Consider the following 285212-nt stretch of genomic DNA (forward strand, 5'->3'; position numbering starts at 1 on the left):
CACGTGACCATTTACTGTCGCTGCTTTCGACGAATTATCGAACCTTGTTTTCTAGAAACAAACATACAAAGATAGACCGGATGATGAGAAATTCGGGGATCCGATTGACCAATCGGAATCATTTGATGGTCGCGAATACTTTTCATTTCGATGGATTCAATTGACTTGAAAATTCAACCGAAAATATTAGAAGACATAGAATTTCGTGTCCAAGGTCATGGGTAATGTTGATTACGAAATGTGGCTTCTCCATTGATTACGTTTAATGAACGGTCCAAAATATTAGTTGACATACCACAAGTCTCTAAGTATTTATTTTGTGTCGACTCCACTTGATCATTTTTTTCACTTAGCACGCTGTCAGTGTTATTCTCATCGCATTAGCCAATTTTAAGCTACTTCGTAACAAGAAAGCGATGAATGAAACTTAAGATAGATAAAATCTATAAAGTATATTGACATTTATCACCGCTTGGTAAAAAAGTAAAGTTTCGTCCAGCAATCTCAGCTCTAAGATCGTGATTCCGGTGCGATCACTTCTAAAGGGGCGAGAATTTCCTGTTTTTTTATAATACATTATAAGAATTAAGCCAGAGACTAGTTACGGGAAGAGACGATCACGAAAGACGACGGGCAAGTGTACTTAATGGAGCTAGCCAAGCTGTACGATACTGTTCAAACAACCTCGACAAAGTGGCAATGCCCGAAGTTATGATCGAGCTACAGTGATATCGCGTCGATTCTGGAAAGTTGATGGAGCCCATTCTATCGCAGACTATTCAGTGAAAATACGGAAGCAAATTATTTGTCATAAATTGTCAGAAATGGCCGACGCTTATACTTGACAAAGTACAGCGAATCTTTAAAATTGACAAGACGATTTTTCGTGGGAGCTTGGATATAAAATTTGTTGAAATCATTATTATTTTAGCTTCGCCACGATTTATACCTTAGATAGGTGTTATTAAATTGTTTTTCCAAAGATGCATAGTGAAGGGTGCTACTCGCTTGCGTCGTATATCAGGAAGATTGCACGGCAAAGAGGGTACATGGTAAAGCTACTGAAAGCTTGCAAATGCCCAAGAAATTCTCGAGACAGTTATTTCGCACGTAGCTCGTGTCCTTCGCGGCCGAGTATCTCTCAGTAAATATACATATACGTAGAGAGAATATATATGCAGTTGATTGTAGATCCAGTAGTTGAGAATGCACAGCGACGTAGATTCCTTCCCTCGCCCCATACCTTGATGCATCCTTCTCTATTTCAGGCCGGAGTTTCTCTTCCGCAGGCTTTGCTCTCTCGCTCCTGGCTTTGCTTTTCTACTGAGCGTCTATATGTAGCGCCTCTAAACCGCATATAAACCATGATTAAAGCGTTGTTAAGCCACGAGCAAGCTACCCAGAGGGGCTTTCTTTTTTTACTTCTATATACTAGCGTGTCGCTTGTAGACGTTGTTTGCGTAACGGCGCAGGTATGGCATCATCGTAGCAAGATAATGCGGTCAGTAAAGGACGCTCATCGAGTAAAAAGCTCTCAGTGTGTTCGGAGAATAGAGCTGAGAGAAGTGGAAACTCGAAAAATTTAAAAGCACTTGTTCTCTCCGCGCTCTCGCTTCTTCTCGCCGCATCTCCGCATCGAATTTCTTTTATTTATTAGCGTCCATTTCAAATAAGGTTGGAACAGAGGAGGCAGAGAGCGGGCTCGATAAGGCCAGTCATGTTTAGCTGCAAACCCCAAAACTGGAAGCCCCTCTTCTCTCTCCTTCTCTCTTCCTCTATAGCTCTGCTTGCCTTTAATATATGTGATATGTGAATGTCTTCAGGGACCAAACAGGAGAGATGCCCACCCCGAAGTGCTTCGACGGCATTCCCCAAATTTTCAGACGGCCCACACGTCTAACGTTCTACCGGACGTGACGACGGTCCATATACACTGTGCTCCCATGCACGTATGGTATACGTTTGGCGGTATAGCTATTCGTCTGATGTGCTTTAGAACGGGAGGCGAAACGAGAAAGCTACAGTAGGCGATATCTCGTAGAACGTGCCTCGAGAAACTATATATAAACTGTGGATCCTATGTCCTCTGTGTTTTCCTTCGACGAAAGGACTAAGGAAGGGTGGGAATTCGTGCGAGAAGTACGAGAGGAAATTCCCATATAGATAGTAGATCGTACAGGAGTTCCGGCTCCGTGAACGGGGGAGGGCTGGTTACGTTACTCTCTCGTCCGCTCGCTCTCAAGCCGGGGCAACCAGGTATTTCATTTCGGGGTGCAACCGTCCGAATTTCACGACCGACTTGGCCGCAACCCTCTTCGGCCTCTTCCCACCGCCATTTCCGCGTGTAGTGTACCTCCTCCTATGGGACCTATGACCTTCCGCTCTCTCTCTCTCTCTCTCGCCACCCCCTCCCCTCTCCAGCCGCCCCCGCCCCCACTCCCTCTATTTCCGTTACCGCACTTTACCGTCTCGTATCCTAGTGATTCTACACGTTCACTCCCATGGATGCACACCTATACGCACAATACACTACGCGCCAAGGAACGGTCTCTGGATAATGGTTGCGGTGGTTGTTAGCCTCGAGAAACGACAGTGCCAGCAAAGAGCAATAGAGGAAGACGGAGAGAGAACAAGATAGGACATAAATGTCCGTGCAAGAACTCTCTACCAGTCTCAACCAACAACCAAGATCGCTACGAAGCGTAACTAGTTGGCGAATGATAAAACAAGACAAGGCCATAAAACCCTTTGTGCACAAATATCCCGACGTCCCCATCTGATATTAGTATCCACGCCCATATAATCTCAATCGTTAAATGTTGTATGGTTACGGTTCTTGCTTCCACCACATATACAGAATATACAGGAGCAAGCAATATTTTATGGATTTCCAATAGCGAGACAGAGTAATCCACTTATCATGAAGATGTCGATTAATTACGACCTTTCGGTGTAAGCATGCACGATTTGTTACGTTTCTTATACTTTCTCTTATACAATGTGCACCAAGCTATTTTTTATTTAAAAAAAAAGGGATAAAAAATCATGATTTTTGTCCGTCGTTGATGCTTCCTTAAATGACTCAATTTACTGAACTTTCGTTGGCTCCGTCTCTTTTTTCCGTCATTTTGTTACATCTTCGTCTGAGTTATTTTTATTGTAATGTTCTTCTGTTGAATTCTTACTGCTCTTGTTCGGTTTCAACTGTTAAGTATTTCCGCTTTCCACCCTCTCTTTTTTCCGTTGCTTCTCCAACTTCCCGTTGCCTGATGGCTTTCTTCGTCGAACTTGGAACTTGACCCTTACTTCGCTCTCGGCTTTGCTCTGCTGCTGGACTACATCTACGATCTCGAATCGAACTGTGGATTTCATATTTATTGTATTATCTCTGATTAGAATCGCGCGAATTGAACGTTTGGGCATTTCGGGCACTTGTGTCCAACGAAAAACCTACGCAACTAGAAACGAACAGGGGGAAACGGGATAGAGTAACACGGAACGGTAAACACATTAGCAAACTTGAAGATACTGAAATTGTAAATTTCTATGGTATTGAACCAGCAACAGTGTAAACACGTGAATTGCGAATTTATGTGGCTGAGATTCCGCAAGCGCATGGGGTTCGATTTTATTTTCGTGATTCCGAAAACTCATCAAGACATATTTTGATATGGCTGGAAGAAAAAACTGGAGTGAAGAATCTTGTTTATCTGAAATCAAAGCCCAACAACGCCATAGATCAATACTGCCGCAGATAAAAATTCCTCTAACGAGCTTTGAACTAACTTATTCCAACAGCATAGTCCACATCTCCAATATTAATTGGCAGAGATTTTCCCTGACGTATTGAGAATCAAATTGCTTATAGAAAGCATCATAGCAACGATATTTCGTTGCTGGCGATTCACGATAAATCTTGATCAAGAGTCTGTGTTGGCAAAAAAAAGGATAGATGCAGGATTGGAGAGGCAAACTGACAGATAGAAAGAAGACACAGAAAAGAAAAAAAAATATATTTGGCTCGTCGAAGAGTAAGTATCTCAAAGGGAAATCGAACTATTTTTTATTCTTTTCTTTATCTCGAATCTCGCTGGAGGCTGTCTATTTCTCCTCTCTTTTTCTCATCCTCGTTCCACGATAGAGCTTTTATTCCCTCGGGTAGGCAGAAAATATAGAGTGAAATAAAAGTTGCGAAGCTAAAAGGGTACATCACGAAAAAACTGTGTAGGTATAAATATATGCTGATATCAGGATTTCAGGTGCCACATAAATTACCGACAAAAATAAAGGAAGGATATCTTCGACTCGCCAGTGGGAAATCCAGAGATCGCTCTCAATTCCACTGTTTGTTAATCTTCTCGAAATTCTATCGATCAGAAGCAGCAGCAGCAGCATTCATTCTTACTGAATCGACCCTGGTTTGCGGAGCAGAGTATGTGTCAATGAAGCTCTATTTCATTCCCGCTTTTTATTTTTCAAAAAACGTAAATTACACGACACAACGAGACGGGCATTCGGGCAATGCGAATTTTCGCGGTTTTCACGTGTACCGTAATCGCGTCACCGTTGGGAATGCATCCAGCTATACAGTGTACTTATGAGGCGTTGATGGGACGCTGGCAAATCCGTCGACAAGAGCGACGAAACTCAACGTGACGTCACATTTCCAAGGGTGAGAGAAAATTTAGCCTGAAAAGAGAAGAAGAGGCAGAGACAACGTTCATCCTCCGTATTCACTCTCCGCAGATGGTCAGTCCCATTGGTGTATTTGCTCGATCATTGTTTGCACTATGTCCTCCAATATGCAAGTTTCAACACTACAGCGACAGAAGAGCAGAGAGAGAAAGCTCGGAGCTCTTCGACGCTCACGAGATAGATGAATAGCAAAACGACTGAAATCGCACATGTGGTTAGAGAGCGATGATTGCAAGTCAGGCCAACCAACCGAGATCTATCGGGTTTCGTATATCGGATGATTTCTGAGTTGCAACGCGTGAGAGATTTTATCACCGACATGTTTAATTTGGTAGGTAGAAAACCGAGAAAATTTTTTATATTGCCACTGTGGTGCTTTTCGTTTTTTAAAAATAAGTGTTTATGGAAGGTTCGATGCAATGGATTCGTTCACTTCAAGAGCACAAACAAACGAACAAAAAATACAAAAATTCTCGTCCATTATATTTCATTTGAATTTCGGTAAAGATAGAAAAATAATGTTGAGATTAGACCTTGAGAATTTTTGAGTTATCATCGTTTCAAGAAGAAGTGTGAGAAAAAGTTTCATGACACGACCACCGTCCTGACGGGTTAAATACAAAGAAGAAAATAGCTAGAATAATTTAGTAAAAGCGAGCAGTATTTATGCACCCTTTTCGGGCACGCGAGTCATGTGCTCCCGTCTCTGTTCTTACCTGTATTACTATCATTCGAATAAATTATCGCGACTAGAATGAAGCCGAGAGGTCTATGTGTGAAAAGTCCACATTTTCGCTGTTGGCATAAGTAGTTAACAGGCGATTCCTCCACGCCTGACACTTAATAATCTCCCCAACAATTCCCGCTCGCATGCGACGCGCGTCTATATATACACATAGTCCAAGTCCGTTGGGTGGTTATTTTCATTTTCAATATTAATTATTCCGTTTTATGAAAAGCATACCAAATTCTATACGCTTATGCTGGCTTAACGAGGCTAGTGGGATAATAAAAGCTCATAAATGTATTAGCTCTATTCGACCAGGCCGGCCCCGCTTTATTGGAACATGAATTCGATCCCAACTGACAAAGTTTACCGTGAATTTTTCATACCTTTCATCATCTTCCTGTTGATTTTTATTTCATTCCGTCGTTTCGGCATCGAAATAATAAATACACAGAGAGATTATACTCTTCCCTCCCCATTCGTCAGTAATCGACGAGTTGACGATAAGCACAATAGCACCAGGCTGTTTGTTCATCGTATGCAAGTTGATTGAACCCGGAAACACGTAGAAATGGGTTTCCAAATTGTTAACGACAATCACCCACCGCGCGTGGGACTGCATCAGCTGGGAAACTTCCCACGAATTTTAGTGTACCATTAATTAATAGTTTATGTACACCGAGAATCTCGTCTTTTTTTTATCCAACCAGACTAAATTTTAAGCGATAAACCCTGTCACTCTCGGACACGCTTTGTCGACAGATGCGTTTGTGAGAAGGAAAAACAATACCCAATCAATTACAATGCTCGCCAATTTTCAGTATTTTGTCGGATAATCCGGTTTTCAACTACAACACGTGTCATCATTTTAAAATTTGCTATTCCATTAGGGTGACTTGATTCAGTGCACTGTTAAGGAAGGAGATCCATGTAGAAAACCTAAAAATTCACGAATTCCCGACATTTTTTTGGAGTAAAGAAGCATGTTAAAGCTTCGGCTTTATACGAGTTATACTTTGACCTAAAAAGAGAGTACAGTTCCAACACGATGGACTATATTTAAAAATAAAAGAAATACTTTTGTTAAAAAGTATAGTTACAAATCATAACAAAATTTTTTTCTTCTACCTTTAACGATGATACAATTTTAATTTGTATTGAACTCACCGCGGTACTAAAAAACGGATTCACATAGAAAATATTTTGTTGCAATCCCTAAATTGGCAAATATTCGTTTCAAGATTTTAATTACTTCGTTAACCAAGGGACGTATCTTTTGAGCACCCTGGGCAACGTTATTCACAACGGAAATTAAACAACTCGGGTATCAAAAAATATATAATGATCCTTCTCGTTATTTTACCATGTCGAATGTCCGTTCGTGTTCGAGTGAAAACGCAAGAAAACGCACACAGGTGTTTTGTTGAGACGAGTAGCGCACATTGCTTTAACGAGAAGAGAAACGATACGGGAGATCGATACGTTATTTTACTGTGAAAACGTTCAGGCGCACGTTATGCAAAAGAGAGTTAGTTAAAAGGGCGATCTGATGAAACGAAGAGAAGCAGACCATCCCTCGGGCGAACTGAAATTTTCGTGGTGTCCAACTTTTCAGCCGTCTGAATGTGCTCCCGGTGTATGCACAAAGTTTGACGTTTGCGCTTGATCTCTCTCCCCCCATCCTGTAGCTGTATACATCGACTCCGTGGCAGTTTTGCGTGCACTTGAATAGAAATTTGGGCAACGCGAAAAGAGTCGAATAAGCTAGTATCTTCATTGGTACTCTAATTACTTGGTAATTGTGTATCGATCTGCTTAAACTAAAACTAATTACTAGTAAACTATAGTTAGATGTTCATCATCTTTATCAATCTCTCTTCCATTATTTTCCGTCATTTTCATAACGAATTTTCTTGCCGCTGGATATTTCAGAGTAGTTTGATATTTCAGGCATTTTTATTGAGAAAATTCACCGAGTTCCAATACGATTACGTGTACACATGAAACTACGATGGAGCTACGACAGAAAAAAACGTAAGTCTCAGTGTTTCTGCAAAAATAGGAAAATTGTAGACTTTTAACTTTTTTTTCAATATTTCAAAGCAAATTTCTGGATCCAAAGTTTCACTGCATGGTTTGTCCTCCATACCAATTCCCATTATTACTGGAAAATTGTAGAACTCTGCGAGCTAAACGATTCAATTTCACATATCGGATACCTGCAACCAAGACAAGCTCCTCATTAGGGCCCTCCTTTGTTTCATGACTTTCAAGAGTCTCCAGCCACTCAATCCCTTTATTTGTTCAAGTGGAACATGTAGGCAGCTCATCATACACTCCACTAAATTATTCCTAATATTTTCACTCGGCGGCGCCGCCTAACTAAGTCCATAAGAACCTCATAGACCTCCGAGGGCACAGCTTCATCCTCCCTTCAAACAGACGATCTCCCATTTTTTGATGAAATATTGATAAAAAATGAGTTCCTATCAATTTACGAAGAGCGATGAAACATATCGATGACTCTGTAATATTCAGAATAACACGACCGTGTAATATCAACGGTTTTACATGGAAATATTTTCCATCAAAAAGCTATCGAAGAGGTGCGTACACTTTAACAGGTTTTTAAAATATGGTGAGTGGAAGCCCACAAAGATATATGATACCGTTTCCATCATGTTTTTAAACACGTTTGCTAGGATATTGTGGGCAGCCATTATCGACGTAACGCGATATTAATTTTACATAAAGAATATATAAATTCATTGACCAAGTAAGAGGGGTGAATGAATTCTATGGATGAACAATAAAATATTTTGTGATAAAATGTTCAAGTCAGCATTTTAAGTCAGCGCATTTTTCGTCAAGATTTTTATTTTTGTGTGTAATTCGTTAATTTCTGCATGTAATCACGTACACGAGGGATATATATTAAGAGCGGATCCATTCAAGCAAACTCTCCGGACCAAAATAGACGAATTCAAAATAAACGGTCATGAGATGTACGAAGGGTGCTCGTTTTCTCTCCCTCTCTCTCTCTCGCTTTTCCCCCCTTTTGCACCGGCCCACTCCGTGTTTCCTGAATTATGCAAATCCCCGTGCGACCTTCCCTTTATATACCCACTGGGTGATTAAGCGTCGGGCTCGAGTTGCACCATGCCGCTCTCTCATAGAACATCACACCCACACGCGTACATGCATCGAGTGTACATCAGGCCCTGTACCGACACGCTCAAGAATACACCGATATCTTTCCATATCCGCCCGCGCTTATACCGGCGTAAATAATCACAAGCACTTGATGTACTTTCATGAAAATTGTAAATCGAGGCACGATTTTACCGGAAGAACTTTGACCTTTATTTTTCGAACTTATGCTTCAATATGGCGGTGCATCGATCGTAGAGATAAGAAAAAATTCAGCAAAATGGTGAATCGTTAAAGATTTTTGTTTGAAGAATTTCGACGAATTTGACTGTAGAATATGCTTGAAAAATAATCGAAAATCCAATTAATATTTATATTTATTGTATAAATACAAACACTTATTTACACACGTTACGAAATTATGTACAAATTAGTCTCGTTAATCCGCAACGCTCCGTAGAACAATATGACGCGGAGAGCACGGAGGCCTGAGTTATTGGTGTATTTCGATACGGAACCACAATGATCGCACCACTGACAAAAATACACGATGAAAAATATACATTGCAGGGGAAGGAAGCACAAGTAAAATCGAGTCAAAAATTTGGTTTGACAAGCTTGGCGCATTGACCGATCGACCCGAATTTCGCACCCTCTCGTCACGACGGATGTTCGGTGTTGCTCTTTTTCTTCATGCTCATAGCCATGTTTACACCAAATTATACGTAAATGCAAGGAGGTTGAACCAAAAATAGAGGTTAACACGTTAGATATAGGCAGACAGACATCGATGAGGCATGAACAGAGACACGGTCGCAGGGACCGGACAATAACACAGTAGGCGATGGGGCATCGAGGTTCCTACTTGCGTTGTCGAAACTCTCCGTAGTTAGTCAACGTGGTGTCGTTAACGCGAGCACAAGCGTTCATGCGCAACACCCGCAACTTCACGTTTGCAGGTCACGATTGCACGGATACACAATGTTGAAGGAAAGAGAGAAATCAGGGAAGAAAGAGACAGCGATGTGTGTGTGTGTGTGTGTGTCACTGTGAAGGGGGAGGCGACGGTTCGGTTGAATTGCGGGGTTGAGAGCGCGAATAAGCCACCACAGTGCGAATTCGAGTCGATCCCCGCTCCTACATTGCCAGTCGTAGAACAACCCTTAATTAAGTTAACCCCTTTCTCTCCTCTTCTAGCGATGTTGTATCCAGATATGTGTATAGATCGTTGGACGCCTACTTGCCGGCGCGATTCACGCGACCAGCGACGATTTCGTCGGTGCTCCAAGCTACCCCATTTTCTCCTATCGCCCCCCCCCCTACCCTCTCTTTCCTTCCAAAAGCCTGTCGGGCCAGGGTATCGAGAAACTATCGCTGATTGCCTAGTTAACCCTCTGGGTCAGCCATGCGAGATATCGATCTGTAGCGACGTTACCAACCTTACCATGCAGCCTGATGCTGCTTCCAGTCTTTACAGAGCTACACTACGTGCAGCAGTGCTTCTCTCGATAAGAGCTGGTGAGCCAGTGGGATGCGCGAGCGAACCGGTACACAGCGTTCCTGCTATTGCACTAACGGATTTATGGCCGCGCTGAAACCGCCCGTCCAAATTCAACGACTCTCGGCTCTCTCGCTTGCACGCCTCCGCATTTATGGATTTGTAAGCAAATATGCAGGGGAGGGCCGTGAAAAGCTGATTTTACGTACGGAACTGACGTACAATTCGGCGAAGAACAAGTTACGCTGCCACTAACCTCTGCTGCAGCTTCGGGATTTAAATTTGACTCGACTGTCGAACGCCTGAAGGCCCCGTACGAGGCCCTCGTATATTCACGGGAGAGGCAACGGGAAATCGAACGTTCATTGGAAACGTGGATGCTTAGCATGAATTTTGTATCCATACAATTTCACGTGATGGAACAAACGGCTTCTGTGAAGGAGAGTAAGGACAACTTTGAGTTCTTTCGCTTACTCTTTTAGCCTCAATTTTTTTCAGCCTGACAATAGCATGATTGCTTGAAACGAATATTTCATCATGGCACCAGCTTGTTCGACCACGTAAAATTAAATCCATTCGGAGTTACACGCCACTGGAGACAAACAAAGGGCGGTTGAGAGATGGGACACCAGAGTTACAAATGAACTGAATGGAATGGACTCTGCTGATGGAAATCAAATGAATAAACCAGTGATACGTGCTGTTTTGCTTATCCCGTGCTCCAGACTCTGGTGACTGTTTGTAACAGGATTTTCTCGCTGCTATACTAACTCGATACGTTGCCAAATTATTCGCCGGCTTGTGGCGTATTTTGTTAACTACATTCAGACGACGTAAGCACGCTGGTGTGCATTCACAAGTTTTATTCTCGATTAATGAAACATTTGATGAAGCATATTTTTTCCAAATTCCGGGAAAATCGCATATAAATAATGCAACATTTTCAATCATCCATTTTTATTGAACACTCCGCAGTGAAATGTCGGGGGAAGCTGATGATGATGATGACGATGATGCATGATGCGGAGAATGAGTCCATCCGGCGGGAATACCGCTCCGGAAAGGAGATTTACCTCGTTGAATATTTTCTTGAGCCACTTTTATCGACCTGGAAAGTGCTCGTATGAAATATATATACTTTAGTGTCCCACCACGTCAATTGATAGCGAGAGCGAGTAAGAAGGAAAGCTTTATATCAGGGCAGAGGCTGGGGTCCTCTCTTGTTGCTCAGGGACGTGGCTTGTGAAAAAATACGGGCAGGAGCGAAAAAAAATTCGATAAGCCGCCTGTCGACGTCATTCACATTCAGATATAGCGAGAAATTTCACTCTTTGGAGGTAATAAATCTTTGGTGGAAATGAGGAAGATCCGTGGGGAAGAGAAAGACAGTAAAAGGTCCAAACCCCTTCCCAAGGCCCTTAAGCAAATGCGATGCAGTAGCACATTAGAAAAGATCCGTTGTTTCGTACACCCTCAGAGATAGCCTCGCAAGAACCTCGCAAGAAAAGCACGGATAAGCTGATAACGGCACTCCGTAACAGCTAATAAGGACGTGACGAAGGATATACGAAAAAAAAAATCAATATCCTATTTGTACAATGTTTTAATCGATTGTAAAGATTATTTCCATTTGAAAAACAATTGTAATAGTGGTAGAATGAGTTCTCGTGAGTTTGTACCAAAAAATGTATGAGATACTATGGCATAATAAAAGAAATAGAGATTTTGATATTCTTGTCAGTTCACTCAATTAGCGTACTTAAATTTTCACGTTTTACTTAAGAGACGGTTTCATTCGGAACAGTGGAACATCTCGAAGAGTCAACAAAAACTAAGGACGTGTTCAGGGTCGCTAGAAATTCAAGTTTTTGTCGCTCTTAGCATTTGCAGCCAAAGTTGTATAATGCACAATGTTAAAAATGTAATAGCTTGTGTATCTGGTAAGGAAGCGTAGAAACATTGAGTTGGAAAATATGCGAGATGTATATAGCAACGACGTGCGAATGTATAGTGAAGGAGACATCATTTATTTATCGAGACTGACCCACGGGACCTGTCCAACCGACATATACGTTACCTCCAACGAGGGTGAGCCACCTTCTTTCGAAGAAGAAGAAGAAGAAGAAGAAGCAGCAGCCCAATGTGTACTCTCTGCAGATCTCGTTTTTTCCTTTTTCTTCGGCTAGCGCATACTTCTCTCTGCCAGCATGTCCAAAGGGATTCTAACGGAAACCAGAAAGAAAACTCGGCTATGCGAAATGGCTGGTTTTCCCGTGTGTACGATCAACAGGCACCATACCGAATCACTCGCTTTCTTCATCTTACTTTCGTCCTTTGCTCACTGGCATTATGCTCTTTCTTTTAAATTCGAAAGTCTGTTCAGGAGGTGCGCCACGATGATCTTCACCCAACTCTGTATGCTTGCCGACTTTTTTCGATGATTTTTTATTATAATAATATCATCAAATATAGACTCAGTAGCCAAGATATTTAGATTAGAATTTCTTCTGCATTCAAGGTCACCATTATAATTTATATTTTTATTCGCTGCAGCAAAAACACTTTGGACAAGCCTCAGAAGAGACTCTCTCGCCATTCAATATCAAACTGTGACAGTGTTAGAGAGCAGCGGTCGTCAATTTGGTTTATCGGGTAGTGTCCGAAGACGCGGAACACGTAAACCGCAACGACTTCCAATCAGTGAGATGAAAGAGATGACTGAAGAGAAGAGACAGACGAGCAAGGGGAAGGAGGAATAGAGAGAGAAAACGAGATAACAAGCAGGCGTCAATTATCTTTCTCCGGGAGTCGAAGAAATCGTTATCCCGTCAACCAGAGTGTGGGACACCCTGTCAACGGTGCTCCATCTTCATCGTACGTAATCGTGAAAATCGTCGATACTCGCTTCGAGTAATAGTCGGACACGATGGAGAACGAAATTGGATCGATTCCCTGCAGATAGGGTGTAAGCAACCCATGGGCTACGTCGCCCCCATCGTTAAAACAAGATCACCTCGAACACGTTGAATCAATAATACTGAAGAACGGATCGGAAACGATACATATGACATTGCACATGGAAATATCGGGAGTGATGAAAATTTGTTAAATTACAAATTAAAAATACACATGAAGATATATTATTTCAACGATAAATTGTCAGCAACTAGGAACGTAACTAGGAAAGTATCGACTAACGAGTAGTAAATTGTGATGATTCGTAACATTGCATTAACGATAATAGATAAAATACAATTGGAGCATTGAGTCACTAAAGTCTTGGGAAGAAAGTGTCTAGTCCAGTCGAATACCTCACATCCTCGTCGCTAAGTTTTTCGTCGTTTTTGTTTTTTTATCTACGAATGGCGCCCATTTGCCAAGACGAAAGAGAAACTGGCCGAAAGGTTTGCAGACGGTAGGAAAGAGAGAATAGACGTAGACAGCGGAACGAGACACTCGCAAACAACTTCTATTACTCGAAAGAAAGCATCCGCGGCATAGTCGAGTAGCCTCTTGGAATAAGAGATAAGGCAGGGGTTAGCACATGTATATGTTTGACGCGTAAGCGAGGCAGAAAATACCAACCCCTTTTCTAACATCACGATTTCGGAGCCCTACACTCTTCCGGGTACTACATACGAGCGGCGCTCTTTCTCCCTTTTTCTTTCAGCTTGACCTCGAGCGTCCTTTCTTCATCTCCACCCTTATGCTCTCTTGCCACACATACACACACGTTTTTACAATCCCCTGTCTTTTATAGGATGTTTTGTTCGCCTTGAACAGGCCGTAAGGGAAGCAGACAGTCCACAAGTCTATACGGGACCGAGACGAGCGTCCCGTGACGTCGCGGCGCTTCGTAGTTTCGCATGGCAGGGCGTACTCGTAAAAAACGTTGGCGCCGACGCGAAATGAGTTGCAAGGGGATGAGTTATTTAAGGTTATAAAGTTTGGTGTAATCTTACTAGCTCATTTTTCTTTTCTTACGCTTTTACTTCCGCCCTATGACTCTCTCCCTCTCTCTTTCTCTCTACTTCAGCCTTTTATAAATTTTCATTTAACCTTCACACCTAAAACATAAAATGGGATTCACCTTGGAAACATAAAATTCAATGGATTGATTTCGTTTTGATTTTGTTAATCATTCTGAATGAATTGAATCGTGGACTTGATTTTGTTTTTTATTAATTACTTTTTCGGTGTGGGAGAGACTCAGAATGTGTGCGACTCTCAATCGCCATCTTGGCAATATCAATCTCCCTTTATAGAGGTCGCTTACTACTATCTCCTGACATCCCGCGCCCGCCTTAAAGGAGCAATAAGTCTCTTAACTTAAATATTGAATTAATTAATTAATCAATGCCAGGAGAATTGCCATGGTTATTATAAATAAGAATATAATAAAAGAGACCAATGAATAATAAAAGATCGATAATGAGCGACCAAAATCGAGACATCAAATGAAAAGATTGGAGCGCGAATAATTTTTTTTTTTTTTTTACATCGATTTATGATTCAAGAGCTAAGGGATACAACTTCTTAACGAGTCTTTTAAAGATGGCTGATGAAGTTCTTACAGTAGCGACTCTCACTACTCGATCCTCGCCAGTATGAACCTCAATGACTTTCCCCAAGGATTCTAGGGCCCGTACATGCGTTCGAACGGTGTCAATAAAACGTCGCAATATTGAGTGATTGGTTACTTTACTGATACGGTTACGGCCAATAGAAACGAGAAGCATATCGCGGATGAGCATTTTTCATTAATAAGAAAAATTTTTCATATTTTTTTTAGCACGATTTTTTTTATAAAAATCAGAATACATCCAGTACTTATACAATACTTTTACACGTATCGATTTTTAATACAAGTCATAATCCAATTTTCTAAGGTCTGAGTTTCACGAATGAGGTGAAAATCACGGAAACCTTGCTTGGATACCGTTCGTATTCTCACCAAAACTCACATACATCTTCTTACCACGAGAGTGATTAATGATTTGTAATTCTCTGCCCGAATTTTGGTGGTGAAAGCAGTTCCTCCGAGAATATCCAGTTTCTAATATTTATTTCATAGCGGAATATGTATTCTCGTACCCTCTAAGCATAAACTTCACGAATGCTCTTGACAAAACCGCGATTAACGTACGTTTCAGAAACACTAACAGTGGTCCAATAAACTGCGGCAAGATTAACCGTTGAGATTATTATTTCTCATTATCATGGATTCATTCTTCAATGCGTGAGGAATCACCTGTAAGGTAGATAAATCTTGGAGTGCAGAGCCACTGCAGTAGTGATGAAAGGGTTATTGATCCTAAAATATAAGACGCTTTTTAACTTATGTATAGTCATTAATTCGCTCTTGAGAAATGTGTCAATTTTATCCTGTTAAGTTATTTCGTTGTAGCTGAAAAATGCGAATACTTTTTCCAATATTGACGACGTTTGAACAGCCTCGTTCGAGCTGCTCGATAAGTCAATTGTGAAACTCGTTTTACAGTCAATTAGATGAGCACAAATCTTAGTAACTTATTGAACGAAAAGCTCATCAAATATTTGCCGAACCGAAGCACATTTTGAGTTCGAGACTGAAATAAAAGTTGCTTGTAGTCCCGAATCGAATCAAGTTCTTATCCAACTGTGATATTACCCTATCACGTTCCATTTTGATACATTTTTGAAATGAAAAAAGCTCACATATTACGTATTGATTCGTGCATATAATGAATAAAACCGAGGAGAATTGATTTTGATAAGTGGTCGTATGTAGGCTTTCTTCCAAGTGGAAGGAGATTTTAAGAGGCGAAAACAGTTGTTAGTAGAGGCAAGATTTTTGAGCAGCAGCAGCAGCAGCAGGTCTCAGCAGCATGCAGCCATGAGATTGAGACCTCCGGCTCGCGTCAGGACTCGCGCGTCGGGTCCTGGGGCAATTTCTCGCTGCTTGATCTTCGGGGCTCCGCGTGTGAGGCCCTCGCTCCCTTCTCTCTTATCCCCTTTTACAGATGAGCCCGCGCTGGACTCGGCGGGGGTCGGGCTCTCCCGTGCCCACACACATCGTCGCGCACACTCTGGGACCACACTCTCCGATACACTTTTTTCGCTTTCCCTCTCCCTTGCTCATATTCGCGGCGGACGGTTTCACAATTTATTCTTTTTTCGTCTGCCTCCTTCCGTTCCTGGCTATATCACCGGGTACACGTATGCACACCGACACTTTTGTTTCTCCCTATACTAGTCACGCGTAGTGCTTATTTGACCAGCGCTCAACGACGACTTGCTCAAGCACGCAATCGCTTGGCAAATTGTACGGATGGCTCGGCGATGAGTCATACGTGTCAAAAAAAAGCCATGAATGATATTTCAGCACTTCCGAAGTTGATAACCACCGTCATCGAAAGTTGGGAAAATGAGGTTTGCGGTGCAACGAAAAAGAAAAAGGCATCCGAAATATAAGAGTAAATTGTGAAATTCTTACGAATTTCACAATAATTACTTGCTTTTTACATTCCGAAGGTTTCTCATGGTTCGTTTTTAAGTGCTCATATTATACGGAGCCTCGTACGCTCCTCTTTTGCATGCAACTTTTCGAATCGAAACTCGATGTCAAGAGTGGTTATGCGATCCATCGTGGGATTAGGCAGAGTGTACCAATGTTCCAAAGTTGTCAACCTCCATCGTCTTCGCAGGATGATCGGCGTTCTTGCTCACCACCTAAGTAACCACATCCACATCGCGATGAGAGATGGAGCACGATGTAGATCATGGTTTACCATCTCTCAGGAAGATTCTCCATCGTCTAAAGCAGCTCTATAAGGAAGGAAAGAGAAAGAGGGAGGGAGAAAGAGAATGGGATTTGAGCCCGGTGAGCATCACGACCCGGAGGCGACACATCGCCTGCCGAGTTGTCCGAGCTCTCGACACAAGTTTGCTAAAGCTCCAGTGAGTCTGCAGTGTACGGGCGATGCGCGCACGCTTAGGTGCAAATTGAAGGCCGGAAGGCAGACCGGGCGTGCCGTAATAGACGAACCCCGCCAGCATAATGACGTACAACCTAACGATATATACTATATTCACGATCCTCTGACGAGGTTAGAGCCTTAGTGTACTCGGTGCCCCAAGGCCCTCTTCCAAAGTCCTACATTTATCTCCTCTACACCCTACCTTACTCTATCTCGTTGCCCTCCCGCGTATCACGATCGAACTGATATGCCCTCGTCTTATAATGAGAGACGTGGAGCGAACGAGCTATTTTCTATATTGAACGCTAACTTGCCTCTTCCTCCTTAACAACCTCAATTTACCGTTTCCTCAGCTTCAGTAAACATTCGTGACTCTTTGAGCAAGTAGATGAGTAACTCAGATCTTTTGTTCACACAAATATAGATATGACAATGATGATTAGTAATGAGGAATATTTTTATTTTTATTTAATTATTCTTTTAAGGTTTAAACTTTAGATTGCAACTTTACGGAGTTTCATCTTTGTCTGCCGATCCTTATTAGCTTATTTTTATAGATTTTCAATAAACGGAAAACAACACGATTAATTAAAAATTCGATGAGGCATAGCTAGAGGGGAACACGCGTAGGCAGGCTTCACTCGAGTTCGGGCTTGTTCGGGTTTGCTTAAGTTTGTCGAGGGTCTTTTTCGTTTGTTCATGTTTGTTGGCGTTTGTTTGGGCAAGTTATAATTATTGGAGGCGTTAGGTGAAGAAAATTCTCAACGATTTGGCACTGCCATATGAGAAAGACGATCAAATCGAGCCTTGTTAACGGGTGGTAACTTTGACTGAATTTACGAGAGTCCTGTGAGTCGAGGACGTATCACTACACGTGGACCGAAGACCGATGTTTACCTTTGGACCTTGCTGACTACTACCCACTTAATTTGGTCTCTCTCCGGGCGCTCTGCGGGTACTGGTATATAGACACAAGGGCTCTGACAGCACCGATTACGGTCTCATATATCCTGCTCTCTTTCCCTTTCTCTTTCTCTGCTTTCCCACTTTCTTACTCTATTGATTTTGCTCATTTGTGATTCTCCCATCGCTTGAGAACAAAATTAAAGTTGATGAAATAACGATTTGTACTTCATGCAGGTATGCTGCAACCTTAATGCCACAAATTTTCATCCGCATCCGTTCCACAGTCCTTTCTATTTTCACTCCCTATTTGTTCTTAAGGAGGTACATCAGCTTGAGAAAAATGGTGACAGCTTAATGAAAATTTTAGAATACATTTGTGGATACATTTTCTACAGCCTCTCCAATTTTTAACTCATTTCATTGAACCATTTTTTAGTAAATCGTTTCCAAACATCGAATATTAAACGCACCTACACATAGGAAATAACTCCCGAGGCCCCATCTTTCCACGATCAAAAACAAATAGAAAATCGCGACAGGTTAGAAAAAAAGTACTATACCACAGTTTGAACTCTGAAGAACTCGTGTGCAAAATTGGAGGTCGATTCATTCTGCCATTTTTTTATATTTCACATAAATTCCACTCAGAAATGAAGTACTTTTGGGGGTTAATGGGCTAGATAACTTTGATGAAAACAATCAAATTCGTATTTACATAACCTCACTTTACGTGACGCTGATGTTTCTCCTTAAATTTTGCATTACAATTTATATTTTTACGCCCGTTCGATTGAGATCGTGCAGCATCTTCGTTCCACTTCCTCCCCAACTGCCCTTCCTATGTGGATGCAGGTGATTTATCTCCCTACCTTGACTAATCTTGTCGAGCGGTAGTGTGAGCGGGCTCATTCACGCCAACCAAAGGTGGTTAGGGGGCGCTTCTTCACCAGTGATCCGATCAACAAACCAGTATGAGCCTGTAGTGACGGATACCATTCGCACAACTGGAGTAAAACATTGGAGAAGATTTTTAAATTTCCTATTGGTCTTTTGACCGAGTTTCGGACCTGGTGCTCACAGTGCGCGAGTTTTTTTTAGACCATCTGCTTTTCCTTGATCTTTAAATGCGACTACTTAGTTCAAAGAGTCCCATTTGATAATGGCAAATGTGTTCCCAGATCTTCCCAGCTGCTCCGGATAAAGAAACGATTCAATTTTATTGATCGCGGCATGAAAGTTTTCAAGTCTTACATTATAATTTTTTATTTTTCTCAAACTTAATGGTATGAATATCCATTGGATCGTAATCGTCGTGATTTCATCATAAAATCTGCCACCAGATTCCTCTATCCCATGAACATCATGTAAAGGGTAAAAACAGAATCCACGAGAAATATTGAAGATTATATACGATAATGAAAGGTTCATGGAGACTCATTTTCGTAGCCAGTGCAAAACCGCGATTACATGGTGTTCCCAATGTAGTTTCACGGTATTACAGTAGCCCCGACGATATCAGTGTTGACACTTCGTTTCAGTATCTATTTTACTTTATTTTAAAAAAAATCTATCGTAAATAGAAACTCGTCTTAATAAGACGAGAGTACACTCGTTACATTCTTAATTATTTTTACTTACCCCCGGAACGTTGACTTTCACAGTCTAACACAGAGGAGGAAAATAAAATTAAAAAAAAAGGTAATGGAATTCTGCGGGTGGCGAGAGCACAGGGAGGAGAACGGCGGTGCATCAGAGAGTATAGTCTCCTCTGAAGTTACTAAATACACATATACACATATACATACATACCCATAGGTATACAGTTATTTAACGCGTGCGAGGAATAGAGCTGATGCTCGTCCGTATATACACACTTGGATGCGCTTATCTCCAGCATCCAGCTTCTGTACAGAATGTACTCTTTTCTGTGTGGTTTGTGAATGGTCTCTAAAGGGGGTTGCAGTACGTGCACACCGTACAGTCCGACTTTTGTACTTTTCGTTTCACATGTATCCCATTACGGTGAGCTACCGCGTGTTCTCTTTATAATACTTTCTGTTCTTCCGCGCGGTCGCCTCCAGCTCGCATCACCCTTAGTATTCATTATTCCCACGGAAAAAAAGCTTTTTTTATCCTTCATTTTTTCTTTAATTATCGTACCGTACGCGCGTATGGTTCCAGTGTTAGCTCAATTTTCCATTTCCAATTGTGTCGAGGCCCGAAAAGCACTAAAATATGATATTTTTTGCTTCAATATTGAGAAAATAGTCAACATCTCGAAAATTTCAATCATTTTGATGGATGGATACACGTTTCGAGTAATTTTTTTACAATATAATTATATATAGACTGGGCTATAATGATTTTTTTGAAGATTTAGGGGTTTGTGGATAGACGAATTGGCCCCTCCTAGCAGAAACTGGAATGTGTAGTTTTTTGTATCTCTTTCAAAATCTTAATGACTTCATACAACCGAAAGAAACGATGAATTTGCACACGTCGTGTTCCGAGTTGACTTTTACATCTCAATTAAGTTTTAAGTTTGAATTGACGTTTGAAATAAAACTAATTATGCCAGATATGAAGTGAGAGAGCGATAAAAAATGACATTCCAAAATGACATTGAATAAACTGAGTATTTTTATTAAACCCAAGAAAAATCTTCTTGTCTCGTATTTTATTCATGTTTTATTACTGTTTCCGTAAGATATTTTGCATTCCACGACTTCATATTTTTCTAAAAGGATTGCACCAAATGAAAACAATAGATCGAACTTTGGGCGATTGAAAGAATCATCGCTAACCCTATTTTGGTAATGACATGGTTGGGCAATGTGCAAACGTGTTAGGCCACATCGAAGAAAAAGGTTTCTCGGAATTGTCGCGAAAAAGTAATCAACTCGGTAGGGTGTCGACTCCTCATCGGGCAATTCTCCAACTGTAGCATTCTACACTGATGTACAGGCACGGTGCCTTTACGCAATGTAGAATTGCTTCAATTGGAGAATTGCCCGATGTAGAACTGCCACCCTGGCGAACGTGTCGGTGTATCGTATAGAAACACTTATACATATTACTTATTTTATACATAGCGAGGATAAATATACGAAATACTCACCGGGCAAAGGGTTGAGTGTGAACAAAGTATGCTGCAAAAGAGAGGCCTTATAGGGCCCATAAGCGCGTGCCAAAAACGGTTTGATCTGGCGGATCCTCAAAGTGTGTGGGTACACATGCGTGGATGAGAAGTCACTACCTGGACGAGTGCTCTTTTCGATTCTTGCCAGACGTCGGGACGACGATGACGTCGACAAGGATGACAAGGACAAGAAACGTTTGGAAGATATTGTGCGGATGTATGAGCAAACGGGACAGGAGGCTTTGCTACCTGCGTGTGTTTCTTCATCCTGATGGTCGTTGCCACCGTATTATCGACTCAGAAGCTGCAACCACCAGCAGGAGAACATCGAGACGGTTTTTCAAGCGATGTGCCTAAACGGGCGAAGCCAAGGTTGCCTCTAAATGGCGCTGTGTAGCTCTTCTCGATCTCTGCCTTGACTCTCGATCCACATTACGAGTTATCGGAGAGCGCACACTACGGCATAACGAATAAATCAGCCGCAACAGACATTTTTTTCCTTTATCTTTTCTTTCGAAGCCGTATCTCCCCGTGAAACGTGTTCAACATGATCGAGTCTTTTTACATATCATATGCAACCACTGTTCGACAAGTCTATGGCTATTTGCAGCGTGCAGAATTTTTCTCTGTCGAAAGTAAGAAGAACGTGGTAGTTGATTTTTTTCAAAGAATTTATTATTATTTTAGTACTCAAATCACATTACAAAATGTGATACGAACAAAATCAAATCACTTACCCGGAGCTTGTAGAATCAACTTTTCTCAAAAGTTCTCAAAAGTTCTTCTCTCAAAAGTGTAAATGGGAAAAAAAGATAATTTACTTCTCTGGAAAATTGACTGTAGAAGGTCGGATTGAAAGTGGAACGACTGGTAAACGAATTTCTCTGTCGGCCAAGAGCATTCTGGTATGTGTCTCTTCCTGATACTCGTTCCGCAACAATGTTCATGCCGCGCGAGATTACGTTCGTATACGCCGCAAAAGGGCCACTACTTCGCATTTGCATACTCGAACTCCTCCCATTGCTGCTTTCTCACTATACTACCTGCGCATTCGCGACAGCGATATATATTTTCTCTCACTGTATATATGGTAAACGTATACGGACTTGATATTACTGTATACCGAAGCTAGGCGCACCGCGCCTACCTTCTTTTACTACTATTTTATCTCTCTTCTTCATGACTCCAAACTCCGGAATATATCCCTCTATGTTGCTTCTGTCGCGCACCATCTAGCACGCTTGAGAAGTGAGTGAAATCGTTGCTAATCCCGTTGCTCTCGAATCCCATGGGAATAACAACGGGATGAGGATCGCGGGTTGGCTCACATTTGTCCCTCTCTCTCTTTCATTTCCTTCACGATGTCCTACGATTTCTTTTTCTCAATCGTTGTCTTTCTTAATTTTCAACTTTTTTCATCATTGCCAGAGGCAAACAAGATGTACGTTGAGCGTCACACTTGTTCAGGAATAGTATGATTCTGCGTTAAATATGAAGATAGATTCGAATATTCGTTTATCTTCATTGATGAAGATAATGTTTATGGTTCTTTCATCTAAAAAGATTTAAATTCAAGTTAATTTTATATCAAGATTGAAACCAGAAGCCTCAATAAATAGTTGTTTATTTCTAATAAATTATGAGTTGATGACGATGAGTAAACATTAGAATTACGCACCCAACAAGGTCTCACAAAATCGACATATGAACTCCAACTGAAATTTTGTGAGACAACTAACAGGAGCAAACGTATTAAACGTGATTGATCTTTTTGCATGGGCATATCGCTAATTTATAGAATAATTAATTAAATCAGACACGATTATTTTGAATGTGAACAAAATTACGTGAAATATCCAATTACATTTAAACCAATGAGAAAACAAATTGATCTGAAGTTCAACGGTTGAATCGGTTGATGTCGTGGCCATTTGAACATATTCGAACATCCCGATATTCGGTGTCTATTTGGTATTTAGATGCGAAAACTGAATAACGCTTAATCCAAAAACAAAATTTATACAAACAAGTTTTTCTTCTAGTAGAAACATCGAGATTTTCATTAAAAATTTCATGATCTGTGAGGGTGTTCAATCACCTAGAATAAAACGTTTTGTTCCAATTTCGAACCAGCCAAGCAGTTGAAGTTAATTTAAGGGAAAACTCCTCAATCAGAAAGTCTTATAGAACACGAGAACCCTTTCCGTCGGTGCCGTTTGTGTGACTCGTCATATTCCTCTTCCGCAACGACATACCAGCGAAACAATAAACTACGATAAATTGCAGTGTAAAAACCAAAGTTAGCCGAGATTGCAATGGAACTCGTCAACATCTAGGATACATCTGTTCGCTTCCAAATTGGTAGGATTTAATTCCAAACCGAAATTCTGAAATGAAACGCGATACTCGTACAGAGCGAGGTCCGTGTTCTTGGAAAGGTTTCAATTATTTTATTAAAGTGGCAGACGAGTCAGAACTTCACGGCTTTTTCTGAGGGTGGTATCTCTCTTTTCCTCTCTATTTTATATTCTCCTTCGTTCTTTCCTTCTATCTTTCATTGTTTGTTCGTATATCAAAGCACGAGAAGAGGTAGTCGGTGATTTCATTATCCACCAGGGCTCGTGTTGCGACGTATACCGTTGAAGAATATATTTCTGTATATATTCACCAGATATGTACAAAGCTCTGGTAAACGGTAAATTGTCCATGTTTTCGCCGATCAACGGCATATGGACCAGACAATTCGATTGAGGCGTGGAGAAGAATTCACGAGGATATTCCTTTGATCGTGCCTACCGGAGCAAAACCTTCCATATCGGAACAATATATCTCGCACGGATATCAAATGGTTGGCCGATTCGCGTTGATAGGCAATTTGCCAATTTTCATCGAAACTCGAATGATTACATCCCCCATCGCTCTTTCCTTTTTCTTTCACATACCTCACATCCGTTTCCCGCATATCCCATGAACTTTCTTTTCTCTTTATATCCTGCTTGATATATACTTGACCCGGGGTAGTCGGCTATAGAATAAACCAATTGAATCAATTCTCCGTTATCTTCAAGCTGCAATGTTGTTTTTATCTCGGTAAGATTGAACATTTTCAGAGGTCATATGACTTGGTAACTCTCAGTCGAGTTGATGAATAGGCTTCAGAAGTCTACTTGCATCATTGGTCCGATCAATTCGATTCAAAGTTGAGTATTATCTGCTAAGGATGGTTCTCTCGAAATAAGAATAGCGATGAATTAAGAATAGTGGATAATCAGAGGCTAAAGTATCCCTTGAAATTTCATAAATTATGCCAAACCGAAATAAATTAGGCATGCGGAAATGTTATGAATTTTAGAAGCATTCATTCGTGCCGGATGCTCGTGACATATTTTTTCGAGTATGTCGTATTGGATTCGTGATCGATGCTTTATCTGCGTGTACATAATTGAGATGAAATGAACGTCTACAGTCAACGCTAGATGGCTGTCGAATGCGAGATCTCATTATCCTGGGCCGGTATAATCGTAATCGTCCGCTTAGTCGATCGCTGGTACCTACCGTGGAAAAAAGGCAATCCTATGTTACCGATCGAAGGTCGTGGCCGTTGTAGTGTGTGAAGCAACAGTTGATAAAGCAGACTAATATGCAGCAGGAAAGAAAAATCTCGGTATTATCGACGCCCAGCTAACGATAATGGTGAAATCAACTGAGCGATTTGTATTTCCTGCGAAAATCCAAGTTTATTTCCTGTTTACGAATTCAGTCAGAAGATCAAAGTGACATTCATGGACTTACCTAAGCTCGGTCAGGTAAAAGGACCGATTTGACATTTTTTTATGTCTCGAATTCTCTGAATTCTATGCAAAGCATCAAATATATACTCCGGTCAGCGTGCTGATTGTCGAAGCGGAAACACTACTGTTATATTTCTTGTAGGGGATTCTTCTTTGATATCTGACAGCAGATGCCTTACTAGAGTGACACAACGATAGAACAAAGGGCCATTCGTCGTCCTCGTGTGAAACAGTCTTTCAAGTCTACTCAGCACATTAGACGTAGCTTGATAATTTAATTTTGAATGAACTTGATAATTTCGAAGGTCTGTTGGTTGATTAACGAATTTAATTTTCGATATAATTCTTTCCTACATGCGAATTACCTTAAAGAGTTGAAACGTACACACAGAAACGTACCCACGGTTAAGAGTCAAACGAAAATATCTCGAATAGACTGAACACTAAACTCGATCGAACCTACATTTGGTGCGATGTATGTATGAAGGATTTGGCTTTGGCGGATATTCATGTATCCCGACTGTCGAGAATCTCCTGGTGAATAGACCGCATCTGACATTCAAATGTAAACGTATACATGAAAGGTGTTCGAGAAGGCGAGTGGTGGCGCCATCCATTTGGATGTTCCTCAAAGGGATCATTTATCAACATATTTGATATGCTCTCTCGCACGGTCGGTGTTGTATTACACGGAAGAAGCTCTCGGCGATCGTTCCAATCGTTTTTTCGTTTCAGCCCTTCTCCTCAACCTCAAATTTTTACCAAATGCTCTTTTTCTCTCTGTCTCTCCCACACCACGCCTACATCCCCAGAGGATATTCACAAACGCGTCGTCCTCATCTGCGTTTTATTCGTCGACGCCACAGTGCTCCGTTCTCATATCCGCTGCGAGTTCTTTCATAGAAATAATATGCTAATCCAACGAAGGAGGAGTTTAAAAAGTGCCCCGATAAATTCACCAGACTTTTGACGTAATTTCAAGAAACTCTATGAGGAATGCTCCTGTTCCTTTTCCCTTTCTATTTTATAAGTCGTCGCGAAAGGAAAAGGCAGAAGACCAAATCGGTGTTCGGTATTGCGGTGACTCAAACTTTCCGAAGATTGTCTTCTTGGTCCACTGGTCTTTCGTCTACACACGAAATATATCTTGCGAGCTTCTTACTCGAACACGTATTCAGATCTACTGGCACATCATATTAACAGTTATTTATCAGCCGAGACACACATTAGTTTCCTTCACGATTCCAGGAAACTACCAATGTGTGAGTGAATCTCCACCAAGAAAGTTGGACCATCCTTAATTTGTCAACACAAACGCTTCCGAACAACAACTTAACATGAATTGATGAATCCAAAAATTATCGACTCTGCATTCACATATTTTTCTATCCCAATGTATTCCTTAGGGTAAACTGGTTTTTTTTATAAATCATTGACGTTAATGTCATTCACAACAACACGTATGAATCCATTAAATACCGAGATATATTGAAACCGAAGCACCAAAATCATTTACAGCCTTCGGAAATCTTGGTTTGTCAGTACTTATGATATATGTATGACCATCGTTTACGCATCAACACTTATGCCCGTTCGGAGATGACGCATACCCACATTTCTATGCACCCTCCTGTCCAAGGCGCGCATCGATATCAGTTTCTTGTCCACGAATCGATGTCATTAAGAATATTGAGAGTGTTCCACTCTTGCCACTAAAATAATATGGAAAGGGGGATTAGAGGTATTCGTGCGTGGCTCTAAAAATCGTGGAAAGAGAATCGCATCGAATAAATCCCATTCTTCAGTTCCAGAGTGACCGACCCAGCGTTTGGTTTTCTCAAAATTTGTCTGCCTTATGAATCAGTATGTAGCATAATATTTTCTTAAAATTCGTTGGCAAACTTTCTCGCGACAATTCACTTTACACATGTTCAAAATCGTTAACAACCGCGAATTGTCTGTCGTCAGATATTTTCATCTCCATTCAAGCTCGGCGGAGAAGACGTTCAACTAATCCGACGGTGTCCAATCTCGAAATGCAACGTCAGCGAGACACTTTCCGGCATATTGAAAGGAGAAGATTCGCAGCATGGACAGTGAATACATGGGCTGTTCTGTAGAAATTTAACTGTTTTTATGGTTGTTTACATGGTTGCACAGTTTTCAAATGGTACGCCTTGATTTATTGAAATGGGTGTAAGAATCTGATTGTTTTGATTCATTTTGTAAAAATCATTTACGAATGTAGGATGCGTTGAAGGTTTTTATTTTCGAAGTAGATTGCCTCGCATAAAATATGCCGCGATGTTTCTCCTTAATTCCTCAATCACTTTTTCGTCTAGATTTAGTTGACACCCACCCTCCGGTCACGACTCGGTACGAATGCTTTATTTCTTGTCTCTTGAGACCACTCGATAATACGTTTTCAATCAGAGAAATTCGCTACATCATGCGATCGCCCACGGATTTGATATTTCTTTCAATAATTCTGCTGAATTCTGCTTAAATCTGAGATTCAATATTGAAAATGAGACACGTGGGTTAATGATAAGTTTCAAAGGGTAGGGTTCAGTATGTCAAATAACCAAATTGTAGAACGGTCGATATTTCGAAATCTTAAAAGCTACAATATCAGACTGGACAAAAATAAGTAATTCGAAATTCTTATTTCCGATCGACTATTTAACAGCTTATTTGTTTAATCGAATATTCCTTCTTTGAATTCGTATTTACTCGAAAATATATATTTCGATAGTTTTCATTTCGAATGCAATTTTAACGGACCATACGAATGTCAAAAGTTCATATTTTCAAGTTCAAAATGGAGAGTAGTTGTTTTATAGATAGACCAGAATATAGAGTAGCAAAAAGTCGAAAGTGAATTTTTCGAGCCTATAAAACTTAGATATGCAAAATAGCGATGGTTCGAAAAGGCGAAAGACAAAATGACGATGTTTAAAATCGGAGATCATCGGTCTGAGTAAGTGAGTGAGTGAGACGCGTGTATTTTGAGCTTTGCTGCATTTCTTTATTTTGGTCGATCGACATTTTGGTCTTTGAGTATTTCGACCTGTTCACCGCTCTACGAAACGTATTCATTAGTCACCATCTTCATCGCTTTCCGCCAGGCTTCAAAGTTCAAAGGAATGAGAAAGTTTAGCTGCCATTTTGAGCTTAGTCGCTCGGGGATCGTTTCTTGACAAAAAATCTCGCCTTCCGAGTTTACAAGAGCGCGAATACACGTAGAGTCATAGACACGAAGCGTAACGATGTCTATAGAAGGTCAGGGCATACGCCCCGCGATTTAAGTCGTCAACTTTTATGGGGGTAGTTTTGGTGGGTGCGTTATGCTACAAGGCAACTGCTGCGTACTTCTCCCTCTTGTATGTGCGATTCGCATAAAGTGGCGACTGGATACGATAGCGATAGAAGTGAGAGAGCTGGAGAAGATGCCGAAATAGTATAAGAAGAAAATCGAGGACGAGAGAAAGAGAGAGATGGAAGAAGCAGACAATAAGAAACGGTAGTAGCGAAAGCCTTTTCTCGAAGAGGTAATATGGCGGCTTGCACGAGGAATATGGACGGCAACTGTGTACAAGAGATAGCGACAATATTGAAGCTATAGGAGCGGAGTGGAATGAGAGAAAGGCAGAAAAATCTAGCAGCAGGAAGTGCAGACTGTATTTTGGGGAGCGATTCCCCGACAAGACTCTCCGTAATAGTCGCCGCACATGGGTATTCAAGAATGTTCGTGCTCCTTCGGATTTGCCAAACTCTTACACACGTATATTCCTTATTGTATCTGCGTAAATATGTGTCTACATGTATAAAATATTTATATATGTATTTGGCAGAGTACGCGATATTCCTTTCGTCGTGTGTATCACCGAGCGAAATTTTGCACGGATAAAAGATGACGAGAATAAAAAATATTGTGCCCCGTATAGAAACTCGAGCGTAAGTTTTTTTCAGTGATGCAGCACGACGAAGAGAGACGTGAGGAAGGCGATCTGGCAAAGATTCGCTCACCCGGAAGGGAATTTTCGTTAGTTTATCTGCTTCCTTTTTTTTCGTTCGGTCGTTCGGTAACTTGGTGTTCCGAAGAAATCCGAAAAACAGAGAAGTTCGGAAGTTCGTAGGATATATTCTCGGGGGTGAAATCCACAGTCTGTGGATTACGCAAGGTAATCTCGGTGTTATTTCAGCAGATATTCTTTTTCTGTAGCGTTTGATGGTGGTTGAGAAATCCTGCTTTCCGATTATTCCTTCGTGAAGAGACAAAAAGGGGTAACGAATGTAGGGATTAGGCGTAATACTGCACTATTTTTGCTTCACGCATAGAAATAAGACGGAAATAAAACGTAGAGAAGAAAAAGAGGCAGCGGAATAAGTTTACTCTGTTTCTTTCCATCGCTTCATATATTTTTCCCCGGTCTCGCTCCTTCCGCTGATTGTATCTGGCATTTGTGTCACGCCCTTGAGTGCCCAGTCGATATGCCCGAACGAATTGGCAATTGATATTCTAGCCGGAGCGCGAGAACGCCGGCCAGACGGATTTGCGAAGGACTTCGACGATGGGACAAGCGTCTCATGATGCGTCCGTCTCTTGCTCTCTCTCTCTCTCTCTCTCGCTCTTGCTCTCTCGTTTCTCTTGACAAGTGAATTCTCGAGTCACCCGGTAGATACCTATAGATATTAAGTATGTAAGTGAGGGTGTGCGTGAACCTTTTTTCCTCCCATTTGCCTGCCTTTTCGAGGATAAGAACGATGTGATTGTGTAAGAGCGTCCAACTTGGTCAAATCGTTTTTCTATGATCACTCCTTGATGGAATACTAAAAAGGAACAGAAGCGAATGTATCCGCGTTTGTGTGCGAGTCTCATAGCTCACATATTCTGGACGAAATCTTGCCTGGAAATGAAAGGCGTCGAAGTGCGGAGAGCTTTCATGCAAGTTTACAAGAGATCCAAAATCAACGAGAGACCGCCGGTCATTCAAATCTTGGAATATGATAAATATTATCATAAAATAAAATGCAAATCGCGCGTTTCCCAAGGATTGACCGAGATCAAGATACAAAAGTAATCGATAGGATATTTTCTCGAATTCTTACCCTTCGAGACCGCCACAAAGTCCGAGAGAGTTTTATTTTGGTGTCAGTTTGTGGTGATAGTGAGAAAAAGGTCACTCGGATTTGCATTCCAAAGTGAATGTTTCTCACACGTGCGCCCCTCGCACCGCGACCGCTACACTGATCCATAGCTGTACCTTTTTGTTATCAGCTTTCCGCAGCGAGTGATTTTTTCATTGCGTATTTATACACACGTGAATAATCTCGCTAAAAGTACCGTTCATCCGATCAAACATTTCGCTACAAAACTTCCCCTTAATCGACTTTTTTCTCATCTTTGTGTGTATTTTCATCTTGAACGTTGCAACCGAACTCCTCGCGGATACGCGCAAGCATAAAAACTTACGAGCCGTATTCCGATATGACCCATCAATGCTTGTCGCTCTTCTAACGGCCGTTCTCGTTTCAGTCTTTTTTTATCATCATATTTTCGTCTCTTCGGTATGTTTTTGTATATTCATTATCTACTAGAATGTATCCATGTTATGTGATTTCAAGACATAATCTACGATAACGTAAATATTTATTATTAAACGAATTTTTAAATTGTTCAATATAAGTTTCGAGGCCGAATAATTATTGTGTTTCACGATCTCGAACGGTAATGTTTGGGTCTAATTGTCGATAAAGAAGAGCGAGAGAGCGAGGAGAAAGGGGAACTTCTCAGCCGGTTCGATGGTATGCGTTTACCTTGATTTACTCACTCTCCGTTTCCCGCGGAGAAATCGAATAATCTCGCCACACCGTGGATTTAAGGAGGAGGGTGGTTGGTATGCCAGCGTAGCAGCGCAATCAAATTACGATTCGAGAGAAAGAGCCAGAGAGGAGCAGTAAGTGAGGTTGAGTATTGGCGACGAAACCTCGAATTAAGAAGTACTGAGATCTGCGAAAAAATATCGAGACGATATGAATGGCGACTTTCCGGAAAGCTTCTTTTTCGGATTCCTATTGCTGCTCATTCGCCACTCTGGCACAATGAAGGAATGATTATCTTCGTTCTATTGTTCAGTTTCGAGCAAATTCACAACTCGTGAAGAGAAATTAAGATGACTGCACCGCAGAGGTCACTCATCACAGTCGAAATCTCGCTGTCTCCACACGAGTTTAAGTCGACTTAGGTTGATTACAAATTCAGTGTTTCTCAAATCGTGCTCTTCCGTTTGGCAGTTTTTCTATAGAGTGCCATAGCCCATAATTCCGAATATTTTCGACCAGAAGTATGTGCTTGTACATGTTTACACGAGGATCGAATCGAGGTGGATATATGCAAAAATATAAGTAGCTGTATAATACACTGACAGCGAAGAATATTCCAGTATTCCTGATAGAATCGGAAAATTCGAGAAAAATTTTATGTTCCGGAAACGATGAATGTCTGAGGGTAGTTAAAAAAAGAAAGAAAGAGAAAAAACTATGTTTGAATAATCCATAAAGCCGAAGGGTGGTGCTGGATTTGCTATAGCTCCATTCTGTTTCGTCGAGGCACTTAGATTTTTATATGCAGAAAATTTATGACGACAGTATTGCCGAGGCGGATGTACTCGAAGAAGATACTCGTGCCAGATTTTCCACTGGCATTACTCGCGTGTGCGGGTCATCGCATTATTATCGAATTTGCATGAGCTACTGTCTCCAATATAATAAATGGCTATTAATTTCTCTGGTCCATATGACGCCGACAAAACGAATTTATGATACCATTGTTATTTTTTGTTGCGGCTATATTTTCAACGCCGTATCAGAATCGAATATAACTTTTTCTTATCATTACTTTGTAAGGCATTAGTGAGATTCATTGCTAAAGTTTTACGGAATATTAAAAGCATTGTTTGGAACACTGAAAGATGGAGGACGTTGGGTAAAGTTTTACTAACTTGAATTTTTATTGCTCGACTGAACGAGTTCGTAAATTTGGTTGTATCTCATTTGTTTCATTGATTCGTAAAGATCAATCGTAGAAATATGAGGATTTGTAGTGAGTGATGAGCCACGAGATGTTGTCCAGTAGGTAGTCTCCTCAATTATATGAGTAAATCTTTCCACCAGCAGGAAAGGGTCGAAAAAAGTACTAAATGAATCCATTTCCTACAGACTTTCTTCGGAAGCGTGGAGCTTTGGTAAAACACGAAGATCCGACTGAGTCGGAAGACTCGAGGATGTGCCAAGTTAGGTGAAAGTCCGGGTGAGTGTTTCACGATCTGGAGAGAAAGAGAGGAAGAGAGTAGAAAAAGAAAGGGTAACAGTCTCTCGCACTCCCACTCTCCTCGAGCGAATTCTGTGGTTAATGGCGCTGAATCACAGATTGCGGCACAGACCCGGAGTAACCCTCTGAATTTGAATTTATCGCCAACCCTTTCGCGTGCTATAGCTACGTGTTTGGTGAAAAGTACGACGCGTATAACGCGGAGAGAACTCTCATTTTGAATTCGCACACGCCCATTCACGGGCGCGATCATTGCACATTGGATCCTCGATGGCCAACGCCGGAAGTTCGATGAAGCAGCAGCCTCCAAATCGAACCGTTTCTTCCTCTATTGACGATTCTGTAACATTTACGTTTATATTTCTCCATCGTAGAGCCGCAGTCGAATCAGCTGCTGCATTGCCGAATCCACGTGAATTCGAAGTGAAAAATCCAAGCGAAAATACACGAGCCGACACAACGGTCCGCAATTTCCACAATTAACTAATTTCATACGACGTGCTCCACTGCTGTTTCGATACTTCTCCGAATCGTGTTGACGATCATTTCATCGGAGCATCCATTGTCCAAATTATTATGCATTTCTCGTTGTCGTATTCCGGAATTCCGAAGCCGGCACGATATGATCCGCGGAAGCGATCGTCGCACAAAATGTCTCGTATTCCTCCTCCCTGTACAAAATCCCGTATACACGCACTCTACCGAATATATCCCCTGCCGTTTTCATCTGATAAATCCGATGGCTTGTGTATTTACTATACGTATACGTACGTCGGCTATAAATCAATTATAATATTCCACGCTTCGGTTCGGCGGTCTCGCAAAGCTCTCCACCATTCAGAATTTGTGCGGGTTATTAGTAAAACCTCCGTGTCGACATTCCTATGCCGGAAGGCGACGATATATTTCCGGTCTCCTTTCTACTCTCTCTCTCTCTCTCTCTCTCTCTGCCCTTCTTGCTGAGTGTTTCTCTCGATTACAAATTTTTTCATTTTCCGTTTATTCTCAGCAGAGTGTCAAACGTAGAACACTTTTTCGCAAGTTTTCTGCGCCCTCAATTTTTCCAAGGCCTGTCTGTGCAGTTGGATATTCAGCTTCGATTATGCACGACTGTATTGAAAAAAATCGTGAATTTGAACACTGACGATATTTCGACACGCATTTCTCTTAAAATCTTCACTACCTGACAACAATTTTCTGATACAATTTTTCGGATCGATCTCGTATAATAAATCGACAGTTTGAATCGATTCTGAATTTATAAAAATCGACAAAAAGTGTATGTAAATGCCCATTCATTCATTTTTTGGATTTGAAACAAACGTAGAATAAACGAGTTACTCGATTCAGTTGAAACGGAAATCAAAGGAATAATGCGCATTCAATATTTATACCAATTATTGCTGTTCATTATCCACAACAATTTTCCGTCAGATCTTTCAGAGGTGCAACAAATCGCGACATTTTACACGTTGCGCCATTTGTGTTTTTCATATTTATCCGAAGTCTTCCGTTCTCGACCTTTTTCTCGGGATTGGATGGAGGCTTTCGCATTATTCACTTTGTATTCGATTTACCGATTTCAGCACGACGATCCGATTGTGACAAAAGGCCGCTGCAGACGAACGATCGAGGGATGCGCGAACGATAACGACCAATCTTAGGAGCGAGAAAAAGTGGGGGATGAGAAAGCACTGCAACTGTTCTCGCATTGTATACGAAACGCGTGAACATAAATTTCCGATTTATGTATCTCTATATGGAGAGATTGAAACCGCATGCGAATCCGAGCCGTTCTGCATCAACGGATTGCACACGGAGGATACGCGAAGCCATCGGCAACGACCTAGAAATAAGATACGTAAAAAAGACTTAAAATGCAAAACGCCGGCTTCAGTTTCGACAATTTGACCATTTAAAAGTAACGAGATTCCAGAAAGTCTTTTTACAGCATAATTAATAAAAATAAGAGAATTCAAGGACTCCAAAAATTATTTTTTTTTATTCATATGATGCATTTTTCATTTTCACGCAAACATAATTTATGATTAGTAATGTTTTGAAAGAGTATTTGCAGTGCCGACTCCTTGCTTGACTTGCGAGTTTTCTACACGCGAATCATCAATTTGCATACTCTAACCACGCTTCGAATGTTTTATAGATGTACCCTCGCCGTCTAAGCCATTTCGCCAACTCCATACAAAGCGAGCATGACGTTAGCGCTCTTTTCACCGGAGTTTACCGTCTTCAATGCAAATTACAATATTCCCAGGCCACTTGAATTCGAATATGAAGATATATGCGAGTCTGATAAAAACACGAGGTTCCCTTGTATTCAATCGAACGAATAAGGAAACATTCATACATATAACTCTCGTCGATTTTCTTTTCGTCTTATTTCTTTCTTCAACCTCATTCTCACTTTTGCCTACTTTCCATATTTCTTTTTCTCATTCCATCTTCGATAACGAAAAGAAAGTAAATTGGATCGAACCTCTGGCGGACGAAAACGTTTCCTTAAATCGAGCTTTCGAGGGCTGACGAGCGTTATAATTTCAAAATTTTCAATCACGAATCGTTTATCTCTAGAATCGTTGTTGCGATTATGGGAAAGGATATTGAATCGTAAAAAAGTTTCAGTTTTTATTTGATCAAATTCGATTTGATATTGCAAAAAGTTTCGTTAAAGGTTGTGTGTTGTCATCGCGGGATCGTCGATAGTTGAAAACTCTTATTCCCATTTCATCAAGATTCGTTAAGCGTTATACCCCGTTACTTACTCACATTCTTTTTCTCCCTCAGCCAGTCTAGACCGAATATTTGGTGGAAGAAAAAAGAAGGAAAAGCGGTGTATGCACTTGCGGTGTTGAAAAGTAAAAAACTTGGTATCAATTTCACGGAACAACGCGGTGTTCTAACAGCAGAAAAAGCGCAGCGTCCGGTAATCCGGTCGACGTCGAGATCGTCTTTTTGCCGAGGTATATACGCATACACGTAGCGAGTGGTGCCCGCGGGCAGGAACTTGCAGCATATTATATATCTATACACACCCCTCTGCCAGAATTCGCTCTGCCGCTTTCCGCTTAATATTGCGCCATAATCCTGCCGGCTGCATCACAACCAGGGCCGAAAATAAATATCTATATATCCATAAAACACGGTGGTATCCAAAAGTGGAGGGTTGGTATTCTCGAGATTGCGAGTATAGATAGTCAGGAGGTGTCGATGCGGAGCTCTCGGTCCGAGGCTGGAAATGGGTTGGGTCGAGCAACGCGAGCGATCATCATACTTAACGTTAAGTACTTAGCAAATAATATAGAGACAAAAAGAAAAGGTGCTATGCTTGGCAGAGGCTCGCGTGAATGCAGCCGTGTTCGGGGCTTGCGGTAGGGACTAAAGAATAATTCAGACGACCATAACGCGAATTTCAAGACCTTGTTTAAAACTAGCCTCGTTGTCTAACTGTATTGTTATAATAAAAATGTGTATATTTAGAGATCGCTGTTGCGAATTCCGCTCATTTCTCGCGACCCCTGTTCCTCTTCTGATGCCAAGTGTTTCGTTTCGCTGAGACAAGAGAGAGAGAGAGAGAGAGTGAGAGAGAGAAAACGTGGTCTCTAGCGTGGTCAACACCATCATCGCCAGAGGATCCACGGGACAATGTTATTTTACGGCGCTGTGCACTTGAGCCTCTTTCATCCGGGGGATCCGCTGCGAGAATCGTCGCGGTTGTTGTTCGCCCGTTAACTGTTCGTCGTTCTCGGGATCGCAAACGCCATAGCATCGCGAATCGCTCGCGTCTCCGTCCGGCGGCATTTAATCTGATCAGTCCTGGATTATATCGGTATATGATATGATATTCTATGTACGTACGACAAGCACAAACACACTTGCACACGCGCACAGGCACGAACTATAAATACAGAGATAGAATCCACGATATAATGTCGTATCCGAACGAGTTTTGTGCGCGGTAAACAACCCTTACCGTTCAAGTGCACATCGAGATCGTCAAGTGTGCTGAGAACGAACTTGGCATCATTCGATGGGAATCAGTTGTTTGGGATCAGAAAACAATGATCGCTCGTTTCGATCGTCTGAATATTCGCGAATTAACTTCATTTCCAAATGAATATTCTCTTGGGAAAATGGAAACAAGATCGTTGATGAGTATCACTCTGGATAATGTGAATGAGCGTTAGATCGAGACGGGATTATGGCTTTGTATATGATTTTCAGATGAATACGACTTCTGTCGCAGTGTATCAATGTAACGTATATGCCAGAGAATAAAAAGACATTGAGGGTGCGCTACGGATATCGTCGTCAATGAAACAGACGAGACTAGACAGGAGCCTTGCCCTTTTTATTGCATCAAACGGTCTGTGACCAAGCTGCACGATCGACTTGACTCGGTCACTCGGCCCCTGTCATCTTGAATCACCATCTTTTTGCTTTTTTTTCTTCTCTCTCTGTCTGCTCGTTTCTCTTTCTCTGCGCTCACTATTGCCAGCGGCACAGCCTTTGGGCATTTTTTACAACACGTTTAGGTAAATGCCGCGAAAGCTGTTGTCTTGTACAATCCAGCTTTCTTCGTCTTCGCATCGTATGTATCTGACCGCGATGCCATTTCATTTAAAGTCATGAAATTAATAATCGTTAGCGGAATCCCATTTATGTGCGTTAAATGAGAATATACAAATTAGAATGATATTATTACAAAAAATGATAAACAATCATTAAGATAAACATACACATTTTTTGACAATCTTTTTCAATAAGACCGTTAAATCCGATGAAAACGGTCAAATTTGCGATAAATTGAACTTCGACCTCTAATAAATTTTGAACTATTGGGTTTGACGAAAAATCATAAGAGACCTTTTTTTGTAGAGCGTGTGATTTTCTCCGGGAATAAGCGAGCACATTTTTTTGATGTCTCACGATATGGGCTAGTAATAAAATCAAAGTATACAAAAAAGAATTTTCCAATGTTATTCTTATGGAAAATAGAAAAGTATGTGATGCGTACTATCTAAATATTAATATTAAGGGCTCAAATTTTAAATGGTGTCTCTTTACACCAAAAAGAAACTTTTAAGCGTCTTTGCAAGCAAAAACAAAAAAAATTTTTTTTTAAATCAAACGTTACACTTGCTTTCATATTGTTCGATTATTTCGATTTTTATTGAATCAGTCCCTGTAAAAAAAATCATCTTCTCTCAAACGTACTTGAGACGAAATTAAGGGAATTTATTTCAAAGAAATTTTGATGGAAAATTTGCACCCCTGAAATTTTAATATGTGAATGAGGTTCAATTGATCTTTCGAGCTTTCATAAATAATAAGCCTGGCAGCGTGAAGTGGGCACACGATTTTTTTTCTCGGATTCATATTCTTCCTCATAAAAAGTATGTACCTACATCGATAAAGTCTCTACATATGAATGCAGTCTATATATAAGATTAGTAACGAAGTCTCGAAAGTGTCTCTTCGCAAGAAGAGCGTTTACCAGGCTCCGGTGACGACGTCTTTTCCGTCACCCTAACTCGATTTCGCGTTCCATCTGAGTCGCGCCTGAAGTTGGCCCCCGGCTCTTTCGAACGAATCGACCTGCCGGCCAGCCACTTCAGCCATCAATAAGGCAATTTCACCGAGCCGAATTGACCCATTGCCGACGAAGAATGACTTTCGGAGGGATTTCAAGCGATATTTCTATCGAGGGCAACTCTTAGTTTCACGTAACAATGCAGTTTCACTGCCAAACATCAAGAAAATGGAGATGAAAATACGCCGGTAGAGATAACCAAATAAAAAATAGTTTGAGTCCGTTTGATAGTGCAGATGAAAAATCTCTGATACGAAGAAAACCATCAGTTCAAAATGCTTCAGGTAAAATAATAAAAATTAGAGCTAATCCCTGAAAAGGGGCCATCTTTTTGTAGTTTATCCATTCGAATCCCGCTATGGGAAAAGTAAATGAAAAAATTGTGTGAAATTGTCTAGTATTGTAGTAAACACATGTTTTGGGTGTGTTGGTGCATAAGATGAGAAAAGTGAAACGTACTTACAGAGAACTGAGAGAAAAAAAGGTCGAGTGCGGTAAGGTTTTGTTGAGTTATGAAGTAACAGTGTTTGTGGTCATTGCTCAATTATTGATTATTTCTTGATCCAAGAAAGACCGAAGGGGGAGGGAGTGAAGAAAAAAGAGAGCTCCGGCTTGAACTGTGTGGTCGGTTTTCACAGGATCGGGATCCTTATCTTGCCATAAAACTAATCCTGTGAGCTTTCAACGCGTGCAAGAGAGCGTACGTAGGAAGGGTCTAAAAAATATATTTTATGAGCTGCTTATACGTTTGAGCGGTCACCCTAGGAAATCGAATCCAATTTTCACGATAAAATCTTTAGTGCTCCTACTGAGTAGGAAGGGTCAGGTGTTGAATAGCGGCTTGTCCGGCGTGTCAATTCGTTTAACCGATTTTTATTCTTCTTCCTTTTTATCCGAGATGACTTCCGAAAATCGGGTGACTTGAGCTGCTCCAATGCGTGGAAAATTTGTCCTACACTTGATAGTTTTCGAATTTATCATCGGGCGTTGCTGGAACATGGGTGTTTGTATACATAAAGTTTGACCTCGTCTAAGCACTTAATTTATACAGGGGTGAAGGAGGGAAAAATTGAAATGACGTTAAGGAGGTTGAGCAATGAAATAAATTCATGAACCAATCAATTTAATCTCTTTTCTGAATGCTTAGATCGATCTGAAGTGCTTGAATACTTCGCATATTGTGAACTTTACAGTATACAAATACACATTTTTGTTCAGTTAGGTTCGTGGCACTTTCGCAAAAACTATTTAACCGTGCTGCAATGAAGAATACGAGGTAAACGCCATATTTAATATTTGCCACTTCACCCCTTTTGGTATAATAGCTGAAAGGAGAACGATGAACAAGAGCGATCCGCTTATACAATGTGAAGAGAGTAGAGAAAGGGAGGGAAAAGAGCGAAAACGGCCAAGTCAGAACCGCGGAACAGATAAAATGCTTTACGGCGTCGAGGAATTAACCCTTGATTTCCGCGCATTACTCTCTTGCTTCGCGAGCTTCCCCCACGATAAAGGGGTTGTGCCCGATGGTAGCGGTGGCGTAGCTGAGCGCTTACCGGGACCTCTAGATCTGTCGCTTTCACTCACGGCTCTTCCTTCATATCTCTCATCGTTCAGAAGACGTAATGGCTGGCCAAGAAGAAGGGCCGACGTGTTTCATCGCTTTTACGCGCATATTATATAACGTGAGCCCTCCTACCGGCGTACAACATACAATCATGGCAAGCCACAATTTATTTCACTTCTTTTATATTTCACGGAATCATGATAATAATATACCACTCCCGAGTACACATTTTGTAATAGGTTCAAGTCTACAGCTTTATTGCAGCCTCTTCTGTTTCCAACCATTTTTCTTTTCGGCTCAAGTATCAAGTAGCCTTTTACCCTTTATTATTTCTCATTCTTATCGCACGGATAGAGCTATATACGTATATAGATATCATTTCAAACAAAACACATACATCGTAATTTATGAGAAACATTATTAATGTTATACTCACGTCTCTTACAATGCCAGAATCAACTGTATTTTATCTAAAGAATTAATATTTTTCATTTATTCATTTGTATTATTGATTCACTGACTATTTATATGATTTTTATTTACAATAATTCACATTAAAAATTCCAACCTGAAACGGTGTTAATCTCTTTTGAAATGCTGTAACTTTCTTAAAAGACACGAGGCTGTAACGAAAATTATTTTAGACCTTGGAAACGGACGATCTCGAAACTAGAGTAGACAACATTGTTTCCTGTTTTTTTTCACTAGCTTTCTCAAAACAAACAACGAAAAATTCCATTTTATCGTCGACCATTAGCTAGAAGCAAAATGAAAAACCTATTTTTTTGCAGTATTAAAAAATTCATTGGGGATTTGTGCTTTAACAGTCGAAAATGTCTCTGAACATCCTGGCTAAACTGAATCGAAGCCAAGCTTCGTTCTTACAGCACATTACTTGATCCCTCTCGAAATTCCATTCCAACTGAATAACGTGAAATAATCATTAAAATCAATTGAAGGCTTCATCGAAATAAACTTAAGATTTTTTGCTTGCTGTGTCGAATGGATGTCAACCGGATGGATGCCCGTTTAAGATTCGAGAGAAACGACACCTTGCATTTCTCACCGAAGCACACGAGAGCTATCCTCTGAGCAAATCATAACTCTCGTACAGCAAAGCAGGCCAACGTAGTGTAGTGAGATGAGCAGAGCAAAGCATAGACCGGTCGCTGTTCCGCGGTATCAATATTCATCAGGCTCCTATGTTCGAGGCATGGCAAATTCGTGGATTAGCCTGAAACTTCACGCCAACGAAAGCCTACGTATCTATGACGATATATACGTGTACTACATACGAATAAAGTGAGGCCCTCGACAGCAACATTGAACGCGTTGGGCCCCCGAGCTCATGTTCCAACGCTGACCCCGATCACGTTCTACGAAAGCAGCGCATACGACGATGGGAGGTGAATCAAGGGGTAGGTTCTCTCCCTGCCGGATTCTAATCCGGGACGGTGTGACGTCATATTGCATAACAATTAATCAAGGGGCGATAACAGCTAGCGCGAAACCACGAGTTACGGAGCAGTCCTTCTCTCTTACTCTCAGTATCTCTTCTCTCCTCGCTGTACCGTAACCTATAGCTTTACTTTCTACATATACAGACATTCGTATGTATACACGCAGCATTGTATAGAAGCATAGCAAAACCGACGTTGGTTACCGTGAGCGCACATGCCGCTACCACGGAGTGGGTAGTCCTGATAATCATTTCACCGGGCAGCTTAAAGTGCCAGTAGTTAACGCTAAGCCGATTTAAAAGCGATTTCATATCCGGAATATTATACCTAAACGAAAGCGAGATCTCTCCTGCAGCCCCGCCACCATGAGTTCGTTTCCAACAATGTTTCGACACTTTTTCCTGCCCAAGAACACGGTGTATGATGACACGGATATCTTTCCTGTCTAGAAGGATAATGAACCATCTCTTTTTTTCATTAGATCAAGATTCCAAAGTGCATCGCTATGAATATGAATGTTTAAATAGCAAAACAAATACCAAATTCGGCTTACTCTTATAATTAGTATTTACAAAGCTTAGACGAGGATAGCACATCTACGTTTACCATTCCACTAGAAAGATTATTCTCGACGAAAATGCGGTCGTCCATGATGTTAGTTTTATATGCTGTATACGGATTTCTCTTCGCAGCGTGTTTGCAAAATCTAGCCTCTTTATCTTCTCATGTTCTGTGTGCAAACTCGAGATTCAAGGAATTCTGATGATTAAAGGATGTCGAATGGACTTGCAACGAGAACGAAAAGAACTATACGAGCGTGTGAAGAGTGACAATGAGCAAAAACGGAAAAATACAATCCAAGTGTAGAGGGCGAAATGTAACAGCTCTTCGCGTTAAGTACCGGCTGCACCCTCAAACTGTGCCACTAATAAGCGGTGGCACCAGCCACATGCTAATGCATAATGCTGATCAAACAACTGTTTAAGCAGACCCGAGTTAAGTGTGCCCATTCTTTAAGCTACCCCTCTGCTTATAATGTCCTACCCTTGTTTCTCTTGTGTCTGACCCTGCCTCTGACTCGCTCTCTTCCTCGTCTTTCTATGTGGACCCAGACGGCTACGCGGTGGCGATGCTTTTGTCCGTCGTTGCAACTCTGGCCCTAAGGGCGGGTGTCGCTCGAAACAACTCACGAGGAAAAACCTGTGCGATTGTGTGTTTTATTCAAGCTTTTTAAATATCGGGTATAAAGTTAGCCGCGTAACAATAAATCTTAAACAGGACAAATTACGAGGTCGTTTATTTTGCAGATTTGTCTAAAAACTTTTCCAGGAGACATTCATAGAAAATTGATCGTTTCCCACTTCCTACTTCGATCACGTAAAATCTGCGGTAAACATTTTTCTGAGTTTTGTAACAAATTTGTTTATTTTAATCAACAGAACTCGCGCAAACAATGAAATTTATATTCTAACGATGGATCTATTTTCGATGTATGGGATTTTGATTAGCTCTTGCGAATAGCATTCGTCGCAATCTGTTTTTTTTTTTTGCGATGAGACTAGAAGCGAATGTCCTTCTCGCTCTTCCTATCATCCCTCCGAGTTACATTGAGTGCGTCAGGGGTTCAAGAGCCAGGTCAATAGTTCTCCGTCGATATGGTAAGCGTATATCCCATTTTCGTGGCTCGCTGATTGATGACAGATGCACGAGAAAATGGGGAGTGCAGTAGAGCACAGTATGCGGACATGAGGGTACCACCGGGTCTCACAATGACTCGTCGTCCCAAAATCATTTGGCTATGACAAAGAGTTATGTTCGCACTGCCACAAATACCCCGTAAATATACAGATAGTAAGACTACCTTGCACCAACTTACCGAAGAAACAGGAGGTCCTCATTGAACTGAAACGAATGAACGACCAAAATGTGAAATATGCTAGGGTAGATTTCAATCGAAAATGTATGCGAACAGGTGAATTAAGGTAGTTCATGCACGAAACGATTTTCTTAAGAAAGTCTTGAAATTTACACAGACTTTAAGTGGGTAGTCGACTGACACGCATATCAAATTTTAAAGGGTTCGTCTTATTGGTTATTGAGATGAACGTGTTTAAATATAAAGAAAAATACACAGGGTTATAGGGACTGAGCATAAAAAATCGTTTATCTTTTCATATCACGAATGAACGATTCTTACGAAGTTTATGAAAAACACACAATAACAATGAAGTATATAATGAAGGTTTGGGAAAAAATTCGAGACGATTGTCTTGATAGTAATAAAGATATATTATGTTAAAGATTCAACGAAATTGGTATTGAGCACTCGTATAACCTCACATTTGCTTATTTCGGCATTTTGTTTCTTCTTGGCGTGGCCCATTCCTGTCATAGCCTTCTGTCTTTTTATTGATACTTTTTTCTTCATCGATTTCCCTTTGTGTTTTCCCTTCGCGCGACTTTTTACATAAAAAGCTATAATATTTTAGCCAGGGACGAATGAAATTTTGGGTTCAGTCAGTGATGGATCCGCGATTAATTAATGGCTTGTAATTTCATTCGTCAAAATATAAGTTGAAAAAATGGATTTACAATTTCGAATGAATAACTCTAACATTAATTTAGAGTGGTTATATCTTTTATTAGCGAGCAAAAATGGATCCAATTTAGACACCCATAAAATACAATGCCCCGGGCATGATCTACCTCAATAAGCCACAAGAGTCGTAATTTTCTTTTCGTTTGGTGCGTTCCCAATAATTTTTCACAGGCTTTCTTGATATTTCAAGAATACTTCTGGAACTAGCCTAGCATGAAATTGCTGCCGATCCAAAGACGTTGTTAGTTCCCTGTCTATTTGCTCCTGAAAAATATCAACCGATACCGAATGGGAGTTGCATGCAGACGTGTTCGCAGTCGATTCTCTCGTGGTGTGTGTGTGTCTGTGTGTGTGTGTGTATGTGTGAATGCGTGTGTATTGCAGCTAACACTTGGTGTTTGGTTCAAATGTTCGTTTTCACGAAAATCTGTTTCTCTCGGACGAGCGCGCGAAATCCTAATTAAACGGCAGCTCGTATGTTGTGTGCTACGATGAATCCCTTCCGTACGTACAAGCTTAATCCCGATGAAACGCCGATAATATCGATCGGATTGGCGCCCCATGCTATAGGCTGTCGAGTTAATTAAATTAAAATACTGGTATAATGGCTCGCCAGATGGCTCAACCAGAAATACAACCTGGTGGTGAGAAGGGGTTCGAGCACCAGAAAGGGGCACGGGGGATTCAATCTCTGATGTAGCTGAACGCAGCGGGCGCCGGCTATGAGCATGTTATACGTAACTCGTTTAGCGTCGCAGGTTTGAAAAAAAATCGACGTGAATGTGTGGAAATCTTGCTGTTCGTTTTCTTTCTCATTTTATTTTTTGGCAAATGTATTTAAGGACCCTCCGGTAAAAATTGAATCCATCTACTGAAGCTTTTACGTGTATGAATGTCGTTGAAATATATGAGGATATATCATGCTGGTGTCGACCGAATATATTTAGTATGAAAAGAAAGTGGAGAGCAATTTAAATCCATTGGCTAGTGCTATAATAACAAAAATCTATTCCGATCAGAAATTTTTCTATGATTTGGTTTCGATCACATCGTGCGTAAGAAGGACGCTAATATTCGGAGCCATTTGTTTACGATCATAAACATCTTCCGTGGTGATCGCACTGCATCATTTTTTCGATGTACTTTAATTTATTTGCTCTCATGCATGATCGATAGAGTCGCGGAATTCATAATATTGAGGTGTTGCAGTTTCGATTTGTAATTACCTATCTGCGCGTTAGAATGATCATTGCGCTATGGTTATTTACTTTCATTGGATGGATCGGAGGGGAAGAAAAGCTCTGAAACCGCAGTTTAACATCCCGTAAGCCTAAGGCTGGTCGTTAGCGACGTTGTTGCAGCATATGCGCTGGGCAGCCTCCATATGGGGCATCATGGACCGAAATCCACAGCCCCTGGCCTACAGGCCGGAGGAGGGAGGGGCACGAAAACTGGAACTGGGTACCACAGTGGAACGAGTGATCCATGCTATTTGTGAGGGGAACTCTAAAATTCATGTCATTGCTCAACGTAGCCGAGATTTTTATCTCAAAAATGTCCGGTTAACTTTTCGTTAAAGCTCTATCAACATTTTTTTTGTCTATACGAAACTATAGATCTCTCATTAAAACCAATATTTCGATGAGAATCAGCAGAGAATGGTAAATAAAGTCATTCCTTTTTTGGCCATGAAACGAATTCCAAAGTTTTCCAAAGTCCGAATAATCTGTATCACATAAAAATACTAGGTTCTTTACATTGACGCGTCTCAAAAGGAGTTAAAGCACCAAGTAATATAAGCAATTCTGCCTTAAGCAGCGTATGAGAACGAGAGACTTTGAACCCCGCATTAAATGGAGTATAACTACTTTCGAATAGCATTCATGCAACTGAGCTTTGCGGTCAATGGCGTCTTTAAATGCGACCATATGATACGGAGGGTCGAAAAAAAATGTGATTGATGTTACATACTCATATGCGTATTGTCACTGCGTACACAGAGTTGCGGGTATGGCCCGTGCGCGTGTCTGTGTACGTACATATGCACGGATGAACGATCAACTACGGGGACCGTCACCAGAATCTGTATCACGAATCGCTCTATCAGCAAGTGCACGTATATAGGGTGCACCATACGCACTATGCTGAATGGGAAGAGAGAACGAGAGAGAGAGAGAGAGAGAGAAAAATGGAAAGAGAAAGACATGGATAGACGTCATGGAGAGTGCATGGGCAGTGAGCAGGTTGACTAGCTTTGTCCATGCTCGATGATGACGATGGGGTCGGGCCTTGGCACAGATGGGCCGCTAATCTCATTGAAAACTTATGAGGACTCTCGGGGGGTCGTGCTAGTTCAGCTATAGGCTGTAGTAAGCAATAGAGAAAGAGCCCCGAGAGCTCCGCTGCTAAGATTTTGGCAGCGTGAGCGCGCAGTGTACATGTCTTTCCATAGGGGCTAAGTACCGTGCCAACCACCATATGTCCTACGTATATGCATACATGCGAGGCCTGCATGTTATATCGAACTGAAAACGAGGCTATAAATTCATCAGCGTTTTCCCCATCCATTCTTTCTCCTTTCGTATTTTTCGCTTACGTTTCTGCTAAGCTTGTGACGGGTGCGTGGGTACTGACTATTTTTGACATCAGGGTGATGGATTGGAAGACTCTGAAACAATCTCTTCCCTATAATCACACAACCCATGAATTTGAACTTTGAATATTATCTTCTGAGCATACTGTAAACAAAAGGATTAAAAAGACTTGAACCATAGTAAGTTGGGTCACGCTGTATGTACATGGCACGCGCCGTCCGCCACGTCCATTTGTGTTTCCCGGAATCTCTATAATTACGGTTATAATAACAGGAGTCTCTAGCTGTATATTCATATTTAAGTCCGTTATGTGGCAGCGAAGCTCTCGTGCCACCATTAAGATCACCGTAGCATAACTTCGTCGCGGGGTGTACCAACGAGAACGAGAGAACACGCGGCGAGCTTTCCCATGCATATTCCCTCCCGTTTAACGAATACGGGGGCCACCGCGCCAAGTGCCGAGAAGATGCAGGGACTTGGCAGTCGGTGAGATAGAGAAGGACAAGTTTAAGCAGCGCAAGAGAAAAGGATTCGGAGAAGGAGACGGAGTCGAAGGGAGGAGCCACACAGAAGCATACAACGCGGGGGCACATGTGTACGACCGGGCATACGGGGTTGCTTTACGAGCGGACAACTAAGGTATGTTCTTGGTATACGTTCGCCTCTGTTTCACCTCTCTCCATAGCGCACTTACCTACGAGATAAAGAGGAATGAAGAAAACACCGGAATAGTATTATACAAACATTGCTCGAAATTCTGCGCTCGCTTCTGCATCTCGTCCCACGCCGACCCAGAGGGTCTCGATCTTCTTCTTCTTGTTCGTAATTTGCCTCTCTCGTGGGCAGAGTTCTTCGTTACGCGAGCGTTTCTCTGCAACGGCCGACGGATTTTACGTCCGAGGATCTCTCAGCTGCATCCACCGTGACCGAGGCGCTCACTGGGCTCTTCGTTCCGACTCTCTACCCTCCTCTTGCCTCTCCGAAATTCCACTTCAGCTATCACTATATACTCGAGGAACGAGGCAAGACCCCTTCTGCTCTCTCGACGGTAATTCTTTCGAAAATGATGCTCCACCGCAAAGCAACTCGTAAGGTTCATCGGTGTATGGCGAATAAATTGTAAGCATGAAAATAATCGATTGTCATAAGTTTTAACAATGCAAGACGGGAACGACCGCCCAGAATACTCTGGTCGGTCAAAAGATTTTGCAGCTTCGTTCCAGTGGCTCTTTCCTACGCGTGCGTGTGCGAGGTGCTACGAATGGGTAGGAGGCATTCTGTACAGCATCCGCCAATCATCAGAGGCGCAGTGAAACCCGATAACACGTGCCATATGTTTGTGCACGAACTCAAATATGTTCCGTGGCCGTGATGCGATCGATGATGACTCCTTGCATCAAACAACGGACTTGGAGGTTTTCGAGCATCTATGTACTGCTTAATCTATACATAGACCCACCGCTCCTGAGAACATTGGACACGAGGTTATTAACATATGTGAACTCTGACATTGAACGCTTGAAATATTGAGCAGGATCTGTGACTCTGTAATCTCACGAACTTGAATTTCGATGCACGATTTGGGTTGCCGCATATACAAACTTATTGTTAGCGTACTTATAAACGTAGGTGGAATTGTACTTGCACTGAAATTTACCATAACCAGATGGACTGCACACAGAACATGTCCCAGAGCTTTGGGTCGCTGAGGAAATCACAGGTGTTGGAAAGCTTCGAATAAAGTTGAATCTGTCGAAAGCTCAACACCGGAAAGCAGACAAATTACTAAGAGAGAAGGAACGAGACAGCCTGCAGGGAGACGGACTTGATCCAGCCACATCGATGTCTCTAAGGAATATTGGAAGAGAGAATCAAAGTCACATCTGCGAGAAACGCCGGGAGGACGTCTCGATGCTCCAGGCTCGAGATTCGCGTTAAGATTGATGACGCGACACTCTTACTCTTGGTTTTCGATCTTTTCTCATCCTTACCCGCATACGAAACAGATGAACGAAGGAAGATCCGTTTTATTCTGAAACGGCTCTAGAGAAATGGCACAAGTGTTTACAAACAGAAGGAGAAGGAAGATCTGATAGTCTACGTATCAGGGCTGGACAGAGTAAGAACCGGGATATCCCCAGTTGTAGTTTCATACAAAAGCAAGTACATGGTGTTTTCCCATGACAAGTATTTCGTGATAATTCTACTCACCAGCGTCTCTGCTTTCTGATAAATTTTAACCTCACTTTGGGTATTACGGATCAGTCGTTTATCCAACAATAAGCAAGTTCGATAAGAACGATCATTTGTACTAATATTGTAGAAGAAAACGAACGAATCCTTTCCAACTTTTTTGCTGTTTTTTCTTCGCATAATCGACAGGATGTCGAGGCTACTGTCGAGAATATGCGGAACAATCGGGTTCGCGGATACTGCAGAATTGCAAGCGAATATACAAAAAGAATAAGATTACAAAGATGCTGATATAACAGAAGAAGGACGCGGAGATCGAACGAGCGGAGCAAGATCCTGTGGCATCGTTCATCATTTTACGGAGAACGTTTCCCGGTCCAGAATCTCCTCTCACGGGTAGAAAAGCTCCCTTTCTGTTACTCCGGAGGGTATCGCACAAGAAAGACGATATGCGATAGTGAATAGAAGAGAAAGAAAAAGAGCCGAGTAGTGCTTGCGCGCGGGGTAACACGGTAGACTTTCCTCCCGAGAAACAGAGAACGATCTGCATAGCAAGAGACGGCATCTCGCGACGAGCGAGCTAAGTGCGGGATTATGCAAAGCAGCGGCCATACAGTATAAAAATACGGAGCGACTCCGCGCCATCTTTTCCGGACCATTCTAATAACTTGCCACAAGCCGGCGAATTCCTCGCTCGTGGCTACGACGCCATATCCTCATGCTGCTTCACTTCCCCTCCTCCCTTTCCCGTTTCCTGAATTCTGTGTATATATTCGTCGAACGAGTCAGGAGCCCTCTTCGCTATATTCTACCGCACGATACGTACACACGAGGCATCCCACGCTCGTACGAAAAAATCGAAAAAAAAAAACTTCCAAAACCGCATCAATTTTTTTCCTATCGCGCTTTATCACATTAATACAGTCCATCATATATAATATTTGAAAGATCCACCATCTGCTATAGCTAATGTATCTACACTAAACTATATTTACTAGATTTTCATTTTTCCAAAGTGTTAAAAGTCACGTACCGCAATATTTTGTTTTTGGAAAAACCTTTCTATGGAAAAAAGCGAATCTGTCTTCCAGGTTTTGTGGTCTAAACAATTTTTTTTTTCATCGTCAAGGTCAACCGCTACGAAAATAATTGGGGAAATAAAATTATGAATGCCTTTCCGAGGTGTACAACGCTCTGAGAAATTGTAGAAAGAACCGAAGGGTCAGACACCGATCGAATCGACCCGGAATGCCCCATATGCATTTATGTGTGTATAGCCATCAGAACTCTTGATTCAAGTTAAATCTCCTTGGAACGAACACGTGGCGTCTGTGACAAATAAAAAAGATATTTTCTTTGTTCAGGAAAAATAACCGTGAAAGTTTGATGACGAAGGCACCGCTGTTACTCGTGATCCTTGTTCTAAAGAAAAAGTATCTATCTGCTTGTACGAGCAAAATATCATCCAAGTTTAACTGTTTCACACGACAAGTATATTTTTGAAAAAGCAATTTGTCGGTTAGTTGACAAAAAGTCACGCACTTAACCCTCTCAGACCGAGACCTATTTCGCGTTGACGGAAAATGATTCCCTTCATAATTTTAACTCAAAATACTTTCTAGTTTCCGAATCCATTGTGACATTTCAGTTTTTTTGTTGGGAAATATGAATTTTTGAATGTTCGCTGCGCGCAGCACCAGGTCGTTGGGGAACAAAATCAGAAAAATTTACGAATGAATCTAGTACCGAATACCTTCAATACATCATATTACCTTCCCTTTGAAAGGAAATAATGTTTGGAGTACGAAAAAAAAATGTGTACTCACTTTTCCTTTGCGATAACTAAAGCACCTTTTCACACAACGCCAACTCAACATGAAACGCCGACTTCATATTGATATTTCGATGTGTTAAAGCAGTTTATCTCTTGGTTTAGGAGTATCTATGGTGCAATCTAACCTTGCTTGATGGAAATAGGCAGTTAGAACCCCGACCTTACTGACCGATGCAGTTTTATTGGGCCTGGAAGCGCGCGTTGCGTAGAAGCAACATACGCTCCGAGAGGGTTAATGATGTTAAAGCATATTAAAATTCTGCTCAATTGAAAAACCAGAGAAAATCAAGCATCCTTCGGGTTGAAAACATAGACTTAACGAATCTGTTGTTTTTGCTGTTTCTTACTTTTATTACGGAATAATAGTGGACGTGTATACGTAAAACGGCTGACGTAATGTTCGCGAAGGTCTGCAACAAACGAGAGAAGAGCAGAGTAATTCATTGGATAAAATCAAATCGGCGTTAACGAGAAGCTCTCACCGAACATCTCTAGCCTCGCAGAAAGCTTGAGAGCTACGTGGTGAAATTTCCGTGGCAATATCAGTCTCACTATGATTTGAGGCTCTCTCTTTCCAGTCACACTCCCGTGATGAATGCCGTATGAATATTCGGACGCGCCTCGTTGACTCTGAGGCGAGATTGATTCGCGTGAGGCAAAGTGATAGTCGTCTCGCTGCATGATGTCCGAGGAAATCACCAATCCGATCTAATGTGTTACAACTCAATATAGATTTATCGGGAATACCACTAAAAAAAAAAATTTTACGTATGGAAAAATTGCGATCGTGATTATGAAACGTCCATGAATGAGAAAGACCGTACTACGGCGGACAAGAATGATAGAACGAATTTACTTTAAAATAACTCTAGCTCCAGGCTCAGTTCATAAGGTTTGAAAAAAAAAATTGTATGCTGCACTCAAACTTTTAATAAAGGGCTGTGTAAAATTTCAGACTCGGTTATCGACCTGATTTCAGAGAAATTAATTATTAAAATTGGGTGGTTTTCGTGAAGGAACTTCAAAATGGCATACAAAAACCTAACTTCCGGTTTCTATAAAAGGCTATTTTTGCATAGAAATCCATGAAATCCTGAAAAAAACTGCAATTCATATACTTAACACTTTTGTAGTAATTTTATACTCCTAAAAAAGTTGCACTTATCGGCCTATTCTTTATGGAATATTAAGTTTAATTTGTACTTCCGGCATTGGATTTCCTACGACTCGCTATGATAAAGAGACATGACAGTAAGGCAGCAGCTGAATGTGGTCCTAACCTCAATTCGACAGACCAATGGAAGCCTAGGGATACTACGCGAATCATTAGACTGACTTTTTTCATTTTTACAATTCAGTGTGAACATTCATTCAAAGGATTACATATGGAAAATTTTACTTATTAGAAATAATTTTTTTTCATATGTCAATAATATTGATTACTACAAATCTCAACTATTATGACTAAACTGAAGCGATAGAATTACTTTAAGCAAAGTCCCCTGAAGGGAGAAAAATTGGAAAATAAAGTCGTTACCGATTTGCGGATTTTTCACTCAAATTGTCCGTCGCCGTCAGGGCAAATTGAAAATGACATGACATCACTGGACTAGGATGAATTTTTTTGACCAACTTAGATGAAATTTGTAATGACCGTACAAGCAAAGAGGCAGGGCGCAAATATTATGCATACCTCTTCATGTATGTAGAGCATGCAGATAATTAATTCAATAACTTCTTGTCTACGTGCCTCACGTTTTCGGCATGGTTCACGATTTCGGTACTGCGCTTTGGGGAACCTGGTGTGAGAAACATGAAACTCGCGATAGCGCAGGATGATATCTTCAAGTCGCATTAATTCCGTACGGTGGTGTCTACGTTTCCTCTTCCACCTTTAATAACTACGCAGTAACGGCACGCAATAACAACCCAACTCTTTTGCTCTTCTCATGCCTCCCTCTCTTTCTCTCTCTCTCTCTCTTACTGGTTCGCTGCTATCCTATCATTGTGCTTTGGTAAAGTATTCACGTAATGCATAAGCAAAGCCACGCGCAGCCACCGTGTGCACAGAGATAAGGTGCTCCAGGACATGCGGATAGGCTCTCAGCAATCTCTCCCTTTTGCCTTATTCCTGCTCCTAATAATCTTACTTCTAACGCTACTCGGCGCAGTGGATGCAAGTTCTACTCAAGTCTCGATAACAATAATGTTTTCTTGCAATTGAAATCGAAATGCTAAACAATTGGAATTCATCAGCATTCCAAAGTCTTAAAAACTATAATCCTGTAAGTAGTGACAGCTATTCTTGCTGTATATTTTTTGACGGCACGAATATTTTTCCGTGCATCAAGTGATTTAACGCAAAATTAAATTCAACATGATAGCTTTGCTTGATTCAAATGGCGGTAGCGCAGAAAAAGAAGGCAAGCCAGTACAAGTCGGGAAAGGTAGAGAAAACGGATTTCTTACTTTATATGCATGGACTCCGTGATAAGTTAAGGAATTGCCCAAGTGCCTGTGAAATCCCGAATCTCTCGCACTCATCTATTGCCTGAGAAATTTCACCCTGCGAGTTGAGCCTCTATGCCTGCTAGTGCACGCTAAAAAAAAGTCTAAAGCTTTATGAGCTATACCTATATCTGCATATTCATCGTTTCAGGAATGTCACCACGCCCCTTCATTTCAAAAATCCTCTGAACTCATCACACATTCAATTTGTCAGCAGCCCTCTTATCCCGGTGTGCTCTCGTTCATTTCTGCAAATGTCTGCAAGAAATATTATACCTATGCTGAATATGATTAAATATCCATATAGAAGAATGAAATAATGTGCAAATGTGTACCTTATTATTTTTAGCTTCTAAATGAACGAAAGCTCTAGCAATGATGCATTTTCATTGGGAGATTGCCAGTTTTTAAAAGTAACGAAACAAAGCGACAATTGCCCTTCGAACAATACGAAAGATTATTTTCAATAATTTTTCATCGTGACTTCGGCTCTAATCGGAGTCAAACTCTTTAGCATCCTTTATCGTTGATCTCTGAAATGAAAAGATCTCCGATTCACACATCACTTAAACGTGGTGCTGGGGGTGTTAACTGCGTACGCGTGCCAACCACGTGCCTATAAGAAGATTCTTATGTGACCCTACGCTTTGGCAGCATGTACCCAGTTGATTCAAACTCGCCAAACTGGCCTGACAATCTCCCGTGGCACTTGCTCATATCTTGATATGCAACAAAAACTAATAGCCCTTCAAACACGTAGAACCGTAAAAATGAAGAAATTATCTGTTTCCCGCAATAGAACTTTGTGGTCTGACATATGTGAAAAATTGATGGAACATCTTTTTTTTTTCAAACTTTCTAATTATTGGAAAACCACAGGTTTTCATATGAAATTAAGCACAATACTAATATGATCGACATTAAATGTTGCAATTGAGATGTTGCACAATTACGAGGTGATCACGCGAATGTGTAATATTCTATATGGGAAATTGGATGACGAGAGTGATTTCAAACACAAGTTGAAAATCAGTTCCAGTCACTCTTAAGGTATAGTGGTAGGAGCGGAATGGTTGAAGATGGAAAGACAAAGCTATAATAAAGAGCGAAACGAGATTTGGTGTGCCGATGAAAAAGTAATTACAACTTTTTTCCGCCCACAATGGAGAAGTTAATGTCCTTCAACCTTCGGGCATTCCCTGTTGGTTTTCCCGAAGCCTCGAGCAACTCGTAAGAACTGGACGGTTCTCGGATGCCTGGTAAAATGGATTGCTTGGCCATGATTGATCACCCATTGGTTTGCTTTCCTATACGTTTTCAGTTGTTACTCTTCCCCTACGAGCATCGTTGCTGCGAAATAAAAGGTTGAGTATAAGGCTCTCTTGTGAATGAATATTTTGTTAAAGAAGCTCACGTCGGAGGGAAATCTGTATTGGAACGAATTGGTAGAGGTCGTCTACAAGATTGCTACTTGGCGGATCAATGATAGGACTACCAGCTAAAAGGCATATAATATTTTAACCGGCTAAAACCACGAAAAATGCGATGACACGTCCGGATAATCCGAAGAGCAATGATCATCTATAAGAATCCCGTCGGCACCTTCTGTCCCGTACGCTCGATTTAACACTCCTCTCCCTTAAATCTTGTCCACATTCCCCAACGAAATAGTATTTCATACGAAAGCTTTGAATTTAAAATATTTTTCGACGAATATCGAAAGTCTCGTATATAAATGGTATAGATTGCTAAACGCACGTTGAGTAGCCGGAAAAGCAATATTTTTTTTTGTTCACTCAGCTAACGAACGGAAAAACGAGAGGTTATAGCAAAAAAAAAACGAAAAACAGCGAATAGTTTTGGTGTCGAAAATATTCCCGATCGTTCGTCAAGCTGAATTATGGGGGGTGGAATTTTTGGTAGCAGCGTTGAGCGAGTGTGAGAGGGTGGCAATGCTAAATTCCGGTTATATGAACCGCGTTTGCGAGCGTGAATGGAGTAGATTTCTTGGGCGATGCGCAGAACCCGACACAAACGAGGAACGGGGTGAACCTGTGAGCTTTTGCGAGCTCCACGGTCGCGCGCGCCTCAGCACATGTGTCGAACCTGAAATATGTAGGCGTGGCCTGCCCGAGCTAGCAGACGCGTTCCGACTACCGAATATGTTCACCCCTGTGCGCGACGCTCCACCCCATACACCAGAATTGGAGAGACGATTGGCTCACGCCATCCTTGGCCGCCTCCACCTGCACCCTCACCAACGACCCTGCCACGTTAACCCCTACATACGGCGATGCGCGAGAACAACACGCTCATTCGAACGTGGACCATCGTTGGTCCCAGTCGTAATCCTGAATGTTGTCACATCGACATCCCGTTATACCGAGTTCTCGAGTTTTTCAGTGTTCTATCGTAGACGATAATCAAACATTGAACATTTTCTTGTGGTTAATGACAGTTATTGTGTTAATTATTCATCGTCGCATGTAGTGTTTTGATTATTTAACAACGAATTTAACACAAGTTTCATAGTGCTATTTTTTGGAGGGTCAATCTTCGAGAAGGTGAATCAGTACGAGCAGTGGAGAAGGAAGAATACGGAATTGACTGCAGATATTTCTGACCGTGTATAAAGGTAAGCTTTCACAATTTTTATGTCTAACGTATCAATGAGAAAAAAGCAGCCGAACGAGGCGTGAAAGAAGACCTTGTGGCAATCCTATTGATGATGAATCTCGTCAAAAATAGAATTTTCAAATTGAGTCTGAACGGGGACGTTGGCAATGGATGTTTCCTTTAAAAAAACTATAGAGCCATTTGGCTCCAGGCCTCAAAATATAACCCTCTGTGTAATTGTGTGTTCAGGTAAAGAGTTTCGATCGCATTGTCACGATGACAATGGAAGATCGTTCGGGAGGCATTGAACGTGCCGCCCCTGCTAGTTCAACTGTCCCAACAACAACGTCTCTAGTGGCATCGATGCGAACTGATCTACCTGTCGATGCTTCCTATCCGCTGCAACGTGCCAGTAAGCGTTCTTTTGACGTAGCGTTTTTAGTTGCACCGGACGAGAAACTTGCGCGTCGCCAGCACGAAAAATTGCGACTCGTGTCGACCGATCGTTTGACCGACGGCGTCCATCCTGATCGAGGACAAGATGAGCCGACGGATCTCCAAGTTCAGGATCGCGACTTTTTCGACAGGCAAATGCCACAGAACTTGACCACCAAACACTTCGATAATGAAAGACGAAAGCTCATGCAATGCACCGACAATTCTATGAGTCCACCATATTCATCACTGCGTACGTTGACGCCAACGTTACCAGGATTGTCACCGGACGCTGAAGTCAGAAGGTACACTAGTCAATTGCGCGCTGGGAAAACGCCGAGTCCTCCGACATTACAACATCACGCCGGTTCACATTCCAACGCTATCGGCAGACTCGCAGATTCTGTGGACGGACCCTCCCTTCCCTGTGGCAAAATGTACGACGCGATGATGTGCTCCAGGAGACAGACCGAGTCGCGGAGCGCCTTCACCAAAGTCACCATATCCGGATCCACGAGAAACGGTACTTTCGACGACGGGCAATCATCACCACGTTCCTCGATTTCACCCGATCGAGTAAGTTACCAGAGCAGTGTAAGTCCACCGGCAACTGGTCCGCTTCCACCAGCTACCGGTTACAAGTACGCGGCTTTTCCAACTGCCAAAATGCCATATCCATTCCTCGTCAGTCCCGAAGCGCAGCAAACGAATCTCTTGGAAAATCTGAAAATTCCTCAGATCGTTCAACCTCCCAAAATCCCAAGCCCGAACAAGGTAACAGGTTTCCGCCCAGAAGTTCCGTCGGTCTATCCGAATTTTCCCTACAACCCCATGGCCGTGTTCCCGCCTATGGCCGAGGCCCTCACTCGTCCTCGATTCCTTGCTACAGCTGCCAGTGTCGCGGGTCTTCTTCCTCCATCGTTCGCCCTCAATTTACCAGCCCAGAATGTTTGCGCAAAGTGTAATCTCTCCTTCCGGATGACATCCGATCTCGTTTACCATATGAGGTCGCATCATAAAAATGAAAACAATGGGGAAGCTGCCAGGCGACGGAGAGAAGAAAAATTGCGATGCCCTGTTTGTGACGAGAGCTTCCGAGAGAGACACCATCTCACGAGACACATGACAGCCCATCAAGACAAAGAGAGTGACGCTATCGTCGATCAGGTTGAAATTAAGAGGCGGGCAGCAACTGTCCATGGCAAGTGACGGCGCAAGGTTCATCGGAATGATCATCAAGTTTCCTCAGGATTCTCGCTCGAGAATTAAATGAGGATGAAAATAAAAATAAACGTTCCAAAGCACAATTAAAAGGATGCGATACCAGGTGTATTTTAGTTCGAAGCAATAGAATTATCATGCGTTTATGATGAAATTGAATCCCAGAATGATTACATACATTTTTGGAAGAGATGTACAAAGGTATCATATTTAAAAGGTAAAATTAACAATCATCTACAATGTTATTGTAACGGATCTAAATCATAGAAACACCCGTACTAATAAATTAACGTTAGAACCTGTTAAGGCAGATTCCCTGTCTAGTCAATATTAGATAGGCAAAAAAAATCGTGAGTAATTTTTCTTCGTAAATTGGAAAATGCATTGTAATGATTCCGACCGAATTTGCGAATGTATACCATGCCTGATTACGTATGGTGAAGGTATGATTGCGAGAATGATTTTCGACACTGAAATCATCAGTTTCGAGGCATGATTGAATGAGGATGCACAGCCAGCCGGAGTTGCGACGGAGCACGCGTTGTGTGTGCAAGGGCGGGGGTGCCAGTGTAAATTTGGGCCCAGGCAATAAATAGATCGTAAACTATATACCGCGGCACGTCACACATAAACCGTCGGAGCGCGCATAATGGTAGGAAACAATGAATGTCGTAATCGGAAACAGTGCCGGTTTGTTATCTGCCATTCACACTCCATTTAACTTCAAACGACGAATCGGTGCTCGCTCGACGACGCCCGCACGTTCACCCGCCGTTTTAAATACATGGCGACCTGAGCCACCCACCCTTTTCGTTCCTCGGACATAGGGTTAATCGACACCTCCACGAGTTGTTCAAAGTCCGCCATAATTTATCGAATTTTCGTTGTCCCGTCCAACTTCCAGCTTCAAAATATTCATCTTCGATTGTATGGAACAAGTTTAATCTCCGAATTCGAGGGTATATGAAATATGAAGATTTTATTTATCCTCACACTGTCAAATATCGTGTTAAAATTAATATAATACCGCGTGATATTATTGCTTGTTCATCGCAAGTATGTACAGTTACGAATAATGTCTCTAATTTACAGATGTAAATAATATTGATTGATAAAAAAGAGAGAAAAAAACGAGGGAGTCGTTGAATCTGTTTTACGAGTTAAGTAGCTGTGACTACGTTAGAAAATGAAATTTTTAAATCACAAGAGTTGCCATTCCGAAGTTGGCGAGGAGAGGTTGCACGAAGTACGCCAACCAAATGTCAGTATTATGATTTTAGGTACTCATGGGATAACAGTATTAAAGATTATTAACAATATGATAGTTTTGTTTCAATTTTTAAATAACTATTTTATTTGCCACACGAGGCATATTATTGATGGTACTAAAATAGTATCACTTGGATGTAAATATCACTGTGTATATAGGCACCTGTATGTATCGAAACCATTGTTGTTAACGAATAAAAGAATATCCATAAAACTAAGAAAAATACAACATTAATTTCGACTACCCTACCATATTTTTTATTTCATTTCGAAAATCGATTTCGTGATTTTTTCGATAGACAGAAATTCATCAAGAACGATAAATCTTTTCGAAATGTATCAAAAAATTTCGTATACACACGATCAACTTTTCGTCGTTACCTCAATGACCAAATATGTACACCCTTCATCGATAAATACCTATCGTTGGTCTAACTTTTGTACTGTCTTGTACGGTATTAACAAAGCCAAGTATTTATAAAACGTCGAAGTACACAGAGAGAGACAGAGAGGGAGAGAGCACCGGAAAGCCTCTTAGTTCAAGCCGACAGATCTTCTTAGGCAGAAAAATACCTGGATAGCAGTGATGACTGTGGAAACAATTGAGAATTTTCACGTGAGTATTTCTCTAAACGGATATTACCTAATCCTTAAAGAACCAATACGACGAACAATCTCTTATCACCCTTGAGGGGCTTACGGTCGCTTTCTCAACCCCCTTTTATCAGTTTGCTCTCCCTTCACCTAAGGAAACGTGTACTTACCCTCTGGCCGAGGTCCATAAAGATAAATAACATCGAGTATCGCACCCCAGGCTAGTCGCTTTTCCAGTCTCGTATTCTATTGCTTCTCTTCGTCTTGCGCTTTGAGAACCCCCCCCCCCCCCTCCCTCCGCCCCCTCTCCACTGCCTTTTCGCCCTCTTCAGGTTTTTCAGTAGTTTCAAGATTCACAATACATAGGACATCTCTCCTCCTCCGCCCGATACCCGATACACTTCCTCGTACAATCTCATCCCCGTTTTCCGTCTCGTTTCCACCCTTCATTTTACGAACCTTGTTTCTTCCCACCATTGTTAGCAGTATAACGTCCGTGCCCGTGCCGTGGTGAATCGCGCGCATGCTTCTTCTGCCACTGAAATAATGACAATGTCATAGGCCCCACCGGATTCGCCACGGTTTCCTCACTGCCACGTGGGCTACGATTGGACGCGGACATGCTAATATGGCGTTCGTTCCGAGACATTAAGCCACTATGATGTTTCTCTTACACACACATACATGTAGGCACTCGAATATAAGAAGGGAAATAAGTCGAAGCAGACATGACATCTACGGAGGACAGCATACAAGATGTTTTACTCATCGGTATACATGAGAGAAGCTCTGCATCAACTTTTCACTATATTTGAATAGAAACATTGATTATTTGATATTATTTATAACGATATTTCTAATTTTAAAAATGTTACCTGACTATTTTAAACGTAAAATGAATAATTTTATGAGAAATTACATTTCTTCAAATAACTCATGTCGATGAAGAACTTTAGTTAGGAAATGAATTTTAGTATCATTACTGTGTAGTGTGCAAGTAATAGAAAAATCTTTCTGCACTATAATATTTGAGGATTGTTAAAGAAACTGCGATTTTTAATCGTTTTTATGGAATTTTCTTCTCAGTAGTTTTGAAATGAAAGTTTCTAAACTGCCGTGTATTGACACGGTGTAAAACATATTAACTGACGACTGCAGAGTATCGTAGCGACATCACCCGATCACCCTGATTCCACGATTCGCCATGGGCTTTCAAACCGATTATGTAACTCGACTGTGAACACACAGCACCCACTGGTCCCACGATAATCCCTGAGCCAGATTTTCACACCATAAACTAATTGTTCCGGTAACAGCTTGCCGGTACATGCTACACCTTTGAAGGATTAAGCAATACGTTTATATGCAACTTGTGTAGTACAATTTCTCTGGATTAAATGAAGGTATGAAGATTCTTTCTCGTTTCTTCGGTTTTGAGAAGATTACTGGTTTCCCATTCGTAAACTCCGATTCTTCACGTTCCGGATGAAAGTCTAGGACGTGAAAAAACATCAAATGGTTACGAAAATTCTTGACCTCTGGATGAAGAATAAGTGGAATTTTTTAATTCAAAGTGTAACGACTTTGACACTTGCTTTTTTTAAGCATTTATGAATATTTGATTAATCTCAATAAAGCTTCTCGTATAATCTTCGCGTGTTCATTGTTTTTCCTATATACAGGCTGCGAAAAAATGTCGTGCTGCACAAACACGCTGTATGTGTTTCGCGCATTCTGGGCACGACAGGTCAGTGATTAAAAACGGAAGTGTGCGGACGCTGCATCGCTCGAGTGGCCGGGAAGCCGATTCTCTTTCTCTTTTCACTCTGTGTGTTCTCTCCTCTCACTTTTCTCTCTCATTCACTGCCGCTGACCACCTTGATTTACTGGGTGATATTTCGTCGCGTCGCAACACTCGACAATGGGTGCTTCGCGGTTGACATTTCGTTCGCGAAATTATTGCGAGGCAGACCGCGTTCTCTCCCAGTCATGGGCGTACATGGTTTGAGGTAGTTCATGGCAATTTTTGCGGGAACAAGTCCGGGAGTTCCGCTCCGCGCCTCCCGGCCCCCGTTCTCTCTCGCTACACATGTATCCACACGTTACAAACTCGCACCGGTGTCATTCCAGCAGTTTCAACGCACTACCAATTCTTTCTCTTGTACTTTTTCGCCATTTTTTCATTTATCACGCACCCTTTTTCTCCTCGCTGAAAAATTCACTATCGCTGTTGCCGAGATGCGCCTCCCCCCCACTTCTTTTGTCTTTTATGCTTGCTATGTTTTTGTTTGTCGTGTTAGACTCCGACGAGCGAAGTATATCCGTTCGGTTCTATCGGTGGCGACCCAGCTAAACATTTATTCATGTAAGATTCAGGAAAATTCAAAGTCTCGAAGCTGCCTTTGGAGAATCTTTGCAGATGATCTGAAAATCACTTTGATCATCGGTTGAATGAAATCTCATTTCAAAACGTTCGTTTTGTTATTTAAAAATACATTTATTTGTCATAATTTTCTGTACCCATTTGAAGTATATTGTGGTAACTGACTCAGCCGTGGTTCAAGCTTCTCGAATATGTTTCATCACAAAGCAATAAATATCTTTATCTTGCCCGTGCCACTGGGCCTTTTTCGCAGAGGGAGAGCACGCACCTCATGGTAGGTGCTCCATAATTTTAAGTCGTATCAGTACCTTCCGAAAGATAAGTCCACAATAAATAAATTAGTATTGGGTGGGGGACTGTCTGAGTAGACAGTGCGCGTGGGAAGCGTTGATTGGAGGTTCGAGGGGGGTTTGCAGGGAGATCCAACGATATTGTATCAATTCCCATTGCGATTAGTAACGCCCTGGAACGGTTGGGTTTCTTCACTCCACCTCTAACTTTTCTATTTCTCATAATTCACCCTCCATTTAACTCGGGTTTGGCATTAACCTGTGTAGGAAAGTAGTTATCTGTAATTCGAGTAGAGACAAAAGTTTTGGCCCTGCATACTTAAAGAGGACATGGAAACAAAGAACTTTCGAGAACGAATCATATGGAAAAATAACTGAATATGGTGAGCTCTCGATTTAATTTGCACAAAGTACGTGAATATTGCGGAACAAATGAATTCATGAAACGAGCAGGGACGCAGAAGCAAATCTTTTTACTGTTGAAAGTGTTCTGCTCCCGCGTATGTGAGCATATATTTCAACCTCGAGAATTTCCACCACGAGCAATATACACAGAGATTTGTATACGTACGTAGACACAGCCGGCTGCGTGGGACATAATATAATGGGGCATAACAACGGCGTTAACACGCAGCGGCCGACCCCGGACGCGACCCAGGACCCTCCCTGAGTGAGTTACACCTCTGATAATTACTAGAAATTAATGCGCCACAGCCTATTTCCACAGCCGTACTCACTGTTGTAACCATGTAAGCGCACGTTAAATATACGTGACTCCAAATTTCTCCAGGCCAGCCCATTCGATGTCCGTTCTCGCATAGTCTCCTCGTATCACGCCGACCCGTGACTTATTGCTGAGTCGAAACAATTATAGTTGTGAATCTGATGACAAATTCATTACGAATTAACGAATTTGAGTGAAGACTCGTCGATCTTAACGAGTTTTGCATCGAAATAATTACATCCCAGAAATGTCCGTATCGTTGTTTGTATTCGGAATGGAATACGATTAACGAATCACGCAGTGAAAGAAACATTGATATCGAGCCGAATGTTTAAGATTGTTATTGATATTATAAAATTGATAGAAATTAATTTGATTTTGAAGGTCTTGCTTGCCGATAACTGCAAGAGAGATTAGACACGAAAAGGCCTGATTGTCTTTTAAAATAATTTTTTTGGAGACTGGTGAAGTGTCGTTGGATAAGTAATTTCACAACGGAGAACGAGTGAATCGGATATTCGTTCGTCCCGGTGGGATTTCGTATCTAAAGCTTGTCAGTCAGGAAAAAATGGAATCGCCAACGAATTCTTTCGCGCGTTACGGTTACCCTGGTACAGCCGACCCACAGGATGATGTTAAGAATCGCGTCGGATTCTCCTCCGCTGTTGCTGGCTTCGGTCAGATAGTTTAATGTGAATTTATTGTGATCGAGATTGGTGGTGGTGGTTGTGCTGGGTGTGTGGCGTCGTGAAAGCAACGGAGTCGCGTGCTGTGACCACGAGCATGCCGCCAAACCGATAGCAATGTCGGGCCGAAGTTCGGGGCTCTAAATACGGGATCCCCACAGCGGGAGTCCTCGTAACCCATACTCCGTATCTATATAGAAGCTCTATCTGCTTTCGCTCATAAAATCGTCCTCATCGTGGGCGACTCGCGAGAAATGAGACAGGAGAGAAAATAGAAATGCCGCTCGCACTTTCGGTCGTTCATCAGTGTTTTAAACCGCCGGAGATGTACATCTCTCCCTCAAATGAATATCAGGCAAGTGTGGCGTGTTGCTGAGATTGGTAAGAACGATATAACCTTATGCGGTGATTCGATCACCCGTACCTCTCGCCTCCTTTGCGTCGCCCCCTGGCAACCCTCGGCTCTATCAATTCAAGATTTATATCTTAAATACTACGGTGAATAAGGCTGGCTTGAAAACGCCAACGTAGAACGCGACAAATTTTCCACTTCACCATCGATTTTTCAAACTCTATTTCCGTATCGTTTCCAATGTTGCCGACAGTAAATTATGCAGTTTAAGGAATCAGTTGGACGAGAGAAGAGTTTGGGGAAACGAGGGTCGCTTTTATTTCAATGAGACAAAAATATCGTTGCGTATTACTCCACTTACAAACAAATTCCCATTCCGGAACACTCACCTACAAGCTGCTTTTCCTCTTCTTTATCGTAGGAATGCGGCGAATCTATAACACATTCGGTACATTCATAAAACTATTCTGCACCAATGTATGTAGAAGAGCGTTTCTCTCCTTTCCTCTAGCATGTAGGTATTATTCAAACATATCCAGTGCCATAAAGGCAGTCTTCTCACTCATACTTGTAGCTTCTCCTCTCTATCTCTATTTAACCCTCTTAGTCGACCCGAAAGCCTGAGACTTCCGACGGGACGAGCAGCGACGCAGCCGGCTCGCGAATAGTTCGCCGCGAAGGGAACATTTTCTCGCGTTTCTCGTAATTCACATTACTTTAATTCATATGGTAATCGGGTACCTCGGAGGCTTGGGTTACGGGAAAACTTCTGGCGAACAATGCAAGGGACAATGGTTTCGGGTACGGAGGGGGACAAGGGCAGGATGACACACGGGGAGGGAAAGAGTATGTGTAAAAGAGAGAGAGAGAGAGAGAGAGAGCGAGCGAGTGAGTGAGAGGAGAGGGAGCGGCGAGGAGGGGGGGGGGGGGGGCGGGAAGTTCAGATGTACTGGCAATATCGGATTGGCCTCTCTTTCTCTCTCACCGTGTTGGACGACGTGCCCGTCCGTTATCGACAATGTCCGACCGTTTGACCGGAAACCATTTCACAACGAGAGAATATCAACGTATATCCTTCTCGGTGTCCTCGCCCACAGTACTCGCCGTGACGAAATTTCTAGAAAACTTGGGACTCGCGTCGTTAAGTTATACGACATTATTTTCGGGTCTAAGAAGGATGCGCGGTGACAAAATTTAAATCTTTCGAATCGGCTGAGAATCGATGAAGAATGAAAGAACTGGACGAAACTGTATTTTGTCCAGTTTCAAATGTCCAGTTCCAATTCAAAATTTATCAATGATTGTTTCTGCAATGTTTCCTCAAACTGATTTCACGAAATTTCTAACGACATTCCTTTACACGCTCGCATGCTCTCGCCAGAAAAATGGAAGATGGAGTGCCTGAAAAATACCGACGGGGAAATGGAGAGGTTTGATGATGATACAGTGAAAAGAGAAGGAACGACTGAGAAAATAAACGTAAAAGCCACGAAGAACGACGAGCAACTTTTTCAGTGAGGAAATTGACCGGTCGGCCATATGCGTCGACTCGTGGCGAGACGAGGGAGTCCCACAACCGCAACTTCAAGATGGGGGGGCAAGGAGGGACCCTCGAAACGTAGCATACGATTCGGTAGGAGCAACAAAGAGGAGATATTCGCGCATTACAAATTTAATCTTACAAATGGATCCCGAAAACTTAGAAACAATAGAATATATGAAATGCGGCTGTGTATATCAAGTCTGTGCTCTCCGTAGACACCCAAAAGCCTGCGTGACGGAGGAGAGAGTTTGGGGATTGGCTCCCGCAGCGGGCAATATTGTCAGGGCCGATCTATATTCGCAATGAAAGAGCGAAGAAATCGGGAAGCTCGAAAAAACGAAGAGGACGTGTAGAAACGAGGTGTTGACAGTGAAACAACAAAAGACGGAACTGCCGTTTCGTCTCGCTTCCTCTTTCCAACTAAATTCGACTCGATACAGTATTTCAGGCCATATTCATTGGAAACATTTTTCAAAATACTACTTTCCACAGTCGTAAAATAATGATTCGACCCTGCTCGGTATAGTTTCTCCCCAAAAAAATAACAGCAAAACCGTACGAAACTACTAAATTTTGAATCCCATTCTTTTGTAGCAAACAAAAATAAATACTTGAGAAATATGTTGAAGCTAAGAGAGTTATTATGCCCTTCCAGCAGAAGCCACGAGTGGTACAATCGCGTCGACCTCAACGAAATTTTTCCACGCTGCAATCGAGTATAATGTGCGTGAGCCCGGCAAATTTTCATTGAAATTGTGTAACAAATATAAATATACGTAATTCAAGCACTTGGTACACAGAAGGGCGTAAATATAACTTTCTGATATGGGTAGAGATACAGTTATGTCTTTTTGTTTGGTAAATGGCCTTCGTGATTGTGTATGCATGGTGGAAAAGGCAGCAGTGGTTTGGGGGATGGTCGTGCTCGAGAAAACTCCTTCTCAAATGGTGTTTGGAAGAAGGAATGAAAGAGATAGAGTGGCAAGTGGAAGGAACAGGGAGAAGAGAGAAGATTGAGAAGGAAGGATGAGAGAGGGATGGGGACTGTAGATTAGCATAAATATGGCGTCTTAGAGCGGGTCGTTTGTCATCGTTAGCAAAGCACACGCTTCCTGGGACTCGCGTATAGTAACACTTCTCTGAAACACCGTGCTGTTTCTATTCCGCGGTCGAGTACAAATCTGTGTATACATATTTCCACACATATCAGCAACTATTATACCAAAAAGGGTCAGGAACAGAGTTGGCTGTTCTGCTCTGCATGATCAATCTTTCGGGTTTCGTATTTTTTCCTAACGCTCGAAATACTAAATTAAAAAAGCAGTTGGTCGGACGCATTGAAAAAAAAAAAAAGAAACTCAAAGTCCTAAAGAAAAGAAACGACCTATGCGTATCGAAGAGTATCGACGTATCTAAATTTTTAGAATGGATTTTTGACTGCGTTGTGCGCAACGGAGATTTCAGGGGCGTCGAAGAACAGCGTTATGTGAGTGATGCCTGTGTGACAACGAATAAAAAGATTCACGTTCCGACTCCCACGACTGTTCAAACTTGCTTCTTATTCCACTAATATAAAACAAAACTATATACATAAAAGGGGAATTCAAGAGCAGAAAATACTGAGCGGACGGCAGTATTAATAATGATTACAAAACCAACACTGAATAAAATGATAACAAAAGCCACTTTACGAGGTAACTACACCGAAAATTATTGGTCAAAGGAGGCTTAGAATGAGCAGAAAATGCTGTTAAAAAAGCTGGGATTATTACATTTTATCTCTTATTCTATAGTCACTGTGTGCGCACTTGAACTACTTGACATATTGAACGACTGTCTATACTTAATGATTTTATTTTTTGCAGGTCGCAGGGCAGTCTATTCTCAAAATCCTTAAGAACGAAAAACTTTACACATGCCCATGTTGGGAAAAGTACAAAACATGGAAGAAAAATTAAGAAAATTTTCATCTTCCAATCAATACGAATGCTTTTTGTACAGGAATAAATTTCCGCACACAAATTAATTGTTTCGTCGAAAAATGATAGATTCCTTCGATACAGTATGAGCGATCCAATCGCTGTTATTGCGATCGCTCCTTAGAAGAGAGTCGACACTCACCCCTCGCGACTGCTCGCTATCCCGTACCAATCTGCTGAAACACATCGCCATACTTCATAAGCACCCTCATCGTGGTCGCTCCTGCGTGTAATATAATAAGTACGTCGTTGGAAGTATCGACGAAAGCTCGGTCGAAGCGTTTCGCCTCTTCTGTATCGATGCTGGAGCAGGGAACATCACTTTTCTATTAACGCGATTGAAATTTTTTTTTTCCTCGTAAGTGACACTATCAAACGTTAATAACTGATCGTTTTTACAGTCTACAAAAAACTTTCCACAAAATCTTCATAGTTTCAAACATTTATACGCGCCGGAAAATAATTAAAGTATTTTTATAATAGAGCTTCCAAGAAAGTTTTCGCATTTTCGAATAACTAGATACTCCATACAATAATAATAATAATAATAATAATAGATTTTTTTCCCAAGATTTTCGGTGGATGGCGAATCACTGTGTTGTAAAATGTACCGAAATTTATAACGCTCCCTATTCTTATTTGGTGTCTGAAATATGAAAGGGTCGACGGAATCGACTTCACCGTAACACAAGTCATTTTCGTGTGATAAATCATGGTAAAGAAAAATCGAAATTGCTAAAAAAATATTCATCCCCGAATAATATGACTTCCAAAACCCATCGACTGATTTTTGAGGTCTTCGAAGACGCTCAATCCCAGTCAAATGGAAGATGCCTGGTTTTTTTTTTATTATCACGCAATATCGTTTGAGACCAATGACAATAAGGTTCTGGGTCGCGGAACCAACGTTTTTTTCCACAATCTTCGAAACATACCGATTTTTCTTCTGATTGAAGTTGTCCATATACGTTACCACAGATAAGACGGCTACCCCGTTTTCAATGTATGCTCCAACCGCCTACCCTTCCGAAGCACACCACGCATTCGTTCCTCCCGAGGGAGCGTTTACCGCGGATAATTTATATTTATGACCGACGGCTCTACCAACCCCACTTCTCTCGTATACATTTAATTGAGACGTCCTCGTTGGAACCAATAGGGCGAGGGAATCATTATCTTGGGAAGGGAGAAGCAGAGAATACACGCAAAAATAGGCGACGCCGCTGTTCGCTAGAGGAGGCAATGACAAAAATCCGTGAAGTGGATACTTGGATAATCTTGAAAGCTTATTCGTCCTGCATATTTCGTTTTCAATGGTTATTTCTACAGTCGTATGAATGTATTAGATCACTCATATGTTAACATGCCACCATGAGAAATTCGTTCGATTGATTTCGAGATGTCGTGTCTACCGATTTGAGAAAACTACCGTTTGACGAAAAATGCGTTTAAAGATTTAAATGCGATTATTACCAATACGATTTGCAGTAACCTTCTATGTCTGGCGTTCAGTTTCCTCGAACAGTTAATCGACAGAGTTAATCTTTTTTTTAACTAGCTACACTGGATTAAGTTGTTTTCTTTTCAATTTTACTAAACTATTTTATTGTTGAGATACTGAAATTTACTAGGCTTTCAAGATAAAAATAAAAAAAGTGGGACTCTGACTTCACTCAGATCATTATCCATAGAAATTTCAAACACAACTGCAAGAGCACACGAATGTGTCTTTTAAGGAGGTTTTGAGGGTAACAACTATATGGTCCAACCCCTCACTGGATACGCCCTTTCAGCATCAACTCATTCTCATGTGTATGATTTCGGGGAAGTCTTGTCATTTGACCGATTCGATCCACGCGGATGTCTCCCTCGCTTATGTCCGGACACATCATTCGTAGTGATCACGCGTGAAGAATTTCTTCGGTTTATTAGAGGACGAATAATGTTTTCAAGGACGACACAATGAGGCTTTTTTCCTATGCAGTGAAACTTCTATAACACATCGTTCTTGTCATCGTGATTTGTTCCATGACCCAGTGGATCGAGAAAGGCTCGATACGATTGAAATATTTGTAGAGAAATATTTCAAACAGTTTAAAATGTCCGAATTTTTCAAATTTTAGCAATGGAAGTCAAGGTTATGGAAAAAATTCTTGCAGCAAGTTGCAGTAGAGTTAAAAACTGTGTGGTAAGTTCGTTCTTGCTTGTAGCGGATAAAAAATAACAGCACCAACGGCTCGGGAGGGCGAGATCCACTTAGTTTTTAGAGCGAGCCCTTTCACACGAGTCGTCCCTCCATAAACTATTAAACACTAATTCCATTAAAGCGAGGAAGGGTTGTGCACGCTCGTTTCTATCTCTGACCCATATTTCATAGCAAAAGCTTTTCAATCTGAGAAAATACTTACAGACCAAACGCTCTACGGAACACACTACACACCCTTTCTCCGCGCGTGAACGTGTTCGGTGCTGTACGCTGGTCGCTCTGATGCCTCCTCGCACTTACTTACTCTCTGTCCTTTTTTTTCTCACCCTCGATATCTTTCTCTCCATGTATCTCATCACTCTTCTTCTCTATTCCGTAAAACTATATATTTCCATCCTGGAGTCTGAAAATATGGAAGCCACTCCCGACAGACAAGCGAAATTCGATGGCGAAATTACGAACGAAAAAGTTTCTGTTTGTTTATTGCTTCTTGTCCGAAGAAAGGATGAAGATAGAGGGAGTGTGAATCGGAAAGGGAGAGAGAGAAAAGAGGAGACAAAAAAGAATTTTACGTACGGTGATAGTTGAGGATTGCGATAAACTCCTTTTCTATTTTATTACTAGAAGACATTTCTTATAATTCTAGGATCAACTACATTGAAAGTTTTCTCATAGACGTTTCGATCCGATCGACTTACGAAAGTGGAATCTGAACAGTCCGAGGTGCAGCACCAGCACGTGAAAAAATTTCCAAATTTTTCGTCGATTTTCTAGCTCACATTTAGCCTCGTATCTGTGGCATGCGAGTCCGAGTCCGTAAATCCACTGGGCCAATCAGACACCTGATGAAAAATAAGTTTTTCTTCTCCGTATCCTTTTCGATCATCGTTTATGAGCTTACGCAAAAAGGTGCGTCGTTCGCACAATTTATCGACCGGTTTATTCCTCTCGATAGTCTCATTCATGATTTAGGGAATCGTATAAAATGTGATTCCCATGGCGGGCCTACCGAAGTCAATGAATCCGCAACGAAAAACCGTTGAGAGTGAAAAAAAAACTGGAGAAATATAGTTATGCAGATTCGTCACGAAGTTTTTGCCGACTATCCGAAAATGAAGAATCTCAGCAATTATGCAATCGCCCAGAAGCCCCACGATAACGGAGTTTCAATTAATACCAATGAACTTTCGAAGGGTCGCACGGCGCTGAGAAGTTAATAGAATGTTTCCGGCTGATGATTGAGAAAGAAACGTGGTAAACTCGGCAAGTATCTCAATCTATGAATCATCCGAAAATTTTCTCAAAAATACACTCTGTATGCAGCCAATGATAACAAATCTATGTGCCAGTTACATGAAAGTCTGAGAGCAATTTTTTTTAGTCTTTTTATTTTTCAATTACTTCGAAGATTCGACGAGAGCGATCTATCCTGCCATCAGGGCGTCAGAATGAAAGATCTTGCCAATGGTTTAGCTGAAAATGGATGAATCCAATTGTCCTAAACGGTTCCTTAACACTGAGAAACTTGTAAGATCCATTTTTCATTACTAGTTTTTCTCCTCTCAGTAGAAAAAAAAACCACGTATTGCAAGTATTTTTCCACTTCTCTGAATCTCTGAATATAATACAAAAAAATTCTAAAATGAATAATCTTGCATACGTACACTATGAGAGTAGTTTCGAGGATATGCAAAGTTCGATATTCCCGCGTTGTTTATCCTCTCTGGTGAGGTTCTTCGGATCACCACTACAGAAATTTCTCATCGAATGAGTACCATAGAAGAATGTGCTCAAACGAATATAATCTCTTGGAAGTTTTCAAACCGATTAAGCCGGTGATCGGAGAGTGCAAGAGATGATATCGATGTATGATGAGAATCGCGAGGCGAAAGTGCGAGAACATTTTCCGAGAGGCACCAAAGTGACGGATGGTCCCATGCTCTCTTCGTCTCTTCCATTCTCGATGGTATCGGAGCGCGTACAGCCCCAGCACAAGCTCTCCCGGTTACCAACTTTTTCGCACACGCCTACGATCGAATATTGCAGAAAACTTGAATTGGCTATCGTTTCACCAGACTTGTTTACGAATTGCTGAGAATTTTTTTGACTCAGCGTATAAAAATCAGCTTAACGATGAATTCATTTTCTAGAATTCTTTCTCGACAGAGTTATCGATTCGAATAATCGATGCGTAACTGAAAGCTGTTGTCAAAATTTTCATAAAGTTTTGGTCTATGTTAGTTTTTTTTTCCCCACAATATCTTTGAGGTAGACAAATGATTGAATCTCAGTAAAGCACTCGGGTGTATACGTGCTGTGCATATATGGACAGACGACGATTAATTTCGTCGTCACCGAACAGGGTGGTTGAGAGATTGCGCCATAGATGACTTCCATATTGGCTGGTGGCTTTGGGATAAATCGACGAGCGTGCGAACAACTGCGGTAGTGATTAACCCTGCCCGGTACACTTCTGCTAGCGACTATCACAAAATTCGCGTTGCTTCGTGTGTCACAGTACGCGTTCGTAATAACTGTATAGTATCGCCGGCAGCGTCACCTATTCCTTCGCTCCTCAAAAAGTGTCATAAACTCATTCGAAGCTTTACTGCGAATCGCTTTACAACTTGCGCGCGGTTACGATGCCGTCCGGCGTTATTCGAACACCATTACCTACCGGGATTCCACCGCGCGACATCGCAACGCTACTGAAAAGCCATACTACTTCACTCCATCTCTCTCTCTCTCTCTCTCTCTTCCTCCCGCGCGCAGCCACACCATCACATGTATAATATCTCGGGAACTAGTTACCGAAACTGCGCTAGTTTAAATTACGAGCTACGGCGCCTTCTCGACTTTTTTTCTCGTAGTTTGTCCCTCTATACGGAAGGTTATATTCACCCGGAGAAAAGCCACGTCGCAATGTCGATGTATACGATTCGCGAGATCTTTCGCCTGCCCTCGCTGCTAGTCCTTGATCCTTCTCTTGGTGCAAAGCACACACGACGGACGTAAAACGAACGGGCGATATTTCCCCGGTTATTTTCATGATCTCTCTACCCATTCTCGAGTTTCATCTATCTTTCGCATACTTCAACCTCTCGTCATTCTCCTTATTATACAGTACTCTCGCGGGTTGTATACAAGACTCGAGTCTAGATTTTGCATGTTTTCTTATAGCCTGAAACTCTCGAACCGAGATTTCTACCATAAAGCAAAACGAGCCCCGTTCGAATCTATCATTTGTATGTTTTGTATTATTTGCAGTGCTTCTCATCTGTTTTCCAAAGTTACATACGAGTGTACTCGTCGGTATTCAATACATTCATTCCGATTCGTTAGAACCCAAGAACTTGTTATTGAGCCGATGTCCATTGAATGTTTTATTTTTTCACGGCCGTGCTAGAAGCTGTTTCTCTATCCAACAGCTTCGCAATAAGTTCCAATCTGGCTCACGACGAGATGAATTTGGCGACGAGTTGTTAGATCATTATTGAGGAAAAACCACGTCGAAGTAATTTAGCGATGCAGTATTTCTAGCTTGATTCGGGATTGTTAAACAAATTCTCTTTTGCCCATTAAACACGAATCTGGTTGAAAATTCGACAATGATAAACACACAGTTCTCACATGGCTTCGATGTTTTCAACCATGGAATGAATTCCAAATGGAATGAAAGGAGAATAGAAATAAAAAGGAAGAATAACGAAGCATGAAATATGATTCCAAAGCAAAAGAGTTTGAATACAATTCAAGAGGTGAATTATTAAAAAAAAAAATAGTAAATATTAATCCAAAGAGTCGTAGATGGAAAAGAAAATCTGGGACGAAGAATCAAAATTATTTTTCAAAAGGGTCAAAATATTCGAACCTTTTAGCAGAGTTGTTTTGGTCAGAGTATTTTCCATGAAGATATTCGTGTTCATACATACGGACGTTGAACGAAAATGGCGTTTGCCCTGAGGCCGGAATTGAAACCACTTCATTATCACAAAGGTGCAGGGGGTTGATAGAGAGGCGGGAGGTGCGAAGGGGTACACGGTGCGACGGCAGCTCGACAATAGAATCCGTTTTGCGAATATCGAGGATAATGTCACGAGCGTTTTCATACAACATGGAAAAGCACAGGCCACAGAATATACGAAACAAGTACACGACGCAGCCGCTTGTCTATCCGCCTGCGGCTACCGTATTTCACCCTCCCATCTCTATTACAGCGAGCTCGAACCATGATGAAAAATGGAAATCTCGATTCGTCGCGGTAAAGGCGAAAAGTGGAGAGGAGAGCAATCTCGACTATGCGCTTTTTGTACGGGACGATGCATTAAACGAAATACCATCAACAACAAAAAAGTTTTTAGATTCTATAAAAAATAAACGATCCCCTTCCATCGTTATTATTTCACTCATTTCGTATTCATCTATTTTCGCAGATTATGTCAGTTTACAAACAATTATATGGACCAATCGAAGAAGCTGTCACCCCATTTTAATAAAGATGGAATCGTAGGAGGAATAAATTAATGACGAATTTAATATTCCCTTTGAGAAAGCACGATGAGGCTTATAAAATGCCGTTAAGGAATGAAGGTGTAGGATAAATTAAATATGAGATCGGCCAGGAGGAGGAAGAAGAAGAAGAAGAAGACGGCGTGAGGGTTATAGAAATGCCTGGCATATATAAGAGGTCCAAAACGCCTCTGAAGCAGATGACACGTTCGCGTACGCCCGATAAGGAAAATGGTGGCTGTAACACACTTGGCGAAGATGCCCTTATTACGAAAGACACGAAGTCTCGTTGGACGGCTCACCAAGGCAATCGGGCCCTTTACGACACGACTTTCGTGATACTCCGCTCCTGTAGAACCTCGAACAAGCACACCGTGGAGAACACATCCGTTCTCTCCTCTCTTCCTTTCTTCTCTCTCTTTCCCTATCCTTGCCTCTCCCACCTCCTCGCAGTCTCTCTTTTGTATGCTCCTCGCATAACAAAACCAACCCCTTCGAGTGAATCTCCTCGTCGAGCGTTACAGCTTCAATTAAACGTAACACCGATTACGAGGTATAATGACACTGGGCGAGATAGACGCGGTGACTCGGCAGCGTTATCCACCGTTCACTGCTGACATTGGATTTGGTAGTCTACCCGGTTCTTCCCTTGTTGCCAAATTCTCCATAAAACGCAGATTTTTCTTGGATAAACTGTGCTTGTCCTTGACTATTTTTAGCTAACGGTGACATTGTTTAGTCCGAAAGGGAAAATATATAATTAGTTAAAAACGCTGAGCAATCAAACATTTCCTAGAAATTATGTGAAATTAATTATTATTTTTGTGATTAAAGCAACCCTTCCGCCGCTATCAGATTGCCATGAATTATTGTCAATAAAACGGAACTGCTATACCGCGTACAACTATCTTAGACACCTCAGCTAAGTTATCACCGAATTACTATCGCTCTCGATAGCAGAATTTCAAGCTCAGAAGATTCTTCGTTCTGAATATGTTTAAGAAATATATTACTTCTCTCCGTCGCATGAATATTCACCGCGTGCAATCAGTTATGTTATCTCCTTCTATTTCAAGAACTCAGCAATAAGTTGCAAGACAAATTCAAAGTTTTCTGTACACCGTCGCAGTTGGCTGTGGCTGAAAGAATAGGCTGTCCTGGTACCAAGATTGCACATGGTATTATATGTCGCGGCATATTGGTTATCTCTCGGAAGACCGTTCAACATTTCCGACCAAGTTACCATGCACTGTATCTTTGTATGTATGTATATAACCGTCTGTAAGAAGACGGTATCGCGGTCAAGATGGCATTACATATACAGTGTGCTCCACCTTCTATTTGCATATAAACTCCTAGCCAGCGGCAAGGGATCCACCCAACGTTTTGATTTATGCAACAAATATGCCTCGCCCTCCTTCTCGATGTAACCGCTGCTGCTACCATCATATACTCAAAGTACTTCATATTATTTTGCTACTACTCTTAAATCTCAATACCAACTATTCTTCTATTCTGTGAATCAGCACGATATTCGAGTAAACATTGATTGAACATATTATTTGACGTAGTTCAAAAGATTAAATCCTTCTGGATGAAGATTTCTGTCCCGTATTTATTGAAACTGTGTTAAAGATCTGCACTCCAGCCTTGCTTTACAGATGCAAGTTTCTGAGAAATTTCCAATTTCAAAATCATACGATCTCTCGGTTAGAACAATTTTCATTTAACATTCAATCTGTTTCGTTTTTTAAAGGAAATTAAAATTTGAAGTTTTTAGTCTTCCGACACGTATCTCTGGTTCTCCTTAAAGTTATTTTACAATTCCATTCAAACGAATTGAATGTTCTCAAGCGACTGAATTTTAAGGTTAATCATTAGGAAACATTAGAGAGTTTTAGTAATACAAAAATTGAGATCGTCATTAACGTTACCGTAAATTTCGTTACGGTCGTCACCAGTATACTTGCGCATCGCTGCACGCTTTCCAGGTTGCGTGTTCTCAGAGCACAGCGAAGAAGCCTCGGACCCAAGCCGGTGACGGAGCAGCCAGCAGGAAAAGAAGGCTTGTCTCTCAAATTCCATGCTTTTTGAGGTTACGGTTGGCTCATACAATGATCTTTTTCAGCGCCGTCGATGACAAGCAGAGTTAGTTTTCCGTTCATTTGGATCGGTGAAAACGTACGAGTTGCACTCGAGTTCTTGGAATCGAAGTTTGCGTGGGGCAGCGAGTAAAAATCCGTGGAGCTCGTTCTCTTTAAGCCTCTCCGAAATGATGCGTTCCCAGAAACGCCGATCACCTCCGTAAGTTTCAAAAGTGCCTTGTAACTAACGAATCAGAGTTTGCATATGTTTGAAGAAGTTCATCTGGTCTGTGGTGAATGTGCATTACAATGACGATTCACGTAACTATTCTCGGTCTGCAACTCATGTTAACCCCTCTCTTCTTCGCCGGGAAAGCACATGGTCCAATCCGGTTGCGAGTCAGGTGCACGGGAGGAGAAAAACAAAGCGCGCTCCCCCTTAATTTCGAGAGTGGGGCGCGATCTCAATCCTCCCACTGTTCGCTGCAACAAGCAGCTCGTCGCGTAAATCGTGTTTGCATTTTTTTGCGTCAACGAAATTGCATGCTTTTTGAAATGATAGTTGGCTCGGTTTACTCACAATTTTCTACATAACTTGGAGGTGCGCAAAATATTTTGGCGTCTTAACTCGGCAGACATACGATCTTTGTTCGTACTTAGTTTGTTCGTGCTAGTCGTCCACTTTTGCACGTCTTCGAGATGTTGCATCCTCAAAGACCTACATGTTTTTGGTGTTGAAATGAATAGTGTACTCGTACTCTTCCAGGTCTGCACAGACTCGCGTGCTTGCTGTCAGAAGCAGCGATTAGTTCGTACGACGTTCGTGAGGTCGACAGTTTTTCAAACGCGCTACTCATTTAGTTGGATATTGTCACCGCATTTACTTCATCGTTTCATCAGACATTTCACTCGTTGGAGGAGGGATATTCCGTAAATAAATTCCCATTTTTCGCTTTGGTGGCTGAGTACGGTCTTTGCAATTACGGTATGTAACCCCCAATGGACTATTCAAATTTTTGCGTCGTATTCAAAATGTTATGATTATATTTATATGGATTACGAAAGTATGAAAAAGTTTTAAAAAGTGTCGTAATCGCTAAAAATCCCGGTACATACATTTTTCCGAATAAGCATAAATGAATAACTGCCTGCAAGCTGAACGCCGCTATCGTTCACGTTTTGTCTCGTTAATCATTCATATTTTTATTCCATTAGTTATTCACCGATACAACGCGATAGAAACTTCGTTACGCGGGAAACGAACGGTGGCAAATATCATGTATTATTCCGTAAAGATAACACGATTCTTATTTTCATTCGTTTTTTGCCTTAAGGGAGAGGCAATTGAAACAGCGACATTAAACTCGATTGCACAAGTGCTTATAGATAGCAGGCAATTTTCTTATGGTTTGTCATGGTGTTGAAATATAATGGGGCTTCGAGTTAAACCGGCGTCAAAGTTGTCGTAGTGAAAGAGGGGATTGGTGTGTGAGAGAGAGAGAGAGAGAGAGAGAGCACGTTGAAGGAGCATAGTGGGGAACCTGTTACCGAGTCATTTGCATTGCATCAACGAGATTTCGTTAAATGCGCCACCCGCCAACGAAAGCTTCTCTAGCGAGTAAAACGTCTCTGTGGCAAGATGCGCGATTATGGTACCATTTACAGAATACCTTTCATTGTACATCAGGGATTATTGTATTGGGTGACTTTGACCCGGACCAGAATCCTTCGTTTCAACTTGCTTGAGATTCGAAGCTCTATTTGTTTAGCGACAGTAGAGCAAATAGTTTTTCGATATTCAGCTGGATATCATTAATTGAAAAAAAATTGTACAATATTTGAATTGATAGACGCCGAAAAATTCAAATCACCCCGAGTATCATTCCATACCTGAGATGACTTCACTTACAAACATGTATTGTAGCAACTTCGGTGACTTTAAATCATAAAAAATTAGTTTGCTCTCCTCTCTTCAAAAAAATACTCGCTCAATGTTAAATAATCTTGCAAAGATTTTTAAAGTGTATTTTTGCAATGATGAATTGACACACAATTCAACTCTATATGAGAAACGATGTTGGATTTTATTTTATTGATTATCGAGCTCCATGTTTGGATAACTATACCGACATATCCTTTAACCGAGAATCGATAACTCAAAATTCTTTTATTGCTTGAATACAAAAGAAGATCTTTCGAATAGCATTCTGTAGTGAAGTGCAATCCTCTGCACAACGTCGGTCACACAGAATCGCTCCCCTGATATTATTGGCTGCCGAGCACTGACCCTCAATCGATAAAGTTTCAAGTTAAACTACATTCTCAAAAGATGTAAAGAAAAAATCGAGTTTTTTAGATTTATCAATGTTTTTAATATCAATAATTAGGATTTTTATAAGAATTTGAGGATACATCACCGAAGAACTTAAAAACCGAAAAACAATTGAAATCGCTGTCGGGTCTTACAACAAGTCTCGCGTCTTTACCGACTGGACTAAGAGTTGTTATTGAAACTTTTTTATCATGGTTGGGTAAAATTTCAAGTTTCGTGTTTGCATCAGACTTATAAATGCGCTGAGAACGATTACAGTATCAAATCATACAAAAAGTCATTTGTAAAAAAAAGTTGACGCTCTCGAAATCGGAGAGTCTGAACAGAGTCCGAGGTGACTCTGTTCAGATAAAAAACAAATCATTTCATGTGATTTAATACAATATAATTTCACCATTGGAGTTACGAACAGTTGCTTGAATGGTTTTCTATTACAAATCGATGATACGTTTATCACGTAAGCAGAGTTATCGATAGATGGTAAAGTAGCATCTGGCGACCCTGAATCTTTCCTGCGCCTCTTACCGCTTGAGCATATCTCAAAATTCATCGAGCTTCAAATTACCTTATATGGAATGGAACGTAACAGTTTCCATTATAATCAGAACGAGGGCTTTACGATAGAAGTTTATTCCCAAAAAAATACGGTAGGCCACGAATTTCTTGGGTATTTGATTTCAACTGTGCAGCATCGACATCGTATGTGGCAATAAGTAGAAGTACCTACTTAAAATAGTGATAAATTCGTTGATCATATAGCAACGAAATATGTCCAAGTTAGTTAGGGTACTAGAGAGAAGAGAGAGAGAGAAAGAGAAAGAGAGGGAGGGAGTGGACGAGTGTACTTGCAAGCGCAATTATCGAGGTACTCGGCGCGACTACGTGCCTCATCTCCAGAGGATTAATTGACTCGTTCTGGCTGCTGGACACTACCTCATTACGCGCAGCAATGAGATACGATGCACCCACGCGGAGTTTGCTCGGGGTACGGAGTTATATTGCAACAGTACATCCAAGCTCTTGGCTCTCGGCTATGGCATAGCTTCACACTAAAAATCTAACCTGCGCATACGTATCTATATGTGTCAGGCACGAAGTTTACCTCGTTTTCTAAATTTTCTACGGGGATGCATCGTCGTGGCTGTTTCAGGTTCGGAATGAAAGGTGCATGCATTAAAACATACGCTTCATGCAATGTCACGTTTGCTCTGCTGCAGATTGTGCATGGGTGTACATTATTCTATTGTTCATTGTAAGTTGCCGTTCGAGGAAGACCATTTTGTTTAGTCCGTCGGAGATACACTAGAAAAAAAGATGCGTTGATGCGACTATATTTTTGTTGGACCAATAAATTATGGGCATTTTAATAAATTCGTTGAGTGAATTTAATAAATTCAATCACACTTTATTCGTCATTAAACATCATTGAACCCACAATATTTCGTTTCGTTCACGACGATTAATTGACCAAAAAAAATTTAGAAAATCATTTCGAGACTTTTTGTAAATATTTATCTTTTAATTAATCTTCAATACAACGGACTTTGAACAAGCTGAATGAACATTTTATTGCTTAATAGAAAATACGGATTACTACGTGTATCGACTACGTTCGCACTCTCGATAGTATTTCGAAAAATAGATTATTTTCAAGATGCAAAGATGTTCAGCCGTGAATAGCGTAGTCGATGACATAAAGCATCGTTGCTCAATCGTCCTCGTCGTCACTGAACGAAATTGTTATTCGTTTGTCATCCGTGTCGGAAGTGGACGCAGCTTTATGCTTCTCTGCGTCGATTGAAACGTCGGACACGATTGGAGCACTCTTGTCGGTAAATTCTTCTCGCGTATTGCCTGCTTCGTCAGGCCCGTTAGTCGTTTTATTAACATCTGAGGGTTCAATGATCGATATGATATCATCCTCGTCATCCTCTTTCTGTTGCTGCTCCAAATCCATTTGACGATCGACCGTCTTTAGCTCATGGGTCTTCACCTCGCCATCATCAGCAAGTTTATGTATTATTTCCGATTCATTTATTGTTTGTTTAGACTCAGATGGGAAAATTAACGTGTCACTCGAAGTCTTCGGCATTGAACGGATCTTAGTTTTTTCAATTGTAGCGTAATGTCGTTGGTGTTCTACGTTATCGAGATTGAGCCAATCGTTTGCAGCATCTTGCCGTGGCGACTGTGACAGTGGTGATGTATACTCAAGATATTTCTCATCCGCGTCGTTAATGTCGTCCAACAGGATTGTTGAGTCGTTGAATTTCGAAATACTGGAACGACGGCCCAACAGCGATCTTCTCTCGATCTCTGTCTCTTCGATATCATCGACTTCATCCTCATTATCAACGGATTCAGCGCTGTCGCTCAAATTGTCGATAGGCCGCAATCTACTGGTCAAACGATCACGGTGCATACGTCGAATTGCCTGTAATTCGTTGCGTCGTATTATACGTCCGTTCACCACCTGGTCAGAATGTTTATGGATATTAGTATCACGCTCGGAACTACCGGCCTTGGATGATTGCACAGCACGCTGTAGCGGTGATGTGAGCATCGGCGAGAACGAAACATCATCAAATTTATTGGTATAAGTCTTCGGCACTACTTGTTGAGGAATCGGTTGTGCGACTGACTTAACCTTTATTTTCGGGTATTCCGTTACTCTTGAATTAGAGTTTAGTTGCTCACGTAACGATGCAATCGACGAACCTAACACACTGACCGCAATATTTTTCATAACGATCGTGTAAATGTTCATTTGAGCGCGACCTTCATGGGTTTGTAGATACAGCAACTCGTCATCTTCGATTTGTACAACAATATTCTCCGGATTCATGTATCCACGCATCTTCGGAAATCTTTCGACTACGAATGAAAGACCAAATTTGACCACGTATTTTGAGATAAGTATGGGGAGTTCTCGCACCGATACGGCGTTGTGTTGATTAACGAGCGCTCGCAGAGTTTGTATGTCAACATTCTCAATATCGATGTTGTTTAGGATCTTGGATCTTTTACAGCTCTGATATAGAGCTGCACGAGTAAAAGCCTCATTCGAATCCATGATGCGACACTCACTCCCTATTTTGTAACGCAAAATCTCTCGTGCTCGAGGCAGTATCGTTGAATCACCGTTACTTTTCAGAACACGATTCTAGTATTTACACAAATCATCATCGTAGCGTTATTTCTTAAAGTAGATTTGCTATTATTCAGTTTGAAAAATACGTATCAGTCAAATGATCGTTGTGAATTTTACGGGGTAATCCTTACGCTAATTAGCGATAATGTAATTCATTCAACCCTACTTCGTTGCACTATTCAATTCTAAAAAGCACACTCCAAGCACTATATTATACACGCCGCCAATATTATTCATCCACAAGTCAAAGATTCATCCAAACTACATATACCATAAGCAAATGTCTTTTTGTTCGTCATGCGGCAAAACGAAGTTCCAGTTTCGTACGACCATACCGAGAAACATTGATGAATTAGCATTTAGCAGTCGAGTCGTTATCTTGTTTTGATATTCACGACAAAGTGAAACTCCAAACGTGCCCGAGCGATTGATTCGACGGACAGACTGAAACAGATTTAGTTAGCTTTTTTCCCGTTATAACTAGATATGTTTTGTATTAGCGATTGTATGTAATCGTGACAAATTCAACGTTGATTGGTGCTCACGGTGACTCCCTGTTGAACTTTACTTCTGAGAAGTAGTTCGTTTCCAAGCGATCTTTATACATCTGATCTTTGGACAAGTCTTTAGTAGAAAATAAATACACTGATTCAAAAGAACTTGCCAAGATGAACCAAGTAATGGTCGCTTTTAGGACTAATCCGTTTTGCGCGCGAAGCAACGAGCGAGCCATTTATGATCATTACTTTCCCGAATTATGATATGATGAGGTACCAAAAATCTCAGAACTTTTTGTACACGAGCTCATTGAATTCATACAAATTGCTTAAGGCTTTGGCAACACATATTCCATGTGCGCGGATAGTACTGGTGCTCGGTATAATGATGAGCTTATCCCCGCTACGACAGTGACAGTCTTCTAGTTGAGGGAACTTTTTAGTATAATCAATTTTAATAGTGCCATTCAGGCACATAATGTTGTTTCTACCATCATCGGGTTGGATTCCCATATCAATGCTCAAACACGTTGATTTCGCGGTTCCAAATTGAGGATCGCCGAGCAAATAGGCAAGCACCCCCTTCTTCGGATCGCATACGTTCAACGGGTGTTCGATATCTATCGCTAGTGAATTGACGCAAGCACCATTTTTCACACGAAACAGGTTCGGACCTTTACATATTTTGTCGCATTGCATGTCGTCAACGCTGTAAACCATTTCCTCATCGCAATCTCGTTTGACAATTTCCTGTTGAGAGCCAGGAAACTCCACATTGTTTTTCTTAGTATTTATACTACTCAAACTTTGTAAGAAAAGCAGGACTCCGAATGCTAAACACAAAATCGTAATGATAAAAATTTGAGCAGCTGTATGCATCCTACCGGTGTTCAAATCACTATATTAACAGACATTTTCTCGAGTGCTATGAATAGAGCTTTACACCGGTTGAAAATATTCCAGGTACTGATTTGTGCGGACAATACAATAGCTATCGTTAATATTCGTGCTACTGTGCATACTTCTCTGAGCTGCTCGGAACTCTTAGTCCAAAACATGAATAATGGTAGAGCAGAAAAAAAATATTTGCAACAACAACAATCTTAAAAATGGTTCTCTTCTCGTATGATTAAAAATAAAAATAATAATAATAATAAATGAAATCATTCTGATGAGTCATTTCAAACCAATGTAAAAGAGCTAAATTACCAGAATATTCACCTTTTTAGCTAATTTGTAAAGTTGCTGTTGAACTTCTGCCTCTGCTAGTAATGAAGAATGCATGCGCGGCAAATGGATTTGGCAACCTTCTTCAGCTTTATAAATTTGTTGCGCGAAACGTATACAGTCGATAATACCCTGAGTGTAGAGACGTGTAGCCGTGTCACCAGGATGTCGATCGACGAAGACCAAACCGTCAGGAAGAAAAATGCACGTGCCCAGCTCCAGCGGAATTTCCGTGTCCGTATACGGCTCTTCTGCATCCATCACGAGACCATCTGTATTTGCAAATTTGACAAACATTGCGATTCCTTCCTATTTTACATTCACACTTTGTTTACAGTCCAATTTCTTGTGAACCGAACCAGAAGAGAAATTCGTTCGACCTTGGCGGTAATTATAGTAAGAAGATCGGGATTTGTGTCAAATCACTGCGAAATTAAAGTTTGAGTTGCGATCGACTAGGCTTACAGTGGATTGTTCGTACAGCGTATCGGTGAGGCGAGTAAAGTAGAGCGTATATCGCTGGTCAAGCTTATTCGTTCGTCCGCGTTAGTAGCAGCGTTTGTCCCGAAGAAGTTAGAAACATTATGAACGACGGTAACGCAGCTTCGTCACAACTGCCAATCAAGTTCGATGGTGAGAAACAGCAGCATCGTCTCGAGATGCAATCAAATAAGACGCCACAACAGCAAAACTTCAAGTCTGGAATGAAAAATAATGGTGAAAAATGTGAGAACGAGGAGGTCGAAGAAAATGAGCTCGAGGGTGACTATAGCGAGTCTTCGGAAGACCATGAAGACGGACAATGTGACGAAAATATCGTTAGTGGTTGTGGTGGTGTTGGTGCTAGTGGAGAAAACGATTGTTCCGAGATGGAAGTGGGTCGTGGTGTTGGCACGAGTAACAACAGCAGTATACAGGTTGACATGACCAGTAGTAAAGCACCAAAACGTAAAAACGTTTCAAATGTTTGCAACGTCATCATGAATCTTCTAGAGTTCATGCAATTGGTGTTTTACATAACGCTGAAAATGACATTTGATCGAAAAGTCGTTTCAGCCGCAGCGGTCACTGAATTTATCGATGCAATGAACGTGAGCGAATTCGAGCCCAACGCTGCGGTGTCTGTGTTAAGTACGACGCAACCACAACTGCGTGGTAAAGGAGTAAAACAAGTGAAATTGAATGACTCGTCGGCTTCATCGCCATTGAATCGAATCTGTGTACCGACGGTTCTCGAAGAGACACAGTTTTTCGAAACGGTCAATCAACAGGATAGACGCACAGTTTTTCTCACAGTCATATCGTGTTTGTTGCCGGCACTCGAAGACGCTGGTATCGGGCTGGGTTTTCAGCGTGAATATTTAAAATATTTTCTGGCTACACATCGCCGTTTCGTTACACCAAATGACTTCAGTAACACGAACGCACTGAAGAAACCCAACAGAAAGCAGAAACAAACTCACTTGCCGAACGGGGCAATTTTACTCGAGTATGTCAAACAGCCTGATCTATTTGCTAGTAATCTGAGCCGATGCGATCAATCGGATGTCGAGGCATTGAAATTTATCGTTGAAAAACGTATCGAAATATCCAGAGCCATTTTTCATTCGTGGTTTAGAAAACGTTTTGCAGATGCCAAATATGTGAACGATGAAACTGATGAAAAGCGTGAGGGTTATATATGCATACCTGTAACGAATCTTAAGCGAACTGCGGTGCTTATCACCAACACGGTTATGCTGATGCACGACGGCACACAATTTTCGTTGCCGCATGCAAGTTTTGAACGTGACATCACAGCACGAATGATTGCGACTGCAGGTCTCTTACGTGGCGAATACATGATTTTGGACGTACTCATTTCGAACAAAATCAAAGTCATAGATTTGATGGAATCGACTAAAAGTGACTGCGTTATACCTCAAGAATATGTGGCGCGAATGAAGCTCGTCCAGGATATGCTCAAGAATATTAAGACCGTTGTGCCAACGATGGAGCGCTACGAAGGAAGTTACATACAGAAAGCTCAATGCGGCATTAACGTAACAAACTATGTATATTATCGACCTTATTTGACTGTGGCAATTGTTGGCCTGTACGACAAGACGGTCTGGTTGGCTTTCAAAAATGATGCGGGAGACTTGGAGGTCAAGCTATCGACGAATATTGCTGGTCCGGTAGCTGTGATCATCGGGACGGAGCGGCTGTGCCATAGCCCACCGAGTACAGAGGAAAACACGAAGATTTTATTAAATGGGAAATTAGTACGTGTACTCGAACTACCTACTTCTATAAATGTACGTTTGTTTCGTCGTGTCATCAAAGTCGAGTTGAAGGATGGCTTGAAGGACGGAAGCAAGCTGGGCTCGATCAGTTACAACGAAGTTTCGAGTACACACGAATTCAAGGCACCAGTCGCGTCTAAAGAGACCGTGTCGGAAGATATGCTTAAACAATTCGTTAACAATCCAAACAACCTTAACTCAGTGCTCGAAGTGATCATAAAATCACCCCAATACAATAGCATATTGCGTAAATTACAAGCAAATATTGTACACCTCGAAATTCCACTGTCATATTCATAATATCGATTTTGTACACTCGTTAAATAACCGAAATAAATATTGTCAAAAGATTTACCATAGCGGAATCGTTGTCATCTGCAATAACACTGGGATATTGACTTTTTTTCCACAGTACATCGGTAAGCGGTGTTTGGAAGCACACAATCATATTATTGTTGAAATGTATTTTTTCCACGAATCACATGATATTGACGTGGCAGTAAAAGTCAGTCGCTAGAATCCAAAGCGTATAGGAATATTGAAAAAGCACCTTCTATCATATATTTGTCATTGTGATATCAATATATTTGTCATTGATTCGTGTGAATATTTTTATCAATAGTAATGTATTCGTAGCTGGACGACTCTGAATAGTCCGTGCCGAATGACGGATGTGGATTCAATAAAGAAATATTTTTTTCTCGTTTGATGAGGGTATCTGAAACTATTATGTTTTCCTGATACCCTGAAAAAAATTTTTATGGAAAAGCAACACGCGAAATTCAGAGATCGGTAAGTCCACAATATCAGCAGTATTTTCATAGATTTTTAAAACATTCAATGGAGCAAACAGTTATTGGTGGAGCGTGCTCTGCTAAATTTTTGAGCTATTCTTTGGTTATGAACGAAAAAACAAAAATAATATATGCACGTTTAAAATCAGTCATCTTGAGTGAATGCATACACTTGATTCAATGCTGCGAATCCCTGTAACGCGACTACTGACGTTATGAATTTTGAATCGAGAACAAAGTATTCGTTGCCATTGATAGTTTGGGTGGTTTGGCTTAGCGCTCTTTGATACTCATCGTACGAGAGCCGCGTTGCTATATGTTTAGTTTTTGGGTTATTAGAGAGTAGCTCGATAATACAGTTGGCACGGTCGCGCGCAGTTTCCAATCGACAAATCATCACTAGTGGATTGGAATTGTTGTAATTAACGCCAATATCGTTAAGCAGCGTATTGCCGCAGCGTGATTTTCTCCAAGCGCCAATAACACGACTGCGAATTATCATGTCAATAGTGAATCCCAATAGATTGTTTTTCAAGTCATTTGAGCATAAGTTAAGCACCGCCTTTGAACGTTCAATGAGACACATGTACAGGAGGCATAGATTTGTGATTTTAATGGTTTTGTCGTAAACCCGTTGCGGTTCGAAGAGCATTGTTTGCTCGAAGCATTGTAGCGTATAGTAGATACGGTTGAGATCCGTGTCGTTGAGATGTTGGCGTGCCTGCAGTGTTTCTTCGGGATTTAGCTGCGAGTAGAATGACGCCCCGTGCCACTCGCTAGCTTTGCACGAGCTCAGCAGTCCATGAGTTTTATTATTTTTGTAACGGCGAATGACATCGAATGAAATTCCGGTGGTCGAGGAATCGATAAACTCTGTGTCGAGTACAGCAACTTTGTCTCGCACTATTGCACTAATCAACTCAATGATATTGACCATTTGTTGTGTCGTGGCATCGGGTTTCTGATGACTCGTTATTCCTGATACGAATTGTTTGCTTAACATTATTTGATCATCGTGGGTAGTAGCAGTCTCGATGGACAACGCGTGCGAAACGAGAGATTCCAATTCTTGATAGTCGATGACTCGAAGATTAGCGGTCGCTCGGTCAGGCACCGTTTCTGAGCAACTAACGTAAACCGCAGGTATAGATATAACAACGCCATGTTTCGCAATGTCTTTTATCTCGACTTGCGTTTGGCTATCCTCAAAGGTGAATTGCGGCAGCGGCTCTCCGTCTACTTCCATACTTGTTTTTACTCACAAATTCAAATTTGCTATACTACCTACCACTAGAGTAATATACTCGTCGAACGAAACTACTTGATTCAAAGAAGGCGTGTGAATGCGATGCATACCCATGCGACTGAAAAAGATTTTCACTATATCCATGAGCTGAGTATTCTCAGTTGAAATTACTGACACGTGATCGAGATCTTCGTCCTCGAGCTTCGCCGAAAGTAAGTGTTTGCTATAAACTCGGACGATCAAGTCACCTTCGAACTTGAAGTATCCTGTTTTACGACCGGTACGTACAAAATTTTCTGGCATAATGAGAACAAGCAACGATGAGTCTTCGGGCAGAACTAGGCGAAACATTTCACCGCTGTCCGGATCGTAGTACATATTGGTCGGACGTCGACGTTGTTGTACATAACGATACTCGACAAACGTGGCAGATGCCTCCCCATCGATTCCCTCTCCTCCGTTATCGCTATCGTTCACGGTATAGAAGTTGTGTACCGGTACTGTGTCGACATTGCCGCATGATTTGGTCGGTTCTAACATCGGATAGTGTTTTTTGGCATAGAATGAGTCAAGCGTCTGCAGGGAACCTTCATCCAGCTCTTGATTTGAGAAAATAAATAAACGATTTGGCGTGCCCGTCTCGATCATGGCCACGTTAGCGATCGGCGAGACTCCATCGGGCACGCCGGTAATGAAGACGTCGAAATATTTGAGCCCGTCTGTCGTCATTTGTTTAGTTTCATTTTCTACATCAGTCGTGAAAGGGCGAGCGTACACGTACCGTACGAGATGTGAATGGTTAGTGAATAGGGTCTTCGTTGTGGCAGGTTTTTTCGACGTGGCTATCGACATAATCAACGAGAAAAACAAACGTGAATTATTATCCAAACTAACTAATTAAATTCAAACTAATATTTATTGTCCGCTCCGAAGGACGACTATTTCGCCAACACGATACTACGGCTACAAGCAGAAAGCCTGAAAAACAAGATGGATGTACTATCTACTACGGGGCGACAGTGGTATCAGCAACTTGGCACGTCCCAATACAAAACGCAAGAAATTACAATAAAAAATTGAGTGACAACAAGTATATAATAATACACGTTAAAACTGAAATGTTTTGCTTCGGTCTTTCGCATTTTACTGATATACAATTGGAAAACCTGTTCAGCGTTTGCTTTGACGAGCTAGTTCAAATGATAAAGCTTCGAACGTTCGAAAAAAAATATTTTAATAAATCGAGGCTAAAAGTGCGGGCGCTTTCAATTCGAGCATTAATCCCAATTCTTTTGGTTGTGATACGAGAAATGCGATCATGATCAGCACAATAAAGACGAGGCACGTAACAAACAGAAACGAGAGATTGACCATCAAAGTTAGACCATTTTCGCCCAATTGCTCCCGCACTATGTCTTTGAAGCGAGAATCTCTGCTCTCATCGCTCTTAACAATTTCTGCCATCGTTCATTCGTGTACACAAATTTAATGCGACACGACTGAGTATTCGAGACTCTAGTTCTTACTGATACTTTTGCAATTGATATTTGACGTAACTATTTTTCGCAACGCGAAAGATCAAAAATCAGTTCCGCGATAACAATTATTCAGGTAAATAATTTTATGGACTATATTCCATAAATTCGAAAAGGATGGTCATTCAAAGGATATCACGGCACGCAAATACTCTTACACGAATATCCAAGGTAAATTTGTACAGGTATTTACTATATTTTGTAGCAGCGTTGGACTCTGTATGAGAATTATGTCATTTGGCTGATTTGGCCAGAACACACAGTGTTCTTCAAACGTTCAAACCAAAACGTGCGGTATACTACGTTTACTCAAAGTTGAGCAATTTTCCCTCACTTTTCAACGGTAACAATGACTCGTCTCGTCGTCGCTTTAGACTACGCTTATCTAATCTAACTCCTACAAGTGGAGTTGAATCCCTTCAATAGCTTTTATTCAAGCGACTCGTTTCGTCTGTAAACAGGTTGTTAAGTTTTTTCGATAGTTATGTTTAATAAAGCCTTGAATGTACGAAAATATTCTCAATTGTTGAAAATTAAATGTGAACTCCCAAGCGTTTCAACGGCTATCGACATACCGATGATGTACGTGTTCTCACAGTTTAAAAATACCATGGCTCACTCAGGTGAATAGCTAACTTCGTCATACTTGAATCACGAGTAAGAGCGAAGTTTTCCTTAGCTCGTTTTCCACGTCATTCTACATGACATGTGCATTATTGTGGCTTTGTAGATATCGATAAATACAGTAATAAGAAGGATTTGTGCGATGGCGGTTGTGGCACGGTTTGTGTTGTGATTTAGAAAAATTTTGAAAAAATAACCTTGCTGTCGTGAATATTTCGGCCAAAAGTAGAATTAAATATAGTTTGTAGTTTCCTCAACGTTCACAGTTTTTTGAGATATGCGAGAAGTGAAACGGAACGCTACTATCATGTACCCATTCAGCAGCATGACGTGAGCCACAGAAGCACCAGCGAATTTGATCAGCGAACTGTGCAACATGGACAATAATGGAAATCCCGCAAGTGATTTTAAGGCTAGTGACGGCAACATCGGGGAGGTGGCGAAACCACTTTTTCTCACTCATAAAATACGCATCGATCGTCTCTCAAAGCGTTACAACGTCCACGATTTTCAATTGCGAGATCATCTTCTAACAGCTCAGGATATATACACGTCCCGTTGCAAATGCGTTCACACACACAACAAGAAACGTTGCCCCTTCGTGACGGTAGCATTTTGTGAAAAATGTCAAGTGGCCAATCGTCGCTTCATCAACTATCGTTCGTTACTTTTCCATCGGGACATTCAACACTGCCATTTGTACGAATGCTGTGTTCATATACACGAGCCGCCATGCAATCGCTGCCTTGGCTGTAAGACGAGACATACGTGTTTGGTTCAACAGCCATTCGAATGTACCTTCACGACGCGTAAATAATCGCTTCTTTTTCCCATCCTTTTCGTTGTATCTTCTTCCATCCATATGTGACGTTTCGTTCTTGTTTTTCAGATGCTGTTTGTACCAAACATGATCCGGCACGATTCACCAAACCTACCGCCAGTTCAGAATTTCTTTACGAGCACATGTATAACACTCGCATGCCCATTTTTTACTTCTGTCAGTGTCATAAACACGAGCATATCTCGATTTCTCCAACAACGATGCTCGAACTTGGAGCGCCGTGTTACATACAGACGTATAAGTGCTGCGACAAGGCACTGCTTGTTACGGAATTCGACTCGAGTTTTATCCTCACAACAACAAAACTTATAAGTTTGAATAGTGGCACGATGGCTCAGCGACTCGTTAATGCGGAATACGTTATTTTCGATCCGTCTATTTGGCGCGAGCAGTCGGTCAATCATTTCATCTCGCTGTTACGTGCTTTCGTGAGCATGCCTGAACTCGTATTAGAGCGCTACAAACGTTTCGAGTCTTCAAATTTTGTTGTATCTAATGTCAAGGCGTACAGGAGTGGAAAGTTATCGATCATTCGTACATCCATCACAGGATTCGAAACTAAAGGAATCTATCAAACGTCAACAATCTCATGCACACTCCACTATTCTGAGGTGCTCATTCCACGAAAGATTTACGAGTTGATGCGTTTCGATTATGATTTGAACTTGGTTGCGGTGAAGCGCGACCCATCGATCAAGCAGACATGCACTTTTGTTTGTAGAGCTATCGAGAATCCGGATCCAGAAGTGGACACCATCGTTATACCGGATGCTATCGCAAAGCCGCTAAATCAAGACCAAGACGGAGATAAAAATGGTGTGTACGTGTTACCGATTGTCACGGCCAATGGCTACCATCGTGCCGAATCATTCTTACACAAATTGGCTAAGCTCGAACTAGCGATGGCGTTTCGACGCAAGCTCACACTCATCGCAACCCCACGTTACTCCTTCTCTGAAAATAATCTCATGCTCATGCGCCGCAAAGCGAGTGAACTCTCGCAATGTAGCGAGTTTTTTCGTACTACGGCCCAATACGGAACGAAGTAAGTTTCGAGAATGCATGAGATTTTCCGTGTCCTCTACTCTTAGGAAACTGTAACCGTCTATTTTTCATTATTTCAGATTCATGCTCGAAGTTGGCTGTGCCTATATGGAACGTGAATACGATGAGTTCTGTCGTCTACTGTTAAAAATGAATGATTCCGATGAGCGAGAAGTAGTTACCGTAGACGATATTGCTCTGCTCACAGACAAACTGCCGGCGGTCGTTCAGTCAGGTGCCAAAGGAGACAAAGAAACGCTCGTTACGCTTTTCGATAATATATGTAATGATTTTACACTCTTTGATAAAAAACGAGCAATGATTGACCAAATGAATCGCTACATTTCCTCAAGCAAAGATCTCAGCCAAATTGGGCGGAAGCAGTTTATTTCGTTGTACGCCACACACGATCTCGTCGCTCTACTTGGTACACTCTTTCTAAATAAAGTTTTCATCGCTGATTACAAGCCGTTCGCCAGCGCCGGCACGTTCATGTTCAACCAAGCGTCTCTCGACATGTTTATCGCCGATTTAGAACGGTTATAATCCATCGAAATCGATTTGACATTCATCAATATATGTTAATTATTTGATAAGTACAGCAATCAATATGAGTGTTTCGTCTCTAAGTAATTGTCGATAAAAAATAATTTGGAATGATGTTGATTGCGTCCCATACAAACTTATCTCATCGCCATTTCAATCGTTGCATGAAAATTGAAAAAAAATTTTTCAATCTTTCCTCAATATTATTGTAGGACTTTTTTCTATGATCGCGCGTATTCGTCAATTCTACATAATGCCGTAGTCGCGCTGCAAAGCTTCGCGAAATTTCTTGAGCGATCGGAGCGCCAAGTCGTTAGGGGGACGCGTGGTGGAGGGAAGAAGGAGTTCTGTTAAAAAACATTAACGTAGGAAGGATTAGTGTGTGGATAACGAGCGAAAGAAAAAGTAATTTGTATCTTGTCATTGGGTTAATAAACACTCATTAATCTTTTTATCTGTATCTCTCTCTATGCGCCCAAGGAATTATCATAACATCAATAATATTCCACTATAATATCGATGGAAGTTTTGTTGACTGACAGAGAAACGGAATGAGCAATTCGTTTAACAGCTTTGGAAAAATTCGTTCTATTGTCCTATCTCGTTCGGTGCTCTAAACGTCTTCTTATAAGGGGTTGTAAACACGTTAGAAGTTTGATTTTTTTTACACATTCATCTTGTAACATTAACAGTAGCAAATGTGACAAAATAAAATAAGAAAAAATCGGAATTACTTTCTTCGGAAATATATAATTGTGCGAAGTACACGTCATGCGTAGTCAGTCGGGAAATGTGTCTATTCCTAAAACGCTAGGCTCGTTTCCATACATTTCGTTAGGAAGCAGATACGTGAATCCAAATTCCCGTACGAAGTCATAGAAGCATTATTCAGAGATTCTACTAATCCTTCCTTGGTGATGTTTTCCACACTGGTATATCATCAAATTGCGAGCGTCTTATTGTGCATGTGAAGTAATTTCAACGTAAAGTTTTTTACGTTTAGGCATAAGTTTTTTTCTTTTAGCATTTAGGCATAACATGAACGTTTTGGTATAAACTGAAGAAGCTATCTACAATCACAGTAGCAAAGATACCAATTCTTTGGTACTATACCGAATTTTCACCTTACCCAGTTCTTCTGTCAACCTGTGCCACTCCCTTTATTTTGTTGTTCACCTGACCCCTTATTCTGTATGTTGTCGGATTCACAACTGAGTTTGCCTTATCTCTTACTCCGTTTGTTGTCTGACCCACTATTCTCCCCACACGTCTATTTACTCACGCTGAAAGAACCGCGCATTCTTTTGTCCCTTATCGCTGCACAAGGGTTCCCTACTGCCAATTTGAGGGAATTCCATATTACCGTTGCTTCATCCACTTTATCCCATTTAGCTCCATCACCGGGAATACAATGAAAGCTTATATTCTCAGGATATTGTTTTGGATCAGAATATTCAGTGCTCTTCGGATCAGCACTTGAATTACACATGCGACACATTGGTATCTCGGAATTTTCAATATGACGGTGCTTCGAACCACAAACATCTACTGTTGGTAGTTGATTTTTGTCTTTGAGACGTTTTACAAAAGCTTTGAGCGTATCAAACTGATCATTGATCATTTCCTTCATGAAGTTGTCGAGTAGCCGTACATTATGTCCAGTTTCATCAGCCAAATCCTGTTTTCGCTTGTCGTCATCGGGGAGCTCAACAATAGCCATGATCACTAGCGTTACGTTATAGAGGTTACTGTAGGCACCATCGCACTGACGTCCTTCTGGATTATGGCACGAATATTGTCGTATTCTACAGTAGAATTTTTTTGAATTTCTAGTGGTTATCATCCAACACGCGCTTCCTGTAGTGTACCGCTTGCTGCGGGAACCAGAAGTGGTTGTACTGTCCACAAAACTTTTGAGTATGCCCTTTGATTTACTGGGTATTTTTTCTAATGGTACAGCTCTTGTGGTCAGGCCGAGATGTTTGCTCCTTGCTGCCGCTACGGCTTCACTTATTTCACGGGTCAACTTTTCCGGATTTCTAGCCATCAGTTTGTCGAACATCAACTGTTCGCTCGCTCGAATCGGAATTTTCAACATTGAGAGTTTGATGATTCCACCGAGATCGGCGGCGCGGAACATCGTATATAACGCACCACTTGGTCTGCCGCTGAATGTCAAATATCCATGCGTTTTTTCAACACGAAGGCTCCTGAGCGCTTTGTCCAACGGAGGAATGCCAATATGCACATGCTTTAACCACTTTTGAATGCTCGCGACGCTCGTACTTTTTGTCGGGCGGCCCAATATCTTCAATTTTGATAGAAAATCTGTGACTCTTTTCTGAGCCTTCTCCAATTGTATGTCCAATGGTACAGACATTGCTTGCGAGCTCAGCACTAGACCGGTGACTATCAATGTTCTTGTGTTTGTCACGGAACTTCAATACACTTGTTCCTTCAAAACAATCACTATATTTCCCAGAAAATTGAAAACTGTAGTATGTACTAATGTTTTATCTTACAAACCGATGCAACGTTTGTTCTTGAATACGTTTCTTGAAGCTTTTCGTCTATGACCCAATATAGGATATCATTCCCCCAATGCGTTCCGTAATGTACTACTTGACACGTATGATCGCAAGCAGTCAATAAATATCCCGTTGTTTCTATCGACAAACGGTTGGAACATGAAGTAAAATACGTACACGAGCCAGAGTGAAAGCATATACATGTTAAAAAAAATCACCTTGTCCACCGGTAACTTGCACACCGGTAACAGTGATATGAAACCTCTATCGCGATATATAGAAGAATTCATGTAGTATTCACTTCAAGACTATTAAGTTTTCACTATCGACAGTTCGATTCAACCGCGTCAACCAATACTTCAAGTTTCAGTTTGCATTTCGAACCTCTTTGTAATGACATCGTTGGTATTGCGATTCAAGACGTGCCTCTAACTCTGCGACTCACGGGTAGATGTATCCATTGAAGAATAATGATTAGATCATTAAAAAAGAGATGTTGAATTCGCTTAGTCAAAATGAACAACATTATAAGAAATCAGGATGCGGCCGGACTTAACACAAAACCCTCATCCAGCGCCTCGTGGGTGTGCTCCGTATTGCTATCACTCGTCGTCTCTATTATCTGTGTATTAGTACTCGTCTTGCTTGTGTGGATATATTATAGCAATTATATGAAAATGTACAGACCGTACATCGATGTGTCGCTAGATGTTAAATCGTTGGATCTTGCTGAGAGTTTTAGAATGTTGAGTTATCTGAAGCAAAAGTCCTGATGGCACGCATCATTTCTGCATGAGAAGGACGTATTTTTAGTACTGCCACAGCAGTAAAATCCGATCAGCTTTTCATTCTCATTTAGTAATTTTAATTTGATATCGTGTTCGTTTGAAAACACTCCTTATTTTTCACATATAACTGCACCCTTATTCTCGAGTGACTCGAATGGATTGAATGTTTTTGGTGTTTTGGTAAGCAACACAAATATGCCACATAGACATATACTTCTGAGAAAAAAGCCATTTACTATCAGATACATGCTCAATACGGAATAATTGAATATTCTTATTCTTTTGTCTCAATAGCTAACAAATGAGATGATCATTCTAGTTTGTCGCTAAGTGTGTTCCAATGCTAATGGGCATGCTTCAGCAAAGGCCACGGTTGATATGTTTGTTTGATCTTATCGTTTCGAATGCAAAATAATATTCTTTTGGGAGGCGTTCATTTTTTCTTCCGCTACACGTGTTTTTTTTTTAATTCGTTTCAATGTTCACCCTGAAATTGAATAATCGATTTGATCACGATACTATGAAGAGGCGCCGTAAGCCCGACCCAAAGTACTGAAAGAAAAAGCCAGCGAAAGCTCTGCTTTTATCATCCTCCGATTTCATGATAGCATAGCGTTTGTATGTATGGTTTTGTAATTATCTCATAACTCGTTATTTATTTCCTTTTCTTGAATTTTTTGTTTTTCCACAGCACGTGTTATTTTTCTTAGCTATAAAATAAGGGAAAAAATTACCACATCCCTTTGAAATATCATAGTATTTATTTTGTTAAAATAATGAATAGTAAAGTACATTATTTATTCATTTTTTCTTTTGAAAATTGATTTTTCACAACAAAAATAGCAATTTATGAAAGACGTAATACTTTTGAAAGTCTAGTTGAGAACGTGGATGACCAGAAATGGTGAAGCGTGCGATTACCGTTATTACGACTTGGTCAAAAACGGTACAGACACTATTCTGTTATACCATTCAAGGCCACACATTGTTCCAGACACAATTTGAAGAAAAATTTTATATAATTTTCATCTCGTTCTCGATGCTTTTCAACGATATATCCAGTGATTTCACACTTTTTATTATAAGAAGCGTGCGATGTTTAACCAAATGAATCGCCACATTTCATCGAGCGAAGATCTCAGCCAAATTTAATGGGAGCAGTTTATTTCATTGTACGCCACACACGATTTCGTCGCTCTACATGGTACACTGTTTCTAAATAAAGTTTTCATCGCTAATTACAATCGGCTCGCCAGGGCTGGCACGTTCATGTTGAATCAAGTGTCTTCGACATGTTTATCGCCGATTTGGAACGGTTGTGATCCATCAAAATCGGTTTGACATTCATCAATATGTTGTTAATTAGTTGACAAGCATAGGGATCAAATGTGAGGATTTGGAAAATGAAAAAAAAACAAAAATATTTCAATCTTTTCTCAATATCGATGGGAGTTTTGTTGACTGATAGAGATACCGAATGAGCAATTCGTTCGATAGTTTTTCACGTTTAGGCTTCGTACGTTTTTCAGGTTTTTTTCTTTTAGGACCTTTTCTTTAGGACATTTTCTTGGTTTTTTTGTTGATACCCATTAGCATTTCGACAAGGCATGAACGTTTTGGTATAAATCGAAAAAGCATAATAACCGCGAGAACCAAATTACTGTGGCAAGGATACCAATTCTTTGATGCTATACCTAATTTCTATCTCACTTAATTCTTTCGTCAACTCTTATCGCTCTCCTTACTCCGTTATTTGCCTTACTCACAACTGGGTTTTCTTCACCTCTTGCTCTGATTGATGCCTGACTCAGTATTCTCCCCACCCGTTTATCTACTCAACCCGAAACAACCGTGCTCTCTCCTCGTTCTTATTTCCGCAAATGGGTTCCCTACTGCATTTTTGAGGGAATCCCATATTGTCGGTGTTAAGTTAAGAATTTCAGATTTAGGATCTGGAGTACATTGAAAGCGTATGTTCTTAGGATATTGTTCTCGATCAGAATATTCAGTGCTTTTCGGATCGACACTTGAATTGCACATGCGACACATTGGTATCTCGGAATTTTCAATTTGGCGGTGCTGCAAACCGCAAACATTTACTGTTGGTAGTTGATTTTTATCTTTGAGACGTTTTACAAAAGCTTTGACCGTATGAAACTGATCATTAATCATTTTCTTCATGAAGTTGTCGAGTTTCCGTACATTATGGCCAGTTTCATCCGCTAAGTCTCGTTTTCGTTTGTCGTCATCGGGAAGCTCAACAATAGCCATGATCACTAGAGTTACGTTATATTGATCACTGTGTGCACCGTCATCGCACGAAAGTCCTCCTGGATTATGACACGAATATTGTCGTACTTTACAATATGTTTCTTTTAAATTTCTAATGGTTATCATCCAACACGCGCTTCCTGTAGTGTACCTGTGTACACTGTGGGAACCGGAAGTGGTTGCACTGAGCATAAAACTTTTGAGTGCGCTCTTCGATTCTCTGGGTATTTTTTCTAATGCTACAGCCCTTGTGTTCAGGCCAGGATGTTTGCTCCTTGCCGCCGTTACGGCTTCATTTATTTCACGGGCCAACTTTTCCGGATTCCCAGCCATCAGTTTGTCGAACATCAATTGTTCGCTCGCTCGAATCGGAATTTTTAACATTGAGAGTTTGATGATCCCACCGAGATCGGCTGCGCGGAACATCGTATATAACGCACCACTGGGTGTGCCGTTGAATGTCAAATATCCCTGCGTTTTTTCAACACGAAGGCTCCTCAGTGCCTTGTCCAACGAAGGAATGCCAATATAAACATGCTTTAACCACTTTTCAATGCTCGCGACGCTCGTACTTTTTGTCGGGCCGCCCAATATTTTCAATTTTGATAGAAAATCTGTGACTCTTTTCTGAGCCTTCTTCAATTCTATGTCCAATGGTATAGACATTGCTTGCGAGCTCAGCTCTAGACCGGTGACTATCAATGTTCTTGTGCTTGTCGCGGAACTTCTTTCTACTTGCTAATTTCAAATCAACAAGTACGATGCCGACTGTATGAATGTAAGCACCGATGCACTTGTTCCTTCAAAACAATCACTATATTTCACAGAAAATTGAAAACTGTAGTATATTTAAACTGTACTAATGTTTTATCTGCCAAAACGGTGTAACGGTTGTTCTTAAAGTACGTTAGAGCTTCGCATTTATGACGCAATGTAGGATATCGTTCCCTCAATCCGTCCCATAATGTACTATTCGACACTACACCTATGATTGCAAGCAGTCAGTAAACTCAATAAATATCCCATTGTTTCTACCGACAAACGGGTGGAACAAGAAGGAAAATTCATATATGACCCAGAGCGAGGTGAGAATATGGATATGGTAAAAAAAAATCGACTTGTCCATACAAAACTTGCACACCGGTATCAGTGATGATAAACCTGTATCGCAATACAGAGAAGAATAGATGTAGTATTCATTTCGAGACTACTAAATTTTCACTACTGACAGTTTGATTTTACCGTGGACCAACAATTCAAATATCAGTTTGCATTGGAGACCTTTTTGTAATGACATCGTCCGTACATCGATGCATCTCTAGATGTTAAATCGTTGAATCTCGCTGAGAGTTTTAGAATGTTGCGCTACCTGAATTCAACGCTCTGACAGCATGCATCATCTCTGCATGAGACAAATGTATCTGTAGTACTTCGTCAGCAGTAAAATCCGATCGTTCGAACAGTCTCATTGAATATATACATTTCGCGAACGCTGTGAAATAATCCTTTAATTGTTATACTGATCGTGCGCTGCACCTTTACTCCCAAGTGACTAAACTGGATTGAATTTTTGTTATGTTTTGGTAAGCAATACAACCTTACTGAAGTAAGCTTCCAAGACAAAAAGCTATCTACTGTCAATATATACGTTCAAACCAGAACAATTAAAAATTCTGGTTCTCTTGTCTCAATAGCTAACAAATGAGTCGATCATTCTAGATTTTCGCTAGCCGTGCTCCAATGCTATTGGGCATGCTTCAACGAAAGCCGCGGTTGATACGTTTGTTTGACCTTATCGTTTCGATTGCAAAATATTATTCTTTTGAAAGGCCTTCTTTTTTTTTCTTCCACGAAAAGTGTTTTTTTTTTTAATCTTTTTCTCAGTTTTCTCCTGAAATTGAATAGTCGATAAAATGAAAATCATCACATCAATTTGAAGTACTCTTGTATTTATTTTGTTGAAAATAATAAACAATAACGTACATTATTTATCAATATTCTATTTTTAAAGTTGATTGTTTACAACAAAAACCACAATTGATAAAAAACGTAATATTCTTTTAAGCCGGATGGACAAAAATGGTGGAAAGTACGATTACGGTCGTTACGACGTGATGAAAAATAATACCGGGACTATTCTAATGTCTCGTTTAAGGTCACACATCACTGCAATCATAATTTGGAGGAAATCTCATATAATTTGCATCTCATTAGGAAGACTGTTATGGGTTAAGTGTAAAGTTCGATTCACTGGCCCATTCTTTTATGGGATTATTTAAATAATCTATCTACTTACCCGTAGTGTCTTAGTTATATTCGTAATGTTTTATTTGATTTAAAACACCACTACTTTTGCAATCTCCGTTATTTACAACAGACCTACTTAATGGTTGTGAATTGAAGGGAAATCGTGTGAAGATATTCCTCGCTTATACATATATGTATGCAGTATTCCGTCATAAAATCACGCGCACGAAAAGTAACCTATCAAATGAGAACGAACCAAGCATAATATTTGCGCATGAGCAGAACACGTATTCGATAAAATTCAACAATATCGCAGGCTCAGAGGATGTTCATGCTCGTTTGAATTGTACAAAAGTATTGAGTAGTTTTAATAATTGCTAGATATAATAGATAAAGTGCCTGAGATTTTATCATATTTATTGAATTATTCACTGTATAAAGGCATAAGTCAATATGAAATGATCGTAGTTGTGCTGACCAGTTTGATTCCATAATTCCAACACTGTGCCGCTACTATCGCTGAAGTGTTTATCGAAAGTTCCAGTTTTCGTAATCAACCATTGCTCGTTATAAGTGTCCGCTTATTCGGAAAAAACAAAGTGAAAATTGGAGCTGCCTCGTGAACGAGATAAATAGTGTATCTAAAAATGGATTTGTTCTTCACTATTTTCATCGTGTTATTAATAATATTACTTTTAATTGCCTACATGTTAAACCGTGTCCCACGAACGCACGATTTGATACAACTATTGGACTTGGTGCGAGAAGAAAAACCGATGGCCACCGCGTTTTCGTTGGGCAGTGTGCGTTACACGTCTAAGAAAAATCGCTATCTCAATATTTACTGGGACGGGGACAAAATCACGCAGAAACTTCAAACACGGCCGGTGAATTCAGATGGTAGTTATGTCTTCAGAACCAATCATGGTCGCATCATTGAGTATTCCGATGGATTTACCATCACCGGTATGGAAAAGGTTTTCTTTAAATGTCCGGCGGGTTATAAAAACTTCAATTGTCAGCTGGAGTCACCCTGCACTATGGAAGAGCATAAAAACGAGGCTTCGAAAGGCCTGACTTACACGATGTTCAACGCACTCGATGTCTATCAACACAGTTTAATGGATGTTCCGGTGAACAGTGACAAGGACGTCTCATCTCTAGAAAAGCATCCTCGTATACGCATTCAATGCTTGAAAGATGGAAACTATGAGCTCGTAACGTGTCCCAATAATAAAGTGCTGGACCCAGTTTCGTTGAAATGCCAACCCTATGATATTTGTGAGGATCGCATTAATGGGTATAAGCACAATTATTCTAAGGATGGCAAAGAATTGGAGCCGGGGCATTACCTGATCTGTGAGGAAAATGTGGGGAAGGATATGGAATGTGCAAAAAATACCTCATTCAGTATGTCACAGCAGGGCTGTATAACGCAATCCAAATGTTACGGTCGTGGCTCCGATCAAATCTGGGAGAAATCTGATACATTCATTCAGTGTAAGAATGATAGAGAATTTAGGAAGTATTGCGAACATGGCATAGATATGGATGATAATGGAATTATGAACTGTCACAAAATAAATTGTTTCCCAAATGAAATAGAAGAGGAATCGAAGTTACTCGAGTACTACACAAAAGGCAAAAAATGCACTAATGATGATCGCCCTATCCGCGTGATCTGTACGAAGAAAAAAGTGAATAAAATTTACCAGCACGAATGGATCGAAAAATTCAAAATCGTCGTGGAAGGTTGGCCAGATCGCATTATGAATAAAACAACCTACGAATGTATGACACCGGATGATTCAATTTACAAGAAGGATGCAACCGAACTGGTGAGGTACACAGATATCATGAGTCAAAGCTATCCATACGATTTAAAACGCGAAACCTTCAAGTGCAAGACCCGTTACGTGTGGGATTATAAGATTGGCAAAATTTTCGAGACGTTGACAAGGAAAGACGCCGGCGACATCATATTGGACAGTGCATCACCATGTCAATATAAAATATATGAGAAACCAGATCGAATACCAATTTGGGGATTTGGTGAACGGTTCCCAATAAAAACGTCAGGAAAAGCTCCTGCAGTGTATCGAGTATCGTTCATTCAGGAAAAAACTTTTGATATACCGTATCGCATGTGGCCTACGTATAATTGGAAAACTAAGGTGTATTATGCTACGACAGTGTGCTATGATTTTACAAATCGTAAATTTGTATGCGACACGTTCACCGACATAGTACCTCCGGTTGGATTCGCCCTGGCTGATTCGGCTACAAAAAAAGACCAGCAACTGTACTTAAGAGGCTATCCGGACTTCCCAAAAAAGAACGAGCATAACGATTACATGTGGTACTTTATTGCATCGGGTGAAACCGAACCGGTAAGATTTCGACCATCTGCCAAGAGGGAAACAACACGATATGCTTGTCCTCAATCGATTGACACCACCTCAATGAAGAATGGCACAACGGCATTCGTTTTTATTATGTGGGACAATATCCTCGGGTCCAATTTCGTTGAGCTAACGCCCGGATTTATTATAAAACGCCGTGAAATAATAGTATCGGGTAAATCTGCTTCAATAAGCTTCCAACCAGTGATGATTGAAAAACTCAAAACTAAAACCACTCTGAAATATATGAATTTGTCGATCACGTTGCCTAGGGATGGCGTCTTAAAGTTTCCGTAGGTCCACCAATCGATGACCTCGATCTCGGACATTTATACACGAGAGATACGCAGCGATTGACGAGTTAATCTACTTTTTTTCGTCTGAAAATGTTACTATTATTAAGTCGAAAAAAAACTAAAGATGAGAGAGATTCTTCTCGAAAATTAACCGTTTAGCTCTTTTTCCAACAGATTTCTTTTACATAAGGAAAACAAACACGAGTATAGGAGCGAGTAAAAAACATTTTGTATGTACCAGCCTTAGTGTTCTATTGTGTATGTGTGTGTGTGTGCGCGCACGCGTGTTTTCAAGTCTATTCTCCATTCCTTTTATTCGAGCTCCGAGCTAGACGAAATCATTTTTTCGTCCATTTGCTCGCTATTTTTTTTGTTGACTTACGTGAACTAATTGACACCCATAAAATCGTACTCTTCCTAGAATTATGCGACTTGGATTTTCTCCGATCCTCTTCGATTATTCGCATCACCGAAGCCATAAAACATTTTTGCTGTAATGATTGATTCACCATCAAGCCTGGTGTTTTTCATTACTTATGACTTTTGCTATTTCCCCCTTCCCAACGGTTCGTAGCATATTCGTAACAATAATATGAGTTACTATTTCCTATTTGTATGAAAAAACATAAGTTTTCTAAGACGATATTTTCACTGTATTATTTATTAATGATTCAATAAAGAATTATTGCCAAGACATATTGGTATACTGGGTGTACTTTATTTTTACTTCCAATTTTGTCATTAGTACGCGAAACAAGAAAAAAAATTGTTGCAGATCAGTGATGAAAAAAAGTTCATGAATTGTACATAGAAATACATTCAACTTCTCATTGAACCGAATAATTACGAGTAATTATTAATTTCATTGGATGAGAAAAAGTCCGTCAGCACAACCGCTGACTCGCTGATGAATTAAAAAATGAACTGTAACTAAATGCTTAACGAATTTGAAGTTGGTTGTGATGGTGCGTCAAGTCAGACATTGATAAAAACTTTGAGCGTTAAAATGTGAGAAAAAACGGCATCAAAGCGATATGCCTCAAGTATTGCAAACGATAAAATCAGTCAAAAATATTAAAAAACATTATTTGCAATGAATAGGTTTTAATGAAATTCAAAGACGAGTTCGCCGCGATGGCTTCAACCGGATTCGTGTGGTTCTCTGCAAGCTGCGTTGATGGTGTTTCTGCTGCCAGCGATACTGCCGTCGGCCTTTTATGGCACGTTTCGTAAAGGGAAGAGCAGGCAGAGAGAACTCAGACATCAGTTTAGTTGCTCCGGATGCGTGATTGACGAAAAAACTTTTTATCGTTTTCAGCGTTTTGCAGAATGAGCAGTAAGTGTTGTAGCGTTCACAAAAAGGACTTGGATTGAATGCCATGCGCGTCGTGTTGACAATAAGCGGCACCATGCGCTCGTGCACTGCCTCATAAAATGGTTGATATGGATAATTCATAAATGTATCGAGGGCATCACCCGGCACGGCGTTGTAGTAAATTCGCGTTGGTTTATATTTTTCAACGAGCGCATTGATATTGCCGCGGAAGCCGTGTATCGCTGAGTCAACAACACGACCGTCACGTACAATAACCAAGCTGAAATCGTCAAAGAGGTAGATTCCGGCATTGCTGGTCGATTCGCAAACATTACGGGATGCATTATTTGTAAAGCGAGCACATTTGAAACTCGCCATATCCATTAGCGGTTTGGTGTAATGAACTCCGAAGAAAGCCACAGTTTCACGTCGCTCCACATACGTCGGTAGAATTTTGTTGAATTCTTCGGCGTAAGGAAATGCATAAGTTCCACGTGCAGTCTCAGTAGGCCAAATGTGTGAAGCAAGGCGTGAAGAAATGACGGTGTGAATCGGCACTAGAACGAGCGTATTACGCACAAATATCGTGATTATTTTGTTAGTGTGCAGATTTATTGATGCTATGATGAGACGGTCAATTTCAGCGTTCAACTCGAGGTCCTGCTGATTCAAATTGTAGACGCTTTGCAACGACGGTGACATATATGGCAGCATTTTTTCCCCCTCGCCACAAAGTATAGCATTTAAACGGATTGATTCTACCTCTTGATCACTTTTGTGAGTAGAATTATTTGTTTCACTCGAGTCAATCTTTACAGTTATGTTGTCATCGTCCTCGTTTGTGTCTCGTGGTTGATTCGTCGTAGCCTTGTTCGATTGCGATTCTGTTTCACCAGTATCATCATCCGTGTCTTCAGTGGCACTAGAAGCTCCATAGTCGTACTCACAATCAATGCTCAAAGTGTCAGAAGGCATCATCGATTCTTTATACAAATGTGTTTTGTAAACACTTCACTCTGTACTCGCCGCTCACATGCACTACTTACTCCTCGCTGTACAAACTATTGGTATGAACGACAGTTAAAATGAGTAGAGGAGATATCTCCATATATGAAAAAAAACAAGAGCTCTGGGTGATTCAAATGTATGGCGCATGGCATATCACTAAACTCTTTTCGAAAGCAATAATCTGTTGCATTGAAAATGAGATCGCGAAGCGCAAGCGAATCATTTTTACGAATTTAACGATTTAGCCATGACTGGCTCGTCACCCAACATCTGATTTCTTCGTCGTTACATTCGGTCATTACGGTCATCACAAGCGACTTCGACGCAGCGATGACGAACGGCGAAGAGTGTTTTTTCGTATCTTTCATTTTTATTCGTAAGGCTACGCATTACGAAGTTGTTTTTCACTTGACAATATTTTGAAATGGATTAATTGTGAGATCGATTTCTCGATCCGTAAAATACGTTGGAACTTTGGGAAACCATGGTTGCAGAACGAACGAGCACATCGTCGATTTTCTACGTTGCTCTTTACGATTGTTTCAATTTTTTCACACCGATGCTCGATCTCGTGGAAAAGCAATAGCCGTTTCGTTCTCTGGTCCGTGAGCGAAGTAATCCTAAACGAAGTTCAATTTAGTAAACTCGTGCAACTTGTTAGTGGAACCACAAAGCATGTGTCGAATAGGCTGCACTTCGAATCGCGACTTGTAATAAAGCTGCATAACAGCTTCATCAATTCTGATGATCTCTGCGATCAACGTATCCGTCTCTTCAATCGCATTGAATGTTTCTTGGATAATTTGTTGTAACTGCAGCGCACGAACGTGGGTTATATACAAAGCTCGCGTTACTTTGCTCTCACGTTCACGATTATATATTTTTTTAGCTTCACATGCACATCAGAAAAGAGACGCTTGATCGTGGCATCGTTCCTGATTTTGTAGGGTGATTTCAGTCGCAGCCCGTGACGATGGTGAAGACTATCGAGTAATATATTCGCGAGTCAACGGAACACCATTTTGCTTCAGTAAATTTGTATGTGACACGAAACTCTGGAAACTCTATCGTGAGAGTTTGCGTGGATCGTACGATTATATTGCACCGATCTCAGCGAAAACTGGTCAAATTTACAGTGAATTATCTATCCTGGAGAGTAGAGAGAGTGAATAAGGGAACGAGGGAGGAAGAGCGAGAGAAGGGGAAAGAGAGAGAGGGAGAGAGAGAGAGAGGCAGACCGACAGGCAGACATGATTTTCACGATGAACTTAAACATAGTCGTCGTACCTTGGCTCATCGTGTTGTTATGAACAATCGTATAGCAGCATGGAAACTTGCGCATGCGTCAAACGTTTCTGGACTACGTCCACCATCAAGCGAGTCTCTGAGTGACAGGTGCGCTACCACCGACAATCCACTATTGTTAAGTATTTACTCGTATAATTTTGTTGGTTGGCCATTGACCATATCACTAGTATGGAACGTGTCATATCGCGACTGCGCATATATTCATAAAAATGTTCGTTGTTACAAAATAAAACGGCCGCGTTGCTGAACAGAGATCCCACTTACGACTATAATGTGAGCCCACAGTATGTACGAATCTGATATTTCCAACAATAGGATAAAATAATATCGTGGAGAAAAACTTCAGTGATAGAAGTGTCCACAATTTGCCAAAAATGTTGCCTCTCATGTGTACGATTTACAACTGTTTGATATTCACTACCCTATGGGATTTTACAAAAGTATAGACACATTCGTCCGCTCGAAATATCCTACAACAAACGTTTCCGATTTCTACAGAGGTATTGTGATTGTTTTTTTTTTTTTTTTCAATTTAGCCGCAATGCTCAGTTTGATGTTAAATCCCGTTGAAAGTTGAAGAAATAATCTCGTTGTAAGTAGCAATAATATTTTCACAACATACGAGAATAAGTGACGCACTTGGCGTACCGGCGGTACTGCAACATGAATATCACTGGTATGTTCGTAAATTTAATTTAAGTATCATGTAAGATATTAAATGGAGCTCTTCTTCTACGAGGCATTGGGTGTTTACAGAATCATCGACCCTGAATATTTTTTTCTCACCGGATGGCCGACGCATTCTCCTGTCGACGGCTTTAGTAGATTTGCCAGCGCCAATACTTCTACCACGTTCTAAATTTCCCGTTCAACGCACTGTCTACAAGTATCGAGTGCAAACGTGCGAACACGAGTATGAATTTTGTGAACTGACACAGTTACGTCGCGGTGATGAAACGCCCGCTTCTTTGTACACCTGTAAAAAATGTTGTGGAATAAAAATATCATAAACGTTCGTGTCGTGAGGTTTTACTCAACAGAAAATTTGTTGGTACTCTCGAAAATTCATAGTTGGATCTAGAGCCTTAGCTTTGCGATAGGAAATCGGGGTTTCTCCGTTCGAGGAATTGCTTTGCGAATTCTTCTTTTTTTGCTTTCGCTTTATGGACGTCAAAAGCTCGTACAAACCGCACGTGTGTCTAACAACTCGTGTATTCCATGATTTATCCAGCGGACTTAATAGCACTGCGTCGTTCAGGTATAAAATTCGGGGTCGACATGCTGCGAGCTTCTCCCGAAACTGCTCAGGATTGATGAGCTTACTGCGTATCGGGAATACACCGGCAACGTCCCGCCACGCTTTTGTAGGCTCGTTGCGATCGTTCAGTTCGATCATTATGTGACCGCACATGTGTTTGTGAAAACACACATTTACCGTTGCTCCCGAACTCAAAGGTATAGCTGTTTGAGCGATGTCAATTGAGTGTTTGTTCCGTTTGATTGGTACATTAACCGATTTGAGTATGGTTTTCGTAGGTAGCGACGCAGGAGCCATGATGAGTTAGCGCGGCAGATGTCGTTCCAAAAGTTCGACCAAATCACGTCGTGATCGTTTGTGGCTTGTGGTTATTTTTATCAATTCTTCAGGAGGAATTCGTTTGCCTGCGGGACAAGCGAGAATGTCTGATGCTCTAGGATCGCACAGAGCGTGCTCGTCGTATACGTCCTCTGTATGTACGAATCTCACTTTCGTTCTTTTTACATGAATTTCGAATGTGATCCAGTCTTTTACGAGAATATTGAGCGCTGACAAAATGGTAAAAGTATTATCGTCTATTTCGTACGGTACGTGTTTCACTGGTAAGCGTTTGTACTCATGAATGATCGAGTCGTAACTGATTTTAAGGCATGTCTCGATAAAGCGATCGGCGTATACTCTCACAGCGGGAGTTCTCCCAATGGCGCACACAATCCCACCTTCTGGGTTTAAGATATACAATTCTTCGTAATACGCCCACACGACCCAGCCGAAGGGTGATATTTCGATAAGTCGATTGCACTTATTTTCCGTTGAGTTGTCGTAGATTTTGAATACTCCAGGATTGAAAGTGGCCTTAGACACAGCGAGATTTATTATATTATCTACATTAGTATCTCTATTCCTATAAAACATGTGAATGAGGAGAACAAGCGCAGCAATTACAAGCAGCGCGGCAATGATTCCGTTGAATACATCCATAAAAATTTTCACCCAAGCAGCCACTATATTCATGCTGCGTTGGAATACTGACTTGTCTGTCACCTTCGCAGTCAGTTTGATTCATAACCAGCAAATAGCTCGGAAATTTGTAAGCGTTGAACAAAGACTCTGACTAGTCCCGAGACGGTCTGCTGGCGAACGATTACTTGTGTATTTTCAATGATTCTGAGCGTCACGTCAGTTTCCCCGCTTACTCGATTGGTCAAAGTGCGGTGACGGTGGCTTCTGTACTCATATTGCTATCCCTCGTCATTACGACATCGGAGTAATACACTTTTGACGAAATCGTTTCGACTTTTTGAACCATGATTCAACTTGTCTGATCTTTGACAGGGAAAATGTTAGTTGAACAACGAAGTGTACTGAAACTATTTAGAAATATCCTCAAAAAAAGCGTGAGCAGTTATGAATAAGTCCAAACGTTAATATAATAATACGTATTAACGAATTTCTGTATATTTTAATTATTTACTTGGAACGGTTTTTTTGTAGTGCTTGCCTTGGAACAGTTGTCGTGGCTTTTAGATCTCAACTTTCCAGTAGATTTAGTCAGTGATTTTTTTAAAGATGTCCCATACTAGTGATTTGATGAAAGATTCGTTTTTTATTATCAAGTCGAATTCTTCGTCACTCATATGTGGTCGCATTTTCGGTAGCAACGTGTCGTAAGCATTCAGAAAATCATAGAAAGTGTATATCGGTATTTGAGACTCTGGTAACGTCTGTATAAGTTCTTTGTATCGAGTCATGTTGATACCACTGATGTTCATCGGCGTCATATCTATTGCGAGCTGTACCAATTCGCCTAACTTTAAACTGCCCATGATAAACTCTTGTTGACGCAGATTTTGTTGAACGTACCACCTGTAGTTCGAGTATTTTTAATCGTGTAGCTCAACTCAAATGTTGTGATGCTTTATGATCGAAATAAATAAATTACCTTTTGGAGGTTTTTCGAGCTTATACTATTTATATATATATATCAGGGTCAAAAATTTAGAGACCCTGATGAGAACAGCCTGATTAATTTTAGGCTGCATGTGATGAGAGGTGCAACTGTGTTTATAATTAAATCGCAGGGAATTAAGACGAATAGTGTGTTGGATGCAGTCGGTATGCTGATAAAAGGCAACGGTCCGTGGACGTTTTTGCTATTTGCATCTTCACTATCAACGTCACTCGGCGCTTCATTGCTGACTCTGAACAAAACTGTATTCATTCAGCCTCCGACGTCTTACGAGGACTTGCAACATTTCATTTCTAGCGATGGTGGCATCTCTCGTCATTCAGTGATGCAGCTAGTCAACACTGAAGATGGTGAATGCGAATCATTAATACTCTGCTGTTATGGAAGTTAACAACTGAGGCGACCAGTGCAGAATCAGTGACTGCTAAACAGCAATATTCCGACTAGTGCAGACGACAGAATGCTTCTGTTAAATTTGCATAAAATCGTGCCGCGTGGTGAGTAAGTTCATAAGCAACAGGCTCCGTTACTCATTGCCAACGAGATTCGATGCTCGATTGCGACCCACAACGATATTCTCATTAAATGTACTGTTCCATAGCGGTAGCACTTCAATCAGCTCAACGACCACAAAAGCGACGTGAAGCTGTGAGCAACACAAGTTAAAACGTGAGATATTCGCGTTAGTGAGCATTCGTTACAAAGCTTCAGCATGGGAATTTGCAACATTCACGAACGATCATGATGTCAGAAACTTGCATTATGATTACGGAGAGCTCTATGTAACCCAATTCATTCAGCGAGAGTAAAGTACAATTTCCGAAAACTCACTATTCACGATATGTGCCTGGGTACTTTGATTTAGTTATTTTACTTGCACGATAAGATCCAGAACACTCTGCACATAGGCTACGAAATAATCAGCAGTATGAATACGAGAGATTAAGCAAATGAAAGCCCGGGATCTTACTTATACCATGAATATCTCCAGTTGTACTTTCGATAAATGTGCTTTAAGAGTATGAATCAGTCGACTAGCCTCAATTGCAATTTCTTAATAAATCATCCTTAAATCATCCTCTTAATAAAAATAGGATATTATACTTACGAAGGTGAGCAGCATAGCCCACTACAGTGTTGAATGTCGAATTGGTAAACAGCAATATGCCATTTCGTGTTGAACGTCTGCCCATTATGGATCATCGTACATTAGGGATACCCGAAGCACAAACTCGAGCGGTTGTCGTCTATTGTCACTTTGATAGTATAGTTGAAAATAGTATATTTAATATCATTGCTCCTAGGATTCCAAAAGTTCGGGATAACAGTGACAAATGAGTGTAAGACCGAAATCAAATTCTTTGGCTGCACGCAGTCGTGTTAACAGCACAATTACTCCCGAGTGCAGCCATCTCGGAAAAAGCATCAAAATATCTTCAACCTTTGTAATAGTTATGATCGCGATTGGAATGATCTTGATGATCGCTGCTCTAATAATAAATAGCGAAGATGACGGAGGTCGCCCTGAAGACAAAGAAAGGAAACTCAATGGTGTGACTATAACTAGCGCAGTGGTAGTTGGACTGGCTTCCTTAGCTGCTATATGGCAGTTTTCAGTGGCAGCTAGGACTGTTCGGACGTGTCTGCTCAAAGATGAAACGATGTAATTTCCATTCTTACAAACGACCTTGGATTGAGCTGAGATACGATATGAAAAAGATCACGGGACAGAAACAAGATTTGCCTTATTAATCAGATATACAATTGGTTATAGATAATGTATGAAGCATTCCACGTCCGTCGAATCGGCCACTTTTTGAGCCACCCCCATCGATTTCCTTAAATCTTTTTCTTGTATTTTTAGATTATGTGGAAAACTTTCATAAATTGTTTCAATTTTTATTTTTTCCGTCTGTTTTAGCGTTATTTGTTTTATCGCAAACTCGCTATACCGATATCTAATGTGAGTTCTAATGTAGTTTTTCGGATCAAGTCGTCACCGAAAAAGTGCCTTGCTTCTGTTTCTTTATTGTCAATTACTGACATCAATAATTTCCAATAGTTTATCGGTGGTATAAATTCTCGATTTTGACTATTCTGGTAACGGTATTGCAAATAATTCCGATTAATTTTTCCTTCAAAATGCGAAAAATGCCTATGGAACATGTTCGTTTTTTGTTCTCAAGTGGTCCAATTTGTCAATGGATCACGGCTATAGAACAGTGAAAGATAAAGTGCTTTATTCTGAGTTCGTTACAGTGATGGCCGTCTACGTGGTTAAATAAAAATTTAACCATTCATATTAGTTCCATTTTTCAAAGGTTCTTTCAGGATTCGTACTCAAACGATTTCAAAAAGCAGAACAATAATTTACTCTCGTCTTGACACTCTTTTCGTCTGCTGTATGTGCAACGAAATGAAACTAGCGTATTGCGAAGGTGTAAGCTCTGTGTCTCCAGTAGTGACTAATTCGTTAAGTTTTGGATCTATAAATTCGTAGAGTTCCATGCATTTGTAAGGTGGACATGTGACACTAGTTCCCACGTCTGTTGGCGTTATGAGAGGTTCGGTGTACGAGTTGAGACGATCAGCTAGTGTCGTTTGTACGTAGGCACGTGTCGACGATTGGTATCTTTCAAGTGACCTAGGACTAGAGCCAAACACGGGTTTGAGACTGTCTCGCTGTAATTTGTACATATTCGTTGGATATACTTGCATGAGAAGTGTCAGGAATACGTAAAGTTCGGCATCGTTTCGCAAATTACCATAGACAGCGTGAAAGTCCGACTCAAGTATGTTATAAGAGGAGCATATAAATGCCGCACCTAGCTTAGAGACACAGGAACTGGCAATATCACGTATCAAAGCGTTGCTCACAGCCACAGTTGGTGTGTTGGAATGTTCGGGTAGTAGAATTTTCCTCGACGTGCACGAAAACGAGGTCCAAGCGAGAATTTCATCGATAGTTGGCAACGAGATTTTAAACTCGCCAAGCGTGAGTACAGGTCCGATCATTTGACGGATGATCAACAATGCGAGACCCTGCTCCTTCAGAGAGACCGAATGAATCGCATATGCAAGTACATCGTCATAATTGAATGTGCGCGCTGCATCGTCAATCGTATGTTCTACGTTCGACGCGTCGCATAATTCCGTCACATTAAATTGGATGCTGTTTTTCTTCGGTTCCATTATACCAACGTGTGTTACGGTGCCATCCGGCTGGACGTAATATCCATCTTTGAAAGGATACACAAGAAATATACCGATATGACTGAGCGGTACGGATTTGACGTTACGCGGATCCATCTTCTCTCGATAATTGAGCGTCTCGGGATCGTTCGTGGTTCGCGGTAGACGGGCTATCGGCTTGAGTTTTCGCACTTCGTATTTAGGCACGAACGACGTATCGTACACGACACCATTGTGTTCTACGGTATCCTCGTAAAACGACTTAATCGTAACAATATCCGAGAATCCTGTGTGATGTATGAGAGTGGCAAGACGCGCTTGCCACTTATCGCTTCCCAGAAGAGACTCTAACGTGGTGGCACTCAACGAGAATAGTATGTTCTGAAAGACATATGAGGAAAACGGTGTATTCGTGTAATACTGAAGTTGTACACGATTTTCAAAACACAGCGTTTCAAAATCATGCAGTGACACGGTCACATTAGGAGCAGTTTCGAGTTCGATGTTCTCGTGAGAAACGGTTTGAGGTGCGCGGGTAAGAATCAGTGGTTTGACCGACAAATGCATTACGTCGCCTATCTCGATTTCCACAGTTTTTAAGTAGTTCCAGATTTTTCGTTGAACTATTACGTCGTTCAAATCATCTTCGTTTTTTATGAACGTTTTGATCGTTTCGAGAGATTTGAGAACTTTACATTGCATTATTGAGTCAATCCGTGCATGATGGCATATCGCTGCGGCTTTCTTCTCTAGCATCGTCGTTAAAGTTATATTTGAAGCCCCGCGGAGAACACTCCAGACAATCTCTTGTCGATTAATCTCTTCGGTGCTCGGAGGTAAACTCGTCCGTAACTGAAACGGCATGACGTATTCGAATGAGCTAATCGTTGCGGCGTCAGTGCGGCTGGGATCCTCACTTTTTTCGATTATACGAGATGCTCTATATTATAGCAATATTAAACGTGCTTCAACTTTGCCGAAGACTGCGCCTGATTTCATGACCGATATGCAACAAAATTACGATTCCCGTCATAGCAAAATTTGATGGCTGATGTTATTAGGAGATTTCGAAATCAACGAAATATCATGATTTAAAATGAATGAAAAAAAAATCACATTCACATCGTTCGATTTTTCCGATATTGTTGACATACCCGACATTTCGATGTCCTTTTATGAATTGCTACCTTTTCAATGATGCCGCACAAGAACTTCTCACACGAAAAAACAAGTCATGTTTTCAGAGTTCTTTTAGATTTATTATTTCAGCAAGTTGTTTTTCTCATGTCCATCGAGCAATTGATTTTGTTTTTTTATTTTATTGTATCAACATTGGCTCCCATGTAACGCAACTGACTGTCTGTTCATGAAAACTAATGTTGATTGCATGTCCGGTCCAGCCATAAAATCGACTACGAATTCATGCGAGGAGCAAAAGATTTTGAGGTTAATATGTGTTTATCGTGAGTAGAACGTTTAGTGCATCGTTCATACAGCTTTGTGACTTTAAAGCATAAATATTTTACTATTTTATTGATTTAGCACTGGTTTCCTTGGTATTATGGTGACCGCGTATTTCGAGAAGAGCATCGACGAGGAGATTACTCTGTAGTGAGAGGCGTCCAATGGATAGTAAAATCAAAGCGACGAAGAAGAAAAATACTGCAAGAATAGGTAAATAGAGCAGAGTAAAGACACCAGCCCCGATAATGGCGCCCAGCGAGGCACGATTCATGTACCGATTAACATCAACACGAATCATGAATACGCGATTGTATTCTTCATATACTTTTTCGTTGAATTTCACGCGTGAGGCCAAAACTTTGGTCATCGATCGGATCGTAGTACTCTGCTTATGACTACCGAAATAAATCAGTGAACCTTTATCAATGGCCACACCGTCAGAATTTACCTCGAGTGCATCAAGATAGTAAAATATATCCTGCGCTACTTGAAATTCCAGATCCAAGATTTCTTCGTACGTGAGAACCGCACGGACGAGATTCTCGAATTCAAAGTTAATAACAGCCAAGCCTAGCTTACGACGCAAGCTTGCCTCACCTTTTTCCATCATTTCCTGGGGAAGTTTAGGTGTCCATTCATTTTTGTAGCCGAATGGGTCCGCGTACATGAAGTAAAGTCCGAGAAGGGCCGTGTTCACAACTGTCCAAGCCATAGTTGATGTTCCAGAGCCCATAAATCCATCTATTGCTGCGAAGATATCAGATCCCAAATAATAAACAAAATTACCAACGGATCGCACAGTAATACCCTCTACTGCTACCGATGCAACATTTTCGCCGAGCGACCATGCCATATCTTTTATCAAGTCATCCCCGAGATTTCCCATTTTTTCCCCTATTTTGTCGAATCCCTTTATCAATCTAGTGTACGTATCCGTAGCAAATGCATTCGAAGGCTTATTCGTATCATTCGTTTCTCTTTCCATCGTTAGCCGGAAAAACTCGCCAATGCTATCGCTGAAAGTCTCCTTGGTTTTTATCCTGTCTTGTAGTAAATGAGTTTCATCACTGTCGGAGCCATAATTCAAGTTGATATTCCGTTCACGCTGATACACTGCTTCACGTTTATGTCTCTCATGTTTAATGTCTGCGGCACGAATATTTTTTGGTGCTGTATCTATTAAATCGGGAACTTTAAAATTTTCGTTGTTATTATTCTTCCAGCCTTCCACCGTAAATCTTTTGGGTAAATCTTTGGGTAATGGCTCCAATTTTGGCATGTTAAATGGTACTCCAGTACTGGCTTGTCGTGCCGCCGATTTCCAATTGTATCCCCCGAAAAATGAGAACACTTCCTCGTACCAAAACCGTGTGCAACATCCATTGGCTTCCAAACGCTTATCATAATACTCGCAATATGTTTTATTGAATTTGTATGCCCAACCACTGCCATAAATATCTCCACTGTCTATACGGCTAAAACCAGTAGGCATGTCGTTCTTGCGAGGCACATATTTGGTGGTATCACGATAAAAGGTTTTCTCCATTGAGGTGACCATCGGAGTTACGATACGACAAGACCGATTGTGCCAATTCAGTATAGGCGTATCTGGTGTGCGCTTTCCATTCTCATCAAACGTCCCTGTCTTTGTTATATTATAACATGCAGGCTGACACTGTAAATCGTATTTGTCGTCGCCCACGTAATAATATGAAGCCGCTTCTTTGGGGTGGCACATAGATTTCTCTTTAGCTGGGTTACATGAAAGTAGTTCGCACAAATTTTTTGTTATGCTGACTGTCACAACTTTGGATGAATTGCTCAATGCCGCTGGTACGTAAAAATCGTCGTCCGTTGCATCACGTATCTGGTATTCTAGGTGGCTTGCCAGATGGCGAGCCTTTTGATAGATTTTGTTTATTTTAAGGATTGTGAGGTTAGCCTCCGAATATTTAATAGCATTATTTCTATCGACTTTAGTATACGAAGCCGTCATAATTGATTCTTCTGAGACGATAACTCAAAAAGTGCTCAACAGATAATGCAACCGCACTGATATTCTACTACTTAACGTACGCTCTAACGTTGCGCTTCTCGAACACATAAAATAACGGATATTGCTGTTGTGCGGCGTTGGTGTACTAGCTTTATGAGAGCTTCTAGATCCGGATAATAAGGCAAGCAAACCATCGAATAAATAATAGCTCGAAGCTCCGAAGCTTCGAGCAAATGGCACATTCAGTTGCATGAGTTTATGCACGTCTACGCATCAATCACGTCTTTGAAATATCATCCAACAGCTTTTCTTCCGAATCTGTTTCTTTTACTGAGCTTCTTTCAGAATCCACAACGCTCACTATTTTCAAATAGTAAAATATAATTATGAGCGTGGTGAATGTAACCAAAAGTGCAATTATCATTATTGGTTCTGAACGAAGGGTGATATTAAATCGAGATATGCTAGATGCGTACTATATTTTTCTGGATATTGCTTCACAATATCAGCTTTCGAAGCTGCTGCTAACGATAGGGGAATGCTCAGATTGGCAATACTCGAATGTTCTCATCGGTTAAACTCACGTTACTAGTTTTACTGTTCTTCTTACGATGAGACAAAACGTGCATTTAGTTCATTCGCTATAAGACAACAAACTAATTCTGCACAAAGATTTTCTTTTGTTATTCAATAATGCACCACTCATGAAGGTTTAGCAGAGGTTATTTTCTTTTCAGGAAAAGGCTAAAATCCTTATTGAAACTGACATTTTCAGATCACAATGTTTTAAACGTCGGGCAAGTGCTTTTTCCAAAGTAGAAAAATCGCAAAGATGACATCGACTTGAGTTGATTGCTAACTGAGTCGCCAGCTTCTTAAATTGTCCGGAGCTGTGGTACAGTCAATAGATTTCGTTCGTTCCGATGTGCACACGCATATTTTAACACGGGCAACAAACGAATATTAATCTCGAGCTAAAAGCTTGCCCAATGAGAATAAGGAAAAACTTGATCAGTATTTCGTACGTTTTATTACCTTCTTTCCATCGATACTCGGTTGCATCGGAATATAAAATATAGTTACCCAAGCCAAGCATAACAATGTAGTCAGAAAAATTACTGATTTGCAAAATCTAGTATACTCACGACTCGCTATAACAAACGAAAAAACTGTCAGCCATTTTCATGATCCAAGCCAGAACTTTAAGTTTCAACTATAGTCCGCCAGTGGAGTTTCGTCGTTCACGTCTGGCTAAACCTTTTTCGGATCGCCGCGATGTATAAATTTTCTTTTCAATGTTAGACGACGCGTACCATTGTATGCCATAAGAGGGCGACGCATTAACCATGGTTCTTGTAATTGTTTTTGATATACTTGCATTTCTCGATTGATAAAACTATCTTTTGCAAAGAACAAACCGCAAAGCGTCAGAACAAAAACCAATAGGGCAAGCATAAAAAGCATTATGCGAGCCGTATCAAGACACAGTATCGCGTTTTTTCCTACTTCAAGTGCGAATGATTAATGTCTATATATAGCTGATCCAACACACAAATGAATGGGTTTATGTGGTCGACGGAGCGTTCCTTGGGCTCATATCTGCCAAAACATTTCACGTGCCTCACAACAGAAACGTTTTCTTGCTGCTAAACATTTCTGATGATATCCGAATAATTGTTTGTTATTTTTGTTCGCACAACTCGATCGTATCGTCATCTACGCTGAATATTATAGTAACGTTTTTGTCATTTTAGGTGAAGAAAGAAACAAAACTGTATGCAATCGACGTATTTTCAAAACGAAGGACTCACACACGAAAAATAGAGGTGCGTTTGTGTCAACTCAGCTATGAAACTAACGATTGAAGAGTTTAAACGTATTCGGCCATTACAATGGTGCTTGAAAGAAGTTGACGGAAAAGTCTATAATACGACTATCAATCAAACCCAAACCCGACTGTTTTGGATCGATTTTATGAGGTTAGTGTTTGCACCCAAGTATGCTCGACAGCGTGGAGTCACCCACATAGGAGACTTTGAGCCCGACATGCCGGTTTTAATCACTAATGACCTACAGTTAGAACTGCCATCAGTTCTCGAGACTGCCATGTATTATGCCAACAACCAGACACTTCCGAAGATCTTTTCCGTCAGTATCCCTCAACTCTTCATTTTGATAATCGGTATCGTGTTCCTTCTCGGAATCCTTGTGCTTGGTCACATAATGGATGCGCCCATCTGGCGAGCACGTATTCTGTAAAGTTTGAGCTTGTTGTGTTTGCATACTACGATAACATAAATACAAGACTTGGCTGTAGAAGAATATCAGTCTGTGGCGGTATTTAAACCAAGTTTTTGGGCAATCAGCTGAAAGTGCACTATCCGAGCATCGTGTGAAATACTTAGATGATGGTTAAGGTTGGGATATAATTAGAAGACCGACCGCAGTATTCATCGACGTTTCGCATTCTCGTCATAAGCTTGAGTGAAAAACGTGTTGGCAGAGTGACTTTTTGAACGATTTAACTTATTTCCGTCTAATTTTGTTGGACGTCGGAGACTCGAATTCTATTATAAGAATGAGGAAAATAGGCGTTCAAGTTGTCCCCTTGAGGTGGTCAACAGCATGAAAAGTCATTGGAATCACGTTCTACGGGCTTCTCAGTTATTATTTTTTCTCAAGTGGTCGGTGCATTTGTCGATCGTGTCCTCGTAAATTTTCGCACTGCTGAATACTTTATGAGTGCCGATATCGATGCAAACGTGATACTTTCAAAAACATGCGAACACGAACACGGTCGACAGACAGCGATATATGAAATCTCTGTGTAACACTTTCCAGCGGCTAGTCGGACTCGTCATCGCCAGAGTCGATTATTGTTCATTTAAGGATCAAACTCTTTTCAGAGATTTTCACATCGCTCACCAAGTTTTACTGCATTGGAGTAATGCTTATTCTCAATGTTCATCGCTGTGAAAAAGGAGCAGTAATTGATATACACTCACAAGCTGTTCTTGGTTAAAGAAACCGTAACAATGGTCGAAATTGAAGGAAGTTTTATCATTACTACCTAAGCTTCGAGACACATAGGAAAATAGTGCTTTCTATCCTGTTCCACAACGGTGCAATAATGAATGCAAATAAAATTACGGAATTAGATGGAGCGTCCATGGGCTACAAAACACCACAGCAGTCCTTTCAAGAGGCATTAAATTTCACCAGCGAAGTCAACGAAATAGATGTTGATTCTAAAAAAGAAATATCATTGCTTGAACTATTCAGGAAGTTCAACGACTCGGTGATCACGTATCCCGTTGTTGTTCTGCTTATCAATACTTTTTCAGTATTAATTATTATATTTCAACGCAGTCTTGCCTTGATAATAAAATTGATCGTTCTCGTTCTATACGTCGTTTTATTGGGATTCACGGTGTTCACATTCAAGAATCGCAATTGATTCTCAGGCTCTGCCACTACCACCCGTTCAATATTCGAAGGCTCCAACTTCTCATTGTGTGACCGAACATTGACTAGAATCGACCTTAAAACACGGATAATGGAAATAAGCCCAATTGGTATTTTCACCAATACCGGCATCAAAAAATCGAATCCAAAGCCGAGTTAGCCATCATCCATTTTTCACAACCAGTTTATTTGAATATATTTTTCAATTTTATTATGCATTGATCATATGAGAAACATTTTTTGTTTATTAATATAGCATAACGCAAAAGATATTTCTCGAGTTATTTGGATTTTCTTCAGCCAGTGTTTTAAAGTTGCATTCCTTCCAGACATCAAATTAATTCTACCACCGAGCGGACGCAATAGTCGCAGATATGGAAAAATACTCATGATTTTAAATACAACTAAACTATGTGAGAAGCTATCGGTTCCCACCTAGTTGTACAATAGCTGGGGAATGAGATACAGTATACGAAGGAAAAAGTCCACGAAGAATCGTTCACCGCTTGCGATGTAAAACTATCGATATCAAAAGGACAGACTCCGAGAAGAAAAGCATTCCGATTTTCCAGAAGCTTTTTCGTTCATGTATTTATGGACGAGTGTTTAGTACACCAATGGAGAGCAATCCTCCTCCTTCACCTCTCTCTTTCCGCCTGCATTGCACTATTTACAGGTGCAGGCTATTAACCGATCTTCCATTGCTCTTGGTTATCAACAAACCGATGAGGAACTTGAAAGTGTCATACGAGTACAGACTTTTCGACATAGGTGGCAGTAGAATACAATGGGAAGGCTAAATTATTTCAGGAGTTACAACGAAATCGTCAGTGGAGTTTAAATTATGATAAAAAGTGTAACTACGAATATCGTCAGTCGGTAAGGACAATTTTTGTTGGCGGGTAAGCATGGTCACAAAGGCGCTTGAAGCTCTTGAAAAATAAGTAAATCAATGAAACATATTATTTCATATTGCAAAAAGGAATTCATTGGATCAAATAACATTTTGTTCGTTCAACAATTTTATCACCGAGCTATTTTGAAAAAGTAGAATTTGAGACGCTATATTGTGGACGCTAACGAGAGTTGCCTGCTCAATATTTCTTTTTCTATACCGTCGTTGTTTCGTTAAATTCAGCAGGAGAAACAATTTTTCGTCCTTTTCTTGGTACAAGTGCGTTGGAGGCATGCACAATAATTCTTAAGTGAGTAAAATAAATATTTGTGTTGCATGAATAACCTCTGACATCCTCATCCGTCTTAAACAAATTAAGTAAGCAAATTGAGTGTGTCCTCTCGCCGTTTAAGTGGTTCCTACATGCGCACTCGGGTGGGTACTTAATAGGCTTTACTGTCTCTCGGATACTCCTACGCGCAGTCGTCTACTCAACAAGTGGAGATGGAAGAGCTTTTTGGTCAGCAACTGGGAAGCGGAGGAAAAAAACCGACGGAAATGATAAAACTTTATGAGATCAGATCGACATGTTCAATAAGTCTCTGATCGTACCTTAAAGATTTTCTTTAATAATAAATAGAGAAATCGAAGTTTCATATCTCTGAGAGGAGGGGGGGGGGGGGGGGGGGGGTGGAAGCGATTCTCTGCCCCGAATTTGAAGCAATAATTAAAATCAATATGCAGAAATTCCTTCTTTCAAAGTAGTCAAAATCCACAGTTCTCAGCTAAAGCCCACAGTGATCCAAGAATTGCAACAAATATCATGTTACCAAAAATCCGAGAAAAGAATTATAGCGAATAAAATAATTGCGATTACGGATAAGTTTGTTACGAAGCGAAAATATAAACTAATCCCTAAAAACTCGTCCTCAAAGAATGAAACTCAAAAAATGAGGGAAAAATAAAAACAGAGCACATTCTTCTTGCAAACGTTTTATGGATATGGATGAAAATGAATAAAAACATTTTGTGCCTCCGTGCCAGGTTCGTCGCTTTTATGAAAGCAGAGGGTGTACTATTCTTTACTATTAGGATACCCTGTAGATGTTTTTGTTCGTCCGCTCTCGTGTCAGTGATTATACTGCAGAATATTAAACAAGACAAAAGAGTTGGTCGTAAAGTGCAGGCTAGAGTAACTCGCGCTGATGGCAATTCAACTAGTGTTTAATTTCAGAATACAAACACGTAAAAAATTTTATACAGTTTTTTCGGGTATAGTTGTCAAACGTTGAAAACCATGCCATAGTTGTATTGGAAGCTAACAGAACTTTGACCTCTGGCTGATTCGATAGCACCTTGGGATGTATGTAAAAACATACATGAGGATGACGCTGAAGTTCGCAACTGTGGAGTCCAACGAAATGATCTAAAAAAACCTCCCAATAATTCCAATAATTCTCCAATTTCGTTCCCTATCGAATTTGCAATTCGTAATTTTCCAACCTGTACCGATACTTCGTGAAATAAAGAATTGATGAATTACAATTGATTTTATTGTTCATTTTGTTGGACTCCAACGTTGCAAACTTCAGCATCATTAAATGAGGGACGTTTATAAAAAAAATCATCGATCTGACAGACCTGGTGGCGACCCAAATATACGAAAAATCGATTTATTTCAAGCATACACATATTGGGGAATAACAAATCCAACAAAGCTGACTGATGTGATCGATACATAGGGTATACGTATCGTAGATGCGAGTCTCTGCAGTAGGCGTGGGATCACTGCTGCAATATTGTATCACATCTCTTTTTTGTTGCTTCGATGCAGACTCTGCTAGACCAATATCGCTAATGCTGGTTGTCATAGAACCGCGATTCTGTAGATTGTTTTCGATCGTTTCGTAGTTTAGTCGCTCTAGTCGAGTCATTTTGAAGTGCGGTTTGATGCAAAAATTATTCAACGCTCGATAATCCTCACCGTAGATACGTTTTCTCGTGGACACCTTGCGAGTGAAATCAATGCCATTTTCCATTAATTTGTGGATTGTCTCCGTATTCAAATCACAATCAGTGGCAGAGATGTCAGTTGTGGTAACGGTAGCACTGTTTTTAAGCGTCGCAGGAATGAGAACTTCATAAGCTGGACCGGACAACGTTGCAGTCGTTAGGGAAGCACGTTTTGGTGATGTTGGACTGTTGAAAATGGGTTGTGTATTGTTCTCGGTTGATGGTCCTGGTAATGAACTCGTGGGTGACTCACATTCTATTAAGTCTGGCAAAACTGCTTGCCGAGAGTCGAGCTCAGTTGTATTGTTTTTCTGCAGTTGAGCAGTCATTTTTATCACCTTTCAAACTACGAGCGAGGAACGAACCGAATAAGCACACAGAAAATGATGACGGAAATCACTTTCGTGAACGAATAATGAATGAATCGATTTCGGGCATTAAAAGTGTATTAATGTTACAGATTGTAACTCGATTGCCTGGCGCCTTCACTCCTCTGTGTGGTGCCTATTCTAACGGTACTGTCACTCTGGAACGGTCTACGATTATGCACCGTCGGTTTATGAGAGTGCATTTGAAATCACTATAGACACGATTGACTGCAGCTAACGTCGCAAGATCACGAACAACAAGTAAATTTTTACGTTTGCATTTTCATTTTAAAGATTCTCAATACAATTCTATTCGAATATCAGTACTTGTGAATTCAACCGCGACAAACTGAGAAGAATAGTCGAGCATGCAAAACTATGAATATTTATTGGCACGACTTCATCGATCAGTCATTTTTATGGACTTGTGAGCACTCACAAAAACCACGATGTAGGTTAAACAAACAAATACGAGTTAATTATTAATTTTTCTTCGATTCCGATGAACGTTTTGTCAGCCAACCGAGAATATAACAGGAGCGGTTCGATTGGAATTTTTCAGAGAATACGATAGTCCGCATTCAAGACAGCGATCAAAGATGCCGCCAATTCGTCCTGCATTTTGAATGTGTTCTTGCGTGAGGAATCGTTACACATTCCACGTGATAATTGTGAAATATCATTTTACCTTTTATCTCCTCATTGATATTGGAACATATGATATTATAAAAACAAAACACTTATTTTCGGAAAAATAACAATGTTAAAGCCATGCACGAGTTGAGATTACTGATTCGAGTACAATAGCTGTTGAATTCAGCTGTTTCTAGTGTGCACGGAATTACAGACAATCAATGGCAATTGGAGGAACATTGTCGGAAGATTCAATGATCTCTCCTCACTGATGTTTTCAACGTCAGCATATCATCGGCGTGCTGTGTAAATGCATATGACGCCAATTAAGTATGATTTTTCTAACCTTCACATACCATACTTTTCCTTGGGTTTTCTCTCAGTTGTAAATGTTTTTGTTTTACTCTTAAACATAGTGCTTTACGTTAGTTAACCTTCGGTTGATCATTTCTGCGTTTTGGTACAAATTCAATGCTCAAAAAAGTCTCAAGAACCAGTCCTACAATTATTGCGACAATGAAATTGATATTTTGCTACTATTTCCGATTGGTGTTGTTACCTGACCCCTTATTCCTTCGCTCATCTGATCCTTCCGGACCACCTCTTTTACCTTATTTACTACTCACTCGTCCACTACTTTGCCCACAACTCCCTTGTCCTCTGGCTCTTTTTTCTAAACTTGCTTTGCCTAGCGCAGATGCTCCGCAACCAGCCCCTATAAATACCCCAATTTTTCCACATAAAGTCGAAGTACTTATGGCATATATCCCACTGGAAATCGCTTTTTGATTCCCAGATAAGCCAATACACATTCTATCTCTGGTCGCGTCCATTTCTGACCCCCCTAGTCCATCCCTAGTAACATTAAGAGCGTCCCATTCACGATTGCCTGTGATACATGTAAATGCTATATCTCTAGGCCATTGAGATACATCAGAATATTGAGGACTTTTCGGAGAGGCTTTTGAATCACACATACGGCAAGCTGCGTCCGGGTCTTCTTTAATTGCGTAGTGTTTCTCACCGCATATATGAAAAACTGGCAGCTCGTTCCTTCTATGAAGCTCTTTAACAAAATCTTCTAGAACTGCGAATTGAGTGTCGATCATTTGCTTCAATTTATCGCTAAGATACCGAGTTTGAATGTTAACTGCCCGAGCCAACTTCATTTTTATAGGATCCGCGTTGTTGTTGTTATTGACAATAGCCATGATCACAAGTGTTACGTTATAATGATTCACTGGCTTAGTGCAAAATTCTCTTTCGGACTTATAATTCACAGGGAGAGAAGCTGAAAATCCTTCTTCTTTACACGAATATTCTCTCACTTTGCACCATGCTCTTGCACCCTTAGTAGTGTACATCCAGCATCCCTGTTTTGAAACTTCCCAGGCAGGCCATTTTTCGAAAGGGTCATCCATCATCCCAAAACTCTTGAGCGCGCTCTTCGTTTCTCTGGGCATTTTTCTTAATGCAACAGTCTTTGGGTTCAGGCCGGGATGTTTGCGCCTGGCTTCTGTTACGATTTCATGCATTTCCCGCTTCAACTTTTCCGGATTTGTAGCTGTGAGTTCATCAAACATTGATTTGTCGCTCGCTTGAATCGGAATTTTCAACTTTGACAATTTCATGATTCCGGTGAGATCGGCCGCGCGGAACATCTTATATAACGTACCACTCGGCGCCCCATTGAATGTTAAATATCTCTGCGTTTTTTCAACACGAAGGCTCCTGAGCGCCTTGTCCAACGGAGGAATGCCAATATGCACATGCTTCAACCACTTTCGAGTGCTTGCAACGCTCGTACTTTTAACGGGGCCACCCAATGTCTTCAATTTTGATACAAAATCTGTGACTTTTTGCTGAGCCTTCCTTAATTCTGTGTCCGTCGGTGCGGCCATTGTAATTGAGCTTATCGATAAACGTGAGGCTGTCAGTGGTTTTGTGCTTTTCCCATGATTCCTCGCTACTCAATAATTTCAAATGAATACGGATAATGTTGACTCTATTAATGGAATCGAATTTGCATTTATTCCTTCAAAACAAACGCTGTATATACCTCCGAGCCAAAGCTTACTATATCTTCTTCAGATACGAAAAAATCGACGATGTATGGGGGCTACCTAAAACTATAGTATGTACCAATCACGTCGTAATGAGGGCATTGAAAGTGACAATAATCGCAAGCCACTGCCGGTTATGTCTCAAGATCACAGACGGCGAGTAAATTTTTACTTTTACATTTACATTTTGAAGATTCTCAATACATGTTCATTCGAAAATCGGCACTTCTTAGTTTAGACCCGATAAACTAAGAAGAATAATCGGGCATGCAAGATTATGAATATTTAATGGCACGACTTCGTCGATCGGTCGTTTTTATGGACTTGTGAGCACTCTCAAAAGCGATGATGCTGACTAACCGAACCTAGGCGAGTTAACGATTCGGAGAATTTAGTGCGCAGTTTCGGTGACGATTTCATTTTCGTTATCGACTGTTTCGTTAAATTTCAGACTCAATTCCAGTCTATATTTTTTTCCTCATCGCTTATAAAACTCATTTCTGTTAAGAAAACACTTCGTATTTTTCTATTATTGAATTTTACGAACAATTAGATTATTTAGTTTAATCTTATTATAACGTGATCATAGTATCAAAGGTGTTCCATCGCCTATAGTGTCTGCTCATAGCTAAAAATATAAAATCAATAGTGCAATAGAGCAATAACACACTAGTGCAAACACAGTAATCCACGACGATTTTATCATATTCGAAGGTCATCCTACAAGCATGTTAGGGTGCGGTAATTCATTTTTTTATTGTCCACAGCTCAACATACTTGACTGCTTTTGTATTTATGTGACAATTTTTTATGATCTTTGAATAAAACGTTTCGTAGTGTAAAACTCTTCTGCCACACTAGTTTATTCAATGCCATACCGACGACTGCAAAATTTATTGCTTGACCCATGAGTCATTTTCGGTAGTTTTGTGAAAAGCAAAATTCTCAATTTTTCTTCGATATAGATGAAGGTTTTGCCGACCAACAGAGGATATGACATGAATTATTCGTTTAAGATTTTTGAAGGAATACGTCAATCTGCGTTCAAAACAGCAGTCAAAAATGTTGCCATTTCGCTCTGCATTTTGAATGTGTTCTTGTGGAGGATCGTCGAGAAACCGTTACGCACTTCACGTGATGATTGTGCAATAGCGTTGTAGCTTTTATTTTCTTATTGATTATTGATCTTGAAACATATGACAAAAAAACAAAACTCTTATTTTCGAAAAAATTAAAAATGTTAAATAATACATGTACAAGTTAAGATTACTGATTCGAGTACAATAGCCGTTGAATTCAGCTGTTTTCAGTGTGCATCATAAACAATCAACGGCAATTGCAGGAAAATTGTTGGAAGATTCGATAATCCCTCCTCAGTGATGTTTCCCACGGCAGCATATCATTGGCGTGCTGTGTAAATGCATATGAAGTCAATTGGGTATGATTTTTCTTTTTCACATACCATACTTTTCCTTAGGTTTTCTCTCAGTTGTAGATGTTTCTGTTTTACTCTTAAACATGGTATGTTACGTTAGATTATCTTTAGTTGATTATTTTGAACCACTCCCACTTTTCGCCCCATCATCTCCACCTTTTTTAGTATCACCGCCCTTTTTAGTGTTCCCCGAACTACCACCACCACCTTTATCATTCTTTCCCGAACCACTTCCATTTTGTTTCTTACAACTTCCATTTTCTGTATTACAACTCGCTCCATCTTGCTTCGAAGCACTTCCTGCTTTCTTACAACTTCCATTTTCTGTATTACAACTCGCTCCATCTTGCTTCGAAGCACTTCCTGCTTTCTTACAACTTCCATTTTCTGTATTACAACTCGCTCCATCTTGCTTCGAAGCACTTCCTGCTTTCTTACAACTTCCATTTTCTCTATTACAACTGCGTCCTTCCTGCTTCGAACCACTGTTTTCTTTCTTACAACTCCCTCCACTTAATTGCCCCGAACCACCACCTGATCCCTTATTTTTATTGTTACCTCTGCATACTTTGCATATTGCGGACAAGCCACAGCCAGCCCCTGTAACTTTGCCAACCCTCCCACAAAAAGCTGATGCGCTTATGGCAGATATTCCACTGACAACTGCCCGTTTAGTATCAGCCGTATCGCTTTTTTTGGTTTCGGGCTTCTTTTCGGGAGACGGCGACGCCGCAGAACCACCTTGAAGTGCGTTCCATGCTGCATCGCTTGTAATACATGTAGATGCTATATCTCCAGACCATTGAGATTCAGCAAAGGATTGAGTACTTTCCGGACACGCAGTTGAATCACACATGCGGCATTTTTTTGGCATGGTGCTTCCTCTAAGTGCCAAATTAGGCAAACCGCAAACTTCAAATTCTGGCACCTGATTAGTTTCATGGAGTTTTTTAACAAAATCTTTAAGAACCTCAAATTTATTTCTGAGCATGTCTTCCAATTTTGAGCTAAGATATCGAACATCAATGTTGACTGCATCAGCTAGTCTCTTTTTTAGAGGATTATTGTTGTCGTCGTTATTGACAATGGCCATAATCACAAGTGTTACGTGATAGTGATTCATTGGCGTATTGCAGAATTCTTTTTTGAACTCATTTGCTGCACTCTCTAAGAATGAGTAATCATTCACTTTACACCATGCTTTCACACCTTTAGTAGTGTACATCCAGCATCCCTTTTTTGAATCATTAAAGGGGGACAAATTACCGACAGAGGTTCCTGTGTCCCCAAAATTCTCGAGGGAGCCCTCCCATTCTCCGGGTATATTTCTTAATGCAACAGTCTTTGGGTTCAGGCCAGGATGTTTGCGTCTTGCCTCTGTTACGGCTTGACGCATTTCCTGCATCAACTTCTCCGGATATGTAGCTGTGAGTTCATCAAACATTGATTTGTCGCTCGCTCGAATCGCAATTTTCAACTTTGACAATTTTATGATTCCGGTGAGATCGGCCGCGCGGAACATTTTGTATAACGCACCACTCGGCGCCCCATTGAATGTTAAATACCCTTGCGTTTTTTCAACACGAAGGCTCCTGAGCGCCTTGTCCAACGGAGGAATGCCAATATTCACATGCTTCAACCACTTTTGAATGTTTGCGACGCTCGTACTTTTAATGGGGCCACCTAATATCTTTAATTTTGTTACAAAATCTGTGACTTTTTGCTGAGCCTTTCTAAATTCTATGTCCGTCGGTGCGGCCATTGTAAATGAACTTATCGATAAACGTGAGGCTGTCAATTTTTTTGTCCCCGTTCCACAATTCCTCACAGCTTGCCAATTCTAAAGAAACAAGTATAACGTTGACGGTATCAAAGTTCACAACAATGTACTTGTTCGTTCCTTCAAGACAACTACTATGTATTGCAGAAGCTAAATAATATTTGTACCCTCTAGTCTCCTTTAAATCTCCTATATCTCCTGCGAATTAAAAAAAAGTCGACAAATCGTGCACGTTACCTAATACTGTAGTATGTAATAATCTTGTTTATGAAAACGGTTGGAATCTGTTATGTTTGTTCTAGAAGTACTTTGCGCGGAAATCGTCTTTCAACGAGATTTTTGGTATGGCTCGGCGAGCAACTGCAATTTAACAAATCAACGTAAGCTTTCGAGAAATAAAATCTATCATCAGGACTGATTCCCTAATAATTGAACATGTTATCATGTCAACAGAGCAGAAATGGAACTATAATTCTAGTCTACAACTATTTACGTTTCCTCGACAATAAGTACGTTCGAGCGAAGGCCGTGGTCAATACGTTTGCTTTATTCTATCGTTCCAATATAAATACATGCAAAGACGTTGCACAAAAGATGTTTAAAATAGTTTTTCTGGTTATTATAGCCATTTTTTTGTAGGAGTATTACTTACATAACGAGCCGCAACAGGTCAGGCACGATACACGAAGCTGTTATCCCGAACGTGTCTTATCACATAACACGGACACTTGTCGTAGGTAGAAACTCTTGCAACGTGTATGCAAAGCAACGTTTTTCTGACCCACGAAGCCCAATGAAAACATTTCTAGTTTTAATCCAAATATTTCAATCTCTTTTTCATACGTTTGCATTTTCAGTAAGGATAATGCATTCAACCGACGTTCATCTGAGGTTTACTGTAATTTAAGCAGGAGCTTATACAAAACACGGGTGTTGTTTTTTCCGACGTAAATCACGAAGTTTGTCATTTAATATCGTTCAATTTCCAATTGAATTGTAATAGTTCGCTTACAATAAGTTCGGTCTGGAAATCAAGTCAAAACGAGGACGCCTCTCAGTATATGGTCCCATGCTGTAAAACATAGCCCAGCTTGCGTTAAGCGCTTCCGGGAAATCGGCAAACTAAACTTGAAGTCACTTGCGCCCTACTTTATACCTGGTAAGTATCTTTACGAGAATATAATTTTCATTGAATGATATCCTGCATTTATAGCAACACCCCAATCGATACACTGTACTCTATTTTTTTTTATCTTTGACTATATTTGTATTCGCTTTTATAAATTATGTGGATTGATTATGTCCGATATATTCGGGATATGTTCCAGTTATTTTTCACAAGCTACGATGAGAGAGTGCACTTTATCGAGCAACGAAGGCTTGCCTCATGACGCGGAGTTGTTAATGGCAGTGAATTCTTTAATGATGGACGCACCAACCGCAATGATATCAGATGAAATTGCGGGCGGCGTACGAGAGGCTACGGAAGCGGAAATTTCATATGAGCAGACAAGTTCTGCTCAAACATTAACCACGAGTGACTATACGTCTATGTCTTACTGCATGACTTTGAACAGTGTCGCGAGCGATAAATCCAGCGCAGTTGTGGAGAGATACGATGGTGGTGATTCCCGCTTCTCCACCCAACATCGTGATCGGCTGTTTTTGATGTCGGAGTCTAAGCGTGAAAAGTCAATAGCAGAGACAGCTGGTGAGGTTGGATCGTCACTATTTTTTGATATCGAAAACTTCATTACGGGGGATTCAAGTCACGCGGAGAGCACTGTTGCACCGCTTCAATCACAATTGCCCATGTCTGAAGACCTTAGCACCGTTGTAGCACTCTTGAAACATCCTACTGGAGCTAGTGATACTGAAAACAACCTCGACTCGCCACAGCAAATGGATCTTTCATCAACAAATATAATGCATTATAAATCGACATCAACCAAAATACTCAACAATATCGATAACAAGAAACAAAAAACTCCAGCAGCCGATGAGCAGACCGAAGTTCCTTGCGTTCGACCATCGGTAGTTGCACCACGAAAAGATATTAAAATGCACTTCCTATGCAAGGATTCATACAATTATAACCGAGAAAATGACAGCGATAATAACATCAGCAATAGCCGCGGCAATAGTGAGAGTATTAGCACCAGTGACGGCGACAATAGTAAGGCCGAAAATCAACGAATAATAACAGTCAGGGAGCATCGGAAGTATCACATATTCCATGACAAAAGGATAGCTGCCATAAAATTATCACCCGCCACGATGCAGCAAGAAAATGATTCCGAGGACGAAGAGAATAAAAAGTCGTGGGCACCTGAGAAAAAACGGCAAAGTAAGCGAATTGACTACGGGACTGTACAGAAAATCGCTGGGAAATTTGTCGTTCGTCTGAAAGATACGAAAGATATCGTGGATCCACCGAAACGGCCGGTTTTGCCCAAAGCAATGACTACGCGCGTCGCAAAACTTACTCGGCGTCCTATCGTCGTCAAAAGTTTCTCACTCACCTTTCCTCATGTTACGTTTTACGATGTAGATGACGAGGATGACGAGGTAAGTTATCCTAAAACGTTGAACTTGGTCGCGCTGAAGGATTTGGTGCCCGAAGTACGTCTCGCACCGAGCGTCGTCGGCAGTTCACTTAAACGTTACTCCCAAAAAAAAGACACTCATTTCATTGACATGCACAAAATATCCAACTATAAAACCGACCTCATGTCTTATCCCTTCGTGTATGGCGCTGTGCCTCGAGCTTATGCATTTGCGGCAACGTATTTCGTTAACAAGTACTTGCATTTATTTAATAACGCAAGGGCCAGATCTACCGCGATGGTACAATCAACGTCCGTGGGTGAAGGTAAAAAGAACTCATTGCGTAAAGAACAACTTGCCGGGGAAGAAGTCCCACTCCACGATGGGGAAATTGAAACGATGACTTATTGCTATTGGCAATTAAATACACAAGACTTGATCAATTGGCACGATGATTTGCCACGGCGCCGACTAAAGCAAATCCTTGAATACGCTTGGGTGTCCATGCGCGATAGCGTTGTGAAAGAATGCAAGCGCGATAAATCGAATAAAAGTGAGCTACTCAGTGTGAGAACCTCACTCGAAGCCATACGCAAGTACGCCGAATTCGATAAACCTAATCGTCTCACTGCTGCTTGTATTTTTATAATCAAAGAGCACTACGAAATTATAGTCCAAGCGTGCGGTGCGCTCAACCTGGATCCCTATCTTTGGGAGACTTTAATGCGTCATTGCGGAGTCCATCACTATCTGTGCTCGCATACTCTTATGGAAATAGCGAAGCGCATGCCGCAAGTACGTAACGTTCTGAAGTATCGGCTTCTGGAGATCGAGGCCCAAGCAAGCGATTGTGTTGTGCAACCGATGTCGAGCAGAGCAGTATTTGAACTGTTCAGCCGATGGATCACACGTCCCAGTCACGTAACTTTAAAGCTACAGCAGACGACAAACAATCTTTTCTTCGCAGAGTGTAGAGCCTTTGGCTTACACGTGGTGCGATTTGGTATTTGGAAATCGGAGGTAATATACGCCGAGCACGTGGTCGGCTACGCGGACAGTCGCAAAACCATGATGCAAGTGTTAGAATTACCTCAATTGTCACATGCGAATATCAAACAAGCGATCAATTTAATCAACGACACTGTCAACAGTGCAGTAGCTAATTGCGGTGGCAAAATGCACAAACTTAAAATGTCCATTGGTGCGAGAAAGGAATTCGTTAAGTACCTTTTATATAGATTTTCTTCTGCCATCATTGGAGTGACACAATGTCGACCGAAAAGTACAACGAGCGTGGAATGGGCGGCACTGTTCGTTGAGGCAATTGAATATTTCATGAATATCAACTCGAACCATGTTCACCATGTGGACGAGTGGTCACTCACCGATGATTGTGATTTGGATGAATACGATGGTTTTGGCATTTTGAAGAGAAGTTTCGCCGATCTTTACGATGATTCAGATTCGGATGGAGAATACGACAGCACCTGCGACGAAGGGGTCGATGAAGAATTGAAAGAGTTGCGTCGAGAGTATCCTGACTTCACTGGAAAGACACCTGCACAACCACTTTCCAGACCCAATGGCATCTCTAAAACCATAAAGCGTCACAATCTTATTGAGTCTGAGATCCGACACAAATTCAGCGACAAAAAGATCAGTCGTACCAAGTGTGTGCTATGTTTTTCGGTTACTACCGTGCAAACAGTCTATCTCGATCCGGGTATGCGTGTTGCTTCTTGTATACCATGTCATTATGCTTTGAATACGGATCCCAGGGTCGATAATGAAGCTTTGAAAAGACGCGTCCTTGACAAAGTAAAAGCACCTATCGGCTTCACGGCTAACGGTATGATTCGCGAATTCCTAACTCAGGTGGATGAAACCGTTAAGGCTCGTTTGTCGTATGATCGCGAGAAAAAAATCACCGAAGCGAAACGACAACGCGCTAAAAAGCTTACCCCGTCGTTAAACTCGCAGAAACGAAAACATACGAAAGACTCTGTCAACGTTGAAATCAAACGAAATAAAGAAGTTTAGTTTCGTTCGCTACAAAATCCTTTTTTTCTCTTACATATAAAATATACTGAAATATACTTATTAGTTGTTTCTCAATATTTGTATTTACACAGCATGCTCAATGCTGAGTTCATAAAATTTAGATTTATAGTTTGAATGAGATGGATCGGATCACCATTTGAGTATCACATTGACATTGAAATGTAATAAAATGCATCGTTTATTTGTTCATTAAACAATTAGGACTCAGGCAAGAAACGACCTTATATACTCTGTATTTATATTAACAGATTCTTTCCCAGAAAATGGAATTTCGTTCTAATTTTAAATAAAGAATAATTTCTAATAACTCCAAGAATATTCATTCGACTATAATATTTTATTTCAAACAGTTTTGAGATGATTTTTTTACACTTAAATAAACGAACACTTTTTTTCCGAAGTGTTTCTCTCAGCTTACGTTTCATACTTCGATTTTTTTCTGACTGAGCACAAATCCCACGACCTTTTTCGTTAGATGATAAGATTTCTGTTTAGTTCAATCGAATATCGGTATGAGTTTTGGAACACGAACGATACACAAAAACAGCGAACTTCTCGTTCACTCTTTTAAACGAATAAGAACTGAGAAGGAATTCTTATCTCAGAACCCACTTTGTGCATACCACTAAGCGAGCATGAGATATGCGCATATGCATCGTGCTCAGGGTACGGTAATGAATTACACGCAGAGCGAATCTTAACTGTACAAATGCATTGGGTAGTTTTGATGTGCCTGCGAACATCTTCGCTGCTTTGACATTGCCATGAAAAATTCCCATTTTTGTCATGAAAAAATCCATGACGACTTGTCACACGGATAACATGTTGGCATCACCATCGACAGATCATCAAAATAGATTGTGTAAAAACTATTATGTACCATGCATGGATGGACCGGTGCAATGTTTCACAAAATGTTATCCAACCGGTTGGGAAGCTCTTGCAGTTCGTTGTACCATTCACTCGGACCAAAGATTTTTGCTACGCGCTGTGATTCGTCGTCCACCTCAGTCTCTTGGTTTTTGTGAATTCCAACATCCTGTGAGTTTTGTTTTTCAGTTAGTCTAGCATAAGAGCAATTTGACTTTACAACGTGATTGTTTTTTCCATGGTGCGTTAAATCAATCGAAAAATGTTTGTAAAAATCAATATACTTGTTTTCACTTTTTTAACTGCTGGCAAAGCCGAAGACCCTTAGTTGCTACTGAAATATGCCATATTGCAGTTATCCAAGCAACTCCAAGAACCACCGCGCTAATTATAGTCAGAGTTTCAAGGATCGATTGTTTCTTATCTTCGCCGTCGAAATCCAATGCATTATTCATTACCATTGCAATAATCAACACGATCAAAACGATTATCATTAACATTATCACGGAAAGTGAAAATAGTTTGATGTTTCTTCCGAGATTGTCGCAATTGGGAGGAGTTTCCGGGGGTACATTTCTTTGTTCTTTAGAAACTTTTGCATTATATTTTCGTTGCGAAATCATATGCGTCAATGTTCTTTTAGGTTTAAGGACTCGAAGTGGTTTTGTGAAATAGGCTACCAGCTACACTAGCGATGTGACAACTGAAACAAAGTGCTCACACTCCAGCTCCGTCAACGTCAACGAATGATTCAATTCTCTGTGCAACGATTTCCAAGGGATAAGACGATATACACGAAATGGTATGTTTACTAATTCGGTATCCAACACCTGCTGATTATGAACAACACGTCTGTGAGTACAGTACCTACCTATTTTTAAAGGATCTGTACCGTAAATGCACCTGAACCTGTTTGTTATTATGAAGAAAAAACAAAATTATACCTGATCTTGAGATCAAGTGAGTAAAATCCAGAGGCTGTCACTCGTTGTATGTACATTTTAAGGTTTGTGTAAACGATTTGCATGATAAATTTTCCACTTTTCGTAACTTCTCCAAATATTGTGAACTCAAAAACGTCTGTCAGAAATGAAGATTTTTTCACTTTTCATTATGCTCGCATATATTCGTCATTATATTTTATGAGACACAACATTCACAACGGACCAGAGTTGCAGCGAAAGAGTGTGAAGTCGGTTCCAGTTCAGGTTCAGTCCACTCTCGTTCCAGTAACATGAAGTAGATAACGCCGAATGGTGCCGAACATGTATTACGTTGCTGAAAATATTGGTGGTACGGCTTGGAAAGTTTGAGGATTAACTAATGCCTTTGTTATCGTGTTGCGCAACCATGACAATCTCGTGTTGAACCACAAATTATCCGAACCTCTAGAGTGGCCACGTCATAAAATATACTACGCTGTATAGAGTGGCGACATTTGCTCAACAATTTGGCGGATAGAAAATCAGTAAATAAGAAATATTTAAATTCTGGGAGTTTGAATATCATGTCAAACTCGCCTTGATCGTTGATATTCGATGTTCAACGCCAAGCTCGAAAGCGTGACGTTCCGTCCGATAAGTGATGTTTTCAGAATGCAGTTCAATTAAAAACAAATGTGTATTTTTTCATACCCATTTGCATGGTCAAGTTATCATAGCAAGTATGGACGCAGAAGTATTTCTTTCAAAAATAAATCATTCTATTCCCTGTCCTTAAGATGCCAACACGAAACTCTGATCTTACGACTAAAAACGTATTTGCTCCATACGAGTAATATTAGCACTCCGATGAGAGTTAGTATAATAGCGTAAAGGTATTGGCCCAAACCGATCAGTCCTGCAATGAACGGTGTAAACAGCACGATCGTTGTCTGCGAGCTAAAATTCATAGCCAATGCTTCGAAATTCACAAAGGAAGAGAGGGAAGTCAACCGTTTTTTCTCCGGCGTTACATACGTTCGTATTATGTTCGCGTAGCAATTTTCGCAAACAGTTTTTTCACAGATCGTGTGCGCTCCTTTGGTTGTACCGGCGGGTAAAATCGGACCATTTTTAAAAAGATCTTTGTGGTACTCCAAATTGCCAGCAACGAGAAAATAATGATCAATGAAACCGAACGCCGAACGTATGGCTTGACATCGTACCTCTATGATATATGATTTCTCTGCCGATATTTCAGAATCCATGCTGTGGAGAGTGTATCGTTCACGATTTTTCGCGAAAATAGCTGTCTAACAAAATAGAAGGCGGTATTTGTAGTTTATGAGAAAACGGCGTGCATTTGTTTCTTGCAATAGCTTGTCACATCCTCTATCTGAATTGCACATAACCGTGAGAAATCTTGCTCGAACAAGTGATCGACACGTTTATGAGCGTCTATATAATGTGTCAAGCAGCGCCTGACCACTTGCGAATACGCGCTCAACTGTTGCGCGCAATATCGGTGGACTGTACTGTCACACTGTTCGTGTCAAGTGCAAAAATCTGTCTAATATTTCTCCTTCTTGCTTCTCACACAATTTCTACGTAGCGCGAGTCAGCCGCCTCACAATACGTCAGTGCTCACAAATACTTCGAAGCTCTCGTTTCAATCAATGAAAAGTATACCTTGCGCATTGACAGAAAAAAAAACACATTTTCATGGAATAAAAAATGTTTACGCAGCATCCAAAATGGAGACCATTCTAACTTTGAACTCCATTTTAAAAATTATTTATGCTCAAGTGAGTTACGACGATTGAACTTGGTGATCAAAGCGAAGCCGGATCTCTGACAGTTGTGTATACATTGTACATCCAGACACCGTGAGTAATGATGCAATTTTAAACCAATGCACCTTGACAGCACCTTTCAAAAAGCAGTCGAACGAAAATTTATGATTGCTTCAATATTTCTTCGTTTTTTCAATTTTCATTTGTGTCCAAATTTCTTCTTCAAAGATTCTTTTGAAAATTTTAAAATCATTCCTTTTTGTCTCTGTCTAGAAAAATATATTAAATTGGAGAAGTCAAAAGAAAATCATTCACGCAACTTTTGAAGTACCCCGTTCTGTCCCGGCCTCTCCTCTGTAGATTCATGCATGATCGGATCCACGACCTTACAATCTTATTTTCGTTACGTAACCAATTGAAATGACTTTCTCATCCTGCATCCCACTAAAGTTAATTGCCCGGTCCGGAAGTTACTTGATTGCAGATGTGGCCGATAGCTCCCTTCGGATGAAATATTTTTCAGAAGTCGTTTTACATCCCACTCGAAGGAATATTATTGCAAAAACATTCCGAGTCATTATTTTTGTTCGAGAGTACATTTTCATCGTGAAAAATATAATTACTTTTTTTGTTTTCCTTTAATTTCTCTTTGTGAATAACACTTGGGAAAACCTTGGTAAAGGATGCTTCGATATCCGAAGTCGCAAGCGAAAAATATTTGCTCCCTGGTGTGCTGTGAGTGCCCAAAAAGCTAAAAAAAAAGTTTTCCAGATTTCCACGAAAATTGGTAGCCAGGAATTTTTGTGGTCGCTGATTACGAAACTGCACTCAAAGTGCAGGAATTCAAAATGGCGGATTCAAAATGAACAAATTGATCTGACGCCAAGTGACATCAATGTCACCGAAGAAGGTTAATTCAAAGCGCAAACGCTCAATATTTTGCGGTGGGCCGTGACGACGAGCAAGAATATCAGAAGCTTTTTAAGCTCTATCAGTTTGTTACAAAGCAACTTCCAAAATTAGCCAAAATTTACATAAAAATATACGTAAAAGTGAGCAGCTAAAACCTATACGCGGTGTTCAATACTTAAAAGGTAGGAGCAGAATACCGCCCTAGAATTTTAAGGAGCTTTCGAGTGGCAAAAAGACAAAACTGACCGGACTTGTAATTTTTTTGTAATGAACAGCTCTGGGGGCTGTTTATTACAATGACAGTCCGGTCGTGTGCTGGCCCGAGGCTCGCTGAGACATTGGCTTGTATTTTTTTTTATTATTACGAAGCACAGAAGACTTTACATAAAACGAAGATTTTTTAGGAGACTAATTTCCAAATTCGTTTTAGATTTAGTCCACAATCAATATGATGCTCGAGGGCGTGTAATTGCCGAGAGAAAAGTTTGCACGGACGCATCAAGATGAGCGTAAATCCCGATACAAACGAGGACAAATCAGTTACTCTTCAACCGTGAACTCTATTTTATACGAGACAAATTTTTATTTCTTCTTTTTCTTCTATTTTCAATTCTTCCGAGGTTCTGATTAATGTGCCGATGAGGGACGATGCTAAACGACGCGATGAGGCAAAGCTCACGAATATCGATAAATCAAATCAATTCGCTCACGTATAAGATAGTTTTCGTTCTTAATTATATCAATAGATAGGCGGACACGCTATTAATAATGTCCCGATGCTGGGCGATCGGTCCTGCTTAAATGGATGCGGTGTGTCTCCGCGTATGCCTTATGCTGTGCATACAAATATCTATTAGGCTATACCTCGTTCATCTTTATATATGAACCACAGTAATTTATTATTTACGATTAATTTATTCCATTAAGTTTGGCTTAGTGAATTGGCGAGTGGGAAACGAAAGGGTGGAGGGGAGAAGTCGGTAATTGATTCACCGAAAGGAGTAGCCGTCCGTTAACTCTTTGCTCGTTCACATCGATGAAAACCCGTGCGCTGGCAACAGAAAAATAAAACTAAAATGATGAAGAGGTCAACGAGGAAGAGTTCGGAGGAGAAGAGTGTAAAGTTGTCGGTAACTGCGACATATGCCGAGCAACTTTTTTAAGCCTTCCGGTGTTTTTTTTCAATCGTTATAATACTGCAGCGAACATACAAAAGACGACGCACTGTTCCTTCGCTATAAGTTAAATTATAAATGAGTGCTGAATAAACTGTCAATCGTCCCTCTACCTCTTCGCTTCAATTGGCGAAATGTTTCTAAAAGAAGAAAAACTTCAACTGAACTACGACTCGTTCGATCAGACTTTTTGCACACATGAAAAAGGAAAGGGGCAAAGAGGAAAAAATGAGAAAAAAAAGTGAATGTCGAAAAGCTCTCGATATGCAATTGAAGGTAATTAAATTAATTGGGCCACGAGACAATCGGGCCAATTACAGTGCCAATCAACGATCACGCCTGTTTTATCCTCGTTCTCTACTTCGTACCACGACTCTGTAACACATTTGTATTCGTGCGCAAATGTTAAACGTGTGTTTGTGTACATGGGAAGCTTTTTTACTCGGATGACAAACTCCTATAATTACAGGTCCGAGGCGCCACAAGGTTCCTCCTGAAATTAGTTCGCGAGGTGGTCACCACTGCCAGCAGCTGCCAATTTCATTCACTACGTATGTATAGGTGGTACTACATGCATATACATATGTTGCAAGAGTGTGAAAGGAACTTGAAGGGCAGTGAAAAGCGAGGAACCGAGGGGCCAAATGTCTGTCTACCGCTACATGAGAGATCCTCTTTGAAATTATCTTCTTCCTACGCATTCTTGTTTGCAGTCATCAAGAGGGAACTTTGATAGACAAATACTGCAAAAATTTCTGTGAACACTCCTCAGCGTTTAAATCATTCGAAGAATTAAATATAACATAAATATAACTGCTTGTTTAACTCAATGTTGAAATGGCTAAATGGAATGAGAGAATATAGCAATTATTTATATATTGGAAACAGTTTTTTTTTAATCTATTACTCGAAATACTAATTCCAAGGTATAAACAGAAGCTATTCCAATGGCGTATTTTCCAAAATAAAATGATTGAAAAATTTGATTTAATGGGCAATTTAAATAATTCAATTACTCAGAATTAAACAGTAATATTTAGCGTAAAATTCACTGTCAAATTTACCGGATATATTTGACTCCAGGGACAAGTTAACGAAAAATATTTATTCCAGTAACGCACTGTAAAGTTTCAAGATTTTACGGAATTTTCAGTTTTATAGTAGTTGCAGATAGTTAAATTTACATTACGTATACTAAAATTTGCAAAAGTTCTAGTGAATTTTACGTTGCATCACGGTCTTTGCTCTAACGTAGGTATATCGATCACTCGTTTCCGAATTTCTTAACACACTGAAATGATGATTTACACACTTCAACAAGGGCTGAGTATCCCCGTATCGCCGCATCGTAGCATAAACATTCGTACGGAAATTTGTACAGTGCAGCGTCGTGAAAATCATCGTGACGTCAACGCATTTGCTAAATACTCCGGTTAAAGTTTCGACTGTGAAAAATGAACATTATTTTTTTTATAGGAAAATTTAATTTCTTTCCCATACTTCTATCACGAATTGCAGCTCGTCACTACACTATCGTTACTGGACGGTTATTTTTCAAATTTAACTATCTCCGTGCACCAGAAGCTTCGGTGAATTGATCAATGATATGTACTAATGTGCCGTACCGAAAAGAATAGAAGATAAATTTCTTCATTCTTATCTTCGGAGTTGAACCCTCGTAACGTCCCGCCATTAGGGGACCTTTTCTGGACGTCGATCATTTCTCCATACATATGTAGACAAGATCAGTTACTGTTGCGAAAAAGAATTACATGATTTGAGGCGATGCGTGTCCTATATAAAGAGATAGGGGTAAAGCAAAATTAGGCTGTGCGTTCACACGAGGGGTAATAGGCCAAGAGAGCTCACTCCATTCTCCTCGCTGTGTTCGTTACCATTGGCTGTTTTATTTATCGGATCCCCGTTGTTCTCGAGGGAGATGCGTTACTCATAATTATTCTATCCCTCGCTTTCCCCAGTATCTTTTTGCTCCTCAATACCAACTGCGTCAGTTTCCTTCCCTTGCGTTTCACTCACCTCGCGAAAGCTGACAACTGAAATATACGACGGTATATGAATGTATGGACAGTAAGATTAAGGAGTTTCGGTACAGGCGATACAATGTTGCCATGCTAAACCATGCTAAAAACATAAAAAATTTCAAAAAGTTTAGAATTTTATAAAATTTGGTGAACATATTCTTTAGTGCCAAATTTGACAATACAAATTTTTTAAGATTTTTCTTCTACACAGTTATCGAGTAATTGATCACTAAAGTTTACATGTATAAGCATAGCGTTTCCATATATATAGGTATACATTCCGGGCATAAGAAATCTGCTTTAATGCGTAATTACTCGATAACTAAGTAGAAGAAAATTTTGAAAAAAATTGTGTTTTCGCACTTGATGTTGAAGAACATTATCACCAAATTTGATCAATTTCTTAATATTTTGACTTTTGTACCGAAACTCCTTAAGCAAAACCGAATAAAACTTACACATTTCTTGATGCGTTGATAAAATGCTCTCGTTCGAAAATTTGGGGATTCGTTCTTGGATGAGGAAGGCTCCCCTCAATCAACGTCAATCAACCGTTAAACAATGAACCGACGGGCAAAAAGGATTTCATTGTTCTCTTCAGTGATTCGCAACTCTTTGGACGAGCGCTCCAAGAACAAATTTAGACAGTGGGCGTTTGACACGCTCGCGATACGACGATTGCAATCCCAGTTATCTCAACACGTCATAAGCTATTTTATTGGACAGTGACACAGTTGTTGGCACTCATTTTTGTGATATGCCAGACCATTTCTCTACAGGACCTCATCCCCCCTTAATTACACATTGGTCCATAGCTATATTGTTTTATATTACGATATAATATTTCTTCTTAATTCTGAGCAATTTTTCTTCAATCACGTCGAGCATTCTGTGGACATTGAAGTGGCAAGAAGGGAGAAAAATTACATACGTGGGCGTAGACGGAAAATAACAAGATTTTCAATGTGGGACAACAAAAAAGAAATGACGTGAGACCGGTGAATGGAAACCCCGTGAAGTCTTCGCGGGGATGTTCGATGAACACGAAGAGCGAATTACGTCGACATCGAAGAGCTGCGACTCGCAGGAGCATCAATGTGAGGACGAGAATAAGTGTGAAAATAACGTTTCCTCGTGGTCAACTAACCGTGCACTGTATATCTATGAAGGTTTTCTTTGCATATATCTATATATCTATATATATGTGAAGTATAAGTCGGTCCGGGAGATGCGGCTGGAACAGCGAAAACGAGGAGAACGAAGGAAGAAAAAGGAGAAAAACTGACGAAAAAGAAGTACGGTTGGGAGGGACTGTCAACGAATTTTTCTCCCACGACTGCTATCGACATCTCGAAATTGCGACGCTTGAGTTGCATTGTCACCACAGTTCCCTCTTTTCTAAGTTCCGCTGTATATACATTTGTGATGCGGAGAGTTTCTATTGCTACCCCGGAGAGTCCACCTCGAGACTCATTCATGTTTCATACTCCGACGTTTCTTCTCTCGAACGCTTACCTTCGCCAGTCGTGCACATATTTCCTATACTGGAAAAATCTACACGGAGCCGCGCTTCCGACATTTCTTTTCCTCCATATAATATAGACAGCACGTGCAACGACTAAACGATATACCCAGTGAAAATGGTAAGGGAGCACACAAACGAGTCTGGTGTAAGGAAATTGCTCGAGACTTCATTATTTCAAATCTCCGAAAATTCGAAAAAATACATTCGTGTTTTATTGAGGCTCGCTAAACCTCAACTGAACACATTCGTTTTTTTTTCTATTCAGAATAGCGAATCGAAATAACAGATCAGAAAATAAAATAATTACTCTGGCTTTATAATTTCGATTCGAACCAAAATTTTTCGGATCGATGGCAAGGAATCTGGAAAAAAACTTCCAAATAAAAAATTATCTATCCAGTAACTAAAAGTTGAAAAACTCGTAAATGGCTGTATGGTTTTCTCATTACAATTTCAACATCACGCTTACAATTATCATCATAATGGACGCCTGAGCAATTTCATCGAATTGTGTTACTGGTACGACGTTATTCAGAACACTGTGTACATAAGCCACGATACAATTATTACTTTAGAAATAGATAGGTAATGTACTCACGAGAGTTATCAGCATGGTCCGCAGATGCGATATGCCGAAGTGGTGACCGGTGATACATCATTTCGTAGCTGGTAATAGTATTATTCACAAAGCCACTGTTAGGATTCTTAAGCTTTGAAATAACCATGACAAATGAGTTCATCCAGTGGTGTATCCTCGGAAATTCCTCCCGATTGCAACACTCGCGTAAAAAGCTTTAAGCTGTATGGATTCATAGTGATAATGATGATTCTAGCCGCACTGATCTTGACGATCGTTACGGTAGTAACTGTTGATACAGTCGAGTTCGATAACGCTAAGGAAGCCGATAGAAAAACTTCGATGATCAACGGGCCGTCCATTGGCGGCGCGGTGCTCGTTATAATGGCATGTGGGATTGCAATATGGCAATTCCAAGAAACAGCCGAAATTACTCGGCTTTGTATGCACTAATGAGTAATAATTATTTTTACAAACGGTCTTGGATTGGGCCAACCCGCCATATAAATACGGTCACGTTACATAAACGAAATGCTCTTGCATTAGATGCGCCGAAATCTTCAACACACCAGGCGTTACAGCGCATGACAATGATCGATACATCGCATAGAGTCATTCATAGACGATTCATGACATGTGTTATTGCATAGTGCAACCGAGAGAAGGATGAGACGGAGCTTCCTGTGGTCTGTAAGATTCGACAACATGGCCGAGTACTAGCTGTAATGAGGTCGAGAAAAAACGACTTCTGCCAATCGGTTAAAGTTCGTCGAGTAAACGGAATGCAGTAACGTTGATAATAAGAGGTTTCTTACACCGGACAGATCCGAAGCCAAGTAGATGCCACTGAACGTCAGGTGTAGAAAACGCGACAACTGGAAGCATCACGTTGCTGGAAACACCTGCGATACGAGTTAGAAGATTGAGCGATGAAAAAAACTCGATGTCGGAACAGGCACGTTCGTTTAACTTTGCCAACGATTGTATCATTGTGCTCCGCAACGATAACGACACAAATGTATAGTTTGTACACCGGAGGCGGACCCGACCGAGGCAATTGAAAATGATGTCTTGTGGTGAACCATACGAAGCTGCGCGGTGGACAAACTGACACGTCACGAACTATACTCCGCGGGAAAGATTTGTGACAGCCGCTTATCAATTTCTCGGATGAAAGATCAGCGAGGGAAGGAATCTTTGAATTTTGAAGTCAGTTTCAATTTGATCGAGAGTCAAACTGACTGAACCTTGACGTTCGATGCTCGATTTCGACTTCGATGTGAATCCGTCTGATGAACAATGTTTTAAGAATGTTCACCACCAATGAATGCACTCGATGCTTCGTATAAACGTTTTGCTAAAATACGTGTCCCCGATCGATGCCTTTGGTTCAATACGATACTAAAGTTGTTGAACTTAAAACCTATTTCGTGACTATCGCACTCGTTGACTGCTGCTGGTAATAATAGAGCGCTACTCGTTTCTACAAGAGATTTCTCGCTGGTCTCACTTGTGGCAATGATTCATCAATATTGTTCTCGAGTTTTTTCCTCAAAGCTGTAAGATGTTTTAAACCGTTAACTTGTGCTCAAGGCAGGATAGAGCCAGTGTTACTGTTTCATCATAGAACGACCGATCGTTTCTAGAATATTTCGAAAACCCTTGGAGCATCACGAATTCTCCTAATCACTCCGTGCTACCTGCATGGTTCTGCTTCGTTAAGTGCAGGCATGCATATAATTTCTCTGAAATTTTGAAAAGTCTGCTACAAGTTCCAACAAATCAGCTTTAGTATTTGAGATTGCAAACCATCACCATGGCCGGTTTGTCGACTGATAAGACTGACAAAACGACAGTGTTGCTGCAGTACGAGGTCAGTCATGAAAACTATTTGGCGCGGTGCATACCGGGTACACGACTACACGCCAAAATACATGGATCGTTACCGGTTTTGGCATCAAGCATCCTGACGCATAACTTGGATGTGAAACGAGCGGACGTGTTCTATTTATCAGGATCATCCGATGGCAGCTACTATTGCGATCTACCTGTTAGCCCGCAGGCTTCAAAACGAGTTGGAGACCAAACTCGAGAGACTCTGCGAGCACAGTGTTGACGAACCCGACAGAGCTCTGTCAACCGTGGTCGAATGGACGGACTACAAATAACATTTGAGTTAACCGAGATGTCATTAGCAAAATGGAACAGTTTACTTTTCAGGTATCTGCAGTCTGAACTATTAGATCGGATATTAGATTTTGTTTTGGTGAAACAAGATATTGGACTCGTGGGTTTCTCAATGATTATTGTAAAATATTTTACTAAGCCAATAAATCTGCACGTTTAAAGATAGGCAAGCTTTGCTTTGTCACACATAAATAAATTCGAATGAGAATGATCAACTCTGAAAATCCTCTATTTGGTATTCAAGTGGCTTAGTAGTGTTATTAAAAAACATTACTAAGCCACTTTTGTTTCTATCCATGTTTAATCTTGCATAGAATTAAGGAATTTCTTGTAGTACATTTAGAGACGCGGCAGCGTCTTGACGCCAAGTATTGAAAAAAGAAATTTTACCAAGGCAAGTCAAGAAGGGGAGTGCATCGACTTGAGATTGGCCGATTTATGTTATTTCGACAGTTAAAATAGACGATCCGTTTTCTTACTGGATAATACGCGAAGATGGATTGGGTCTGTGTTATACTTTGCTTGAGTTCACTTATGCTTCATTTATTTACAATTCTATCGAACTTTGAACATGACAAAATAATCGTTTATCGGTCAGATTCTGGGCTCAAATCCCATGAGAAAAGAAAAGGACACTCGGTAGTCTGGCACTCGTTACGATCGTAGATACTACGCCATCATCGGATGACAAAAAATCTGCTATCCGATGATTAACGTACATTTCAATATTGCCGTTAAACATTTTATTTTGGCGTACTAACAACGCTATGAAACATTTTTCCTATAAGAAGCATTTCATGAAACAACAATTGCTATCCTTTTTCTGCAAAAAGCAAGAACATCCCGCACCTACGACATCCATACGTTCTTTTACTTAATTCTACGTTACAACACCTCGGCATTGGGTTCGTTACCGAAGCTAACTGAAGACCGTGCGAGTGCCTGTGAACCGAGAAATTGAGATGTGACAAAAACATAACGCGGAGACAGCTCGTACGTAGACTTTAATTATCCAATGCTATAAGTTCTACTTGAGTTTCCTATTTTCCTTTATTTTTTGGCATTTGAGTGCAAAAAAATTGGATTTTTCTCATTCTCATTTGTAAAACGGAAATTACGGAAGCAATGTAGATAGTCCGATGAAACAAGTTGTAAAAAATGAAAATCCAAGTCCGAAGTCGATCCTGATAACCGCATTCGCGCACGACGTAGAAATACTTTTCATACTGGTAACGCGAGAGGCAAAAGAACACTGTTTTGTAACAATGATTTTCTGTCACGTATTTTTTTGAATTTTTTCACACTGTGTAGCCACCAAACCGTCCAATCACAACGTTACAATCACAAAGTCGAGCTAAAATTCTTTTGCAGTTTCTTCGCTCTTTTGCTCTCCTTCATAGATACCATAAAAAAAATTACATCACCGATTATTATTTCTGTTCTTTATCAATCTAGAGATCTAAAAAGTGCTCCTTTGACCACTGCAACAACCGCACCCACGTTCTTTCAATTTCCACCGATTTTTTTTTTTTTTTTTTTTTTTTTTTTTAATTTTTGATGTTACGTGTAGGCGAATCAAAAGTTGCATACACCAATATACTGCGCGCTTAATACACAACTTTAACTTGATTTTCTGCTACACAACGTGTTGCTAACCTCACTCGAGTTAATCATAGAAATGAACAAATATTGCAACTGGATCGGGGGGGGGGGGGGGGGGGGGGGGGGCAGGGAGAGAGGGAGGGGGGGGGGGGTCGTGCACTTGGAATAATACTGATACCGATAAGGCGAGATTCGGAAACTTGAGAAATTACTCACTTCCCTGCAACATGAGTTAATGAAACAACGGAAAATAACGGATTCGTGATCCGAATGAGAATGAGCTAAAATTAATAAAAACTGTGAATATATTATATGATAAAGACTTTTGTGCTTTTGTACTTTTGTGCTCAGCAACTATTTGGATTGAATAAACAATGAGGCATTTATGTGCGTGTTTTCTCATCAGGTATACAAGAATATTTTATTCGTCGAACGTAACAAATATACAATTTTTCGAAATAAACTTTGACGTGTTTCAATCTTCTTCATTTATTTCGTTTCCAGTCGTTTTTGAAAAACTCTGTTATACTAATATCGTGAGACGCGGGTCAATACTTTCTCGCAGTATTCTCTCGTGATTTGGACTCATTGCGATGTTCCCGAAACGGAAGAACTCGTTGCGACGTTACCGTTCGCTCGCAGTCTTGTCAATGAGAATGTAGCGACCCCGGTATTGTCGACGTATAGATTAATTATCGAACTCAGATCGTGTTAATACCTTTGTGCATTTGAAGTGAAGTTTTTAAAATATGAGATTCGACAAAGTAAGAAAATAGTCGCAACGGAATGGCTTGAAAAAAAATCACGTGTCATCTCAGTTTTTTTTCATGAAAAAACAGAATGAAAATCTTTCTTCTCTCCCGACTATTTGACATCTCGGTCCAATGAGATTTTGGCACGATTCGCAAAAATCAACGCTGCGTGTGTATTTTGTATTTTAGTTTTTGTATATACTCGAGTTCGTGTAACGCTTTACGTATATATTTACGGTGTGTGTATGTGTGTTGCGCGTGAGTTTTTATTTCATTTGACATTCATTCATTTTCAATAACAAATCAACAATACTCGGCGTTACCGTTCGATTACTTTTTTTCCTTCGTTTCGTACTATCCTTAACATTACTCATGTATAATAATGGTTTTTGTTTTTCTCGATCCGACAAAAACGAACCTCACGTTCGTAAGACTGGTATATACTTCAATATTTACTTTGTTTCTTTTATATTTACATATATATCCATCGAAATGCATATAGTTTTCACTCTTCTTTAATCAATTTAAACTCGTCACATCATCATCTACATATCATTTCGTTTTCGAACTATTGCGTTTCGTTTTCGTTTCTTTATTATTCTTTATAAACGCTTTAAACATGTTCGAGAGATTTTATTTAGGACGCAGCTCAAACGAGGCTGCATAACTGAGGTTTCGATGTGTTTATTTTCTCATACCGCATTCTAATCCATGCCTCCCGCTGAGCTAACAACGTGTAACATTTAAATATTTACAGTTTCGAGAGAGGACGAAATACCTCGTCGAGGCATGGAGAGTTTTAAGGCAGTAGTTCGTAGGCTCGCTATTTCGAAAATTCCTTGGAATCGTAATCGATAACTTTTTTTTATTTGTTTCTCTTGTTTAGCTTTCAGCAGTTACCTTCGAACGCTTCCATCAATTCATGACCTTTTTTCGGACACGGAAATTCCAAACTCATCTTTAGTATTTTTCGATCACTATTCACCATCGTTTTCACCGGTATATCACTCGAGGTGGACACACTTCCCAGAGATCGTTGTTATCGAGTCTTTTGTTACTACCACCTCATGTAATAGTCAAGTTTTTAAAATTCACGTCATTGAGCTCGTAGTTTTGTTTTTTAAAACACTTTTTATGGAGCACACTTTTGGCATGATTCGCGCGTCAGTTTAGAGCCATGCGCCAAGCTGAGCCTCGAGAATGGTTGCCGCGTCGGTTCTTCCCATGACCCTGAGATGATTGAGCAGATCCGTGACCGCACTGGGTTCTCGATGCCTCGCCTCCCACAGATCCAAGATGTGCTCCGTCGGGCTTGCCTTCGTCGCGAAGTAATTGATATACCTGGTAGCAAATCGTTCGAAAAATGAGAATAAAAGAAAATCGATATTCACGAGGCTCCAAAGCTCGTTATAAATCGGAAAAAATAAGTAACTCGTTATATCCTGACCCAAATACTTGGTTCGAAAATACGCTAACGTAAGATAATGACAGTGAGACGATGTTCAGTTAAATTTGTATTTTTCATTCCTTCGTTAAATAATGAATTAAGTTTGGAATCGAAGTTGAGTGAAATCAATTGACATCTGTAAGCTGGAAATAACTTCATTCGGAATGAGCGTCATAAGCAAAGAAAGTTCATATCCCTAACAAAGTGGTCCTCATGAAAAGGTGAAATTAAACGGATAAAACTGTTACTGACCTGTCGACTTGAAGCCTCTGAGCGAGCATTCGCCAATCGTTACCAAGGGCGTTTGGTGGATCGAGACACTGGCAAAGCTGTTTTCTGAGTGATCTCGTAAACCTGAATGGTCTCAATGCGGACGAATCGGTTTTCGGATTGTTGGCATGACCACTACTTACAACGGTAACTTCCCTGAGTGGTCTCGTTACGCTGCCCGAGGATACGAGCTGCTTAGCACCGTCGTAAACGATCCTAAATACCTGCCTAGTTTCAGAATTGCCCTGGGTCACTTGAAGCTTGTAACTTCTAGTGGTGGATGATCCGAATGTAGTATCGAGAGCGAAGGTAACGTGGGTTGTATTTTCCTGGCAATTCCATACATCATGGAAATTAACTTCTTGGCGTTCGGTGGGGGATTTGCTTTGCCATTCGTTGCCAACTTCCTCGAGGGTCACACGTAACGGTTCTCCGTTGTCTTGGAAAACCAGAGTTCTGGGTTTGTCCAGGAGGTAGCCTCGAATCTGGGATTCCCGATCGACAATCGCTTTCATTGATGCTTTGAGGCCTTCGACAGCGTAAACGCGAATTCCGCACGGTCCGGTTTGACTGCCGAAGAGGGCGAGTCGCAGGCGTTTCGTAGCCATTGAGCCTTCGATGCTCTGTCCTGCAAGGACGTAGCCTCGCAATTGTTCAGTTACTATGAACGCCTCTGCGTGATCCAATTGTGTAAACAGCGGAGTATTGATAGTCTCGTTACCAAGGGTCAATACCCTTGTCCACGTTACCGGTTGATCCTTCGGTATCAAGTTGACGCTGATCTCCTCTGTATCGAGGTCGTCCGTTGCCCAGACACTCAATTCCCAGGTGGCAGGATGAAGCATTGCGCAATGCTCGAACTGCAGTATCACGGGTTTGTTGAAACTCGTATTCGACGGACCACAGGTCACCACTGCTGACAGTTGCGTTATGCCATCTGCAATACAAACAACAAAAAATCTCTAGTGACGATCAGGATAGAATATTAAATCAAACGGTCCTGGAGCCTTTGAATTCCCAGAGACTATCTCGAGAAGCACCCCCAGCCGGTGAGTTTCCTCGAGCCTCTAACCGAATTACTCACTAATGAATTGCCTGCCGAATTTTTTCTCTGCTTTCTTCACTTTTATCTCGTAGGACAGCGTCATTGGTCTCAATCAGGATATCACTTTCCGGATGGATCTTTTGTCTTTTTCTCTCGCTCCCTCAGATCCATGGAAACGTGATTCCCCAGGTGACGGGACTATTATTTTATAAAATTTTATTGCATTCTTGTTGGGAACGATCGTAATTTCATTTTCGCTTGCTCCCGAGAGGGTGCGGACACCAGAGCGTTGGTAATTTGGGTTACTCCAACCACGCCGTTTGAACAAAAATAAAAAAGGAAGAGGGAACGAGGACGAGGGAAAGAAAAAAATGAGATGAAAAAATCCCGTGATGAACCTTGCCAGGGGAGACAGCGAATACGGTGAGGAACAGAGGCCAATCGGCGCACACTGCGAACTAGGCTAGGTGGATGGACTATTTCCAAAACTTGAGAATTCCAATGAAGAACTGTTTATTCCCTATTTTGCACGATCAATTGGTTGAACGAAAGGGAAAAAAAAGGTATACACATTTTCGTATTGATATATTTGTTTGAAAATAAATTTTTTTGTGGATTTCATGCCCTTTTTCTAAAAGTTAGTTGAATGAAAAATAAATTCTTCCATCACTCTGAACTATCTAGCAAACACTTTTGTGCATTACTTAAAATTTTACACGAAAACTTACAGAAACAAATAAAATTATACATTTTTAGCGAATTTGAAAAAAAACGCTTCTATATATATTCTTCTATTCTATAGAAGAAGAATATCACTTCAACGTACTGTAAATATAGAATTTCGCAATTTTTTCGAATTTTCATCGGTTCCTATGGAAAGAAAATATATGAAAATGGAAAAAAAATTGGAATTTTTATTGCAGACAATAATTACGATCTCCACATTGTACGCAGCTGAGAAATTTCAAAAATCAGACTTTGAGCATGAACCATGCACAAATTAGTATTTCTCACATTAAAAAAATGTTTTTTTACTTTTGAAATATCCTTGAAACTATACCGAAAATTTCGCATACATAATCACTGAACTATACATTCGTTAGAACGCGAATTGGAATTGCCATCTACTCGCCGCGCAATATCCAAAACTGCCAAGAATCATCGTTCCATTTTTATTCTTCTAGATGGGCAACAGAGAGGCTATTTCTTTCGTCACGCTCCGTGGGCGTTCTAGTATACATCAAAGTGCCCAGCTCTTACGTGCACTACGACGGGCCGGGTCGGGTTGCATCGCACGCGGCGCTCGAATGTGTTTGACGAGCGATCCATCGATGTGGCCCGATGAAGTCCGACCCGGCCCGTCAGCCGATGTGCGCTCTTCCATTTGAGATACATAAAAGCGGTTAGAAAAATGCGATGCAACCCGGCTTGACCAGGTCCAGTGTCAGGCCAGAGCCGGTCGGAAAACCTCGAATCGGGGTTGCGCTGCATTTTCATTGGGCAAATCCCGACGAGAAATTACGTCGTTAAGCAGCAGCATGGGTCACTGGGAACTAAACCGAAATTCAGGGGCTTTCTCTGTTTCCTTCGCATTCTTTCTCTCGGCAACCAAAAGCGCCTATTCATGCGTGCGAACACAGAGCTCGCTGCGGAACACCAGAGAGATGTTGTGTATACATTCACCCGTCGATCGACTCGTAATAAAATTATCGCCCCGCGTTATTACCGTCAGACGGGTTTGGTTGCGTTTCAAAAAATTCCAGTTCTCTTCTCGAGAGATTTTTTTTTACACGTGCTCTCTGTATCCTGGGAATATCACTTATTCGACGGATATATAAATATAATGAAACGCATTTTTTACCAAAGTATCGGTCGCAGGTCACGCCTCGAAATAAACATTAAATGAGGTTGCTGCAAGAGGCCCGCATGTAAAATAATTCGTGCATGCATAGATGGGAGTATTCGAATTGGCTATCCAAGCGTAAAAAGCTGCCACATATAAAAATCGAAGTGAAAAGTCGTTACAGGGGGAAAAAGAAACCGGAACGTGTCTCTCAGCTGTAACAATGTAAAGGACCGATACACGACCAGAGTGCATTCGACGAGTGAACGAATGAATAAACCATTGAAAAGGAAAGGAACAGTAAACATAATACGAAAAGTGACGGTAGCGTGATCCGAAGAAGTGAGAACATAAGCGTGAAATTATAATTACACGATCGCGAGATAATAGCATGGACTCTGAGACCGGATTGTACGTGAGGATAAAAAAAAGGTTCGTCGAATAACGAGCAAATTATTGTGAATGACTTGCACCGCAGATATAAATTGTTCGAGGAATAACCTTGTGAAATTTTTCCAACAACTGTCGTCCATCGCCCCCCGGAATAATGTTTTCAGAGTTTTTCTCCATTTTATTTTAGTCCGAGGGGTTTGATTCAACAGTTGTTTAGTCAATTACGTTAGTATACGTCGGTATACTTTGCACGACAGTTTCGGTGAAATGTGCCAGGTGGGATGATAAATTCAATGATACACTCGAATTGGCCTCAGAAGATTCTAATTCACAGTCACATTTTCCGCTTGCTCGTTCCTAGTAGTCTTTCTCCGAAAATGAAATCATCCTGCTTGGCGTTAAAAAATGACTAAAACGGTTGTAACCGTCAGTAACTTTGTTTCAATGCGGTTTTGGCGTTTGACACGATCGCAGGTATCATGACGAGATAAAAGTCTGGGACAGCGGGTGCAAATCGAATATTTCTAATTCTATGGTGATTAATGAAAAGTCGAAAAACTTAAAGCTCCATAGAAAAATAAAAATAGACCGATGGTTGTTTGCACGAGAACAAAATATCTTGAAAGTTACCTGGTAGACGCGGCCTGAATCGATCTTCGTTAAGCACAGCGAGATACAGTTCCTTTCTAAGTGGTTTGGGTACAGCTCCTTCAGGAACGGACATCGATATACCTGAGTCCGGAAGAACGAGCAAAGCACCGCGTGTGTTGACTGCAGCTCTTGCAACGTTAGACGTCTCGAGTTTAGGCAATCTGATGCTTTCCGAAGCGACGTTGTAAGTCGAATCCGAGGACGGATAAGAGCTTGTTATGCTATTCTCGCTGTCCGATTGTATTTGTTTATCGCTGCAGGATTCCTGGGTCGAGGTACTTGGGGTCGGTGACATAGGCGACGGTTGAGGAGCGATAGACAGATGAGGTACGTCGTAGTGATGCTCCGAGAGTGAACGGGAGAGTGAAAGCTTAGGATCGAATGGGTATTCGTAGCAGGCCGGTACAGTTGTAGCTGTCACATCCGGTTGAAGACTCAGCTTTTTGTCCTGATCCGGAAAGAACTCCGGCTGAAATTCTACGAAAACGACGAAAAAAATGGTTTGAAACGAACGCGACGATTTTATAGCGCGATGAAACACTCCCTCACCCACTTTTTTGTCACTGTGAGTCTTTATAGATAGGACTGAGAGAAAAAATAAGGGTGAACCGAGTGAAGCTCGATCCCAGGATCTTCGAAGTCAGAGTTCGAAGTGCTAAGCACCGACGACCTTTATTCTCTCTTTAAAAGTCGAATATCCATCTGAATAGATACTCAACCGTTCCAGAGTGAATGAGAAATTTTTCTAGGACTCTTTACTTTGAATCCATAGCATTAAGGAACTTCATGCCCATGAAAATAGTGATATATGCGATTGAACATTGAGCAATCTCTTTGTAAGCTGCTCACCATTTCGGGCCATAGAATAAAGCGAATGATCGCGACCTTTACGCCTCAAAAGCCTGGCTAGAAAAAAGGCGAGTCCACTGATAACGACACAGGCCACCGTCAGACCGATGTAAAGCGCCACGTCCATTTGCCTGTTCGCTGCAACAGAAAAAATTATTAAGTGCATTTGTAGCGATGTCTTCGAGTACTACTCGGAAAGAATGCCCCACCGAATTAAAACATTCATCAAAGGTATCTACGAAACAACTAACTGTCTATGGACAATTTAATATTATTATTCCCCCTCCGAAGCTATATCAATGTAAAATCGACACAACCAAAAGGCCAAGATGATTTTTCACATTGAACATTTGTTGGCGGATATCTCGATCTACTCGTGAAAAATCTCGATAATCGAAAGAGGCCTAGAAACGAACAAGTTCAAGTTCAATGCTCCTTGGGAATCCGAGTTCAGTGGCATGTTGGCTCGTATATCATTAATTTCACACGAACGCAGCCCTCCCATCGTCGTCGTGGTCGTTGGGCAGTAACTAGTACGAGTATCTCTTTCTCGTTCATAAATTTACGTATAATGCATACCTTGTGTATATCAATATAAGCATGTCTATGAGGATAACACACGAACGATAATGGGACTCTATTTGCATGCACGATCAATTCTTCCCCCGCTTCTGGAGAAACGTGGAGAGTTTTGCAAAGGTACACCTGAAACTGTGTACTCACACACTCGCATACACACAAGGATTGAGTGTTTGCGTACATGCGTACGTTTATACGTGTCTGGGGTTGGAGAGGAACGGTCCGGCCTGGCGATTACATAATTTTCTTCAATATTATAGTCACCCCCGCTCTGGATCATTTTGCCCCTAGGGGACCGTATGCGGGCGGGTAGTATATCGCGTGCAACTTTGATGCGCTACGGTCGATACCGGACTATATGGCGTCGCTATGCCTCGCTATACCGATTTCTCTGTCTACATCATTTCTCCATGCTTGGATTGAGTTAGACCGCGACGCCCTTATGTCCTTAAAAAATGTCGAGAGTCGGAGCTGTGTAAGTGTATATGTATGTATATTCGTGGATACATTCTCGAATCGCTGCTCAACAGCTTCTATTGTTCCGGCTGTTTATATCGAGAGAAGGGTCTGCTGAGGCGATGAGAGTGCATGCTTATAGGCATGTGCTTATACGTCAGGTTCACTCTCGGCTCTAGCGGAACATTGCTCATGCGTAAATAATTAAACGTTCGCTTAATTAAAAGTAAATACTGCCGGTAGGGCACAGCTGTTATTGCGAAATGCCAGTCATTGGACGAGGCTTCCAGTCATTGGTAACTCGACAAAATTCAATGAGGAGTTCGCTTGATTGCAATTGTTGTCATCGATGTGGACCCTTTCAGAGAGAATCATGATGAAAAATTATTGACGTTTTTCGAAAATTTCCTCGTGTCCTGAATCGCTTCGATCGAATGGATCCGACAATTGGAGGAACACTTTATGCTACAACTACTCCGGCGACCGGTCCATCATTGTGCCTACCCTTTCACTCAACCCCACCCTCGTGCATGCATACTGGACCATCGACGAGGGACACATTCCCTTGTAAACTTGCACACATTGAATTCTGTCCGATCGAGGTATGGTCGGTCTCTAAGGAAAGCTTCATTGAGCAGATAGACTAACAAAACATGTACTCGAAATTCAGCTGGACATGCAAATGTCTGACAGTATCTCTGAGACTGTCAGAGACCCCCCGATTGTGTATAGATATTTCCGACAGTAATTCAGCACAAGATCAATCATTACTTGATTGAAAACTTGAGAAACAGAAACATCTAGATTCGTACAAATTATGTTTGACTTTAGGACACAAATTTCTTACCTTCTTCAGTCAGTTGTGCTCCGCCCATCTTCGATCGACCGACTAGAAAAGACAATGACAAAGAACCGATTAATCGTTGTTTGAAACGGTTAATATACTGTCAATTACAGCCATGATTTTCATAATCTTTTTCAATATTTGTACATGAGCAGTTTTGACATTAATTAGCCTTGAAAGTTATGCGATCAAATTTACCATTGCAAAGTCCGCCAGTACAGTTTCCAACGCTATTGTCCCTCCCCAGACAAGCTCGGCCACCGTGACTCGGTGGAGGCTCGTCGCACGATCGTTTCCTTGTATGAGTGCAATCGCTTCCACATACGGACCAGGCCGACCATCTTGACCAACCACCATCAACAACTGCTCAACGAATGAAAATAAATAGCATAATTTTAGGATAACATCATACCATACTGATCGATTAATTTCATTCAAATGTTCTCATTTCTAAACGCAATCTGGAGCTATTGTGGCACGCAATTGTTGAACCCGTTTACATAATTACGCAAAACTCACCCATCGTGTTCGTAAATTCCTCAAGAACTGCAACCGTTCCGTGAGTGTTAAGCGTGTGCAACGCAATGAAAAATAATTTTGGCAAAGTTTTGACACTGAGACATACGAGATTTTCAAGTGAAATGGTGTTTCACGTTTTACTGACATTCACAACGTTCGGTTAGAAAAATGTATTCCCTCGTTGGATTAAAGAGTAATTGGATTAGCTGACATCGAGTCATCAATCGAAAATAAAATTCAAAAATATTGTGGAAAATGAACGTCAACTTTTTTGCCTTTTATCGAGACTTGACTATTTTGAGCCAACTCGCAATAACACTTTTTTCCAGACGAACGTTGCTCGTGCACAATGTTGCCGTTAATCCACACTGAATTATCATATTGCTCACAAACGTGTAGTGTCCAAAATAAAAGAAAGATTATCATAGGAAAAATACATTTACAGTAAAATTTGAAGCATCTTAATCCTGCCACGAGGGTTTGAATCCTCAAACGACATCATCATACGGTGCACCTGCTCGTCATATTTTTCCTCGATACATGGATCACGATCGTGGTATCATAAATTTTGGAGCGGGCATCGCGCGAGTTACAAGATAAAACGTGCGCCACGTTCTCATCGTGCAACAACACACTCTCCGCTCGGGTGGCTCTCTCGTGAGTTTGCAGAGGAAGAGTGAGGCCAAAACGATGGAAAGTCTCAAGAAAAAGAAGAGCCGCGAAGCGGAGGGGGCAGGTTAAGAGGGTACAAAAGAGAAGGGTGTGAGAAGAAAGATCGAAGGGACGAACGGGGCACGCGATTCAGCTCTAACTTGAGATAACGTCGTAAATCAAGCTATGCTTGTTCTTCTACTTCATTTTTTGCTAGGACACCATACAGTCGAGTCTCGTGTAAGTTACATATTGCCAAAGTTATGAAATCCCCATTATTTATGGAATTTATTTTCCCCCCGAATGTATCGCTGCTTAATACTTTTGTGCGCAAGTGCAAATATTCAATCGCTCGTGAGCTCGATATATCGTGCTGCAATTTTTCACTCAAATACGATGTGCGATCGAAAATGATTTTTCAATCAATCGTGCCACGGAACTTCACATATTTCATCTTCAATTTTCATCCATTATTCATTTATCACCGTCGCTACTTTTCTTCGTCGGTACTTTTCGCATGAATTGAATAAAGTGAAGTCTCTGCAAACGATTCCGACGAAACCACAATTTTATGTTAAATATTCTTATTTGAAAGTATGATACAAACTTTTTAATACTCTTGATTTTTTTTGCATTTCGATCTTGTCGGAAAATTACAAAATCTTGGTCCCTCAACTTAATGCACAATGCTCCGTGCGGTAAGCTGTTTGAAAAAGTTTATCTAGTCATAAGTTTTAATAACTTTCAGTCGGACCCATTCCTTGCCACGAGTAGACACAGCGAATCAAAGTCCCGAAAGTATCAATCTTCGGGATATCCGCCCTTTCGATTGGAGATACAAAATCATTAAGAACTATTATGCTGACAGAAGAAACGTCTTTTGCACTATGCTATTGAACATTTTAGAGAAAGTCGACTGTATTTATTCTTTGTTTTCCTTTACCCTGGTTTCTTGGCAAGATCGCAGCGCTCTCATCATGCGCAAGAGCAAGAAGCCAGAAGTAAGTGTAACGAGGTTTCTTTCGTGTTAACTTGGTCCGTTGATGTCGAGAGTGTGCACCAGACTTGTAAATTTAATATCTCAGGTGTCGTGAAAGTACGCGGGTCAACAGGAACACGAGCATGTTTGCCGGTCATTTTATTTTACAACATGTATCATGCAAAAGACTTTGAAGCCTGCTCACAAGCAGGGCACATATTCCACAGTGAAACTGAGCCTTGTGTATTCTATTCTGAACGGTGACAATGATCGTGTATCAGATTTTACTCACCAGGACACGCGGAATTGCAGTCGGTTTTTTGCTGAGCCGGACCCAAACATGGTTGACCACCGTTCATTGGTGCCGGATTCGTACAGGTCCTCGTTCTCTTTTGTCCACCTTTGGCACAACGCGAATGGCAATCCGACCACGCCGACCATGACGACCAGCCTCCGTTGACTTTTCATAAAGACAAACAATATTCGTAACGCTTTTTTCTTGTACATTGACGATCGATGAGATTGCATCTGACTCGACCGACGATCTGATTTTCCATTGAAAAATGTTCTGACCCGAGAGAAGACGATTTTGCGAAAATTTAGTTAAGCAAGTTCAACAAGTGTGATCATACCATAAACCGTGATGCTGGCTGGTTGACTCATCCGTTTGGCAGCGATGTTTTCAGCTACACAAGTGTAATTAGCCTGGTGACTGAGTTTAGCTTGGCCAAGTAAAAGATGTCCTTCGCTCGAGACGAATAGTGTATCGGCATCGGTATCAAGATTTGCGCCATTTCTAAGCCAATAAACACGAGGTGGCGGTACTCCAACGGGTGGAAGACATCTGAGCTCAGTGCCCTGGCCAGCCTCGACCGAAACCGAGTACGGTGGCGATTCGTATTGTTTCTTTAGATCTGATGTACGAAAAGACAAATTTTTTAAACTTTAGTTTGACGCACATGACAATTTAGGGAGATGGACGAAATTGCAAGACGTCAGAATCGAATTCCGAGGAGGGTTAGTCAGAAATGAAGTCTCCAGTAAATACTAACAAGCGACGTCGATTGTAGCCGTTTGACTTTTTATCGAGCCTGAACCCGACCATGCTATACATTCGCACTTGAATTTATCTTTGCCAAAGTACTCTTCAATGTTGTCCCTGGTAACGTTGAGCTCCACTTCGACAATTCTCGTGCCAGTATGAGGATCGACAAAATCTTGGGGCTGCGATCCCTGCGCTCTCGCGCCATTACACCGAAAGTAGACCTCGAGGGCGTGAGCAGCTTTACAACGTAGTGTTGCCGGTTTGCTCTTTACGACGAACGCATCGAGAGGCTCGGTGAGAAAAACTGGCAAGTGTCCACCCCCTTCCGAGATTAGTTCAGTGTCGCTCGCTATAGTTGCGGATGGCGAGTCATCCTCCTCGAGGAGATACGACTCTTCGTCATCAGCGACATCCTCAACATCTGGAACTGAATTTAAAAATCGTAAAACTCTCATTATCACAAATCTGTTTTCACAAGAAACAATAACGATCGCATCATCAATTATTAGTAAAAAAAAAAAATATATATTAAATAGAAAGAATATTAGAGAGAATATAATTTATTAGAAAGAAAAAATTTTTATTGGAAGAAAAATATGATTAGAAAGAAAAAAAAACAATTCTATGAACGCTTCCTTTGAACCATCATTGGCATTTGGTGATAACAATAAAATCTCACTGAGGAACAGAAAAAAATGAGGTTTCAATGATTTTCAGTTTTCTTTGCAGTACAAAGACATCGAAAACGAAAGTAAAATATGCCATGAACGACGCGAAATTCTTAGCCACACGGCAACTGTTCAACCGCTATGAAATTTTCCAATGGTCGTGAATAATTGCCGCGTATGATTTTCATTGGTAAAATCTGTTATTGGTAAGAAAAAAGATGGCTTTTATGAATAAACCTATGTATACATGATCCGCTGCATCGTGACCGTTGGACAGGTATCGAGTGAACGGATATGGGGGTTCAATACTTTGGGGAAGAGTCCCCTTCGGTAAATTTGTCAAGCATGACGAAAACATCCCGATGCGCGCGCGGATAAAGGAGGGGAGGGAGGTCCGTAGAAGCCGTCGAGAAATCGGTGGGTAAGCAGTGATGAAGCAGAAAGTTCAGGATTAAAAATCCGATTTCATTGCCGTATTCTACCTTTTATATTATCCCGTTTATACACACACAGTAATCCAACACTGACGATCGTTTTATTGGGGAATTCACCTTTCTCCTCACCGTTCTCCTCTCCTTTCCTTTCTGCGTAAAAAAGAATTATTTTTCGAGTCTCGAATCAACTCTCGTGCACACAAACGGGAATTTTCTTATTGCGCGCTGCCGTATTTCATTTTTTTCACAGTATTATGCGAAGCTAAAATAATCGATTCAATGAAATTTATCGCCCACGAGAAAATTTCAATGTAATATTTAATCGCGATGCGTGCAAGAAACGTAAATTTCAAAAAATTACCGTCCTGTAACGATAGTGCGGTGACGAGCTGCATCATATTATTATGGAAAAGACATTGAATTTTCCTATAAAAAAAATAATGTTCATTTTTCACAGTAGAAACCTTAACCGGAGTATTTAGTAAATTTTGACGTCACGATGGTTTTCATGGCGCTGCACTGTACAAATTTCCGCACGAATGTTTATGCTAGGATGCGGCGATACGGGGGACATGATAGGGATATCTTGTCGCTATATCGGCCTATTTCCCCGTTGTTTTTATAAGCTCAGCCCTTTCTCGAAGTGTGTAGATCATCGTTTCAGTCTGCTACGAAATTCGGAAACGAGTGATCGATACCTACGTTAGAGCAAAGACCGTGATGCAACGTAAAATTCACTAGATCTTTTGTAAATTTTAGTACACGTACCGTAAATTTCACTATCTGCAATATTTACTATTATAGAACTGAAAATTCTATAAAATCTTGAAAATTTAACAGTGCGTTACTGAAATAAATATTCTTCGTTAACTTGTCCCCGGAGTAAAATATATCTTGTAAATTTGACAGTGAATTTCACGTTAAATATTACCATCTAATGCTCACCGTATACATTTGTGCGAGAGCATTCACTTGCAATGCAACACTGACATGCGTATCACATAGAAACGGGGGTTAATTGAGTTAAGACCCCGTTATTATCGGACTTCAATACAAAGCTCTACGCCCGCTCCACCATAATAAAGGTTATGGTTTTAAAAGCGTCCAATGGTAATTGCCAGCGAGCGCGGAGCAAGGAGATAGGATACAAGAGTAGAATAACGATAGAGAATAATCGGAGTCAAAGAGGCGGGGGTCGAAAGGAGTCAAAGGAATGAGAAAGAGGGCCTGCGGGGAGAGGGGAGGGGCCAAGGTTCGGATGTTACAGGCAATCGCCCAAGGGGCGAGGATGAGAAGGGCGAGAAAAAAGCCCGTAACGTAAAAGAGAGCGAAGCAGTAGTGAAAGAGTGAGAGAAAGGAGGAGCGAGTAGGTGAGGATTATATGAACCAAGCGTGGAGCACGGCGGACCTGCTACGTTAAAGCGTGTAATTAAGCGAATAACAGAATCAGATACGACGCCTTGCGTGAGCCCTCCTGCTGATAGTGGCTCACGCGGTGGTAGCGTCTTGTCTATATATATGTATATATTGTATCCTTGCGTCAGCTTCACCTCACCCCTGCGCGTTGTGATCGAAACCACATACTACAGCACTCATTTGCCTTCAGGGAAAGGGGAAAAAGGCGTCAAATTTTCCTCAATTATTACGTCCCAGCTACATTTTCTTCCCGATGAGTCGCATTCGTTATTAGTTTTCATCTGTTCGCGGCCTTTGGTTGGCTACTTCGATTTTTTTTCATCTCCACCGTCAATTTTATGGCAAAACTGACACAATGAATGCGCCGATAAGTAATACTATAACGCGGTTTAAATATAGTCCTATATGTAACCTCGATATCGATGCTTTTTACCTTAGAATCCTTAACTGCCTCCGGACCTTCGAATTTATCGACCATTTGCATATTGCACTATTCCCCCTTGCTCACTCCCCGATGTACAGATATCACTCATCAGATATAGATCGAGAATTCGTTTCACGAGAGTGCTATCTTGATAATGAAATTTTGCATATTCGATCGAACATGCCAAGCTACTGGAGTCAATATTAAGGAGGCAAGATAATGGGAACATTGGAGCGTCTCGTAGGTCTCGAGTTCGATAAATTCGTTGAGATTTGAGCCCGCGTAAGTGTAGCACACGCACGTGTGATCGACGTTTGGAACTTTACTACTTTCGAGCAAAAATATGATCTTGACATAATTTTAGGATGGGAGAAAAACTCGTTTGAATATTGGAAAAAGATAATCGACGAGGTGAAACGTACAGTGTTTTTCTTAGATTAGCAACGCAAAGTTTATCTTTATATAATCATTGCATTTAGAAGAGCGAAGTAAGGAATTCTAGGGAAAAAAAACGTGTCCAATCTCGCTGCGACTGAGATCCTCAGTCGATAAGAAAATTGAACTCGAAGTTATTATTTTCACCACGTAAAACTTTTTGCTTCTCACAAGACTTGCGGAGTAACGGTCGGAGTTATATTCGAATTTTTTCCTCGTATCGGAGACGTTATAATAACGGATTACGTGCAAAGCGTGACGTCGTGTACGTACACACGTGCACAGACAATAACGCGCACACGAGGAACATCACCGCGGCTTCTCGTTTGATTTACGATAATTAAACGCGACCTGACCTTTCGTCGCGCACTTTTTCCATAGGAAAAGAACAAGAGAGGAGAAATATACACATAGATGTGAAAAAGGCATGTAACTCTGTGCATGTACGTCCATATACACGAATATGTCTATGGATCATGCCCAGTCATCTTGTTCTTACATCTTTTGCAGATGGATACAGACTTTTAAGATGAAAGATAAAACGTGTGACGATGATGAAGGAGAATAAAAACTTTGTAGCTCAGATTTAAAAAGCTGCAACCATGATGTTTCCTCGTACGAAGTCGAACGACTGTAACGAATGAAAAAGGTCCACAAAACCGTGCGAAAAAATCGCAATCTTCATTTTTCCTCCACTATTTCCATACCAAATCGGAGTACATGATTAACCCTCTCGGACCGTATATATACGTTGTTCTTACGCAACACGCGCTTCCAGGACCCATAAAACTGCATCGCTCAGTAACGTCGGGGTTCTAACTGCCTAACTCCATCAAATAAGATTAGATTACACCATGGATACTCCTAAACCAAGAAATAAACTGCTTTAACCCATCGAAATATCAATACAAAGCCAACGTTTTGTGTTGAATTGGTCCTGCGTGAAAACGTGCTTTAGTTATCGCATTAAAAAAGTTAGTACACATTCGATTTTCGTACTCCAAACGTCATATCCTTTCAAAGAAAAGCTAATATGATATATTTAAGGTGTTAAGTGCTAGATTAATCCGTAAATTTTCCTGATTTTACCCCCTCCTCCCCCCCCCCCCCCAGAATACCTGCACCGAGAGAAAATTTCACTAAAAACTACTATGGTGCCATAGAAGTAGGGTTCTATATCGGTAATATTTATTAATTCTTACGAACATACACAGTAATTTTTTGTGAAGCGATTCGATAAAAATTGATGAGTGATGTCAAAATAAATACATCGGTACGCATGTATACCGGTATATTATCGTACAATCGCGAATGAAATTCTGTTATTTACCATAGTAAATTTCTAAACACTTTGGCGTATGATCGATGCTTGTATTCGAGCTCCTCAAATTTTACTATGTTCAACTGTAAATTTCAATTGTGAAAACAGTACAGCAAAACGGCATAATAATTCTACTTGACAGTTCATCATCGAGTCAACATAAATTTTACAACGTTTACTTGGTGAACTATGTTAGGGAAAAATAGCACAGTTTAAACCTTTGTCACAGCAAAATACGCAATTTAAAAATTTTCATTCAGAATTTACTTGGAAATAACAATATTTTTGGTAAAAACCTTCAAAATGGGCGATACAGAAGCCCAATACCATGGCAGCATAGTAATTCTTACTATTTTTTTCTCTCCGTGTGGTGCTGCGCGCGCACAACCTTCAAAAATCCATATTTCCCAAAAAAAAAAACAACTAAAATGTCACAATGGATTCGTAAACTAGAGAGTATTTTGAGATCAAATTACGAAGGGAATAATTTTCCTTTAACGTGAAATCGGCCTCGATCTGAGAGCGTTAATGAGAATGATAACAATGAAATTAGGATAATCCTTTGCAATGGACAAGATTTCCGGAAGCACAAAGAAAAGGAACGTCGGATATTTAGTAGAGGCATGATCTCGCGATCGATCGACGTCATCGCTCATGAAAAAACTCTCGTCCCTCTCAGCTCATCCACCGATAATAGGCAAATGTAAAAAAAACGTAATGCGGCTACAAAAAAACGTAACTGGTGCGTTAATTGCGAGTATTTGCTGAAAGAAAAAAAGCCCGGCTGATTATCCGGCCGGTGAAACGAACCGGCTGATAATTGCTCGAGTCCGCCGGCAAGAGAAACGACGTGAAACTCGTAGCGGCAGGGACGCGCGTTCTGCCCGTGCGTGCACCGACCCGGGAGTGCACCATCGTTGCATTTTTGCCAAGATGATTCACGTTTTGCCGGTGTGTACAAAGCTCTGGCGATTCTTTAGTAGCGCCTGGGTGAAGCTAAACTTGTCCGTGTTTTATAAGTATATAAGTATGTAATGTCGCACTATATGTAAAAAACAGTTTTTTCTTTCATCTTCTTCCTATTCGAGTGCACAGGTGCGCTGGTACTATTAATGATTTATATAATTGAAACGCGTACGAGTAACAACGAGCCCGAGAAACTCACGAGTAATCCGAGCCACTATAATTAACTGAGGAAACGACGTTTGTATGCTTTGTGGAGATTGCAGGGACATGAGACCAGATAATTATTGTGCCGAATGTCGATGCGCCAGTGCTGAATTTATAAGCGATCAGTATTGATTAAAATTGAACAGAATTTTCTCTATTTGGATAAATTTTTTGTTTGACACTTCAGAACGATCGTATTCTGAGCCCATATAGAAATCAAATTTATTTGTCGTTATTTTTACGGGTTTAAAAATAACTGGAACGAAAGGAATCGCTTGGGAGGGGAACATCAAATATCGACGTTTTCACTTCAAGAATATTCTTTTTTAACTGATACACTCTTTCGTCCCAACACTCATTGAATATCTACGGTACATATTTCCATATATGCAACAAGATCTCTCGTTCGTAGCGCGCGCTCGACTCTTCGACCGGACATCGCATCTCATAGAAAACACAAATTTATGTTAATTTATATTTTGCTGTCTTTCGTATATGATTTTCGAATATTCCTTTCGATACTCGGGCGTAAGGCCTCATTAATAAAACATATTCCCATAGTTTATATTTCCATACGCGCATACATAGGGGAGACCGAGGCAAAACGGGGTACCGAAGGAAATATGAAAATTTTCAGAAATTTGAGAAGCTTCGTGTATTTTTAAACTAATAAACGGACGGAAGCTTTATCACTTTTACATTTAAAAAAAGAAAAAACCTTGAGGCACAATAGGGCACCCTTTAAGAATTGATGAATATTTATTCTCATCGCAATTTCAATTCAATGCACCGTGAATGCTTCTTTCAAAAAGCAGTCGCAAAGAAATCAGAATTCCTTCAAAATTTCTCCCTTTCTTCTCTTTTCATTTTTTTCTAATTCCTTATTTTTTGTTCCTTTGAAATTTTTTTCAAAATTCTCAATGCACTCCTTTTGATTATTTTTTTAAAAAATATACGAAATTGCCAGTATGGGGAAAAAACAATTTCCGCAATTTTCAAATACCCCCTTTTGTCCCGGTCTTCCCTATGCATTTATCGGCGCGATAAGAACGGAGCGTCAAACAATGATTATAGATGCGCCAGTAGGTACAACCGTGCTCGAACGAGTGTGCTCGATACGAGCGTGTGTTGTGCTCATAGAATGCACGTACACACATACATACTTCGCTTATTATTATGAACGTGCGTTAAGAACGTACGACGCTTATTGCATCAGTGGGAGTGAGGCAGAGAAAGAGAAAGAGATAAATAACGAAGCAACAAATATATTCCGTGGGTATACATCGCAGACGATTATATAGCGAACGAGGAAGATTTTTCCGTGAGGTAACCGGGCTCTGTCTGCGGGCGTTCGCCTGCGTCCGACCGCGAACTTCTTTCCCTTTGCCAAGCCCCCGCCCGACGGACACATGCGTGCGGTCGTCCACCATGCGCGAGTCTCGCGTTACGCGCTCGCCAGCACTTCGTGCATATGAACACCGATCTATTCTCAATTTACTTATGGAAGAAGAAAATGAGGAGAGGAAAAATCACACGTACGATACTGTAGGCTTTGTTCTCTCGGTTTTATTTGAAAATCACTAGAAAGACGACGCGCGTTCATTCGTAGATCAGCGAAGCGCGCGAGTTTACGTACGCGCGTTGTCAAAAAGCTATCGATCTCGGATTATCTTTCAAAAAATCTGAAATTTGTTTATAGGCAACAGAACTGGAGTTTCTCGACACACTTTATATTCTAAAACAGCAGCTGATGAACAAGCGCATGACAGTGTCGGCGCTGTAATTAGCCAGAGGCGCAAATCAACTGTTTTTTTCTCTACACGTATCGTCGCACGGAAACTCGAGTTCGCGGTTGAAATATAGTAACAAATGTGAGAAAGAATAAAATATTACCGATCGTTCGTCACACCGGGCAATCAGTTAACCGTGACTCGCGATTATCCCGCGGGCTTCACGTTTTTTTATTCCTCCTCACTCATCCTTCTGACGCAGACATCGCGAGAATGCCGAATAGGGCTCAGACCCAAAGTAGCCTGAGGGAGGAGTGATCCATCATCGAAAATGCTCCACCTTCGTTTCTAGGCTTCGCCCAACCCTTTCGGTAACACGAGTGCACAGATGTACTGGCTCAACGTGTATTTTTATTATATTCGTATATTGCCTTGGGAAGAAGATTTATCAGGGTTCTCGCTTGGTGTGCTGGTACCGTGTCCCGTAATATGCCGCCGTGTAATTATCAACCGATGATAATTATCGCCGGATCTCTCGAGGAGTTTACTTTTTAACCCTCCGAATTAAAATTGCTTATAAATTCATCGGCGAGAGCGTTACGAATTGATTATTTAAAAATTTTTGTGTAGCTGTCAAAGTTGTTTAGGCAAGTATAGAGGAATCCGTTGGTTCAACTTCGCCGAGCCATTTCCGGCTGTACAGCTGTGAACCTAGATAAAAAAATAGTCATCAAAGGTTGAACAATCATGCAGACACGTGCGTAGAGTAACGATCAGCAAAAATTTAAACTCCCTTCAAAGCTCTTAATGAGAGTTAATCTTCTCGTTATACTGCGTGGATCCAAGGAAGGGTGTTTTTTTTTCATTATTTTTCAGGTCGACCGTAAAGATACGCTTCGAAGGCTCGTCACGATCGTTCGCTGTCCCGGGACTAGCTACTTTCTTCGGAGAAGCTTGTTTGTGTACACAGAGAACTATGATGCCACGAGTTCACGAACAAATGGCACGTAACTCGGATACGATACGGTTTGCAATGTGGGAGAGGCCGGGGCTGAACAGGGTGCTTCAAAAATTTCGGAAATTATTAGCATTTTTTAAATCCTTGTAATCTGGTATGTATTTTCCAATAAAGAAGAAAACAAAAGGAATAATTTTGAAATTTCACAAGGAAAAAAATGAAGAAATTTTGAAAGAAATGAAGTCTGGAAAGAAGGAAAAACTTTGAAGAAATTGTATTTTTTTTTCGCTACTTTTTAAAAGGAACGGTCAAGATGCACTGCAGTGAAATTACGAAAAAATTTTACCAGCCTCTGAAGCGTAGCTCATTGTGCCCCAAGAATGTTGTTTTTTTTTTTATTTTCGAAAAATGGCAAATATTACGTTTCTTAATGTTTGAGAGTCAGCAATAGAAGAGGCTCCTGAAACTTTAAAAAATAAGCAGGATATTTGCTTAGGTTTTACCCCGGTCTCCCCTTCTCCTACAAAACACATACGAATAATTATACGAAGCTAACTAAGTAAATGTGTGTCGGTTTATTTGTAAGTGGGAGCGCTCCCTGTCGAGGTCCACACAACACAGATATGAGAGACTTCAGGGGATATCAAGCATGGGTGGAAGGAAGAAGAAAAGAGGAGGCTACGGTTATCAAGGAGCGTCGCACAAATGGGAGCCTCAAGTTTCTCGCTTTGAGTTCGACCTTCTCGCATCGGAGATCGAGCGGGAGAGCTCGAGAACGTCGTTAAGAGCTCATTACAGGGCTGGCACGAGTTAAATGGCAAACTTAACGATCCCCACGCCCTCACAACTCCCCCTCTTTTATTCTCTCGAGCATTCCTAAATGCTATTCTTCTATTCGTTCTACTAATCCATACGTATATCGTGTATTATGCTTGCTGTGTTCTCGACTCTGTCAAAATATCAGAAATACGTCTAACAGTGAATCAGGACCGAAGACCTGCGATCAATGAAAACAAAAAGTTCTGTTGGAACGTTGCATTTTTTTCGCCATATAGAACAACGAAAATTTGAAAAATTAAAACGAGTCATGGACAAATTACTTGTAGAAATGTAAAACGCTAGGTTGGCCGCCGTTGGTCGCAATATCGTGAGAATAGTCGATCGAGCAGGGGAGATTTTTATCATGTACAAACAAATGTATATGAATACTGATGTATGACGATAACATATAATTTTGATAATCGAAATGCAAATAAGCAATTATGTTAAAAGTATGGAAACTCTGATTCTGAACTTACCCTCCTCGGCGGTGAAGGATCGGACTGGTCGAGCCAGCAGTATTATGCAGCACACGAGAGCAGCCACCATTGAGCACGATCTCGGTCTCATCGCGTACAATCGTACAGGTCATTCGTCCATTTTATAACGATCAAACACCCTTGAAAAAAGTATCCTCGTGCAACACTTCGGGGTTTTTCCTCTTCGTCTCTTCCGGTCTCCGCAGCTCCACAGTGACCAAAGAGAAGACGCACTTTCTACGTGAAGCCTAAGCAGATAAAAAACAACAAAAAATAATGTAGTAGGTGCTTTGTATGTAGATATATCGTGCGGATATGGTGCTGCACGGAGAGAATCAAACGGTAATATTTAGCGTGAAATTCACTGTCAAATTTACCGGATATATTTGACTCCGGGGACAAGTTAACGAAAAATATTTATTCCAGTAACGCGCACTGTAAAATTTTCAAGATTTCACGGAATTCTCAGTTTTATAATAATAAATATTGCAGATAGTTAAATTTACGGTACGTGTACTAAAATTTACAAAAGGTCTAGTGAATTTTACGTTGCGTCACGGTCTTTGCTCTAACGTAGGTATCGATCACTCTCGTTTCCGAATTTCGTAGCACACTGAAACGGTGATTCACACACTTCAACAAAGGGCTGAGCATATAAAAACAACAGGGAAATAGGCTGATATAGCGACAAGATCCCCTACCATGTCCCCAGCATAGCCGCATCCTAGCATAAAGACGGAAATTTGTACAGTGCAGCGCGGTAAAATTCACTGTGACGTCAAAATTTACTAAAATACTCCGGTTAATGTTCCTACTGTGAACAAAGAATATTATTTTTTTCATAAGAAAATTCAATTTTTTCCCATAATATCATGAATTGCAGCTCGTCACCGCACGATCGTTACTACGATCGTGTATACGTTCATGATATAATTACTAAAACGAAAAAGCAGCAGGCTTACTTTTCTCCATGTTATTTGTTTCGATAGATGACGATAAGCGACCTCTTAATATTAATATTAACCCTAGAACGCATGACTGGGGTGTGAGCACACCCCACGCGAACTTCAAACTACGCTCCCATCCTAACAAGCGACATTATCGACTGATTATCGACGGATTTTTTTATATATAAATTCAATTGAAATTAGTTTTATCGTACATCATTCTTTTCGTTATAAAAAAACGAAGAAAATGGTGTAGGATAAAGTCAGTTTAGCATCGTAGGACCGGATTTATAAGCAGAAAAAGAGTGGGGTGTGTTCAAACCCCGGTCATGAGGTTGAGGGTATGAAAAAAGACACATGAGGTGTAGGGTTAAGGGCAAATATTTTAACCACTGTCCCATTTTACCTAAGTGCAACTATTAAATAGAAAATTTTCGAAAGAAAAAATCGTGAATTTTTTCGAACCACTCTCATGGAAGTAAATATCCATATTGGTGCCGATTTATACTCAGTTTCGTGCTGTTAATGCGATTGATAAAACATATAGATATTTATAGACCTGGTGCCAGCAGCATTCTACAGGAGCAGCCTGCGACACTCGAGCGCAAACCACGATTAATATATTTATATTGCACGTTACCATTTCATAAAGCTAAACGAGTACGACGTTTATGCAGCTATTCCAATCGCGAATGAATTACGCAATATGAATACGTGCATTAATACACTTTATACGTATATAATGGCGAACTTAAATATAAAACCGTGAAATAGTACACAGTCTCCGGCTCACGTGACATTTCCAATGAATATTTAGCACACTACGTGCGACTTTGATTATTTTACTTTATTTGAACGTCTACTGTGACGTCGATAAATAGACAGATAATAAAAAGGGTCGTTGAAAACGAGGCTTTGAGTAAAACGCATAAAGTTTTGGTTGCGTTAAAACGCGATTGCGGATAATATCTTACGGAATTTCGAGTCCAGATGGCCTCGAAATTCCATAACGAAGCTCATTCGAAAAAACACATTGCTCAGTCGCGATCTTCTGACGGTATAGACACTAAATTATATTCTCATGACACGGAAAATACAATCTTGCATAAGTTCAATAAATTAATCTCTGAAAATAAGCTGTGAAAGAATCGTACGCGATTTCGGTGTTATCGCGCCAACGCAGTAAATCGAAAGGAGCAAAGAAGATCGGGGCTGCTCGTTCGCAGTATAACTTCGTCGTGTACTTCGTACGTATATATACCTCAAAGGAGTCGAAGCGAAACTGAGCGTGGAAAGAGCCCGAGCGCTCGTTCGATCTCACTATCGGATAAAGTCTGGCTCGGGTAATTTATCGTCAGCCCTTTAATTATGAAAACCAACGAAGGGACGGCTCGAGGATGCGCCTTCCTATTAACGCTTGCTTGGTCCAATGTACATTAAGTTACGGGCCTGTACATATATGTATACCCATAAGAGTTCGGAATCCACGCCTCGAAATATATTCGTTTGCTAAAGAAAATCGATATCGGCTGATGCATGACGATAAGTCACTCGATATGCATCTCTCGTTTTACACACGAGTTAAATAAGCCATGCCTTGTGATAACCTTTGGATCCTCGCTCAATTTCATTCTCTCGTTCCCTTATCGCGATCCAATCAGATCGGAGGTCAAATACACTTTGCGTCCATCACCTTAACTCGATCGAATGATGAAAGTTCAAATAAATAATGGATAAGTTTGAACACACGTTCGACCGGTTACTTTAATCTCGAATCAATCAAAACTGTCCAACGTTTCACACCCACTAATCGATTCTTCGACTCTATACAGGTATGTATTCCATAAAACACTCGGGCAAGCATTATCCATGCATAACATACGAAGTAGACCATTTTACGAAGTGGAAAATATATTCACGGGTCAATGTATCTCGAGGTTTTTCCCCCTGGATATATGCTCGTTGTATTATATCGTAATACTATCATAAAGACTTATCATAAACCATGAAGCATGTGCTCCATATACACCGTGCGCAAATGGTGGTCTGATAAAACCACGACCGGTTCCCCCTCAACGTGTTGGATTGTGGCGAGAAAGATCTCGGCCACTGTCTCGTTTGTTACGCACGATTTTCCCGGATTTCGAGACTCGTGTCGAATCTATATTTTGATGTGCACGTTCGTGTGTTTGCGCGCGCGCACGTATGAAAATCAGAGACGCGCGATTATCGGGGGCACTTTAACGAAATATGAGAATTAGCTCCACAAAGTGTTGCCGTTTGCATCAACGCTGTGATTGTAGGCGTGATGAATATTTTTCAAAAAAACCAGGAAATTGTGGCTGAATCGATCAGTCACTGTGAACTACTATTGATCGATGATTCACTTTTGTTGACCGAAAACTGACGCGATCCAATATCAACTTGCTGGTGCTGAACTGGTTGAATGTTTGAAAAATTCAAAAATAAAATATGCATGAAAAGGACATGGAGCAGGGCGACATTAGTCATCGTTTTGGGAATACTTTCGTCCGCGTAGTTGAATAATTGAAGAAATCCTTATACGGAAGCGTGACTCGGCGAAAAAAAGTCGTTACGAATTCGGTACACGTCTGTATGTAAACATCGACTGAGAGATCGTCGCGTCGAGCAAGCAGAATCAGCTCGGAGAAATCAAGTCAATCGATCGTTAAGCATCGAGTCTTCCTCAAGGTCCACCTTCTTTCTCGCGCTGTGATCTGCTCGGGAGATCGATCTATGTCATAATGTTAGCCGTGTTGGCGTGACGGTTAACAGCAGGCGAAGGAAAGCAATCACCTTGCGGGCACCGTTACAAAGTTATCTTGCTTCGATATTAAACCACGTTTGATCGCGACCGGGAGAATCCAATTTGGGTCACGAAAATGCGAGCTATTTGGATTCACGAATTCTTATCTGCACAGCATATCGCGCTTCATTTTGTGATCGGGTTTAATTAAGTTTCGACTACGAACGCTTGGCAAACTGGCGTTATTAATGACCCTTGAAATATTCTTGTCAAAGGCAAAGTATACTTTGCTTTTCTTTCGACGAGTTACTTCAATTCGTTTATGATGAAGAAAAAGCTCGAGGGGCCGCAAGAGGCCTGGGAGGTAGGTACGCGCCCGCAATAACAAACATGACGCCATGGAATGCGTGTTAATTCTAGCAAATTAACCTCTGAAGAGCTTTATTGCACCATTCAAACTGGTGTAATCTCTACATTAGAGAATCGCAGGGTTTCACGCATATTTATTCGAAGATTCGTATACTTTAGTACGAACTGGGGGATAAAGAAAAAAAGGTACGAGCAGAAGAATTGACTGAATAACTTTTGTAATTCCACTCGTGGCATTGCTACCATGACTTTTGTGACTTTTCATGTTTAACGTTTTTCTTCGCGGGCTCTCTCACCATAAGTATGTGAGGTTAAACACGTATATTTATAACCGTGCACATAACTATGGATTCGCATAGCTCGGCTCTGAAGCACTAGAATACATAAAACCGAAGCGAAATTTACTCGAGTATGTATGTACGTGCTCGGGGGCTCTCGTGAGTTCGGAAAGGAGAGTGTCGTGTGTACACGACTTCGGTACTTTATTGCTCGCACGTACGCGTGAACTAAATTGTGTAGAGAAGAAGGGAGGCTCTTCTCTGTTGGCTCTGGGTTCAGCGATAAACATAGCATCGGGCGAGAAGAGCTCTCGAAATCGAATTCGTTGACAAGTCTTCTGATGAATTTATGGAAACAGGAAGCAAGAAAAGTATGAATCACCGAACATTGGATGAGACGATTTTCGAGAGGAGACAAAATTTTCAGCTCCTACACTCGCAACTTCCAACTTTAAGACGCAAACATTGTTTTTTCGCCATTGTTTCTTATGGTTTATTAAATTTCATATAAGAACCGGTAGAAGAAAGTTTCTTTTTTTTTAAGGCATTCCTTTCGCATGAGCGTATTTTCTGGTGACGCAAATTGGGGTACTCGAAATTTCGACTGATTCCTAACCTCTGAGAAGTCGCCGTTTATAGGAAAAGCTCCTGCTTCTGCCATTTTTCCAACTTCTATCGTTAATATTTTTTTTAAGCATTCGGTAACCTCTTTTTATCGTCGGTATGGATTTCTTACATTTTTTTCTATCTGTGAGACAGTTTGTGTCAGAAATTTAGGATTATTTAGTACATGAATTATTGAATATAAATATAGCGATGATGGAATCTCCATAAGCTCTCGTATAAATTTTACGACTTTTAAAGTTTTAATTCTTCATTAAATGTTCGATAACCTGACTGGAAATTTCGCCAATTTATTCGCATGCCCTTTTACTTAATTTTGTAATTTAAAATCAGTTATTTGTAAAATATTTGGGTTCGTGAAAGGAATACCTTAATGATCGTTTCCACATACTTTACTATGCCAGTTGAATTACCATTCGAGTTTTGTAGTCTCATGGAGCAGTCCAAATCTCAGTTTAATTCTCATTCAATATAAGCTTTCTGTACGATATGCAACTGAGGATGCATCACCGCCAATAGAATGTTGCCTGCGGGAGCGTGTATTTGAACAAGCGATCGCTTTAACTCGTCATCGTTTTTATCAGCATGTTCGATTATTTATTTTCATCTCCTAGTCTGAAATCTCTCGAGTCGGAGCCTCCAATAAAGTGCATCACTCATCGTCATCGGGTCAGCTTTCCTTCAAGAATGAGAGAGGTCGCGGCCTGTTTATCGATTTTTATAACGAGTCCACGTATCCGGGCAATTTTTAAAGCGTCGAGTCTTATCATATCGTTTTTCCAGCGAGAACATGAGACGAGAAGTAACGAAAAAGAATTTAAGCACGAAACGTCAACGGATCTTTACATACAGTTCGGCGATAAATAAGCCAAAGTTGAAGGACCAGTGTACATCGCGGTTCCCTCAACTACAAGAATTAGTTAACGCATCTGAAAAAATGAAAGGAAAAATTGCTCACCAATTTTCTCCAATGAAAAGATCCAAAGAATTTTTTAATAATACCCCAATAAAAAACAGTCGCTCCCGAAAATCTATAAAATTTGGACAATCCTGTATGAGCATAACGCCGCAGTCATATCATCAACCAACAAATATGATGAAACAACAACAATTAGCCTGCAATTAAAAATAACGTTCTCGGATTTAACGAGCGACACACGTAATCTGGTGTGTAGGGTCGCTACGAATAATGCATGTAATTTGATAAGACAATCAATACAAAGCGATTACCCCCATTTCCTCGAGATACACAACTGTGCAATACATGAACAGAGGTTTACACACACGAAGAGGTTTATATATCACGACAGACTTGAGCTCCCAATAGGACGATTCCAATTGTACTGCTATCGTGCTACTGTGAGCCCCCGAAGGATCGATTCTCGACGCCACGAGGTGGAATAATCCTCGAAGGATCCCGTAATGGAGGCACGCGCAGTCAGCGAACACAGATTTTCCATCGCCTTCCTTCACACACGCAACACACAGAAACAACACTCGCACACCAGTCACGTTTCAACAATCGAGAATCTGCGTCTCGTTGTGCGAGGGCTCGGTGTGCTATATAGTTCTCCCTGCAGCAATGCCACGGGATGACATATAAGTATATGCCGAGGCAAGGTAAGCGTGAATGGCGAAGCGTAATCCTCCAGAACGAGGACTCAATTTATAAACCGTTCAACCGGTATCAACCACTCAAAGGCTTAAAACACTCGACACATGGACCACCTCATTGTGTCCCACGCATGACACACGTTAAGAGGCATGCGCCCAGGAAAACACACTTAGGGACAGGCCAGGTTCCCATTGCATTCGGAGACGCCGCGAGGATAAGTGTATCAACGAGTATGCGGCGGTCACTCAAAGTTTTCAAGAGTGTTTACTATCGTTTTTTTCGCATTTTTCATCGTGGGAAAGCAGCGAATGTGGTTTTTCTGTTTAACTTTGGGGTTAATAAATATTCGAAAAGTGTGTGAATATAATGATTGCACGTTTGAGAAGGCGTGCGCTGCTCTTCGAATCCTTCGGTGACTCGAGTTTGAGCACAATGTGTCTTATTTTTCTTGTCGGTTGGTGAGATGAAAAATTCAAGAGGGAAAAAGGCTTCTACTCGGATGCACACGCTAACTATGTTACTGGCGGTAACGTCCGTGAGGAGTCCGAAAGTTAAGGGACCCGTGCGGGTCCCTGAAACTCTCCGGAATTCGGGGAAATAAATTTGCTGCGTCTAGAGCTTTATGCGTTCAACAAAAAATAAATGAAAACATATCTTCCGAGGGAAGATTCGCATAGGATAGTGAAAACGCAGCTTGAATTCTAATAAGATTCGTCTTGAATACTATACCAGGAGGAAGAAGATGTTGGACACAATGCCGAATTTTTCATCAACTTGTATCAACTCCCGGAGCGAAACGTATCAGAGTTCACTTTCGCTTGTGTGAATTTGTATCGCATTGAAAATGTTTGGGAATTAGCTTGGCTTGAGCACCATAGAATTTTCTTCAGCAATGAAGCAACATGTTTTTCACTTTTTTCCAACAAATCCCCGCAAGAGCTATTCTTTTCGTCTTCGCTCATTCATACTCGTCCTTACAGTCTAGTCTCTCACCGAAAGGCCATGCACAGACTAAAAACGCATGACCGCATAATCCGCCACCACGCAGTGTGGCGGTAAGAACCGCCGAGTGGCACGTTACCTTCACCTCCCTTCGACCTTTTTCGTTCCACCGTTCCCCCCGACTTGCTATTATAAAAATCTCATGAACTGCAAAGCCAAACGCCGAAAAGGTGCTTGACGATGGCTTCACGAGAGCTCTGCGACTCCGGGCTCTTCGAATCGCTCGAGTATGGGCTCTTTCTTCTTTTTATCTCCCACAGCTATCTCGCTCCCTGTGCACACAAACACGTTCATGTATATTACGTGGATTCGTGCGAGGGATTGGCTTCCCGCTCGCCCATATACGCAGGGTGTACGAAAGTTTAAACGACAAAAGCGGCGATTGGTCTCCTCTCCTCGATGACAAAAGCAGTCAGGGGAGCTCCCGTGGTCCAGGCTCATTCCGATAACTAAAAGTCGTGGATTCAAACGAACCGCGGGCGACATCTAACATTCCGTGGCGCCTAACATTATTTCTGAGAGCCACGTTCCTGTGGCAGATGAGGGAGAATGTCCGGAGGAGAACAAAACTTGGTAGTGAAATCTTGGCTCTCGCCGACTATCCTTCATTTTTTCCGCTTTTCTTTTCTCCTCGCCGCGCGTATGTATGGTTTGAGGGTTCAAAGGGCTCGGGCAGAACGATCGGGATATCGTGTGACAACAGGTTCAATGGGTTAACATAACCGCTCTCGTAAAAAGCGATGCGAAAGCAACTTTTGTTGTCGCTTCTCGCCGGGGTGAATACGAAGGAAGAAGCTTTTGCTACCGGTTTAAGGAGCACGCAGCTCCGAAGACATTCCCTTGATCCTTCACGCCCGTATTCCTCACAGTCTTTTGAGCATAAAGATCTCTCTATTCCCGAAATGCCCACCGGAATCTTATCCTCATTGCCGAAACCTCGCGGTTCCATTTCTTCTCGTGTTTCAACTCATTCAACCGCTTTTTTCTTATTCTTTTTGGTTTTTTTATAACCCACCGTTCGTAGCACTCTCTGTGAGCTGTATATCATCCGATGTATACGCGTATCTATAGACTAGAATACACGTAATCCGAGAAGATTACGGTACGAATAATAAACGCGTCAACTCGCCCTCGCATTCGGCTCTGGAATAAACGCTCCTCCGAGTTAAATTATTACGTTCTATTCCTTCATCTTGCTCGATCTCGACGTCTATATATGAGAAAACCGTGAGGTTCTGCTTTTTTCTCTCACAATTTTCGTGATTCATGACAGGACAGTGAGTGTCACCTCTCGTATTCTTATTTCAGCGGATTCATTTTTTTCTCTGCATTTCCTAGTGACTAATTTTTATTATAGCCCGATGATTGTAGAACGATTTATGACCAACCGTACGCTTTCTAGTACCCGTGGATATTATTTACGGCTACGTTTTTTTCACGCTTCTTCTCAGATTTCGCAAATTTACGCCTCGATTAATTTGCGGATCTATTCCATCCCTCGCCCCTAACAAGCTCGCTCGTCTTTCGTGAGGTATCATGCCAAGTCTTGGTTCACAAAGTATCGCCATTTTTGGACGAACCTTTCGTCGTCCACGTGGCAAAAAAAACTTTGTTTTTATCATCCCTTTTTCAAATTTCATACGAGAAGTTGCGCTCCGCACTGTTGACTAATCCGCTGAGTATTTTGGAGTTGCAACACTTACATTTTTTCCTGTTCCTGAATATTTTTTCACACCTTAATAAGCCTGGATAGCAAAAATTCCTATTCCAATGTGTTATAACCGAGTTCTCATGATCCAATAAATTGCAACGAAAGAAAATTGTATCCTCAATCCCAGAAATGTACGAAGATGCGAATACATCGAAAGCTGTATGTTAAAAATAAATCGGCTTGGTCCGACACGTAGTTACGACAGAGACCTGGGCCTTCGGGCTCGGGCTCACCATCGGTGCGCGGTGCGTCTCTCCTTCGTCAAGAATATATATTCAAAAGGACGAGTGAACACGTATATATAAAATACATATAAACGCTGAATAAATATTCTCGTGAGTTTGCTCTACGGGGGAAATGTGAGTTTTTATCGCTACCGCAAGATCTAAACACGAGATTTTCCCAAGATGCAAGGCTAACTCTCGAATTTAATGGTGGCGGTGCCACATGAGCGAAGCATGCTCCACGTGTTGTTCTCCTAGGACATCAATCTCAAGCGTTATTCATTCTTTTTATATCTCCGTACTTTAACATATAGTTATGGTTATCTGTTTTTGATTTTGGGCCCTAGCTCCGCGGGCGGTGAGGCACAACTTATGTTTTATTCTCTGCGGGTCGTTGTCGCTGAATTCCAGCAGGTTTTGGGTGGCACACATCCCATGTTTCATTCATGTAACGTAACAAAATTGATTAGATAAAAAATATCCACTGTTCTTCCACGTACGCGGTACGAACGTTGAAACGATTATAGATAAACCTTTGTCCACGACTCCTATGAGAATGGTAGATTATGCCTCGAGATATCCGCCAACAGAAAAAAAGTTGCCCCATATGGCTACTTTTCGAAACGATCAGATGAAAACGCTTCTTTTTTTCGGCATCATCCATCAGCCCGTATTCACTTTTATCCGTGATAAATTGATTGGATATCAACAACAACCAGGTGGCAATTTTATCCGTTCACGATCTCGTACGTACAAGAGCCAAGTTTTTCTATTAAACAGGGTAATTAATAACGAACTCCCTCCGGAATTCAATTACTACTTTGATTCAGGGTGTTAAGTGATCGTCGATACAGCAGTTTTCGTGCGTAACTATTCTCAACATTGTTATATCTACTCTCTGAAATGTCAGATAAAAATGACGTATTCGCTCGAAATTCCATATGAAAAAACAGCTTTCCGACCTCCTCGACCAGACTCGAAGCGACCGGTTGGAACATCATTCTTCCCTGACAGCTGCCACTGATCAGGCAAAATATAAGTTTCTCGTTATCATTTTGATCAGTGACATATTTCCAAAAGGTTCATCGAGTACCGATCGTTCATGGAACTACGACAAATTTCGAATAGAAGGCTCTCGAATATCTCGACGCTACTACTCTCGTTCCTGGACGACGATTTCATTCGCGTCGTCAAAAAGTACGATGAAAATATATATCGGAGGCCTCTCGCGATGCTGAAATAAATAAAAGACAGTCGTCATGTCGCTCGAATATCCACCACGTTCATATTTGACAGGACTTTTGGTTCGTGCGGTTCTGTGAACTGGTACGAGCAAACGATTCTGCTCACGGTAATGTTTACATATCCGAGAAACAAGATTCACTGATACCAAATAGCAGTCGTGAAATTGGATTCGTAAAAGAACATCAAGAAAAAGAGGTGGCAGAGGGGGACCTGACGGCTCGATATCGAGAGAGAGGGAGGGAGGGTCTGCCCAAGAACAGCGGTAAAAGCAAGAGGAGTTGGGGGTGGAAGTACTCGCAATCGCGTTCGAGCCTTTTAATGGAGTTGCTATGCTGTATGGAGAAGAAAGAGGGGAAGAAACCCGGCCTGGTTTCGCGCACCTCGTCAATTTCACCCAATATGCAAACCAGCTGTAAACTGCACGCCATAATAAAAGTATACACAAACAATTTATTTGTTCATGAGTATCGTTTTCGAAAGTAGTACTTCATATTTTAGAAAAATTGACCACCCTGAGAGCTCGATTAAATGCATCCATCCCGTACATATTGCATACCTCGAACTTCTATAAAAACGACCTAAAATTTTTTAACTCGTCGTAAAAAATCGTACCGTAAATAAACATGTGTAAAGTCGATGGCGAGATCGCGAGAATGGAAAAAGTAGTCTGTCCGAGAGTCAGGCAAAAAAGGATTTGCAAGTTTCACGAGATTCGCACAATATTCAAAGGTGTTCCAAAGTGAGATCCTTTGAACACACGCCATCGAGCTTCTGCATATTTTCTCATTTTTCTCTCTGTAACTACGTCTTATAAAGTGGAAGACGCACCCGATGCTGGATCGCATACATAGAAATGGATATATGGAAGTCAGATCTTCCTTGCACTGCAAAGCCCTATTCGTCTTTCTCGTTTTCAAAAATCATTACATAAATGGAAAAAGGTAAAAACCGAAGTACGAGAACTACGAATGATATTACGTTTTCATAAAATCACGAGTTTGTAATAAATTCAAAAGTTTTTTCACAAGAATTTTTATTATCCCGAGTCACATGCCAAGCTATTAAAGATCGAACTTCATCTTACACAAATGCACCCTCATGCTCTCTCGTGAAGCTTGCTCATGGCTTCTTGAAAAAGAAAAAAATATACACGAGATATTGACTACAAGTTTCATGTCTTCGTTCAAACGAATACAATATGCCTCGGGGCTTTATTCCGTACATTTATAGCACAGAAGTGAACTTCTCTCTGGAGTCACGCATCCGCAATGGAATTGTATTCCAATGAGAGCTCTATCCCGGTGGCCTTCATTTCTTCATATGAATTTTCTTCTTTATACCGATGGCGTACGCGGAACGGTACTAGAAGCATTATGGGCTTTTATACTTGTCCATCTCCGGCGTATCGACTCTGATATATCGTCGTATCAAATAAACTTACCGATATTACTTTTTCCGTTAGCTTATTCGCTCGGGAGCACCGAATATGCATAAAATGACGAACCGCACTACGGAGGTGGGTTCCTCTGTCGCTGAGCAAAGTTCGTAAATCGCATCAGAGTAAAATTGTGGCTAGCATGAATAGTTGAACGAGGGCAAACATATTTTCAACTGTATAGGGTCTCCAGCTAAATTTGCAAATATTTCTACGCGTCAAGTCAATCATGGAAAAGAAAAGAGAATTTTTTAAATGAAATAAAAAGCGACGCAGATGTGGATTGACAACTGTCTCAAATCTAATAGAATTCCTGAGAATCATGTCATGTCGACAACGTAAATTGCTTATATTGACAATCCGAATCGTGGGTTCACAACATTTTCCCAGCACTTTCTCCCCGTCAATGAAAACACAACTTAACAAAAAAATATTTGCTCGTTGTCCTAAAGTTCACTTCATGATTTCCTGGTTAACTATACACAAAAACGAAGAAAAAATACCCTCGTTTCATACAAAGTTTGCTTTTCTGATAGTTATACCAATGATACTCATTTTCATAGGAATTTCAATTAATTTTGATACATTCAAAAATACTCTGGGACAAAAGTGGGGTTCTTACTCGAGTTATAAATAACAATCAAGTTTTTTGTACTAGTAGGGAACACAGATTTATATGGAACAGCAGGACCCATATTCATTTTCGAATAATTTTCGACTTTTTTGTGAGCTAGTTTGATAGTTAAAATGAATCAAAATAATATTCATATTTGTATTGTTTTATACAACGTTGGAGTCCAACGAAATAAACGAAAATAACATTTGTAATTCGCCAATTTTTTAATTCACGAATCATGGATGGAGACTGAAAAACTACGAAATGCAAATAAGTCAGGTAACAGAATCGGAGAATTACTGGAGTTGTCGGAGAGTTTTTTCACATCATTTCCACCTACGTTGCAAACTTCAGCGTCATGATTTTATTATAAAATAAAAATTGTCATGACTGATTTTCAAAAATATCGCTCAAACGTTCTCCTGGATACAAAAGCAAACTTTTTCACGTCACGTGATTTTATTTCGTTCGGATATGATCCAATCAACCAAAATTTCATACTTAAATGTCAATATCAAATTTTCTACAAAAAAGACACTCGCACGTATGTCTTGATCAACGGGTCTATTCCACCCTCTCTTACGTGGGGAGATGGCGTCTCATATAACTTCGCATTGTCGCTACAAATACACGTTTGCGCTTCAACGCATCAACATATATAGCCGAGGCTTCTCGAGTTTGAGAAAACGGAGGGTCAGGTAGGAAAGCTTGTGCACTCGTGACACTAGGAGCTACGCACCTTCAACCATCCCCGTCGTCCCCGAGGGAGCAACAGAAACGTAGTTACCATAAGCTTGAATCGTAAATCATTTCGTCGGGAGTCAGGAGCGAATGAGGGCGAGAAGTGCTGCCGTTGCGTCGTAGCACGGTCCGCCGTTGAAGTCCTCTCTACCTTCACCTCCGTATCGACACCCGCTATATACGATAGCAGTCTGCTTCCCTTTTTTCCCACACTTCCGCACGAGCATGTACGCCGACGGGGAAAATATACGGGGAACGAGGAGTTGCGCGTCTCATTGTCGAAAGAGTCGGCACTTGTGGCACGAATCGATATTCTTCTTTGCATTGTGTCCGTGGGACGCTTTCGCAGAAAGCCCCGAGAACGTGAATTGCATCGATTGAAAATTTTCGATTGTTCAGTTGAACCGCAAGTTTTCCATTCCCGCTACTCGCGTGCGGTTTTTCGGAGTACAATTTTCGCCGTTGTTACAACTGTAAAGAAAGATATCGATAAACGATATCCGTGGGGTGTATAGACCAGGTTCTCCTAATAGAGACTCAACACCCTCCTCTTTCGGGCTTCGTTTCAATGTATATAGACGTCTTTTCCTGAATCACCAATTCGTCGTTTTCTGTCATTGAGCATTCGTCTTTTTTCCTTGGTGCCCCTCGGCACGAAAGTGCGTTTCATTGTTCGCTGCGCCCCACTGCTGCAACTCCACAGGTAGAATAAAGTTCTTAGGAAAATCACATACGTCTGCATAATGGAGTCAAAGTGTTAGCCGCCGCGCGGTGCGTTTGATACGACGAGGATACGAATGTAGTGCAAAATTATCGAAGCACCTCGTCCCACGGAATTGTGTGCATGAAAACGAGGGGAACTGGAGAAGAAAAATTTTCCTGAGAACATTCTTCACTGTCGGGAACAACGGATGTACCTTCGAGGAACTTGAAGGTCGGACGCAGATGCTGAAACCTTGCGCGTGCCAGGTGCCACGGTAGAAACCCGGTCAGCCTCAAAACCTTGCGTCCAATGTGTAATCTTTGTACACACTCGAATACATAGACGAACGTATGTTCGGGCGTGTGTGTGCTCCGATGTGCGAGAGTATCGAAGAATCGATTCCATATTCCTCTCACAGCCTCTTCTTCGACTTCCACCGGTAATTTCTTCTCACATGTTCATGTCCCCGTGTGTTTGCGCGTGCGTTTTCCCCATCTGATGCTCAACCGAGCGGAGATCCTGTCACGATAAGTGGCGCGTTAGCGTTAGATCGCTTTGGCGAGATACGACGAAGGAGGTCCTATTCGAAACGAATTTCGAGAAGACGTTTCTTCCAAACGACACGATGGGCTTCGAAATACCGACTCATCTGGTGCTGGACAACATATGGCCGACAACTAATTTTGTGCACGCTTTAATGTCCCTGGGTACAAAGTCTTTGTCCAGAGCGACCGACGAACGCCTGAATATCCGAATTCCTTAATAAACGTGTTTATTCATCGCGGCCTCCACTAAAAATCCGACCCATTTTTCTAGTCAAATACAGTTTAAAAATCTATTTTTATCAAATTCCCTAATTCTTTACGTGCACGTACAGCCATGCACCCTAATTCTCGGTCCATCTTATCTCTCGAGTTTTTTCACACTCGGGAGCGGTTGTAAAGTCTATTAAAGAATATATAAAGAGCTTCGAGCTGAGGAGATCAGTGCTAAGAAGACGAGAAAAAACGCGGAGCGTGATGTCTTTGCCACAGTTGTGCAGCTCACCCGCAAGGGGAGAGAGACACACTGATGAGTTCCTTTTTTTTCATACGTCGATATATTGTTACCCCCGTCACGTACGGCGCAACTTCCTGTTCGGCACGCTCGCACCGGTTTTCCTCCACTCTTCTACATACATATGAACGAAACTCTTGCTCTATTTTCATCTCTCTCTTTCTCAATCGTACGTATCTCATCTTTCTTGCTTGCTCGCCCTTCCCTCGAACGAAGTTAGCGTGGCGAATCGCCACTGAATTTATACATTCGTATAGCTATATATCGACGTATGTTTTCAGATATAAACGCGCACGTGTAACATTCGTATACACGTATACATCATACTCGTCGTCGGACGATGAGAGAATTGGAAGAGCGGATGTCGGAAAACCGGCCTGGCGTCAAGAACGCGGAACGGAACGGCTGTTTAATTAGAATTAAATGGTGGGACGCCCGCCCGATGAAAATGCGAAAGGTGATTATTATATATATCGCAAACTCTCTTCGTGTTTATGTGCACACTGAGGGGAGTTTTAACGATCGTTAGATCTCTCGACGAATCTACAACGGTGCTGGTTTTCCTATCGGTAGTTAAGAAATTTTCCATGTCCCGAGCATCTACCGCCCCTGTGGCAAACACTCATTTCTCATAATTACATATATTACTTATCAAACCTCTTTCTCCTCGGGCATTTATATCAATCGCTACATTTGTTCTTACCACTAATATCCCTTTTCCGTTCAGTCAAACCATTTAATTGCACATTACGTTCGGATTTTATATTCACCAAGTTGATATGCACACCTTGAGAAATATTTTTTTCTCGTTGAACAAAATCCGTTTGGGTTTGAGAAAAAATAGCGGACTCGACCGCAATTTCCCTAGATCAATTCGATCGTTTGGTATGTGCAAACGAAAAGGAAAATACACATATTTTATCCGCCCAAATGGGTTTTGGTCGATGAAAAAAATGTTAATCTCGGCGCACCGTTCCGTTTTACTATTATTGCGACTGAATTTTTTATTAAGTACTGAATTCTTATTATAAATTCTAAAATAATGATCCGAACGGTTGAAAATGTTTCGAACGATTACTTTTTCGGATACGGCAAAGAGAATTTACTCCTTTAAAAGGGAGCAATCCGACGGAAATCCGTTCTGGTGAATATAAGAATGAATATTCAACCGGCCGAGGCTCACGCGGCTGAGTTTTCTTTGGAAGTGACAAAAAGTTGAAGATTATCGAGCGCTCGAACGAGAAATATTTGTCGCGGTGAAACATGCGCTGCTCGCAAAGTGCCCTGCGACGGTGAAAACATATCGCGAAGTTGATAAAACTCGCGGAAGTGTGCCAGCCGGCCCTCGAAACGCCTGCTCGAGCGAGAGTTACCGGTGCACGACGGATTATCGATGGGATTGTTCCCATACGCACAAATATAAATTATTTGTATTTCACCAGTATTTCTCGAATAATTATAATTTAAATCGCACCAAATTTACGATCTTTTCGTCGAATATTCGTTGCGCATTCGCGAGAGTCCTGGATTTCATAAAATCTCTTTTGTAATTCTGCGAAGTAAAAACTAGCCTCCGAATAAAAAGTAAACACATAAAACATGCAAATTCTGTATAATGTAGTACAGCGACATCGAAGCTAGATTTACCAGCCACGAATCCAGCACCGAGGAACCACGAAAAAGAGTCAATATTCTCATTCATTAATCGGTGTGATGGCTAAATGATGGGTGAATAATTTATACATATTCCATTAACACGCTCGGTAATTATTCGTCAGCGAGAGAATATGCAAAGTTCATCGTTTAAAATTTCACGGCGCATTCGGTGAAAAAAATAGAAAAACATAAAATCGAGGGATAACAACCTTCCATTTGGCTTTTGCATCGAAAGAGAAATTTGTTTTAAAACTTTTTCAGTTTCGAATGCGCCGCGACGGATGAATTATGATGCATATTAATGTTACATGTTCACTGACTTTTTCTATTTTTCGATTTCTCGAATGATGAGTTTTCTATTGAGATTATTTCAGGTTGTGGATGTCTTTGAGCTGTGAAATTTCGTTGTCTGCTGTTACGATTCGTGAGCCTTGTAATTAGAGATGCGGTTCGTTGGCTTTTTCGATAAACCATTACATCACGATTCTGAAGCATTGAATTTAATAATCCATAGAAATGCACCAAGCGAAAATAATGTCAAGTTATAAACTAAACGATCCCACTGTTGATCCAGCGTTGTACGGAGAGAAAACGAACGTTTTAACGCTAAACGATCCGTGAATAATTTACAATTTATTCAATCAGGCGGTTTACGGATCGAAAAATACACACGAAAACATGGAATTCGTCTTGTGAAGGCTCGTTATTCGAGCATCATTTCGAAAACCGAATAATTTACGTCTTCGTGGCAAACACTTGACAGATTCTTTCTCTCTTTCGTATCCTTCCCTTCGTTTTATCGAGATATCAGAGGCTCCGTACACGCATACGTACGTTTTTATTGCCAAAATCATGCAAGAATTTCTTGCGTATGCTAACGAGCAGCAGCGAAAGTTTTTCATTCGCTATTCCGCTTTTTATTGTCGACGGGGACGAGTTGCTGTCAACAAACGATTGCCGCGTGAATGTCCGAAGTTTTTTATTAAAAAAAGAAAAAATCACGTAATAAAACGCTCAAGTACGGTCATGAATTAATCGAGGAAAAGGAAGTGCCACTATCGAAGGATGTAAAACTTACTCGGAAAATTCATCGGACGCTTGCGATATCCATTTAAATCTTATTTCACGCCACTTTATCCACCACGGATCACTCACTCCGCGTTTTTATCGCACTTTCAGTTTGTTCGCACTGCCGAAGCAAAAACAGCGTGATTTCAAGATTGTTGTTATTTTATGATTATTATTAAGCACGCTCGATTGGTTTCTCAATAAAAAACCGGCTCAACTCGATCACTATGAGATTCCCAGAGTAAATAAACACTCGGCAGGTATCGATAAAAAGTCGATCGTTCCACACGATCCCTTATTGCAGGAGTAATGATCAGTATAAAATTGAAGTCGAATCATTTGACTCGAGAACAAAAGCAAAATTCTGTCGCCCCGAAAAATAATGATTTACTAAGCATTAGTTAAAGTTCAATGATCCAGTCAAATTGATGTTGAAGTTTTATAAATGCACGTGACGATCTGTGTTGTTTCGAGATAAGATAACGACGGTGAACTGCTTCACTTAAGTCCTTTAAACTTGAATTGTCCACTATAAAAATGGAGCCGATATTGGTCTCGTTGAAATGCTCACTCCGATGTGTAATCGATGAAAAATTTTAATATCTCATTCCAATAAAACAAAACTCATGAATCCGATTGTTTATTTATTGGCGCGAAGTAAACGGATTTTTTGAATATCATCAACCCTGTCGTCATAGAGCGTTGAGTCGCGCGCGGCTCATGTCGGCCAACTGACTCGAGGCTGAAAACGTTGGGAAAGCTTGGTGGCTGCTGTTGGGCGCCGGGGTAGAGGCGCTGCTGATCGCAGTGCCGGTATCGCAGACGGTGGGAGAGCGAGAGAGAACACGGTGGAAGGTAATGGTGGTAGTAGTGGCGGCGGTGATATAGCGGTAGCAGCGGAGGGAACGGCGGTAATACTATACAGCAAAATCGGGGAATGAGAAGGGACGATAGGGACAGGAACAGCGGAGCGAGAGTGAGAGAGAAGAAAAAGGGAGAACAGGAGGGAGCAATGTGGAGGAGGCGAAACTGTAGAAGCGAGAAGAGCCAAGTTCGTATGGTGGGACGAGCCAGAGAGGCTGGCTGCGTGCAGAGAGAATCTGTATTTGTATTACGCATGGAGGGCTTACCGATTCTTCCACGTGTGCCTTCCTCGGAGAATCGGCACAAATTTGGTCCACCGTTAAACTCCCTCTTTAAAGTTATTTCGAGTTACAAAGCATTGGAGGTCGGAATTCCATAAACGAGGATTTCATGAGGATTTCATATTTGCGGAATGCAGACTAATCGAATCGGCTTATTTCTATGGAAAGGTGAGGGCCGTTACGCGACTACCGAATGAAGGAAAATCGAGCAGAGCTTTTGAGGGGCTTATTTTCCGTGTTATCTTTTTTTTGTACCATTCATTCTTAAATAGAGCTTCAGAACCCTTCTACTTCAATGAATCACAGTTGATTGCCGATTTCTATTGGCTCAAGTACATCCGTACACTTTTTATTTTGGCTCGCTTAATTAATAAACGCTTCGTGGAATCCACAAAATCGAGGCTATATTTAGAGAACAGCGAGGGGCTCAAATACGCCAAGTCCCACCACAGCACGTTCCTACATACGAATCAGCTCACTGTGTGCTTCGGAGATGCTGGGCTTGCTCTTGCTTAGCTGGAATATTCGACCCGAGAATGGGAGCAAGAGAGACGCCACGACGAAACTCCATAGTGGGCGGTTCTCTTGAATATTTGAAATCTTGAGTGGCTCCGCTGTATCGTAGCCTCGAATCCAAAACCCCGAAGAGATAGTAGAAATACAGCACCTCGTAAGAGGGTGGCAAATATATGCAGTCTCGAATCAGCATACTGATGTTGTATTGTGAGAGATATTCAAACCACTACATCGAGATCCAGCGTAAAACCATAAGCGAATGGAAATTATTAGGCGTGACGAGTATTCAGTTTTCGATCCTTCAACCTTTATACGGGTTACAGAAATACCGCTGTTTCCCTCCAAATACCTCGGTGGAACGTAGTTCAATCGATGACGATCAAAACTTGAACACAAAATTTCAATTTTCAAAGATCTTTAAAAACGTGAAAATTCCTCAATTTTTAAAATTTCTGTATGATTTTAGTTCTGATAGCGACAGCTTTACACCAATCAAAACGCCCTTTGGTTTTTTTCATCTCGGATTAACACCAATCCCCGGAATCGTGGAGACCACGGACAAACACATGGGTTTCGGTGGATTAATTTTACACCGAATCTACCCGAGATATCAGAGTTAAAAATTTCTATCATTGAGTTTAAATACCAATAAATGAATCCTTCAAATTTCAAAAGTCTGTGTTTTTTTCTCGCCGCAAAAAAATCGCGAAAAAGCCCCACAAAATCCGGCTGCCACACGGGGCAGCCCCCTTAATAAATGACAACGAGTATTCATAAAATCATTTCTGTTTCAATGTTTGTACGATATCGTAAAAGTATATTTACGCTGATAAAAACAAGGCTAGTTTTATTACAAAACGAAACGCTTCGAATGCACCAGCGCACCTGGCACACTCTTGAACACGACGATTTTCAGGCTCCGTTTGTTTTTTCAAACTGCAAATGAACGCAATCAAGCTGTAACGTCGAAAAATTATTTTTTCTGGAGATATAATAAAAACATGGCCAAAAATAATTTCCGGAGCCGAATGAGTTGAGCGAATGTTTACTTCGTTTTTTTATTTTTGTTTCTAGACACTGGTACAGCTCATATTACTCTCGATAAACTCGTATAAAAAAATTGATCATTATTGTTTTTCGCTATAGCACTCGATTGTTTAAGTTTGAAAAAAATCAAATTTCTCGATAAAAATTTTCATGAAAATCTGGAGCCATCGGTTGGCGTCGCTAAAACTTGGTTGAATTCACTGGCTTCGGGGCTAACAACAGCATCAATTTTACTAATTGGCGTTGACGAATTAAACTCATGTTTTCGTCTACTACTATTGCGAAAAAAAATAATTATACAAGCAATGAGAACATAACGTGAGTTTCGTTGAAAATGCGGGGTGGAACACTACGATGAAATTATAAAAAAAAAAACATCACGAGATACATTGTGGTTAAAAATATGCTCCATTCCTGAAACCGCTAATATTCGTGATGAGCGGAGGATCATTTCGAGGGGGAGGGGTGACAGGAAATATTTCATTTCAACCCTATTCCGAGGCGAGCTTCACTCAGCAGTCAGTATTTTCGTGCACGCTCGACGCGAAGGCTCAATTTGGAACTGCTACTTTCAAGAGCGAGGAAAAAAGCTTGGTGGGACACGAAAAAATCGATTCACCGGTAAAGGTGAAGAGATTGAAAAAGAACTGAAAAGTCAGGGTGCTGGTCGCGAGGCGAGAGGGAGAAAAGGTGGGAATAACAATAAAGTGAAAAAGTGAAAAGTAGGCTGGCCGGGGGATTGCGAATAGCGAGAGGGTATTTTTCCAAAAGGGAGTGTAAAGCTGGTGTTATAGATATATCTGTACAGATTTTTTTCAGTTGCGAGGGGGCTTCAGGCGTATATGTATATATTTAGCTGTAGTGTATACATTCGGTATAATAGATGAACATATATATATAGAAAGAATTAAAGTATAACTCGGGTAGGTATCCGAGCGCAGCATTGTGCGGAGCGCGACCTCGTTTATTTGGTCGTCGTGCATAAATTTCATTTTTTTTCTTCTCTTTGCCAAACAAATATACCCAAGCCATTTATTTACGAAGGGGCTACCGGAGGTGAATTCGGGGGTGGATTCTCTCGTACATGAAGAGGAGGGTGTGGGAAGAGAAGGAGCAGGAGGAAGAGGAGGAAGAGGCGAGGGTAATCCGGGTCGAAGTCATCCACCCGTCGCGATGGGTGTTTTAGGACAACGCCAAACCACGCACTCCTCTCACCTATAACGAAAGAGGTTTGTATTTATATAAATACATGCTCTTATGGACAATGGTCTTCTTGTACAAACCCCCACCCTCCCGCCCTCCACGTCTGACTGCCCGCCGAAAAATACAACACATCCAAACGAAACGTGTCTAGGGCCCACTCGAGTGGGTATACGGCCAGCTATGCAGGTATACACATTAGTTATATATCTTTCATTTGGGTACTTGTCAAAACGTTACCATATGCCTGCAAACGTTGCGTACACTTCGTGGGACGAATAAATATTGAGCGTCGAGCAAGCACCGCGAACAAATCCATTAATAACATGAATTTAACTGAACGACGTTGGAACAAGAGAGCGACGGGTGAAAGGGCGGGGGAAGGGGAGGGGGGGGGGAGGAAGAGAGAGAGAGAGAAGAAGATGAGCCATTGAAAAGGGGGTTTGTGTGAGATCGAAACTGAATTCAGTTTCACAGTTATCCTCCATCCCTATCCTGAGCGTCGAGACTGTGCTGTCGCGCGCGTACACGCGATATGTGTTCATCCGCGTTTATATGTAGGTATACATATATGTATACGGGGAGAAGTTTGAAAACGCGAGGGAAGGAAAATCGACGTAGCCGTCGCGACGCCAACCCCTCGCTCTTCAAAACTACCCTTCCTCTCGTATCTGACCACTGTTCGGTGTCAATTTATGTCCGCGGGTGGATTTAGCTAGAATAATTTAATATCGTTCATTTCCACGTATTCCCTGCCGTATGACATACGCATGTATATGTTTATTGTTTGCATTATGTTTATACGTGTCTCACGGAGAATTGTGTGGCAACGAAGCGCGACGTCGCCGGGACGAAAATTGCTAATAGGTCAAACACGTATCGACTGCTCGCAAATCAAACGCTCCTTCCATTCACGGCACAATGCCCGTTTCCAATTATAACGCGCTTACGCCCTTACGATTTATAATTATAATAGAGATATGTATTTGATATTGTTTAAAGGGCTTTCCATATCCGTACATTTGGACAATGTGTGCAGAGGAAATCACGCTGAAATATGTCAGCCGGGGAGAGTCACAATTAGCAAAACTCTAATCAAATATTGCCTCGGCGCTCTTCGCATCGATGCGACGACCAGCTCATGCTATTTGCTATCTATAACAAGTCATGAAGCACCACCAAAACTCACGAGGGATCGCACGAATAAATCTTTGCGATACGCTCCCATGACTATACACAAATTTCAGCCCTTTTACTGAAGGGTCAACGATTTCCGGTGTTAACCCGGATGCAACCCTCTCGATTGTTCAAATATTCGGAGGCCAACAATCGATATCTCTCTCCTGAAAATACCAATTTATTAATTCCTATTTCCTGACAAACGTTGGCACAATCTTATGATTAATTTATGATGCCGAAACAAGCATTATTGAAAACAGAAATGATTTTATTACTTTATCTGCATTATTCTATATTAATTTTAATTTTTTTACGTTTAAATTACATCATGAATAATGGAGTAAAGCGATAAGTCACTTTTGATATCATTAATTTTATTATTAGCATTACGAAACTTGATACAATTTTATCAATTGGATTGCGTTTATTTAATCGATTTAAATGATAATCAAGCGATTAATAGTGATGAATGTCGCGATCGATTTTTGGCTCGTGCATCGATAAGTTCCATCGATAAAAATCGAATTCTTTCAGCAGCAATTCCTCGCGGCAGCGATAGAAATATAATAAGTTACGTGCGACCGCGTTTTTCGGAGTGCTTGCACCACACGCTGGGCTCTCATGATCGAGGCAACTCCGTGAGTCACGCTTACGTGTCGAATGGACCTTTAGCTCCTTGGACCTATTAATCCTCGATGGATTTGATATCGATCGATAATAAATCGATCGTACATGTCCTCCCACAGGTATACGCACACATTGATGCTCGTTTTATGAATCCCTGAACGCCAACGTTCTTTTCCAAGATACGAGACTTCCTTGAGAAAGCTTATGAGACAAACGCGAAATTGAGTTCGTTCCTCAATCCACCAAAATGGCGAATCGAAATGAATTTTAAACAATCGCACTAACTTGTTCAGCTAAAAGCTGGATTTTATTTATAACCCCACGAGAAGCTGGTTCTTCACTCAAAGTAGCGTCGTATTTTCTGCGCGATCAAAATCAGACCACTTATTTCTTAGCCCCCTCGATATGGAAGATTTCTCACGAAATTACCACGAAAGCGTTGAAAACAAATCTATCCTTAACTATCCCGACCAATTAGAGAAAGATAATGCTCTTAAAAATATACACAAAATATCCTATCTGAGATTAGTTCGCTCAGTGCCCGCAGCTGTTCTCGCGGGACGAGGGTCGGACTTGCTAGGATTTAGATAAAGTGAAAGAAAAAGAAGCGACGAAGATACCCCGAGGATGACGTCCAGGGAAGAGGGTCCCTGCACGTGGATTTTATCGCCATATTCCCCCAGTCACTGCTTTACTTATTTTTTGTGCATCCATGTAAATTTACTCGGGAGATTGGTAAAAACACAAATTTATATTTGCCTCGACGACCAACGAGGCGAAGAGATTGAACCTCCTCTTCCGCTGTGACGAAACGAAAATCATTGGAAAATATTTATGTAGAATCGCTTCGTCCTGATATCTCTTCTATTATCTTCCTGTGTGTATGCATAATGTATACAGATATGCGTCTATTTCACGGTCGGGAATCCACGACCTTAGAGAATCGTGGGCATGCAGCTTCCATTGCCTGGATTGAAATATCGTTCCGCTCGACGGATTCGACGTCTGTATTTTCTTAGCGACGTACGAATATTTTCGTCCCATTATTGGCTATTCTCGGGACATACAATCTGCTCAGAGATACTTACGTATTTTAATAAAAATATCAGGCATTTTATTCAATAAACGAGCACTAAGAAATACTTTGGCAATTCACTTAGATCACGTTTCATTTGGTTTGCATAAGAGCGAAATCCTAGGGAATCTTGCCGAAGTGTGCGAGAATAAGTTATTGTGATTGAAAGTGGGTTAGTATTAAGTTGGAAAGTGAAAAAAATGTGTAAAGATAGGCAATAAAGAGTAAAAATGGAAGCTGTGCATCCTGCAAGGGAGGCAATTAAAGCTACGATGCATTAACACACTTTGAACGAGCTCTTTAAGGCTTTGCTTACGTCCACAATTTTCAAAAAATCTTTTTTTTTACAGATTACTATTCTCCATAGTTTTATGCGTATTTCTGTGAAAGTCGATTGTAAAAATTTCCTATAGATCAAAAGTTATTATAGAAAACGTCACTGCCCAATGGGAGGGCCTTACTAGCACTTGAAACTTTAAATGCGTTTTTCTCAAAACTACTTTTTCTGGCACAACCTGCATGATAACTCATACGGTTTTTTAATATTTTTTAACGTTTTTTTTTAATATTCGAAAGAGTCGTAAATTGCGAAGTTCTTTGAATTTCAAAAATCCAGCTCGACAGGCTACAACTTTATTTAACAAGATTTTATTTCAGGTTTTGCAGATCTATCAACATTCCAGGAATAAATGATGCAGACCGTGGAGCAACTTTTTTTTCAAGTACTTCGGTAAACGTGATTTTTTATGTTGTAATTTTTGAAAAAAAATGAAATAATTTTTTTTACTTAAATACTAATAAACAACGTGTAAAAATAATTTTTATTCATTTCCGTTGCTATATCTCTTCTAAAAACAGCTTTTCTTTTAGAGCATTTTGAGCACTGCTGGACGTACGTCAGGCGTTAAGGGCCTATTACCCTCACACACGTGGCACAATTTTATGTTCACGAGCGTAGATCCAGCGAAACAAGAACATGCACATGGGAATACGTGAGTGTTCGAAAGCAACGAGAAATGAATGTGCAACAGACTGAGACAAACTGTGGAACAAGAGTGCCGAAGGGAGAAGGGTAGTTTACTGGTTTTTTAAGCACGCCGCCAATCAAGGATGACCGAGATTTTTCCTCTGCTTCTTTCTCTTTATTTCTCTCTTTCTGTGAAACATATTTCAGTGACCATGTTATTTGCTCTTTCGCTCTCACCAGAGGGTACATACCTCGGACCCCCTTCTTGGCACTGGAAGAGCTGCGAAGCAGCAGGGGGCCCTGCCCCGGTGCCTGGTCATGCGATCCAGCCCTCTGTCTCGTACCTGTGATCACAACTTTTCGGATTCCTCCAGTTCCATGACTGTGCATCCTCTCGCTGCGGACTCCTCGAAAAAGATCGATGTGCCCCGACGGTCTTGACTTGCTCTATCTTGATCCATCATATTGTGATCTTAAAATCCGCCCCTTTCTCTCGTGGCGATCTTCCAGCAGTGATTCGAGGATTATTAGAGAAAAAATATTGGAGGAGTCGAGCCCTTTTCTGCGCACCTGCCCACAATTATATTCCACCGCTTAACGATACGATCCAGCAGGAAATTTTTTTATCCAGGGAAATCTCGTGTGCAGCCGGCCTAATAAATGTGAAGATAAATACGTTAAATTTCATCCCGCATCGGTGCCGCTTTTCGGTATTTTTATTCACGGTGTTACCTCGAAATTTAACGATCATCCGCATCAAGGAACAAAGAAATAAACATTTTTGCGACAAAATACCAGCACAAACTGTCGAGCGAAAATTTACCGCGTACGCTATTTGACCTGAACCGAAGAAAAGTCGGCCACCGTCGATCGAATGTGTTGTGTGATTTAAAACATCCCTGACCAGCCGTTCTCTCTTTTGAAACGTCCGCGGTCTTTCCCACAGCCAAATCTCGCGGTTTATTTTCAATCGAATCTTTCGCGAGGACACTTATCCGGGCCATCGGCTGTCGAGTACAACGTCATCGGGCCGATAGCACACGTTGCACATTGTGTAAGTCTCGGACACACGAGAAACTCCGTTATTCGCGTAATTCCCGATAATTTTCTTCGGTATACATGTATACTAAGGTGTATACACGTACGTATATATGCGTCTCGGACTGTTGAGCTCGCTCGAGAGAACTAACTCGCAAACCACGCCCGCCGCTCCGTAGCCGCCAACCGAGAATCGAATAACGCACTGTACGGTTATCCCGATCTACGTTGTGCGATAGGTATTTGATACGCAAATCGATTCCTTTCCAGAAGGACGTAGAATGTTGAGCTTAATGAGGAAACCTCGAGTCTTGCGCCCTTTCGAATTCACGTTCTAAACATAGATATACCAGCCAATTTATAGCGTGCCTCATTTCATTGAAGCACGCTATAAATTAGCAGCCTGCCATGTAGAATATCGATCGAAAGCAAACTATCGAATTCACTGCAGACTATTTGGTTAATCCGATACATGGACGCGGTAAATAAAGCCAACAATCTACCGATTGTGTGTGTATAGCTAGAAATGATCCTACGATTATTCCATTCCGGAGAATCGAATTTAAATATTGTACGTGCTGAAAACAATATGCCGATCGATATAACCCGCCGGGCAGTGGAAAATGAATTGCACTATTCGATTTGTGACGAATGCGCTTTTCCTGTTCAAGAGCTACTTCGCACCTTATGCTCTTGAAATTCTACACTTTATATAATCGACTGGTGTGCTTCGAGAACTCCGGACGGAGATTCGAGAGCATGTCAGCAACGTGTAGGACAATATTTATCCAGACGTGAAAAGAATAACACTCACTCCATCAAACAGAAAAACACACGCTTCGCTTCGAAGCTTGTTTGATGTTTTGCTCTAATCCTGATCACGTGCTTTAGTCTTAATATCCTGCTCTCCTGCTCCGAAGGTGTATCAAACAAGCATGTAGAATTAACTTTGACGAGAGAAAGAAAGTCTTCCCAGTCGAAACCTGAGTTTTTTCGAAAAGAATCGTTAAACTTCAGGGCAGTTTCGTCGCTTCGCTTAAGGGAGAATGTGAGCCTGACAGGCTGAGAAATGAGATATTTTTTGGGATTTTTTTTTTGAAAATACGGTTTGATTAAATTATTTGAGATTTTGTGTGTCTGAAAAAGCATCTGAAATCAAAAATTCAAAAAGATGATTAAATTATAATAGTATAGCTATTGCAGCATCGTAGGAAAAGTGAAAATTGTGTTTAGAATATAGAAATGGCGTCCACTAAAAAAAAAAAATCGAATTTCACACAAAAATTTTGCAGTAATTTATTAATAAAAAAAGTCAACAATTTAAAAAAAAACTCTACGATGCGACGATAGTGATAAGTTTTCTGAAGAGAATCCTTTTTGAATAAAGTCGATTGAACAAAATTTCACAGGGTTTGCTGTCAACCGGGTAAAAAAACATGCTCTCGAGAAAAACGCGTTTAAATTTTTGAGAGGATAAAATTGAATGATGTAACTTAAATATAAATGCAAAATACAGAAGCTCTCTTGCGTCCAAGCTCTTTTTTCACACTGATATTCCCCCTTAAACATGGCGTTTGCTCTATCCGCCTGAAACTGTTCGAAGCATCGACGATACTTCTATTCCAGAACACGTGTCGTCCAGTCCTTTCCCCAGGAAAAGACTTTTCTCGGCCACGTGTCGGCTCGGATACCGAAGACCTACAACGGATCTCTGCATCGAACTTCTTCGCTCATATTTTCGAGCGCCCTTCGATATCCTTCGCTTCAATGACCACGGCCCTCGAACGTCTGTTTAAATTCTGTGACCTCTTGACACTGGCGGTTGTAAACGATTTCGACTTCCGAACCTTAATGATATGCACCCGCACGTATACTCGCGTCTCAATGAACTATGCCAACAAAACATAATGCTTCGCAGGAGAAAAAAGTCTCTCGATGCAAGGAGTAGCTTTATTATCGAGCAAAACATGTGTCGAGAGCTCCGAAATTTTCCATCGGGATAATAACATCCAGCGAGGACGTTTTGACGATAATTACCTCCATATTTTCGTCCGGATGGAATGTCGGAACAAGTTTTCTCAGAATATCCTTTCTTGAGCGCTCACAGATGGAAGTGAGAGCTAAAGCAGACGGGGCTTCGCGAACAAACAAAATATTTCAATTACCTTCACACTCGAGTGACCATCGCCGATTGTAGACACAATTTTTCATATTATTCCTTTGATTTGTGTGTATTACTTTGGTATGGAAATATTCGTTAGGTATTAGGAAACGATATTGAGGAATTTGAGCGGACTCTCGACTCTGAGGAAGGAACGTGCGTTTCGAATATTGCAATATTATTAGAAGATCCTTGGTCGAGTTCTTATCCTCACCGAACAAGTTTTCGGTTGATATAATTTCGGTGCTTTCAAGAGCATGTTTCGACCTAAAAGGAAATCCTTGTTGGTCGTTTGGCTTGGCAAGGGAACGAACGCTGGAGCAAATGGATCGAAAACTCGCAGTTTATTTTGCTGCTTTAAATACAATGTCCACCACCTCGGGGATGGCGTTACGTCATTTTTTTTTTTTAGTTTCCCGCGTATAAAGATTTCATTTTTAAGTTTTCGTTGTTACGCTTACCTGAAGCAAAACAGTGTACTCATTTGAAAAAATTGAAATCTACGTTCCTCCGGTTCTCACGTGTGAATGAAAAATATCCGAAGACTCCGTTACCCCGAAACGTCTCGTCCTAAAATTTTGATTGGCCCTCGATTACGGTAAATTAGACCGCCGAGCTCCGTCATCAGCGTGGGTCATCAAGAGGAATAACCGTTTTTTTTCGATCTCATGAATGACGGTAATATCCGAATTTGATAAACGGTTTGGAGGCTCTATTATCGGATTGGCTGGTGTGAGTGCTCGTTCATGAGTAACTTGACATCGGAGAAAAAAGTGTTGAAAAAGGAATTTTAAACTGTGGCGAAGTGGCCCACGGCGGTTGTGGTCGAAAAACCTGCAAGCGCAGAGCAGAGATCATTCGGTTCGTTTATATGCTCGTAGAACGGTGGCCTGAGGCTAGGAGCTATTATCTTTCGACGGAGACCTCCAACGGGAAGAGAAAAAAAGGAGAAGGAAAAGAGACGTAGAAACCAGCAGACGACGACGGAAGATGCGTATATTTATAAAAAATGGCCATCGCTAAGCATGCAATTACGAAACGTGAGAAAGAATTTTTTCCTCTTCTTCTATGAAAACTCGCGTACTGAAAGACATGCGTACAAATATATTTACTAATTTCTAAATAAATTGAAACTTGAGAAAAGAGCCTAAAGAAACCACAGAAATAACGATGAAATACGTTCGTACAAATATTTGAATATATCATCCTCCAAAACGGCTCGTATCTGTCAGCGTCAATAAATCATGAAACTTTTCGATCACAATCTCGAAACGTACTCTCGTAACTTTAACATTGTCTGAATCTTATTCACGGAGGTCTGAATGAATTCGGTAAAAATACCGATTCGAATACCGATGTTAAAGTTTTTTCCTTAATCGTGAGTGGAATATAAAACAAAAGAGGAGAAAAAACGGTACGAGAAGCTGAGAAATGAGTAAGAATTTTGACGCGGATACCGGCTATTCACGGATTGGATGATCCTCTCCGGCCGATAAGCCCCCCACGAACAATCCGTAGCATCCAACATCCTCGAAGAATATCATTGTAAAGAAAAATGTACTAAAATGCTTTCCCTATACGATTTATGTAAAATGAAAAAGGCAAATGAATAATAACAATGGTTACATAAAGAAAGAAATGAGAGTGAAAAAATTGAAGGGGCGCACGCCCGCGTACATCCATAGAAAATATTCTTGCCCCTCGACGCGGGGAGTCCATTAATTTTGGAGAGGAGAATCGACGTTGGTCGTGTTTGGTTACGGTGTGGGTTCTTTTCTCCTCTCTCTTTCTCTGTATCACGTTTAGTCCAATGGCTCGTCACGGGACCTCAAGCGAGCGTCTCGGAGGAGTGGAAATTTGGTGAAGAGAGAGAGAGAGAAAGAAGGATGAGAAAATAAGTGAGACGAAGTAGAGAAAAAACTATTCTCCATGCTGCAATGGCGCGAGGTTTTTCTAGCTGAAGACAAATGTCGGTTGTATCGACTGTTGAGACACGATCTCCGCAGGGTACCAGGACAAATGTTGGAAAACGGAGGAGGAAAGATGATTGATTTCTTCGTCTTTTCGTCGTAATTTTCATGCGAGAAGAAACTTATATGAAAAAAGCAAATATGTCGTGATTCACCGGACGATAATTGGCTGTGTGTCGAAATATCCGAAAACTGTAAACTTCGGTATGCCATTAATGAGTTTTACAACGATCCGGCAGCCTCTTAACTCCTGAAGCGAGCGGCGTTCAAAACTTCTCGGAGCTCTTTACCAAGAAATCCTAAAAGAAATGGATCCGCTCCGCGTCCCAAAAAGCCGATGGTCAACAGTGCTCAGGTATGTGCGAGCCTCTATATACATGCACATAATGAATAAGTGCTGTGAAAACGTGATAAAAGGGACCACTGGAGGTGAAGAGTCAGTTGCGACGACGTGAAAAATATGTTCACGACATTAAACCACGAGCTTTAAACTCGACGCGTAGCCTTCGAGTATTCTTCGTGTCGGCCACAACATTCTCAGCGTTTTTCCTCGGTTTCGTATTCATGACGGGCATACGGAACGATTTCACATAGTTTTTCAAAGGAAAAAATTAAAAATTACATCACCATCGATGTACCTCAAAAATTCGAAGTATTTTGTAGAAAACTAATAATTAATAATAAAAAAAAGAAAAAAAAACGTACGACGCATATTGAACTATGGCAATAAAATAAATCTCCCAATAAATAAGCATGTGAGCTAAAATGAACTGGACCATGCTCTACCGCATGGCTACCTCCCACGAATAACCTAAACTTAAAAAGTCCGACCGACAAACAACAGGAAAAAAACTGTTCAGACATTTACCAAACGGTTGTTCCGTTGTTTCCGGTTCTTCCTACCTGATCCCTCCCGTGGTGCGTAGTCCCGAAGAAACGTAAAAGAACACAGATAGTAAAGGGATACAACGCTAATGGTTGGACTAATGGAATCGATAAGTTTTGTACGACGAATCTTTAGTATCCCTTCGTCTCGAGCGCGAGTTTGTGCGTGGCGGGATCGGGTACACGCACAGTACAATCGTAAATTCGATCGAACGTTGAGAGAATGTCCGAGCATATATTCGAGTCAATCTACCCAGATGTATATATCCATATCCATGTATTTAGCTTTGAAGCCTGAGAGCATAAAGATCAAGCAGGGATTCGAGTTACGAGCGGATGAACTCAAAATCAAGTAGAACAAGAGTTCGAAAGTCGTGAAATTAATGTTCTTGTGTACCTACCGGTTCCGATAGACTCATATATACGAACCGCCTCCACAAACATATGGATGTAGATGGGCTTTTGTACGGAAGTGGCAAACTGGTCGTATTATCACACATGCTAACGTATCGTTAAGGCATCTTTCCCGATCAATCGATTATCGAGAAAATATATTTACGTTTATCATTCAAAGGAACAAATGAACAATAAAAACAAGGATAGATAAAAAAGAACTAGTTGGGGATATGATAAATGGTCTTCATGGAAGAGCGAGAAAGCTTTCAACTATTTGAATGGTAATAGGCTTGTATCTCTAGGAATTATGATATACGGAGCGTCTTGTCAACTGATGACGCATCACGAGCACACCCCCTTTTCATATTTATAACGTACATACACCCGCTCGCGCGGTACAAGAATGTATAATGGTGTGAGACGAAGATGGCACAGCCTCAAAGGGACCCTTCTTCGCGGCTCATCTCGTAAAACTTGCCGGAAAGGAGGGAAAACATAAATGTACGTATATCAATAAAAATATAAAAAATGTAGGTTTATGACAACTACAACGAGTTTCGTGAAATACTCACCACGACCTCCCGTTGAAGGGGAATCTGACTTTTATGAACGCAGGTATGAAGATATTGAATGGCATATATTACTGGCAGTCGAGTCTCATTGGAAGCCTCGATTGCTTTGCTGTCAATCTTCAAAGGTTAGCCCACGAGCAGTTAACTGAATTTGGAATATCTTTATTGAGAAAATCGATTTTGCATGCTTTTTTATTTACTCTAGCTTTCTGTTGCTCCATTCTTTGTTATTTTCCGTGGCTGCAGGCGACAAAACTAATTCGACAGTGTTGTCATGGTGGAGTCTCCACATACAGACACACATACGAATATTTGATTTTACAAAAATTCGACATATGTCATTGACAGAGAGAAAATTTTAATAAAAACTGTTAGTAATTTTTGGTGAAGCGAAAACTCGATGAAAACTGATCTGCCAATTGATCAAAAATAGATAAAAAATTTGTGTTCAAGCTCCTCAAATTTCACTATGTTCAACTGTAAATTTCGATTGTGAAAACAGTACTAACCATAACAAAATGGCATAAATAATTCTATTTTACAGTTCATCATCGAGTCAACACAAATTTTATAATGTTTCCTCGGTGAACTACGTAGAAAAAAATAGCACAGTTTAAACCTTTCTCACATAAAAATACGCATTTAAAAGTTTTTATTTAGAATCGACTTAGAAATTACAACGTTTTTGGTAAAAACCTCCAAAATGGGTGATATAGAAGCCTTAAAATTATGGCGACATAGTAATTCTTACTATTTTTTTCTCTCCGCGTTGGAATAATGTCACTACGAACCGGTTGCAGAGTTATAAATAAACTCATTGATGATATAATCCATAATCGAGTTTGCGTAAGTGCACGATTTATTTTTGTACTATAACACTGACGGAACAAAATGATAGGGTAAGATTATAGTGTGACCTCAGGACAAGAATATACGCAACGCGAGACAGTCTCTTGTGCTAGGACGTAATGCTACGTTTTTGTACTTCATACCTTTCGCTCTTTTTCTCTGATTTCTTTCCAGATACATAGAGACTTGACCTGTGTTCTCAAACTCCGAGGATACAGGTTCTTGTCCGCGTGTACCCTGCGCGTCCAGCAAAACCTGCAGCGTTACCCAGCAATTTTGGCTTCTCCACAATCTTCAAGAGATTGCATATCCCCACGCGGTCCCATTTGCCTAGAGGAGAATAATACTCTCAACTATGTTTAACAACTCACTCTATCTTTCGCGCGTGTGTGTGTGTGTGCGTTCTCTTCTCGCTGCTTTACCTTCATCATTTTTTTATTCGTTCCGCAATCTTTTCGCATTTACACACTTTTTACAATCTTCGTATGCTCAACCCTCATCCTTCTACTCTTTGGCGCGAGATTCTTCGTTTATAATTCACAAACGAGAACTCTAATGCGTTCATTCGCCAGGTTTCTCCCTTAAAATGTTATCCTCACTCTTTTTCTCGTCCGTTTTCGCGGTGGACTTTTTTCAACTTGTTTTTCTCGCCTTCCCCGTGAAATTCAGCCCTCAAAGAGAGCGCCCTTCCCTCTTCCGCGAGACCCCTCTGAGCCATAATCACAGAGCTCCTCGCGATATATTCCGGGAAGAATCGTGCAACAAATTGCATCCGTATCCTCGAGAGAGAGAGAGAGAGAGAGAGAGAGAAAATTATTCCTTTTTTCGGTTACACATATTTCGGACGCGTGTGCGTTTCTGTTTGTATTCGGCGTCTGTGTTGATGCCGCATAATATGCATACCTGAAGCTCTCCACGAGCGTCTAGCCAAAGAGTTCCCTCTCTTCCTCATCTACTCCCTTAAAATGTCTGCCTACTCCGTGAGCAGCTTCGTGCGGCCACGACAGCCAAATGAATTTCGAGAGAATTTTCATATCCCTCTCGTCCCTTTTATCCCCCACTTTACTACCTAATAGCTGTCCAACTCGCCATATCGGATCCTTAAAACGGCCCTCCTTCGGCCACCTTCAGCGAAGGCTCGTTTCACAAAAAGCGCTTGTTACAAGTACTGTTTGATATGCGAGATATGATAAAAAGTTTATAAAACAGTGACAAAAGAAATCATTTTTATTTGTAATTCGGAAGGCTCGAGCATAAATTAATCGATTTGAGTTGAGATACTCGGTCAGGTATATATAGCTGCTCTTGAAGGAAAGAAAAAATTCCCTGGTGTGTCACGATTTGTAACTTCGTATCTTCGCAATGGAACTCGGCTCGCCGTTTACGCGAAACATCACTTTCCGCGAAATATTGAATACATCACAATTCAACGAACCCTGAAGAGTAATATGAACGACTGCGAACATGAAAATTATCCAGGACGAATGTATCCGACGAATGTTGTGAAAAATTTAACAAGAAAAACACGGCACAAGGATGACGAGGCGGCGTATACAGCATCGAGAAACGAGAATATGCATTCAAGTGCACTCTTGAGACAGTAGACATTACTTTGTGGCATCCTCTTCCGGATGTAGAAAAATTCCGAGGTGCTCGTTCCTCCAAGGCGGAACGATTTTTCCCCGTCTCTCAAGAGCACAGAAAAAAAGGACTCTTGTGAAATACATTTCGCTTTTCCGTTGAATTTTCGTAGATTGGAAAGTTGCAGCAGACTGAGTGTGAGGGCCAGGGAAAGAGAAAGAGAAAATACGAACGAGACAAAAAGATGAGGAGAGGCCAAAGGAAGATTTACCAAAGTGCTTTTTCGAGTATGGTGATTGTCGCAGCATGACGATCTCCGCTGTTTTTTTTCTACATGATATTTACAACGCATAAATGGAGCGAAAATTCGCAAAGCAGATCTTGGAGCTTGAGAAAAGGAGAAAAAGGAAGGAAGGTTAGCGCCATGGGCCCAGTGGACCTTGGTACAGGGCGCACGAGCGCAATACAAACGTACCATCGCTGCTGGGGCTGAAAGGACGCGAGTCTTCCCGAGTCGTTGCTGGTGGGGTTTCCAATGCTAGCGCCATTGCAGGCTTGACTGACCGTTCCGGCACACCGTCGGGGTATCCCACGTTCTCTTTCGTGCCTCGGACTTTTCGTTTTCTGCTTTTCCTCGAGACAAGTACCCAGAAAAATGTTCAAACCTACACAAAGGAAAAGAGATAAAAATGGGAGCTGAAAGATCGTAAGGTTCAAGAATTAGCGATGCGAGAGTCCAACGTTCTTTCAGGAATACAGGTGCGCGCTATAGCTGGTCAAGCATCCATCGAGTCGTTTTTTTTCTGACATAATATCGTGGTTCGCCCTTCCTCGTATTTTTCCAAAATAGAAGTAAAATTTTACATCAGAATCCGTAAGATCCTCATTCCGCTTGTTCATCGTTATTTCTCTGTATTTTCTCGTGGTTTTAACTGCTTTTTTATCTCATCGTTTCTCCGACTCCCGTCATTCAAATGTTTTGTTCTTTCGGTTGATACGTTAAGAAAGCACCGCAGGTGCATTTCACCTTTGCTTTGGTTGATGGCTTCTTCATGAGAGGTTACGAGCGGGTTTGGTGGTGCATAAAAGAATAAGAAGAAGGAGAATAACGGAAAGGAATATAGCATGAACCTGTCATTAAGGGAGCCCCGTCGATTAGATTGTGCTAATGGCGAAGCCCTGTCCCGAGACCCGTGGAGAGAAGGCCAAAGGAAGGGAAAGAGGGAGAGCGGCGCGGGAGGACGAAGGAGTGTATCAGGTCGCCGAGGCCTTTCGTCGAGTTACGAAGTTCCCTGCTCTTGTGTCGTCCCGAAGGACGAACGACATGAAACACGAAGAATTTCAAGGAAAACAAAGAGGCTGTGGGAAAGCATCCGGACCGAGACAGCCGTCGAAAGAGGAAACATTACGCAAGGAGAAAAGACCATTTTTCATTATTCGTTTTTTATTTCTCACCGGAGCTTTGCAAAGTGCAAGACGAAGGAACATTCGGGCGGGAGGACGTGGCAAAGATGAGGAAGAGGATCTCTATCTGTGGGTGTGAATGTCTTCCTTAACGATGAAACAAGACGAAGGGATGGATCGAGTAGATTTCTTAAGAATAGGTAGCACTTTATTCAAATAGGATATTCCATTGAAAGCGGTAATCTTTCAGTCTAACACGCAGACACTGCGGTGTCTCTATAGCTGACACCTCTCGGCTTTAGAATTGTCGCGCTTCCTCTCAATTCCTCTGACGATTCTCATGCTCTAGTTGAAAAAACTATGAGAACAGCGGAAAGCGTTGAACACCCGGTAGACGTTGTACCTATAAACACCACGTGAGGACGTTATGTCGGGAGTGATACGAAACGAGCGTAGAGGGAGCCCCATACATTTAACCCTTCGTCTCCCTTTCTCTTATTCTCTCCCTACCGTTTTTTACTCTTTCTACATCCTCATTCTCTCCCCATACCAAAGATTTCTCTGTACATCGTGCCCTATGTACTTTTAACCGACTCGTATTTCCCGTGGGAACCACTACGTCCGACAAAAGCTTGGGACGTTTTAATAAATAAATTGATCGCATTACCAAGCTTGCCTGCATCGCATATATCCCTACCCCCCACTGCTTCTTGCTCTCTTTTCATTCCACTTATTCTGCGTTCTCGTCTGTACTCGACGAGCGGGGCAAGACTTCCGGAAACGCGATATCGTCAGCTCGAATTGGATCCTCTCAGCCCACGCGCATGCATGCGCTTTCAACGTTTTTTTCTTCCACTTTTATCTTACACTTTTTATATTCATTAAATTCCTTCTTCGATTCTACGTGCGTATGTACACCTTTTTTTACACTCGTGTTTTATTAGTATTTGCTCTTAAATGGACATATAATACGGGGGGAAAAGAAAGTGGGTGTACGATATAAAAATTGGAAATATCCTCTTCTCACGACCGAGGTCGATTTATTCGGGTTTTTCTAAGGTTTATCCACTGCCAACGAAAATAAGTTTATTCTTCAGCGGCCTTTCATTCTTGGTATTTCGATACCATTCATGTAATGTTTTTCTCTGAATATTCTATTGCCGTTTTATAGTCACGTAAGTTCGACATCCGGTTAATCAGGGTACGAATCGTCGGTGCAATATGCGCAGTAGCGAACGGCAGTGCATTGAGCTACAAGTTTACTCTCATTGATGCTTTGAAAAATTAATCAACTGAATGTTTTTCGTGATTTTCACTCCACAATAATAAAATAGACATACAGCAGGGGTGGCTTTTCAACCCTTGCAGCAAACACAACGGTCGAAAAATATTGAAATTTAATGAAATTTCTATCAAAGAAAATCAAATTTTCATTTTCATCTTGACGTATTTTCCCCACCGAAAGTTGTTAATTTTCCACGTATCCGCGTCAAAAGATATACGCGACAGGTCTGGGCCTCAACATCGCTTTCGAATGAGCGAGCAATTGATTGACACGGCGCGTGGGGGCCAAAGGGAAATGAAAAAATAGTCAGAGGCGAAGGACTCGATAAACGAGGAAAATCAAGTCCCATATGGCCGGCTTAATGCACGCGCGTTGAAAAAACGCGTCGAGCCGGTGCCAGCATGCCGATTCGGAGCTCATGTATACGTCATGGCTTCGAGTGCGATGAACGAAAGGGGCGGGTTGATTGGATTCAAATCCGAGATCGAAAGTCGTTCACGCGAACTCGAAATAAGGGACTTCCGAAGTTTCGCACAGCCCACCATTCAATACTCCAAACTCGAATTTTGTTCTTCTCACACACTGATTTTGTTCCTGGGAGAATGAGCAGCCCCCTGTGAAGTCGAGTACTTCCTTCTAGTCCGCCATCTCTGAGACTCGGCGGGGGGTGCGAGCATCGCTCGAATGCACGTGTCCCGAAACTCGCGCTTTATCCCTCCACGTAAAGTCGGCCTGGTACTCTTAAAACAAATCCTTCGAATCTCTGTAACACGTAACACGTATACAACTTGCCCGCAATATACTGTCCACAAATCCCCGTTTAAATTACTATTAAATCGAACGGGGATGGCGGGGAGGGCCTCACTTATTACGAGCCCCTTGAAAAAACAGAGTGGATATGAGCCCCAATGAATCATGCGTATATTCTCCACTGAGATTTCATCCATTATTCAAAACCGTGCGCTATTAATTTCATCTCCGAAACTCGGAGCACCGTCGGATGAATGGGCTGAGCGAGAGTTAACGAAAAGGGCTGTAATATCAATTCATTCCTGGTGCGGATCATTACTACGGATACTCTTACGCAACATCTCGTAGAATATCCTGAAAACTATTGTCCATTTTAGGCAAGGAAGTCGTTACATGGGGAGTCAACTACCAGGATGTTCCGCAGGCTCTGTTTTAGAAAGGGGAAATAAAAGTAAGAGAGAAATGGAGCAACAAGGATCTAGGAAGCAGCATCTCCTCGGTCCAGTCGAAGACCCGATAGGGCGAATAAAGGCCCGTTTACGCGGATGTTAACAATCACGCGTGGGTATTTCTCGACGTTGTATACACATACCTTTGCATAAACTGCGATATATTTTTGTGATATTATGTGTACATCAGTGCATGTATAAGATAAAAGTCGCGTGTATGTATATTCATGGAGGGTTAAACGCGACTGCATGCGGGACAAGACGTAATGGTGTGTTCCTACTCAATTGTGAACGCCTGCTTGAACGTCGAGAGTAACTCGAGTACCTTGCAATCTCTTGATGGTCGCTGCGGGATGTGTTTGTGCGCAACAGGCTTAATACTCGGGTATAGCCGTGCATTGGCATATGCATTTGTATATTATACAGATATATTTTTGCCACACGTTGAATAAAAGACAGATGAAAGGCAAAAATCGAACGAAATGAAGGGATAGCAAGAGCCGGAGAGAGTGAGACTTTGCTACTTATCTATGCAACGCGGTAAATGCGCTCTCAGCACTCCTATGCATTTCAATGTTTTGCGAAACTCATTTTATTTCGATGAAGAGAAGCTGCGTCCAGAGCGCTGTCTCCCTTCTCCATTCGGCTTTCTCTTACTCTTGTTATACCGATGACACGATGGCATTCTGGCTGAGCTCAAGATTCAACAAGGAACGAATGAAAGAATCAAGAGAGAGAGAGAGAAAGAGAAAGAGAGAGATGCGGATGTGGTATAAGGAGAAGCAGAAAACGAGTTCACCCTCGGGAGCTTTGGATCTGTTGCAGAGAGCACACGTAAGCTTCTTTCTTTGACGACTTCAGTCCCTCTCCGTTATTGTCCGATCGGCCCAGGAAGCGATTGCTCAAGACGTAAAAGTAAGTTGCCACCGAAATGAAAAACGTCAAATCCTACCGATACTTCAACCGCAAACGGAAGAAAATTAGCTGAGAGCGAGTGAATGCCGAATGCACAATTTGCAGACATTTTTTCCCAACTCATTCTTCCTGCTGTGCAAACGGTCCGGAGAGCTTTTTTTGTTATTTCATCCTAGCGGTTTCCTGAGCACCCTTTGAAGTCCAGCCCCACCTCACTGCGCCAGTAATTACATATAATTAATACTTGCTCTGCAAATACCTTCCATGGTCGTGAACAAGAAGTGCAGTGTTTCGATTGCCCAGCATGGGGTTTTACCTGAGAGAATCACAAGCCCTCCATTCACTATTGATTACTCCGAGTCCAGTGTGGACAGGGACCGTTGTGAGTTCGGACTACTCTCTTTGCGGTTAATCAATATTTGAAAAAAAAAAAATAAGAATTTCAATGAATTAATACGAAATTTTATTTAAAACGAAGAACACCATAGAAGCTGATTCCCAGTCAACGAACTGGACATCGAAGTAAATATTAAACCTAGAACTTGAAATTTTAGAAGTAAAAAAGAATGTGAAGTTTTGAAATAAAAGAGTTGCCAAGGCTCGCGCAAGCGTTTTTTTTTTATCCTCGACATCGAGCTCCTACCGCGCCTCTCGATACATACACACATAAAATTAAAACACTATTAAACCTGCGTTGAAGCTGCAGAGGAAAGGGAGCCCCAGCACGATGAGGGAGTGATCGATAGCTCGTACAAAAGGTTGGATTAATAGAAGAGCCCACGAGGGAGAGAGAAAGACAAAAACGGTTCCATCGGATTCGCTTCAAGTTCTGCGCTTACGCTGTGAACGGGGGAAAAGGCAGCGGCTATGAGCGCATAAAGAGAAAAGCCAAAGAGTGGAATAAAAGAAATGGGAGGTTGGAGAAGGGACAGAGTGAAAGAGAAGTCAAGCCCCAGTGCATACAACGTCGAAGAGCGGGGGAATATTCACTTTGAACGACGTCGAGTAGCCGACAGACGTTGTGAACATTTATATACGGATCTTTATATACATGCAAGAATGTATGCACGTCGTACACGTGAATGTATGCACGCCTCGGCCTGGAACATCGAACGGCTAAGTCATTCTTCCCCTTGGAATTAGAACGCTCTAAGCCACAATATTTTGCCGACACTTTAGCTCTTTCTGCTACCAAAGATGCGCAATGACTCGCTCGGTTGTTGCACTAAAAGCCATGGATATTATTATACGCGTATAAATAATGCCTCCGAGCTTAGAGCTCTTGTCTCGAGATGGGAAGTTGCTCGAATCGAAATACAATGAGAGACCGCGGTATGGAGTGCCTGTGGTCGCTGTGGTCAGGGGTCGTTTGCACATCGCTGTTAAATTCTGCCTACTGGAAACATTCAACGTACGATAAGACACAGAGAAGCCTCTTCCCCCTCCTCTCTCTCCTTCTCCTTGTGATCACAAAATGATGGTGATGTAAAGTTTATTGAGAGAAGATGAGAGTCCACTGAATACACAATCGCACGAGTGCAAAAGAGATGGACCGGGATGAAGCGGCATAACGGATTTGACAATTAAGGGAATGAGAAATAACATGGGAAAAAAGGTACACACGAGTCAAGTGAAATACGCGGAGATTCGTTTTCGCCGCTTACGATGAAACTCTTTGAAGTCTTATTATGACAAATGAGATAAAAAATGACGCAGCTATTCTTCGGTGTAGCAAACTACTTGCTTCTCTCTTAATGGAAAAACTCTTGCCCCTGCCTGAAAAGTTATGTCCTAACCACACCAGCCATGAACTTCAAAAAGTCGGTGTCGATGCATACGAAATCAAAGGGGAATCGAGTCATTTCGAGGGACACGGAGCACATGTTTTTTTTTTCAACTCGAATATATTGCAACCAGGATGAATTTTTTCGAGTATTTTATGCTGATACTATATACTGGGTTTTTTCATTCGAGCTTCCTGTGCTCTTGACTCTTTATGATTTTTCTGAAAACGATTTTTTTTTAATTTGAATCCTGTGAAGGATGAAATTAGGCTCGATTATTTTTGTTTCTGTATAGTTGCCACAGAAAACTTTGAAGAATGATTTTTTAATTATTCACACGATGAAACTTGAAATATTCAAAATTGTAGAAAATTAGAGCTCGTGCGTCGAAAACATCGAATGGGAGATCGACATTGGACCAGAAGACGCAGGAAAAAAATCAAGTCCCTTCACATTTCAGAACTTCTGCCATATATTGCCGATTTTGCACACTAAAATTTCTTGAAATTTACTACCTGGGAGAAAAAGTTCGTCACACGCCCATCAACAGGTAAGATCATTCGTTTGATATATCGATGCTGAGCGAGGATCGCTATTCAGCAGCTGCAAACAATTCGCTCTTTCCCTTTTTACTATTCTCTAAACCCACTCAAATGCGGACTACTTTTTCGTCCGACCATTCTCATTTTTCTAACTTTATTTCCACGTGTCATCTCCGTTTCTCTTTCTCATTTATCTCGTTTCTTTGTTCAAGCTCTCACACTCACGTGTGCTAACAATGGATGCTCTCATTTTCAGGATACCTCTCGTTCGTTACATTCATTTTAATCTTTATTTCTCGAGTGCCTGGCATGTTCGGATTGCTCTCTTGTACATTTTTTCGCGTAGCCCAATTATCGAGCAGGATTATCCTCGAGGAAAGAGACCACGAATGATAAAAAGAAGAAGAGTAAGAGCAGCCCTGCGAGCTACAATGCTCCAATGGCACAATGGTCCAGCGCGTACCACCGGGCCCTTTGTCCCGGATGCTGGAGTGCACGTGAACATCTCAGCTCTTCCGTATGTAATCCACATTTTCGTGTACCTGTGGGCATGGAATGGGATGCCATTTGCAGAGAGCCAGAGGAGTTCAATTGGAGAAAAAAAATGCTGTTCACCAAAGTGGCCCAACTATTTTCGCGAAACGCAACGCCTCGCTCGCGCGTGAAAGAAAATCCGTCGATCCTGATCCGCTTTCGCTGTACTCGCTATTTTTCTATTCACCAAACGATCCCTGCTAGGCTATTAAGGGGATAACGGCAGAGTCACAGCAGAAAAACGACGTCTACTCACCACCTTACGAACCCCTGAGACTCCGAATCTTGTTTTTATTTGTTTCCTTGCGTGTAATGTTGCGACGTACGTGGAAATCCATCATTGATCTTCATCTCGTCAGGCTCGCAATCTGGGTTATAGACGGATGAGATCCATTGTGCACAGAAGAATCAGACGGTGCTGTATTTCACAAGCGAATATCATTTTACGCAGTCCCAGTTCATGCTGTGGAGAGAAAAAAAAAATGAATGCTACCACTGAATAATACTAGGTTTAGACATGCGTCTGTTTGTGCTGTTATACACATCTGTGCAAAGTAGTGGCACGTAACTGGCAATAGCAATTTCTATAATGGTAGCAAAAAAGAGGCCCTCGAGCTCGTCTCTTCTTACAGTTTGCTGCAAAAGCACGATCCCTGTACGTTTCCTGGTGTAAAGAAGAGTGAAGCCAGCATAACTGCGAGTCCGACTGGTATATAAATATAGGAATTTAATTTCCCTGCTATAGAAGCGAAAGGTTGCGAGCCGGACGGCCATGTAGAGGGGAAACTTGCGCGAGCTTCCAGCATGCATGAAATTCATGAGCCCGAACTATATTTGAGGCTTCTATTACGGTGTGTGCGTGTATAAATATTGGAACTTTAAGTGTACGTGGTCGTTTTATGTGTGCGGAGGCAAGTGTGATAACTTTACACCGAGTGCGCGTACCTTTTGTCTGCAATCTGCACGATTGCGCGCATGGTTTACATAGGCGGAAGTGAATCGACTGTAATGGTTAGAAAAAAAATGTTTTTACAATATATTTGAGTGACTCGAACGGCCATTGGAAATTTTGACGCCCTGATTGTTGGAATCATTTTTTTCAGTTTACCAGGACTCTGGTTAGTATGAATAAGATTAAATTAAAGAGCCGCGTATTTTCCTATAGTATTCTATAGGTAACGTGTTATGTAAATAAGAAAAGATATGATCGAGGTGGTGGGTATACTTTATGAAATTTAAATTGAGCGGTATGTATAAACGTAAAATATATGCTACTCTGGGAAACTTTTCTCGTCGGTATTGCAAACTTTTGAGGTTACTTTCAGCCAACTTTCTATCCTCTGAATTTCTCTTGAATTTTCCATGTATAAGCAATTAAATTCATGGTTGTAAGTATTCAAATGAGGGTGACGATAATTATGTAGTGCGACAGCTTTTTTTCTCGATTCCACGTTCAATAATCATCTTATGATAAAAATCATGCATGACGACGAAATTGATACTCGATAAAAAAATAGAATGTGGCCAGATTTGCGTATGGAGATTGCCAATCAGGACGTACAGCTTTTTGTCGAACGACATCTCGAACTTTGTACGCGAGATGGTTCCATGGTACGATGATCACTCGTCTATTTAATTCACAGCGCAAAGTCACTGTACGTATGAGAGTTTTATACTGCACTCAATATAACTAACGAGTTCCATTAATGGGAGGATGTACATTACAGGACAGTGACCACTACAGTCGAAAGCCTTCGATTTATCGCTCCTTCGTTTCTTCGTCGAGAGCTCATCTCGTCGACCTTGCTTCACATTATTTTTTCACACTCTTTTTCTTTTGTTGTCTCGCTCCTCCGAGTTTCGTTTATTGTCGTAAGTCCTTCTTCTATTACAACGCCCTCGCTTCTCGCCATACTCAGCATGACTTTCTTTCGGATCCCTGTGCACGAGGGCCTCAGATCCATCGCTATATAGTACAAAAACAGTATACATTTGTACATGGATGGCTTACCAAACGGGCGAGCGCGCCATAAATCAGCCCGTTTTTAGGATCGTCGCGGACGACCTTTTTCAGCGAGGACGTCCAATGCGACGTGGATGGGTCTGATTAAACGGGTTATTAATTATGCGCTCCAGGCCAACCGAAGAAGAAAAGATCGAAAGAGCGAGAGCGCGAGGAGGAGGGGGAGTGGACGTATGAACGTCGACGTATCCGACATTGCCGTCGTCGAATCGATAAATTGTGGCACGGATTTCTCCCTGTGCACACACAAGCCTGCTGCTTTCTTTCAAATCGTGGTCTCCCCTGGCGCTAATAAATAATTATTCATCAAGATTTTTTATCAGATTAGATATTCGTTTTTGTATGGACATGCGATATTGTTAGAAGATGAAAAGTTCAACAGTACGATCGTAGATTTAATTTTCCCGATATTGTTAAGGGGGTTACCTCGTTTGGCGGCCCGATTTTTTGGGGGTTTTTCGCGATTTTTTTGTGGCAAGGAATAAAAACACAGGCTTTTGAAATTTCAAGGATTTATTTATTGGTTTACTTATTACATTTTTGAAAATTGAAATGTTGTGTTTCGAAGCCCGAAAATCCTTCAATTTTTAATGTTTCTGTATGATTTTAGTTCAGGCGATAGCGACTGATTTACTAAACAAAACGCTATTTGGTTTTTTCATCTCAGGTTAACCAAAAAATTCTATCATAGAGTTGAAATACGAATAAACAAACCCCTCAAATTTCAAAAGTCTATGTTTTTTTTCCTCGTCCCAAAAAAAAAAAATGCGAAAACCCAAAAAATCCGACCGTCACACGGGGTGGCCCCTTTAAGGAGTAAGGATCAGCAGCTAATATCGAAGACCAATTTGTGTTTCTTTTCGTAATGTAAATTTCACTTCTATGAATCGGGACGAAAGATTTCGGTAAATACACATTTTCGTAACAGGCGACGATTTAAAGGATCATTTAGGATTATGTTTCTCTTTGATTAATATGGACGAGAGAACGAGCTGAATGAAAATGAGTAAAACACGCTAAAATTTATTCACCACGAAGATAGGTTGGTATCAGTAATAATTGTGGAAGATGCTGGCATTGAAAAAGATGAAGAGGATTTAAAATAAATTTTACACGGCTGCTTCATACACTCCATAAATCATTCCAATGACTAATACTTTCATCGGAATAAAGACGTGGAGGAGCTTGTTCCGTAAGAGACACAGGATGCCGACGAGCGAAGTGGGTTTGTTGACGACTGATGAAGTCGTTTTATCGAGCCAACCGATAAAGAAATGATTGACCGTACTTTGTGCGAGGTCAGAGTTCATGCGCGTATATTCATTAATCTAAACGATGAGAGTTACGCGCTACCGATTTTACAAAAAGGAACTCACGCCGAGGATTCGCACTGTGAATGTGCGTATGCGATATCGCGAAGGCAAAAAAGCTCTTTCGCGATGATTCTTCCGTTCTTACTCTTCTCATTATCGCGACTCGTTGCTGAAACGAAGAAAAAAAATCATTGTGGGAAATATGCAATGAGAATTGATCTCCTTTTCTGCTGAAAGCGCTCGTTGTTGTTATTATCAGACAGCACACGGTACTTCTCATTAATATTGCTTCCGATTATGACACAGTTTCATTTGGAGAAGTATAACGAAGGGGAAAAGGTGGTTGAAACACAAATTGTAGGAAAAATCGATGCTCGCTGAAATTAGAGCAATTTTTTAATGTCCACTTATACATCAATTATTCGTCATCTCGCATTACCCACTTATTTCTCCTGGGATGATTCTACATAGTCGTAAAAGCGCGTCATTTAGCAGCGAATAATCGAGCAATAAAGCCGAGTCCGTAGAGAGCGTCGTTCGTACGATATACAGAGGCATGTGTATCAGCGCGTTTAACATGGAAGCGTATGTGATTCGATAGCGAACAATGTGCGGAGCACGCGATCGCAGTAAGGAGCCACGATCTCGTTAATTGACCCCCCGTCGCCGCGAGACGCAATTATTATCGTGCTCGGTGCATGTTCGTCGACCCGACGTTGCATTCTTGTGTGCAACGAGTGCGCGTAATGTCCGATGCAAACTTTATAATCGCCGATCTGTTTCGTCCGTTGCATTCGTTACGAGTGCTCGATTCCAGGCGCAACCTCAATTTTACATAATCATCAAAAAACAATCGGTTTGAATTATGTCTCGATGGCTTCCTGCGTAACCGAACGTGCGTGTCAGCATTATTTCCCGCCAGGGGGGCACGCACTTTCCCATCTTTCATTACTCCACGAGCTACTCTACCTCTTATTCTCGATTATATATAAATAATACGCGTATATGCGAGCACGAACGCGCACACACTTTCTTGGATCCGCGATAAATTTCCAAGCTCGGAGTCGGCTGTTCGATTTTGCTCGCCAGCATTCTAGATATCGATATCGGAACCCAGCCAATTCACGGATACTCTTGCAAATTTGTAGTCTGGATTTCCCAGTATGTATCATTATAACCATTACATATTATGGACGTCGTATGTAATGTGTATAACTTCTAACACGTTGAACATAATGTTCGACGTAGAATATACTCGAGGTCCAGTTTGTGCGGTTACAGCTGCATACGCAACTTTTATCGACGATCGCTCCTCTCTTTCCCTCCCTCTTCTCTTCTTTCTTTTCTCTCGGATCATGAATATGTGGGTCGACTCTTATCCTTCTTCGCGGTCTCGTCGGCGTCGTCGTGCGGCGGTCCAGGTTGTCGAACCTGCGGAGGAGTACATGACACAATCCGAGAGAGGGTGACGAGATCCGAAGCACATAATGCATGCAGGAGTTTGTTAAATCATTTATGTTAAAATGAACCTCTTTCGGTTCAAGATAATATGTTATTTATAAAAGGCAATAGGAATTTCATTAGGATTCAGTGATTCGGAGGAAAAATATTATGATAATTGATTCGGAGCAAGACTAATCTGCTCACAGTAGAAGAAAATTTTCACGAGACTCGTGTGAGAATTCGAGAATTTATTGATGAGACATAACTGTAGGATTGCGAGTAAATCGATATGATAGTTTTTGAGAATGAACTTCATTATGAATTGGAGGAGAAACACGAGTGAGCAATCGAATAGAGCTTAGAGATTATCACACACAAATACAATATGATTATTCCAATAAAAGTGTAAATTATAAAGAAGCGTTAATTTTTAGTAGATTACCTGACGAAATATTGATTAACTGTCATTCGAGTGAAGGAAAAAATGTACTCCATTAATTCATCTCCATCACTCGTTCTTTTCATCACACGGATGTAAATTTCACCACGTTAAGAAATCTTCTTGTTCTTTGGCAACTCAAGTATAATTTTAAGGCTGAAGATGTAATTATAACACAAAATATCAAGATTAGATAAACTGATTAAATATTTCCGTGACATAAACTTTACGTCCTTTTTCACCGTCAGAGATAAAACTCTCTCCAAGTAAACAAACGTCTTTGCTTCGTTTGTTCCTTCTTTTCTCTTTTATATCTATATTCATTTATAATATCCGAACTAGTCAAAAACAGTGTGACCATCGTCACTGTCAACACCAAACGATAATAATACTCAATTCAAAGGATGAACCATATTGATCAAACAACAAGTTTCTTTATTTTATAAAATTTTTTAAACAATTTAAAATACTTGAAATTCAACGGATGTTGGAATAATGCGAGGAACATGAAGAATTGAACCTTTGTAACGACCTGTCTGCACCTCCAGCGCACACTCGCCTGGATTTTCATTTGCTTTTTATTTTTCAATTTTTATTTTAATCATTTTATAGAAAATAATATAGTTTTGATTATTTGGGTGAATACGAATGTCGTGAATGGGATTGAGGGTCGACAATAAAAAGGAATAGTTGGCGTTTTTATAGCAATAAAGCGTCAGTGACGCGAAAAGAAAACATTTATTATCCCCCGGAGCCAGAAAACTCGGGGAGCGTCGGTTTATTCTATTTTGTAAACTTTTTATGTACGCATTTTTTTTATTATATTTGCTTGTACATATGACACGTGAGTGTGCACTTATATGTATAAAATGCTGAATGTTCGGGGGCTTTGTCCATTTTGCAGAATCTAGAACGAATGCTGGTCAGCGATGAATTCCCCGAGGCGAAAGAGACACGCCTGAGAGAGACTGCCGCGTTCGTATGATAACGGACTGGTGTTTGTCCCTGTCGATACGTCGACGCTTTTCAGCTTCTTCCAATTATTTTTCAAGCCTTGCACGCCATGCACCCGTCTATCCAAAAACGAAACGTATTGGCACATTCTACCACCCCGATTAACGCTCTTCCATTCAACGTGCCTTTTCTTTCTGGCTTTTAAACTCTTCGGAAAACGTGTCGTGCAAAAAAGAAAAAGTTCTGATAGTATCGGAAAACGCGTCACAAAAATTTGTTCGAAAATCTCCATGGTTTCTTCTCCCCTCATCGCGATCCTTGTCGAAGTTACCGGATTACTACATTTTTCATTAGAAAAATTACACATCGAAGAATACGTCCATCCGCCATTCTTATTCGAGGCTAACTGGTAACAGCAAAAAACTGGCATTCGATCAAAATAAGAAAATCAAAAGATCAGTCACAAATGACCATCAAAGTATCCGTTTCAAAGACTTCTCAGTAACTTTCGTTCTCCAGTTACTTCGTTTTTGTTTGCCTCGAAGTTTCAATCTAGAAAAGCTACTCGAAAAACTTTCAAAATAATTTTCTTCAATCATTCAATAACATTATAATTTGCATTTATTTCGCCTTTTTTTACAACATTTTGGCTGCTTCGTTTTTACTGTGGACATCCAATATCGATCGTCATTTGCTTTTTTATTGTGCGACGCAGCAGATTGTCATAGTTGCATCCAAATGTCAACCGTTGCAGTGGAACATGACTCATCAATCCATATTCCCACAATCATATAACTTGACAGATAAAATGCAAACGATCGCAACGTCACCGAATAAAGGCTGATCAATCTTTATTAAATGTCGAATAAAGACCTCAGTTGATGAGCGTGCGCCCAATATCTGGTCGAAAGACAAACATACAAAAAGAACCTTATTCATTATTGACAATTCAGACTTCAACGACCCCGTTTTATCGTAATTCCATCGCATTCTCAGGTGCGCTTTCAGGCGACATTATATCCTCGATTTTTTCGTTCATTAGAAATCCCTTGTTCATTCGATTCATCTTGCAATTTGCAGCGGGTGCCACGCTTGTTTTCAGAAATGAGCAAGTGCTTTTCCACTCTTTTATTCCATCAATTTATTGAGCTTCGTTGAACAAACAGAAGCTTCCAATCTATAACGATTACTCCAAACTGAACAAGGGTCAACGAAGTACTGGAATATTCATTTTAAAATAAATATTTTACAGATCCAAAATTATCCTTCGAAATACCATACTTTCCTTACTTTTCTGAACTATTTCAAGCACCAAATATCTTGAACTTGAGTTGAAATGCGAGACGAACGCAAGTTCCTGGAATGAGAGCAATTGAGTGACTGGCTGAAATCTGCCCCATGAATTTGCCCGAGATTGTAGTTGATTCCACAAAAAATCGTTTCCACCAGAAGGCTCGAGAGCACCGCGCTGGTACAGTCGAGTCTCCCGCCATGGCTCGAGGCGCACTCAATACGCGGAGAGCCGGAGAGGCACGTCCAGTCAATTAACTGGGAAAGACGAACAAGGAGTTTCGAGAATGAGAACGAGCGAGGGGCATGAGAGAACGATCAGAATATTTGTGGTAATCGAGAACTGTTCGTAACTCTCGTGTGTACCAAACATGAACAACTGCGATGCATAAAAGTATATACGTACATGCAGATACATGTAGACACCTGTGTGAGCAGTTTATATTCATAACCTGCTGAGCGTCGAAACGCGCGATGTGTGCACCCCGCGGCTGAACGCATAAAAGTCGATCGCGGAACGTAACTCGGTGAAGCGCGCGCGACTGCGTTCGCTCTCGTGCCTCGGGTATATATACATATCAAACGAGTAACACACACAAATGTATATTGCATGTGTACCATGTAATACCAGCCTATCCGGTGCGAGAGATGTTTGAAAAAGAGGAACTCGCTCGTTCAAACGTTGAGTTAGTCTTAGCTTGGGGCGGGTATTTGGCGAGGTGAGGAAGCGAGTAGAATGCAATATACAACTGTCGCAATTCTTCGCTGGTTCGTGTCATCGTATATGCAATTTATACAGATATACGAATGAGTTGTATATATCAATTGAAAAGTTGCCGACGCTGGCACGCAGGAATCCCAATAATCTTTGGCGCGCATTATTGAAACGGTGACGAGGTCTTCCAATCGTGGTACCAACACGAAGGCGGTGACGGAGGAAAACGTCGAGAAAAGGAGAAATATCTAATGTAATATCTTCTTGAGCATTCGTATTGCATTAGCTAATTGCATGAGTAATGAATAAGAGTTTGTCAAGGCGGCAGGGATTTCATAACGTGCGACTTATTTATTGAATTAACGGAACTCTCGTTGCACGTGTATGAATGAGATTGAAAACGAGGCTTTGCGACGAGCGATTCTTCATTCAATAGTTTTTTCCCGCTTCCCTCTTCTTATCTGCTCCCCCCAAATACTCTTTTGTAGCTCTTCATTTCTCTATTTCTTTTTTTAACAGAAAAAATTTTGTTATTCTAATAAAATGCATTTTGTTGCTACACGACATTTAGCCAACGTGACAGTAGTCCGGTTGATCGATCTAAACTGAAGTCAATTGAAGAAAATATTCGATGTTGATAAAAACAAAATCGCTCAACTATTTTATTAAGTAGATTGAACCATCGCTGTGTGACCAAATCCTTGATCAAAACACTACTTTATTTGTTTCGACTTTTTAATAAGTCAACTTTATACATTTGTATGGAATAATTAAATATTTTGTTGTTCCAAGTGCCACCATTTGGGTGGACTCACTGTGTGTTCGTATGTTGGAGAAAATACCATCTATTTCGCGTTTTATATATTTTAAATAATTAAGTGCCTTTGCTATTAAGTCATAATATTTGTTCAAACGAACACAATATTCGAACCGATAAATAGTTGGCAAAGGCTCATGAAACGACTCTGTATTTAATTATTCCAACTATATGTATGTTATCCTGCTCGGAAAAATAATTTGAGGGATATAAACAAATATATTGTTGGGAAGGTGCGCCTGTGGAGAAAGTAAACCAGCGGTTTTTGATCCTATTTGTCAGGAAAGTGGTGAGGATCTTCGTCCTCCCGCCATATATGTCTTATAAATAAATTTTATTATTCCGGAGTATAAAGGGATCTCTGTGTTGCTGTGGTCACGTTGACGTAGGTTTGAGTAAGCGACCTGGGGACGGTGACGAAAAGATCGAGGTACTTGGAACAAGGTTCACGAAAGAATGAAAGAATAAGAAACTTTAATAGTGGAAGGCAAGGATCGGGTATGTACATATAGCGAGAGACTCATGGTCAATTTATCTGACAGTTTGTTATATGGAGGAACGTTAAACGTCAGATAAATCTACCACGAAAACACGTGTAGCCGGAGAATCTTGTGTATTCATATTCAAACATTTGAATACATCCGTGGACTCGCGCACACTTAAGCATCGCACGAGAATGGTTTTGTTCCGTGAAAATGTGCAAATGTGCATTCGTCTTCAAACTCTGCAGCACCAGCACGAACGAGAGGATGTCGAGCGTGTATGTATTCCATTCGTGGTACCCGAGCGAATCAACGATGAACTATTATGTAGGCAAACTGACACGTGTCCCCACTTGATGGACCCGACTCTCGAGGTGTGATTTACGTCTCGAGCGGCTAACGAAGAGAGGCGACAGTGACGACAACGAGAGGACGTACTCCTCCAAGTTTCTTCTCGCCGTAACAGTGACATTACGTTTATTATTATCCATGTACGAAAAGACTGGAGAATGGAAATGCCGTTTGTTATTCGTGGCTCGGTGTTCCATTGACGATGAAATGAGCATTGTTACACAACGCGAAAAGTACGTGAGGAGTTTCGCAGGAACGTATCATTGTTTATTTTGCCTGATATTCGATTGATTTACGTGCAGCGATGTTGGTTTTCGACCGCGAGCGATTGCTGTTCTACTCTTAAATATCCCGACTCCGGGTATTTTTCATCATCTACAAGTGTCTTTGAGGATGAAAAGTCAACGATGCGAGGACTGCAAGAATACAATTGAATTCTGAGAGTTCGTTCTTCTGATTATTCAATTTGAAAAAAAGTCTTCGTTCACAGAGATCGCATTGGACGGGGTTTACGTCTCATTTTGTTTTCCCTCTCTTCCACCGTTTCGGGGATCATTTTTTCGTGTGAAAATAATCTCGGCAAACAATTGTCTCGAAGATACAATACCAGAGCGCGAACCCCCGTCGCGTCTCTCGCCCGAATGAGACAAGTCCTGAAAGAACATACGCATCGCGAATATACGACGTGCTTTATATATAACGCATAAAGTGTGTCGAGAGTATAGTACGAGCCGTGCAAGGGTGCACTGAGATGGGAGGTAAGAGCGAAGACACACGGCACGAAATTTTAATATTTTCACATCGTCGAGGAGTCGAGGCCAGAGGGTAATCCCCTTGACAAACGGCGCTCGTGCCGCCTTGATGTCCCTCGACAAACAGCAGCACATCGCTCTCTTTTTCACTCGCTCGTATGTTTGCATTACTGTATATATTTATATAACCGTCCCGTTATTTTTATTACAATTTTGTTGGTTTTTTATACATCTCTTCATCTCACGATTCTCTCTCTTTTGCTCTCACCCGCGGAGAATCTGCTTCCGTCGTGCTTTCTCATTTGTTCTTGTTTCTTGGGCGAGAGTTTTCCGACCAGGAGAGACTCTCGTTCGCGGTACCGCGGTTTTTCTTCTCAAACGAGACACACTTATCCTGCAAATACTCCGGCGCGGCAATACTGAGATACCATCCACCAGATGCGGAAAAAAATTCTTTCCCGCGAATTTGTACGTCACCACTTTTTAGGCAAGTATAAAAATAAGTGTTGCAGCGAGTACGAAGTTTGCTTTTTCAGTTGTTGAAGAGAATGTTCATATCCCAAGTGAAAAGTGTATTGTTCTGGTGCTGCAAGGAGAGAGAGAGAGTGAGAGAGAGAAAAAAGGTCCAAACATTGATAAAAAAAATGATACAAGCAACGCTAATGGAACTTCATAAGGTCACGGTTTGTCCGTTTAACTCGAAAGCTCTCATTATCGTCGCTGGCGAACGTAAGGTCGAAAGATTAAATGAAATAAGAAAATGTATAGCTGATGACTCTCTTCTGCGAGTGGTATATATTTGTGTCTTTTGGATGCGTTCCAAAAGTTCCGAGTGGGATTGTGCTCTCACGGGCGCGTTGATGCGGAGCGCTCTTGCTTTGTTCGGGTGCATTCGTTCTCGCCGGAAACGACAAATTGCCCGTTCGAAAATTCCATTCCACGACGGGACAGAAACAGAACAAGACGAGAGCGATTGAAGAGGAAAAAATTGACTGAAACACCCGGAACGGTTAATTATAATTGCGATGCCATATCAACGCTCGTGAAAGTCTTGCTGTCAAACACATGCAGTCGTATCAAAGCTCAGAATGTAGATATTTGCATATCGTTTGTTGAAAAAAAAAAATCAAAAGAGAAAAAGAATAAACGGCCGGATGTCAGTGCTGGTACATCGGGCCTTTCGCCACTGTGGCATTTCTCCGGTGTATTTCTCAACAGAGTTACTCTCCAACTGCAGCAGTCCAAATGTAGTAATCGGCCAGAAATGGCCCATGTACTGCTGACACCCGGCCGAATAAACTTGTATATAACCAGACTCCGTTTGATGCCAGTCAAAGAGATCGCAGATCATCAGAGCAGTTTCTCGTTTTCAAGAGCGCACACGCAGCGATCTGAGCTTTCTTCAGTCGTTCCCAATTGTACGTGATATTTCTGAATCGTATTGACTGCGTACCGGAATTTATATATGGAGAAGGATAAAAGCTTGTTATCTTGGAAGAGCGTGAATTCCGTATCTACTGAACACTTCAGGCTCCATCTGTTTTGAATAATTCAAAGAACTCTCTGGGAGGTGTGCGAATCTTTGAAGATGATTGGAGCGATTTCTTACTGCACTTCAAAAGGATTCGTTGTCCTGTTCAACGAGTTAATGCTCTGCGGAATCAAAAGAGAAATAACGAACGTCGTTGTTGCAAGCTTTATTCGAAGCAAGATTAGAATGAGAAAAAAATGTTAAACGGCGAGGAAAATAATGTAGAGAAAAGTATTGGAAGCTACACAGGGGCCCTTGGCTTTTCGGTCTCTAAAATGAGGCCTAGATAAACCGAAAAAGAAACGTCTTTCTGACGTAATACAGTCGGTTTAACGTTTTATGCTCACAAATATAGTCGTCATACTTTCTCTCCCTTTTTTCCATCGCACGAGGAGAGAGGTTAGCGAGAAGATGGGACGAGGAGTCGCGGCTCTGTCAATAGGATAACTCTGTTTTGCGGTCCAGGGCTCTCCCGTCTTTTGCTCTCGCCTTTGATAAGTCTTTTCGTGTTCGTTCAACGACAAATGCTCGTGGAAGAACACTGCGAGAGATTTCGAGAATCTTTTTGGCCGGATGAAGCTGTCGTGTATATAATAACGTCGGCCTCAAGCGCACGAACTTAAAGAGGGATCTAGCAGTAAGCCCGCGAGTCGAGGATGCTGAGGCTGAGGGCAGGGAGACCGAGTGCAATAGACAAAAAAACCAAATGGGAAACGAAAGATGTAAGATTTTCGAATGCGCTGTTGGCGCTGATGAGATGAGAGGACACATTGGTCCACAAGACGAATGCGTGTGCACTATTTCAAATGAGGATCCGCAGCGGGAGCGCGCGTGTTCCGCCTTTTCCATCGTCACGATAAACGTCCGCGCCGCCGTTCGGGCTCTCGCCCCGGAGATTCTCTTTCACTTTTCGTATAGGAATATATAACATAAACGATATTTTGAAACTCGAAAACGTGCAGCGTATAAGTTCACGAATACCCACTCGCACGGATACGTGCACGTCACATCCCCGTGTGCATGTGCTTTGACTAGCTATATCCCACGTGATGAAATATGGTGATTCGGAGCGACGGCGAGAAATCGCCGTGGACGTTTCTAATGCGTCACGCGAATCACCCCGGTCTATCCGGAAAACTTATTGCACCGTTTGTTTTTGCGTTCGGGGAGAGACACGTGCCTGGAAAACGATTTCTCGGGCATTACTCAAGGCCCTCGTGAGCAAGAGTGAAAATGAATATTTACTTCTAAGACTATCGATCCAAATGTTTTTTTGTGTGTGTTTTTTATGAAGAAACAAATCGCAATCGATTAAAAAAATGTTTACCCACCCATCTTCCTGGGTTGGAAACGTGAGCTCGGACTTGAGAAAAGTTGCAAGTTAACTTTGAAAAGGTAAAACGAGTGGAGAGTTCACTGGGCGTAAAACTTCGCTATTTATAATTCACAAAGTACTTACCCCAATGGATATCACACGATAAAAACCAATTTCATCCCTGCGTTGATCTTTTACCAACAGACTCTCGAAGATCGCCAAACACAGATTTTTCTTGCCAGCCAATTGAGCAGAAAATCGCAAAAGAAAGAGAGCGAACGATGCTAGAAGAGGGAACGAGAGCTCGAGAGGTCAACTTATCGTTAGGACGAATTTATCGATTCTATTCGCACGAGAGGCTGATGAGAACTGGCAAGTGGGCTCACGGGCGATTGGGCCTACACCTTGCGGAATCGTCTGTCATAAAAAAGTTACCGCGTAAGCTCGCGTTCGCACACCTTCAAAGGGCAGCGAAAATACGATAAAGAAGTTCGTGCGAGTCGAGTCGATCGAGACGGATTGATTCTCTTCGATCAAACGTCCAATTCGGAAGCCACTCGAGTAGTCAATTCGGCTTCACAATCGAAACGATCACTGACCAGTCCTTGGTAATTGGGCAATTATACAAAAATGTATAATCTTCGTTCTGGTACATAATAAACCGCAAATTTATAGAATATCCAATATATACAAGAGGTTTTGTTACAACTCGCTGCGTTGACGATTAATTTCAAGACGTCTGGCGAAGATCCGACAAATCGCGGTACCTCGAAACTATCCCCTGGGATGAGGCTAGGCCAAAAGGGCGAGAGACGAGAATAAGAAGAAGACTAAGGAGAGTGCCGCGCCCCAAGACACGAGAGAGAATCTCTACTGCATGCAAGAACAATTAGCTACACCTCCTTCCTTCACCTTCTCTCGTGGCTCACCTCCGCGATAAATCAGCGCCACCGCATTACCGCAACGGGCCACGAGACACAATGCCTGTAATTCTCGCCCACAACCCGAACGCCCCGTTTACAGTGTGTACCTGAACTTTGTATACAATCCGACTAATATCTATAGAGATACTCGCCGTAGTATCCTCGCGTACTCTATCCGCTCAGGAATATGTCGAGAGTTTACTCCTCAGTGCATATACAGATATAATCTCAGTCGTATCTGTTGTTCTGTTGGCCGTGTGATTCTGGGAATAAGAAACACAACACGGTTGACAACGATGACCGAGACGAGGGTCGGACCCTAACAAAAAGGCACTGCACTGCCAGACACGAGAGAGTACAGCGACGAATATCAAAAATGAATTCAAAAGATTCGACGCGTCTGTTGGTTGCGGATCGAAAAAATACGATTACGACGAGCGACGATAGAAAGACACTCAATATCGTACGGTGAATGCGCAGTTTATTTTGAATCTCGTTGAAAATGTATAGGAAAAAACGAGCTACGTCAAAATCCAACTCCTTCGATATTTGTGGCCTTATTTTTGTTTTTTTTTTTCCCCCCCTCGCAGTATCTCCTATTTCTTCTTTCACCGTGTACATCGTATATTTCACTTTGCCTCTTTTCTTATTCTTTTTCATTTATTTCGAGTGCATTCTCAGCGAGCTTTCCCATTCGATCGTCTTCCGAAGGAATTGGTACGTCGTCGAGTCATTTCGAGTCTTCCGAGGAAAGAAAGATCGCAGGAAAGGAATTGAGGAAAAAAAAGAAAAAGAGACGAGGGAGAGAGGAAACGGCGTATAGATATAAAAACGTCGCTGGAAACAGTGCACTCCACACACGATAGCATTCGGTCGCTCGTGCGCGACGAGCATAGTCGGAGTCGCGAACGCACACGATATCCTGTATCGTCGCGCCACATCGAGCATCTCGACGTTCGATCGAGCGGAAACCTTTACTACCTTGCCCTTCTCGACATCCTTTTTTCTCCTTTACGCTTTAACGCTTCTCTCTTTTTCTCAACTCTTGTACACAGAAGCGTGTTTATTCTTCGCAAAACTCTCGAAAAGCATCTCCGCTGCGTTACCGCTGCATGGTCCGCCGAGGTCGTTCCGATGCCTTAATCGTCCTTTTATGTATCTTTCGAATGATCGTGTGGCCAAAGTTCTATGCATTTTTTTCGCTCATGACAGCCTCTAAATTTAATTCTGAAAATACGATTTCGCGTTATTTCCAACTGAATGAAATATATTCATTTTAATAATCTTTAATTTAATCGTTAAATCGCTCACATTCTTTTACACTCCAGGAATTAAATCGTCTCGGAATGAGCGATTCTCTGATAAGTTTGCAGGAATAATTCGTCGAAGGGTAATAAGAAAATATCGAGAAAATTCGCAGCCATTGGTGAGAATAGTAAAAACAACATACAAAATTTCGTGTATATCGGTAAATGATGCGATAACTCGGAAATCATCCTGGCGTGAACATTTATCGTGATTCCTTCGCGCAGGAGAAAACAATTGCGTGTGGAAGCGCGCGCAACTGAAGTCGAAATGATACGAACGAAATTGTTGTTCGGTTAAGCTTAGAATCGTAAATTTCCTGAGACCCTCTTCGATCATTGATTTTTTAATAATCGAATTGCAATGAAAATGCATTTCAATTCATAGGTTTTATTTAATCTCCTGAAAATTCCATGTTGGATCGTATAAAACGACGTGGAAGCATAACCAAAGCAGTTGGAAGGGACTCAACGACCACGAGGACCGACTCAGAGACGTCTTTCGGTTCAGAACTCCGCGGCAGCACGAGAAACAGTGCGGAGAAAGAACGCCGACGATAGAGAAAGCTATTCCCGGCGCGCGGGCGGCGGAGCACCGGAGCTTCTGTTCCGTCGTGAGGAGTCGCCAAAGTGGCATGGAGAGGATGCATTGAGACCCGGAGACTGTCGCATGGTATAAAATCTTCGAATGGTGCGGAGCGCACGAGGAAGAGATCTAAGTCGGAGGCGAGCAACGAGAGGGATAAAATAAGAGGGTTTTGCACATTAAGTACTGGCAAGTAGAGTCCAAATGTATTTGAGTATACAGAATATACACATTTTACACGGCTCCCATAGCTCTTACACTCGCAGATCTTTTACCACGAGGAGAATACAACAATTGGATCTTAATTACGTAGTCGACGCAACTCTCCATCTTTATTTTCCTTCGCGAGTGGGTGGCTCATTCACAATGATCATTTTGCACTGGGTTATATACAAGTACCGCGATAAAACACAAACCTCCGCATTTTCCGTTGTCACATATGCGCTCTACACATCGTTTTTGATTAATCGGATATAAAATGAAAATGAAAACAGCAACAATGAGGCATCGGATGTGGAGAAACGCAAAGGAACAGCAGCAAAACATGCGGTGGCCTAAATACTTCATTTTATCATAACAAGGCATGGCTAGGGGCGCTTGTTTTCATTACGCTTCTATGGAATCAGGCCGCACGTACATTGTAGGCTCGAGTCCTACACTGCGAGCTGAGACAATGGCAGGGTGTTATAGCAGTTCGTTTGAGAAGCGTAGAATAGGGAAGCGTTCTATATGGAAAGAAAATGTGCAAAAATGCTGATGAATATCGCGTTTGTGCGACGCTCGCCATTGAGACAACAAACTACATTACACCGTATTCGTCCATTTAGTAATTAACGTATTTGATATGTCTGTCGCTTTTAATTGAAGACCGCGAAAGAAAAGCTCACGCAAAGTCGCGTGTGTGTTCGTGGCTCGTTGAAGCACCAGGAGCAACGCAGCGTAACACGCGCCCATTCATCCCACACCTCCTCGAGATCGTGTGGTCGCATCGACAACGCTGACCGGGTTCCGGCCGAGGGCGGCTTCGCTCCGAGACCGGATAATGCGCACGCACTAGGAAACCGCTCGCGACCACGTTCTTTTGCTCCCTCTGTATGTTCTGTACGTTTCATACATATGTAAGCAACGTATACACTCATTTGTACATATATGTCTCGTATATAACGACGATACTTGTACTTTATTGCGTGGCATACTCGACAGGCGGCCGCGATATACGCCTGGCTACCCTGGCACTCACTTATCTTGCTCCCCGGCTCTCGCTCCCTCTTTCTTCTTCTCACGAGACACTCCCCGATCCGTGTAAACGTCATCGCTCGATGAGAATCTCTCTGTACACGAGGTGTCACCCCCGCTCGCTGGCTCGTGTTAACTTTAGAGGGTAGCGATACCAACACCCGAACACAGCAATGAGCCAACTTACATTCGCCAACAAGGCATCGTGTGTGCTTGACTGATTTATCAAGCATCGGAATTCTTACGCTGACAAAAAGTCACTTGTTACAACTTCAATTTCGTTGGATCGACGAAACCTCGCGAAGGAAATCTTTACCGAGTCAACATTTTGGCAAGGTCAAGGTTCAATTCGCTGACTCGAATGAATATGACTCGCTAGAAAAGAAAAACATCATTGGATTTATTAGAATCGATTGGAAATTCAATCTGTCGTTGAATTAACAAAAGTTTTGTTGGCTCAACGAATTACTCATATTTTACTCGAGCTTTTTCATTTACCCTTTCGATTTAATGTTATTAGGCACTCTATTTATGTGACCCATATTTTCTTCAACGAAATGCTAGTAGCTGATGAGACGATCGAAATGGGTTCTGATTATCGTAGGGGGCTAAAAGTTCATACTGCTGCAGCAGAGAGACAAACAAAAATAGGGGTGTTCCGAAATGCTGCTTACTTATCTGTATACAATATCTCAATCAATGCGAACCCGATGCAGATGGAACTCAGTGAAAAATGGGGTTTTTAATGTCTATTTTTGAAACTAAACGACACTAAGAATGGGGGGCTGTCTCGCTCATTTATGCGAGTAAATTTCGCTTCGTGAAATGCCGTTTCGTTCGTCAGCGCGTATATCCTTTATCGATAATGTCGAGCGTCCTCGATGAGTTGGGCTCGAATGAACAGGGAAAATATGTGGGACACGACGGGATGCCGTTATAGCGGGATAAAAGTCGGGAAGAGGAAGAAGATCCTGAAGAATGATTTATCTGAGAGGCACACACACGCCCGGTTGGTGCCCTCGAGAGTTATGTTTTCCCTTATTCCGGTCATGCCGTCGTGCTCTCGGCTTCTTCTTGTTCTTTCTGCGTCACTCCGACTCTCTTCCTTCCACGTGATTGCTCTCGAAACAATTAAAGGCTTTATGAGGCCACGCGAGAAGCAAATGCCGCAAAGGAGTTTCTGTGCGGTACTTGAGAACGAAGCGAAGGGCCCGCAGGATGGCGAGAGCAGGGATCTACGCGCTCCAAGAGGGGAAGAGTTGCTTAAAGTGACGCGAGCCACGTGTTTCTATCTTCGACTCACTTCTCTTGGGCTCTCCGGGGCGCAAAGTTAAAGAAAGGTCGACGTTCTCGAAGCTTCCATACATCTATATTTATATGTGGAGAGAGAACATATTACTGAGACAGCATTAGGGGCCGTGGGTACGAAGAACACTCGTCCTCTCGCACTATCGAGAACCGTAGGCGTTTTTTAATATATCCAAACTGACACACAAATATAATATATAACGTATATTCCGTTTTTATAGACATCCCAGCAGAAGAGAGTGCAATATGGAAAGATGAATAATTGTTAATGAGCTGTCACCATATTCGTGAGATATATGGGAAGAAAGTTCTTCGAGAACTTCAATTACTTTCTTCGCACGGTTTTGTACACATACAACTTTTCAGTTTAAAGGGAGATGTCAGTGTGGAAAAAAGAGTTTGGATGCAAAAGAGCTTCTGTATGGTCCAGGGACAGCGGACTAATTGGTAAAAACTTATTTTGTATTAATATTTGAGTTGCATCATTCAATTTTATCCTCTCAAAAATTTAAACGCGTTTTTCTCGAGAGTATATTTTTTGACCTGGTTGACAGGATAGTTCTGTGAAATTTCGTTCAATCGACTTCATTCGAAAAGGATTCTCCTCAGAAAACTTATCGCTATTGTCGCATCGCGGAGTTTTTAAAAAGTGTTTGTTTTTTTTATTAACAATTTACAGCAAAATGTTTGTGTGAAATTCGAATTTTTTTTTTTAGTGGGCGCCATTTTTTTGTAAACAAAACTTTCACATTTCCTACGATGCTGCAATAGCTGTACTGTTGTAATTTAATTAATTTTTTGAATTTTTTATTTCAGATGCTTGCTGTGGCACTCGTGCTGTCAATCGTCGGGGAGTCTTCTTTTGGGACGCCATTTTGCGACCGTTCCTCTGCTTAATAATATGCACTGAAAATGAAAAAAAAAATCCTTGTATACTTCATCACTTCAATAATTAATACACAACATTTCAAATAATTTGATCGAGCCGTTTTTTCAAACTAAACTCCCAAAAAATATCTCATTTTTCAGTCCGTAACACTGATATTCCCCCTTAAATTTATTGTGTGTCCATGAAGCTTTTGGCTTTCTATTTTGCTGTAACGAGATACAGAGGATGCGGCAACGGTATCTCATTGGTTCAATATATTAAATATAAAAACAACTTTTGGGGTGGTACCGCGTTTTAACATTTTTGTTTTTCAAACTTTTAGAGAGGATTGTTGATTCGTTTTGGGGGACGTATTGTTCGAAAATGCCGTGTGCCTCGACTAACGAAAGTCTCACGAATATACAAGCCAAGCATATATTACCCCGGAAAATGAGGTAAAAAAGGGATTGAAAAAGAGGGTGAAAAAGAAAGAGGATAAAATATAGGAAGGCGAAACGGTTGTTCTCGCTCACACCGCGGGTACGCGATATCTCACGGCGGGTGAGTTTACCCCCGGAGGTCCCGTAGCGAGAGCAATCTCCCGCGAGATCTCGGAGAAAAGTGAAAACGTGAAAGGCATAATCTCGACGCTGGCTGGATTATAAATCCTGGCGGTCTGCCACCGGGCTCGGCGGTCTTCTCGTCGCCGTCCTCGTTGTCTTCTCGTGTCCTATAGCGGCCCACAGCCAGCTCTCGTTGTCCAAAGCCAGAGACAGTCGGGGCCACCCATACCCTTAATTATTAACCTCCTTATCTCAGCGCAAGACGTCCCAAACCTCCAACTAAACTCTCCTCAAATTCGCCTCTCGCGAATCCACTGCCCTTTCAAATATTTCAGGAATGAACGTGTCAGTAGGATTAAGCGTAATTAACGCCAAGTACTGCGAGTTATCGGCCTTCCATTCTGTCCCTCACATTTTCGCTTGAAAATAATTTGAACGGTACACGAATCAACGCCGGTTGATGACGACGAGACAATTATCAGAAAAATGAAGCTTCGATTTATTATGAAGCAAAGCTAGTCACATTTATCAACGAATATCACTGATGTACATTTCATTGAAAAGCTACAGAAAAACTACTTCAGTATAAATATCCGCGACGCTCTCGGCAAATGAGAAAAATGCTTTTTTGACATCCCAATTTTTCTGCTATCGTTTTTCCTCCCTAAAACACTTGGAAAACTATATTTCATGCGTTTCATATCGTATTCTTCATCGATCTGTCCCACGCCCACTAATTATCGAGCAGCTGATCCCGTAGGGAGGAGGGACAAAGTTTCTGGAAGAGAGCCGGGCTCTGCATTCCTCTCTCGCTCGTCGCTCTTTGTCACTCCCTCTTTTCTACCGGCGGAAAGAAAAAGCGCCCGAAATCACGGCAATCGGGAGTGACAGACAGGATTTTGGTTGTAATTAACGGGAACGACGAGTTTGGGAAACGCTGGCCGCAATGGCTTTTGGGATTCGGAAAGGGACGAGGGAGTATGAGAATGGCGGCGTCGATGGCGCGACAGAAGCAAGAGTATAACCATGCACCGCGACGCTCGTACTCGCGCGTTTCCGCGTAACACAACGGCACGGTAGACCGAAGGACGCTTTCGCCCTGGTTGAAACTGGTTTCGGACGTAATTGGCGTCGACGCGAACGTTAGAGTACCTCGCACACGCACACACGAGCCTCGCTGCGGGAGAATATGCCGCGGAGTATCGCTCATTCCCGTTGGCGAAATCCCATGCCAAAGACGGCGAGCCACACAGGCTAGCCTGTAAATTTCAACCCTTTACGAGTGGTGAGCCATCTCTCTACCCTCCACTGAAACTCTGACGAGCTCCGAGAGCTACCACCAACAGTTTCTATACGCTTAGTGTTTGTGCTGAAATAACGTTTTATTACATTCCCACGAGCCACATAATCCTGCAAGTAAGTCGTAACCAGAAGCTTGATTGGTTTGTAGATTTACGAAAAAAGGTTCATTTTCCTGATGGTTTCATATCGAGACATGAAGAATTGGTCTCAACGATTCACGGCCACGAGCTGGAGAGCCTCGAGCTCATGAAATTCAATAAATTTCCACGACGGACGATATTTTACGTGAAAATTAGTCGAATGTTCGCAGTGATTTCCAACCCCCTCGATGGGATTCGGAAATAAGGAGAGTTACAGGAGAGTGAGATCCGAAAACGCAAGACTGACGGCAGAGGTCGAACGAGGGTCTTTCTGACGGTGTGCTATGCTCGGGCAAGGTCACAGAAATGGAGAAAAAAACGAAGGGAGAAAGTCTCAGTAATGAGCTTCCCACTGAGGCAACTCCCACCGACGGCTGCCCTCTGTAACGAGCAAAAACTTATCGTCACTCTCCCTACTGATTTACTCGACCTGCCACGTCGTTAGTCGTCGCGAGAGGCCCAAAAAACCTCGAAGAACTCTCTCGCTCTACCCTCGACCCCCTTGGCCAAAACCCTTGAGATGTGCTCTCCAAAGCCCAGCACTATTTTCTAGATCTCTACCTCTCATTGCCGCAACTGGCCAGGTCAAAAGGCTGAATTTAGTTGAAAGTCATTGCGCAAATTCCAAGCTCGTTAATGAGGCTAAAAAAGTCGAAATATATTTTCTAGGTCATGCAGATACTTGTTCATTTCGCCTCGATGAGCCTTCCATCTCTAATAATAGGACCGCGGAAGATGGATCGATGCTGTCATCTTTGTACACGAGGATATATATTGCAGTTACGAAACCCTACCGTCTGACAGGATGCCGTCATTTTCTCGATGTCACTCCGAACTCGTCTAATTCTGTTAACTAATCCGCACCAAATATAGTTTTGGATTATTCGAAGGCAAATATATGCGAGAGTAGAAAAAACAAAGAAAAATCTCTGCGTGGATTGTGAAGAAATCGTAGAGCTTCATAGCTTCCCATTCAATACCGACACGCTATATATCATATATTAAAGCCACGTGGTATAATGCTTTCCATACGGAGTGTAGCAAAGCCTAGTCGTATATCACTCCAAGATAAAAGCGTACCACTCAACGCTCCTGTGTGTTTTGTGTCTTTTGCTCCTGTTCGCCGTATCTTTCGGTGCATCTCAACCGCGTGTAATATAATTTTTATACTTTACCTACTCTTGAGGAGGCATCTTACTGAGTGAGCGATAAATTTTTCATACCGTGAGATTTTCCTTGAGATATTCTTATGTATCTGCTGTTAAAATTCACGGGACATCGCGTCATCGCAGTAGGAAAAATTAAATATCGTTCTGAAGTATCTTTCACATGTTCGGAGCACTTTGACCCAGCATCGAGAACTCAGCTTTGTTCTTTGAATAAAAATCGTGATTCGATTTTTCCTTAAGTATTTTCAAATATGTCTTTTCTCTAGTGCATGATTGGAGTTTTCGGATATCAAGGACGTCCTTGTTGCTCAGAAAAAGAGTCAGCTGGACTCGAGTAACTTCAGCATTTTAGCTGTCTACGATGCAGCAGAACCGACCAGACGCTCAGCTCGTTTAAAAATATAAGCAGCGGTCCGCCCTAGAATCAGGGGCCGTTGAATCTCGAGACTGTCAGCTTCTTCTATAATGAGATCCCAAAGAAAAATGCTAGATTAACGTGAAAATTGACGAGGATCGAAGATGAGGCAGAAAAGGTCGAAAGCAATTCTACTTCCAACGCGTACGACATCTTGGACGGTCGACTTTCGACAGATGTTCGATGCAATGGTTCATATATATATATATACATGTAGCCATAATGCGACGGTAAAAAAACTCCTCGTCAAAGAAATAACCAGGGAGCACCTTCTACGTCGGTTGGAGCCAGCCCACTTCTGGGCGCTGATAGTTCGTCTTGTGAAGTCGCCTGGCCACGGTGCCACGTACTACGTCATAAAACGTTGGATTCAAGCGGTTCAAAGGAACGTTTCGAAACTTTTGAATTTATATTTCCGGTCGTTTAGGTTTATTGAAAAAAGATTTCGACAAATTTATTCATGAACGTCAACCGTAACAACTGCGGGTACAGCACCAGAAAATAAAGCGGCATGAACAAATAAATGATTAAACAATCGATTCTCAAATATCAGTGTTGGTATAACAGAGAAAATTGGAAGAACAATAAACCGATGTGAATGAAAAGAAATAATTTTCACTTGCTAGATATTGTTTCTCAAACAGCAGGTGTTTCATCGTCGTTCCTTCTTCCTGGAACGACCTTTCCTCATAACCCGTTCATAAAAGCAAACAGACTGGCGCCTCGGCTGCTGTTTCTTTAGGATTCTCCGCTCGTTTCTCTTGTTCATTCGATACCCAGGGACATAGTAATAGTCCAACGGATATGGTAGTCCAAGTTTCCGAATCTCAAGAGCAGGGTGCCAAACTTCGAAAGACTTCTCACATTTCGGATCGGACTCCCGTCTTTTGCTTATATAAAAACAAACAATTCGCTTCCTCTCTGCTCGGCGTCTGCATCAGTCTACATAGCTTTAATCTAGAACTTTAATGGACGTAGCACGTGTCTTAATGTCAAAGTGTACCGAGCTGTATAGTTCCCATTCGCGTAAACTGTGAATGAAAAAGCCTACCGAAAACGACCCATCAGCCGAATGACCATGAGCTACCAAATCCGCGATTCGCCTCCAATCTGCAACCGGAGTTCGAGATCAGTGATTAATTTTCCTATGCGGAACACATTCGCACTCACGGATATATGGGATCTCGTGCAATGCAGAGATTTCGGGGGTGCACACTCTGGCCTAAACATCTGTGTACATACAATCGTTTTCCAGTCTCCCGTAGGCCATTAGGCTCGGAGTACATGATAAGATAAATCCTGAGTGTGCTAAGGAAATAAGATTGCCCTGATAAGATGTACGATGAGAGAAATACGAGATTGGTTGTTTGATCCATGTCACCGACGTCGTTCTCATGTCTGCGATATCTATCTGCCCCTCTTCTCTCCTTTTTATTCCTGCGAGAGGAAACGTTTCACACGGTTTTGTTGATAAATACACAACGTCACGCTAGCAGCGAAAGAGGAAGGTTTGCGAGGGACAGTGATAGCGTGACAGGAAGTTGTTCGAAGCCTGCGGTGACCACCCGGAACGGCCGGGTGCTCGAACTCGAGGATAGATTAACGCGAGCATCGATCAACTCTCGAAGACGTTTGTCCCTTGAGAGTTAACAAACCAGCGGTAACATTCCTCTCATCCATCCATATTACCGATGTTTGTTGTGTTAGTGTCAACGAATGTATGTACGCGCACGCACACACACACACATACACGGACATTCTTGCATGCGATCCCTCGTGCCTCCAGGCTACCGCACCTCCTCATCTTCGACTCCAGTCTCCTTTTCGGTAAACAGCGGTTTGCCACGGGGATCACGTTTCCCCGTGACCTACCCTTGAGCGACTATTTGCACGCGGAGTTAGACCTGCACCCCCTTAACGTACAATGTACACACGTGGCACTGCACGTGCGTCAACGAATATTCCGGTGTTTAGGTACACGTCGAGGTGTCCTACCATAACTTTCATTTCAAGCTGAGATGAGATGTGACTTCAATACTGGAGATTAATATTACAGCGGTTAACTCCCATTTGGCGATCAAAAGAGTTTCGAGGCACTTACGATGAATTTTTTAAGAGAACGGTGATTCCTTGATAAGTGGAAAGGACATTTTTTAAAGGGTTGTTTCGAGCGATTAAACGATCTATTATTCATCACAAAATAATGCCATTTTACGTTTAGAGAGAAAAGGCAGAGCTGAGAGTTGAATTTTCAAAATAATCAAGTCGAAATGGTCTGAGTTGTCCCAGTAAATTAGGTCATAATTCTGGATGGTTTCTCGAGACCGGAAAATGAAGCTTCTTAATGCAACAGAAGGTAATTTTCTTTTTCATAGGGCTGCTTTTTAGCTTTTGTTGAAAGTCCGAGTATATGCATTACACCGAGTTGAAAAACGTCATGGAGCAGTAACTCAACGACCCACTTTTATTCCACACAATGAATTGTTTGAATGTACTGAATAAGAAAAGCGGAAGGTCTCACGAGGTCACTGAAAGGACAAAGGTACCTCGACATAAAGGGATCAAAAAGTGAAATGAATAGGGAATAACCAAAACGACTCAGAGGTATAATTGCAATTAGGCGGAACATAGATAGTTTGCGACGAAAGGAATATGATGAAAAGTTAACCTCGAATAATTAGACTGTCTTCTCATGCACTCAAGGCATAAAAATCGTATATAAAGAATGGAATTTTATAAAATTAGTAACAAAAGCCTATCAACAACTTCGCCAAAAATAATCGGCGAAAAATTCTCCACAACGAGAAACAGAGATGAATAAAAAATGTAAATGTAATTAAAAAAAAAGAATACTTTTCTGTTGACCCTTGTTTCGAGTCGAAGAAATCGTGGCATTTGGAAAATTAAAATTTCTTACCGTCCAAGACACCGAAAACCATTCCGAAAAGATTCGATGTCGTACGTAAACTCTGATGGAAGATACAAAATACTTGCCGATTCTCGTTAATCAAATCAAAGATATTCATAAAGCCGATCAAAGGGTCTCATTACGTTCACAGAAAGTTCTAATTTTTGGTGTTTTGCCATTTGCTATGCCTCATCACTTAAATTCATTCCGATGACTACTAATTGAAAAATAGTATTTTAATTGTTCCTGCTTCAGCAATCATATTTTTTTAATTTCAATGTCGACCATTGAATAGGGTCTTATGAAGCTGCGAGACTAAAAAAAAATTATCTTTTCGTAGTAGCGGAGTGCTACGGGTACGCTGTGGTTACCGAGTTTTGATGAGTACCCGACCGCCCGGATTGTGTGTTGCAGGAAAAAAAGATGAAAAAGATTCGTACCTTTTTCATCGTAAGACTTCGACAATGAGCGGACTTCGGTAGTTTCTCATTGGCACCAATGTGGAAAAGTAGAGGAAGCTGTAGGTCGATTGAAAGGCTAGTTGAGGAGGAGCTCGCCTGAGAACGCAGCGTGGAAGAAGACAAGAGAGGGAGAGAGCGAGACGAAGGGAGACGGAAGAGTGAGCGGTAAGGGCTTCATTCCAGCCGCAAGATTTAGAAGCCAATTTTCGCGAGCATTGACCGGTCCCCCTGGGTCCATGGTGAATCGGTGGTCGAGAGGGTAGTGCGAGCTTAAGCGACTGAGAGACGAGAAAAAGGCAATGAGGCTTCCAATGAAAAAAGAACCTTCGTCTTCGACACAGAGCTCCGACAGAGCAGTGAGCTAGAAAGGAAAAGAGTTATATTAGAACAAGCTTGGCAGAGTACGGTAGAGAGGACTTGAGAGCCCGCTTGTAGCGATAGCTGTGGTAGAAAACTGTAGAACCAACGGAGCTGGCCTTTAGAAAATCTTCGAAGTGCCTGCAATGGTCTTAGTCCGGCCCGGCCATGATGGACTGGCTGAATGGCCTCCTGGCGATTTCCCCAAACAGATCCCCCGTAAAAACTTTCAATTGGCTGTTCGAATACGTTCATTCCAGTCCTACTAGCAAAAGCAAGCTCTCCTTTCGCCTTCCCCCGTGCTAGGCTAACGTTACAAACGATGGTTCTCCGAAGGTTTGAACCTAAAGCGAGGGCGAGGCTGGCTGGTACTTATACTATATCCCCCAACGACCAACAAAACGCCAATTTTATTACTGGACTTATCGAGATAAGCTCGCTTTTTAGCTCGGTACCCTTCTTTCTCTACTTGCATCTTCCTTCTCCCGTCTCTTTTTTGCACTTCTTTTGGCAAGTCGGATTTAGGTCCGAGCGATTGAATTGGATGCTCCTCCACTCGACAGGTTTTCGCGATGGCCCTGGATTTCGACAATCTTCCACTATTTTTTTTTTTTTTTTTACTACATTTCATTTCCAGTTGCTGCCAGTGAGGGGTTCTTCTTCGCCACATTTTTATGACTTACTTTCATTCATCCAATACTACTTCTTTATGACACATCAGCTTGTTCGATTCAGAGTCTATAAAAATACAGGATAAATCCATTGTATTGAAATATTCTTAACCGCTTCTTTCATTTTCATCTGTTTCTCATAAAATGTATGAATCCATAGCGTTCCTAAATGTACCACACTAAATTTCTCTCGTATTTACTGATCGTACACTATATTCATTCAATTCTTCTGTTCAACAACTAAACACATGATGTAGTCAAATGCAACTGGGAGGTGTGCGAGACACACTGGTTACTCGAATATGTTGTGCTCTGCAAACGAGTCGAGTCCGTCAATTAGTGGTCTGGTGAATAATGGAGGCGCATCCGTCTGTCATGACTGTTATCAACGGCATACGCTCTGAAGTGTACGGCTTATTTAAGGCTTGGAATTATTAACGTTGATGGCATAACCCAGTCTTGTTATGGCGGTAATGAGCTCATGAAGATTATTTGTCTCCTCTTGAGCGCACTAAGCAAGAACGGGAAGTTCTTATGAAAGGAATGACACAGCCGTAGCCAACTACTCCGCCTTCGCTGACCTCGTTACTCAGATATTGCGATCGTATGATTCATAATTTATCTGTACACTTTTTTACGTACTCTGCATGGAAGACTTTACTTTTAGTCATGAAATTTACGTCTTTTGAGCAGGGTATAAACATTTTTTTGATAGAAGTGTCGTGACACATGTTTTCGAATATTACGGATTTTTCTCTGCAAAGGGATTACCTGACATGAATTACAAAATATGCTCCGGTATTAACCCGTAGAGACCACACTGGTGCAAATTTGCACTGACAAAAATTACAAGTGTCTCGGCCTTAAAAATTCCTTTATTCAACTTACCCATTTTTATATAATAAAACTCTATTTTTCAATTTTTGGATCGTAATCGATTACTAAGAAATTGTTACCTCTAAAAAGTCTCGTTGTAAAGCTTAATTCCATACATTCATGGATGAAATAAAAATTTTTGAAAATTCGAACTGCAAATTTGCACCAGTGTGGTGTATACGGGTTAATAAACGATTTTGTTCCATCAGGAACTTACCTATGTTTCGATTTGACTGTTTGAAAGTAAGATCAGGCAGTTTTAAGCATTATTTCGAGCGTAAGTGTAGTGTGACAAGCGTCGAAAGCCGAGGAAGATTAACTTTCAAAATGACATACTTTTCCCAATCCTTAAATGCCCTCGTGCTGCTTCTAAATATTTTTTCACAAGGCCCTCCTTTCACACAGTTCCTCATTAGGATGCAAACTAAAAATTTGGCGGTTGGAATCGTCGAAGACAAAAAAAAACGATGTTGCCTTGAAATTACACACTTTACAGTTGCAAACATTCTGGTTTCCGCGTTGCAATGGAACATTGAAATGAGTTATTGAAGTTTCGAGCTGTCCAAGTTCACCTAAGCTCCATGAATGATGAGCGTAAAAGTAACGAGCGAATGGGCGAAAGTTCAATCCCTATTGACCCCTCCATTGAAGGATGGTCCGTCACTGAATAGGAAGAGAACGATACCACGAGCCAAATCTACGCGTCACTGAGTATTCGGCTCTTTACCTGATGCACACGCTTCGGATAACTCGGCTGAACTCAAAGGGTTACGACGATCGATAAGTCATTATGCTCAGCGCAGGGCTCAGTCAAAAGGACCGAAGTTTTTATCTTTTATGGCAAAAATCCCAGCATGGATGCCTGAAAATTCCATCATAAAAATGCTTCTCTATATACAAAGCACACATAAGCTTTAGTGATCAGAAAAATTTAAGCGTCCACGCGTGGGCCAACATCCATAAAGAAACCGCCAGATTCCTCGTAACGATCGAAACGCCAGACCATGTTATCCTCGACCTTTTTAGTTTACCTCCATCAGTCATATCTACAGTGCACCTGATAACGGATTTTTATAGAAGCAGACAATTATGGATTACGTTGAGAGCAGTGAATCGGCTCGTCGCTGGCTAAAGGAATCGAGGCAGGATGTTCATCGACTCATCCTGATACCGTGGTAAACACATATGAGCTCAGCTCCACATGATCCGTAGTAAGAATAAACACTCCAAACCGCATCTACAAAGATATGAGTGCTCCTGGCGTATGTTACGGCAGAAAATATATCTGTGCAGAGTATGATGGGATTTTGAGCCCACCAATGTCGGCCACACGATAAGAGATTCCGTGAGTGTCTGCGCAGAGATTCTGTGTTCGAGCGTAGAGTTCATTTGAGTTGCTCATGATGATCCTCGTGTTCGTGGTTTACATTTGTGGGAACCTTACTACCCAGACTTACCCACCACTCGAATAAATCCATTCACCGGACCTTGAATACATCAGAAGGCTTGGAGAAAAGACATACTTTCCACATTGCCATTAGTTAGTATACTAAAGCAGACCGATGCTCCTGAAGCAGAAGCTCTCATTCTAATATTGATTCCAATCAATTATTTTTAGCAAAACGACAGCAGAGTAATAACGGAACTAATGATGTAGGTGATTAAAATCTTCAAAGCAGTCCATTCGACCCTTTTTTCGATAAATATAACAAATTGCCAGGATGAAAAGAAAAAAAAATCTCACAATTTCTGAAGTACCTCTTTGCCCCGATCTCTCTTATAATCTGGGCGGAAACAAATTCCTTTCTGAATAAACGATCGATTTTTCACTACTTTCCGATAGTGGGTGGGGCCCGGAGCAAGTTCCATTCAGCTAATAACCACTATCGGATATTAAATATAAATTACGCGGTTACAAAAAAGTGTAAGAAGACAAGGAAATACCGAAGCGGGAGCGTGATAAAAAGTTTCTCCGATAACGAGAATAATTCATAGCATCGCCCGGTACGTATTACCGCGTCATTTTCTTTAAAACCTCATATCAATGCACTTTCGAAAATGGCTTTTCCCCAATCGGTAAGACGTCGAATACCACTATGTTTTTAATGAAAGGGCATCGAGTCGGAAGGTGTCTGCCTATTCTACTATCTGGAGGGACATGCCTAGTTGGAGCTACATTTATCTTTAGTAATAACGATTAGATAATGAGAAGAGGGTGGTAAAAGCACGTTGGTCAGCCATGTGTTCATGGTTCCGGATAATTTTCCCGATAGCGTTTATATTCGTCCCTCTGAAGCGGTATGGCCATTATACAAGTGGCAGTATATGTAGATGCACTTAAGAAGAATCTCCCGTTATTTGTCATCTCTTTTCTGCCTTTCCTATATCCTATGGACTTAGGACGAGAACCAGAGACAGCGGCCGAGAGTCATCAGTATTGTGAGTCGAAGAAAAAGTCGGAAGCTGAGAAACAAACGGGGACAGTGATACTGCTCAGATAGTCTGCTCTTCGTATTTTTCTTTTTCTCTCTCCCTCACCCTTTTCCTTCTTTTCCCATTCAGTGCAGAATCGCCACAGAGAAAACCGGCGAAAGTTATATACTAACTAAAGAAGCACGGAGGCTTTGCGCTGGATTATGATGACTCACCAAGAAATCTCGGGTGGCGGAACGTTGCTCGAGTTATGCGGTGGTATTAAGGCCGGCGCACACTGGACTTCGTCGCATCGCATTTTTAGGATCGATTTTTTGCATTTTCAATGAACTATCGTACATCGGGTAATGAGCCAGACGGCGATGAATCGAGTCCCATTATTGGCAGATCGCTCGACGGCCTGAGTTCTGCCGACATCGCTGTGAGTCTGTCTGATTCCTCACTGTGATTAACGCAGACGGAATAAAATGCGCAAAGCTAATTGCAGATCGTGTATGCAAGCATGGAATTCCAAATTTGGAGTCGTCATGTGCTCAAAAATTTTTCGATAGAACCGCTGCGTCAGTAATGTGCGCGGACCTTTAAGCGCCTTCGCACTTTAGACAAAAGAGTAAATCTGATGTTTTCAGTTGCATTTTTGGAGTGCTTAGACTCGTATAGCAAATTAAAATATTTCCGATTCGTGATTCATGATAAAAATATTTCTGTATCTCTTTTAGAAAAGTTGGTCTTTAAATTCGGTTCTTGAGTAATAATTTTTTATCTCCCTGTTACGAGTACGGGAGAAGTACAAAAGTGGATTTAAGTCGAAGCAGCAGCAGCAGCAGCAGGCACTTAAGAGGAAGCACAAGCCTAACATAAATTTATGTACATGTAGAGAGATTTCGTTCGCTAGAACTGAGAGCCAAGAGTCTTCATTTCGTTGTCACGCTGTATCTACGGTAGAGCTTAGTAAAAGAGTGAAGCGGAAACTTGCACCAGCTGACGCCAAGGCTGCAAGGGACGTTAATTCGAGCCGCATGCATTAACGTTTAATTAAGAATTTTCGACAGAGATTCTGCTACTTTGGTATGGATATTATAAACTACGGCACTTGTTTCTTTTTTACTCGTCTTACTCTCGCCGAGCTCAGTCAGTACGTTTTTGAAGGAGCTACAAAAATAGTTTCATCATCATCCCCTTCAACTTCCCTCGAGAGAATTTTTTCAACGGTCGAGTGCATGAATTTCCTCATTTTTCCCCTTTGCGTTCATCTGACTGTTTAATCTTCTGCGTCCGCTCATTTCTAGTATCCTGCACAAAACTTCAGTCAGAAATGAAAGTTCCGAAAAAATTACTCGCTGAAAGCAATTTTTCTACAGCTTTGCCGTGCCCCGTGAACTTTTGATTCGCTCGTGCACACTCACTCAGCTCAGCCAGCCTCTTTCTCCACTGATGTTGGAAACTAAGATGCATTGCCATGCAGTGAATAAGTAGGTTGGTAGGTTGAACCGGTCACGTTTAGATAGTCACCGGCCGAGTCGGAAACACTCTTTTCCCCTTTATTCTGAAGTCACCACTCGCACGAGAGTATAAACTAGCAGATAAGTTTTCCCTTCTGCGTCGTTCCTCCCCTTTTTACTCGTATGAAAAGTCACTTCCGCTGTGCCAGACGAATTGCAACAGCATCACGTACGCCTGTGAACGTATGTTCGTCACTGTCTATGAGAAAAACGCTCCGGCCGCTACCATATCACACAATTCTTTTATTTTTCTATCTTTGTTCAATATAACCTACACGTTCCCATTTTTCCGATATGTATGTACAATCCTCCGAGATTCCTCGCTGAGGTCCCTCAGGACTTGAATCGTCGAGGAAAATATTTTATTTCACCTTTTTTCATGATGTATACGCGCGCGTACCCAGCTTGGAATGTTATGTAGCTACAAAATAGATAAATGTAACCCAACCCAGAAAAAAAATTATACCCACAAGCAAGAAAACATATTGTTTATACACAACAAGGAATAACTGAAAAGTTTATCTTTTTCGTTCCATTACCATTGACGTTTGACAAGAACGACTGAACTGTGACCCCGAGTTCTTTGTGCTCTTGAACCCGAACCCATGTACCGATGTACACCAGGTTTTTGTATCTCTCGTTGCAGTGCGTTAACTAATTGAATTGCACCAGTGGCTGGTTAATTAATTTCATAAGGCCTCCAGATATTTAACTGGGTACGTTATGTGATTAGAGTTGGAATTCGCATGGAAACGTTCCATACTGAAAAGAGCCAACCATGTTTTGCACAAATATTCCCTCTCTCTCTCTATCTCTCTTCCCCTTCGTCTTATGCCGAGAGATCTAACAGAGCGATATCTCAAGGTTCGTACAAATTACCCTAAACGAATTTCGTAAGACGTCGAGCGTGCACAACCGGAGGCTGTCAAGCATTGGTGCGCTTCCGCGAGTATGCGCGGAACTCATCTAAGGTTTCATAGCCACGGGTTTCCACCATGGAACTAACGCGTCGTTACAGTCTCGCCGTTTCGATATCGCTGGCATCCGCCGTAGCCCTAGTCCTGCTTTTAATGTCTCTGTCGCACTGTCTTCTCGCCTCCCTTTGCCGTGTCTCAGAGGCCGTCGACCCAGCAACCAAGCCCGTTACGAAACCCCAGCGATTTTTCCCTCCCACCTTCCACGCTTTTTCTTCAACTTCGTCTTGCACTTCCGATGACTGATCATGACGCCTTCGTTCTTCCTCTTATGTATGTCCGTATACGTACCTTATGTCAGGGTATTAGTAGAGGAGCCGCCGAAAAATACAGGTATAGCAATAATACGTCGACCATAAACGTCTTAGCACTTTGCGGGTTGCACTTAATTGATCGCCTCGCGTCTCACAAGCGATCCTTGTTCGCGAGCGAGCTCGCGCTACCAGTAAACTTACAGCTTATAAGTCACGTTGAACGTATGAATCACCTATAGCTACGTGTGCACATGATAATATGCTCCGCTATAGGCATTTTACAGCCGACAAAACGCTTTTCGATCGTCGTTGTAACTCAAAGTAAGTCGGCGTAAACAGCAGTGAGAACACATGAGATATTCTATATAGATTACTCTCTATAGAGACACGCTCAGCTAGCTATTGAGGAAGCACTAAATATGCCTCCATTTCCTATGTGCCGGTGAGCTTTTGTAAGAACAAGCCTTTATTACGGTCGTGCTCAAATATAAGCAGCGTTATAACTATTAATCGGAGCCGGGTCGTAATGAGAATTATCGTAGCGCGCTAGACGAGCGTATACATCGATCGTAAAATAACAGTATCAGCATTATTAGCGACGATTCTGAGAAAAAAATTTTACGGTAAGATTTATAGGTGAGTGCACGCAGTTCGTAATAAATACAAAAACCTTTTCAACGTCAGCACCTCAAACTTGTTTTACTTTTAGCGATAAGAAAACTCTTTGCTTTCGCACTAGAGAGCACTTTGTAATGATGCTTCTCATACGTGTGATAAATTTTGCGCGGAGAATGTCCGTGAACTATGCAGTGACGCAGCCTCCCCGTGGAGAATTGCCTCCGCTTCCTCCCTTTCATTCTCTGGACTTCTTCTTTTTTTTTACATCTAACTGCGAAATGAATGAATGGAGAAAAAAGGCACGAACCAGCCAAAGAAATCCCTGTGGCAAACAAGAGAAATATGAGGGTGACATATATATTTACGAAGATTAAAGCGCGATCTTACCGCGCGCACGGAACGACACGCCGAGTCTCATCTTTGAGAAGGGATGACGACCGGTGAGGCGTTATTGCGACGCCGTTAAATGCCATATGTTTGACAACGTAACGCACCGAGTCGAGATCTAAGAGATGCTGCCGGCATGTACCCGACCGTCTTATTGCCGCGAAACACCAGGGAATATGGGACACGTGTCCTTTCACACAGACCTGGAGATTCTATCCTCTCCATCAAGATCTAGTTCTAAAGACCTTTTCGCATATCCTCAACGGTACCACATTACATGATTTGCAAAAAACAAAAAAAAAAACATTACTATAGTTTTCAGTTTCACGCGCGACTTTAACTCATTTGCTATTCGTATCGTTGAGAAATATCGTCCAATTTCATTCCATCACTGAAAGTTCCCCTGGGAGTTTTCGGTTGTTCGAAAATGTTGTTCAAGGCCCAGCACCCGAGTAAAGTGTACCTATAAATATATACGAAATGCACAAGGCGTAAGAGTGCAAAAATGATTCAGTTCTAAATTTAAAATGACCGTCACGTTGAGTCATAAGGTTAAGGCAAAGATATTATGAAAGTTCGCAGATCTTTCGACTTGGTACTAAAACATGAGGCGAAAGATTTGCGTCTCTGGTTAGCTGATGAGAGGAGTATCCGGTGTGAGGGAACCGGAATAATCTGTATCGTGTCGTATATAGCAGCGTAACCGCGTGAAATTGCCATAACGTGAAGCAAAACGGATAATAGTTGGATAGTGCAGATACGTACCAGAGTACCTACGTTGTCTGCTGGAGACAGTTGCCACAGAGAGCCATCATGGTTCTCGGATATCCCTGCGGTTGAGACCAATTAGCTGGCTGGCTACTATGACATAATTATCCTGATATGATCGGGTTCGCAACGCCCTGCTATACCGTTATACACTGAAATAACGTGTACCCATACGTCCACGTGTATATGGATACATCACTAGTACATAAACCATCCCTTGAGTGTTCTAGAAATGAGCGACAACGATATCGCACCCTGTGTATATCCAATGGTAATTCACTCGCGTGACGCGAATCAGGGAAATAGAGTGGAACAATAAAATGATTAAACACCAAGGCGATATCGTGTAACACATGTAATTCTCGAGGTCGTTGTGATTCGATTAATTTGATACGTATCACGCAGTGTGTATATTATTAACGTGTGTGTGTGTATAATAAAATAAATCAACGCGATGCAGATACGTGCGATGCAAAAGGACAGAATAGACAAGGATACTGTCGTAGGATGTAAGGCTATAAACAAGGTTCTCAAAGTGAAATACTAGCTTTCGATGACTCGGCTTCCTTGTGGATGGGTCATTTCCTCCCATCCTATATGTGTCAGGGCTATGGGTGCACGCGAAATGTTACGATCAGAGATAAATAGAAGTTACTGGAAATCAATACCCACCGCAGGAACTTCATGAGTACGCATGTCATGCAGAATTTGGAATCATCAAATGTACTCTCGAGAGTTTTCGTTACAGGCTAATCGTGTCACAAGCTCTGCTACGACCCGAGCGACAGACGTCCTCAAGGGTCAAAGGATCCACTGCTATCTGCGTAGTGAATGCCATCTTCACCGGTGGTGGATTGACAAGGAAGAAAAACACTTTTCGACTCAACAGAGAGGGGATCCTTGCGATACTGTGGAAGACTACATTGTTCGTGTTATAGGATATCAAGCTTTCGTTCTTCCCTATCCGTTTCTAATACATGCTCCACGCCTTTCCTCTTCCCGTCCATCCCCTTGTGACTCGTAAACATATAGAGATGGGCCCTGCGTCAAAATACGACGGGGTGTGGAGCGCCTTGATCTATGAGTCAGCCTCAACAGACACCCACGTATAAAGTGTGACGGAGCCGCCATCGTGAGCGCGCTTCGGTACTGGGGTGTTTCCGAATTACTGAGGAAAATCACATTTACGGCAAGACACAGAACGTTTTACTGTGGCAATCAAATCCGACTTTAGGACTATTAGCAAAGCAGAGAAAGTGGGACTGCAAGAATTTTCCCCAATTTTAGTGACAATTGTATCGAGGGTTGCGTAAGAAAGTTTGGCACAACATCAAGAATAAGATAACCCAATAAAACAGGTCATAAATGAAAAAATTAATTAGAATCAGATACTTGTAGTATGACCTGAAAAGGGACCCACGACGCGATTGGAGTTCAATTCCGCACAGTTCTTAGAATTCCACTATGACCTAACGACTAGTTATCGAATAGAAAAACGAGCGGAAACTTTATACTGGACTGGTGGAAATCTAATTCCGCGAAGACCCACGGCAGCGATGTGCAATCGGATGAGGGGTCGTAATGAATTCTGGATTGTTGGTCGTCACACCATGAATTTCGATCGTTATGCCAAGAGTGACTCATTGGGTTACACCCTCCTGCGTTCCTTCCGGCTTTACACCATGGAGGATATTGACTCATCTTTGCCAAGAATCACCAGTCCTTTTGTTCGAGAGAATTCTCATCCAAAACTATACAGCATTTCTCTTCGGAAAGTTTTATTGCAAATAAGTTGTTGCACAGACTGGTTATCCGCAATGAAGCTTCACTTTTTCGGAACCAAATCTTTTCACATCTGTGAAATCGTCGTCTTATTTCACAAACATCGATCATCCATGATTTTTTATCCTAGATAGCGAGCTGATCCAACAAAAATTCACGAGGTTTCGTGCAACGGTCGAACCCCTCGACGAAGCGTTAATCGCGAGCAAAACCCTGCGGAGGACAAGTGCCTCGAGGTCGCTGATCTCCAGGCTATATAAATGCCATGAGTTCTGGCTTGAGCGTAGGTAATTCCATGAGCTGCGAATCCCGTGGAAAATGCCAATGTCACTGTGTTTTGCTTCTCTGTGTCTCTTTGTCTCTCTCGCTCGCTCTCTCGCATTCACTCGAACTATGGCTGTACAAGTGTGTACGCGATTATTCCCTGTTGACCCGCCAGTACCGCAACCACGCTAGACTCCACGGCTACCAGATACCGTGCTGTTTCTGATAGTCCTGCGGTGATGCTGCTGCTGGTGCTGCATTCTACTGGCTCCAGGGGAAAGGCGGACCATGAGAGGGAGTTGCGGTTCCTGGCCACAGCGCAACGGGACGAACGACAGACACTTTGCGCGGTTGACATTCCTCCGATCGAACGATCCAAGAGTGCCACAGTCGAGGGCGCTGTCGAAGTCTTATTATCACGAATTGCCCCTTATTGCCGTACGCTCCATTGCTGTCGCCACACCTCAAAGGATTTTGGTATGCTCGCGTCCTAGGATGTTTCGGTGTCTATCGGTCGATGCCTCTTTCAACGGAATTTAATACAAAGAAGCTGCACAACCAATATATAACAAGTTCTCGAAAAAAGTCCTCGAAATATGAAAATTTTCATATAGTAACGATGCTACAATTGAAGACTGAATTGATCCGATTAAACGCCGCCCCTAATGACAGATCATCCTTCGCAGAAATGCCAGTCAGCAACGCAGATTTGAGAGCATGCAATGGCATACAAAATTGCGGCGTGGTATGATTAACGTAAATAAAAAAAAAAAATTGCAGCGATGTTGTGGATGGGCGATGAAATCAACTTCAAGCTTACCACGAACAAGGCACAACGATGTGCTCCGATGACTAAAAAGCTTCAAGTACTTTTTGCCGCGGCCGAAATGAACGTTTAAAAAGAGTAGAGAGTGGATTTAATTTTCCTGCAAACAGCCCAGTTTCTTTGCTTGTACATCAACTTGAAGAAAGCCAACTTTCTCGACTCTTTTATATTATTATTCACTCTTTTTCCTCCTCCCATGCTCTTTCATGGCCCATCTCGTAGAGCAGAGCTTTTCATCGCTCCTTTTTTCTAGACGGAGAGGATTTTTATTCACATCTCACCAAGCTGCTTAACTTCACTCGTACCACCACCCTTGATGTACTCGGAACCTTTGCCAGAGCTTTTCTCCGATCGAATCTTAGCAGATTTGCAAGAAAATTCTTTGCCAAGTTTTTCGAACATTTGAAACAATGAAAAAATGTTTAATGCAAGAAGAGAGAGAGCAAGCAGTAAGATCAGGCTTTATTAGCCTGTTTTATAAGGGTTTTTTAACTTTTTACTTCACGAAAAGTCATTATAATACAATCATCAGGATAAAGGACTACCAGGCATTCGGGTGGCTGGCAAGGGAATGCGAGAGCTTAGGAAGCTGTTGGCCACTTTATCCGTGTGTTAACAGTTCTCATCGTGAACTCTCGTGCCTCCCCCACGTCTGGTTTTTCAACTTGTCTCGTGTTGAAGGAGCATCTCGTCGGCAGACCTGCAAGTAGCAGAAACTCGAAAGACCAACCTCTCTGAAAAGCAACGTTGCTGATCTACTCCTTTGCCATCCTCTGATCGTTCAAGTTCCACTTTTCTCACGATTACTATCTCTCACAAAACACTCTCCAAGAACTCTTTATACGGGAATTAATGGAAAGAGCAATAATGCACATGCTCTATTCTTTATCGAACCACTTATTTGTCCCATTTTATCAATCGCCATTTTAAAGGTCAATATATCGCCTTTAGAATGTTCGTTAGAAAATTACTTTCTCGAGTTTATCAATTCTTTTAGAGAGAGCAAGTGGCATCTTCCCTTTTCTGGCCCTTGCCTTTTAGTAGCTGCTATATATGTTTTCATCAAGACACCCAGCGAAAACGTCGAGTGGCGTCTCTTAATCCCAAGCATCTTGACATATATACCTGTATTAGCAATACATCGTTTTCTGTCTGGTGAAGAGAAAAAAAAGAATGGGGCATACGGAGATATATACGTACATAGAAGTCCATCCATACATGTATATTCTTCTTCTTAACCTCACGGGCTTGTCTAGATGGCGGTGCCGAAGCGAAGGCAATTACGTGCCTCGACGCTCGACGTTATCGCTTCTTGTGGGCCGCTCGATTTCCTCCACTCTCATTTTTTTTCTCTCTCTCTCGATCTCTCGTTTTCAGTGTGTGTCCGCTCATCTCTTCTGCTTTGTTTCTACCGTCCTTTCTTTTCCCGCGAATCCGCTCTCTTTTTACCTATCGCCGTGTTCCTCACGCCGTGCAGTCAATGCTCGTTTTTTCTTTTTCATTATTTTTATATTCCCATGAATTTTTTTTCCTCTCACTTTTCCCTCCCGCCACCGTTGCCATTCTTTTTTCACTCCTCTTTCGCTTTCGCTTTCACCGACAATCGATGCACGAGCTCTCGCGTTCATTAAAGTGTCAATCCAGTCTCGAGAGGGATTCCCCACCTCGCACAACTCTGCGTACCTCTCGATCGACCAGCGTCCCGATCACCCACACACTCTTTCACTTTGTTCAAGCACAATCATGACGCACCAACATTTTCATTCGAAAAATAATACGAACTCTGTTATCGGCCTCCCTTTTCTCAAATTTACGCTAGCAAATATTAAACTATTACCGATCCTCCAAGATGATTGCAAGTCAACCTGACGTTCGTTCCAGGAACTGAATTTATCGCCTGTTTATTCAGCTACGCTGATTCATTTTTGGAGAGTTTTTTCCGCATGATCCCGATCATCTCTTGTGCGTTTCAATCGCAGCCATCCAAAGTCAAGTTCAATGAGAGCACACGCGATTCAACACAGCGGGAAATGAGGGAAAACAATAGAAAATTGCAGAGATCAACGCGAAATTAACACGTTAGTTCGAACATCACTCACATTGATTGCAATCGGCCTCTCGAACTGGATCGTTATCAATTCGTTAATGCGTATTCCACGCACGCATATGATACGGCTCGAATTATTTTCGTTTCACCAAAGTCTCGATTACGGCTGGTGCTTCGCGTTTATTCGGCCCATTTCCATACCGAATGACAGTTCGGAGTGGATGAATACGGAAGGGAAACTGGAGAGCGAAAACCGATGAAAAAGAGTGATGGCTTTCAGCCCATACTGCAGCGTCGAAACGATTCGAAAGTAGAAATAAAAATAGACGAGGGTCGAAAATGGATGCTGAAGAAGGTCGGCTACTCGCTACTTCGAGAATATTGTATATACGTCAACCGAGACTCTAGCCAGTTTCTCGGCTGTATACCATCGGCAAATGAGCATTCGTTGAAGTAGACAGAGCCAGGTAGTGAGTATTGTAGCTGTGGGCAAATCGAAATAAAACACACCGTCACATCTTCGGACGCTGAGTACACCAATGTCTAAGAGCTCTGCTCTTCCGAGCTGGAAGATTGAGAAGGGCTCGTGAGTAGCAGTTCGCTCCCTTTCGCTCCTTCTCTCGATCTTGCCAATCGTTTATTTTCCATTTCCGAACGGAACGAATCGAACACCGGGTCCGTTCAATTGCTTCTTTAAGAACGAGAAAAATAACGAACGGGGGAAGCGCAGTGTGTCTGGCTAACCCAAGAACTGATAATAGAAATTGGTCTATCGGGACCAGAAAAACTTCTTACCGTCGATTTAAAACGACGTGTCATCCATTAAATATTATCGACCCTTCAAACAAAAAGAGTATCATTTGCCACAGCCAGTCCACGATTATACAATTCATTATCGAAGGTCAATATTTTTCTTTGTCACTCTAAGCAAAACAACGTTTTGTCAACTCTTCTTACAACTGCAGTCATGAACTCAATAAAAAATCTTCGATAGCTTTTAAAACTGGGTTATCAATACGTGAAGACTTATTGAAAGATTAGCCAATACTCGCACCATCCCGAAAACGAAATTTCCCCTCCTGATTCATCTGATGACATCAATTCGTGACAATATAATTGAGAGTATCCGCACCCTCTATTTGATCGTGATACCAAGAATTCCCGTGCCTCGTAAGTACAATCGAACGATATTCACCTCCGCAAAAGTGAAAAGTTATAAGAATAGTATATTACGCAAACTTCGTAGTTTCAAGTGATGGAGATATCTCCACGAAAGCACCCACAAACAAAAGTTTGTTCGTTGTTTTCAAGAACACTTAGCAGGTAACAGCTCATTTCGTTCATTTGACCAAAATATTTTTCCACTAAAACTTTATAAGTACGTTCAATCGTTATATATGACCAATTCATGAGAGACGATTAAACCATTTTTCTTAAAATCTCATGTGACCAATTTGAATTTTGACATAGATGATGGTCTTATAGCGGATCACCAACGACAGATTTGAGTGAGATTAGATACGATTAGATATTATCACTGATAAAAATGAACCATGGCCGTATGATTCATTCGGAGATTGTGACATAGTTACACCGAATTTTGAGGTCCTATCTGAACGTTTCAACTCGCCCATATCTAATCAACAATTGCCGGTTCAAGCGTATGTCGTACTTTTCCAAGAAGAGGTGCGATTTTTGTCGAACGGTATCTTGAAGCTCCCCCGAGAATATAAAATACCTCATATATTGAACGAAAAAACGGTGGGTGTATTTAGTCGTACACGAATCTCTGCTCTGAAAAGATCTCGCTGTCAATTATCGTAGAGCCAACTGGATAACAAGGACTTGTAGAAAATGAAGTCGTACCTTGCCCTCGTCGTCTTGGTAGCCTTCTTCGCATCAGGCAAGTGTTTCATTATCTCCGTTTTCCAAAATTTCTTCTCAATTTGTATATTAATAAAAGAGAAATTTTCTATTTTTCATTCATACTTTTTATTTTTGTAATTCATTTGAGAATGAGACTGTATCAACTCGGTGTGAGGAAATTCGTAAAATTCGTTGTAGAAAAATTCGTTTCTTGTGAGAACCTTGTAGAAGAAATTATTTCAAGATGTTTTCTCGGATTAAATCTCGGATGAAGAAACAAAAGCTGTTCACTGAAAAAACGAGACGCGAATTTCACGATTTGTCAGAAATATTCAGAATAGTTTATTTTTTATTTTCAGGAGAGGCGCTCAAGTGTTATAACTGTCACGATGAACCGAAAAATACAACGTGCGGTGATTCATTCAAACCCTCCGATGATCTTCTTAAAGAATGTTGGTCCGGAGAGCAATGCACGAAACAAGTTTTGGTAACATCCAGTAAGTGCGATCGTGCTCTTCAATAAAACGTTCAATCGTATTGTTGATTGATTATCAAGGATCAAGCTTTTGTAATTGTAATGACTAATGCTTCCTTTCGATTTTCACTCATTCAGAAAATGGAACATTCGTAGTGCGCGGATGCGGCAAGCCCGAAGATTTAAATTTTGGCCCATCTGCAGGCTCAAAAATCAAAGGAATGGGAATCAAAGATGCTGAAGTTCACTTCTGCGATAACGATAAATGTAATGGAGCGGGTTCTTTGGCCGCTACTGTAGTCACGACTATGGGTCTTGCGGTGCTTGCTGCGAAATGGAATTAAAAAAAGTTTTTTTAAGCTAAGAAAATTCCAAAAAATGAGAATTTAATTATCCACATAAATAAATTCTAACGTTGAAATAGATCAATCTTAATTTAAAATTAAAATATATGAATGTACTGATTTTGTGAGGAGACAATAAAAAAAAAAAAAAAAAAAAAACAATGATTTGGAGTACGGCATTTTATCACCTTTTTTTTGGTCACATCGTGATAAGAATGAAACCATCGATACGCAACAATAATTCAACATTCAATAACACTTGAATTTGGGAATTCCAATGATTACCGTGAGACTGCTGATAGATTGATTTATTGATAACTCATGGAAAAACACACTCGGTTCATTGTCTGGGTCGTCCTATTATAACGGAGGGGTATCTGATTGAGGATTCATGCATTTATTTCTTGTCAAAAATTCCGGCGGATCTATTGTCATCCTAGCTTCGAAGCATGACGTTTCCGTAAGCTTATTTACAAATTCGTTATTTCTGATGTTTCCCAGAAATAAGGTTATCTTAAACCTTGTTAAATAACCATTGGAAAAGTCAAGTTGTTTGCGTTTTTTCATCTGTGTCTTGTATAGAAGGTCATGGAATATGTTTTCCTCATTTCGGTACTAGTAAACGCTTACTGTATCCAATTGTTTTAAAGAGAAATAGAATGGAATATCAGGCCAGTTGCTGATCCAAATTGTGAGAATGAATTTCACCGAATTGAGCAATGCATTATCCAAACACTTCACCGAAACGTTTTTTTAAGGAATCAGGCTAGATTATTGGATGGAATTACGAGAATTTATTCGTGTAATCTTTCGCATTGACGCGACACTTTATTATTTTCGTAAGAAGGCGATTAAAATTCTTATCTCGTGTGATGTGGTTGGAACATGAACGAAGCGATCATGCACGTGATGTACATGGACGTCGCAGCCCAAATCTTGATCCAATTATATTGAGCGTACGTAACCAGAATTAATCTTGTTTATCAGAAGCGGGATTGGCCTTTATTCGCTCTACTTTACCTGTGTTCTTATAGCAGTGGGAACCTGTGCTGAATAAGAATATCCGCCCTATCATAGCTCCACCATTTGTAGCAAACTTCTCGAAGTAAAATTCTCGAAAAAAAACACTTACGAGTCCATTTACCGTTGAAATTTAATGGCGCAGTTATGTATACTCCTGACGCGAAGAATTTTCGAGTTGATCCCAGCCACGAGTTGTAGCTCAAGCCAGAGCTCGCGGCTGGCTTGAGCTCATACTCTGATACTGGGACACTTGCAGTCGCGATAGCTTCGCGTGAGAAACGACGCACGGCCCATGCTTCTTTCCGCTCTCCCCCCTTTCCTCATAATTTTGTTTTTCCTCCTCGCTTCGCCCTCGTCGTTTTTTCTTCTCGTATTCTTCCTTCTCGTTCTTTATTTTTTGTTCATCCAGCGTCGGGGCGACTATGCGCACCGAGGCTAATATTTTACGTGCCCGACTGTTCCGGCGTCGAGAAAATGAAGAGGACGAAACGGCCCCGGGTCTCCCGGTTTGCGCCGCAATGGCTCCACCAACCAGAGACTTTTCCTACTTCCCAGCTACGGAGTCACCCATGTTCCTGCTAGTTCTAGTCCCACCGCGAACCAGAGATGAGAATAAGCGATGCTCCACTCTTTCCTGCTGGAACACTGTGCGGGGGAGGTGCGCTTCTTCACTCTATCCCTCGGATGGGGTTCCTCGAGTTATGAGGCAGCTTCCGCCGGAACGACCGGCAGACTACCCGCCGCGTGATTTACGCACCCCGGAAAGACTTCTTTTTCATTCAATAAAATCATCCCGATCACCGACCTATACGCAAGTGAGTGCTGCTATCAATATCGGTCTCTAATGTAAAATGCCAACACACGCCAAATTGGTCAGGAGCAAAAAATGGTAAGAGCATTGTAAAACGAGATTGAATCGAATTTTCAAGTGAGAATAAAATTTTCGAGAAGACAAAATTCAGCGAGAAACGACTGTGAGTTAAAAGAGCAATGGAAAAAAAAGCAAAATTATTTGCAACTTTACCGTAATATGACTTCGGATGTTACAAGATTATTTTAAGTTGAGCCTCTAACAGGACGCTTACTCAAACATTTCGGTTTTGATTGGTCGAGCATTAAAAAATATCGACACAGAGTGGTCACGATAACGACTAAAAGCAAGTAATAATGAAATATCTTACGACATTTTCATTGCCGTAACGAAAGAAGGAAAGGAAAGAACGGCGTTAAGGATAAGTTGGAAGACAGCAAAAGCGATAAAAGCAGTGGGTGAACGAAAAGACGATAACTACGTCGATCAATCTTGGAGAGGGAGTGAAGAATGGATATCGTTGTTTCTCCGGCACTGGTGAGTTAGCGAGGGTAGAAGGGAAGAGCAGTAAGTAGCGGGAACGAAGTGGAAAGACGGTGCTTCAATGAGAAAAGGGGGGAAGCTCTTTCGCATGTTCGTGACAGGGATGAACGGAAAGGGGAAGAGAACTATTCTAGCTGATCATTACCGCTTTCCTCGTCGTATACAGTGATGCGAGGATAACAGGAATCGAGGAATTTATTCGCGTAACGAAAGCTTCGAGAGGGGAATATCTTGATTAATCAAAGGCAGCCGGAACTAACGTCGAAGGAGACTGCAGAGATCGGAAGCTCGACTCTCCAAATGTTGCAAACTTCGTGATTTATGGTGTGTCTTTTTCGCTCGCCACAAATGCTCGTGAAAGCTTATTCACTTGCGCACACTAAATAAAGATTGAAGCAAAGGCAAATAGGGGTTATGACATCTCGAAAATAGTCACTCGCGTTCCACTGTCATGAGTCAACATAAAGTCACGCTAAAACTTTTGTCCGGAAAAACAAAAGGCTTCATTCAGCTAGGAAAAAAAGTAAACATTCCGAATTTGTGATGGGTTAGAACACAAAATATCTCGCTTTCAATCTCACCAACGAGTTTACCCCCTCTGGGTGCAACATTGAGGAGCATTAGTACGAGGGAAAATCTTTAACTCCACTCTCGTCGAGCCGTTACTACGAGACAAGAGGCAAGGACTCCTCTTCAGCAAATGGTTTGAGACGAGTGAAGTCTGTTCGGAAGTAAGCGCGAGTCGAATAGTGTGTCTACTCGTTTAGTCGCAGTCCGCCCACACGTGACTATGTGCAAACGTGCGTGTGTTCCTGAGTGAGAACTTCTGAGATTTTTTTTCCGCGAAACGAACAACCGGAGAGGGTAAAAGCTTGTAGCAGCGCGCACAGGACGACGATGGGCAACGAGCAACCAAAGAAATAAAGCCGTTCGCTGCCACACCCCTTGAAAGAATAATGCAGTCTCTCTGAGAACGCTACATCTCGTACTTAAATCCTCGAGAATTCGTACATGTATATGTCAGAATACCAAATAACAAGGGTGATGATAATAATAATAATGATACCCCTTTCATAAATGAGGGAGAAGGAACAGTGTAACTCACTGACTGTTGCAGTGACTTACACGCTTTATTGGAAATTTTATATAACAATGAAATTTCATAATAAAATAAAGTCACCCGATAGCAGAGCGAGGGAGGTGCTTTGCGAAGAGCCTCTTTCGAAAAGGCCCTTCCAGCCCGATGAACCGAACGAGAATGGCTTAATGACTAAGACTTCTTAGTCTCGCTAACTTTACGTTTTCCTAGACCCCTACGAAAAGACAGCAACACACTCGTGGTGCATACATCGCCACCAAGGGGATCAGTTTTTCTTGAAAACTTCCAGATCGCCGAGGATCGAGAGGGCATTTCGAAAACTCATTTTCAGATGCGATACTGCGTGGCTCTCAACGTTTTTCAATGTACCAGGAATGCGTCTGAAACCGTGCAAGGACACACGTTATTAAATATTCGTACAATCTCGATCTATCATTTTGTGTTTTCTGCTGCTCAGTTTCTTTATTCTCTACCTGTTTCCTGCGCGTCACATTACACAAGCACAAAGTCAACTGTCGTTTCACCCAACCAAGCAGCATTGTGCAAGAATATGTTTTTCTTCGTTTTTCAATGCAGAGAAATACCACGAACGTATAACGAGACGTTTCATTTTTATCATCCACAATCTCGCCGTGACGTAACTTAATATTTACGTCATGAATGGCAGATAAAGTATCAGCGCAGTTGCACCGTCGCTGTTATAACACGCTAATTATGTGACGTAGTTCGTTCATCAGCGTCCTTTCAGTCTCCCTCGATGTTGTAACCCCTCGGAGCGTAGAGGGATGTCCGTTAATGATTTCGAAAGGACGATGCACCGTGCCACGGGCAGTTTTGCATAATAGAAACCCACCTGTCACGTGGATATGGGGTCTGCGTGTTCTTCGGTGTCTCCTTTAATAACGAAGAGTGCCTCCGTTATTTTTCATGGGGATCTCGTTGTCGTAGACTGTCGGTTCGCGTTAAAAACTAAAACAGGCCAGCTACTGATTTCAAAAATCAGGTGTACGTGAAAAGATTTCACTCGACAGTTACAACCCATCTGCGACTATAAAACTTTCAGAGCTCGACAAAAGTTCGCTGCGTTTAGATTTTTTTCAGTAACTCGGGGGAGTACGAGAATAGGAAGTCACTACTCGTTTTCCGGATGTGTGACATCCGGAAAAGAATTGAATAAAAAAAAAAAATTGTACACGATAAGGAACGTGCGGCGGACGTAGATTTGACGATAAATGAAATCCGAGGCTCACGTATACGAGTGAACGAAGACTGAAGACAGCGAGACCCCACACACGCGTATCTTCTTGAAGATTGAGGAAAAAGCGCTAAGCGTCAGAAACGCAGGTGTAGGATATAGCAGACAGTCGTAACCGGCCGTTATACACTCAGAAAAGTATCTACTTTTCTCGGCTACGAGGGAAAAAACTTTTTTAATAAGAAAAAAAGAATCGATAGAGGCGTGTGAAGAATGCTTCAATTTTTCAAGCCGCTGCGAAAATACGAGGGCGAGACTTGACGTGTTTTTTGTGAAAAAGGTTTAAACTCCAGCGCGCATTCACCGTCACCTTTTCTCCGCACGGGACGCATAAATTTTTGAAGAAAACGATGATCGAAAAAGGGAGCCGGGAGAAACAGTAACGAGTGTGGGATCGCGAATGAATAGAGAGAATCGAATTGTCTAGCGCACGCGTGAGTTCACTCCTTCGCCGTTGTAGTTTTGTTAAGCGTGTACGTAAATTTACGCCCGTAAATGAAAATATAATGCCGGTCTGTAGCGCGACGTTGCGAGGGTGCAAATTCTCGTTGCGAAGAACCTATATTGGGATGCTGATCGAAAGGAAAGGGAGACGGAAAAAACTATGGGAACCCCTTCTCAGCGGGATGTCGGGACGCAATCTCTCGCCGCCGCCTCTTCCATGTGCACTTTCACCCTCCGCGCATACACATAGAAAAAATGTGCAATCACGAAGGGGATTCCGTGTCTTTTGCCAAGGAGATATTTATTAGGAATCACGACAATGTAATACCAATACCCTCGAGAGAAATTGGCCGAAACTGGCCCTGATCACGAGTCATTCTTTGCCGTAATACCAACACACATTCGATAATAATAACGACCTCGTGACTGGAAACTTTCGCACGACACAAAATCATTATTATTCAATGAATAGAAAAATCAGTTGTCTAATATCGACTTTGTATTTGAAATTCAATTTTTTTCTCTCGCTTAGTAACTTGTGCAAATGCATTGTGCATTGGGAAGTTAAAAAAACCCAATTTCTAATGACTCCAAATGCCTTGTGGTTAGAAAAATTAATTCACCCTCGCAAGCACGACATACCTTGCGGACTAGAATTCATTGCACACATACAGGCTCTGAGCGTTTTGCGTGCCTTGCGATAAGACGAAACCCCAGCAGTCTAAGTACGCCTACCGCGCATGTTTCCAATTGGTACAATTTGAAATTCTCACGTAAAGGGTGTTCGCGAGCGCTAGTAAAAAGGTGTGACGGTTAATGTTGTTATCGCCGCAAAGACACGCATGTCTCGTAGGTATACGAGGGTTGAAGGAGAAAAATATACGGAAGTTGGGCTTCTGTGTTCGTGCAGTTTCGGCGGTGTGTCGACACTCGGTCGCCCTTCGCGAGCCAAGTACACTTTCACCACTCTTCAAATTTGAAAGTTCGATCGGGGATTGCGACGCGCAAATTAGTCCTAATAGTCGCGAAAGGAGAGTTTTTGCAGGCTCGTTCTGCTCTTTCCCCCTTTAATCACTGCTGTGAACACGCACATTCACATACACCCACACATTCTCGACATCGACCTTTCACATGCAACTCATCATGCACCCACGCATGCTACACCCTCAACCGTCTTTTTCGAATTCATTTCTTCCCTTTTTTCTCTCCCATATTTTTTCTTTACTCTGCTCGCACGCATTTACAGTTCGAGGCAGTGGAAGGGTTTGAGCAAAACGATTCGTTCGCCTCGGGGACCCTTGCCGAAGTATTCAGCGAACAATTACCACTGCGGTACGGTTCCAAGCATTCTGGCAATGTATTCTCACTTCTATTCGTACAAATATATCATACATAACACTTATATACGCATATTAATATATATGGATACGACGGCTCCTCATATACTCATGTCTGCCAGGTTGTAGGACCGAGACACCCCGGACATGGTAAGTACCTGCTTATTTCATACTAATAACCCTCGCTCTCGGTGTAATTACATGTGAAACAGGCTCCCGAGACATGCAACATATGAAATATTCGTCAAAAGTGAGAATATTTATCTCCTGTGTTCATCTCATGTGCCTCGACGCTCCTCCACTCCGTCCTCTTGCGTTCGACGAGCACGGAAATCGAGTGTCCCTTGGAAGCGCAATAGTCGAATATTCATATCGAAAAACATACTCGAAGAGTTTGCTATTAATACGCGCGACCGTGCGACTTATTATTGTATGAAATGACTAAATTTAGAAAAAGTACGTTATGCAACTGCGAGGACTGACATCCACAGAGGCAGAAGAAAAACGTTTTGGTCCAAGGGACCCTTGAAATACGTCAGGAATAATTCACGTTGTCGGTCCATGCGGATGAGCACGAAAAAATCAAATAAACGCAGGGCCCTGTGCCATTATTGCTACAGTGGCGCACGAAGCGAGCGATTCGGCAGTGACCGCGTCGGAAATGTAATATTCATGGGTAGAATCAGGGCAAGGAGGGCAAGAGAGGCCGATGGGCGAGTGTGGTTTACGAATTTTTCACGTTTTTCGGTGATTCGCATTCGTATTTCTTCTTATTGTCGGAGTCTACGAATTCCGCGAGCTATATACGACACGCGAGTTTTTCTTTTTTTTGCCACGACCCCTGTCCCATTCGGGATGCACCCCCTTTTCGCTGCTTTCTTTCGATTAGCATTTTTGTAGCTTGAACTTTCTGCGCTATTGGCTATCCCGCTACATTTGGTCAACGTGGAAAATTCACTTGATCCATCGCCGTTAAATAATTCAATGAACATACACATTGACGAAACACAAAGGGTGGAAGCGAAAAGGAAACGTCACATGCTCAACTATTCTGCATTCTCTGCTGAAAATTTATTGATCGCGCAGGTGAACATTGGAAGCGGTGTTGTCAACTCTTACTGTTCTCATCTCGATTCCATAAGCAAATATAATAGCATTCGACATCACAATTCAGCAATATTGTACAATCACTTTGGAGAAAACATCCACCGTCATTATATTTTAGCCAACAAACAAGTACGAACAATGACGCAAAGAAAAACTGAGCCACTCATTTTTTCTTGCGTAACCAAAGCCTCTTTTTTGTGCCACCCTACAGGGTGACATCTGAATGGTCATCGACGGCTTCTGGACGACCATCAGTTTATGGACGAAGACCATAGGGCATTTATTTTTTCGCTCCGTCCCTTTCCATCCAATGCGATCCCCCACTGTATAGCTGGGAACATGACATTACGCTGCTGCTTCCATACCAGGAAGAAAATCGTCCAGTTTTACCCTACTGCTTCTTGCATCCGGATATGAATCATGCCCTGCGGTATCTGTGAACGACAGGATAAAGAGACGATCCTTTATATCCCGGAGTCGTACTCCTCCCCCTTTTACCATGGCTTTTCTCCTCGTCAATTCTTTTCGTCACTCCTGCGCACTTTCTCCCGTTTTTATCGCTCTCCGACTCATTCACCCGAATGTGATGCTCTTCCTGTGAATTCTTTTACGGCCTATGGCATATTCCCCACTCTTTTTATTCCACTTTTTCCTTCATCTCTCCTACGGAACAGCGCAGTTTTTCCCTCTATTCGATTTTGCAGCTTCCTGAATTTTCGTCGACTTTTGGCTTGTCTTTACTCGTCAACAGACCCGAGTATAACTCACGAGTGTTTTGCTTCATCTCCTCATCATTTTTTTCTTTTCATCGAGTTTCAGAATCACCAGAGACGTCGCATAATTACACGCGTTTTCATCCAATGATGTTAATTCGGTTCGACCAATTCCGGGACCGCTGTTCGCAATTATTCAGCATTTTTATTTTTAAACTAGCCGGAATTTTCGCAATCAAAGAATACAAATTCGACCCTGATGCAGAAAGAATGTGAGCAGCGTTTATTATAGCCAACAGTCCAATAAAAGATTCGCCAAGCTTTTTCTCAGGGTCGTAATGACAATGGCACGTAACTATTGTCATTCGCGAAGTTTCACCCTCAACGCTGCACGTGGCATGTTCGCCATACCTTTCTTTGCTGAAGCCTTTCCTCGTGGGTGGAATGTCGCGAGCTCTAAGGATATTGAGTTCCGGGTATAGCGAAACTCTTTTCTCAACTTGTCCCTTCCTTTCTCTCCTCGCGCTTTGTCGTATAACCTGAAGCTCTGGCAGATATTCTCGAGAGAATGAAATAAAAATAAAGAGGTTAAAATTTCACTGCAAAACGTTTACCCTTCGCGTCTAGAGATTCCTTGTATTCTTATCTATTACGATTCCATTTCAAATCTAGTTTTAAAATAATAGTTTTTCACAAAGTCTCAAGTGGACGTAAGTTTGTAAAACAACAGTAAACCAGTGGATTTTAATCGAGAAAGTAATTCACGAATAAAACCTCAAATTAAGGCTTGAAACTTGATGAAAAATGCATTCATCTCACCTATAGCTGTTGGCTATGGAGTTGGAGTGATACGTCGCTATATCACGAGGGTGGAGATACAGAAAAAAGAAACCAACCCAGAGGTTGTAGATCTATACACAAAATGAATAATTCCCCACCTTCGGAAGTAGGGTGACTGCATTGGCGCACGGGCTGAACCGCTATCTCGCAACCACGTCACTCCAACTACTGTGCTCTTTCTAAAATGTCATCTGCAAAAATAAATGGAAATGTATTTCTCTGCATACAAAAACGATGTTGGGTCGGAATACTTGTTTCTTCGCGTATATACTGAACGTGAACTTTACCACGATAAATACGAGCTTTCTTATTGGTACGAGGCAAACGACCATTACCAGAAACACGAATCACAAGGTACGTGTTTTACAGCTGTAAAAGACCGTTACGGTTGAAAACTGGTGAACAGATATAAAATCAAATATTTTATAAACCGAAGGAAACAAGCTTGGCACGATTATTCGATAAGATAATGCAATTAAATTGCTCAAATGTATTCTGTAATAAATTTGATCGTTGCCTCAAAAACGAACGTATCTTTGGTATCTATACCGAGTATAATATCCCAAATGGATTTTCGATAACTGAAATTTGTAAACGTGAGACTAATGCCTGAAATTGACGAAATGTGTAGGTACCCGAAGTGGTTATCCATCCAAGTAAATGCATCATTGATAGATTACTGGAGTTACGTATCACCTTTCATTTTCGCGTAATTTTCCACTTGTCGCACTACATCACTCCTCCGCTCAGAAGCAACGCTGTACAGTTCTACGTTCATCTCACTCCCGAGGTTTCTGTATATAGGACGCGGGTTACACCAGCTATCTCGGTGGTGGCACAGCGCGATCGTGCTATTTCTATTTCCACGTCTCGTGAATTAATTATCACGGGGCTTCCGGTCGATACCCCGTCGCCAGTCAGCGATACCCATCAATTATTCAGACCTTTCTCTCTCCCGCCCTTACTCCTTCCACCCTTGGCGAACGTCTGGCAATTCTCTTTGGCACTCGGCGTAATTCCCGGTTTAGTCTGGTCCCTCGACGGATGAAACTGGTAGAACGTGCGAGAAAATGAGAAGAACGAGGAGCAGCGATATCGAGGGTGAAATGGATATATTAGTAGACACCAGAAGATCGCAAGATGATTCGATCGCGAATGCCAATAAAAAAAGATTATCACAAAAATGTTTTCAGAGTCGTGATACTCCTCAAGCTGGGAATCTCGGAGAAAAATAACCGAGCCCCTTGCGGGGAGGGTCTTCGGTGGTTTATACTTAAACTGACCCGAATCTTGCAGAAGTTATAAATAAATTTAAGGCATTACTGAAATGAGTTCACGGCTCATCGATCGTATTGATCCGTCATACCATCAAATTTGACACTCGATCGTAGCATTCTTTCGGAATAAAAGAAAAAGAAAAGAGGAGACAGAAGAGATGAGGAAGACTCGGATGTTTAAGGTGATGCCACCACTCGGTACGAGCACCATCCGATAATCGTCGCACACTCAGATTGACGTTATCCAGAAACTCAATTGTGAACACGAATTCTCTGTCTCAGTAATTCTTATTTCAGAGCAATTGCACGCGTTACAAGAACCACGTTGGTGCTGTGCCGTTTTCCATCTTGAACATCCCTTTTCTGGTGTATCGCGCACTCGCTAAATTTAATTTTTGTCGATAATTGACAAAAAAAAAGTGATTCTTCATCCACGCAAGATCATTCTAAGATGAGTCAAAAGATAACTCACTTGAATATGTAATGAAATACATATCTTTAACAAGGGTTACGAAATCAGCACATGTTTATGATCAGAAGTGGTATGTGTATGGGAAAGCAACAACATGCTCGGTCGCGAGCGTGAGACCGACCAATTAAGACTTTACTGCATGCGAGCCCACAAGAAGAAGCGACATAAAAGCTGCGCCGCGGTACGCCCCCATTCCGTTCCTTTCTTCGTCGATCGTTAAGCGCCTCTCCGCTTTTCGACCATTTGCGGCTGGGATGCTGCGCTCGAGAATAAGTCGCTTCTATTGCGGTCGATCTTATTCTTTAGAGGAGCGACCAGCCAACCAGCCTCCTGGATTCACGTTATTCTTGTAAGATTCGAGCAGACCTTATATAGGAATAGAATTGGTACATTTCGAAAATCACATCATCGTTTTTAGCTAGCAGTGAAAATAGGTTTACATCCATTATTGAAGTGATTTAATTTCGTTTATTAATTTCATTATTAAAACGACCCCATCTTCAATGTGTGGCTCCGAAGGTGAGACCTCAATAGAAATGAATCGTACGAATAACCAGATAATTGGCATTCATGAAAGTGAATTCCTGTGACTGTGTTACTGAAAAACTACTTTTATTATTGGTAAAACGTGTCCACTTCTTTTTTTAGACACATACCCGTCGCACAATTAGTATTTTTGAAATAATTTCAACATTTTAGGATTAGAGTGCAAACGGAGTTATCGACCCACCAGCGTCTTTTGAGTTCAGAAAGAAAGAGGAATGATGAAGAACGAGGGCCGAAGCTCAATTTTATCTCGGTACAGCTTGCGTTTTGTGATATTCGCAGTTTCTTCTTTCAGCCATTCGAATTAATCACTCGTTCCAGAAAGGGAAAATGAATAATAAAACAATTTGGAGCGGCCGGCTTGGAAAGAAAAAAGCGAAAACAAACAAACCGAAAGCTCAAGACAGATGATTGCACGGCATAACTTTCATTTCTCTTTCATGGCCCATTTTTCTTCTCTCCCTTCTTGCCCCTCATTCTGCGGATACGCGTTCGCATATCTTTCTTTTCATCTCTTCCTGTAGGCTCATCACCTTCACTTATCTTAGAGTTCCGCGTGCACAGGATCTCTCTCATCTCCCGAAGCGCTCGGGAGATGGATCGTAACTCCGGATCCCGCTGGCCAATCGAATTTTACTACCCGGAGTGTAGGTATCAGCCTGGCTGATGCTCGTCCTCGTTCGTCCACGGGTTTTCTTTCATTTCTTTTTCTTTATTTATGTCTCCCTTCTGCACCAGTTTCATCTTAACAGCCCAATTATCCTGTCGAGAATAACGTTGCGATATAATCGAAACGTAATCGTTTGCCCGGTTTCCTTCTTCTCTTTCTCGCTCTCTGGCCTTTTCTGCATTTTCACCGCTATCTCTTGCTTCAGTATACAGCCACGGAATATAATTCTCTTATTAGATCAGCTACCACGAGAACGATGTGATCTCAGACTCGCCTGTCTACACATAGTTCTCATCGCTGCAAGAGGCTTTCGCCTCGTTAGTCCGTTGCCCTTAGCATTTTGCATAGTTTAATTATGCGCACAGTGCAAACACAATTATACGAGGAAAATCTTCCGTGATAGCCTAACAACGGCTTAACTGTCTTTTCGCTGATCGATAATCCAAAATCGTGACGCTGTGGATGCAAGCCCTGCTTTTATCTCCATGCAGAGTTTCGCATTCTCTTCCTCTCTCCTTTCTCTCCCGCTCGCTTGCTCTTTATTGGCTGGTGATGTTCGGGATTATTATACGGTATTGCTGATTCCGGCACTCACCCAGGGTTTAAAGGGATTGATGCTGATGGTGCTGGTAATGCTGATATTCTTGGGAGTCCCGTGGAATGGGCAGCACTGCTTTTAGGGAGAGACCCGTAAGTGGGGCTTGCATAAGTAACGACTTGGCATCCGAACGTAGCACAAGCATTCGAAAGGGGCCAACCTCGCACGATCACTAGCCAGTGACTTAACTCGGATGCCGAAGCTTCCTTCCCAAACTTGACAGCAGCGGTAGCCAGTCATTGGCAAGACTGTCCCACTGGCATTTTCAAACACTGGCTATATTCGAGGGAAACTAAGGCGAATAAAGAGAGATTTAAGAACGCGAGAATCTGGGAACAAGGGGACTCGGGCATGCCAGAAACTAGTGACGGACCCCGTAACTCGAGAAACCAATCACCATAGACCATCGAGCTTTTCAGTGTTACTGCTACCTAAAACGTCGGATCCTGTGTATTCTGTCAAGTAGGATTCCGGCAAGGCACTTCCCTCCTCCCTGAAAAGCATCAGTCCTTCAACAACTCTTGTTTCACTATCTCACGTTCCCTCTCAGTTCGTCCAATGTTTTCACTCTTCTCGTCACTCTCCTACTGACAGCAGCGACAGCTGTGACGGTCCTCACGGTAGCTCAGGCTAAGCCGATCGGCCAAATCCGAACGACGTTTCTACCGAATCTCTGTCTCTCTTTGCCTCGTTCACTTCAACGGCGAAGCTTCGTTCGCGCGTCGAGTAATACCTCTCCCGGACGAGCAAAGAGCTTTGCACATCGGGGGCCGCAAAATTCGTTCGGTTCGTGTCGAAAGTCTCGTCCGTGACCGTTCCTGCCGACCTTCGGATAACAAATGATAAACTACTTTCCAAGACGATGCGCTCCGACCGGCTCACATGTTGAGTATTGATTTTCACAATCACGAGTACTTCACGACGAGACAGCGGAGGAATTCATTATTGCGCACATCTCATACAAGACCTCGATAAATAAATTATTGTTTCTCAGCAAATCCAATACTCGGTTTCAATGCTTTGATAACGAAAAAAAAACAAACATTTGGCTTCATTTTATGACAGACTCATAATTTCTTGTACATAAAAACGTATCGACGTATAAATATAATAATCGAACACTTTGTTTCGCCAAAAGATATCCCAGTCGCGGTATAGAACAAATTTTTTTATGGATCACCTATAGATTACCTCGAACGTAGCCAACATTAGCTCTCATTTTCAGTGAACGTGTAGGATATAACCAGTCACGCGATAGTCCTAGGTCCATCGTTCACCGACATGCGAGGAGCTTTGTGCTAAATCATCACGACTCGTCATTAATCACACAAAGTGAGGGATGATGGGCTGGCTTGGTAGCTCCCGTTCGTGTACCTACCGCATATACATCGTTACATATTCACGTACTTTTCTTCGCACAGGTCTATGGCCGAAGTTACAAATTGCGTTATACGGGAAATGCCAGAAAGATAATCGCCCGGTGGATCGTATATGTGCGCTCTCGTTTCGGGTAACGAATATAGAGCAACAGCGATAAATCTGACCATAAGATTAAGAAAGTTTTTCAATAAAATTTCCGCTCTCCTCTTCAAGCAAATAAGATAGAAACAGTAAAATCGGGCAATTTGTAGCATGAGAAATATTTAAAAAGAAGAATATAATAAAAAAAAAAACGTTATTCTGAGAATCACTCAATAAACGAGATAAGAGCGATAATAAAACGGTTCCGATTCTTATGACGCAAGAAGCGTTGTCACTGAGCAGTGATAAAAAAAAATCGGCCCGGGAAACGAGAGTTTTATTTCTGTCCGTGATGAGAATTCGAAAATTTATGATGAACCAGTACAGAGATATAGAGGAAGAAAAGAAAATAAAATGCCGACAAGGGAAAAAAGTGTACGGAATGAGAGAGGAAAACAAAGCCTGAAAGAAAATCGCCAAAGGTAAACATAAAGAAACGTTATGTCCGCATGTAGGTACGTTGGTTCGGTGACCTCAAGGGTCAACTTGGCAATTTCGCGGCAACTGTGGGAACCCGAACCTGTGCAGTTCAACCGAAAGGTATACCCAGACCTCGCAGGGTTCTCCTACTTTTTTGCGCCATGTTCATCGGTGTGCTAATAAGAAATGCCATGAATGTGTGGCATTCTTCGTTTATCGTAAATTTTTTTTTTTTTCTATCTTCGATACGAATTCTTATGAACTGTTCGAGAAGCAGATTTCTTTTTTATTTTCCGGCGCTATTCCAAAGATCTGTGGCGATTCCTTGTAGGGTATTCATTTTTTGTATTCAACAAAAACTGACACAAAAACGCTACCTTACGAAGAATCATTTCCGGACGTTTTGCCTGCGAAGGCAAACCAGCAACTGGGACGCCAGAATCAGCTCAATTAAATTCGAGGAACTCCGACAGTCACGGTACCCATCGTCATCTCGAGCATCTGCGTTATTAAGCAAAACGAGAAGAGTGCGGCTATCTGCGTACATTAATTCATTCCGTCGGACATAAATTTTTTTCAATTTCGTGAGGCAGCGCAAATTGTACGCAAGCAAAAGCGGATCCTGAAAATTAAAGAGCGTCGCTCATCCGCGGTAAAACTATTTCATGTTCGGTGAGGGGCGCGCGCTTCCAAGAGGAAGAGAACGAGAGAAAAAAAGGGTCTGGAATTGAATTTAAGTTGGAAAGCACAAAATTTATTGGTCTCCAGCCTTCACGAATAGCCGCGCGCGTTTTTGTCGCCTTGCCTTTTTTCGTCTATCCAACAATGGCATTGAGCTGTCGCATTTTTTTCGCATCAACTCATTGCACAAAGCCCGGGATGAAAGCGCTGAGGAACCTGCGACTGCAATTCGTCTCGTGCCGTTGAAACTTTATGCGTATAGGAAATGGATCCGAAGGGGATCCAAGAGAAGAAGGATAACGCTGACGCTGTTTTTCCTAATCGCGGGAGACTCGATCAACCTCCCAACCCGGAAGAGAATCATATTTTTCGACTGTAGAACGGGGCGATATTTTTTGTACTTTTGTGCGATCGAGCTCGGATCTTTTCCGCTGTCGCCGCGCGGTCTCTCGGCGGAGTCTCTCGTTTCAGCTCGTTTTCCGCGGTTCGTAGCTCCGAAGAACTCGCGCCAAAGCACACCAGCACCATCGTTTTCGTACATTCCGTCTCCCAAACCCTCAATAGTTTTTCCACGGATTTTCTTTCACGGATTTCGTTTGTAGTCTCTCCTCTACCGCCATACCATTCTCATCTTTCCTTCATCCCTACTCAACCGAGAAGCCCAGAGTTTTCTGGTCTCATCGCTTACTCCTTGCGACCACCCGCGGCTCCCGTCATTCTCTCAACTCGACAATTGATAACACCGCGCTCAAAGCTCTCCTATAACCCAAGTCGTCGATTATCGGGATGGGAAAAGCCGGTGGCCGAACCTACCACAGTTGCGGGGCTAAAAAAAATTGTACTCAACGGAAAAATAAAAACGCAAAAACTCGGTGGCCCGAGGCAAAACATCGTTGAATAAAAAGCCCCGGGTAAGTGTGCACAGACGAATTTAAAACTACAAACTTGGATTTTTCAATTAACACAACACTGGACGTTTGACATTTGGTATTTCGGACTATTAATCCTACGATTTCTTCCCAATTTCCAAAAATTGGACTCAATTACCCGACAATTGACAATGACAAATTAGAGTCAAGTAGTGATTCAAATCATGAACATTTCCTGATATCCTGTTGAAAAAATCCACCACAAAGAAGCCCGAGACGAAGCCTCAAACGATGATGGCAAAGTTTACAGGAGAACAGACGTCATAAAAAGGGACATGGAAAGGGAATTTACAAGGATCGAGTTTTTTTATGTATCTCCAAAATTCTGACTAGATCGACCGCAAATTAGAAGCGTGATAGCGTTCGTCCCGCTCGGCTCAGTAGTTAATTCAGTCCATCAAAGAAATCACACGAAGTCATTTTCTATCGACAATAAAATAAAAGTGATTCAGTGACTTTTCGACATCGCCATCGCACAGAGAAGACCTGGCCAGGCTCGGAGCCACTCGGAAATGTATAAAAGGATTGCGACGCATCATTGTCACGATATACGTTTCCAATGTGTTAAGATTTGACGACTTGTACTTTAACAAGTCCGTATCTTTATCTTTTCTTTTCTTATGCGAAATTCGTCTATCGTTATGTTGACTTTCATCGTATTATTTGTCGAGTACATCAGGCAATTTTTATCGTTTGTCATTTCCGTTTACGTCAAGGTGCGGCGTCCTCAATAAACTCAATAAAAAGTACAATTTCAATGACGGAAATATACATAATTGCTCATGTCACAAGATACAATGTGTCAAATGAGTAATTTGATGTATCAAATATTCCTATATTCCGAAACATTAGAAAAGTGGTAACAGAAGAATGGTATGAAAGCCAGAGAAAGATGAATGGCTGCGTAAAAACAGTGAGAAGGGAGAGAATAAAAGTGAGCACACACGCCGAAATGGCTTGGTATAAAGAAAGAGCAGAGCAAGGACCAGATGAAGAAGCGCCGAGGTCTGCAACGTATGAGATTGTTGGGAGGAAGAAACGTTGGCTGGGCGACAGTCACGGGCTGGGCCAGATTAAAAGTTCCCCGAACATTGGCGAACTGATTGTCGTAGTGGTAGTATTTGTATGTCGTCGGTGCGAGGCGCTCTTTCCCGGTGGGGTACCATGAGCTAATTAATTGCAGACGCCATGACGGGGTTGGTAATGGTGGGAGTAGGAGCGCGAAAGGCTTTGGTGTGTATACCGGTTTCAGCTTTTCCCACCCACAACCACCATAGCTGATGCCTCAAATACGAGGGCGCCCTGCTTCTCTCCGTGCATGGCTCAGGCAACGTCTGCATTGGTACGTTTGTAGAACCCGAAGTTGGTCCGTAGGAACAGAGCTTGGGAGAAGAAGAGAGAAGAAGAAGAAGAATAAAAAGAGAGCAAGAAAGGGAGATTTGAGCTTGAGGATTCCTGGGCTTGCAGGGTTCGAGCATAGCGAAGTCGGTGGATTTTTTACTTGGACTTTCGCCCATGGAGCTTATATCACTCACACGTATGACCAGACCATTCGTACGAGTACCAAAGTAAACGCGAGGCTGTGCTTTCTTCATATTTTTTTTATCGCCAATGTCCTCCTATGAGACTATCTCGCTCTGCGTTCTTAACGATACTCGTTTTGTCGTCGTTGCTTGGCGAGTGTTCGTGCCCCGTGCCTTCGTGGTCGTCTTAGCGCGTTCCATGCTGTATTTGCTCACTACCCAAGCAAGAGAGAGAGAAAGAGAGAGAGGAGCTCTCGGTCTCCCACAGCATCCGAGAGACACGCTGCCTGGCTCGGTACAATGGTAGAGAGCGCGCATTGTCTTCGTGGTTTATCGCTTCCTTCGATTGCCAAGTACACGCCGCCAAGTCGACTCTCTACTTGTTCTCTCTGTTCGCCTCTTCCTCGCTCCTTCTCTCGTTCCGCTGCTATATATAAATACACGAAGCATCAACCACCCTCAAGAAAACGACTGAAACGACGAACCGGACCGGAGCGCGACTACCGAGACACAGCTTCTGTTACTGCTGCTGATCACGCCGTCCTCTCTTCCTCTCCTTTGTTCAATGTCTTTCTCGTGCTCCGGGGCTTCTCTCGGGCATTCGAAACTATGCAATTCCGTGTAATACCAAAATTAACCGAAACTCGAAATCTTTAACGACCGAAAACACGTCGGTCATCATTTATTACCAGGATACTAAAATCCTTCTTCTTTCAATGCCCCCCGCCAGCACGCCACTGCTCGATCGTTTTTCGTACGAATGGGAAATTTGTCGAGGACGATAATATTGTTTTTATCACCGTTCCTTACACACCGACGACAATTCGATTGAACTCCTTCCCCCACAATAAAACGTTAACCTTGTCATTAGTCATAATAAACTACGCATCGCGCGGGCCAAGGATCCATCCATTTGGACGATGGGAAAGTTTATTCGATTCAAAGCCTCGATACCGAAAATTGCGAAGTAAATGCGTATACCGATCCCTCAACACGGAGCTTTGAACTGTCTAAACTATGAAAATTTCTAGAAGGAATGACGTCTCAATATACGGAGTCCTAGACACCGGTGGTATTTATACTATAAACGTATTTTATAAATATACAGATATGTGAAGAATATGCGAGGCTCAGTGCGACGTTGAGCATTCGTATTTTTGGAGCCGTAAACACGTCCGCCGCATGGCAGGGTCGCTCGCGGTTTTCCAAAGAGCAACGTCAGAGTGTATCACGTCTTCTCGTCTTCGTCGCGGTGGAAACTATGTGGCATATAACGTGTCGCCATCATATATTTCAAACGTATATTATCTGTATATGTATGTATGTACCAAGGGTCTGTTACTCTCTTACTCAGCCTTTCTATCGTCGTCTTGCTTCCGCCCTCGCTTTACTCGGATGTATGAGTGCATACACACACGCATATATATATCCATATTATATTCACACTCTATAGACTTTCGTTGGAGCTTTATTCCGACCGAAAGTTCTCCCGCTACCACCGCCCAGCTCGTATAAATTCGTTATTCAACACGCCATTAAATGCGCGCACGTCGGGCCACGACGATGCTGCCCCGGACTCATAAATCGCAATTACGAAGCGGCGCGAGCGAGAATTTGTCGCGCGGGCCATCTAAGCAACCGACACACCGTGTCTATGTGGCTGCGTACCGATGTATGCGAGCGTCTTTGAGTGCCAGAGAAGCCAGCCATCCACGTTAATATGCTCTCACTCACATAGCACGGTAACGCTCGGCCGTGCGAGGACAAGTCCGGACCACACTGAACCACAGCCTTACGAGAAAGGAAGCACGAGCAAGTGAGCATGCCCGCGTGCTTCACTGCGCACACCACTTTTGCCAACAAAAACGCCGGAAAAAAAAGCCTCTACGAAATATCGCGACATGCGAGAAAAAAGGGATTGCCATGGAGGTTCTCAGAACAGTAGAACTTTTCCTGAGAGCTTCTATACTCGGGAATAACCCTTCGGGTACAAAATGAAGCTGATTAGAGTTCGTGCGTCAACGAAACGATATAAGCAGCGGGACTTGGAGAAAACAAAATGATGTGTTGGGGATATGAAATGATAATTCGAACAAAGAGATTTAAGAGGCAAAAAGAAAAGGAGTAAACGACGCCTCGGAAGAAGATAGCTCGTCTTTGAATGCTGTGATGTACGCGGCAAGGTTTCAGTCAATGTCCTCCTTCACTGCTTGCCGGAGTGGGTGGAAATGAGCGAGTGTTCGTCGCATAATCCCACGCAGCATACTCATATAGCAGTGCATAAATATTCAGCTGGAATGATCATCCCTTTCGTAAAGTCCATCGATCCTCCAGTTAAAACATCCACGCGCATTCAGTGAACGTTAAAATTGCGGTACGTGTGAGAAATATAACTAAAGTAGCAGAAAAAATCAATACAAAATCAGTCGAGACGTTCAACGATCCAAAATATTTTTTCTCTTATTCACTTCTTCAATTCGCGAATGTCACAGGGGGTGAACGTATGAGGAATAAAATAACAATGTCAGTTGTGCCTGAACCGAAGGAAGCTTCACGATTTTTTTTTTTTCATATTCTTATCCGCGCCGTTTGTTTCGAGCCTCTTTCCATCGCAGCGCAATCGATGCAAATAACACACATTCGATAATACAGTTTTAAACTTTATTCGAAGAACGACTCTGCCTATGCACGGACTAGAAAGTTGTACATTCCCATTGATCGAGGGTGCAATGTCGTTCCTATTCAATTTGCTGGCTCGATGAAACATTTGCGCCAAGTAAGTACGGATTGGCGAGGTTCCAGAAAACGAAATAATACGTCTGCTCGGTATGGATGGGGAGTGGCAAAGACGAGAGACTGCTTCGATGCATGAAGCGCTCGTGATGTGAGCTAAATATTGGCTACGCCAGCCGATAAACGTTTCAATTAGAGACGTATTAAGCATCGACACGCGATAGCCACCCACGTGGAGGATCTTTGGTTTTTAAGAGAGACGGAATGCATGCGAGATCCAGGGGAGAATCTTATGGTAAGAACGTGGCAAATGTTATAAGAAAGATCTCTGTGGTGCCGAAGAAAAGATATCTCATTTCCGTCTCTTTCGCTCCTCGCTCTTCCTCTCGCTCTTTCCCTTTGTCGAGAATCGCGCCACGAACGGACCTCTCCTCGTGGTCATGTATTTTCGTGCATTTGCCATAAATAAAATAGAAGAATAAAAAAATAGCAAAGAAAAAAGGAGCCACGAGTACGGTGGAGGAGAGAAGAAGATGCTGGAGGCAGAAAGGAGAGGAGAGAAAATAAGTAAGCAGAAGCAAAGCAGAAGAGCACGAGAAGAAGAAGAAGAAGAATGAGGCAGCAACAGGGGCAGGCAAGCAGGCAGGCATGCGAGCAAGAGAGAACAAACCAGAAAGGAGGAGAAAGACTGCCAAGAGCGTACAACAGCAGCCCAAGCAGAAGTCACGGGACCACCCAAGAGTTGGCTTCCCGAATCGATAAGGTCGAACGGAAAGAGCCGGGCGCGGGGGGAGTCAACGAAAGGGAACCCCGCGCGCACCCTGACGCAGAACCACTTGGTTCGCCGAAACCAACGTTCTCTGCTTCGGCCTCCATCAGTCTTACTTCAGGGGCTATACCTTATGTCTCATCCCGTTTTTCTCCTCCAATCCCCTCTTCACCCTTTTCATTCGACCGTCCAATAAATGGCTGCCTATGAGCGAGCTACGGAATCACGAGACGCACGACTTTACTCTTTATACATTGGCTATGTACATGGACATAGAAGAATCTCGTAGAGAATGGTAATGTGTCTGGTGATTCGAGGCGATGAGAGACGATATAAGGACTCCAATCATGTTGGACTCGGACTGGAGCTCAGTACAAAACGTGAACGACGAAAACGTCTAAAGACGATTGTGCCCTTCATGGTCTTCATCCTTCATGCACATTCGTTGCAATAATACTTTTGATTTCACGAGAATCAACGAAAATACTGATGCGCCACGTCTGTAATTGAAAATACGCTGATCATTGTCCTTGTTTTATTGGTTTCATCTGGAGACGCGGGAACGTTTTGACGCCAAGTATTACAAAGAACACTTTTTAGGCCAGCGAGTCAAGACAGGCCGTGTATCTTTACTCGAGATTGGTTGATCAGCCGTTACTCGTGAAGTTGAAGAGGCCGCCATTTGTTGGGAATTTGTCGGATGAAAAAAATGGCAGTCCCATATGATAATGTGATTTATGCGCTTCTTATAATGAAAAAATGTTTTCTGCTTATTATACTAGATCGCGACGCAGAGCGTTACAATTCAATAATCCGTCTATAACGTGGCTGTTGAATTTCGTTGTCTTTGATGTTTTCTCCATCCCCGATACTTCGCATTCATTTTTTTCCATCATTTGGATCCCAGATTTTCTTGAAGGGAAGAATGCTTTCTTTGCAGTAAGCTTGAGCCTTTAAGAGTGACGCCTGGCCTTCACAAAGATATGGGCTAGTGATATCAGCGGTATACGCTTCGTCGACCCCATTCTATTCTCACTCGCTCTTAGATTCTTGTAGTACAATACAACACACCCGTACATCGGTACGTATCCATGTGTACACACAACACACTTTTGTGCCGAGAAAAAGATCGCCGCGGGGATGCAAGACGAAACGACGTCGAAAGTGGCCTTTCTGAAAGGATCTCACCGTCTTTTTTCTTCTGCTTCGTGCCCCTTCGTTGATTGTACTCTCGCCCATTTTCATTTTCACGAAAAGAGTTATGAATTCACGAGACCCTATGCACGCTACGCAAAGCTTATTATGTTACACACCGAGCCGTTATACACGTAAAGACATACGTAGGGATCCATGTGTGCGCCTTTTCTATTTCTTTTACGTCACCCTCCTCGAGAGTAACTGCTTCGAGCCTTAACTAGGTCGTAGGTGCTGGGCACATCTGTGGACCCTGCTCATATCACCGTTTCCCATACAACGAATCCCCTCTTTGCAATATCACCCTCTCGATGAACACAGGCTGCCCCGTTTGAGTTACTGACTCGCTGCTTAAAGACGAGAGGGAAAAAGGGCAGATCGAGAAAAGAGGGAAAAACGGTGGGTATACAGGAAAAACATAGTTCGACTTTCCAAACCACTTTTTGAGACCCCAGCTAAGCCGGACCAGTTCGCAGTACACAAACGCCGCTCCAAAGAGCTCGATAAATCCCGGAATATCTCTGATTATTAATATAATGAAATAGAAACTTGGCTAATGTATGCGGCTCACTTGAACTTGAAAGCGAAAATTCATTGAAATTCCATAGAAACTTTCACGCTGCATCTCGATCATAGTTTCGTTTACCAAACGAATGTTGTGGGTCATGCGCCCCTCGAGGATTCGCTCGCATCGATCTCCCAAATTTTGGCATTCATGTCGGACGTACTGCCAGTCGGTTAAATATTTGACGTTTACTATATGCGGAAATATAGCACCGAGGGGAACTGCAGATATCCGAGTTTGTGTTGGTTACGTGAAACAGCACGGGGCAGACGGGTGCGAAGTGTAATAATATGCGCTGAGCAAACGATGGTACGCCTCGTCGATCGAGTAATCTGCAGCGTCAATGTAATATCCACAGCGTGATATGGATATATACATATACGAATCTTTCTATAGATATACAAAAAAAGGTATGTTTACCAATGTATATAGTCAGCTGCGTCGCGGGTGATTAACCGTGGGCTTTTGCATTTATACGTACGCGCGTACAACAGGAACTGCGGAGTATATTGTTATAACGAGGAGATTCTTTTTATTTGACTGTGTAATTGGTTGGAGGCCGAAACAGCCCGGACGATTTAATTTGGCCCGTCTGAATCGTAAATTATTCGGTAAATAAATGGGAGTGAAATTTTCCGGGAGAATTTGAACTGGTGAATTGACGGATTTATAAGAGCGGCTGTGGGCGCTTTTACCTTCCAAATTTATCGACTCCAACACGCTCCTGCTACTTTATGTTTTAACTCGCTCTAATCAAAAGGTACGTGGTCTAGAGCCAAAAGTGTGTGTTACGTAGCGAGGATTATGTACTGCTTCTGCAAGGGGGCACGTAGAGTTTCTCGTGCGCTGATACGAACGTCCATGTATTTGCTTTTGTCTCAGTACACGAATAAATAACTTTTGCGCCTTGTTCTTTTCCATATACGTACACGTACCTCGGCTACGTTCTGCACATATTCCGGTTACGCTAACTCACGCGACACCGCACGGATATCCAGCGCTATAAAGCCAGTCGAGTGAGCACGGACGCAACACTCTAAAAAACGATGCACACTGACTCTCGTAAAATAAAAAGCAAGTCCAGTCTTTGTTATGAGTTACTGCTCACGAGAAGTTACGAGAATCGGCTCGCTTTAGTAAATCGCGCTCGGGACACGACGTCAACGACGAAAAGACGAAAAAAAACGTACGTAAGAAGCACATCCGGGCACAACGCTAACCGGAAGACATTACAAGTGGCCCATGCTAAAGTGGACGAGTGAGTCGACTCCTCCGACTGTCCAAGCTTCCTAAAGCACTCGAGCTTATACGGCAAGCGTGATGCAAGCAACGACTCCTATAAAAATCTACCAATTCACATGGATGAACAATAATTTAATGAATGAAAATATTTTCATCGTTTCTCAGCTCATAACGAAGCACTTGATGCAATCACGTTCGCACTACCTTTATATAATTATTCCACAATTTTCCATTCATCAGGCAAGCTGCGAGTGCTCTATAGACCTTAAAGATAGAAACTATTAAAATGTGTATTCAAAAGATCAGCCAGGAAAAAATTGGCTCCAACACCTTTGTTAAAGTTTGAGGAGGCGTATCTCGTTAACGAAGGCTCGATTAAAACTTCTCGTGGTAAGAGTAGACTCTCTAGCCGCGTATTTTTCGCTGCGTTTTTATGGCGCTTGCCTCCCGAAACTCTGGCCGAGTTCACCTGGTGGTCATAACTCAATTATTCCGGTAATTATCGTTTCAGCGAAACTTTTTCTGTCTCTCACTCGGCGATGCGGATTTCGGTGTATACCGATGGAACGATAGCACGAAATATTCGAGTTCCCCTCATTCCTATCTTCATTCGTTTTCCTTCGGCAACTCTTCGTCTTTTTCTACAGCGTATCTGTCAAACTGGTCGACTTTGCGAATATATCTTAAGGTCTTCGATTCATGCTAGAATCTCGGAGAAAAAACGTTTCCGTATTTCCGGATCTTTTGATGTCTCAATCTCCATCTCTCTTCTTTCCTTCTTTTTTTTTTATTTCTATTCTCGGCTCGTTCTGCTTTCTTGTGCAATCCACGCCTCGGGATTATTAGTGAACACAGAAAGAATGCCTTTGCAGGTCCGATGATCCCTGCGGGCTCCAAAAAGACACGAGGCGAGTGAAAATTGTCACTTCTGTTTGGAAGGCAAAGCACCTTGTAGCTTTCCCTGATTAGTTCCACAAATACTTCAATCCCTTGATCCCTTTTTTCGAGCCAGCTTTTTGTTTGGAACATCAAGGGACAGGTCTTTTCGTTCGCGCGGCTCTCAAAAAGCGTCCATACCAGGACGAAACCGCTGGCTTCCACATGAGCGAACCAAGCTGAGCATCGATGTTACAGTGTGCTCGTTTTGGCGATGATGTTGTTGCCAGTGGCTTATGATGGCATCGAGCGGGATGCCGAGTCGAGCCGCAAGCGAACCCTACTGCATGAACCAGTATTTGTCACCCTTCACAAGTAACATCGGCAACAGCAACACGCGGAGTAAACGAACAGGAGGAGGAGGAGGGACGATGGTTTGGTGGTCCCCCTGGTGACTAGACGAGTATTTGATCGCTACCGTGCTTCGCTTTTTCGCTCCCGCGCTTACTCTAATGAAGACCACTACGACGAGAGACCATTGTTGGCGGGTTATGAGCGTTTTTCCTTCTCCCTCACCAATACACACGAGCGACGTCTCCATTATTTTTCGCCGTTATTAAAAATCCGTCGTACAGTTCGTTCAGACAAAGAATTCGATAGGCATTGTTCCTTCGTCTCCGGGTTTTTGTTCCTCTCTAAATGTCAATGATTCTGATGCGCGTATACCTACCAGCGAACGGCGAGACGTAGTTCGAATTCGATGACGAGTGCGAGTGAGACGAGGATAAGGCAAGGGGAAGAAGATTGAGAATGAAAAAAGAGGAGCGAGAGAGTTCCATAGTATATTTTAATATTTTCCATCCCTCGCTGCGTTCTCTTACCGTCCTGTCAGTGCTTCAGCTTCGCGTCCTCATCGACCGCTCCCATCACCCTTTTTTCCATCCTCACTTTCTGTCTCCTGCATTGGCACCACGGACTCTTCAGGTCCTTACCATCACAGCCGCGCGTCAGCCAAGTACAGGCCAGCGTATAGCCGCTCGATGCTCTTCGCGTCCTCGAACTCTCTCCGTCGTGTCATAACTCGTGCTCATTCAACTTCTCCGATCTCCAGAGCCACCGTATACTTTTTCGACATACGTTCACGGCAGTCGACTCTCCTTTGGACCTTTTTTTCTCATAACGAAGGATCACGTGATATTACGCTTATAACATCTCCACTGGCTGAATGACCCTCTTCGTGTCTTGACAGTTTTTCAAAGCGCGCTATATGTTTTGTCACTCTAAACTCTGAATAACTGGTCTACTTCGTCTTATACGGTAGGTACATGAATCAGTCCATTCTCTTCAACTGCATGACCGGTTTTTCACGATCTCACATGCCTCACCCTGTCCGTTCGGCTTTAATTTTTTCACCGATGCATGCATGTTGTCTTGATCTGCGAGAGTTTCAACCCTTTCGCCTGCGGATGAACGACGGTTGTGACAACCATTCGCATCCTCATCACTGCCAAGTAGTTCGTCGCTACGGGGACTATGACCGTCATATGCTACAGCGTCATGCCCTCCCGCAGCAATCCCTCGACTGCTGGGACATTTCTCTCTCGCTCTTCTCTCTGCATGCGATAGCTTCCTACCTTCCAGGCGCTTCGCTGTCGCTCTTATTTATGCCATACTACATCATACTTTTGGATTACGTAACATTCCATCCGTCATGTACATGTGCGATGTAAGCAAGGGATATGAACGATCTTCATTACATACAGTTGGATAAACCATGACAAGCGGAATACCAGATAGGTATGACAAGCTTATCACGTATTTTACCTATCCTCATTATCGTCCGCCCCAATTCAATTCCATCTCCGTGCAGCCATGAGGAAAACGAAGTTCTGCTTCATTTACTCTGGCTGAATTATCGAATTATTCTATTACAACTGCTTCCGTAGAACGCGTTAAATCGTTTTCCCACATCGAGCTATTCCATTTGTACGATACCCATTAACTGGTAAACCTGGACAATTCGAATACACCTGCGTCCGCAATCTGTCAAAAGCGACCGGTTGGGAGTGAGGGTTCGCTATGAAGGACGGAAAAATATTATAAAACTTTGATGACAGCGATTCGAGATTCACGATTCTAGCGAATCTCTGCGTTTTAATGAATATATTATAAAGACTGTACGACTTGAAAAATTACTTTCGCACCAACACGAACGATTGTCCGAACAATTGTATTCCGGAACAGTGCCATTTATCACGATATCCGAGGCATACATTTAGGATTTTATTGCAAACCGTGTAACGAGTCTTACTGAGCTCAACACCGGACTTTCACAAAATCAACTTATTTGCAAACAAGTTTCTCGCAGTGTGAGCTGACAAAACAAGTGCGTCCGATTTTATCACTGTTATAAAACTTGTTATCAGGGCAATACGGGAGTGCTATCGCAATGGGTGGTACAGAGAAGTCGAATGCGAGCGGGAGACGTAATCGAGAGGGATAAAGTGAAGCGGAAAAGAATCGTAGAATAGCCGCTCAAAGCAAAAGCACAGGAGGAAGGAAAGGCAGGGCGGGCGGGGAAGGGCGAAACGACTAATACTCACGTACCCCGGCTATTTTATGCTATGAACGGCGTGTAGGTAAAGCGGGAATAGCGGCGTGGTTTTGGCTGCAATAGTGGGAATACCGTTCTCTATGGTCCCGTGGTAATGGTTATAGCACCATCGCGTGCAATCCCATTAGCACCGATGCAATTTACTCGATCTATCACACCCTATTAAGCGGTATAGGAGAGACCAGCTAGGCGGGAGAAAGAGAGGTAGCAGCCACTCACACTTGCTCCCCTTCCTTGCAGTCAGAACTCACCACTTTTCCGTACGGAATCGACCTGATCGCTTAAAGCTTATTTTAATCGAGTTTGCGCCCACCGGCCTACCTGAATTTTTCGATATTGGGTCTATCGAGACATGCTCCTTTTTTTTAATCACACCGCGTTCTGGGCCTCAAGGACGGTAGTTCGTGGATTTTCCTTACCCGCGTACACATCGCTTCTGGTAACAGCGACGTATTACCATGCTCGTATTCTAACCAGAATTTTTTTTTAACTTGCACTCCACAAAAGTGGAAATACGTAATTTGGCTGTCTGGAGTTTAAAATAACAAAAGGATTGAAGAGATGAGACATGGGACAAGACGTAAGAAAGTGTCGTGTTCGTTGGTTCAACTAAAATCAACTGATATTTTCGAGACACACTCACCTGGAATAGCGGATTCGATTGATGGAAATACAATTATATGAGACAAAAACAATTTAAACGTTAAATCGCATTACAATACCGTATGTGTGATGAAAACATCTGCACATGTAATTAAATGGTAACGATATTGATATTGGACCGGCTTTTTTTTTTAATGGCGAGAGACATTAATTAAAATCGATGCAACAAACCATGGGGGAACGCTGCAAAAGATTTTTCGAGATTAATTGTATTGCGAATAATGAGATCGGTTACATGTGTATTGAGAGCATTTTATCAGGCATTACGTTATTAATAATTTCTCGATAGATAACTCGCATACGATATTAATGAATTGAGGTACGTTATTTTGAAGAATTTACGGGGACTCAGCGAGTTTCATATAATAATTTAAACCGATTTATTTGTATACACACCGAATCGATACACATCTCGGAAAACACGATCGTACGAGTATTTACTTTCATTGCATATCGCACACGTTGAGAGCGTATGCAGCAGTATAAACATTGCGATGTGCATATAGAACCGTCGATTTCATGAGCGTGTAATGAGTCGCGCAGTTTGACCATCGGAAATCGATACGGCCGAATCCGCGAGTGTTAGTCACACATTTCATACGATCTTCTTATACATGCTTGTATACACGCTCGTTAAGGCATCCACAAACGCACGCGCATGCTATCCCGATATGCGCGAGTCCTATATCACCTATGATCAAGCAAATAGCATACCTTTGAACACGCAATCTTCTATACTCGACGTCCATTTGCTAATCAGCAGTCAATATCTTCGTACGATGCTGTTTTTGCGCAGGGAGTGGAATGGCTGAAATGAAAGTGTGAACTGTACCGAAAGAAAGTTTCCAGTGATGCCCCGCATGGCCACCGGGTGTTCCTGATGTGTCCAAAGTTCAGAGGGTCTAAAAAGATATGGCCAAATGGTGGATAACTGACGGCTGGACAGCACCGAACGAAATAAAATCGAAGATATTTACAGCTCCGAGCTGAGCTCTGCTCTCAACTGCTTCAAACGTCAGCCCTGATTTCTGCTACGTTCTCCTCTTCCAAGTGAGATTCTATTCTCTTTCGCTTTTCTAACAATTCGACTTTCTTTTCCCAGTAATTTACCATCACTTGAGGGTTTCTCGACTTTGAAGAATTCCAAGAATCATGAGAACTCGAAGATCCTCATTTTGTTAACCACTTGCCCTACTCGTGCACTCACCAATGGTCACACACCAGCTTCACATTCACGCATATTTTTGAATATATGTTGACAAACGGTGTTTTCGAAAATACGTCAAGTGCGTGATGCTGCAGAAAACTCTCAGCTGGCCTCTTAAATGTCGATCTCTGAAAGCTGAAAGGCAAGAAGGTCTGCCAGGGAGGAGACACTTTCCGTTTATCTTCTATTTCTCTCGCTCTTTTCTCACATCCACGACCAGCTGTTACTCTTAAGACCCTGGCAAAAAGGCGTAGATAACTTGACATCTACCAAACTTTTTCCTCCCTTTTTTGCTGTAAAATTTATCACGCTCGTACGTATATGTGATGCACACGCGCGTATTTTCTCTCGTCAGCTTCGTTGTATCATTTACCGTCGTCATTTTTAACACTCCAATAATCCTCCGATGGTGTGTTTGTCCTCGTTTTTCCAATAAATCCCAAATCACCGGTTCAACTAGTGGGTTATGTAAAGATTTGACTACAACAGAAATACATGCGTAAGCTCTTTTTAAAAAAATAAAATAATGTTGGTATGTTTACTAGATTGTGAGAAATTTACGACCCATAAATCGCCATTTCTGCTATACCTCGTCGATGAATTGTTCGAAATAGGTTAACGATAACACACTCCATCACGTTACTTTCGATCACTCCGTTTATATCGATACACGAAAACTCGAGGGATCAATGAACAAAGTGATGAAAGACAATAGTTTCGAAATTCGTGAAAAATGGAGAATACAAAATAAACGAGGAGCTCGGATGCCACTTGAAAAGGGACTCGAAATAGGAATCGAGTCGCGGTCCTCATCCACTCTCGGGATGAAAAAGCGCTTCGAACACTCGTTTTCGATCCGGTGAACTTGTATTTTAGCATGAAAATTTCATGGGAATAAGAATGA

General features: G+C 41.6%; 32 protein-coding genes and 13 long non-coding RNA genes across 55 annotated transcripts; 18 read left to right on the plus strand and 27 right to left on the minus strand.

Moving 5' to 3' along the window:
* Positions 1 to 19623: 19623 nt before the first annotated feature.
* LOC122408970 (uncharacterized) lies at positions 19624 to 21465 on the minus strand. The gene is made up of 2 exons (XR_006260569.1): positions 21054 to 21465; positions 19624 to 20163 (listed from the first exon to the last, which is right to left on the minus strand). It is a non-coding gene; the product is annotated as an uncharacterized lncRNA (long non-coding RNA).
* Positions 21466 to 34167: 12702 nt separating this feature from the next.
* LOC122409692 (uncharacterized) lies at positions 34168 to 36661 on the plus strand. The gene is made up of 2 exons (XR_006260736.1): positions 34168 to 35176; positions 35260 to 36661. It is a non-coding gene; the product is annotated as an uncharacterized lncRNA (long non-coding RNA).
* A 3265-nt stretch (positions 36662 to 39926) lies between these two features.
* Positions 39927 to 42380, plus strand: LOC122409406 (uncharacterized). The gene is made up of 2 exons (XR_006260681.1): positions 39927 to 41487; positions 41606 to 42380. It is a non-coding gene; the product is annotated as an uncharacterized lncRNA (long non-coding RNA).
* A 1050-nt stretch (positions 42381 to 43430) lies between these two features.
* Positions 43431 to 49115, plus strand: LOC122409405 (uncharacterized). Its single transcript, XR_006260680.1, has 2 exons — positions 43431 to 47074; positions 47209 to 49115. It is a non-coding gene; the product is annotated as an uncharacterized lncRNA (long non-coding RNA).
* Positions 49116 to 55098: 5983 nt separating this feature from the next.
* Positions 55099 to 58362, plus strand: LOC122410066 (uncharacterized). Its single transcript, XM_043418084.1, has 2 exons — positions 55099 to 55196; positions 55427 to 58362. Exon 2 carries the CDS (start codon positions 55454 to 55456, stop codon positions 56819 to 56821), a length of 1368 nt encoding a protein of 455 aa, XP_043274019.1. The 5' UTR covers positions 55099 to 55196; positions 55427 to 55453; the 3' UTR covers positions 56822 to 58362.
* An 81-nt stretch (positions 58363 to 58443) lies between these two features.
* On the minus strand, positions 58444 to 58973 carry LOC122410079 (uncharacterized). Its single transcript, XR_006260844.1, has 2 exons — positions 58867 to 58973; positions 58444 to 58692 (listed from the first exon to the last, which is right to left on the minus strand). It is a non-coding gene; the product is annotated as an uncharacterized lncRNA (long non-coding RNA).
* Positions 58974 to 58981: 8 nt separating this feature from the next.
* LOC122410075 (uncharacterized) lies at positions 58982 to 63514 on the minus strand. Of its 2 annotated transcripts, none has more exons than XR_006260841.1 (3): positions 61941 to 63514; positions 59616 to 61628; positions 58982 to 59501 (listed from the first exon to the last, which is right to left on the minus strand). It is a non-coding gene; the product is annotated as an uncharacterized lncRNA (long non-coding RNA). The 2 variants fall into 2 exon arrangements; XR_006260840.1 differs by having other exon boundaries at positions 59572 to 61628.
* Positions 61635 to 65252, plus strand: LOC122410078 (uncharacterized). Its single transcript, XR_006260843.1, has 2 exons — positions 61635 to 61752; positions 64513 to 65252. It is a non-coding gene; the product is annotated as an uncharacterized lncRNA (long non-coding RNA).
* Positions 65253 to 66593: 1341 nt separating this feature from the next.
* Positions 66594 to 79125, plus strand: LOC122410077 (uncharacterized). Its single transcript, XR_006260842.1, has 2 exons — positions 66594 to 78769; positions 78935 to 79125. It is a non-coding gene; the product is annotated as an uncharacterized lncRNA (long non-coding RNA).
* A 293-nt stretch (positions 79126 to 79418) lies between these two features.
* On the minus strand, positions 79419 to 81170 carry LOC122410067 (uncharacterized). The gene has a single exon (NM_001414598.1). The coding sequence runs from the start codon at positions 80855 to 80857 to the stop codon at positions 79493 to 79495; it is 1365 nt and encodes a 454-aa protein (NP_001401527.1). The 5' UTR covers positions 80858 to 81170; the 3' UTR covers positions 79419 to 79492.
* LOC122410071 (uncharacterized) lies at positions 81014 to 82542 on the minus strand. Its single transcript, NM_001414983.1, has one exon. It carries the CDS (start codon positions 82309 to 82311, stop codon positions 81718 to 81720), a length of 594 nt encoding a protein of 197 aa, NP_001401912.1. The 5' UTR covers positions 82312 to 82542; the 3' UTR covers positions 81014 to 81717.
* Positions 82543 to 82566: 24 nt separating this feature from the next.
* Positions 82567 to 82965, minus strand: LOC122410072 (uncharacterized). Its single transcript, NM_001414614.1, has one exon. The coding sequence runs from the start codon at positions 82954 to 82956 to the stop codon at positions 82633 to 82635; it is 324 nt and encodes a 107-aa protein (NP_001401543.1). The 5' UTR covers positions 82957 to 82965; the 3' UTR covers positions 82567 to 82632.
* Positions 82966 to 83243: 278 nt separating this feature from the next.
* LOC122410064 (uncharacterized) lies at positions 83244 to 85558 on the plus strand. Its single transcript, NM_001414612.1, has one exon. The coding sequence runs from the start codon at positions 83244 to 83246 to the stop codon at positions 85242 to 85244; it is 2001 nt and encodes a 666-aa protein (NP_001401541.1). The 3' UTR covers positions 85245 to 85558.
* A 300-nt stretch (positions 85559 to 85858) lies between these two features.
* Positions 85859 to 87120, minus strand: LOC122410069 (uncharacterized). The gene has a single exon (NM_001414600.1). The coding sequence runs from the start codon at positions 86982 to 86984 to the stop codon at positions 85884 to 85886; it is 1101 nt and encodes a 366-aa protein (NP_001401529.1). The 5' UTR covers positions 86985 to 87120; the 3' UTR covers positions 85859 to 85883.
* On the minus strand, positions 86997 to 87941 carry LOC122410070 (uncharacterized). The gene has a single exon (NM_001414982.1). The coding sequence runs from the start codon at positions 87834 to 87836 to the stop codon at positions 86997 to 86999; it is 840 nt and encodes a 279-aa protein (NP_001401911.1). The 5' UTR covers positions 87837 to 87941.
* A 264-nt stretch (positions 87942 to 88205) lies between these two features.
* LOC122410074 (uncharacterized) lies at positions 88206 to 88681 on the minus strand. The gene has a single exon (NM_001414601.1). The coding sequence runs from the start codon at positions 88446 to 88448 to the stop codon at positions 88218 to 88220; it is 231 nt and encodes a 76-aa protein (NP_001401530.1). The 5' UTR covers positions 88449 to 88681; the 3' UTR covers positions 88206 to 88217.
* A 639-nt stretch (positions 88682 to 89320) lies between these two features.
* Positions 89321 to 91761, plus strand: LOC122410065 (uncharacterized). The gene is made up of 3 exons (NM_001414613.1): positions 89321 to 89952; positions 90033 to 91029; positions 91109 to 91761. The coding sequence occupies exons 1-3, from the start codon at positions 89520 to 89522 to the stop codon at positions 91572 to 91574; spliced, it is 1896 nt and encodes a 631-aa protein (NP_001401542.1). The 5' UTR covers positions 89321 to 89519; the 3' UTR covers positions 91575 to 91761.
* LOC122410068 (uncharacterized) lies at positions 91749 to 93983 on the minus strand. The gene has a single exon (NM_001414599.1). The coding sequence runs from the start codon at positions 93952 to 93954 to the stop codon at positions 92845 to 92847; it is 1110 nt and encodes a 369-aa protein (NP_001401528.1). The 5' UTR covers positions 93955 to 93983; the 3' UTR covers positions 91749 to 92844.
* A 414-nt stretch (positions 93984 to 94397) lies between these two features.
* On the plus strand, positions 94398 to 95335 carry LOC122410073 (uncharacterized). The gene has a single exon (NM_001415109.1). The coding sequence runs from the start codon at positions 94618 to 94620 to the stop codon at positions 94873 to 94875; it is 258 nt and encodes an 85-aa protein (NP_001402038.1). The 5' UTR covers positions 94398 to 94617; the 3' UTR covers positions 94876 to 95335.
* Positions 95336 to 96302: 967 nt separating this feature from the next.
* LOC122408853 (uncharacterized) lies at positions 96303 to 99056 on the minus strand. The gene has a single exon (NM_001414582.1). The coding sequence runs from the start codon at positions 97825 to 97827 to the stop codon at positions 96718 to 96720; it is 1110 nt and encodes a 369-aa protein (NP_001401511.1). The 5' UTR covers positions 97828 to 99056; the 3' UTR covers positions 96303 to 96717.
* Positions 99057 to 99192: 136 nt separating this feature from the next.
* On the plus strand, positions 99193 to 102800 carry LOC122408848 (uncharacterized). The gene has a single exon (NM_001414567.1). It carries the CDS (start codon positions 100056 to 100058, stop codon positions 102105 to 102107), a length of 2052 nt encoding a protein of 683 aa, NP_001401496.1. The 5' UTR covers positions 99193 to 100055; the 3' UTR covers positions 102108 to 102800.
* A 373-nt stretch (positions 102801 to 103173) lies between these two features.
* Positions 103174 to 106702, minus strand: LOC122408852 (uncharacterized). 2 transcript variants are annotated; one of them, XM_043415926.1, is made up of 2 exons: positions 106524 to 106702; positions 103174 to 106393 (listed from the first exon to the last, which is right to left on the minus strand). In XM_043415926.1, exon 2 carries the CDS (start codon positions 104397 to 104399, stop codon positions 103221 to 103223), a length of 1179 nt encoding a protein of 392 aa, XP_043271861.1. In that variant the 5' UTR covers positions 104400 to 106393; positions 106524 to 106702; the 3' UTR covers positions 103174 to 103220. The 2 variants fall into 2 exon arrangements, with proteins under 2 accessions (XP_043271861.1, NP_001402047.1); NM_001415118.1 differs by lacking the exon at positions 106524 to 106702 and having other exon boundaries at positions 103174 to 104446.
* Positions 106703 to 106731: 29 nt separating this feature from the next.
* Positions 106732 to 107292, minus strand: LOC122408855 (uncharacterized). Its single transcript, NM_001414979.1, has one exon. The coding sequence runs from the start codon at positions 107290 to 107292 to the stop codon at positions 106771 to 106773; it is 522 nt and encodes a 173-aa protein (NP_001401908.1). The 3' UTR covers positions 106732 to 106770.
* On the minus strand, positions 107067 to 108973 carry LOC122408854 (uncharacterized). Its single transcript, NM_001414570.1, has one exon. It carries the CDS (start codon positions 108007 to 108009, stop codon positions 107299 to 107301), a length of 711 nt encoding a protein of 236 aa, NP_001401499.1. The 5' UTR covers positions 108010 to 108973; the 3' UTR covers positions 107067 to 107298.
* Positions 108974 to 110053: 1080 nt separating this feature from the next.
* Positions 110054 to 110872, plus strand: LOC122408857 (uncharacterized). The gene has a single exon (NM_001414583.1). The coding sequence runs from the start codon at positions 110299 to 110301 to the stop codon at positions 110629 to 110631; it is 333 nt and encodes a 110-aa protein (NP_001401512.1). The 5' UTR covers positions 110054 to 110298; the 3' UTR covers positions 110632 to 110872.
* Positions 110873 to 111244: 372 nt separating this feature from the next.
* On the minus strand, positions 111245 to 113218 carry LOC122408851 (uncharacterized). The gene has a single exon (NM_001414581.1). The coding sequence runs from the start codon at positions 113018 to 113020 to the stop codon at positions 111335 to 111337; it is 1686 nt and encodes a 561-aa protein (NP_001401510.1). The 5' UTR covers positions 113021 to 113218; the 3' UTR covers positions 111245 to 111334.
* Positions 113219 to 113259: 41 nt separating this feature from the next.
* On the minus strand, positions 113260 to 116584 carry LOC122408850 (uncharacterized). Its single transcript, NM_001414566.1, has one exon. It carries the CDS (start codon positions 115614 to 115616, stop codon positions 113682 to 113684), a length of 1935 nt encoding a protein of 644 aa, NP_001401495.1. The 5' UTR covers positions 115617 to 116584; the 3' UTR covers positions 113260 to 113681.
* A 142-nt stretch (positions 116585 to 116726) lies between these two features.
* On the minus strand, positions 116727 to 117087 carry LOC122408859 (uncharacterized). Its single transcript, NM_001414585.1, has one exon. It carries the CDS (start codon positions 117078 to 117080, stop codon positions 116868 to 116870), a length of 213 nt encoding a protein of 70 aa, NP_001401514.1. The 5' UTR covers positions 117081 to 117087; the 3' UTR covers positions 116727 to 116867.
* Positions 117088 to 117464: 377 nt separating this feature from the next.
* LOC122408856 (uncharacterized) lies at positions 117465 to 118292 on the plus strand. Its single transcript, NM_001414571.1, has one exon. It carries the CDS (start codon positions 117465 to 117467, stop codon positions 117873 to 117875), a length of 411 nt encoding a protein of 136 aa, NP_001401500.1. The 3' UTR covers positions 117876 to 118292.
* A 143-nt stretch (positions 118293 to 118435) lies between these two features.
* Positions 118436 to 119284, plus strand: LOC122408858 (uncharacterized). The gene has a single exon (NM_001414584.1). It carries the CDS (start codon positions 118747 to 118749, stop codon positions 119071 to 119073), a length of 327 nt encoding a protein of 108 aa, NP_001401513.1. The 5' UTR covers positions 118436 to 118746; the 3' UTR covers positions 119074 to 119284.
* A 2263-nt stretch (positions 119285 to 121547) lies between these two features.
* Positions 121548 to 122975, minus strand: LOC122408865 (uncharacterized). Its single transcript, NM_001415121.1, has one exon. It carries the CDS (start codon positions 122316 to 122318, stop codon positions 121650 to 121652), a length of 669 nt encoding a protein of 222 aa, NP_001402050.1. The 5' UTR covers positions 122319 to 122975; the 3' UTR covers positions 121548 to 121649.
* Positions 122976 to 123107: 132 nt separating this feature from the next.
* Positions 123108 to 125082, minus strand: LOC122408864 (uncharacterized). Its single transcript, NM_001415122.1, has one exon. It carries the CDS (start codon positions 124889 to 124891, stop codon positions 123602 to 123604), a length of 1290 nt encoding a protein of 429 aa, NP_001402051.1. The 5' UTR covers positions 124892 to 125082; the 3' UTR covers positions 123108 to 123601.
* A 1204-nt stretch (positions 125083 to 126286) lies between these two features.
* Positions 126287 to 129672, minus strand: LOC122408863 (uncharacterized). The gene is made up of 3 exons (NM_001415739.1): positions 129281 to 129672; positions 128921 to 129164; positions 126287 to 128628 (listed from the first exon to the last, which is right to left on the minus strand). The coding sequence occupies exon 3, from the start codon at positions 128248 to 128250 to the stop codon at positions 126604 to 126606; it is 1647 nt and encodes a 548-aa protein (NP_001402668.1). The 5' UTR covers positions 128251 to 128628; positions 128921 to 129164; positions 129281 to 129672; the 3' UTR covers positions 126287 to 126603.
* On the plus strand, positions 129568 to 135465 carry LOC122408861 (uncharacterized). Of its 2 annotated transcripts, XM_043415935.1 has the most exons (2): positions 129568 to 133917; positions 134390 to 135465. In XM_043415935.1, exon 1 carries the CDS (start codon positions 129568 to 129570, stop codon positions 132853 to 132855), a length of 3288 nt encoding a protein of 1095 aa, XP_043271870.1. In that variant the 3' UTR covers positions 132856 to 133917; positions 134390 to 135465. The 2 variants fall into 2 exon arrangements, with proteins under 2 accessions (XP_043271870.1, NP_001402672.1); NM_001415743.1 differs by lacking the exon at positions 134390 to 135465.
* LOC122408867 (uncharacterized) lies at positions 133806 to 134603 on the minus strand. Of its 2 annotated transcripts, XM_043415947.1 has the most exons (2): positions 134031 to 134391; positions 133806 to 133915 (listed from the first exon to the last, which is right to left on the minus strand). In XM_043415947.1, the coding sequence occupies exon 1, from the start codon at positions 134367 to 134369 to the stop codon at positions 134037 to 134039; it is 333 nt and encodes a 110-aa protein (XP_043271882.1). In that variant the 5' UTR covers positions 134370 to 134391; the 3' UTR covers positions 133806 to 133915; positions 134031 to 134036. The 2 variants fall into 2 exon arrangements, with proteins under 2 accessions (XP_043271882.1, NP_001402673.1); NM_001415744.1 differs by lacking the exon at positions 133806 to 133915 and having other exon boundaries at positions 134031 to 134603.
* LOC122408866 (uncharacterized) lies at positions 135435 to 136366 on the minus strand. Its single transcript, NM_001414574.1, has one exon. It carries the CDS (start codon positions 135932 to 135934, stop codon positions 135449 to 135451), a length of 486 nt encoding a protein of 161 aa, NP_001401503.1. The 5' UTR covers positions 135935 to 136366; the 3' UTR covers positions 135435 to 135448.
* Positions 136367 to 139642: 3276 nt separating this feature from the next.
* On the minus strand, positions 139643 to 140708 carry LOC122408871 (uncharacterized). Its single transcript, XR_006260558.1, has 2 exons — positions 140442 to 140708; positions 139643 to 140340 (listed from the first exon to the last, which is right to left on the minus strand). It is a non-coding gene; the product is annotated as an uncharacterized lncRNA (long non-coding RNA).
* Positions 140709 to 142709: 2001 nt separating this feature from the next.
* LOC122408868 (uncharacterized) lies at positions 142710 to 143161 on the plus strand. The gene has a single exon (NM_001415745.1). The coding sequence runs from the start codon at positions 142844 to 142846 to the stop codon at positions 143141 to 143143; it is 300 nt and encodes a 99-aa protein (NP_001402674.1). The 5' UTR covers positions 142710 to 142843; the 3' UTR covers positions 143144 to 143161.
* Positions 143162 to 143192: 31 nt separating this feature from the next.
* On the plus strand, positions 143193 to 145101 carry LOC122408869 (uncharacterized). Its single transcript, XM_043415950.1, has one exon. The coding sequence runs from the start codon at positions 144507 to 144509 to the stop codon at positions 144804 to 144806; it is 300 nt and encodes a 99-aa protein (XP_043271885.1). The 5' UTR covers positions 143193 to 144506; the 3' UTR covers positions 144807 to 145101.
* Positions 145102 to 146861: 1760 nt separating this feature from the next.
* LOC122408862 (netrin receptor UNC5C-like) lies at positions 146862 to 211856 on the minus strand. Of its 6 annotated transcripts, none has more exons than XM_043415940.1 (11): positions 211841 to 211856; positions 168657 to 168904; positions 158810 to 159229; positions 158390 to 158671; positions 158050 to 158217; positions 155807 to 155971; positions 155612 to 155653; positions 153730 to 153867; positions 152860 to 153357; positions 148931 to 149885; positions 146862 to 148572 (listed from the first exon to the last, which is right to left on the minus strand). In XM_043415940.1, exons 2-11 carry the CDS (start codon positions 168745 to 168747, stop codon positions 148401 to 148403), a joined length of 2931 nt encoding a protein of 976 aa, XP_043271875.1. In that variant the 5' UTR covers positions 168748 to 168904; positions 211841 to 211856; the 3' UTR covers positions 146862 to 148400. The 6 variants fall into 6 exon arrangements, with proteins under 6 accessions (XP_043271875.1, XP_043271871.1, XP_043271873.1 ...); XM_043415936.1 differs by lacking the exon at positions 211841 to 211856 and adding an exon at positions 186724 to 189326; XM_043415938.1 differs by lacking the exon at positions 211841 to 211856 and adding an exon at positions 184693 to 184709.
* On the plus strand, positions 149858 to 152351 carry LOC122408870 (uncharacterized). Of its 2 annotated transcripts, XR_006260557.1 has the most exons (3): positions 149858 to 150182; positions 150265 to 150556; positions 151178 to 152351. It is a non-coding gene; the product is annotated as an uncharacterized lncRNA (long non-coding RNA). The 2 variants fall into 2 exon arrangements; XR_006260556.1 differs by having other exon boundaries at positions 149858 to 150556.
* Positions 211857 to 218869: 7013 nt separating the features above from the next.
* LOC122409000 (uncharacterized) lies at positions 218870 to 219909 on the minus strand. Its single transcript, XR_006260585.1, has 3 exons — positions 219453 to 219909; positions 219047 to 219304; positions 218870 to 218974 (listed from the first exon to the last, which is right to left on the minus strand). It is a non-coding gene; the product is annotated as an uncharacterized lncRNA (long non-coding RNA).
* Positions 219910 to 226751: 6842 nt separating this feature from the next.
* LOC122409715 (uncharacterized) lies at positions 226752 to 229779 on the minus strand. Its single transcript, XR_006260739.1, has 3 exons — positions 229557 to 229779; positions 227244 to 229433; positions 226752 to 227159 (listed from the first exon to the last, which is right to left on the minus strand). It is a non-coding gene; the product is annotated as an uncharacterized lncRNA (long non-coding RNA).
* An 8727-nt stretch (positions 229780 to 238506) lies between these two features.
* On the minus strand, positions 238507 to 239394 carry LOC122409136 (uncharacterized). The gene is made up of 2 exons (XR_006260608.1): positions 238660 to 239394; positions 238507 to 238553 (listed from the first exon to the last, which is right to left on the minus strand). It is a non-coding gene; the product is annotated as an uncharacterized lncRNA (long non-coding RNA).
* Positions 239395 to 253701: 14307 nt separating this feature from the next.
* Positions 253702 to 254790, plus strand: LOC122409272 (uncharacterized). Its single transcript, XM_043416685.1, has 3 exons — positions 253702 to 253854; positions 254177 to 254314; positions 254431 to 254790. Exons 1-3 carry the CDS (start codon positions 253806 to 253808, stop codon positions 254634 to 254636), a joined length of 393 nt encoding a protein of 130 aa, XP_043272620.1. The 5' UTR covers positions 253702 to 253805; the 3' UTR covers positions 254637 to 254790.
* Positions 254791 to 285212: the final 30422 nt, after the last annotated feature.

Source organism: Venturia canescens, chromosome 4 (assembly GCF_019457755.1).
Source record: "Venturia canescens isolate UGA chromosome 4, ASM1945775v1, whole genome shotgun sequence".
Taxonomy (NCBI): Eukaryota; Metazoa; Arthropoda; class Insecta; order Hymenoptera; family Ichneumonidae; genus Venturia; species Venturia canescens.

Excerpts from the sequence above, each read along its gene's own strand:
- LOC122408854 (NM_001414570.1), bottom strand. The coding sequence starts at position 108,009 with ATGAATATAGTGGCTGCTTGGGTGAAAATTTTTATGGATGTATTCAAC.
- LOC122408852 (XM_043415926.1), bottom strand. The coding sequence starts at position 104,399 with ATGATGCCTTCTGACACTTTGAGCATTGATTGTGAGTACGACTATGGA.
- LOC122410067 (NM_001414598.1), bottom strand. The coding sequence starts at position 80,857 with ATGGATTCGAATGAGGCTTTTACTCGTGCAGCTCTATATCAGAGCTGT.
- LOC122408868 (NM_001415745.1), top strand. The coding sequence starts at position 142,844 with ATGAGTTCATCCAGTGGTGTATCCTCGGAAATTCCTCCCGATTGCAAC.
- LOC122408869 (XM_043415950.1), top strand. The coding sequence starts at position 144,507 with ATGGCCGGTTTGTCGACTGATAAGACTGACAAAACGACAGTGTTGCTG.
- LOC122410069 (NM_001414600.1), bottom strand. The coding sequence starts at position 86,984 with ATGGAAGTAGACGGAGAGCCGCTGCCGCAATTCACCTTTGAGGATAGC.
- LOC122408864 (NM_001415122.1), bottom strand. The coding sequence starts at position 124,891 with ATGGCCGCACCGACGGACACAGAATTAAGGAAGGCTCAGCAAAAAGTC.
- LOC122408861 (XM_043415935.1), top strand. The coding sequence starts at position 129,568 with ATGTCCGATATATTCGGGATATGTTCCAGTTATTTTTCACAAGCTACG.
- LOC122408851 (NM_001414581.1), bottom strand. The coding sequence starts at position 113,020 with ATGCCGTTTCAGTTACGGACGAGTTTACCTCCGAGCACCGAAGAGATT.
- LOC122408863 (NM_001415739.1), bottom strand. The coding sequence starts at position 128,250 with ATGGCCGCACCGACGGACATAGAATTTAGAAAGGCTCAGCAAAAAGTC.
- LOC122408855 (NM_001414979.1), bottom strand. The coding sequence starts at position 107,292 with ATGGCTCCTGCGTCGCTACCTACGAAAACCATACTCAAATCGGTTAAT.
- LOC122408867 (XM_043415947.1), bottom strand. The coding sequence starts at position 134,369 with ATGATTTCGCAACGAAAATATAATGCAAAAGTTTCTAAAGAACAAAGA.
- LOC122410064 (NM_001414612.1), top strand. The coding sequence starts at position 83,244 with ATGAACGACGGTAACGCAGCTTCGTCACAACTGCCAATCAAGTTCGAT.
- LOC122410073 (NM_001415109.1), top strand. The coding sequence starts at position 94,618 with ATGAACAACATTATAAGAAATCAGGATGCGGCCGGACTTAACACAAAA.
- LOC122410074 (NM_001414601.1), bottom strand. The coding sequence starts at position 88,448 with ATGGCAGAAATTGTTAAGAGCGATGAGAGCAGAGATTCTCGCTTCAAA.
- LOC122408856 (NM_001414571.1), top strand. The coding sequence starts at position 117,465 with ATGAAACTAACGATTGAAGAGTTTAAACGTATTCGGCCATTACAATGG.
- LOC122410071 (NM_001414983.1), bottom strand. The coding sequence starts at position 82,311 with ATGCATACAGCTGCTCAAATTTTTATCATTACGATTTTGTGTTTAGCA.
- LOC122410072 (NM_001414614.1), bottom strand. The coding sequence starts at position 82,956 with ATGTTTGTCAAATTTGCAAATACAGATGGTCTCGTGATGGATGCAGAA.
- LOC122408853 (NM_001414582.1), bottom strand. The coding sequence starts at position 97,827 with ATGTCTATACCATTGGACATAGAATTGAAGAAGGCTCAGAAAAGAGTC.
- LOC122410070 (NM_001414982.1), bottom strand. The coding sequence starts at position 87,836 with ATGTCGATAGCCACGTCGAAAAAACCTGCCACAACGAAGACCCTATTC.
- LOC122408848 (NM_001414567.1), top strand. The coding sequence starts at position 100,056 with ATGGATTTGTTCTTCACTATTTTCATCGTGTTATTAATAATATTACTT.
- LOC122408866 (NM_001414574.1), bottom strand. The coding sequence starts at position 135,934 with ATGGATTCTGAAATATCGGCAGAGAAATCATATATCATAGAGGTACGA.
- LOC122408857 (NM_001414583.1), top strand. The coding sequence starts at position 110,299 with ATGAGTGTAAGACCGAAATCAAATTCTTTGGCTGCACGCAGTCGTGTT.
- LOC122408862 (XM_043415940.1), bottom strand. The coding sequence starts at position 168,747 with ATGAGACCGAGATCGTGCTCAATGGTGGCTGCTCTCGTGTGCTGCATA. Across the intron at positions 158,218-158,389 it reads AGCCAGCATCACGGTTTATG|TCAACGGAGGCTGGTCGTCA; the intron begins GTATGATCACAC and ends CTTTATGAAAAG. Across the intron at positions 153,358-153,729 it reads TTATTCTATGGCCCGAAATG|AATTTCAGCCGGAGTTCTTT; the intron begins GTGAGCAGCTTA and ends TCGTTTTCGTAG.
- LOC122408859 (NM_001414585.1), bottom strand. The coding sequence starts at position 117,080 with ATGCTTTTTATGCTTGCCCTATTGGTTTTTGTTCTGACGCTTTGCGGT.
- LOC122410065 (NM_001414613.1), top strand. The coding sequence starts at position 89,520 with ATGGACAATAATGGAAATCCCGCAAGTGATTTTAAGGCTAGTGACGGC. Across the intron at positions 89,953-90,032 it reads CGAATGTACCTTCACGACGC|ATGCTGTTTGTACCAAACAT; the intron begins GTAAATAATCGC and ends CTTGTTTTTCAG. Across the intron at positions 91,030-91,108 it reads ACGGCCCAATACGGAACGAA|ATTCATGCTCGAAGTTGGCT; the intron begins GTAAGTTTCGAG and ends TCATTATTTCAG.
- LOC122408850 (NM_001414566.1), bottom strand. The coding sequence starts at position 115,616 with ATGACGGCTTCGTATACTAAAGTCGATAGAAATAATGCTATTAAATAT.
- LOC122408858 (NM_001414584.1), top strand. The coding sequence starts at position 118,747 with ATGAATGCAAATAAAATTACGGAATTAGATGGAGCGTCCATGGGCTAC.
- LOC122409272 (XM_043416685.1), top strand. The coding sequence starts at position 253,806 with ATGAAGTCGTACCTTGCCCTCGTCGTCTTGGTAGCCTTCTTCGCATCA. Across the intron at positions 253,855-254,176 it reads GGTAGCCTTCTTCGCATCAG|GAGAGGCGCTCAAGTGTTAT; the intron begins GCAAGTGTTTCA and ends TTTTATTTTCAG. Across the intron at positions 254,315-254,430 it reads ACAAGTTTTGGTAACATCCA|AAAATGGAACATTCGTAGTG; the intron begins GTAAGTGCGATC and ends TCACTCATTCAG.
- LOC122408865 (NM_001415121.1), bottom strand. The coding sequence starts at position 122,318 with ATGACTGCTCAACTGCAGAAAAACAATACAACTGAGCTCGACTCTCGG.
- LOC122410066 (XM_043418084.1), top strand. The coding sequence starts at position 55,454 with ATGACAATGGAAGATCGTTCGGGAGGCATTGAACGTGCCGCCCCTGCT.
- LOC122410068 (NM_001414599.1), bottom strand. The coding sequence starts at position 93,954 with ATGTCTGTACCATTGGACATACAATTGGAGAAGGCTCAGAAAAGAGTC.